Genomic DNA, 243,793 nt, shown 5'->3' with positions numbered 1-243,793 from the left:
GTACAAGGGAACCTAGGAAGTTGTTTTGCTATGCTCAGCCACAGAGGCAGAGGCTGCTACAGTCATGGTCCTAGGAGACTTAGCTACTGCTTGAGATGGTGCTGGTTACCAGTGATAAGTCCTGTTTCCTCACATGTTGAAGTATAACATTAAGAAGCATGCTGAAGCAAGCATATAAGCATATAAAGCAGGGTTTATTTAAAAAGGGGGCCATAACTTGTATTCTGGTATCCCCAGAAGTGAGGATGTTCTGCCTTTTTATATGTCCTAGACTTCCCTTGTTCTCCTGCTCCCTTGCCTTCCTGCTTATGTGACTAGGCCCAGTAAATGCTGGGTGGGATGGCCAAAGGTGGGCAACAGGTGATCACTCCTAGGGAGGAGTGATCGGGCAGGAAGGGGGCCCAGGGCGAATTAATTAGTAACTTTTACAACTCCCTCTAGGGAGGGACAATTCCTGGGACAGGTTACTTTAGCAACAGGTTGGAGCTGGAGCAGGTTCTTGATAAGGGTTGAGGAAAGGCTCTGAAGGAATTAACATTTTAATCCCTCCATTCTCAGGATCTGACCCTTGCCTATCTACCTAATTCTGGCTTCAATGGTAACATACCTTGAGATCAACCACAGTGTACTAGTTCTGTAGGAATGCAGGATGATGGAGTTAGGGAGTCATGGATGCTTCCATTGAGATTTCAAAGACCTGGGAAGGCAGGCAAAATGTAGCAGGGCTGAAGTCCTTGTAGGTTGCTTCTGAGAGGATGACACATGAAGATGTGAGAAGGAAGGTGAAGGTATAGTAGAGACCTCTGAAATTAAGAGATACCAGTAACATGAAATGTATGCCTAGTAAAGCTGTAGGAATCAAGCAGAGATAGCCAAGAAAGAAGCTATGTGAGCTGCAACCAGCAAAAGACCATAAGGGAGGAAATACATAAGCCCTTTGGAGAGAACATCACAATGCCATGTGCCTGGACATGGAGCTACAGAATTTGTTTTCCAAGCTGCATTTCAGTCTTGTTTTGGTCCCATCCCATCTTTCTGTATCCCTATTTCTCCCTTTTGGAATGGGAATGCTTCCTCTGTGTCATTATGTATTGGACATAGGTTAACTTGCTTTTGATTTTTATTCTCACAGTTAATAGTTTAATAGTTTGCCTTGAGTCTCAGATGAGATTTTGGACTTGGACTTTTTGGGCAATGCTGGAGCTGTTAAGACTATGGGGACTCTTCAAAATGGACTAAATGTATTTTGCATTGTGAGATAAGTATGAGCTTTTGGGAGCTAGGGATACAATGTTATGGTTGAGATATTAAGTGTCTCACAAAAACTCTTGTGAGACAATTCGAGAATGTTTAAATGACCAGATTATGAGAAGGATTAATCCACTGATATGGATTAACCAGGTGGTAACTGCAGGCAAGTAGGCTGTGACAGAAGGAAGTAGGTCAATGCCTTTGGGGTTTATATTTTGTCTCAGGGGTGCTGAGTTTGCCCTGCTTCCTGTCTATCATGTTCTGCTGCTTTCTTCTGCTATGCCCTTCTGCCATGATGTTCTGAGGTCAACTTAGACTCACAGTTATGGAGTCTGCCAACCATGAATTGAACCTCTGAAACTGTGAGCAAAATAAACTTTTTTCCTCTAAATTGTTCTTGTCAGGTCTTTTGGCCACAGCGACATAAAAGCTCACGAAAATAGTGACAAATATACAGCCATGGTCCAGGATTCAAGGGGTAGGCTTGGGAGTGGATCCCCACTTTTACTCCTAATGAAGCACATGCAAAATTTTTGCTTTCCATCTCTGTAATTTTCTGCTTCTCCTAAAGAACAATGCTCCCACTAGGGCATACCAGCAACAGTTCAATTAAATTGAAAGATGAGACAGTCACTTGACTATTTTGAGCTTTCTGCTATTTAGCCAACATACCAAGAAGGGATCATTGAACTACCTGAAGTGATTGATCCCTTCCAAACAGAATGATTGCTCACACCAAGCTGCTACACAATGGGAGAAGGAAGGAATACGAATGGAATGCAGGAGATTCTTTGGAGATGTTACATGGTACTTAGAATTACCAGGCTCTGTGATGTGACATAACAGAAAACTACCACAATCCAACAGAAGTAGAAACTCTAATAGCTCAGATCCTTCAGGAATGCAGGTTTAGGTGTATTCAAAAGGCAAGGAACTACCAACAGCTGAGATATTTACTGAAGGTAAAGGGAATATTAAACAGGTAACTGAAGAGAAGAAAGATAAGTTATAAAAATAGTAGCCATGACAATTTTACTAGTTGTAGATATAAGTACTGTAATATTTATGGGCATTTTCCCTCATTTTGATACATTTGTATATATATTAACCAACTTTTTTTTTTCTGACTGGGTACATAGCTCTGTGGTAGGATGCTTGCTTAATATGTACAAGACCTTGGGTTTAATCCCTGGCCTGTTAATAGTAGTTAACCTTACAACTTATTATGTATGTTTTGGAATGTCAAAGGGATATTGTGACCCACTAAGAGGAGGACTGGGCATTGCTCAAAGAAGACTCTTTATCCTCTCTTGGGATAGGAGTGAGCTGATTTTAGTTGTATGAGAGAAAGCTGCATCGTAAGGGCTAAAGTAGGATTCTGATGAAGGCTTTATTTAAATATTAATTATGGATAATAATATGAGGTCGAGGTGACAAGAGAAGTTCTGAGTGGTTTTATACTATCAATTTTTGCTACATTGGAACTACGTTTCCCAGAACTCTCTTTCCTTTATAGTTCTGGTTGAAATTAGAACTGCTGGCTGACCCTAATAGAAACTCACTATTTTTTTTTTTTTTTTGGTTCCCCATAATTTTCCTGGATAATTTTTATTTTTTTTTTACCATGTACTGAGGTCATGTTAAATGTGTAGATTAACTTAGGGTGAATTGATTATTTTAGTAGGTTAAGTCTTTCTATTCCAAGAAGAACATTCTTTTTAAACATTCAAGTTTACTTTTATAGTTTTCCCATATAGAACTTTCATTTATATAAATCTTGCATATTTTGTTAAGTTTATTCTTAGGTCCTTGTCCTTTTGTTGCTTTAGGTAATGGGATTTCTTCTATTATTTAGGTTTAAAGTTTGCTCTCTGTGATCGATAATTTCATGTATTACTTTGACAAGGATATAATGTCCAGTTTGGTTAAACACTTGTCAAGATGTTGCTTTGAAGGTATTTTGTGGGTGTGATTAACATGGATCATCTGTTGATTTTAAGCAGATTACCCTCATTAAAGAGGGTAGACCTCAACACTCAGTTGAAGCCTTAAGAGACCAAAGACTCAGGTTTTCAGAGAAGCAGAAATTCTTCCTCAAGACTCCAACATAGAAACTCTGCCCTAGTTTTCAGCTTGTTGGTCTACCCTGAAGGTTTCAGATTCACACCAATATTATCTGTAACATCAAATATTACTTGAATTTCCAGACCTGATGGCCCACCCTACAGATTTCAGACTTGCGAAACCCCACGATCATGAGCCAATTCCTTAAAATCTCTCTCTATACACATACACACTATGGGTTTTGTTTCTTGGAAGAACTGCAACTAATACACTTCTTAATGCCTGGCTCTGAAACCCAGAGTTCACTAGGGCAATTAATTAACTTACAGTCTTAGAACCTAATTCCTCATCTGTAGAGCTGGTATAAAATTACCCAACTTATGTAGCTATTGTATTAACATTGTATGTAGAATACTTTTATGTTCTTTGTTCATACTAGGTGCAGAGTAATCTACTATGATGAAAGGAGATATACCCACTTGGTGCTCTGAGTCATATTAAATAATTTAATCATCCTGAGTTTCAGATGCTATTAAATGTGACATAGGCATTTTATTTGGCACATACTAATATCACACCAATATTATCTTCTGGGCGATTATACATACCCAGAATTCAATTATTACTTGAGGTTAGTTCTTGCTACTTACCTGTCAGGTGTAGGGCAAGTTTGTTCCCATGAACCTACTTTCAATTTAGATACTAATCACCACCACATGAGTTTGTTGTTAGACATAAATATGGTTAGGTGAAAGTGCTCAGCCATACAGATGTTTAACGTATTTTCTAGATGTTATGGGAATAATTAGAGTTTCAAAAATGGGCTGGATCAGTTGCTGTACTAAAGAGGAGCTTACTGCTTCATCATCTAGTGAAGACAAATTCCACAAGATCACAGTGGGGGTTATATTTCTTTTAACAATGAAGAGCAAAGAAGAAGAATACAAAGGAGACATAAAGTTTAAATATAAAAGAGATGCCACAGAAAGATGATAAAAGGTCTCATAGACTTTCATCCATTTATCCAATCACACGCATGTGGTACCGGATCTCATCATCAGTTGGAGAGTATCTAGTACTTTCCAATGCTTGCCACCTCGCTCATGGTCAGTCATTGCAACTAAGAAGTTAGCCACATCAACAACTTTTCCAGCAGGGAAGAGCTTGTTCAGTCTGAAGTATCATAGGATGGAAAGCATTAGAAATAGTTCCTGCTGAAAAGCTTTGACAGCTTGGGGAGAAATGTGACAATATGAACATGCAAATGACATATCCAGCTTACCAAACTGGTGAAGAGTTCTTTACCTTCTCTCGTTTTCTAAAAATATGAAAAGCTAACAAAAAACAGTTTTGATTAGAAGGCCATGCAGTCTCCTTTTTCCCTTTGTCTTCTCAATATCATCATCTTTTTTTTTTTTTTTCATTGCATACTCTTATTTCTTTTAGTCTCGGATTTTTTCCACCCGTTCTGAGACCTCCCTCACCCCCTTCTCATTCTTGAGTTCTTGGTTCCCCTCTCCGCCCCGCAGGCCCGGGAGGGTCCCGGGGCCTCACCTGTCAAGGGAGCGCTGGAGCTTGGCCCCGCCAAGGGACTGGCAGTGACGTAGTAGGGAGGATGGGGCCCGCGAGGTCCGTTGACGTCACTGTCGCAGCGGTCCCAAACGATGCCCAAGAACGGGAATTATCAAGGAGGGAAAGCCGGCGGTGTCCCCGCGGTCAGGGCTGAGTGCGCCACGTGCTTTGGGTTTATGGTGTCGCTACACCGAAATGGCACCTCTCCAGCGGGCTGAGCCCATCCCACACCCTCAGCGCGCTCCAACGCCAGAGTTTAAAGCTGATGGGGATGCCCCCAAACCGCAGGGGCTTATGCGCACGCGCCTTGGGTTGCGGGGAGACTGGATGAGACAAATGGGGGAGGAGGGAGATGTGCGGCGGGAGGGGGTCCAGGACCGAGCGCTGGGTGCGGCACGGGAGGAAGGCTGCTCTCGCCCTCGGCCGCTAGCCGGTCTCTCTGGGCGCTTTGACGGCGGCGCGGGGCGCTGGGCCTGCGGCGCGGCGTCGTGACGTCACGGTGGCGGCGGCCGTGGTTGGCGCAGGGTCCGCGGCTGCAAAGTGTGAATGTGAAGTCAGGCTCCGGGGGAGGGGAGGGGCAGGGCTCCGGCGGCTGCTGCGGCCCGAGCTGGTCGCTGGTCCCGAGCCCGCGCGCTCTGGGTCTGGCCGCTGGCTACAGCCGTCTTCTTTGCACCGCTCAGCTCCATCCTTGCTCCGCTGTCCAGGACACGCACCTCTTGGCCCGAGGAGCCCTGAGGCGGCGACGTTCCCCTTCCGACTTTACGGTGTTGCCCGGGCTTGCACCCAGTCCCCCTAGCCCGCAGCCCCGCGCGCGCGGGTCCTGGTAACCGGTGCCGCGGTCGCCGCAGCTCCTTCCCGCCGGCGACCGGGACGGAGGGCTGGGCTGAGGGAGGCGTGAGCGCGGCTTCTCGGTCCGGGGTCGGCGCGCGCCCGCCCTGCCCCCGCCTCGGCCCGGCGCCCTGAGCCGCGGCCCCCTCGCAGCTCAGGGGCCGGCGGCCGCGGCAGGGCGGGCGCCGCGCGGAGGCAGGGCGGGCGTATTCAATGGAAGTATGTTACCAGCTGCCGGTGCTGCCCCTGGACAGGCCGGTCCCCCAGCACGTCCTCAGCCGCCGAGGAGCCATCAGCTTCAGCTCCAGCTCCGCGCTCTTCGGCTGTCCCAATCCCCGGCAGCTCTCACAGGTAATCACCGCCGCTGCGCCGCGGGCCCACACTTGGGGGCTTCTGTCTTTTGTTTCCCTCCGCCCACCGGCTTCACCCTCTTGACACTTGCCTGCACACTCAGCCCGAGCTTTGTTCATTGTTTGGGGATTTCTAGGCTGGCCCCTCGATTCGAGAGACTTATCTTTCCTTCCTTGCGACTGTCCACCCTCTGTTCTCCGGCCTCCTCAAACCCCGGTGGGAACACTTTGACCCTCCGCAGGCCAGTCACTCTCAGTGCCCAGAGGTTTAAGCCTCAGGAATGACTTAGTCCTCCTTCCTCGACGTCTTGGTCTGGTAATGGGACCCCGTTTTCTTAGCTGCGGCCCCCACCCCAAGTACACCTGTTCACCTCTGACACACCTGTCTCCCCGTAACACTCCCCCCGCCCCGCGCACACACACCTGTGCCGGGTTCTACTCTCTCCCGCCGCAGCTCAGGCGCGCCCCGCGGTGCTCCGATAGTCCTGCAGTTCTCTCTGAACAATAGGCCTAGGTACCCCCGTTGTTGCCTTCTTCTCCCCTGCTCCTTCGTTTCTGCAAATGGGCCTTAAAAGTGTCAACAGGGGAAGCAAGTCTGCAAAGTTGATAGCCACTAATCAGTTTTGTTTTTAATTTGGTAAAAAGATTTTAGGAGAGAAGCCATTGATGAGCACTCACAGGAAGATTTTGTTTGAATGGTCCAATACCAGTTGCTCCTGAGAATTTGTGTTTTTTCTTTGGTAATGCTCTTGGCCCAACTCCTTAGTCCTGGCTAATTTTGATTGCCAAATTTAAAGTAGGCAGGCAAAAAGAATTTTTTTTTTTTTGTTTGTTTGCATGTGAACTGAGTGCCCTCACTGCCTGCTGCAGTTAGTTCTGTGTTTATGATCACTTTTTAAATATTTTTATTTTCCAAATATTATTGCTTAATGTTATCTTCTATGGGGGTCTATTTTCTAACTCCAGTTATATTCAAAGTATCTTGAACAAGGTCTGCATTTTTTTTTTTTTTACAGCTAATGTGGACAGCACCTTTTATAAATTTTGCCTATAATAAGTGTCCACTAAATAGTTATCATTTATATTTTTGCCTAAATTTTAGAAAGAGCAAGAGCCTATATTGAGTATCCTTTTGCAGTTTTTTTAATTTAAAGCAGACTTCTTTCACAGCACAAGGTAGTATGCTAATGAGATCAATGTAGACTTGTAAGAATGACTAAAATATGAAGTGGCATTTCAAATAATATTACATTATTACTAATTTTGAAGGTTAGATCTGTGACCTGTGTTTTTAATACTGCTTAAAGCATTTCCAGCTTCCAGAATTAATGTTGAAGAGGTATTAATGCATTGTTGAAAAGAGTTTTAATAATAATAATTAAAGGTTTTTAATGGTGGCAACTTTTTTTCAAATCTAACTATTATTTTACTTCCTCAGATTAGCAGGCACTTCTAAATATTATTTTACTTCCTCAGATTAGCAGGCACATGACTAAGACCCATTTCCATTATGACTAAATAATAAAGGCAATCACTGATCATTTATAAAAGTATAAAATACATATAACATTTTTGTGTTCCCTGAGGAGAAAATGAATGAGAGGGAAGATTCCAAGGGATTTAAAATGAGGCTGATGCCAGGGGTGTTACCTGATGCCTTAATTAATCCATAGAGACCAAGTTTAAGCTACACTTTTTGTTGATTTATTTTCTGGATTTGGATTTAAATGGGTAACAGAATTAGAAAAATATGACTGTGGCAGATAAATATTGTAGGGTTACACATCATATTTTGTTAATGAAAATGTTTAAAAAAGTTTCCAAATCCTAAAAATAATATAAAGGAGCTTCTCAAACGTTGGACAGAAAATTTCACAAATTAACATTGATACTAGACTTCAGGATGCTGAGATGTATGTTTATCATTATCAAGGCTTTGCATATTTTTTTAAAATATATTTTTAGTTGTCAATGGACTTTTTTTTTTTTAAAGTGGTGATGAGAATCAAAGGCAGTGCCTTACGTATGCTAGGCAAGAGCTCTACCACTGAGCTACGACCCCAGGCTGGCCTTGCATATTATTTAATTATAAAGTTTATGTTGATATTGACTTTTTTGGGGATGGAAAGGAATTTGTAATAGAAAAAAGGAAGTAGGAAACCTTGAAATCTTATTTAGAGCTCTATAAAATAAGTATTTGATTAAATAAAAAGTTTTCTTTACCCTGGAGTCTTTAGTTCCTAAAACCACAGTATAGAAATTATAAAATGTTTAGGCAGTTTTATAATTTTATTTAAGAGACTTAAAATTATTTTTAATACATTAAGTAGAAGTTATTTTTATTTTTTCTACATTAAAATCGGTTCAAAACTAGCAGTCCTTTTTAGTTCTTTATTTTTGCCATCGTTTTGGATCTCAGTTCAGTTCATAGCAGGTAATTAATATTTGTTGAATGAGTGAATAAATAATTTTGTCACCTTTGATCATCAGTTTTAAATTTGAAAAAAAAAATGTAAGGACATCAAAATAAAGCAGTTACTTGTTTATCCAAAATTTGGTTTAGAACTTGTTATTAGAGACTAATAGATCCAGGAAATAAGCAGAAAAAGACTCTGAGGAACCAAAATAGAATTGGAGATCCACTCAAAGTTTCTTAGATTTAGACAAATTTTTCTTAGTTGTGGGATGAGAGGCAGCTATGGCCATTTGCACTGATACCAGCAGAGGTTGACAGCAGACATAGCAAAAACTAGGAATGGTAAGTAATACTCTTCCAAGCCTGCAAAGTTTTAAAAAGATACCCTGGGGACCTTTAGTTTAGGGCTTGAGTATTGGCTACTAGGCATTGACATAACAATTATTTGAATAATAGTTATTAGTCAAAATATTGCCTAGTAAAGTCTGTTTTTAAACGTTGAAAGATTTGTACTAAAAAAAAAAAAAAGATTTTCATACCAAACAGTTTTAAGTATTGGTGCTTAAATGGATATACTTGGAAAGTATCTGGAAAATTCATTTATGTGGAATACTAACTCTTCTAAGGATTCCAGGTAAACGAGGCATTAACTTTTTGTTTCCAGTCAGGTTGTATACTACCTTTTCAAGTGGTTAATGTGAGTTTTTAAAATTATTTGATTAGTAAAGATAATAAGTGAACTCTGTTCTTTGCAATTTTGGGATATCTATTGTTGATAGCTGAATTCATTTCAGACACATTTATCCTTCAGAAGCAAGTTTGTTCTTAGGGGGGAAAAACTATTGATAAGACAGAAATTGTGTCTTGTTCATCACTGATGCTTTACATAGATAGATGCTAAGGAAATGTGGTGGTTGAGCTATGTATTGATGGGGATGTCAGAGCACTGCACTTGGAGAATTATTTCAGTCTAATTTTCTATATACTGGAAACAAATATTATTTAGGTTGGACTTTTGAGGTTTAATTTTTAAACTATATCATAAAAAACAAGTATTATTGAACAAAATATTGGGACTTAACATGAAAAGATGCGTTTTTAATACCATAATAAGCCAAATTTGAATTCTAATTTAGCATTTGTCTTTTTTAAAAGAAACTATATCACAAATATTTATTCATAGAACATCTATGAGACGCCTTTTATTAAGTGTGAAAAAAAGGTAAAGAATTGGTGGTTTAAGGAAAAAAAATTCCTTGTGACCCTGCCATTCCTAGCCAGGTTTTCCTTTGTATGCCTTACCTTCCTTATGCATACAAACTTCCCATTGTAGTCATTGTGTTTGTTCTCTCCTGTCTTTAGCAGTGTTTGTAGTATAGGATAAATTATGAATGTTCCCCTTGGACCCAAAGTCCCTTGGATAAGAATTGGTTCCTTCTTCAAGAAGCTTACAGGATTATGAGGGGGAAAAGGTAGGATTATATGTGGTATAACTAGTGTATTGGTGTTACCAAGGTATGATGAAACTACAAGGAAGGTACACCAAAATATTTGGGATAAATTAGATGTAGCTTCATGTAGTAGTTGAGACTTCTGCTAAGGACCACAGGTTAAGCAGGTGTTTCTAGACAAAATTGGTCCAATGCAAGGGGGAATAGAAGAAAGGATCACCCGCATGGGTATGTAATATGTAGATTAGCACAATTGAATAGAACCTCTGTGATGGTGGGCATGTTCTCTGCACTATCCAGTATGAAAGTCACTGCCATATGTAGGTAGTGAAATTTGGCTAGTATGCTAAGGAAGTTAATTTTCAGTTTAGTTTTATTTATTTAAATAGCTACATATAGCTAGTAGCTACTATATTGGCAGAGCAGATGTATAGATCATTACTTAATGATCTTTAGAGGTATGTCAGGTTGATCTGTCAGCAACACATTTACCAAATGTTGAACATAAATTTGTGTTTTTAGGTTTTTGTTGTTGTACAAAAAACTTAATAACTTTACATTTGTTTGATAAGGTCTATAGAATCACTGGGTTGGGCCGGGTGTGGTGGTGCATGCCTGTAATCCCAGGAGCTTGGGAAGCTGAGGCAGGAGGATCACATCCCTTTCATGTCCAGTTATATATTATATTACACTTTTACTGTAGTAGATATACTATGGTACCCTGAGTTTCTTATAAATTACAGTAAGCAAGAATATGTGGTTTCAGGAATGATGTTTGTACTATTTGTACTTATTCTTCCTTTTTTTTGCGTTTATTCTTTTGTGAAATCTCATTTGTATGTCCTGTACTTTATTAATGAGGGCACTTATATATCCACCATCTCTTTGTAAATGTGCATTATTCCAAATTATTGTTACCATTATAGTTGCATTTTCATAAGCCTGCATACAGAAGCTTATAACAGGGGATAGTGTGTGCAGTTGATGATTCCCTTTGCAAGGGATCTGTGCCACTGATTTTTGTGACTGACATTGAACTTGTCTCTTGCTTATATTTTTCTTTAGCAGGACTTTTGGATTGTTGCTCCATACCTCCACCTGCTGGTAGAGAGGGCTCTTTATTTTCAGAATATGATGGCTGGAGGGAGAAGACAAGATGGCAAGTCAGGGCAGAGCAGAATATGGGGAAGAAAAATACATTGTCAGTTGAATAACTGCATTTCAGCAAAGGCTACACTACTTGGAGTTTTGGATAGACCAAACTTCAGCTCAAGATCATATAAAGTATGTGGCAAGAGGTGCTTTATAAAGATGCAGTAATCTTCCTTCAGTAATAATTATTATTTGTTCTATTTTTGGAGTAATTTCTACATATCAGATACCTTAAATGGTGTTTTAAATCTTTATAAAACCCCTCTCAGATAAATCACAATGGTGTTACTTCTATTTTTACCAAGGAGTAAACTGAGCTTTGAGGTATTGAGTAACTTGTCTGAAGTATGATGTGATCTTTGAGAAAGGCTTGTCAAGGTCCACCTCCCTCTTTTAATCTGGTCTACCTGAACAGTAAAGGTGAGTGGAATATACTTAGAATTGTAGGTTCATGGATTGTGGATTTTGTTGGCTTATGGATGTGGATAGGAAAACAAAATTTGATGGACTGTTTGGCATGATTATTTGAAGCCATAACCTTCACTCTGGCCTTTTCAGTCCATATATGGGGTATTTTGTTCTAGATGCCATGTTTTAGGAATATGCAACTAAGTTAAATCATTATCTGAAGGTAATGACCAGAGTGGTAAGGTGACTTGAAACTAACTACTTAGTTTGATGAGTGACTGAAATAATTAGAGACATTTAGTTTAGAGGTAAAAAGACTCAGATTTCAGCCATCCAGGGTGGGAATGGAGGTGGGGAGTTGTTGGTGAGAGATGACCAAAATTTGAAGAACTGTCACGTGAATGAGAGGAAGGAGAAAAGGAGTGGGACAGTGGTTGTATGCTCTCAATTGCTTCACCTTGTTCCTAATTTAGAGAAGATACAAGCTTCAAGTTGTGATTTGTTCAAGGAAACACAACAAGGTAGTGGGAATGGGTCACTCTGACCCTAAAGTCCATGGGTTCTCTTCTGCTTCCTTTTATCACATCTGAAAAGGATGCTACTTCAGAGCATAGAAAAAGAACCAATAGCTAAGAATAAAAGCTTGTGTTTGACCACACCAGTAGTCGAATGAACACTTCAAGAAAGTATTATAGTTTGTCAGATAATTTAATTGGTGTTTTTCATCTTTATAAAAATTCTCTGTTGATATTACTCCCGTTTTTACCAAGGAGTAAACTGAGTTTTTTTTTAAATATTTATTTTTTAGTTGTAGTCGAACACAATATCTTTATTTTATTTATTTATTTTTATGTGGTGCTGAAAGTTTTAAGGCATCAGGCACCTTGTTCAAGGCATCATATGAACTTTGAGATGGGCTAACGCCTTCAGTTTTAATCTGGCCTTTTTTGCTTTCGATTGATAAATTTTTTAAAAGTGAGTGTATAAGCTGGATGTGATGGCTCATGCCTATAATTCCAGCAACTTGGGAGGCTGAAGCAGGAGGATGACAAGTTTGAGGCCAGCTTCAGCAATTTAGCGGTACTCTAACAACTTAGTGAAACCCTGCCCCATAATTAAAAAAAAAAAAAAAATTGGCCTGGGCTGTGGCTCAGTGGTTAAGCATCCCTGGGTTCAATCCCTGGTACAAAAAAGAAAAAAAAAAAAAGAAAGAAAAAATGTATAGCTTGAAGGTTACACTTTGTGTTATACTTGTAAAATTGTACATTGTTGTTTTTTAAGTTTTCTGAAGAGCAATTTGGCAATTGAAATTTTTTAAAAATGAATACTTGGAGGATTAATGTTTTGCTTGGTAATTTACTTTTAGGAATTTATCTTAAGCAAATCTTAAAAGATTAATCTTCAAGGATGTTCAGCCCATTATTACTTTTTGTTGTGAAGAATTGGAAACAACAAATAATTTGTAAATGGTTGGGTAGTCTTGTGGAATATGATATTTGTATTATTTCTGTTTTAGATAACCACTTAAATGCTTTGAAGAATTTAATGGATATTAAATTTGCAAATAGCTAAATTAATTTTAATCGTTTTTATTATTCTCATATCATATAGCCACTAAAATGCTTTGAAGAATTTGAAGACTATTTAATTACATGGTGAAATGCTTATAGAATAATTAAGAAAAAACCCCAAGATATCTACAGATATTGCAGTTTTGTCACATGATATGCATACATATGTGTATTATACAAGCTTGCAAAAAGGAAAAAAAAGCTAGATGTATTCCAAAATGCTAACTGAAATTTTCTCTGGATAGTGAAATTTTAAGTCATTTTAAACCTTTTCTTCATAATTTTATTGATTTTTCTTCTATTAATAAGAATCTGTTTTTTTTTTTTTTTTTTTGGTGAGGGTACCAGGGATTGAACTCAGGGGCACTTGACCACTGAGCCACATCCTCAGCCCTGTTTTGTATTTTATTTAGAAACAGGGTCTCACTGAGTTGCTTAGCGCCTTGCTTATTATTATTATTGTTTTTGCTGAGGCTGACTTTGAACTCCTGATCTTCCTGCCTTAGCCTCTTGAGCCACTGGGATTACAGGCAATTAGCACTGTGCCCAGCCAAGAATCTGTTTTTTAACCAAAATAACTTAGGAATATAAAGTCAAGCCAGTTGCATTTGGACCAAGGTCTCCAACAGAGTGGGAGCTCTCATGATTATAAATTCTCAGTTAGAGACAGTGGAGATAACAGCTTGAAAGATACTTGGATGAGAATATTGTCAAGGGATTTGACTCTTGTGGTTCTATCCAACTGGTTCCTTTCAACTTCACTATTCTCTGAGTTTTTGGGAAACTCATATATGTATGACAGGTATAAGGTATAGCTCCAAGAATTATCAAGTTGTGTCACCCTCCCTGGGAGATGTTGGGAAGTAAAATGGTATGATTATTGTTTTAAAGAAGAGCTGGTGAAGAGGTCTTGTCCATGGACAGTGGTGGAAGGAAGGGAAATAAGAAGTCAGGAGTTAGTCCTAGGAGCTCATTTCCCTCGGAAGGTAAAAAATATTCCTGCTTTTTTGATTTGGGAGTTCAGATAGATCATGAAGCAAGCAACAAAAAGAGAGGAGGAAGAAGCAGATAGGTTTTTCTTTCTCTTTCCTTTTCTCTTACCGTCTTTGCTTCTATGTGTGTATGTAGCAGGAGATGGATAAGAGTTTACTTGAGCATGTTGAGTTCAGGTGTCTGGGGAACATTTGAGTAGGGAGTCCAGTAGGCAGTATCTTAAGAGGAAGGTTAGGTCTGATGTTGGATTCTAACACAAGGGTTTTCAAACATTTTGTTCATATATTTCTTTAAAGAGCTTAAATAACAACAAAAATTGTACCTTCTCACACATCTTGACTTTTTCATCTAAATTTTTTTTTAATTTTTTTGGTACTAGGGATTGAACCCAGGGGTGCTTTACCACTGAGCCGTATCCTTAACCCTTTTTATACTTTATTTAGAGACAGGATTTTGCTAAATTGCTGAGGCTGGCTTTGAACTTGCAATCCTCCTGCCTCAGCCTCCCAAGCCCCGGGGATTATAGGCATGCGTAAGCGTGCCCAACTCATCTAAATTTCAATATTTGTAAGTGACATAATTTCTGATGTATTGTTTAAATCATGAGGCCCCATCTCTTGAATTTTCTACCACCTCTTAATGGTAATGCTTTGTTGGGGACTAAGCCTTTTACCATGCAGACCTCTGGGGAACACCACACTCAACTATAGCAAGAATACTGAGAAACCTTATTTACAACTTTAGTAGATGGTAATATAAATGCTTTATTTTAGTCGTATCACCCGTGTTTTTTTTTCAGAATTATTTGCATAAAAAAACAAAGTGATCAATAATCAAAATTATCTTAATACTTTGTCAGGTAGCATCTAGATTTGATTTTCCTTCCATTTTCATGGAATTAGTGACACCTCCACTTGAAAAAAGATTTGATACCCAGTGTTTAGAGTAAATAATTTTTTCAACATATGAATATGTATACATATGTTTTTCATACTGGGATTAAACCCAAGGCTTTGTGCTTGCTTTGCTTTGCAAATGCTTTATCAACTGAGCTAAATCTTAGCCTTTTAACAATTTTTTTTTTTTTTTTTTTTTTTTAAATTTTGAGACAGGAACTTTCCTAGTTGCCCAGGTTGGCCTCAAACTTGTGATCCTCTTGCCTTGGTCTCTGATTAGCTGGGATTACAGGTGTGTATCTGTATCTGGCTCAACATTAATATTTTGAACTGTCATTTTGGATCTGTAGGTGATGTTAGACCCCAAGGCAGTTCTTCACCATAAGTTTTTTAAGAAAGTGTGAGAATTAAGGTTTCATTTTTAAGAAGTGGCAGAAATGAGGAAGAGGTGAAGGGGAATAGGAGGCAGAGGTAGAGGAAAATCAGCATGCTGCATCAGCAGTGGTTCTAGAAAATTGTGCATTTGGAAATTGAGGACCTAGTAGTCAATAACCCTGAAACATTCCATGCTCATGTCTTCTAGGAGTTGCATAAAACAGTCTACTGGTTTTCTGTATTCCACTTCATTGCTGTATTTTGCCATTCTTTATAGCTACACAGAAATAACACGTGATACATCTGTCAAAATTTTCTCTGGTTTTTGATTACTCCTAGTACTGGATCTCTATACTTCATCTCTCTTGTTCTTCTTTGAGAATGAAATCAGGATGTCAGGGATTTCAAGTGACCACATAAATAATTCCATTTCCAACATTTTAAAGATTTAGTAGCTTAGGATCAGCAGATTATGTGATTTGCCTAAGGTCACACAATTAGAAAGTGGAGAAGCTTAGGCCTGTAAATTTAGCTCTGCCAACTTTTAATCTGTTGCTTTTCTCACTATATCCCTGCTTCCTTGTAAAAGGATTGATCTGTAGGATTTAAGTGGTGATCTTTCTCACAGGAAAATCATTCCTGTGAGTGGCATGTCTTTTTTAATACATTGAAAGCATCTGTTTATAGATGAGTAGTTAGAGTGCAAACACTCAATTCTGAAATCGTTTGAGTTACTTCTAATTAAAATGTAATCAGAGATGAAGTAAATCTGTTATTGAAAGCGTAATGGGCCAGTTGGAAAGATAGCATTTGATTTATTGAAATGTGATTTCTGTACAATGTAATAGGAAAAACTTTTATGAAAGATATATCTCACCTGCACTTTAAAATTAACTTATGAATGAAGCCTTTTTCAACTTGGGGAATAAGAGAGACAATATTCCTGATATTCAAAGAACTAACTGCAGCATTTTGTGTTTACTATGTGTGAAGTGATGAGTAGTGGAATTTTTTAAAAAACTTTTTTCATTTTGTTTTTTGCATGAATTCTTCAGAGCAAACATTGTTTTAAGAAAAGCAATGGATTTATCCTTAAAAATAATAAAAAGATTGTTTCTTTTAATGAGCAGTACAATCAAATTCTTATGAAAATAGACTATGCACTTGAGACAGGAACTTTCCTAGTTGCCCAGGTTGGCAGAAGATGCAAGCATTTCTAAGAAGAAACAAATGTGGAAATCATGAGTAGCATCTCTAATAACCAAGAAAGTGCAAATAAAACTGGGGAGGGTAAGGGAATACTTTCACATTGGCAAAGACAAACAAAACCTACTGTTAGTAGGGGTGTAAGAAAATGGATTTTCTTACATATGGAGTTGGAACATCATTTGATTCAACTAGTTGAGATGGCAGTAAGTTTATATTGTACAAATGAAAATTTTAAGTGGGAATACTAACCTTTCTGCAGCTCTGGAATTTGTCCAAAGGAGAAGTTGTAAAAATTTGCTAAGATAATATGTGTGCATAAATTTTTGGTAACAATTTATAACATTGGTAATGATGAATATGTGGATTTATGTCAGTGTTCAATAGAAAGGATTTCTGTATAGCCTTTTTTTTTTTTAAACATCAGAAATTTATTAGTTGCTCAAAACATTACATTGATCTTGACATATTCTGTACAGTCTTTAACCTCTATTCATCTGTATGTTGAGGGGATCAGTCACCTCCGATTGGTTTGGGGGATTGGTTAAATTAATGGTACTTTAATTCTGAAAACTGTATCCAGTAAAATAATGCATATAGCCAAATTTGTCACAGGAAAATGTATATAACAACTTGAGTGGGGGAGAAAACTCATTGCAGAGTGACATGTTGCATTAGCTTACTAATGCAACTTTCTATATAACATATATTTGTAGATTTTCATGGAGAGAATTTTATATACAAATATATGAATATATCCAAGTCAGTGAGTTTGTTCAGTATACTGTTAAAAGGGGCTCTCTTTGGGTAGTGAGATTTTTGATAATTTTTACTAATTTGTACTTTTATAATTTTTGCAGGGGTGGTACTGGGGATTAAATTCAGGGGCACTTGACCACTGAGCCACATTCCCAGACCTATTTTGTATTTTATTTAGAAGCAGGGTCTCACTGAGTTGCTTAGCGCCTTGCAATGGCTGAGGCTGGCTTTGAACTTGTGATCCTCTTGTCTCAGCCTCCCGAACTGCTGGGATTATAGGTGTGTGCCACTGCACCCAGCTTATAATTTTTGTTAAACAATGAGAAAAAAAATATGTATGTATGTATGTGTGTGTGTGTGTGTGTGTATATATATATATATATATATATTTTGTAATCAGAAATCAACAGCAGGTTTTTGAACTCTTTCCATTTAAAAATAGCTTATATTTGTTAGAATACCATTTAAGTAGAATTTTAAAATTATTAAAGAGACTGGGGTCTAGTTAGTCAATAATTTAATCAGTACAATATGTGAAAGTGAGTTATTCACCATTGTATCTCTGTTACCTGGCATGTAGTATGTGTTCAAAGGTGTAAATAAATTTCTATTCTTTTAAATTTTTGTTGTATTAAAATAAAAACATAGTGTTTTAATGTATGGAGAAATACACTGCATTCTTAATGAAAAATGAAGAAAAAGTAAGTATGTGATGGCTAGTTTACAAACAAATTTTGTCTACTTCAAAGCCCTCAAGAATATTTATGGGATAGAATCTTAGAATATTAATGTTAGGAGAGACCATGGAGATTAATCTCCTCAACATACAGATGAATAGAGATTAAAGACATAGAAATCCCTTCTATTGAACAGGTCTGGTTTTGACTTTTCAATGTAACCTGAACATTTTTGAAATGGATGACCACTTTATAAGGTAGTCCATTGGTGGGTTAAATAGTATTTACCAAAAATTCATGTCCAGCAAGAACTTCAGAATGTGACCTTACTTGGGATAAGCATCTTTGCAGATGTAATAAAGTTAGATGAGGTTGTGTTGGATTAGGACAGGATCTGAATTCAACGACTGGTATCTGTGGACTCTCAGAAACTCAGACACACACAAAGAAGCAGCCCATGTGAACGTGGAGGGAGAGATTGGAGTGATACAGCTATAAACCAAGAACAGCAAGGATTGCTGGAAGACACAGACACCAGGAAGAAATGAGGAACATTCTCCTCTAAAGCATTCAAAAGGAGCATGGCCCTGTGAACACCTTGATTTTTAACCTCCAGCTTTGAGAACTGTGAGACAATAATTTCTATTATTTTAAGCTACCCAGCTTGCAGTACTATATAATAGTAGTCCTGGGAAACAAATACAAATGGCTCTTTTTTTTTTTTTTTTTTGAGAGAGAGAGAGAGAGAGAGAATTTTTTAATATTTATTTTTTAGTTTTCGGCAGACACAACATCTTTGTTTTGTTTTTTTTTGTATGTGGTGCTGAGGACCGAACCCGGGCCGCACGCATGCCAGGCGAGCGCACTACCGCTTGAGCCACATCCGCAGCCCCCTACAAATGGCTTTGATTGTTTAAATTTTTGTGTTCATACTTTGAATCTGTGGACACTTACTGAACAGTGTTTATGTACTTGTGCTCTGCTGGGGGTTATAAGTAAGACATGTTCCTGCTGTCATTTTTGGTGCTTGGTCCAGTAGGAAAAACAGCAGTGCAAATACATAATTACAATATGTTTCAATAACATTTTCTCATTAGGATAGTGTACAAAGTTAAGTAATGGCACTCAGAATTGGGAAATTGTGAGAGGTTTTACAAAGTGAGATAATTGTACTTGATTTCAAAGACCCACTTAGGCTGGGCATGGTGGTCCACAATTCCAGGGATTTGGGGAATATCACAAGTTAAAGGCCTGCCTGGGCAATTTAGTGATACCCTATCTCAAATAAAAATAGGAAAGGGCGGGGGTGGGGGTGGGTGTAGCTTAGTGGCAGAATGCCCCTAGGTTAAATCCCCATTACCATTAGAGAGAGGGGATGGGTGGGAGAGGAGGGAGGAAAGACAGACAGACAGATAATGGAATTAACTTCCATGGTAACTCTGCTTTATCCTACCACCTCTTGTGCTGTTAGTCCTGCCTTGTTTAGGTCACATTTGACCTGCTGCAGTAGTCTCCTGCCACTAGAATTCTGTCTCCCCAGGTGGCTTGAAGTAATTTTTTTGTGTGTGTGTGTGGGAGGCACCAGGGTTTGAACTCAGGGCCATTCAACCACTGAGCCACATCCCTAGCCCTGTTTTTTTTGTGTTTTATTTAAAGACTGAGTTGCTGAGTGCCTTGCAGTTGCTGAGACTAGTTTTGAACTCACAATTCCCCTGCCTCAGCCTCCAGAGCCCCTGGGATTACAGGTGTGTGCCACCTTGTCCAGCTTGAAGTAATTTTTTAAAATGCAGATTATGTCATTCCTCTGAAAACATAAGTGGTTGGTTTCTTCTCCCACTCAAAATTATATCCAAACTCCTTTTTATGGCATGGCCCCACGTAATCTGGCCCCTGCTGCTTTTTCAGTTTCATTTCTTTTCACAGTGGTGTTTTTTTATTGTCAATATACCAGCTTTGTTCCTATCTCTGATTTTGCTCTGGCTCTTCTCTTGGACACAGGATCCTCCAGTGTCTCCTTGACATTCAATCTTTGCAAAGGAAACTTCCTTGCCCTGCCCCGCCATTCAAATAGTACACCCCTTCCCCCAGTCTTATCATCTTGTTTTATGTGTGTCACACATCACTAACTTGACTTTTGATCTCCACCCCCACCTCACCTGCCACTTCTGCCACCATAGGATATATGGGAGAATGTGTGGTCAGGAAACAGGGATCTTGTTTTCACTTTTTATTGCAGTGACCCTGGTGTGCAACATACACAGAGACAGGATTCTATACAGAAGAATGAAAAAAACCTTACTCTTTTAATTTCATGCTTATCATTTCAGAACATGTCATGATAATTTTTCTTTGGATGAGTACCAAATTGTATACCAAATATTTTATATGATTATAAAATTTCATTTTATAATCTCACCTTCATCTCTATCCCCTTTCTGACTTGGCCTCTGTGACACTGAAGCTCTCATAATTTGTAAGTTTATGTAAATCTCACTTAAGAATGCACTGAGATTTAGAACAGTACATTGCCCACAGCAACACAGCTGTAAGTGGTGTTTCTAGGATTTGAACTTAGATATTTTTCTAACTAGAGCTGCTCATGTGCTGAGCTGGTGTGGAGGACGATCCTTTTGGTGAGTGGGAGGTATAAATCCAGAATTAGAATAGGAGCCCTATCCTTTTGGAATAGAAATAGCAAACACTTATTATTTGTATCTATAAGAAGAACTGGGTGATAATTTGTTAAAAGGAACTTTAAAAAGTAACTTGAATTTTTTTTAGACTAGAATTAATATATGCTTGTTATAAAATACATGGAATATACTAAAAAAAAAAAAAAAAAAAAGAAGAAACATCATCCATAGTCCTACCACCCAGAGATAACCACAGATAACCACTGTTAACATTTTAGAATATTTTAATCCAGTATTTTTTCTGTGCAGTAATGAAACATTATGATGATCATCTTTATACATAAATCTTGAATTTTGAAATCATTTCCTAACATAATTTCTAGATCAAAACAGATTGTCAAAATTTCCAGAAGGGTGATGCCAATTTATGTTTCCATGAGCAGTGCTTGAATGCCTTTTTATGTGATATTTTTATTTTCCTTTTCTTGGACTTTTGTTGATATTAAATTTGTAATATATGTTTACTATTAATTACCTGTATCTTCTATGACTTGTTAAGATTTATTGGCTGTTTTTATTGGCAACTTAGCTTATCAGTCAACTTTTGAGTTATATTAAAAATGACCATTTTGTCATATTTATGCCAAACATCCAGTTCTTTTCCTTTAATTAAAGGGTATTCTATTTATACTGATAAACCTTTAACAAGTCTTAAGTCTCTTTAATGATATAATGGGAGAAATTTATTATTAATAAAAGTTTTTAGTATTTTAAAATCTTCCACTTGTAAATTTTTCTTTAGCATCCGGATTCAATAATGATCTTTTTCATTTTAATGGTTGCAACAAATTATTGCCTGGCTGTCTTTCTGTATTTTCAATGAAAAAGGAAGATGACAGTATGAATATGTTTCCTATAACGAAGAATGTGAAATTGGAGGAAAAAATTTTATGCTTGGGAAAGTATACTGAAAACAAGGGGCCTGAGAATTTACAAATGTACTGCTGAAGCACTGTCACTTTAAGGCAACTGGCACACATAGTTCTTGGCAAGAAATCTTTTTAATTATGTGATACCTCCAATTTTAGAGTAAGAAAAATGAAAAAATAGGACCTATTTTAAACATCTTTTTTAAGATCTTTAACTTTTTGAAGAGAATTTATATCTTACATTATGAAAGATTTTTTTAGTGCCTTATAATATTAAAATAGAACAAGATAATCAAAGATAAAGGCAGACATAAGTTATCTGAAATGTGTAGAAACAACATTTTGAGTTTTATTTTTTTCTTTGTATCACATTGAAAATATTCCAACTTGATTTTTAGAGAAAAACTTTCTGGAAGTGACTTTGAGGATTTTGTGGTTGGCTTCAGATAATTCCATTTGAGGTGTAGTTTTAATAATGTTGCAGAGGTTTTCCACCCTCTTTTCTCTCTCAGCAGTGTTTTAAAGTGTCTTATTTTCAAATTGTGATGTGTTAGACCAGGAATCAAGTGTGCTGTGCAAGAACATAAAAATAAACTTTTAGAATTGTATTTTTATTTATTTAAAAAAATTTTAGATCCTGATTTTGTTGCATAGATCACATAAAAGTATGTGTATATAGTTTATAAATAAATGCATTAAAAGTGTGGAGAATGCTGCCTCAGAATGTCTTTATTGCTATGAATTTTTCATCTCTCCTTCCAAAGCAGGTGGGGCGGGGGTGCATGAAGCCCATGCAAAAATGAGTACAACATTTCAAAGGGTTCTTGGAATCTACTCATTATACCCCTAGAATAACTGGATTCTCATTTATCCAAAACCTTCCCTGTCGTGAGTACAGTTACCATCAGCTTTTGTCTGTGAATTTATTTGACTTTCTTAACTAATTCTGGTTTTATTCTTTAAGTTTGCACTTTGCACAGCTGTCCTTGTCCATTGAGCGTTCTGACTTCAGTGTGTTTGGTTAGACTATGAGCTCCTGAAGAGTGGACACTGTTTAGCTCTGTTCAGCATAGTGCTCACACTAAGTAGATTTTCAGCAAACAGGGCATCAAGCTTATCAATCCTGTGGGTGATACAGTCCTACTGAGAGTACAGCTTTCTGCTGTACTCATGTGCCCTCCTTTTTCCAACTTCCCAAAATGCCTTCCCATCCCCTATAATGGCATCCAGTCTTTTCTGTTTTGATGTATCCTGTGCCATTTCAAGACAGCCACTACTAATTGTTAGAGGATTTCTGGAGAGCATCTTGAAGGGGTGTTAGCTTTCGCATTTCCTTATACAAAGCTGGTAAATGATATCAGCAGAATGATGGGCAGGTTTCTAAGCCTAAGACATTCTAAAAGATCTCTGGGTTCTCCCTGATGTCTCTGTTAGGTAACCTTTATCTTCAACAATGTGTGGGATGTAACCCTGGTCAACACACCCCCTCAGCTTTCAGCATAAGTATGGAACTAGAACCAAAAGGTAGTGGCTACAGAATTTTGCTTATTGGAAACTGAATCGGCTCATTTAGGTATAAAACCATAGATTTCCCATAGAAACACAGTGGGAAACATGTAAGTAGCTTTAAATTTTCTTGTAGCCACATTTTACAGTGAAATTAAATTTAATGTACTTTGTTTAATTATATCCAGAGCATTATTGATTTAATATGTGATCAGTATTATGAAGATATTAATGTTATGTTTTGTTTCACAGTTTTGGATACTAAGTCTTCCAATTTCAGTGTGCATTTTACCCTTGGAGCACATCTCAATTCTGACTAACACCACTATTGCAAAGGGGCTAGTGAATCTCATTAGACAGCACAGCTCTAGAAATAACAACATTTTATGGTACATATTTGTAGGGGGTCAGGGAAAACTCTTTTCTGTAATTATATTTGTTGTAGTTTTATAATATAGGGTTATGCATATTACCGCCTTTTCAAACATTAATTATTAGGCTTAGAGATATCAAGGTTCTGAATAAATAAACTTCATTTTTATAGAGATTATGTAGCTTCAAATATGAAAAGATAATGAAATTTTAGCTTTATTTTACATTCTTTGAGTTGAACTGTTTTAGTTTCTTGGTTTTGGGAGAAAGAAACTTTAAACCTTAAATTGCTATTTTATGAGAAGCTATGCTTGTCACAGAGGAGCTAGCACTCATCCTTCAAACAGATTCTTAGATTGAGGGAGGCTGTTGGGTGAGAAAAGGCATAAAACTTTTTTTCTTTTGTTGCGGGGGAGTCAGGTTTTAATATACCTCCTTGCATTGAAACTTGTTTTCTGAAAAAAAAAAAAAAAAAAATACAAATACCAATATAAAAAAAGTAGAAAGGGTTCACTTAATTATGTGGTTAAGGATGAAAGCTAGTGCCCTGAGGAACATGAATAGATGGTTCTTCATTTTTAAAAGAATGTTAGGTGGCTAGATTACAGACTAAGCACCTTGCATTGGAACATCAGCCAGAGGATCCATGCTCATGAAAGCGGTTAAGATAAAAATTCCTTAAATCTGTTTGAAACTTTTTCTTTGTTTTTAAAATTGGAGCCTCAGATGTTTAAATCAATAACCTCAATTTTAAAAATTGTCTACGTAATTGAAGCAATATTACTGAAGATTTGGAAGAGAATAACTATTAATTATCTTCCATCATAACATTTAATGTATTTATATACATATCTTAAGGTAGTTGTGATCATTGGATATTTTAATTTTGTAGCTTTTTGGAATGTAATACTTTTTAAAATATAGATATGTGATGTTAGCCTTTATCATAAGTATTTTATGTTGTCACCATATGATAACTTGGAAGGATGTGTAGGCTGGTGAAGTACTTCTGCTCTGTAAAGTGATACAAGATCCATTTGTCATGGTTGTCTGTGACCTGCTTTCAAATCATACTTGAGCCTATGGGAAGGGGAAGGATATAAAATTCAGGGCAGTTGTGCCTTCTCTTTTGTTCACATTCTAGTAGTGAGAACTCAGTCACATGCCACACCTGTAAAGAGACTGGGAAATGGAACCCAAGTGCCTGGTTATATCCTCAGGAAGGATCTGAGAATAGATTTTGAAGGACAACTAGTAGTCTACCAGAACTTGTATAAATTAGTCTTAGCAACCTCTAATCAAGAAGGATTATAAAGCAGTTTACAGAGGAACAATTTTTGTGATTTTAACTTTTTCCCCCTTTATTTGTATTTTATGCTGAATTTATTCCTGTGCCATAAATTGTGCACAAATTTATTCCTGTGCCATAAGTTTTTGTTTGTTCAGTTTCTTCTGGGATATCTTTTTTCTTTTTATTATTATTTTCTTCTGTGCTACCTCCTCTTCTGGTTAGGAACAGTTTGTTCCTTTTCAGTGAGGCTCATCTCAATGTGGTAGGGGATCTCATATATGTGTTAATCTGATCATGAGCTCTATAAGCATTAGGGTGCACTTTGGGTGCTGTATTCACCTGGATATATTCAATGACCAGAGAATCTACATCTAAACCCTTAAGTTCAGCATTACTCTCTGCATTTTTAAGAATGTGCAGCCAAAATTCAGATCTCTTTCTGGGCCATTGACCCTGTGTCCATCCCACTGTTTGGCCTGGGCAAATCTCCTATCTCCACTGTTGTAATGCCGGAATGGCACACATTGCTTCTTTAACGTGACATCTTTCAGATACTTCATTGCTTCTATAAAGTGACATCTTTCAGGTACTTGATGGCTTTTTAGAAATGTATATCCTTCTGAGCAGTTTCATAAAGTAAACATGAAAATTCAAACCTCTTGATTTGTATGATTTTGTGGGTTTTTCTGGGTCAAGAGAGCAGCAAACCATTTTCACAGGTTATCTCAGGCCACTTACAGAAAGAGAAAGAGTGGTGGCTTCTGGGAGAATTCCTGTGATTTTTAATTTTTAAGGATTATGTTATTTATCATATGTATGTACATTAGTCTAACACCCAGCTTTGTTATACTTAACATTGTTTTAACTATTTTACTGTACTGTTTATAAGAACATGCTAAGCACACAGTTTCCTCCATATTTTGGGTTATTTCTGTAAAGATTTTTATTTTTGTAGAAGTGGTATTATTAGACCAAACAATATGAACATTTTTATACATTTTTATTTCTATATTACTTTTACAAAGCAACCATTGCAGTCCTGTAGGGAGTGACTGATGACCAATTGTATAAAACTTTAAAAAATATTATACTCTTGAGCTCAGAGTATAACAGTGGGAATAGGTAACATTCTAACCTGAGACTACTCACATACCACTCCACTGCCCTAGCTTGGTTGGCATCTGAGTTCTGTCAGTGATAAACAGGCCACAAAGACATCACCTTGAAGGGACTTACTTAGCTTTAGATTGGTGAATGATGCCAGTTACTTGCATCGTTTGTGGATGTCGATTTTCAGAGATGTGAGGGGGGCCAGTGGCTCAACTCAGCCTGAACTTTTCCTAGTGTTTAGAGCAAGCATTTTCCTGGATGAGGCTATAAATAAGCACAAGAAAACCTTCAAAAGGCCCACTATAGTCACATATATTGGGCTGGCTCTTAAGTTGTATGCATGCATCTAGGAGACTTGAAAGGACTTTATGAAAAGTTAAATCCAGGATATACTTGAACTTTGAATGTGCTTCTAATATCCATCGGCAGAGATGGAAGTCTTATTGGCTTGAGGTGTTTGAGCAGACTCTTCCAATCTCAGAGTGACTAAGTTATGTAAAAAGGTGGACCTTAGGAAGACAGGCTTAAAGTAAAAACAAGAGGATGTTAAGAAAACAACTGAGCAGAGGTATCTGTGATGGTATGCCTCAGAGGAGACAGATTTTACCCATTTATCCTGGGCATGATACTAAACAAAGGTGAAAGAAAACAATAGTAGCACCTTTAATGGGGCCAGAACTCAAATCCAGAATTGTGTTATCTAAAATCCCAAGGTTTAACAACAAAATTAAAAAGCAAAAAAGTAAATAATAGAAATTGACCCTAAATATTGGGTTTAATAAAGACTTTAACTGTTAAGAATACATTAAAAGAACTAAAGGAAGCCATATTAAATAATTAAAGTACAACAAAATCAAAGCATAGCAAGCCAACAAATGGAGATTCTTAATAACTAAATTGAAATTATTTTAAAAATAACTACAGCAAACCACTCCTCGATGTGATATGATAACATTTCACTTTCCCTAAAACCTGTAACATAAAGCCAAACTCAGGATCATTTTACAAAGGTACCTGAATAGGTATTCTTCAAAACTGTTAAGATCATGAAAAACAAGGAAAATAGAGAAATTATTGTAGATAAGAGGACACTGAAGAGACCTAATGATTAAATACAATGTGATATTTTGTATTGGATCCTGAAACAGAAGAAGGACATTAGTGGAAAAACTGATAAAAATTTTTAGTTTATGGTGTTGCACTGAACGTAATTTCTTACTTGATATATGCATCATAGTTGTGCAAGATATTTACATTATGCATGTAAATACATAATGTATACATATGTATATGTACACATGTATTTTATGTATATATGTATGTTATGTAAGTATAACATATTTACATAAAATATTAACTTTAGGGGAAAATACTAGCATTAGGGAAGTATATATAGGAGCTCTGTATTACCTTTGCAATTTTTCTGTAAATAATCTAAATACATTCCAAAGTAGAAAGTTACAAAAAGTCAAATGGAAATTCTAGAATTGAAGAATACAATACCTGAAATGAAAAATTGACTAAATGGGATCAACAGCAGATTTGAGATGACAGTAAAAATAATCAGTTTACTTGAAGGCAGAACAATAGGAATTATTTAGTCTGAAAACCAGAAAAAAGTGATGGAAGAAAAATAAGCAGAGCCCTCAGAGATCTATGGAAAACATCCACTGTAAAACATGCACGTAGTAGGAGTCACAAAAGGAGAAATTTCCAGACAAATGGCCTCTCAGGAAACTTTCCAAATTTGATAAAAACCATCAAACTCCATATCTAGAAGCATGTTGGCCCTTGCTGGGATTAATGCAAAGAGACCTTCCCCCAGAGATAGCATAGTCAAACTATAGAAAGACACAGTGTCTTGAACACAATAAGAGAAAAACAGCCCATTTCATAGAGGGTACACAGTATGATTAATGATTAATTTTTTATCAGAATCAATGGAGGCCAAAAGGCTGTGGGATGACATCGAAAGTGCTGAAAGATAAACAGTCTGTGGAGAATTTTATATTTAGAAAAATATCCTCTAAAAATGAGGGAAATAAATATATTCCTACACAAAGGCTGGCAGAAATCAGTAGATCTGCCCTACAAGAAATACTAAAAGAAGTGCTTTAGTTTTGGAAATGACACCAGATGGTAATCCACAGGAAGAAATGAGGAGCACTGGAAACATCAATATGAAGATTAATATAAAAGACTAGAAATACTTTTTTCTCACTTCTTTAAAAAGCATTGACTTCTATCTATAAACAAATTTAATACCTGTAACATTCCACCTCCTTCCCGTGTTTGATCATCATATCATAAATTGCTTTCACCTGTTTACCTCTTGGTCAATTGCATGGGACTGTGATCATGGTTCTGAAAATTTCGGGCTTCAGGACACCTTTCCACTCTTTATTGAATACTCCGAAGAACCTTTGCTCTATGTGGGTTTTATATATTGCTATTTATTTTATTAGAAATTAAAACTGAGGGAAAAATTAATAATATTCATTTAAAAATAACTGATTTCATGTTAACATAAATACCATAGGGTTTTATTTTTTGTTTGATTAAAAAAACAAACCTGTATTTTCCAAAACAAAATAGTGAGGAGAAAGACATTATTTTACATTTTCATATCTTATTCCTGTCTCCCTTCATAGAAGACAGCTACATTGTCCTATAAGCTTCTGCACTGAACTTGTTGCAATATGTTGCTTTGACTCAAGTATGTGAAGAAAATTCTGGCCCCCAGTCTGGGTAGCTGGAAAAGGGAGGTCTATGTTAGAAACGTTTCTTTGTAACTGAAACTCAGGTGGTGGTTTTGTAAAAGTTAGTTGCAATGTGAAATCTGAAACCATGTCAATGAATTTTTATACTTTATTGCATTAAAACCATGAATCTTTTAACAATGCATAATTTGATCTCTTGGATCCAGTGAAAGGGTAGTTGGGTGACCATAGCATACTCAGAATTGTGGAACTGTGTTTTCATTTTCATTATTTATTGGAACTCTAATTTGAAATGAACATATCCCTTTTAAAATAAAAAAGATTTTAGAACACAGTTTTTTTTTCACTGAATACAGGTATTGTTTGTGTTATAATTGAGAGTTACTTTTGCCAATTTCTTAAATCTTAAATTTTACTTTGCACTTCGGTAATTAAATCTCAGATACTGTTTATTTCTAAGGGATAATGAGATATATAACAGTTTTTTATATGAAGTAGATTTGAAAAAAGAAAACTGTTAGGACAATTGAGTATTGAATAAGAATGTTTTGAAATAGCTTATAATTAATTTGTATTTAAGGTGTCTAAATATAATGTTATATAAATTATGGTTTAGTTTAACTGGAAGCTGCAATTATAGGTTATCTATGGTTACTATACACTTAATTTAAAAACTAATTATGACATCACCATCATCATTATAGTAAATGCTGTTGTACACATTGTTATAAATATAGTATTGCCTCCTTTTGATAAATTATATAATTCAGAAGAAATAAAAGGCAGTTAAAAGAAGCTGCTTACCATTTCCCCAGAATTAATTAATTAATCCAGAATTAAGCAATGATTATAGTTTCTTGAATACTTTTCTTGAAAATTTGTTCAGGAAATACATATTTGTATTTTATATATATGTGTGTATGTGTATATATGTATGTATATATATATATATATATATATATATATATATATATATATATATATATATATATAATCATATGTATGTGTGAAAGTATTTTAAGCAAATGGAATCATGCTTACATATTGTTCTGTAAATATGTAAATCTTGAACATTTTTATATCAGTGTAATAGACATGTGATTCTTATTTAATGACAGCTTAGTGTCTGTGTTACTAGGTTGATTATAAAGTTCATGAAAAGAAAACTTTTTTATTAATGAAAGCACTGCTATTTATTTTTAATTTTTTATTTTTTTGGTACCAGGGATTGAACTCACAGGTTGCACTTGACCACTGAGCCACATCCCCAGCCCTATTTTGTATTTTATTTAGAGACAGGGTCTTGATGAGTTGCTTAGCACCTCCCTTTTGCTGAGGCTGGCTTTGAACTCCTGATCATCCTGTCTCAGCCTCCCTGGCTGCTGGGATTACAAGCATGCACCACTGTGCCCAGCTGAAAGCACTGCTTTTAAGATTGGTTCCCACTCAGATATTGCTCTTGATCCTTTAACATTTGTAATAAAAAACAACAGTAAAATCAATTGCAAACTGAAATTTCATGCCTTGCAGAGTACGTAGATTTTTTTTTTTTTTTTTTTTTTTTTTTTATGAGATTTCCCTGGGCAATCTAAGCCCCTGGGCAATCTAAGCTATTCACAGTTTGACAGTTGAAGAAAAAGTTATCAAGGATGATAGCATACTAGATGTTTTAAGGGAGTCTGATTTGACTACCAAATGTTTAAAGACCTTTAGGAAAAATGGATGAAGCCTTCAAAATTTATTCAAAACTTTTTTTTTTTTTTTTTTTTTAGTGATGATCTCATAAGAGAAAAGCATGAAGAATTGTGCTATTATGCCATTTCTTGAAAAAATTATACCCTCAATAAACAGTTTTATTCATTCTTTTATTCTAAGAATTTGTACATAGTTGAAATTATAATGTAAATTTTGTTGAATATAAAATAATTGAACTTTTGAGGATTTTTCAAGTCAAGATCTTGAAAATCAACTATTTAGTATTTATAATTATATTTTGGTCCCTGATCTAATAGGATTCACTGAAGTGGTCTTTTCCCAGCATCATCTTTGTAAAACCACCAATCATCTTTGGAAAACTAGGAACACGTGACTTCCATTATATGAATGTAATGTAATATAATGTATTATGTAATGTAATGTAATATAATCAGTTCCTACTGATTAAGATAGTCTATTAAGATAGTCTAGTCTATGTGGTGGCACTTAAAACAGTGCTGCAAATCTTGTACATATATGTTTACATTTCCGTGTGAGTATATGAGTGGTATACATTTCTAGATGTTGAAGAAATTGAATCAAATGCTGTGTGCATTTACCTATCAAATTACATTCCCACTATAAAATTCTGTGTATACTTTCACAAAGCCTCCCTTGTTCAAATCTTATCTTTTCTTAAATCAATACAGGGAGTTCAGTTAGGGGGGGAATGTGCTGATATCTAAATCTGTTTAGTTCCTAGGATTTGAATAGCAAGGGTAGGAACAGATCAGATAATGAGAGGTTCATTTGAAAATATATCCTAATCTGTTTGGCACCCAAATTGGCTAGTAGGAGTTTGAATAACTCATCTGTTTCTTATATTATTTCCACACTCCCATTGGTGCTTAGGTATAGGTAAAAATAAAAAGGCATCTCATTACATTTGTTTTGCTTCCACTTAATTATAAATGATGCTTTACATTTTTTATGCTATTGGTAGTTGTATCTTTAAAAAATTTGTACTTCTTAGAATAATATTATAAGAATAATATTACAATATTAATAAGATTTTATTACAACATTACTAATATTTTATATAATCTCCTGTCTTTTGACTTTTTCTAGTATTTTATTCATGCATAGCACTTTTGTCTAGTCAAATGTGTCTTTCCTTTTTAAGTCCTCCAGTTGTATTCATGCTCAGAATATTACCTTCTTTGTTTCAAGATAGTAAATATATTCCTTCTGGTGTTCTGTGGTTCTTTTACATTACTCTTTATGATTCTACTTCCACATTTCTTCCTCATGTTACTATCTTTGTTCATCTGGAGTTTAATGTGATTTAAGGAGTAACACAGGGATCTAATCTTTTCCCCCTCTACTTACTATTCACTTTCCCCTAAATTATTCATTAAACAATGTATCTTTTCCTCATTTATTTGAAATAACAACTCTCACATATGAAATTTTTGCATGTATTTTTGGTCACTTCTGGACTTTGTATTTTGTTTCATTGATCTGTTTATGTGCCTGAATCAAATTGTTTTAAGTACTGTATCCTAATAATTTATTTTAATTATTGATAGGACTAATCTTTTTTCCCTACTTGATCTTAACACGCATGCTATTATTTTAGTATTTTGACAAAAACTTACTCGTGAATGCCCCATTCCTTTTCACTATCCACAAGAGATCCTATTGGCATTTTTTTTTCTGGAATTGTTTGATTTGGTAGTTTAGGGTAAATGGGGATTATGAGTATTTGAAAATTAAAAAGGTAAATTCAAGTAAAGTGCTTAGAGAAGTGCTGGCACACAGCAAACAGTCAAGAGAGACTAGCTGTGCTGTATATTCTTGTTCCTTTTGTACATCCTTTACCCTCTTTATCCTGTTCCCTGCCTGATGGGGCTGACCTCCATGGAATATACATCACTGGCCTCTCTTGCCCTCTGGCTTCTGGCAGGGTGTGGCCAATAGGAGAAGATGAGCTGTGGGGAGGAAAAAGAGGTTAGGATATACTTTCCAGTCTCTCTCCTTATAGGCCTGTTGGTCTATGTAGGGCCATGCTTCTTGTCAGGTAGGTCCACTGTCATAGTGAGAATCCTCACTGGGGTTGAGTAGTCAAAGCTTCCAATTATTGCTACTTCTGGGTGCTTCACCCTGCTCAAACCTTTGTAAATAGTACCTTCATGAATTTCTCAGTTTCTTGCTGGAGCCTGACTGTCAGAGCTACTCTCATCTTCCTTTCCTCCTCCTGATCACTACTGCTAAAAATCTAATCTTCTTGTTCTGATCTTCTTTGAGATCTTTCAATGAGATTAAAATTTTCTTCATAGAGTCCTTTACAATTTTGATTGTTTATACTCAGATTTATTTTTATTTAGTTGCAATTTTAAATGGAATCTTTTTATTTTGTTATGTTCTCTAATTGTATTTAGGCAAAATTATTGATTTTGTATGTAAAATTTGCAAGTCAGTTATGTACTGATTTATTGTTTCTAGTAGTTTTTCAGTACCTTTTCTTGTTTAACTTGTAATTATCTGAAAATATTGTGTCACCTCCAACTAATGATAACTTTGCCTTTTTTTTCTTTTATTAGGAAGTATTTATTTGAGAATGGTTGTTTATTTTATTCAAATGTGTTTGGGAATCTATTGATGTTTATCATTTTTCACTTTTGATTTACTAATTAAATATAGTAAATATATTAATAGATATCAATAATTTGCTCTTCTATTACTAGGGTGATTCTTATTTGGTTCAGATATGTTTATTTTTTTAATGATTCTACTTGCTAATATTTTATTTAGGACTTTCATAGCATTGAAGTTGATCTGTAGCTTTGTCTTTCCACTCAGTGTCATGTTTTGGTAATATTAATTTGTTGACATCGTTGTTTTTTGTTGTTGTTGTTGTTTTTAATGTGGTGCTGGGAATCAAATCCAGTGCCATACCTGTAAGACAAGCGCTCCACTGAGCTACAGCCCCAGTCCCCTCACTCCCCCTTTTTAAGGTAAATTATCAACAATAAAGCAGTAAATGAAAGAGATTTTGAACTTCTGTCTTAGCCATCTCTCTTTTTTTCCTTTTTGGATAGAAAAAAACCTTCAAAACAGAAAGTAAGTTAACTTGTTACCAGGGAAACTGGCATCATACATTGCTGATTATAAAGCTGCCTTTTGTATCAAAGTGGAACAAAGTACAATTTTTACAAGACCTAAAATATGTATGTAATGAAGTAATGACATATAATATCATCTTTTATGTGATGATTCTTTGATGTACTTTATCGCCTCCCTTGAAGAAGGATGGGTAGATATTATTAGTACTGTGTAACAAATGAGAAAAGTTAGGGTTAGAGGAATGCTGCTTGCCAGAGGTAACATGGACAAGAATTAGCCCTAGAACTACAGAAACCTGTGGCCCAGTGCTCCTTTACTTTATTACATTATCTTTAGGAATAGAGTGAATGCAATGTCATGAATCAGATCACATGCATGTTTCAAAATAGAAGAGAATTTGGCTCAGATTATATTTTCATGCAATTGTGTGGAAAGAATGAAGCACTTTTCTTATAATATATATCAATTCAATTGATGGTTGCACGTGGTAATCCCAGCTGCTCTGGAGGCTGAAGCACAAGGATTATAAATTTGAAGTCAGCCTTGGCAACTCAGTGAGACTCTGTCACAAAAAAGCAAAACAAAACAACCAAGACTGGAGGGTGATATGGTTCAGTGCATGAGATGCTGGGTTCAGTTCCCAGTACCGCCAATAAATAGATAGATAGATAGATAGATAGATAGATAGATAGATAGATAGAAAGAAAGAATTCATGCCTACATTGTCTCAAAGTAGTCACAGAACAGGTTTACAATTGGTGCTACAAATTGCAACACAGAATCACCCAGTTTAAAAACTGAAACTACCTTCCTACTTGAAAGGACTGGATAGGCTCTTCCTTGGTACAAATGGAAGGAAAAAAAATACTGTCATCTTGTACTTGTGGACAAAATGTACTGGGTTTTCTTAAAATGTACTGGATTTTTACTTATTTCTATGTTAACACATATTAATACTGAAAAGTTACGGGAAAGAGCAGATGAAAATATAAGAATCATTTGTAGTCTTGCCATGCAGAGATAACACTGTAAATTTAGTTGATGTTTAGCTCAACAATCCTGATATCAATATATTCCTAAATATATTCTTTCTCTTCCTATGTGTAATATTTTATAATCAGTTTTTAAGAAAAATATAATTTTCCACATTTATGAAATATTTTCTAAAGTCTTAAAAATCCAAATATATACAGTATTTTATTGGTTAAGTTTTAATTTTTTTAAAGAGAGAGAGAGAGAGAGAATTTTTTTTTAATATTTATTTTTTTAGTTTTTGGCGGACACAACATCTTTGTCTGTATGTGGTGCTGAGAATCCAACCCGGGCTGCACGCATGCCAGGTGAGCGCGCTATCGCTTGAGCCACATCCCCAGCCCAAGTTTTAATTTTTAAAAATACCTTTATTGGAAGAAAAAGGTAAATTTGATGAAAGGAAAAAAAATGAAATAGGCTTATATCTATCTAGAGGGCTATTAGTAATTGTTTAGCAATTTTGTCTCTGAAAGAAATGTAGTCCTAATTTGTGGTGTTTGCCAGTTTCTATAGTGTACATACTCTTACATATAGTGTGGCTGATTTGAAGCTACGAATATACTGTCACCAAATGGGGCGTTGGGAAGACAGGTGCAGAATTGGTTCTCCTGAGCTAGTGTGACACACAGCCTGTAGCACACTACTGGTTGTATTGCTGTAAGTTTTTTGTTAGTTGCAAGTAGCAAAAAACTTACTCTTTATTCAAACAATAAGGTTTACCAAGAAGACTCAAGGTTGAATGGCTCTTGGGTTTCATTAATTCAACAACTCAACATTATCATCACTGATACCCATGTGGGTTGGTTCCTTTTTTTCCCCTAACTATATATATATATTTGTTGTTGTTATTGATGGACCTTTATTTTTATTCATTTATTTATATGCAGTGTTGAAAATTGAACCCAACGCCTCACACATGCCAGGCAAGCACTCTACCACTGAGCCACAACCTCAGTGGTTCGTTCTTTTTTTTTTTTTTTTACTTTTTTGTAATACTGGAGATTGACAGATGAGCTGGGGTACTGGGGATTGAACCCAGGGGCACTTAACCATTGAACCTTATCTCCACACCTTTTTTTTTTTTTTTGAGACAGGGTTTCATTAAGTTGCATAGGGCCCTTACTAAGCTGCTGAGGCTGACCTCGAACTTGTGATCCTCCTGTCTCAGCTTCCCAGGAGTCACTGGAATTATAGGAGTGAACCATTGCAACCACCTCCCAAATAGTTCTTCCTTTCTGTTTTGCTCTTTTCAGCGTGTTGGAGTTGTCTTCACTCTAGCTCCACTATGCTAGCAGTGGCTTTAATAATTTCATGTGTCCAAACATGACAACTTCCAGAGGGGAGAAAGTATATCTTTGTTTTATATGATTTTAAGTGCAAATAAACCTGTTCAAGAGGTTCCCCAACAGGCTTCCTGGCACACTTGATTGTTGCACTTTATTATTTCTAAACCAGTCTTTGTCAGGAGAGATGAAACCTTTATGGTTGGCTTGGATCAGTCAGAGTATACTCTTCAGGGCTGAGGCTGCAGCTACACTTCCTGAAATATATGCCTGCTCCAGACACCTGAACATAAGTTTACTTCTTTTAAAAAGGATCATATACCAACCGTATCTGCTGTACAGGAATTGCAAAGGATACTTCCAATCAGATTTCCCGCTTTAATAATTTATTTTAATTTTGTGTTAAAAATTTTTATTCATCCAGAAAAAAAATGCAAATGCTAACAGTATTTTTCAGTGCATTCTTTGAGACCATTATTACCCTGTTACCAAAACCTAATAGATACCTCACAAGAAAAGGAGACTCCAGACTGGTAGTTCTTATGAATATGAGACTTAATAGACTGAACAGAACTCTGAAGCAAAATAGTAGCAAACCAAATCCAGCAATGTAGAATTTTATACCATGACCAAGTAGGATTATCCCAGAAATGGAAGATTGACTTAACATCCAAATCAATTAATGTAATACACCATGTCAATAGAATAAAAAAGGCCACATGATCATCTCAATAGATGCAGAAGAAACATTTGACAAAACTCAGCATCCTTTCATGATAAAAATACCCAGAAAACTAGAAATAGAAGGGAACTTTCTCAGCCTGATAAAGGGCATCTACAAAAATCTGGCAACTAAAATTGTATTTAATCATGAAAGAGTGAATGTTTTCCCATTAGATTAGGAACAAGATAAGGATGTCTGCTTGTGCTACTTCTATTCAGCTTGGTGCTAGGGGTTCTAGCTAGATCAATTAGGCAAGAAAAAAAAAAAAGACATCCAGATTGGAAAGAAAAATCAACACGTCATAAATAACAGGATCATCTATATAGAAAATGCTAAAGGAATCTACTAAAGAATTATAGAACCAATAAATGCATTTAACAGAGTTTCAGGATACAAAGAAAATGAATTATATTTCTGTACACTCGAAATGATCTATCTGACATGAAATTAAAACAATTTCATTTATAATAGCATCAAAAATAACAAAATAATTTAGGAATAAATTTAATAAAAGGAGTACAAAACATTCTCTGAAAACTGTGAAACACTTCTGAAATTGAAGATTAAATAAATGAAAAACAGCCAATGTTCATGGATCAAAAGACAATATTGTTAAGAAAGCAGTCCTCCACAGATTGTTCTGTGAGATAATCCTTGGGATAGACAACCCCAGCTGACTTCTATAGAAGTTGACTTCTCTGTAGAAATTTCAAATAATTGAAAAGGTACAAGGGACCCAAAAGAGCAAAAACAGTCTTGAAAAAAGGAAGATGAAATAAAAAGAGTCACCTGATTTTAAAACTTTCTGCAGTCTAGGCAGTAATCTAGACAGTGTGGTACTGTCATAAGCATAGGCATAGATCAGTGGAATGTAGTGGGGAGTTCATATGTGTCTATATATGGTCAATTGATTTTAACAAGAGTAACAAGGCCATTCAGTGGGGAAAAGAATAGCCTATTGAACAAATTGTGCTAAAATAACTGGATAGCCACATGTAAAAGGAATACATTTCTGAATATGCTGCAATTGGAATGAAGGTCTGTTCAGAACCAAAACTTTGCTAATCAACAACACATGTAAAAAGCCTTTAGATATATGCACAAAGATGTCAAGAGACAGCCTAATTTAATATTTGTTTAAACACATTAATTTGACAACATGAGTGAATATTTTGGTAGGAGTCCTCAAAGAATTAAAATTCTAAAATGTTTGATTATGTGCATTTTGGAAATAATTTGCATACCATAAAATTCACAATTTTTAAAATGTACAGTTTGAAGTTTTTAGTAGACTCATAATGTTGTGCAATTTTTATTATTAATTTAGAATATTTTTATCACTTCAGAAAGAAACTCTGTACTCATTAGCAGTCATTTCCCACTTATCCTACACCATCTCCTGGCAACTAGTAATCTACTTTTTGTTTATTTACATATAAAATATGTGTATTTTTTAAGCTACAAGTTTAAAATAGTTAAAAATATCCAGGAATTAAGTTGTAATCAGTTGGGAAACAATTTGAGCATTTATATTTTACAGTATTCAACTTTAAGGGATTTTAGATAGTTCATGTTTCTTAAAAAAAATTTTACTAATCATTCCTTGTTGGATAGTTAAGATGTTTAAAATTTTTCACTATTAATGCTGTAATGAAAATCTTTGTTGCTAAATCTTCAGGTTCCTCCATGCTTATTTATTTAACATTAATTCCTAGAATTTGTATGCCTAGTTAAAATATTAGGTACAGTTTTGCCAGGGGTGGTGGCACGTGCCTGTAATCCCAGTGACTTTGGAGGCTGAGGAAGAGGACTTCAAGTTTGAGGCCAGCCTCAGAAACTTAGACCCTTTCTCAAAATTAAAAGGACTGGGAATGTAGCTCAGTGGTAAAGCACCTTGGGTTTAATCCCCAGTACTGGGGGAAAAAATTAGATGTAGTGCTAATTTCTTTGAATAAATATTGCCAGATTATATTTCAGAACATTTACACTGATTTTCACTCAAATAAGTAATGTAACAAAGGCTCGTATATTTTAAATTATAATGCAGTAAATAACTAAATTTAATATTTTTCATATAAGGTAGTATCTGCTTTCCAACTGAATGTTTACTTAACTAATTTTTTGGGGGTTGAGTAACAGGAGTTGAACTCAGGGGCACTTGACCACTGAGCCACATCCCCAGCCCTATTTTGTATTTTATTGAGATTTGGGGTCTCATTGCGTTGCTTAGCCTTGCTTTTGCTGAGGCTGGTTTTGAACTTGCAATCCTCCTGCCTCAAATTCCTGAGCTGCTGGGATTACAGGTGTGCGCCATCACACCTGGTTTACTTAACTAATTTTGAGAAGTGCTTTCTGCTCAGCAGTTTAGAAACTTTGCAGTGAATGTAAGCACTAATTTTAAAATCAAATGTACTTGAAATAATACCTGAAATAGGTAAAGCTACTGTGCTACCAACTTGTATCCCAAGTCCTAAACAAAGGACTCTTTTAAAAATATTTTAAAAATATATTGTACATTAGTTGTAAACTGCTTATATATGTAACTGGTTCATAGTTGTTCATAGAATGAATCAAACCTTCGGGCTTCATCAAGTTACCTATTTTAGTTTTTAAAAACTTCTGAATTTTACTTTTCCCTTTATACCCACTGTTAACACTTTTTGAGGAAGGAGGGAATTTACTCTAAATTGAGGAAATGAATTGGGTAAAAATGCGGCAGTGGTAATGCCCAGAATGTGTTCTGGCAATTGTAATTATTTGGCTGGAGTTATGATAAATATAGAGTGAAAAGGAGATAGTAGGATTAAATTTGTGTCACAAGAGACAATTTAAAAGTGGCGTTCCATATTTCTTTGTGGTAGAAAATATCCTGGAGGTTAGGGAAGGACTGTATTGCAATTTGAGGAAAGGGTTAGTATTTTGTTCTCTTTGGCATGTCCTTTTTTAACCTTGATTATATAGGTTTTTCTTATCATATCAGTTTAAATTATATCGGGTTTTTAAGAGATATGTTAGTGTACTGAAGGATCTCCCCTAGGGATGTTTGGAGGGAGGTGAGCACACATACACCCTTGCCTCTGCTGGTTTGTTTTTTCAGTGCCAGGAGCCTTATCGTACTCTGACCAGTGGTTCCCAGCTGATAGTGGCAAATTCCAGGAGACTGTGGAAATTGGCATAGGATTCCTGAATTCATATTTATTTCAAACAGTTAACTTAAATAAATCTGATAGAGATATGTATTAGTGTTTTTCAGATGTAATTACCATAGATAAATAAAATTAATTTAAACATAACTACCTAGTTCACAATAATTTATGCTATTTTGTGTTTTCTCAGTGGATACCAGAACAAGGTCTATTATGTGGGAGTATTGAAATTATTTCAGGGTTAAAGAGGGTTTGTCATACATCAGAAAAATAAGCATCACCTTTACGAAACATGTCTTGTCTCCTAAAAGAATAAAATTGTGATTTAGACTCTTGAAACAGTTGGACAAATTTCTGACTGGTTTAACATTGTAAAATGCATACCTAATTATTCATGCAAATAACAGAAAATTAACCATTACTGTTGGATACCACGAAAACTGGCTAAAAATTTGAAAAGGGGAACATTATGGTCAAACTTTTACTCAATAAGGACTATAGTTTTTTTAAATTTCAAGTCTGCCTCCTGCTGTAATTTAGAGAAGGTAACAATTTAAACCGAAACCAGGTTGATTAATGTCTGCTCAGTAAGGAAGGGAAAGCCAATTTAAATAATTCAAATCAAGTCTTTGATACTCTTGAATATATTACTAAAGCACTAGGTAAAGGGAGTTAGATAGATTTTTTTTTTCGTTTTCATTTTTTGGTACTGGGGATTGAACCCAAAGGCACTTTACCACTGAGCCACATTCCTAGCCCTTTTTATTTTAAATTTTGAGACAGGGCCTCTCTGAGTTGTTGAGGCTGGCCTTGAACTCACAATCATTCTGTCTTAGCCTCCTGTAGATAGATAATTTTTAAAGGTTTGCAGATTTAGTTAATGACTTCATTTGGACCATGCCAGAGAATTTCTGGATTATCTTTAGAGTTGTCTTATTCCTTACAACACACTGTGTCCCCTGGCTTTCCCATTTTCCTGATGGAGAGAACTGAGGCTTAGAATGTAACTTGCATCAAGATTATCCAACTAGGATGAGTGTACCTTGGATTTCATTCAGTGATCAAATGACCCAATGGCAATGTTCCCCTGCTTCAATTTTAAGAGGATATTTGTTTGTATGCATTTCAGACTGAACAAGAATTCCAACCAAACTTTCAAGAATCCTGGGGAAATTTTTCCTCTGCAGTTTTATTATGGTAAAGCTATACTACTGTGGAATTTACCACTTTAACCATTTTTAAAAGTAAAATTTGGTGGCACTATATTATCAGTGGTATATGACCACCACCACTATTCATTTCCTGAACTTTTTCATCCAAAAGAACTGTACCCCTTAACAATAACTTGATATTTTTCCCTCTCCACAGCTTTTGGTAACCCCTGTTTTACTTTCTGTCCCTGGAAAGAAAATATTTTTTAATGAGAAAGTTTTGTTGATGTTAGATGATCTAGATTAACTTGTACTTTCTTTGTACAGTATTAATTATAACTGAATTTCTTATGAACAAGAAGTACCAAGTACTTCAATGCAAATTAAAAGTTATTTTTGCCTTCTTTGTCTATTCTATTTTAAATAAAGCATTATAATTATATATGGTAAATACAGAAGATTTCCTTTTTTTGTTTTATTAAATGTAAACAAATGGTGTTAAGAGAAGTTCTTTTTTTTTTTTTCTTTTTTTTCAGCCTTACCAAACAGCTTTTTATATGGTGTGTTCTAGTTAGAGGTCCTAAGTTGCATTATAGTCAGTCAAAATTGCCTTTGCAATTAAATTCCTCAAAATGGTAGCATATCCAAGAGATGATTATGTTTTTGCCAACCTGCATAAATTTGTATCATGTTCTCCTGGCTGATAGTTGTCACATGATTTAAGTCAAGCTTTTTAAAGGAGAATAGAATGTAATTATTGTTCATATTCTATTAGTACTAGTTACTGGGAGTTCTGTGCTTTGGTTACATCCTGGGATTTGCCTTTGTTATGTTGTTGTTCCATTTACCCTTGAGCTTGTGAAAAACCTAACACTCAGGTTCACCTATTTTACTGTGACCTTGGGATGAAAGTGTTTCAATGCTCCCTTATCTTGTTGCATTCCTGCCTTTACTTAGTTTTTCCTGAGTATTCCTTATTTTCTTACTAGCTCATGGAGTCATTTCAGAAGATATCGTCAACATTTTATAGCATTTTCAGTGACAGGGTCAGTTCTCTCACTGTTGGAAGTATCCTTAGACATTTTCTAAACAAATTCACTTACCCTGCCTAGTAAATAATAACAACAGTGATAGGAACATGAGTTTTCCCTTGGCTAGCCACCATGTATTCTTGTTTCATTCTTCTAAATCAGTGTCCATTTCAGAACTGGTTGGAAGAATTTTGAATACCAACTGCTATAGCTTGCCTTCATCTTCTGATGGTACTGAAGGAGCCATGGTTGTGGGTAGGCTGGATTTGAACCAAAATATTCACTGTTCTAGTCCCAAAGGGGATTCAGTTAGTTGGATATTTGTTGAGCTTTCTTGTCACTTTTTTTTTTTTTTTTAATTCAAAGACACTTTTTCTGACCTTGACATTACTGAGGTGTCCAGAGAGCAAGGAACATTATCTGTATCTATATTTATTGTATGTGTGAGAAAAAGAAAACAGATGGGAGCATTGCTATTTAGTTTGAACAATTACCATTTGTGAGTTTTGGCTTTCTACCCTCTAAGTCCTCTTCTGTTTGTGAGCCCAAAGGTTTTGGGTTTAGCCATCTTTTCTTCTCTCTGGGTTATTTTAGCATACCATCTTGAGTGGAGATTATTCCCAAATTGCTCCCTCTAGCTCAGCTCTCTTTCCAAGCCTTGAGACCCATATACCTAACTGCTGAATGGACATTTCCACTTATTTGTCCCAGACACTTAATCCCTCTCATGAGACATGAAAGCAAAGCAACCTCTGAGTTCTCATCACTTTTCTTTGTCCTTATGGCCATTGTCCTGATCTGGACCTTAATCTCTTCTGGATTAAGGCAACAACCTTTTTACAGATCTCCCTGAAGACTGAAGTATTCCACTGTGCTACACCTTTCCATACAGCAGGACATAAAGTACTTTTCACAAAATGCAATGTGTTGCATTTTATACTAAATAAAGTCCCTCGGGATCCCCTTTTTCTTTGAATACAATTCAGTTTCCTTAATAAGATTGACAAAAATCTTTATTACTTCTCTAGTCTCAACCCCCTTACCACTTCCCATTTTACACTTTAACTGTATTAAACTTTCTTTGAAATTCACTTTTATTGAGGTATAATTTACACACAATTTGATGAATTTTAACAATATGTACACCCTTGCAGTTAATATCCCAGTCAAGATATGTACTCTTTAGTCACCCAAAAGGTTCCTTGGGTCCTTTTGCAGTCAGTCCCTCCAGCTCCTGCCTCAGGTAGCCACTGAGCTGATTTCTATCACTGTGCAAGAGTTGTGCCTTTTCTAGAACTTCATATAAGAGGATCATACTAAATGTACTCATTTTCTGTCTTGACTTAGCACAATGCATTTGAGATTTATCTACAACATACTTTAGTAGTTTGTTTCATTTTGTTTTGCTGAGTAATATTGTATGGATGTGCCATAATTTATCCATTCTTCACTTGATGGATGCTTCTGTTGTTACCATCTTTGGTTATTATGCATAAAGCTGTTATGTACATTTATGTTCAAGTCATTTTTTGAATGTATATTTTCATTTCCATAAGAGTTCTTTCTAATTGCTCTACATCCTTCCCAACACGAGATATTGTGAGTCCTCTTAATTTTAACCATTCTGTGGGTATGTTGCAGTATCTTGTGTTACAAGTAGCATTTGTCTCATAATTAAATATGTTGAGCACCTTTTCATATTGCATTTTAGCTTTTTGCACATCTATTTTTGACTTGTCCAAATCTTTAGCACATTTTAAAAAATATTTAGTTTTTGGTGGACACAATTATTTTTATGTGGTGCTAAGGATTGAACCCAATGCCTCATGCATGCTAGGTGAGCACTCTACTACCAAGCCATAATCCCAGCACATATTTTTAAATTGGGGTCTTTGCCTTAAACTATCAATAATTTTTATACACAGGTGTGTGCGCGTGTGCACACACACACACACACACACTTTGGATACAAGTTCTTTGTCAGATTTATGTATTACAGATATATTGTTAGAACCTATGCTTTGCCTTTTTATATCTAACACTGTCTTTTAAAGAACACAGTTTTTAATTATAGCAAAATCCAATTAGCACATTTTTTTCCCATTATGATTAGTATTTTTGTGTCTGGAAACCTTTACTTAATCCAAGATCAAAAATATATTCTCGGGGGCTGGGGTTGTGGCTCAGTGGTAGAGTGCTTTCCTCACATGTGTGAAGCACTGGGTTCAATTCTCAGCACCGTATATAAATAAATGAATAAAATAAAGGTCCATCAACACTAAAATATATTTAAAAAATATATATATTCTCATTTTTAAAAAATTTTAGTAAATGACCCATTTTGATTTTTTTTAATATTATAAGATTGAGTATTGTGGGTTTTTAAAATATAGTATTCATTGTATATTTAATTTTATGTTTTAGTAGTTTTCATTTATTTATTTTCCCTTGGATTTCTTTGGCACCTTTGTTGAACATCAGTTGAGCACATAAATGTAATGTGTTTCTTGACTCTATTCAGTTCTATTGATTGAAATGTCTCTATGCTACACTATTTTGGATTGTTGTAGCTTTTTATATAAGTCTTAAAATCAGGTAAGAGACAAGATTGGACACTCCAATCTTGTGTCTCCACCCTTCAAAAAAATAAATAAATAGAAGTTTGACTGTGCTAGTAGTTTTTAATTGACACATAAAATTAGAATTCGCTTGTGAATTTCTATTTTAAAAGCCTGCTGGTATTTTAATTGGGATTGTATTGAATTTATGGATTATTTTGAGCAAAATTGACATTTGACAACACTGTTTTCCAGTCCATAACATGTATTAGTTCCCTAGGACTGCCAAAAGAATGTATCAAAAACTAGATAGTTCAAAACAACAGAAATTTGTTTCTCAAAAATTTACTGGCCAAAAGTCTTGAAATCAAGGCATCTCTCAGGGTGTTGATCTCCAAAGGCTGTAGGAGGAAACCTCCTTTGCTCTTTCAGTTCAGGGTGGCTGACAGCAATCCTTGGCTTTCCTTACTTTGAAGAAGCACCCCTTCAGTCCCTGCTTTTATTTTCACATGGCCTTTCCTCTGTGTTTCAGTGTCTATGTCTAGATTTCCTGCTTCCTTACAGAACACTAGTCATACTAGATTTAGAGCCCATCCTAATCTAGCATGTTCTCATTTTAATTTGATTACATTTGCAAAGACCCTTTTTCCAAATAAAATCATATTCAAAGGTACCTCAGGGTCAGATTGTTTTTGTTTGTTTGTTTTTGTTTTTGTTTTTGCAGTGTGGGAGATGGAACCCAGTGCCTCACATAAGTTAACAAATGCTCCACTACGAGCTACATCCCCAGTCTCAGAATTAGGATTTTGACAGTATCTTTTGGGGAAACACAATTCAACCCCACAGCAACTTGATGTGTTTCTCCATTTATTTAGATCTTTAATTAATCTCTAAAATATTTTAAAAGTTTTCAATGTACAGATCTTGCACATATTATTCTCTTAAGTTTATCTGTATGTATTTTATATTTGTGGATGTTTTTCCAAGTTGTATTTTTAAAATTTCATTTTTCAATCTTTTTTATGGTATATAAAAATACAGTTGACATTTTTATATTGACCTTGTGTCTCTTGACCTCGATAAATTTTATTAGTTCTAGTAGCTTTTTAATAGAGTCTAGGATTTTCCACACAGTTATGTTGTCTGCAAATAAAGCTACTTTTCTTCCTCCTTTCCAATTTGTATGTCTTGTGTTTCTTTTTCTTGCTTTAATGTGTTGGCTTTGACTTTTAATATTGTGTTGACTGGTAGAGCAGACATTCTTACCTTGTTCACAATTTTAGGGCAAAAGCATTTAACCTTTTATTGTTAAGCATGATGATAGCTGTAATTTTCCGCAGATGTCCTTTCTCAGGGAAGGAACTTTTCTTCTATTCCTAGTTCAGTAACAGTGTTTATTATAAATGAGTATTGAATTTTGTCAAATGATTTTTTAAAAAATCAGTTGAGCTCAGAGTATCATTTTTAATTTTTATTCTTTTAATGTTGAATCACATTTATTATTCTTTTGAATGTTAAATCAATTTTGGATTCCCAGAATAATCTCTACTTTCGATAATGTATTTCCTTCTTATATATTATTGGATTTTATTTAGTAATAATTTTTAAGAATTTTGTGTCTGTGTTTATAAGGGATATTATTTAGTCTGTGGTTTCCTTTTTTTTAATGTCATTATCTGGTTTTGGTATCAGTTGATTTTCATTGATCTTGGTGTAGTTTTCATTGTTTTTCCTGTATGGAGTTAATTGAACTGCTTTGAATTGTAGATTGATAGTTGTCATCACATATGAAATTTGGGGGCCATTATTGCTTCCATGGTGCTTACTACCTTTTCCTCTTGGGAGCCTTAATAACTGTATGAAACTACTTGATATTACCCCACAGGTTTAGATTCCCCTTACCCTTCTCTCTATGCAACAGTTTGGATAATTTCTAATGATCCTTTCTTTTGTAATGTCTTAACGGTTATGGTTAAGCCCAACTTTGAATTTTTTATTTTTAGATATTATATTTTTCAGCTATAGATAATTATTATTTTTAAGTTTCAATTTTTTTGACATGTGCATATTTTCCTTTAAATCTATGGATATACTAATAATATTTTCAAATCCTTGTCTACAATTCCATTATCTTGATCAGAGGTTTTTTTTTTTTTTTTTTTTTTTGGTGCTGAGGATTGAACCCAGAGGCATTTAACCACTAAGCCACATCTCCAGTCCTTTTTAAATTTTGAGACAGGATCTCGTTAAGTTGCTTAGAGCCTTTTAAATTGCTGAGGCTGGCTTTGAAAAACTTGTTATCCTCCTGCTTCAGCCTCCCAAGCCTCTGGGATTATAGGTGTGTGCTACCATGCCTGGTGATTAGTTTGTTTTTATTGGCTGATTTTTTCTCCTCCAATTTGAGGTCATGTTTTCTAGTTTAGTCTTTATTTAATTGTAAATTTTGATTTTTTTCTTTAAAAAAGCATCTTGAATTTTGATCTGGTAGGCAGTATAGTTGCTTGCAGATCTATTTGATTGTCTTGGCATTTTATAAGCTTTGTTAGTGTGGTTCTACAACAGTGCTGTCTGATAGAACTGCACTGACAGGCTAGTTTTGCCTTCTTCTCATTAAGGTATGGCATTTCTGTGATCTCCTTGGAATGTCTCAGGTATTCTGTGAGATCTCCTTACTGTGGGTGGTTGGGAATCACATTATTTCCCATCCCTATTGTAGTGATTCTTATCCTTTTCCTGCCCTCATGGAGTCTTATTCTACACATGCCCAGTTTGTATTGAGCCATAGACTCAAGGGGACTCACCTTCAAACTTCTAGAGCTCCTTGTTTTCACAGCTCTCTCCTCTCTGGTATTCAGCCCTGCAAATTACAGACAAGAGTGGGTGCATTAGAGGTGATATGGTTGTACACATCAGCCCTGCAGATTTCAGAGACCTCAACCTAACTGAACTCCATTCTTATCTCCTCACTTTGTGGGACTGCTGTGCTTTGAAGGATTCTCTGCTTTACGTCTAGGTGTGGTGACTGCTTACAAGGGAAACCAGGACAGTCATGGGCCTCACCTTGGTTTTTCTCCCCTTCTCTCTGGGAACCAAGCCCTGTTGTGGTTTAACATCTAAAAACAGTGTTTCATATTAAAAGCATAGCTGTGTAATTGTTTATGATGGGAAAACTAGGCCAATACCAGTTACCATATAATTTACGGAACTTTGTTTATATTTTAGTGGCCACGATTTAGCTTACCTTTGATAATTTGAACGTATTGCTTTTTCTGCCTTGAGCTCTTTTTCCTACCTTTTGTACCTGATAAACACTCATCATGTCAGGGTCAGATTCTGTCATTTTTTTCCTAGTAGTTTTCCTTCATGCTACCAAATCTAGGTTAGATGCCATACTTGCCATACTCATAACCCTGAACATTTGCTTGTAATTGTAATTACTTGTTGTATCCCCAGGGCCTAACACAATGAGGATCTCAAAATCAATCTCTCACTCTTTCTCCATGCAGTCGTAGATGTGGAGATGAAATGTACTGAAGTGCTTTAAGTAAACTTTTTTGTGCTTCTTATTTGATTACTTTGGAGAGGGTGGCAACTATTGGCCAATGCCATTCTTATTCAGAAGTTTTCTTTTTAAATTTGCATATTTCTTCAGAGATTACTATTTTTGTTCTCTAATGTCTGTCATAAATATTTTTGTGTATACTTACCTACAAATAGTGGTCTGTTCATAATAATTTTAAAAGGGAAGTTTTTTCCCCCAATTTACAAATAGGTCTCATTAAAAAGTATTTCTCAGCTGGGTGCAGTGGTGCACACCTGTAATCCCAGCAGCTCAGGAGGCTAAGGCAGAAGGATCAGGAGTTCAAAGCCAACCTCAGCAAAAGCGAGGGGCTAAGCAACTCACAGTGAGACCCTGCCTCTAAATAAAAGGGAATGTGGCTCAGTGGTCAAGTACCCCTGAGTTCAATCCCTGGTACAAAAAAAAAAAAAAAAAAAAAAAAAGTATTAAAATAAAAACCTGTAACTACTTAGTTGTCACAGTAGCTTTGAATAAACCAATATGGTGAGGTCTTATGTGGTATGTGGAGGTATATGCACTGTCTCATTGAAGAGCCTTTAATATTAATAGTTTTCTTATAAAGACTTCTTTGATTATTGAATTGAAGAAAATATGTTTATGTTGTGATAATCTTATCTTTTACTTATCAGAAAAGAATATTTTCTTTTTAGTTTCCATTTCATAGAGGTGTGAGTAATTGCATTTTATTTTAATATTCCTAATAGAAAGATTTGTTGTGAATTTGGTTCAATTTTGCTTTAAGTTTAAAATTGAAATTGTCGGCACACAATGAAATTATGAGCTGTCCTTATAGTACTGTAGAATCTTAGAACTAGCAGAGATCTTGAGAGTCATTTGTGCTAACTTGCCCCATAAGCTCCTTGATGGAGACGAGTTTGAGGCAGTTCTTTTCAGTTTTCATGGTTCTAATTGTAGAAAGTTGCTAGAAATTGTAGTAAGTTCCTACGGTGGTAATGTTGTTCTATTTTCCATAAACAATTGAACATTAGTCTTACAGCTCTGTCTTCTATAATTTCAAAGAATTAAGCTGCTGCTTCTTACTTTGCCTTACAGCAGTTTAATACCTATTTTGTCTCTTCTTATTCTTTGCCTGAAGCATCTCAGTTGTAAATCTCATAGATAGTATTCCTATCTGCATTTTAAAATGTTCAGTATATATGCATCTTCAATAGTACTGTTCAGAACTGAATTCAGTGTTGTAAATGTGGCGGGTATTAAGGACAGTAGTGCTTCCTTGGCTTGAATACTTAACTGACTCTCAGTGCCTTCTAAGATTACCTTCACCAATTGTCTCTTATTGACCTAGAATTTAAACATGCTGGCTTTTTTTTTTTTTTTTTTTTTTAAGAAATTAAAAAAACCTTAACAATTTAGCCAGGTGTGGTAATGTGTGCCTATAGTCCCAGCTCTACTATAGGAAGATCCCCTGAGCTCAGGACTTCAAAGCCAGCCAGGGCAACATAGCAAGCAAAACTGTGCCTCTTAAGAGTCTTAAGGCCTTTGAACTGAGCTAGCTGGGCATTACAAACCCTGTTTCTTAAAAAACAAGCAAAGAGGGGTTGGGATTATAGCTTAGTGGTAGAGCGCTTGCCTATCCTGGGTTCAATCCTCAGCACCACATAAAAATAAATAAAAATTGTGTCCATCTACAACTAAAAATTTTTAAAAATCCAAATAAACAACAACAAAAACTTCAAATTTTAAAACCCATTTCTATTTTTCTATGCATACACAATTTATTTATGTCAAAATGTAGACAAAAGCTTTTTAGTTAATTTTGTAATTCAGCATGCTGATTTATCCTTTATATTTTGTATGCATATTTGATATACTTTTGTCTGAGCTCCATTTTGGTGAATAAACTGTGGATCAGGACAGATCAAAAGCAAAATTCTGTTAGTTAATTCCAGATTGTTCTACTAGTTGGACATTAGGTACTTATCTCTTGGTGTTGGTTGGGGCTCACATTGCACTTTTTTGTTCTTAAGCATGATACCAGAGACTTTTGTTTATAGCCTTGTTGCCGTTAAGGTATCCAAGCCTGTGACTTACAGTACACCATTGTGTGCTCCTTTTCTATGTTCAACCTCTGCAGTTATGGGCTTTACACTATTGTATTTTTCCTTTTGGAAATAGTGTCAATATTTTCCAGTGTGTTTTATGACAATTTTTTATAGTTTTTAAGATATTATGAGCAGAAGTTTAACAAGCAGATCTTGTAAGTCCCTTGATATCATAGGGTGATGTTTTTCTGGATCAGAAGACTTGAATACTTGTGAAATGTCGAGGTGTTTTATTGCTTCCCAGGAGGAATCGCATACCTGTCTCCCTCAAGTATTGGGATACTGTATTATATACCAGAAATCTTAATTCACAGCTCTAAGTCAATGTGACAGAAGGTGAAGCTCTGGTTACCATATCTTTAAATTGTTTTGTTTTTTTTTGGTTAAAGAAGCTTTGCTTTTTCTTCAGTTTTATAGTTCTTGAAATTCATACTGTTTGAAAAATTACAAACCCTGGTTTTTTAATAAAATAAAGAAACACAGACTTTTACTGTGATTTATTTATTATTCAAATGGCCTAGAATCAAGGTGATAAAAGTACAGTTGGGGGTTTTTACTATAGTGTTCACATTTTTTATCATAAATTTTGTTATAATTTTCTACAGACACTATATTTGTATAGAGAACTCTGTGATAGGCTATTTCTGTCCATTGGATTCCAAAATTATAGACACTGATGTCAATGCAGATGAGGTTCGCCTAATTTGGTCAAGAGACGGACATGCTGAGTCTCTATATGGGTAGTTAAAGGCCATTGCCAAGATTGACAGGTGTCCTGTGGGTGGCAGAGTCCCAGGGATAAATTTGCTCTTGGATTACTTCTCTTAAGAAACAATGATCAAAGTCATACCTTTTTTTTATTGATCAAACCTAAAATAGTTTGGTTTTTAACTTAGTTTTTCGGATATTAGCCTTATAAACCCCAGAAAGATAATAAAGTTTTATACTTTGTTCTTGTAGTACAACTTTGTTTTGGAAAGTTTAACTGTAACCTATGCAGTAATTTTGCTAGGATAATCAACTACTTATTATCTTGCTGTGTTTCACTAAGGATTTGAGACAATAATTAATACAAAAAAAGTTTATTAGTGTAAAAGAAGCAACTATTTGGCAACAGCCTTCGGGTTTTTTTTTTTTTTTTTTTTTTTTTTTTATCTTACTGAAAATTAAGGAGCCCTATAACTTATGAAGATAAGTTAGTACTAAGTATGTCTCAAAATAAGAAATGGTTTTAAAGCCATTAGGTTCATGACATTCAAAAAGTTAAGCATACTACTTTAAGAAAAATTGTGTCATCTGAGATTTTTGTAATATTTGAGTAATGTAAATGTGTGATTAGCAATGGAAACTTTGTGATTTTAGTGTGAACTCTTTTAATTTATATAGAAAAATTTCTGATCTGAGAGCATTTTGTTTCGATTATTTCTGTATTACAGTGTCAGAGATATAGTAGAAATCTGAGAACTAGATGCTGGGGAACCATCATAGGGAGCCAGCCTGTTAGCTGGTGTGGAAAATGAAAACTAAGAGCCTAGTCCTGCTAGGGGTCAGGGAAGGTTTCCCAGGCATCTAACTGGCATAGTGCAAGCTCCCCTCATGGACTGATGTGATTACAGTTAGGCTTGGAGTCGAGGTGAAGCTAGAGTGGTTAGGGCATTATCATTTTTAGATCTTAGATATTTTTAAAATTTGCTAAAATTTAAGGAAAGCCCACTCTGAGCTAGCTATTCCTTCACAGATATGTATAACTTCTATGAAGGGGAGGAAAAGAAGACAGAGAGAGATGGTGATTTGCTCAGGGTCACTGAGCTCATGGCAACGAAGAAATAGACCTCACATTCATCTTCAAGCCCACTAGAGTTCTGAGATGGCAAAAATAATCTCAACAGAAATGGAGTGTAGCTCAGTGGAAGAGCACTTGCCTAGGAAGTATGAAGCCCTGGGTTCAATCCCCAGTACCACAAAATAAATCTCACCAGAACTTTGGGAACTGCCTTTCTTACTCTTTTATTTCTTCTCTGTATCTCAGTTTTAATTTCTCCCTTCTCTCCCTTTCAGTCCTTCTCTTTTAGGCTAAAATACAGATTCTTATGCTTACTCTTAGCCAAAAAGACATTTATAAAAATATCTTAAGTGTACAAAAAAACAGCAATTGTATTTGTGACAGTATTTGAGCAACTGATTGGAAAGGAAGCATGAAGAGAAGGGAAGCTAAGCATGATGGGAGTGGGCTGATTTAGAGTGTGCAACACAGGCCTAGTGGCAGAGAATGACCCTGAAGCCCTTGTTATCCACTGGCTCTGGCTGCACAACCTCCTACAAATGAGTATTGGGCTAAGACACACTCTGCTGCTTTGTCCTGTTCCCAGGCATCTTTGGAGTTTGACTGCTGAAACCATAGTGGCCTAGGGAGAATACTCAAAGACCCCAACACTGACATGTCAACCTGGTCTCATGACAAAATGAAAACATTGATTGGTGTAAGGATTAGCATATTAAAGTTTGTTAGTCCTGTAGCAAGAAGTGAAAAGTTTTCAGTTGAGGAAAATTTTGATTTAGATACGTAAATTTTTTTATGCTTCAGGTTGAAAGGTGTAGAATTCTTTTATTATCTTTGTATGAGGATTGGATAATGAAATTAGCATGAGTATTTGAACTACTCAGGCTCTATTCAAATATTTTAGAATCATCATTTGTTTACTGTGGATATGCAAATGGCTTTTGTCTCCTGATGGACTGCCTTCCATGACACAAGTCTCTCAGTCCCACGTGTGTAAGTTTAAGCTGTCCTCATCTCTCTCCTAGACCTCTGCAATGGAAGCTGAATTGCCCTAAAACACCTGCATTTACTGACTGAAGTAGTCTTTCTAAAATCAAGTCTGCTCAACTACTTCAGCAGGATGAAGACAGTACACCTTCATGAGGAGGCCTCTGGTGATTCACAGAGGTCTCGCCTGGGTTACCCACTGCTCCAGCCTCATCTGGCCCTGCCCTCCTGCGCTCAGGTTGCCCTGGTCTTCTGTCTTTTCTACTTGCCTTCCTTGGTTTTGTCTCTTGGGCCCAGGCTCTTCTTTGGTCTGCAGGACCATTCTTCCCATCTTTTTCTATTCTTGCTCCGTAACAGGGAAGTTTCTGACACTCTGAAAACAAGTTCCTCACCTCTTAACTAGGTTAGACCCAGACTTTGTTGGCAGTTTCTGTGAACCTCATAGCTCTTGTTAAAATTGTAATTTCCAGTTTGTTTAATTTGATTACTGTAAATTCTAACTAAACAAGGGAAGGAGCTTTTTACTTAGGGCTTTTTTTCAATGATTTCATCCTTGCCATTGGGTACACAACCTGGCACATAGTAGCAGCTTAATAAATATGCTGAACCCTTGAATGAAAGTTCATAAAAGGCTTTTTCTCATCAATACTACCCAAGACTGTGTAATGAACTGCAGGCTTGTGAGGGGACAAAGCCATCTGCGTATCCACAGTACACAAATGATGATTCTAAAATATTAAAAAGAGACTGAATAGTTAGTAGCCGCCTACTACTATGGATGGCCATGAAGATGGGTGAGTAGAGGCACAGTCTGTGATTAGATGGCTCACTCAGTCACGAGAATAAGACTTATACCAAAAATGTTAAGATATTAATGAGATTCCCAAGTGGTTTTGAGAATAATATAATTTTAGTTATTTGAAAATGCACTATTAATAGCCTGATCTTTGCCAGTAAATCCTGAACGAGTGAATTATAATGTTAAGTAGCACAGAGAATATTTATGACAGCCTCTAACATTCATGAAGTGATTCTAGCTCCAAAGGAAATAAAAAGTTGAAGAAATTCAATGTTAGAAGTTGAAAAGAGTAAAATACATTAATATCTTCAAATGCAAGGATTATGTCTGTGAAACTGGCCTATGTGGAAAGAATGAGGAAATTTTTAGTCCTGCAAAGTATTTTTTGAAAATTGTTTCAAGATATTCTCTTAGTATTAAGATTGTAGGAGTGTTTGGGGCTAGCCTGAGATCCCTTCTGTCTATATTTTGGGAGATTGTTAGGTCAGCTAGGGTTTTCCCCCCTCTTCCAGCATTACTTAAGCTGTTCTACTCTAGCACTGGGGTTGTGGCATTAAGCATGCCATGGATAAGAAGCCTGGCTGGGCAATGCATTCTCAAAAGTCAGGTGCTTACTGTTGGAAGGCAGCTGCTTGAGGTTCAAGGCAGTTAGTGTCCCTCTCTTCTGCCTGGGGACAGCTGGTTGTTTATCAGACTCCTGAGAAGTCTTCCTTGCTCATTGCTCACTGGTAAAGGAGAGAGAGAGATTATGCAGCGGGCTTTTGATTGATTCAATGGGAATTACATTGATCTGGTGTCTGGCCTTGGTTCTTATAAAGTGGATCACTTCTAAGGTAGGCCATCTTCACTCTTAGGATTGTGATATCAACCATTAGTGTGCATATTTGATAGGAATAAAATAGGTAATTTTCTTCTCCTTTTGCCTCAGTTTCTATTTCTCTGATTGAGAGAGCCAGAGTTTTTTCTGCAAAAGGCTTAAAATTACTCTTTGCAATTTTTATTCTTACCTCACTTTATTCCTCTTCAAGTTTTTTTTTTTTTTAAATGGTGTTATTCCTGAGTATCAAAGTAGCTTTCTTCAGTTTCATTCCCTTAAAGAAGTTTTTATAATTAAAGAAGTTCAACTTTAAGTTCATAAAATAGAATAATTTAGGCTTTTGGCTATACATATTTTAAACTTTTTTTTTGAGAATGTTACTGATGCTTGACTATTCAACATATAATTATTGAGGATTTCTAAAAAAAGATAAGCATTTTAAAAACTGAACTCACCCTCTATCATATTCTCTTAAAGGTCTTTCTGCTGTTAAAACATATGCCTTAGCTATAATATATTGACAGAAGAGGAACTGTTTTTGAAGTTGAATTCTGAACATCAGGCTGCAGAAATTCTTGATGAAATGTTAGCTAGCTGGTTATTATTTAGACAAGAATAAAAAATAAGAAAATATTTAAGATTATACTATTTGAAATTATTTTTGCTTTACTTCTAAAAAGATTATATCTTTCATCCATTATGCCACTTTTTTCTTTCTGTATTAAGAAATTGAAAAGTATTAACATAAAATTTAAAAAGCTATCACTATTTGCTGAGTAACACTTTGCTGAGCAACATAGAGCTTTTATAAAGTTAATTTTCTTTTTCAAGCAAGACTTTAATCCCTGCTGTGTAATATTCACATCTAAGCAAAAACATTTTAATTGTGTTTCTTACTTGGAGTGGTCTTCTTTTCTTAGTGAATATGATTGAAGCACAATATACTCAAATTAAAAAAAAATTCTGGTATATTAAAAGTTAAGAATGAATTTTATTGCATTGACAGTTATTTACTTGTTTTTAAAGGATTAGCTTGCCAGGTTATACAAGGAAGGTCAATTTCATGTTAATAATGCATTAGGTGAATTATGGATGTTTTTGGAGTCTGTACTTTTTAATGCATCACCAAAAATGTAGAAGAATGCTAATATTTTATTTTTTTTAAAAAAAGAATAGGAAGTGGATCAATGCAATATTTGAATTCTTTGGGCATTCAAACTACAATGTGTTTTTCTAGTACATGTAAGATTAGTATATTCTGAAAATGCTCATTTTGCCTTATCAGAAAAAACTGGTTTTAGAATTTTGGCTGTGCTTCATCTATTGCTTGTGTGATATCTTTTGGTATTGTTACCAAGCATTTTATTTAGTGCTACTGTGTTTAAGCCTTGTAGCCATTAGTTTACTAATCTGCAAAATGGGACTAATAAAGCCCACCTTATAGATTTCCTGTGAGAATTAAATGCGATATTGTATGAAAGCACCAGCATCATTTTCTGTTGTTACTTTTACCATGTAAGAAAATACACTTGTTTTTGTGAGCTAGATCATATAGTGGAAAACTGAACAAAGTAAAAACAATGTCATTTTAAATGTCTTTGCTGGGTTTTAAAATATCTGTCTGTAAAAGTTATGTATTAATGAATACTGGGAACAACTTTAACTCCTTTTCTCATTTACCTTCAAGTCAAATCTTTATGGAAGAATGGTTCACCCTGTTTCAAAGTGATCGAGTATCTTACCAGGGCCCACAGAACACCTATGAACATGGCAGTGAACCCTTCAGAACCTTAACTTTTAACTTGTTTATGCTGTGGCTGTCAGTTTCTGATTAGCTCAGCCTCGCCCATGCTTTGACCTATACTAGTTTGCTTTACAAGCTGTTCCCAGAATGGCTAAATTAGAAGAGTCACGAGTAGAAGCCTCAGTTATTTCCATTCACTGGTGAAGTGAGGTGGGAATGTGGATGGTAGCCCAGAATGCTTTGTGACTGATGTGTGACCTAGGATTTTGATGAAATTTGTTTTACTATTTTTATTAAGAGTAAAATTTTGCTAGTATACATTTTTTGGTATTAAAAATTGTATTTTGCCTTTTAAACACAGTATTTGACCACATATTATCAGTATTTCTGACAGCTTTTTTGTTCATTTCATTTCAATTGAAAAGATTTAACCAATTTAAGGCTTCAGAGCAAGACCATCCTACTGATTTTTTTTTAATGACAGCAGAATGCATTTTGATTCCTTGTACACAATTGCAGCACAACTTTACATTTCTGTGGTTGTACATGATGGAGCGTCACACCATATGTGCAGTCATACATGTACCGAGGGTAATGATGTTCATCTCATTCTACCATCTTTCTTGTCTCCATGCACCCTCCCTAACCTCGCTCCCCTTTGCTCAATCAAAGTTTCTCCATTTTTCCCATGCCTCCCCTCTCCCCGTTTGGATCAATGACCATCTTTAAAGAAATGTATATTAAGTTTGTACAACAGTCTTGGTGTATAGAACACATATAATTTTTTAAAGCAATATGATTCTAACATGGAAGTAAAATTTTATTGTTTATTTTATTGTTCCATTTCATAATTTTACCAAAATAGATTATTTTAGATCACTTAGCAAGATAACTTAATAATATTAATCTTAACTTCTCAGTCATATTCATTAAGAAAAGAGGATGCTTGGATGTACGAAACAAGCATGCTCAGTGTTGTGCTTAGATGTGAATCTTACACACCAGGGCTTAAAATCTTGCTTGAAAAAGAACATTAGTGCATGATTTATCACTCAGGTTGTATTTGTTGATAGGTGTGTGTGTGTGTGTGTGTGTGTGTGTTTATATGTGCACACACAGTGCTGGGGATTGAACACAGTGGCCTTGCGGATGCTAAGCATGTGTTCTACCACTGAGCTGCATCCTTGGCCCTTACATACCTATTTTCAAAGTCTGTTCTTTTAAAAACATTTTGTTTTAGTCTCATTTGGATTCATTTAGTAAAAACTGTTATGTACCTCAGTATACCTTTTAAGCAAAGTATTTGTTGACCTGTCTTAAGGTAGTATTTTATCATTAACTGAATAACTTGAATATTTGCACATCCCTAAGAAATTTGTTAATATATACTAAAAATTAAATTCTACTTTCATTGCCAAGCTTTTGCTAAGATTAATATAGGTTTTAGCATCTTAATATCTAAATTAGTGATTATATGAGTCTAAAATCATTTGCCTTAAAATAAATTTACTATGCCATAGATAAATGATAATCTAGATTATTTATGTTCATTAGTTGGTTTTTGGTAGAATGGTGTTCTATTTTATAGAGAAATGGTGTCAGTTTTTTTCATTGTTCTCAATATGTGAAGTAATAAATGAGAGTTTGCCTTCCTAATTAGTGGTTATTTTAGGAAATACCCTTCCTATATTAAAAAAAATAATAATGCTGGCCACTCTTCTAAGAAGACTATTAGAGATAACAGCCTAAAATTTGTTTTCACAGGCTATTGAACTACATTGTCACTGGACATTACCAGATTGATAGGTACTGATCATGACAAACTATTATATAATGATATCTGTAGTTTCCATAATATGTTTGAATTGATAGAAATATTTATTTCCATATATGCCCTGTTTAGGATGTTAGACTTACCCCCTATTATAACAGTATTTAGGGGAGGCCCATAATGTAATGAACTAAATATTTCACGAAGGGGATTGGAACAGCAGTCAGGAGTGGCTCCTTTTAGCATCAAGTGATGTTAGTGGCTGTACACTCTGGAATATACAGTTTCCCATGAAATAGTGTAGTATCTTCCTTAGCTATTCCCTTGTTGGGAGATATGTTAAGCATGATGTCAGGGGTATATTCTGTATGACTTAGTCCCTTGGGATTTGAGGTCATGCTTTTTTCTTGTAGGTGATTTTAACTTTAAAATTCATCTGTTTTGTGAATATGTAAGAACTGGGTGTGCTATAAAATTCAAAAGGTACAAAGATATATACTTTAGAAAGTCTTCCTCTTACCTCTCTATCCCTTAGTATCCTTGGAGAATATTGGTTTTGGTAGTTGGAATTTTATTTTGTTTGAAATGTTTCTCTTAACATTTCATGCACTGTTTTTCTTTTCCATGAAACCATGTAAAGGTTTAATTGAAATGTTCTCTTTCAAGGATATAACTTAAGGTTTTGGGGAGTTGTTTTGCATACTAGATTTAAGTGAGAACTTCAAATAAAGTAAATTTTCTTTATGATTTAAAAACTTGATTTTTTTCCCCCTTTGACATTTGTAGACATACAGTTAGGGACTGTAAATTGCATGCTGGAGTTTGTTTCTTTTTTTTCTTTTTTTGGTACCAGGTATTGAACCTAGGAGGCTCAACCACTGAGCCATATGCCCAGCCCTTTTTATTTTTTTCATTTTGAGACAGAGTCTCTCTAAGCTCCTGAGGCTGGCTTCCAACTTGCGATCCTTCTGCCTCAGCCTCCCCAGCTGCGGGATCACAGGTGTGCATCACTGCCCCTGACTGTGCTGGAGTTTTTTCTGAGGGAAGAATATCATTCACCTTATAAATCAAAATGTGATCTTATGGCTTTAATGTGTATTTCTTTTGTTAATAAGGTTGAACATCTTTTTGTTTAATGGTTTGTTGTTTATTAAATGTTTAGTATTTTCTTCACATATTTTAAATCTTGTATTTATTTATTTACTTATTAATAATTTTAGTTGCAGATGGACACAATACCTTTATTTATTTTTATGTGGTGCTGAGGATCGAACCCAGGGCTCACATGTGTGAGGCAAGTGCTGTACCACTGAGCCACAACCTTAGCCCCTAAATCTTATATTTAAAATATACAAAACCACAATACAATTTGTTTATGTTTTTTCTATTGACTATATCCCCCATTTCTTTGCAGTGTCATACCACTTTTTATCTTAATATTGCATAGTGCTGGTTTCATTTATTACTGCTTTTTAAGAATTTTTAAGTCTGTTAATTTATAGATTACTTTTGGTGGGCTAGGCACTGTGCTGAATATTGGGATTTGTTCTGTATCTGGATACAGAAATGAACAAAGTTCTTGCCTCCACAGAGCTTAGATTTTTAATAGGAAATTTGGTCCAATGTATCTTCCAGACTTTTAAAATGTATGCATTTATATTGATCATTTATGTGCAAAAAACACATTATTAATTTATGTATCATGTATTTATTTAGAGTTTACTAAATGATAGGTTCTGCTTTAGGGTAAAAGGTATTCTTGGGGAGTAAGACAGAGAAGGCTCTTGCTTTTGTGGAGCTTCTCTTTTAGTAACAAGCAGCCAGGATAACATAAGCTAAGTGCCACACAGAGGACTGAGGAACAGGTTGGCTCTCAGGGAGCTTTAGGTTTGGTAGTCAGGGTATGCCCATCTGAAGAGATGACATTCATCTAAGCCACGAGAGACACAGGGACAGTGATTGCAGTGCACCAGGATAGAGGAACAGGTCAAGTGCAAAGGTGAGACATTTGAGAAAAGTTGAGAAGAGCCAGGAAGGCCAGCATGGCCACATCACAGTGGTGAGGGAGGGGGCTAACAAGAGGACAGAGATGTGTGCAGAATACTAAAGGCTCTGGAAATCAGAACCTAGAGTTTAGAACTTACTCTAAGTGTGATGGGGAGCCATTGGAGGATACTGAGCAGGAGCTGAAATGTTCCCTCTTGATTGTATGTGAAGAGAGGACTGGGGGCCAAGAGAAGGAGCTGGAAAAGCAGTAGATTGCCTTTCTCCTTCCTTTTCCATTTCATATTTCCTGCATGTTAGTCCCAAATCTTTTTCACTTTGTACCTGCTTTTATGGTAGTTCTTAGTTATATTGTATTGTGTTTGTCTTTCCCCTAACTAGAGAATTCCAGATTCCATATCTAATTTCCTTTTGTATTATCAACTTCTCTTGAACAGTGTTTCACAAATAATAAATGCATGTTTGCTTAATTGAATTTTAGATCACATTTCATTGTTGTGTATTAAAATATATGCTTTTTTTTTCCCCTAGAGGCGTGGAGCTATTTCTTATGACAGTTCTGATCAGACTGCACTGTACATTCGTATGCTAGGTAAGTACTAATTTATTTTGTATCAATGTTAGTTAAATTATCATGTTATTTGAGGTAGAGGTATCTTTCATTAGGTAGCTTTCATCGCTGGTTATAGCAGAAATTATTAATTTCACTAAAGTTTAGAATCTGGAAGCCAGTATTGAATGTGATATGAATAAAGGAAAGCATTCTTCATGAAAAGTAGTATTATAGGGTTGCTTCATACTAAAGAGATGATTGCCAAAATGGATGAAGACGAGGCCATGAAATATCTGATCAGATAGTCCTGTCGCTGGAAGTGTTTTGTTTTCAGTTGTCTGGCAAGGAAAACCATTTGTCTTCTTTTAGTCCTAGTGCTTAAATTTTTGATGTATTACTCAATTTTATAGGTAAATTACTTTATATATATATATATATTTTTTTTTATTCTTGCTTCATTCATACACTCCACAATCCCTTCTTTTTAATTCATACTATCGAATGTATATTCAGGTCCCAATAGGCAAATTTTCTCATTTTTTGTTAGAGGAATCTTCCTGTGGCTCTTCTCATCTCAGAATTCCTCCCTAACTTTAAGATACTGAGCACTGAGCCATCCTTATTTTTTAGCTACCTGTTTGTTCTTTGCTTCCTTCACAAATTGCTTTTCATACTCTTCAGCCCAAATATTCCCCAAGGCCCTCTTATTCCTTTTTTCTCCTCTTTAATTTATCTTGTGCATCTCACCTGCCTCAATTCTGTTCTAAGAGCTTGGGTATAGCTCAGTAGTAGAGCATTTGTCTAGCATGAGCAAGGTCCTGGGTTCAATCCCCAGCACCACCAAAACAAATTCTGTTCTCCTTTAGAATATACTTTTTTCCTCATGAATGTTCAGCTTTTTCCTCTTTACTATCTCCACTTCTAGAAACATGTTTAGGATTCTCCTATCCTTAAAGCAGAGTTTCAGACTCACATTTTCTTTAATTTTATGGACCATCTCCACATAGGTATGTTATGAATACCTCATGCTTAACGCATCTGCAAATTGATTTTGTGTTCCACAGGTCTGTATGGTGGTCTTTTGCCATCTCAGTAAATAAAACTCCGTTCTCCCCATTGTCAAGTCAAAAACTTAAGAGTCATTTTTTATTTCTCTTTCTTACATACTCCATGTCTAATTTATGAGCAAATCCTCTGGGCAGACACCTGCAAAATACATGCAGAATCTCACCACCCCAGTGTTGTTACCAGCCCAATCTAAACCATGATTGTTGCCTCATCTCTTGAACTTGTTCCTTGACTGGCCTTCCTACATTCACCCGTGTGCCTCCCCTCTATTCTAGTCTGCAGCCAGAAAACCTTTTCAGACAAAGCTAAGTCATCTTACTCTTCTGTTCAGGATCCTCCGATGGTTTTCTGAGAGAACCAGCCACAGCTATTACAATGACCACAAAGGCCCAGTGTGATCTGGTCCTACTGCCTCTCTGACCTCACCTCCCAGGAGTTCCCTCACTTATCTCTCTCCTGACATGCTGGTCTCTGCTTGTCTTGGAACATGCCAAGCATGCTGCTTTCCTAGAGTGTTTATACTTGCTTTTCCTTATGCTCTGAAACCTCTCACTTCTGATAGTCTTGTGGTGCACTGTCTTACTTCCCTCACATCCCTGCTTGTTTTCAATAGGGACTTCCCTTCACATGTTTGAATCACTGCCCCCCCCCGCCATTTCTCTTTAGTGTTCTCCATGTAAAGTCTTCCATAGAATTAAATTGTGTATTTGCTTTATTATTTGTTTTATCCCATAAGATAAAGTTCATGAGGACAGGGACTTTCTGTATTTTGCTTACTGATATATGTGGAGTGCCAGATGTGAGGAGCACTTTTTTGTCACACATGAAAGAGGTGATTAGATCTTATGAGTTGGAGTTAAGGTAGATGGAATGAACCTGGAAGGAAGTAAGTGATGTTCTTACATAGAGAAACAAAGGGTAACAAAATTGCAAGAGCACAGGGGATGGGACTGAAGACTTGGGGTTAGGAGATTGAAGGTTGTAAAAATGTAATGGGAAGACTGCTCTCTTTGGAACCCACAGGGCTAGGTTTAAATCTTCGCTCACTGTTTACATTAACTTTGTGGCAGGGAACATTGCTATTTAACTTCTCAAAGTCCAGTTTCTGCATCTGTAAAATGTGGATGAAGATTCCTTTGGCTCTTTGACTAGGGAACTAAATAAAGCAATGTCTGTAAGACAAAAAGAGTGCCTTGTATATGGTTGGTACATAAATGTTTCTGTATAGAGAAATGAGTCTGTCCAAAAATCACATGAGTACATGTAGGAACAACGCTGAGCTTGTAAACACCAAAATTTAAGAACCAGCTAAAGACCTTGGGTTGAAACTGATTATGAGAAGAGAGAAAGAAGATTGATCAAATCAAATACATAGAGGAAAGTATAGTAACATTATAATTTATTGCACATTTGTGAAATTGGAAATTGCTTGAGAATAGGTAATGTATTTTCTATTTTTCATATCCCTTATAGCCCATGATATGGTGTGAGACATAGAGTGACTTTTAAAAGTTTGTTCTGAAGATTTTCTGTCTCCTGTAAAATAGATTTGGTTTCCCAGTGGCTTTTTTTTTTTTTTTTTGTAAACTTCACATGAGTAGCAAGGTATTAGATTGGATTATCACCTGAGTCATCTTTCAGAAAACTAACTTTAAAATATAGATTATAAGAACTATTATTAGTGTAGGGGTACTCTAAAAAAAAATTTCTCCTTATCCAGACTTAAAACTTGGTGCTGAAAATTTGTGAACTCCTTCAAATAAATTAGCTCTTAATTTCTTGCTCCATATGTATCATTAATGGGATACTTCTTATGGATGTGATGGCATATGGGCCTCTTTTTGCATGTGGGAGCTTCTTCACAAATGACAGCCTTCTAAACTTACTTCTGCTCTTAATTCTATCCAGGAGATGTACGAGTAAGGAGCCGAGCAGGATTTGAATCAGAAAGAAGAGGTTCTCATCCATATATTGATTTTCGTATTTTTCACTGTAAGTGTTGGCAGTCACAAATGTTTCTTTTAAACTTTCAAAACTAATTTAGGTTTTCATAATATTATGTGGTTTTCCAAGTGGAAACAATACAAAAAACAAAAATTATTTTGTGTTTGGAATTTTTAAAAGCATTTAGGTCATAAGTGACACTATATTTCTGGATGTTAACAAATGCTTAACATTTGCTAATTGGAAAAGGGGGTATTAGGGGCTGGGGTTGTAGCTCAGTGATAGAGTGCTCGCCTAGCATGTGCGAGATCCTGGGTTTGATCCTCTGTACCACATAAAAATAAATAAAATAAAGGTATTGTGTCCAACTACAACTGAAAAGTAAAATATTAAAAAAAAAAGAAAAGGGGTATTAAAATATTAACACTGCTTTAGGGCTGGGGATATGTAGCTCAAGTGGTAGAGTGCTTGCCTCACATGCACAAGGCCCTGGATTCAATCCCCAGCACCACACACACACACACACACACACACTCACTATATATAAAACAAAAGTGTCTATATTTTAATATATATATATTAAAATATAGACACTTTTGTTTTAGTTTCTCTTTTATAATTTAACTGTGAAATTACTTTAGTATATTCATTTCTTTTAAAATGTTTTTTAGGAAGTCATTTTTATTACAACTGATTTGTCTCTACTACTCTAAACAATGTTGTTATATGAATGATATTTTATAAAGGTATTTCAGTAGTTTAACAAGGTGTTACCATTTTATGTGAAAATGCACATCACCTTCAAACATCTTGGTAAAATGCATATTTTGGAAGCAAAAATTCTGTGTGGGTCTATCCCATAATGTAGGAAAAGGGAAAAAACAGAACTTCTAAACCCCTTAAATATTAAGTACATTAAATCTGTTTCTGGAGGAGTTCCACTTTTGGTCATGTTGGGTAAAGTAATTTGGATTAACACCCTAACTGAAAAAAATGAGAAAAACTGGATAAAATATGAAAGACATGTATTCAGTGTGTCTAAATATTAATAATAAGGCAGAGAGATGAGTCTGGCTTTTCAGACTACTCTTTCCTTGAGTAGCATGTGCTGATTCTGAGAAAGGTTGATAAGAAGCACAACAGAGCTTTCGATGGACACTTACGGCTAGAGAAGCAAAAACAAGTATTTAAAGCCCACCAAGGTTATGGGGTGGTTAGGTACTGGTAAACCCTTCATGCTTAGGTTGGAACCCCAAAGTGCTACCCACATGCTAGAAATAAATGCCAGCTTTGAACTATCTCAGTCACAGATTATAGTTGATCCATGACTAATACTTTCTGCTTAATGAGGGAAAGAAACGTTACTTGTCCCTCAAGGTTGCTAGCCTCAAACACAATTGTGAGAAATGGCCCAGGCTAAATATTCATCAGGACTTTGTATTCTTGGCACATCTCTTAAGAATGTGCATGGATACTTGGGACCTTGGTGAAGGATTACCTCTTCCACCAGTAATAAATGCCTCCAAAACTTATTGTCATAAAACAATCACCTTTTTTTATGCATATGACTCCAAGAATCAGGAATTCACTCAAATCTATCAGATTTTACTTACCTTTGCTAGATGACTTCTTGCTCTTTAATTGGGAATGGCTGGAATGCCGATGCTGGGTCCATATGCCTGGAGCCATGGTTCTCTTCATGTCATATCCTGGGGCTGGAACCTTCAGCATGGTTTCTGCACTCTTAGGTCTGGTGTCAGCACTAGGAAGGCTGGAATTGCTGGGGCTGACCAGCATTTCTCTTTCCATAAATGGCAATCTCAGGGTAGTTGGACTTCTTTTTTCCCAGTACTAGGGGTTGAACCCAGGGCCTCACATACAATAGGCAAGTGCTCTACCAGTGAGCTGCAGCCCCAGTCCTTGTTTAAATTTTATTTTGAGACAGGGTCTCACCAAGTTGGCCAGGCTGGCTTTGAACTAGTGAGCTCCTGTCTGAGCCTTCCAAGTAGCTGGGATTAGAGGCTTGCAACACCATGCTTAACTATAATTAGACTTCTTACATGGGAGCTGCCTTTTCCCAGAAAAAGTATTTCAAGAGAAAGGAAGTGTAGGAAATTTGTTTCTGAAGGTCTGGGCCTGGACCCTGCAAAGCATTATGTTTCTGTATTTTCTTGATCAGCCATGTCACACAGCTTGCTCAGACTAATGGAGAGAGGATGTAGGCCACAGTTACCAAAGGGAATACAGTTGAAAGTTTTTAAATCCTCCTTCTTTAATCTGGCACAAAATTTGTTGATAAAGTAACTTAGGTTCTATAAGGAGAAGAGATAATCTCACAGAAGCAGTCTTTGAGGAGACAATGGCTGAGAAGTCTTTACAAAGTGATAAAAGACAGTAAGGCATAAACTGACTGCAGTGGCGCATGCCTGTAAACCCATTGGCTCAGGAGGCTGAGGTGGATCATAAATTCAAAGCCAGCCTCAGCAACTTAGTAAGGCCCTAAGCAATTTAGCAAGACCCAGTCTCAAAATAAAATATAAAAAGGGCTGGAAATGTGGCTCAGTGGTTTAGTGCCCCTGGGTTCAATCCCTGGTACCAAAACAACAACAACAACAACAAGACATTAAGGCATAGATTTAAGAAGCACTATAAATCTCAAAAAGAGAAACATTAAAAGAAACCCACATTACATATTGTATACTATTACATAGTATAACTGTAAATACTGAAGTCAAAAAGAAAATATTAAAGTTGTGAGAGAGAAAAAAGTCACCTTCAAAAGAGTGGTTATGAGATTGTCAGAAGCAGATTGTTTCATTTTCTTTTTTTCTTGGGGTCCTCTAACTTGAGCCATAGTGTATAGGGTGTATTGATTTCAGAGGTAACTTCATCCTCTGCATCCTGGGTGGTGATGGTGGCCACACAGATGTGTTGGTGGGGCAGGGCTGAGGCAAGGTAGTTCATTTACAAAAGAACTGAAATGCTAAAAGACAAAGGAAAGATAGCTCTGCTGTGCTAGAAAAACTAAATAACTGTCAAACTAAAATTTTATCCACAAACTTCTACAGAGTAGAAAGAAAAGGACATACTTCATAATTATTATGTAAGGCTAGCAAGGTCTTTATATTAACTAACTGATGTGGATACAACAAGAACAGAAAATTGCAGCCAAATCACTCATGGATATGCATAACATAATTGAATTAAATCTGTAGTATATTAGAAGACTAACGTATTTTGACCCAATTTGTGTTTTCTAGGATTATAAGGTTGGTTTAATATTGAAAAGTCAATCAGTGTAATTTGGTACAACTTTATAGGAAACTGTAAGACATTATAGAGGAAAATTAAATTGACCAAAATAGAGACATATACAATTTGTTCATGATTCAGAAGACTAAATAGAAATGTCAGTTTTTCTCAAATTGACCTGTGTATAAGTTTAGTGAAATAATAATAAAACTCACTATTTTTTTCCTAATGGAATGAACAAGCTGATTCTAAAACTTATATATAAGATTTAAAAAGTCAAGAATAACTCAGACAGTCAGGAAAAAGAGCTGTTATAGGATTTGCTTCTCCTGGATATCAAAATTTATTATAGCATATAATAACTAAATTAGGATGATATTAGTTAAAGGATTGACAAATGGGAATAATGGCACTTTATGGAGTCCAGAAAAACATCCACACGTCTATGGTATTTATGACAAATGTGGTAATGTAGATAGAAGGTAATGATAGAAGGTGAACAGTGCTATCAGATGGATGTCCTTATGGAGAATAATGAATCTGAATTCGTACCAGACATGAAAAAAATCAAATTTTGATGCGTTAACTTTGCCAAATTATGCTGATAATTCAGATAAGATGAGGAATAAGAATTGATATAGCTATGGGAAGATGGTGGTAGGGAGGCCTGAGATAGGAGTGGATATAATTATGAGAGAATAGAAAGATAGGAATTAGAGATAGCAAGGACAGACAACTTTTTTTTAGAGACTTACATTGCAAAGGGGAAAGAAAAAGAGTGATGACGGGGGAAGTAGAATCACTGAAGCTTGAAATTAATAGCAAAGTTAGAACACAGTTGAAGACTGTTTAGCTTACAGGACAATTTGTAACTTTGAAATATTTATGTTTATGAGAAAGTATGAACTAAGTCAACTAAGTAGTCCAATCAAGAAGTAAGAAAAAGAATAACAAAGGATACCTAAGAATAGGTGAAGAAAGCAACTAGTAAAAATAATAAACAGAATTTAATGAATTAGAAAACTAAAATAAAAATGGAACTACTAAATACTGAGTTTATAATAAATTGGTAATTAACTTAAGAAAGGATTTAATGAAGTTAAGATGCATACCCAAAAATTATAGGGAAAGGCCCAACAGATATAAAGAAAATTAAGGAATCAAAATAGTCTATTTAGCATGACTCTAAAAATACATTTAAATAGCTGTATGATCCAGAAAATTTTCTTGAAAGTTGTAGTTTATCTTATCAGAACTGAATGAAGATAATTCAGCTACATGATATCAACAATTGTCAAGATTTGTGGGGCACCTGTGAGGTTAAAACTGTTTTCATAATAATGCTAAGATGTTAATTTGCCTTTCTTACTCTTATTCTCTCACACAGGTCTAGTGGAATTTTCTGAGGCTACAAAATGTGTGATATCTCACATTCGGTATAGTAGCAGATATGAGAAATAGCCATATTTGAAGAGATTTACAGAAATGTAAAATAGTGTCTTTCTTCCTTCCCTCACTTTTACTTATTTATTTATTTATTTTGATGAACTCTTGCTCTGTTGCCCAGACTGGCCTGCCTAGGAACTCAGCTTCGTGGATCCTCCTGCCTTAGCTTCTGGAGGAGCTGGAACTGTAACAGTAACAGGCATGTGCCATTGTGCCTGACTTTCATTAACTTTTTCTTTATTTTGAAAGACATTTTTTTTTAATTAAAAATTATTTTGTTTATATTAACATGTTATGGGCTTATTGTTATTTTTAAATGAAGTAATAATATGTTTCAATTTTTAATTAATCCTATATTCATTTCCATCAAAATAAAAACATCTGAAAAAATTAATAGAAATTAAATAAAAGATTGACTTCAAATTTATAGTAAATAAACAGAAGTAATATTTTTATAAGTCTCATTCTTGTTCTAATTTGCATTTGTTTGATAACTACTGATTCAGCACTAGCTCACATGTTTACTTTATAACTCTATATTATTTTACTATGAATTTGTTAAAGCTTTAACAAATTAAGGCTAATCATTCCACAGTTGAGAAAAATAATTTTAATACATAAAGCAGGAGATACTTCTAATGTACAAAACTAGAATAGTGCCAAATACTACTAATTATCAAAGAAAAAGCTACAATGAAAAACTTTAACCTCTTAAATTAGCAGTTTTTTTATTTTTAAAGATAACTCCTAAAACTGGCTTGGGTAAAATAAATTTTCTCTCATACATAATTAGTACTAGTGGAAAGTGAAGTTTCAGTTGGGAGAACAAATTATAATTTGTAATTATAAGCAATACTTATAAATTACCCTTAAAATCTTCATAGTAATAACTCCATGTCAAAAAGAACAGACATTTGTGCTGGAGATGTGGTACTTAGTGGTAGAGCACTTGTGTAGCATGTACGGGGAGCCCTGGGCTGGGTCCTTGGTGCCACAAAAAATAAAAATAAATAAGTAATAAATATTTACACATTTGCAAATTTATTTTTTAATTAAATAACAAACATGTATACATTTACATATTTTAAAAAATATTTACATATTTTTAAATAAAATTTCTGTATTTTAAATTTTAAATATTAAATACTTATATAGTAAACTTAAAATTTTTAATTTTTATCATGGTAAATATCAATTACCATACTCACAAAAACTAAAGTTATTTGGAGTAAATAATAAACACTTTTCAAGAGTATAAAGGAATCCTCAAAAACAATATGTTAGAGAAAGTCACATTAAGTGTTCTCTCTCAAAGCCTGAGGGCCGGAGATGCAGCAGATTCTTCCAGATTTTTTTCAGAGATTTTAAAACTCTTTCAGATTACAGAAAAGAAACCATTCAAATTTATTTTATAAAGCAAATGTAGCTTTTTTAGAAGCAAGTACAATATTTTCACTGTAAATGTCAGTAAAAAAACATTCTACAACTATTATCAAAAAGAATAATGCTTCCTTCTTAGTTCGGGAAGCAAGAATGAATCAATATATAGGGTTTTTTTTTCCCCCTATAACAATATAGTGGAAACTGGCGACAAAAAATTGGTTGCTTCTGAGAGGGAAACTGGGTGGCTTTACAACATGGAAGGGAAAAGAAACTTTTTGTTGTGTACCTTTCGAATTTTGATACATATAAATGTGTTATGCCTTGAAAAGTTTAGATTAAAATATTTGATAAACAAGGATAGACTAGGAAACCAGTAAGAGAGTGAAGTCTAAACATTGGTATCAGTATGAATAAAAGTATAGTTGTATTTGAGGTTTCTAATATGTCCCCTGATTTTCACTAAATTTAGTAAAATAGAGGATTTGGGAAATGTAATTGTTTATAAAGTGTTGGGAGTTTTAAATGGGGAATATATGAGATATTTTGGTGGGGTGGAATGTTAGAAATGATTAAATTATTGAAAAGTATCTGATGGAACAAAAATAGTATGTGTACCTTCTAAATCATTAGGAAATCAGGAACACATAATATGAGTCTGAAGGACAAGATAAGAGACATAAGACTAAATATATTGATGTGATAACAAGGCATACAGGTTAGATATTCTTTTTAGGAAATAAAGATTCCCAGATAATAAATGTAACTCCATGACAAACAGTGGTCCAAAATAATACATTGCAGTATGAGGCGTGACTACCAGGGTTTGGTAATCCTGATCTACTGATATGAGAACTTTGCAGTGTAGTATCTTAGAAGAGAGGACAGCTCAGTCTTGAGAGCAGCTCGCTCGCTGCCTTTTGGATCTCATTGTGCTATTTATCAAAGGTGATGAATATCTAAGACTTTAGGTTGTAGTTGGAAATTATCCTTGTAGAATGAGTTTCTTAGTTACAACAAAACAAGAATATCTGTCTTTATTTAAAATATAATTTGGAGGGGAGAAAAAAAGGAATTTTTCTTTTCTACTGGTTTAGTAGGATCTGCTTATCACACAGCTCAGAATTCCTTAAAATATTTAATCCAGTGTTTTTTGTGAAATGTGATCTAATCAGGGATTGAGCACATGCTCCTGCTATGACTAAAACCTGTTACCTTTCTCCTCTTCTACTGACTTCTTTGTTTAGTTTTGTCTGAACTTGTTCTCTGCAGGAATTAACTTCTAAAGCTTGTCCTTAATTTAACCCTAGGCTTGAATTTCTGCAAGTCTGAGCTGCCTCAGACTTCATGACCAATAGTCACTCTTTTCTTTCCAGTTGTGAACCTCAAGGTTTTTTCCCTGTGGAGTATATCATTTCCCCTCACACTAGTTGAAGATATTTTTGTGGTGGCAAGGTTGTTTTGTATCTCTACTTTCCTGTGAAGTGTCCTGGGATAAGGATTCCTATGATTGAAGTCATATACTCATTCATCTTCTATAATTTCAGACTTGGTAGAGTTCCCTTCACTTAAGCAACTCTGTAGGATGGGTTTAAACCTTCAGAGGTACTAAAGCATCAAAATCTGTGGAGGTACTGAAGAATTAAATGTCTATAATAAGCCCTTTTCCTTATTTACCTATAATTTAAAATAATACTATTTTTCACAGTGACACAAGAACTTTACATACATGCTGAAATAAAAATAGTTTCTAGATGAAGGCCAGGTATAGTGGCACAAGCTGTAATCCCAGCAGTTTGGGAGGCTGAAACCAGAGGATCACAAGTTCAAGGCCATCCTTGGCAATTTAATGAGACCCTGTCTCAAAACGTTGAAAAAAGGATTGGGGATGTAGCTCAGATGTAAAATGCCTGCAGGATAGAATCCCCAAGATCTGTCCTCCTTCTCAAATAGTTAATATTCTGATCTTAAAATTCTGGATATGTGTATTAAATTCATTGAAACTAGAATTTTCTCTGCTTACAATGTCTCAACTCTTTTTTTCACTTTTGTTTTGTTTTGTTTTGGTTTTTGGTATTGGGGATTGAACCCAGAGGCACTTAACCATTGAGCCACATCCCCATCCCTTTTATAGACTTTATTTAGAGACAGGGTCTCACTGAATTGCTAAGATTGGCTTGAACTCAGAATCCTCTGTCTTAGCCTCTGGAACCAGTGGGATTATTGGGTGTGTACCACCATGCCTGTCTACCTTTTCACTTTTACCTAAATTTACTATTTATTACACTATTAATTTCTCTGTTGTAAAAATCTTGTGTCTGTTTTTTTCATTGCTTAAACCCAGTTTGTCATTAAATCCAATGTATTTTTGCATTCTAAAATAGCTGCCATGTTTATCTGCTCTCTGACCTCCTTATCTCATATCCTTCTTGATCTAGACCTTTATCACCACTGTCTGGGATCATTCTGGTAAACACCTAACCCTTGTCCTTACTTTCAGAATTTCTGTTCCTTGCTTCATCCTCTACTCTGCACCCAGGGTCAGGTCTTTCTCAAGGGAGGGAAAGTTTAAATGTGGGGGGAAATATGTATATGCTGTTAGTATGTTTATTAAAATATACTAACAGCATATACATCTAAAGAAATTAGACATCCACACTGCAATATTGAGCTTTTCTTTGAAGATTTTTATATTACATAAGCAATGTTTGGGTGATATAATAAAGATGCATTCTCTAAAGAACCAGCTAGATCCAAGACAGCTTGTCAGGGAACAATTACAGGCCCCACTGTTAACTGCAAGCAGAACAATAATTTTATCACGTAGATTACAGTTTGTGATGCCATGAGTTTTTGTGGTTTGGGTTGTGTTTTTGCCATAGCTCTTATTCTCTAAAGTACTGTACATTTATCTTCACAATAGGATTTGCCATAGGCCTTATTATTCAGCAAGTTTTGACTGAAGTGTCTTTCTAAAATGGGGCAAAAAATGTAGAAGAAAATCAGGTGAACATAGAAGCACACTAAACTGCAAAAAGCAATCAACTTAACTATTAAACAAATGAATTAGTATCACAATAAGTTAAACAAAGAATCAACTGAGGTGCAGGTGGTAGGAATTCACTTAGAGACTCTGGAGAGGGCAATTTGGCAGTATATACTAAGTGATTTAAACATCGTTCCTCCTCTTTGGTTTTACCATTAGAAATACATGCAAAAGAAATAATCCTATATAAATGTTAAGCTACATGCAAAGCCATTCAAATTGGCCTTATTTATAATAGGAAAATGTGTTAAATTAATTAAAATGGTGTTATTCACTGAAGTTTATAGAAATAAAGGACCAGAATGTTTATAACCCACCCTTAATGTTTAGAAAAAAGAATTAGGTCTACACACACAGGTAATGATACAGCAGACATTATTAATGGAAAATCTTAGTAAAGAGTCCTCTTTGAATTGTTTGTTTCTATTTGTTTAACTTTTTGTATTTTGAAATTTTCTCTAAAAAGTTTAAAAGTGCGTTATGAAATTAGAACCCATAAAAATCATAGTTTATATTGAGATTACATATTTGTTGATTGATATTAAACCAGTCCTCTGGTTGTTTACAAAAAACTGTGAGTTCAGACTTTGGGAAGACATTTTTAAACTTGTTTGTATTCATGGTTGTAGAGGGTGGAGGGATTTTAATGATCATGAATTCTCTTTGCCAAGACATGTTTCTCAAGGATCTGGTATAAATCTGCAGTCAGAGTTAGTTTGGCAGCTTTGTCATACTGATTCTGCTTTAATTAATACATTCTATAATTTTTAAGTCAAGTATTTTCTGAGATTGGATCTGTCATAGAAAGCTCTTATTTTTAACTAGCTTTGTGTGTGTGTGTGTGTGTGTGTGTGTGTGTGTGTGATAGAGATACTCTAAGTATTCGCTCCATGCTAAAATAAAATTTTAAATAAATAAAAATTTCCCCAACTCAAGAGGGTTTGAAGTATTCTTTGACCTATTTGTATTTTTATGAATTACATCTTTTTATTATAGCCCAAAAGATAATATTTATCAACATATTTACACAGTTTATGAGTTTGAAAAAGGGATTTTTCACATAAGAAAGTCATTGATCTCATTATTTTAGAATAGCCAGAAACATTCCTTGGAGTATTGTCTCAAAGTAATATTTTCTTTTTGGAGTGTTCTGCTTTATGATTTAATCAGAACACACTTATCAGTGGGAATAATATGAGTAATTTGTGTTAAAGCATTTGGAAGCTCTTAGCTTGTAAAGATACTGTTAAAATTTTTAGATGCTCACATTAGTCAAAAAATTTTATTGGACCTTCTAGAAGGACAGTGATTTCTTACAGAACAGAAAGGACAGGCTCTGATGCAGTAGGAAAAGTGTCACAAGTAGTCCATAAGTATTTGTACTGTGCTAGTCTGTAAGGATTTGTTTAGGAAACAAAAAGCTGAGTTGATGCTTCACATTTAACCTCTTTTTCTCTTGTCTGTTCCCCAAAGCTGTGCATAGAATCCTTCAATGAAATTCCCAAATTCAATGAGTGCTACAGGATGAGCAGCAAATAAAGTATCTCTAACTCTTCAAAGTGTATGATGATTTTCTATGCCTTAATAAAAACAAGTGTTGGTTGGACTTAGTAGTTTATTTTTTAGCTAGGAGAAGCTTGATTAGTTTCTGACAAATATTTAAACTGAAAATGTTGGCATTAATACTTTGCAAGACCCAAAGAGAAACTTTTTAACTCCTATCTCATTTTTCAAAGATCCCTACCCTTCAGACCAGCCCTGTCTCAGGGTATTCTCACCAATAAGGTGCAGATTTCTTGTCCTCCTGCATTTAATAAATATATTCTTCCCCACCCCCTATTTATAAACTGGTGTTATAATTATACAGAATAGTAGAATTCATTGTTACATATTTGTACATGCACACACTATAACAATATAATTTGATCAGTTTTGTTCCCCTGAATAAACATTCTTTTTTTTCCTGTAACTTTATTTTATTTATGATGGCCCTTAATTTTAAACTATTTAATCTCAACCATAATTTGGGGAAATTCTGTTCAAGTTTGAGGCACCTACTAATGATGAGCAATATGTAAACTAATAATTTGGTAGGAAAAGGTGATGAGGGGAGAGAAAAAGGAGGGAGAAAGAAGGAAGTTGATCAGTGGGAGAGAGAGCAACAGAGAGAGTGCTGGGCTGACAGCACAGAGGTTTACCACAAAAGTGGTCTGGAACTTGTAGCTCCCCACGGTGGGCTCCTTTGCTCCTCAGTGTGGTTCCATACTGTGGCCACCTTACCTCACTGGGCTTTCTCAAGTTTCCACTTTCTCACAACTCAGGAGAGAACCAAGGGATTCACCCATTTCTGTTTATTTCTTTAGAATAAGTGGCTTACATTTAGTAGGATAAAATAAACTAAGAGATTCACTCATTTCCATTTTTTTCTTTTGAATAAATGACTTACATTAAGTGAGCTAAAGTAAAAGTTCCAAATAGTCCTACAAAGATTTCTCTCCGTTCGGTTGGCTGTTCTCTTTAAAGTATTTTGAATCTTAATTTAACATAACGAAGTGAATTTCATGTTGATTTTTTGTCAAAAATTCATTTCTTGTTTGCTCTAAATTTAGTAATTCTTTTAGTTACACTTTATCTTGAGCTTATAGAATAACAAACCCTAATATCTTTAAATATAAAAGAATTATTATAATCCCATTCCACATGCCCACTTAGAAAGAGATTCTGGCATGCTTATTAAATAGTAATGGAAGTTGTCAGCTTGACAGTTCTCTGCGTGGAATTTGCCAAAGCTCATTGACGTCATCCAGACCAGAGGGCACAGTGTCTGCCAATGTCTGACAAGATGTAATACAAGGAATATGTTTCTTTACAGTTTTTTCACATCCACACAAATGTAGTTTTTTCCATTTCTTTTTTATTGGCACACAATAATGTTCCAGTCCACATAAATGTGTTTTGCCCATTATCTTGAGCTCTTTATTCATTTTTGCACTGTACTCCACCCCATGCTAGGGCAGCAGGGGAACCATTCAGGATATTTACATCGTAGCCTAAAAGCTTTTAAGTTTTGGCTTTTAGTTTTATTTATCTTTTTAGTCCAGGTCTCTGGTGGCTTCTGGCTCATAGTAGAGACTGAATGTGTTTTTATTGCCTTGAATTGACTAAAGTTGTATATCATCTACCAGTTAGATTTTATAAGGTCCTGTTTATAGTTCTTTAAATATAATCTGTATTAACTGTTAAACAAGTTCAGGCTAACCAGCTGCCTTTCCCCTGAGTCAAGTGTCTCATGTTGTCTCTCTTAAAATGAACTACTGTGAAAACACAAAATTTGCCCTAAATTTTCCTGCACTTCCTCATGTGCATTTGATTTTGATTTTCTTCCTATCTTCCTAAGAGGGCTGTGTTGAACTTTATTGTTTCATAGTTAGTTGTATGCTCTGAAAGGACATCTCTTTCTGTGTATCTTAAATTTTAAAGCTGGTTTTACTGACTTAGATTATCTAAGTTTTTAGTATGTGTAGTAACTCCCATGCAAGGAGGGGCAGCTTCCATTATATTTGGAAGCTTTTAGTGCTTCTTTTCTTCACTTCACGCATAAAAGTTTTTGGCTTGGCATTTCCCTCATTCAAGCATTTTTTATTAAGCATTTTATTTTTTTGTTAGCTTTTGTACTGTGCTGCTTGGTCATTCCTTTCCAATTCACAAGCATACTTTTTTCCAACCATTATTTGTTTGGTCTGCTAATGTGGCCATCTGTCATTCATAATTTTAGTTTCTCATTCAAACTTGAGCATGCCAACCTACACTTAGAGCTGTGATATTGTAGTCTAAGGTCATATTTTGTCTGGAGTTTCTGTTAAATTAATTTTTTCCCAATCATTTATTTGAATCATATCTGGTTGTTTCAAAAACAACATTTCCATAATTAAGTTCATGGAGATATTGCTGGAAACAATCGTCTCATGTCCTTTCCCCATCTTTTCAATGAGCCACGTTCCTACCTCCTGTCTTTGACAATCCCCTTGCCAAAATGGTGCTTGTAAAGATCAACACTGTCCTATTGACTTGCATCATGAGACATTCTGCACTATAGATTTGGATCTTTTAGAACTCATCTAGTTTCCAGGTGGTTCTGGAATGTCTACATTGGAAAACCATGGATTTTTGTTTCATTATTGTCCCAAATTTGGAAGAACAGAATGTTCTTTCTTCTAAATATCTTCTTTAACCTCATAGCAGAAACCAGGGAACTGATCTGGGTTGGACTAATCTTAATACCATTTAATACTTGTTTAATTCTACTTGTATTTTGGAGAATTGGTGAAATTGGAAATTCAACTTCAGGCTTTATTTTGTCTCTTAGGTTTTGAAGGAAATGCTGTATTAAGACCTGTGTCCTTCCTTTCTCAGCTCACAATAAGGGAATTAAACATTTAATGAGTAAAAAGCTAAAGTTATGAGCATAAGAGGGATACAGTATAAGAGGGATACTGATCTCAAATAACAAGAGTAATCTTTTTAGAGAGTTTTCTATCTCTTATTAAATCTTATCAAAGTGGATATTGAATTCTGCAAACTAAGATTTTAAGAATTGCTTGAAGGAAAAATATTGGATACACATTTTAGTCTCATTAGTGTTGATATAATTTTAGATTATTAGCAACTCGTTTTTTATTTATAATGAAATTTACTATATATTCATTTTAAGGTAATGAGACTGTATGCATATTTTGAAATCTTTTAAATGTATGCAATTTAGTTCTTATGTAATCAGTGGTTTTTCAGGATGAAGTTATAAAGTTGTGAAAAATCTGGTTAAATAGTATGATGTCATGTGTATAAAATATTTGATATATACAATAATAATTATTCATTAACTTTAATTGCTTGTTTTATTGCTAAAAAATGTGCAGACATTGCATGTATTGTCTCATTTAATCTCTACAACAAGTCCTGTGAGGCCTGTTTTACAGATGAAGAAACTGAGGATCATAGCTTGCTTAATGTCACAAAATTAGTGACAGCTGGGATTCAAACTTGAATGTGTCTACTTCCTAAGTCCACTTTGCCCACTCTGCTGTCAGGCTTCTCCGTATCAGTACAGGCTTCTCTTCTCTATTTAAGACCATTGCTCCAGGCACCTATCTCACTTTCCCCCCATCTGTCCATGCTACTAAGTGTGAAAATTCATCTGAGAAAACTTTCCCCAAAACATAGGATAAATGTAATTGCTCCATATTTACAGTAGGCTCCCAGATACTAGCACCTATTCTTTTTAAGGAAAACTAAGAGAAAGGGAAAGTTAGAATATAGAATAACTTCAGATCTTTTGTTCCATTATTCTATTCAGATATTTTATTTATTCAACATGACCTTGCCCTAGACAGAGTAAAACCTAGTTCTGACTTTTTTAAAAATGAAAAAATTTAAGCAATGTCTTTCAACTGTAATTGATGATTCCCCCCCCCCCCCCCCCCAAAGGCATAGACAAGAGGTATATTTATAAAAGTAGATATATATTTAGGGGAGAATGGGGGAAATCTCAAGAAAGATGCCTTTGAGGTAAAACAAGAAATATATATATAGATTCAAGGGAAAATATGGGATTTTTAAAAATATCTTAACTGGTTTTTATAGCTTTATAGTGGCAGATATAGTGACTGCAGGGCTCCCTCTTGTGGACCATTAAATGAAGAGGAAATAATGGTCTCAAGATCCATAGACTTTTTCTGTTAAAAAAAACCTCCTGTTTAATCACTGAATATCTGTGACATCTTTGACCTGCGATTTGAATGACAGAGAAGAATCTGTGGGAGTGTTTAGGGGATGTGTTGATTCTCTAGCCCTTTTTGTTTCCTTAACATACGGCTTGTATTTCTTCTCTTACTTTCTAATATGAGGAAGGAAACCCAAGAGAAGAAAAATACCTTTTAATTTCACCTGCTATCCTATATTTTATTTTTTGGCCTAGTGAAGCCAAGGATGGACGCCTGGACATAATATCCATGATCACTAAGTAACAGTGTTCATTTGGTCTGGTGGAAGCTGATTAGTTTGTTCATGGTCACATAGTGAGGTAATACGATATTTTAGAAGAGAACCAGCAAAGCCAACGGCTCGTTAATAGTAACTTGATTAATTCACTGAGCTCTCTTGGCTTTGTAAGCTGGATTGGAATGTAGGTAACCATGTAAACTAGAACAAGCCTTGGCACTTAAATAGTCTGAACTTGATGGAAGCCGAGCTTTAATAAAAAGACTGGTTTAATCTACTGTATATTATGCTGTGAAATAAATAATGACTTGTCTCATGTCACAGAATGAGCTCATGAGAATATTGGTAATAGGGTCAGATTTTTGTTATTATTCTGCCAGAGGGTGAGCTTTTTAATAATTACCTGAGTGAAAGGGCACTACATTTTCATGGTCACTCTTTTCTCTTTCTACCTCCTCATGAGTCCTTTTCTATATATTCCTAAATGATAGTGTTCATGGATATTCTTTCACTCTGTGGTGGTCTTATTTGCTTGTTTCACTCATGTTCCCCTCTAACCAAGTTGACAGAAAAGCTGGGTGCAGCCTTCCTAACCTTACCCTTCTTTATTGCCTAGAAGGTATGTTTGTAAGCATTTTTACCATAACAGTTTTACTTCTAACCACTATAGGGAAATCATAGTATATGTGTGTGGTGAGTGGAGTAGGGTGGGGGGCTGGGGCAGAGGAGCCAACATGAAGAAACTAAAAATTTCCAGCATTCCTAAGATGATCTCATCATGTCTTATTCTGATTTATAGTTCATGTCCCTTTCTTAGATCATATGTTGGAAGCTGTTCTAGGATAATTATGGAAACTTCTCTAATTTTGTTTTAGAAAACTTATTTTCCAATTTGGCATGCATTTAAGACACCATTGAAATATGCTCTCTTGTTTTACTTCTGAGGAGCTATCCTAAGAAGATTAATTAGGCTGTATCTAAGGATTTAGTTATAAGGATGTTTACTACAGAATTGTTTGTAAGGAAGATAAGAGACAGTTTATCAGCAAAAAGGCTAATTACTTACAAAAATGATATTACTTACAGAATGATATAGGCTAGTAAATATTATGTCACATATACCTATAGCCATCTACATGAAAGGATGCCCATTAAGTTTTAAAAAAATACTGTGAATTTTCTTGGATAAAAAAGTCTTATACACACACACACACACACACACATATATATATATATATATATATATGTATAGAGAGAGAGAGAGAGAGAGAGAGAGAGAGAGAAATCAATAGAAAAATATCTAGAATGCCAGAGTATTAACAATAGTTGTTTTCTGGCCTCCTAGACAACTTTCCCCATTTTCAAACCTGGCTAAGCAGAAGAGAAGACTTGGGGTGGGTGGCTAATCCCAGAAAAGACCAGAAAAACATACTGTTTAAAGGAAGGGGATAGCTGTCACTCAAAATTACAGGGTAACAAGCTCAAGGGGGTAGTCTTTCTGAAATAAACACTAAGCTGAAAAAGAAAAACTGACCAGAATAAACTAAGATTTTGTACTCCAATTGGACACATAATAATCAGCAAAGTGCTTGGTAAAGGGTGAGGCTGATGTTCTTTGGCAAGAGGACACATGGTGAAAACCAGTAATAACCCTTCATTCTTGCTCTGTGCCCACATACCTGGAGTGTCTCATAGCTGAAGCCAGGTACAGCAGTGGGGACCTTGTTTTCATAAATTTGTATATGCATGTTTTAGTCAGCCTGGTGAATCCCTAGGGGACAGGTACAGATGTTTTCCTTGTTTTAAGCTCTTTTTGGTGCAGCAGCTTCCTTAGTAGCATCTATATCCCTGCCTCCCTACCTACCTACCTTCTTTTTGGAGCCTGACATTTAAGAAAATTTGTGTAGAAATAATTGAATGGAAACTTTAGTTGCCAGGCATAAGCAGTAGACAAAAGCAAATGGAAAAGCAAAGGCAAAAGCAATTTGAAGTCATAAAATGTATGACTTTAGTTTGCAAGAAGCAAAAAATAAACAATCTTAGAGAAGTGAAAGAACTGATTTCGGATCTGCCTCAGTATAAAGACTTAGAATGACTAGGTGTCAGTAAGGCACCGTCAATGAAACTACAAAACATACAAACAGGAAAAACAAAATAAAAAAGAACTTGATAGAAACCATCCCAGAGAAAACTTATGCATTAGAATTATTAGTTAAATATTTAAATTTATCTTTAATGAAGCTAAATGAAATCATGGACAAAGAACTAAAATTAGGAAAACAAGGTGCAAACAAAATGAGCATCTCAATAATTATAAAAAGGAATTGAGCCGGGTGCAGTAGCATACATCTGTAATCCAGTGGCTGCTCAGGAGGTTGAGGCCAGCCTCAGTAAAAGTGAGGCACTAAGCAACTGAGTGAAATCCTGTCTCTAAATTAAATACAAAATAGGGCTGGGGATGTGGCTCAGTGGTTGAGTGCCTGGAGTTCAATCTCTGGTACAAAACAAGAAAAGATTATAAGCATTAAAATTTGACAGTAAAAGACAATCTGAATAAATACTGGTCTTTGGTAAGTGTCAAGCAAAAATAAATAAATAAATAGATATATAGATAAAATAAGGAACCAAACAAATTCTGGAGCTGAAAAGTACAATAACTGAAAATGAATAATAAACAAGGAGAGAAATGAATTACAGTGGATGGGGTAGAGAGAGAAGATGGGAGGGGAGGGGAGGGGGGATAGTAGAGGATAGGAAAGGTAGCAGAATACAACAGTTACTAATAGGGCATTATGTAAAAATGTGGATGTGTAACCGATGTGATTCTGCAATCTGTATTTGGGGTAAAATTGGGAGTTCATAACCAACTTGAATCTAATGTATGAAATATTATACGTCAAGAGCTTTATATTGTTTTGAACAACCAAAAAAAAATAAATTAAAAAAATAATTCACTAGAGGAGGGGTTCAACAGCAAATTTGAGAAGAGAGAAGAAAGAATGAATTTAAATGAGACAATTGAAATTATTCATTTTGAGAGGCACCATCAAAGTGAGTCTTATATCTAAAGTACATCTTTTCTACAGAGTAGATGGACTGTGTGTTAGTCCTTTTTTTTTTTTTTTTTTTTTTTTGAGGCTGGGAAATTCAAGATCAAGGAGCTATATATAGTGAGGACCTTCTTGCTACATTTAATACAGCAGAAGTAAGAGGAACAAGCACAAGCAAGGGAAAGGGGCAGAACTCATCTTCTTATCAGGAATTCAATGATAAGCAATCCCAGGAGGAGAGGGCCTGAAAAAATATTTGAAAACAAAAACTTCCTAATTCTGGTTAAGACATGAATATATACATTTAAGAGGCTCGAAGAACTCCAATGAGGATAAACTCAAAGAGATCCAACTGAGACACATTGTCATTGTAAGAGAATTCTGAAAGCAGCAAGAGAGAAGCAACTTGCCTCACTAAAGGAACCTTGAATAAAATTAACAGCTAATTTCTCATTCAAAAACTTAGAGGCCCAAAGGCAGTGGGATGATTGGGAATTTTAAAAAAAAACTATTAACCAATAATTCTATATCTAGTAAAAACTATCTTTCAAGAATAAAGGAGACTCCGATTAACACGAAGTCAGAAAGATAGAAGACAAGGGATTTCGTTACCAATAGACTTATCCTACTGGCAATGCTAAAGCGGGGAGTCCTTTAGGCGGAAATGAAAGAATGCTAGCAGTTACCCAAAGCCATAAGAACAAATAAAGAGCATTGGTAAAGGCAAGTACGTAGGTAAATACAAAAGCCAGTATTACTGTACTTTGGATTTGTAACTCCTTTTTTCCCTATGTGATTTAAAAGGCAAATACATATAACAGTTATTTTGTCTATCTTAATAGGCATACAATGTTTAAATATGTAATCTATGGCAATAACAATATAAAGGGAGAAAATGGAGATATAAAGGAGCAGAGTGTTTTACCATTGAAACTAAGTTGGTAGGCAAACTAGCTTATTGTAAAGTTCAAAGGTTAATTGTAATCCCCAAGGTAATCACTGGGAAAATGATTAAAAATTATACAGAAGAGGAAAGACGAAGGAATCAAACTGGAACACTAGGAAAATCATCAACAAAATTTTTTAAAGGCAGTAGATAATGGAGAAATTAAGGAACGAAAAACATAGAAGAAACAGAAAACATGGCAAATGGCAAAAGTAAATCCTTCTTTCTTAGTAATAGTACTGAAATGTTAATTAACTATTTTTTTTTTCTCTTTAAAGGCAGAGATCAACAGGTTGGCTTTAAAAAACACAGCTTGATACGATTTGAATATGTCCCCCAAAGTTCTTGAGTTGGAAACTTAATCTTCAGTGCCACAGTGTTGAGAGATAGGACCTTTAAGAGGTGACTAGGCCCTGAGGGCTCTGCCTTTTTGGATAATGTTGTTACCATGAGATTGGATTAGTTATCCTGGGAGTGAGGTCCTGTAAGAGGACAAGGTCTGTCTTGTTCTCTTGCTTGCACATGTTCTTTTCCCTCTTCCTTCTGCTGTGGGACGATGCAGCAAGGAGGTTCTTACAGATCCGGCCCCTCAGTTTTGGACTTCCCAGCCTACAGAACTACAGGAGATGAATCTCTCTTTTTTTTTTTTATTTTATTTATTTATTATCCAGACTCAGGTATTCGACATACAAAAGGAATAAGACAAATTCTAGCTGTTGAGTAGAAAAGACTCACTTTAAGAGAAAGGACACAAAGAGGTTGAAATAATAAGAATGTGAAAGGATATACCATATAAATCATAATGAGGAGATTGGAAGTGATTCTATTATTGTCAGACAAAACGATCTTTAAGAAAAAAGGCTGTGGGAGACAAAGGACATTTTATATTGGTAAAATTTTCAATCCAACAAGAAAATATGACAGTTATATACACGTATAACCACAGATCTCCAAAATACAAGAATTAAAGAAAGAGACAATTCTACAATAATGGAAACTTTACTGCCACATTTTCTAGAACAGTTAGAACTAGACCAAAGATTAGTAAAGAAATAGCAGACTTTAGCAACACTATAATCCATTTGGAGTTATAGCAGAGCACACATTCTTCTCAGGTGCACATGGGCCATTCTCAAGTCTAGACCATATGTTAAACTACAAAGAAGTCTGAATAATGTTTTTATAAAGCATATGTGGGGTGGGGCACAGAGCTCACCCTGAAATACAAAGCTAAATATTTTATTTGCTAAGTCTAATCCAGAATGTGGAATGAGTAGGGGTAAGTGTAGTTCCCTTGGGCCAGATTTGGTTTAGAGAAACAGCACTGGCATACTTGCAAGAAGCATTCTGTTTCTTTGGCAGAGAAGGAGAGCACCGTTTGGTAGTGAAGCTCAGAGGGCTCCTCTGTCCTCTCCCAGCACCTGCCCTTCATGCCCTCAGAGAACTTGGGCAAAGAGTAGGTCCAGGAAAACTCATCCCTTTCAGTAATGACTCTTAAAAAAACAAACAAACACTGGCATATCAGGTAATTTAATGAAGTAAAACAGGGGGAGAGAGCAGCAGAACTCAGTGGTTGTAGAGCACTTGATAGGAAAACATTGCTATAGAACAGATGAAAATTGGGACTAAACTCTCTACCACTCACTTAAAAAACTAAATGAAACAAAAAATTTACCAATAGAGCACTAATTCATGAACTCAAGGAAGGAGTTGAAACATGCATTCAGAATCAGGAAATGGTAAAGACAAAATTTCAAATATATCACAGAAATGAAGACATGGGGAAGGAAAACAACATAGTCTACACTAGAAAGAGTGGGTATGGAGAAAGAAATGAGAAGAGCAAGCAAAAGGAATTAGTAATAGTTAAAAAGAATTGAAATATAGAAGATAGATAAATGTGTTTTAGCAGAGACTTAATAAGTGTTCTCAGGTATACAGGGGGGATACGGATAATATTTACCTTCCCCCCCTTTTTTTTGAGTAAGATACTTTTTACAAAGCACTTGGAACATTGTGTTAATAGAATTTAATCTACCCTCATTTCCTCAGACTAATTTTAATTTAAACATAATCATTTAATATTTTACCATTTTGAGTCTATTATGTTTTATGTACATTATATTGATAAAGATCAGAAAGTTAACTCCACAGTTGTTTCACATACTTTGTATTTTAGACTCAGTAGAATGAAAAATGGGAGAAGTAGATCAAATAAGAGTGTGCATTATTTTACTTCTGGTTTATTTGGGTGTGTGAGAACCTCTCAGATATTTCAAAAATAATATACCTTTATACAATGTGTTTTATAACTACCTACTATATATGTGACATTCTTGTTAGACTTGGGAAAACAGAGATGAAAAAAAATATGTTTTGCCTGTATTGAAACTCATCATTTGTTGATGAGACAGACACATAAGCAATTATAATATATTGTCAGAAGTACTGTAATGCATGAATGCGTGGGGTGCTTTTGGACCCAGAGGAGGTGCCTCCTACCTCTTTGAGATGGAGGAGAGTGCATTCAGGTGTGCTTCCCAGAAGAGGTGACACCCAGGTTGAGAAAGGAGAGAGCCAAAACCTGGAACATGCAGCCTTCTTTTCTAGGGTAAAGAGATGGAGTTCATAATAAGATGACGGGGAGCCAGTGAATTAGAAAAAAACTGATTTGTCATCCTCTTTTCTAAATCCTGCCAGAATTGACCATTTACTTTTTCATTCTTAGTTTTTCAATTGAAAATAGAAATAAAATACCTCTTCTCTCCTAGAAATGTGGCATAATGATTAATAAATTTTTAAAAATACTTGTGTATAACTAGGAGTGTTGTAAATGTAGCATATGTACAAATATGAGTTGCTCTTCTTACCTTTTACTTCTTTTATTTCAGCTCAATCTGAATTTGAAGTGTCTGTCTCTGCAAGGAATATTAGGCGGTTACTAAGTTTCCAGCGGTATCTCAGATCCTCACGCTTTTTCCGTGGTACTACTGCTTCCAGTTCTCTAAACATTTTAGATGATGATTATAATGGACAAGCCAAGGTGTGTACAGCTTTCTCAATAATTGCTTGACATGTCTACTGAGGCCCTTTTTTCCCCATACAGTACTGATTTGTAGATCCCTATTTCTGTCTGCAAAAAGCAATTGAGCCAATTTTTCAGATTTTTTTTTTCTTCAGAGCAACTTTTTGTTCTGTAATTAGGGATGACAGAGCAAGAGAAATTTCTGAAATAACTAAAAGAGTGAAAATATTTCCATTTATCACAACATTAAGTAATAAGTAGGTCAATAGAACATTAAGTTATAAGATTGTACCAAATCTTAATGCGGGAAGAACATTCAAGTTTGTGAATGTTTGATGTTTTTTATTATTGCCACTTTACTGGCAGAGACCAAAAACGTTGTCAGATAGAATTTTTTAAATTGAATACTTGTTTTTAATTGACACATTTGTACATGTTTATGAGGTACAGTATAATAATTCAATTAGAGATTACCTGAATATTTGAGATTATTGATAAGGAAAAGCATAGAGAGCATAAAGGAGTTGTCTGAATTCACCCAGCTGGGTAGGGGTAACCTAGCACAAGAAGTTAGGTTTCACGATTTTCAAATGTGTTTTGCATAGTGTCTTTCAGCCAACAGATTTTTGGCTGGGTGTTGTGGCAAACACCTGTAATCTCAGTGGCACAGGAGGTTAAGGCAGGAAGATCATATGTTTGATGCCAACCTCAGCAATTTAGAGAGACCCTTGTCTCAGAATAAAAAAAAAAAAAAATAGAAGGGGCTGCAGATGTAACTCGGTAATTAAGCACCTCTGGGTTCAATTCCCAGTACCAAAGAGAGAGAGATTTTGAGGAGTTAGACATTTCTTAGCTAAACCCAATGAATGTGAGCTTTATTTGCTTCATTTTTATGTATTTAGAGCTGATGTCATAATTCAGATTGAAGTTAAATGAACTTATTCTTGACCAAATGAGGATTTTAAATAATCTTGAATTTTAGTGTATTTTAAACTATTGTTTGACTTAGTTTTATAGGCCAAATTTTATAAACTATTTTTTATTTAGATTTTGTAAATTTTGGGGGTACCTTCGTAACAATCACATTAATGTGAAAAACATTTGCTTTTTGATGAAAGAAATCAGTGGAAACTGCTCATACTTTTTTTAAATTTTGAAAAGTTTACAAGCTTGGCTTTATAAAATGAGAATGTGATCTGTGTATTATTGCTTATATGAGTACCATCATAATTTTAACAAACTCTATTAGTACTATCTTAGTATTGCTTCTGTCAATTTATACACAATGTATATAACATTTAATTTCTGGAAATAGAATAAAATCTTGTTCTTGAAAAAGTCCACAAGATGTTCAGGTTGAGAGTATGTGGTTTAGTGCTCCTTTCGGCAGCACACATACCTAAAACTGGAACGATGCAGAGAAGATTAGCACAGACCCTGGGCAAGGATGACACACAAGTTTGTGAATGTTCGATATTTTTTACTATTGCCACTTTACTGGCAGAGACCAAAAATGTTGTCAGATAGAATTTTTTAAATCGAATACTTGTTTTTAATTGACACACATTTGTACATGTTTATGAGGTACAGTATAACAATTCAATACCTGTATATGTTGTGTAATGATCAAATCAAGGTACCATTTCTGTCTCTTAAAAAAAAAAAAAAAGAATATGTGATGTGGGCTGAGAACAAAAGATATGCAAAGCCTTGAGTTTTATCCCAGACACTACCAATAAAAAAGAGTGCCCAAGAATTTATGGTATAAAAATATTTGTTTTTTTAGGATCTTTTTTGGTTGGCTAAAGTACACATCCTCATAAAAGTTCATGTAGTAAGTTCTATTAATAGCTCTAAAATGCTTTTTAAAGATAATAAATGTCCCTTAAGTTGGTAATGTTTTTAAAAACATGAATAATAGATAATTTATGTTTGGTATAGTATTAATGTCAGGTGCCTGAGTTCCAGAACCAGACTAAGATCCCATCTCTTTCACTTTCTAGCTGAGCATATTAATGCTAAGTTTTACCTGTTTTCCCATCTATAGACTGAGGATGGAAAATAATGCCTGCTTGTAGTGGGTGTCAGTGTTAAGGTAGCCATTTTAATTCAGTTTTACTAGATTTTTAAAAATCTAGTTTTTAGTTCATGCAACGTATAAATCACACTTCTGAGATGTTTAAATTATCTTAGAATTCTTGAAATTTTGTGGGACTATAGGAATAAGTTGAAAGACTAACACCTGTCTACCTGTACATTCATTAATTGAAAAACAGAATAATGATTTTATTTTTCAAATTGAGTTTATATCTTTGGGCATTTTTTGGAGCCAAAAGAAGAATGATACTTGGTATTTCTTGAAGTAAATCAGTCACTTTCCATTTTCATTAACTTCTCTATGGACTATCTACAAAAGACAGAGAATGTTATTAAAATTAAATTACAGTAGGAATGTTTGGTTTTCATTTCAGTGTATGCTGGAAAAAGTTGGAAATTGGAATTTTGATATCTTTCTATTTGATAGACTAACAAATGGTAAGTGAAGAATTTGACTTACTCAAGTTAATGTAGCCTCTAGATTACTGCATTAATGGTGCAGCCCCTGGTGGGCTGTTGCTTTCATTGACTCAGGTTATGAGCCCTCTGCTGGCAGAGGGAGCATCATTTTGTGGGATTTTTTGTTTGTTTGTTTGTTTGTTTTAGTGAATTCTCTAAATGTTGACAATCTCACAATTCTGTGCTTTTATTATTACCCTAAGCAGTAATCAAAACTCATCATCATGATGATGCAGCCAGTTGGCAGTTATTGCAACTATTTTTAATTACCCAGAGTAAGCCTTATTATCTCATTATGGGCTCAATTTTCCCTTTTTGGTTTCTTTTAGATTGTGGCTATTTATAGTGACCTCTTCTGGTGCTGTATCCCTGTGTATCCCAGGTGATTGGTGGCTTGGCTGCCACTTGAGATGCATCCTTTCCTGAAGTGCTGTGGTTCCCAGGCTTGCTTTCTCTGTGTTCTTGAGAGACAGACATGTCATATTACAGTCAGCAGCAATGGTTCCCTCTGGCACTGCCTCTCACAGTGGATAGGAAGAGTTTGTAGCTTAGGAGAATGTATTGGAATCTCTATGGAGTAAAAGTGGTTTGAATAAGATGCTTATAGGTGATCTGATCTGTCCCACCCACTCCAGAGTTTGGTTTAGTTTTGTTTGGGTTGGAGATGCCATGGTTCACTATTTTCTTTGGGAACCCAAACTGGATTCCCTTTGGGAATATCTTTTATTTAGGATAAATATTTTCGTGTAATTCATCGTGGTATATGCAGTTCCTCTAGCTTTTTCCCCTTTTTTCTAAATAGCTTTTTAATAAAATGAAGCAAAGTAGAAAGTACATGGAAAGGAAGTCAGTTTTGACTGTTTGTAGTGACAAAATAAATATGTGGCTTGCTGCTGTCCTTTGAAATCACCTGCTTTTGCTTATTTCACTTTGGGGTGAAGCTCCTTTCATAAGAAGCCAATATATAAAATGGACAAATAAACACAGCTTTATCTCGAGCATCAATGTGGGCCTTATAGCATCACCCCATTATTTCCTCTAGGCTGTATGCCATGGGTACAGAAAGTACCTCTCTGCGCACCTTCTGCTTTGTTTACACATTGTAGGCAGGAAATAGAGTGGACTTATGCTTGGCAAAACGGTCAAGACAGTGAAGTTTGCCTTTATCAGCAAAGTCACCTTCCATTTCCCTTTTTATTTTTCTTCCCTGTCTGTTTTTCTTCCACCTCTCCTTTGCCCTTTGGTGATTAGGTGTCCTATTGCTCTCCCTGCCCCCACCTTGGCAGTCAGTGCTAAAAAGGCTCAAATGTCGCTAACAGTTGGTCTTCCCATGGGCTTTCTTGAAAACACAGGTAGTGAGATATCAGGTGACTACCTCCTTCTAGATCTGGAATATTTTCCTTTCATAACTCAATACAAATATTACTTTAGTTATTATGTCAAGTTATTATATCAAATAAATACAAATGAAACACCTTTAAGGTTTAGCCTTATATAACCTGTCAGCTCATAGTCTATTATTAGGCTGCTGAGATGCCTGTCATTCATTGAAATGGTTGATTGTTCACCTCTAAATTTTATTTTTTAGAAGTCCTCAACAGGGACTCAGGGATGCAAGTAGAAGTAAGCTTGGCATTATGTAGGGTGGTCAGAAGTGATAGCCTCCAATCTATATTAGTTAACTTAGCACTTTACCTTCGCTTTGATTATGTAACTTCTTCATCTGCAATTGTGGAGAAGGTGGTTGAATGGCTGCTTGTTAGTGCTGATTCCAGATCATGAGGGATTAGTATAATCTGCCCATGGTTAGCCACCTTTGTTTTATAGGAGGTGATGCACACGGTCAATTACAGCTACCTAAAAGTTATAGAAATTCTCTACTTAAAGAGATGTTATTGAACAAATGGTCAGAAGGAATTTCATCAACTTGCATTATGCAATCATAATGGATTTCCTTTAAACACTATTTACCCTGAAACTAATTCCGGATATGTGTTCTTGGTATCCAAGTGTATAGTTTCCCCTTCTTGCTTATTGATCTGGTGTTTTCTTGTATTTCTTACTCTGGTAATTCCCCAGATGATACTAGGAAGAGGACAGGGAGGAGTAGGAGGCAAAACTCGGTGATTCATGCCAAGACAAATGGTCCCCAGCTGTCTGCTCCAAGGAGGAAAATAGTTACTGTCTGCTAGATATACTTGATGCTCCTTTTACGGGGATGAGAGTGAAGTGATGCTGTGGGAGCAAGATATAGCTTGCTGCCCCAGAGAGTTTCCTGGTTCCTAAGGACACTATGTGCCAGCCTGTGTTGTGGCACTGGCTCTGGAGGATCACTTTCTAAAAACCATTGAGGGCCACTAAACCTTAGGCAGTTCCATCTTTTGGTATATTTTTATGAGATAGCTTTTCTATAATTACAGTTTTCTTTTTCAAGAAAGTGTTTATTTTCCTTTCCATTTAAAAAAAAAATTCTCCTGTGTTTTTTTTTTTTTTTTTTTTGTTTAATACAACTAAGCATGTCTTGTTTTGAAATGTTTTATCGACTTGTATTCTCATTCACTGTATTAAAATACTCAGTGTTTTTTGAACTGAAAAGGGGAAGAAGTATGCATGCAGTTTTTCAGTTTGATATGGGAAGTATACTTGAATTGATTAGTTCTTGACAGATTCCTGGAAAGTTCTTAGTGGAGGATATTGTGTGTGTCTCTTACCATTGTTTGCCTGAATTCCAAAAGAAGATATTTCTCCCTTAGGTCCTAGCTTTTGTAAAACTTATTCTAGACCATAGAAATTGGTGATTTGTTTTGTTAGATTTGGACAATGACTTGGGAGAACTGTATGATAACCTGAATACACAGAATGAATATACCATTCTAAAATATCTATGTACATAACTGAAGAAAACTTGGTTATTCCAGCAGTAACTGTGGGAATAAAACTCACTTTTTCACAAATGGTTCCAAATCATGTGGATTTGTGTTTGTTCCAGTAGGGTGTTATTAGGACTTGAATCCATTCTAAAAGTAAAAGGTTTAATTTTTTTTTCCTCTTTCCATGTGAAGGTGATATGCCAGGTACTCGTGAAAAGGAATCTCTGGCTCACCACATCCTTTCTAATGTTGCTCATGGCAAATATTACTCCAGTTAATTTACTTTTTTTTCTCAGCTATGATTTCTATTGACAATTGTATTTAGTCTGTTTTGGATTACAAATTCAGTTAACTAGTCCTTTATTATCCTTCTTAAATATTAATACTATAAAATTTCAATTTGGAACTAGTTAATCTTTTTTACATCTTAGTAAGAATAATAAACTTCTTCAAAGAATATTAGAGTACTGTATATGTTGTTATCTGAAGGTTAGCAGTTGGCAGTAATTTCTGACATCATACCCCTTTAAAATATAGTCTATTTAATATCTGTATGTGTCCTTTAGAAGAAGTCTCTAAAACTTTGATAAATATAAGATAAAAAATGGAGAGCTATAGCATGGAAGGGAAAACTAATCATGATAAGGATAGTACGTTTTCCAAATGTGATTTCTGTACTTGATATGACTCTTGTCATTCAGTGATAAAGGAGTGGAAGTTGAGGATGAAGACTTGGCTGTGTGGGGGATAGAGGAGCTGAGAGAAGCCCAGATTCTTTGTTGTTTGAAAGAAATGGGAATTTAGAGAAGGTTTGAATGCTGATGCCTATTGGAACAATATAGGAGAAAGACACTGATTGATTTGCATGATAGTAGGTGTCTCTGATGGAACTAGAAAGGGACCTTCCTTGAGGAGGTGTGGATGGATTTGCTTTTGACTGAAAGGGAAACTTGAGGGCTTGTGGTTTTTCTGTGAAGTAGGAGACTGTGAAGAATGAGGAGTAGTAGATGGGCAGTGAGTATGCTGAAAGTTTGAGAAGAGTAGAAAAGTCTTGAAAATAAACATTTCCCAGTTCACTGGAAAAACAGTAAGATTGCTGGGCATTGTTGACCATGAATCTTTAGGGACAGAATTTTCCAATTTCCCCCTGCAAAGAACTCTTAGATTTTCTGCTGCAAATATGGAAAAGGCAAGTGATTGAGTGTATAGTTTTGATCCTGGGGCACTTGAAGAGGTCACTGATCTGCCTTGCCCTGAGTACCTAAGAATAAATAGCCTTCACCCAACAAGGTTGCAGCCAAGACCTTTGCTCAGGGAAAGCCAGTTTTAGTTAAATCGAGGTGATAGAGGGCATATTAGAAGAAGGGGTTAAAAGCAACCATGTTTTAGGTGCTTTGGGAAGTTGAATTGGCTTAATCAGTGTGTGGCAGTTATCAAAGTTTTCTAATTATTTTGGTGACTTTAAAAAAAAATAATCTATCTGAAAGGTTTATTTTTCAGTTTTTTGGTTGTAGAAAACTGAAACAATGAAAGGTTATTTTTCCCCCCTTAGAGTAGAACAAAATTGTTACATTTGAAGTTCATAACAGGTAAAATTAAAAAGAATTAGGTAGACCAAAGTAGGAGTGAGGATACTTACTTTCTGAGTTTTGTATTCAAAATCCAAATTGGAAAGTGCAGTGTTAATTATGTTACTTTATATGTTTTCTACTAATGTAATATCTCTTCTTTCTTTTTAGGAAATAGTCTAGTAAGTTTAACCTTTCATTTATTTAGTCTTCATGGATTAATTGAGTACTTCCATTTAGATATGATGAAACTTCGTAGATTTTTAGGTGAGTCTAACCCATTTAACAATAATAAGATTTGTATGAGAACTTGTTTAATTTTTTTATCAGATTCATCAGTTATCTATTGCTCTGTAACAAACCACTCAAAATTTTTTACTTAAAACACATTTGCCATTGTGCACCACGTGACAGCTTTTTGTCAGTGACAGACTGTATGTATGACAGTGGTCCCAGGAGATCATATATCCAAGTGAATTGTAGCCACTAAAGTTGTGCAAGTACATTCGATGATGTTCCCACAACAATGAAATTGCCTAATGTCATACTTCTCAGAATGTATCTAGTCAGACATATTCAGATGAAAGACAGTACATGTGAATTGTGAGTTGATTATCATCTCTTCAAATCTGGACAATTTTAAAATATAAGTGGATAACTGACAATTATCACAGTTTTTGTACTTTTACATGTCACCCATTTACAGTACAATTGGGATCTTTTTTTCTTTGATGCAGTTATGATTCAAGAAGATTACCACAGTCAAAATCCTTATCATAATGCAGTCCATGCTGCAGATGTTACTCAGGCCATGCACTGTTACTTAAAGGAACCTAAGGTAAGAGGTCGACCTTGACTTTAGGTGTAAATTGTAAGAAATTTGCTTTGAATTTACTTTCAGATACTTTTTCCTAAGTTCGTGACTTGGCTGCACTGGCAGCCAAGAACCAATCTTCCACAGATATTGCTAAATTAATATAGTAATTGATTTAAACTCATATGTAAGAGTGAGTCTAAACATGAAATAGAAAACAGAGGCAGAAATCACAGCTTCCTCAGTGACAACCATGATTATTAACATTGTCAATAATTCAAGGATATCAGGCTCAATTGGAACAAAATTCTTTGTAGTCCATGTAAGTTCAGTCTTGAAGACAAAATGTAAATACTAAAGGGAGAAATGATGTATGTATGTTTTTAAGTGTGAACTGTAGTATGGGAGAAGGCAGTTGCTGCATTGAGGGCTCAGTGATTCTATGTCCTTAATCAAAGCTTTGGCTTTTATAGAGTTCATTGAGTTTGTTAATGATGAAAAGTGTTTAAAATCACATTTGTCTTCATTTATCCACAAGCCTCCCCAGCCTGCTTAACCTGGCATCTCTTAGATTTCCTAGCTCCTGGCTGTAGTTAGGTGTGGCCAGTGGAAGATGGGGAGTGGGAGGAGCCCTCTCTATTTAGGTCAGCCCTCCTCTGTGCTTCAGAGAATTTATCTCCATTATTTCATTTTCCAGACTTGCACAGAGGTTCTTTATCAATTTCTCCCACAAAGTTCTCAAAGAAAGGTTTCAGCTTGGCCTTTTAAAATTTTTAATTTAAAAATTGGGATAGTTGAGAGTATACATGTGTCAAAACTGTATGCATAAAATGTATATATTTTATTACTGCATGGAAGTTATACCATAATAAAGATGATATTTAAAAAGTCATGATACATATAGTAAAAAAAATGGGACATGAAAGATCAGATGACTGGCTGTGTTCTCAGTTCAACTGGCACAAACTGGTTTAGTTGTTTTCCTCCTCACATCTAGCCAGAATAAGGGGAGAGAACTGTTTTGAAGTAATGCTAGGGGCACTACTAGGCAGATTCTGGGGTGGATGTCATTCATGGGCTCACATGGCTCTCAGTTACATCTGCAGGTGATGATTCCTAAATCTCTCTCTCAACTCTGATTTCTTTTCTATACTTATGACTCTTATCTCTAGTAGACATCATCTTTTTGGTGTCATACAAATACATGCAATTCCACAAACACAAAGTGGAATGTATCATGTGCACATTATTCTTGCACTGAGTACAGACTACATAGCTGATGACAAAGAATATATATAAGAAATGAATTTTGACCTTTGAAATTTTAGTTGTGGAACATGTCAGAACCTAACGTGAAAACCACAAGGATGGTCAGCCCTGTGAAGTGCTACAGGAACACAAACCAGTCCTTTGCTGAGAAAGTGGCTAGAGGGCGGGTCAGTGGAGTTGGGCCTTATAGGATAAGGATAAGTAGAATTTTGCCAGAAGAAGAGGGTGTTCATGAGAGCAGATGCTAGACTCAATGTGACTAATTTAATTGTTGAATTTCAGTCAGCTAATATTAGACTTTTTTGTTGTAGATTGTTTTATTGTATCAAATAAGTTTGGTAATGATTATTGAAGATAAAACTATAAGTGCCAGTTTACAGATTTCCCTCTTGTGTGACTTGACTTTGTGTGTACCTTGTTCTGAATGTATACATCCATTGGGAGAGAATTTTATTACCCACTTGACCTAGACTTCTTCCTGCATGATTCCTCAGTAGCTTCCTTAAATATTAGGACTACAGTAATAACCTTGCATTTAAATTACATTATTGAAATCCAGTGACCAATTTATTGATAGATAAACACTCTGGAAATTATAGGTCTTCTACTACTTTGTAATAGCTCCAATAATGAAAATACACACACCTGTGTTTGTCATTTTTCAAAAACCATTTAAAAAATAAATGGTTTATACTTCAGCTATCATTTTAGGTAAGTGTGTTAAAAATGAAGCAGTATAAAGATAAGCTCTGTAAACTCCATAGGACACTGCCACAGTGTCCTGATAAGGTAGTACCTGGCAGGTGTTGGTGGCATTAATGAATAGTCTGCCTGAAAAAAATGATATGAAGTGGGGGAAGACTGTCAACACTACCACTGGCTGCTAATTCAAAACTACTCTAGTGGTGTAGAGTTTACTTCAAATATGTGATTAATTATTCTTTTGTCACACTTTAGCTTGCCAATTCTGTAACTCCTTGGGATATCTTGCTGAGCTTAATTGCAGCTGCCACTCATGATCTGGATCATCCAGGTGTTAATCAACCTTTCCTTATTAAAACTAACCATTACTTGGCAACTTTATACAAGGTTAGTGCAATTTTATCATCAAAGTCTGATTTTTTTGCATTTTAGAATAAATGTTTCATATTTTGAAGAAATAAAAGTAGCAAAAATAAATTCTCAATGAATGCTAGAATTTTGACCAGATTAATATTACTGACAAATAATTCTTTGTTTAGAAAGAAACTTACCATTAAGTAACTAAGAAACATACTTTTTGTAGAATACCTCAGTACTGGAAAATCACCACTGGAGATCTGCAGTGGGCTTATTGAGAGAATCCGGTTTATTCTCACATTTGCCATTAGAAAGAAGGTAGGTTGGATTAAGACAAATTTAATTTGTTATTAATTATGGAAATTAAGTTGGCAAATAAATCTACTAAGTTTTGAAATTAATGTTATTATGTCCAGGTGTTCTGTAGTTTTCAGTTTTTGTTAAACTAAATGGATAAATTATCTTATTTAAAAATATATTTATCAAAATTTCAAATGTTTAATCCTGTACTATATATTCAGTCAGTAATATTTTAGTTGCTATTTATTTTTATGAAAGACCATTCTATGAATTTGAGTACTAGAACATTTACTCCAGATACACAAGGGCTCAGTCATAGGTTACTACTTAAATAGGTCTTACATATTTCCACTGTATGCTCAGCTGAATAAAACCTTAAGGTCTAGGTGTAAAGGCAAATTGTGTAGAAAGTAATTTTTCTATATAACAAGTAGATTCATTGCAGTCTGTCTCAGGAAGTTTTCAAAATTGCTGAGAAGGAAAGAATGAAACTGTGTCCTCAAGAGCATAGTTCTAAAGTCACTTTTAGAGCTATTAAAATAAATAATGAAAAGAAAATAATATTTTAGAAAAATAATTTAATGTTAGGCAGGACATTAAAAGGACTATTAAAAGCATCAGTGTAAATAAGTTCAACATGGTGGTGGTGAACTGCCATGGTATAGTCCACAAACAGACATGAAAGTAGTGAAAATAAAAAGGTTTTACTGATGCTGCACATAGAGAAGATGCACTTCAGAAAACCATGTACCATCCATCAAGAAAAGTGGTATCAGGGTGTGTGCTTGAGTATTAAAATTTACACTCATTTACCTTTTTCCTTTTATAATTTAAAACTGTTTTCTTAAAAAACTGTTTTATGTAATGACTATAAGGAAAAAGCTGGACTTTATTTTTTATTTTTTTAAATCTATTCATGGTTACCATTTGGAGTATGACAATACTTCTGGTAAGTAAACTGTTTCTTGCTGTAGCACAAATATAAAAATTGCTTAAATTGTACAGTATTTATTTATCTAACTTTGGGGATGTTTTTATTAAGACAGATTAACATATTTGCCTCATTGTTTACTTTTTATCCTCTTTTGCATTTGATGGTTAACTTTGTTGATTTCTGTAGGTTTAATAAAAATAAACTGAAAATGAGGAAAACTGTTAATAGTATCCTTTTACATTTTGTTCATTTAGGGTTTATTTTACTTATTAGTCAATTTTGTGAGTGTTTTAATGTGTTTGTCAGCTGTTTGCTGACCATTAAACAAATATACTTGTATTAGAACAAAGGGAAGGGATTAGTTACTTGACATGAGGTGATTTTAATGTTTTATATTTGCTATTTCTATTAGCATGTCACCTTTTTCTTCCAGAAATTTGAATATTCATATACAAATATTTGATTAATTCTTGAATTTGACTTTGAATATATAATCAAATTTAAACTTTATTAATTTTTTAGTGGTATCGTCAGAATTTCCTTAGGCATATTCGTCAAAATGCCTGAGGTGGTCATTTGTTGAATGGTCTAGTATTCTCTCCATTTGAATCTTCCTTCTGCCTTTCAAATCTCAGGCACCAAAGAGAAACCAAAGTTGTTTATCCTCAGCACAAGAATTTTCCAGCAAAGAAACCCTAGAAAAGGATTTTCTCAAATACCATACCAATGCTATATTCATTTTTTTAAAGCAAATAATTCTACCTTGGTTAGCAAAAACAAAGGCACTTTTTTGGACTGTTTGTATGTTGGCATTTTCTTACAAACTCCCTTGGTTTTAGTTTTGATTGTTTTAATAGTCTTTAAATGAATTTTTTAAAATACATTTTTTTGTAGATAAAATTTTTAAGTTGGATGACAGTTTGAATATCGTAGGGCTCTGTAAAACTTTGCTTAAGGGGAAAAATCAAGAATAATTATTTAACTAAAAGTCTTATACTTTCTTCTTATATTTATTTAATTACAGGCAACAAATGGAGACTCAGATAGGTGCTTTGATACTGGCCACAGATATCAGTCGTCAGAACGAGTACCTGTCATTGTTTAGGTCCCATTTGGATAGAGGTGACTTGTGCCTAGAAGATGCCAGACATAGGCATTTGGTTTTGCAGGTAAAATGAGGGTTGGAAAGGTTCTATTTCTAGGGTAAATTATGTTACTATTACAATAAAAATAAAATATTCTAGAATGTTTTTTCAGGGTAGTTAATCTGGAGAGACACCTAAGGTGTTTCCTTAGTCAGTATACACTTTCCAGGAAAGCACTGGCAGATCTGCTGCCTGGAAAGGCACCATGAGCCTGGTGTTTTTTTTGTTTTTTTTTTAAGTTGTAGATGGATACAATACCTTTATTTTATTTGTTTATATTTTTATGTAGCACTGGGGATCGAACCTAGTGCTTCATGCATGCTAGGCAAGTGCTCTACCATGGAGCCACAATCATGGCCCCCGAGCCTGGTGTTTTTATACTCAAGAATTCTGATGAGAAGAAAATGTCTGCAAGATCAGAATACCATGATCAAATTATGTTGTGGACATGTACAAATATGGCATAATTAATTCTGCTATTATGTATAATTATAATGTGCCATTGAAAAATAACAACAAAACCAACAACAACAAAATATATATATATTTTTTTCTTTTTAGTTTGTCCTAGGGATTGAACCCAGCATCTGATGCATATTAAACTTTAACGTGTTGTACAATTGAGCTATACTCTAGCTTTTTTTCTTTTTCTCTTCTATTCTTTTCTTTTTCTTTTTTTTTTTTTTTTTTTTGCTACTTGGGATTGGACCCAGGGCAATTTTACTACTGAGCTACATTGCCAGCTCTTTTTATATTTTATTTGAGAGAGGGTCTCGCTAAGTTTCTAAGGCTGGCCTTGAATTTGTAATCCTCCTGCCTCAGCCTTCCAAATCACTGGGATTCCAAGCACATGTCACCGAACCCGGCCTCTTTTTCTTTTTTAAGTGTTCTTTTTCCCATTGTTAGGGTATGTTTAAACTTAGTACAATTGAGATCTTATGTTTTTTTTTTCTCACCACAAATTTAACATTTTGTTTGCTAGATGGCTTTGAAATGTGCTGATATCTGTAACCCTTGTCGGACCTGGGAATTAAGCAAACAATGGAGTGAAAAAGTAACAGAAGAATTCTTCCACCAAGGCAAGTTATAGTATTGACTAATAAATTATTCAGTCCATGTTTTAGCATTGCATGAATAAAATAAGAACTCAGCATTTATAAGAGCCTCTTGATATTTTTAACAATAATTCATAGATGTGCATACAGCCAGTATAATGTGCACATAGTGCAAATTGAGCATCTGTTTTGAAAATTAGTAGTCTTCTTTTGGAATTATCATATATACATATATTTATGCATTTATGAATATACATAGTGTAGGCTGGAAATTTTATTGTACAGAAAGATTTCTCTGAATTTGCTCCATCCCTTATTGTATGTGGAAGGCATGTCCGTGTAAACATGTAAGACTTTTTTTTGTTGTTGAATGTGATTCAAAGTCAGAGCCCAGGGGTCTCCATTTTATGCAGCACCCTTTTAAAAACTAAGTTTTAAACTAAAATGCTGATAGAATTATAGTCTTAGGGTACCTTAGTAAAGGTTTTCTACTTCTTTCATTTAAATATCAACCCAGCAACCTTTTCTATGTATGAATAACTTAAAGTTCAAAAAATAATCAAGCTGTCTCCCTCCCTGGAGATGGCCTGCATTATCCCTTTAATGTGCCTTTTCTTTCCTAAATAAACCTCTGTCTAAAAGAAAAGAAAAGGAAACTAATTGAGAAGTTGTCCTCATGAAGGTTAAATATATTTTTCTAAGGTACTTATAGGAATGATGCAGACATTAATTATATATTTAGCCAATAGATGTGTTCCATCTTAATAATTCCTTTTAATTTTTAGGAGATATAGAAAAAAAGTATCATTTGAGTGTGAGTCCACTTTGTGATCGTCAGACTGAATCTATTGCCAACATCCAGATTGGTAACTATATACATTTAAATATAGCTGGTTTGAAAAAATGTCATTTTAATTTTGTCAAGAAGAGAAATCATTCAAAATATATAATCTATATTGAAATTGTGCTCATTTCTAGTTTTTAAAATAATTTAAGAAATCTTATTCTTGTTTTCTCTTGTTAGGACTCTTTCACCCTCTGTGCCCTTCCATTCTTTGTTGTCTGCATCCCATGACTCCTTTTTCTTGAAGACCCAGCTCACATGATGCCTCCTCCAGCATGTGCTTTTCACTCTGCAGGCAATGTTAGGTGGTCCTCTTCCAGGCACCAAGTGCTTGCACTATTGCTCACACCTTGCCTTGCCCTTGGTTGAGTATTCCTAAAGCCTGGCACTGTACCTACACACAGGAGGCTGTGGAGAACTGTTTGTTGAATGAACTACTAACTGTAGTAGAACACAGTGAAATATTCTGTGATTGAAGCATTGTGGCTTGTAGAAGAGCAGAGGAATGATAGCCTGGCATTGAGTGTTTTGGGGTTTGGTTGTAAAGTAGGGAATGGTGGAGACAAGTAGCTCAAGAAGGTATTGAGGTAAGAATGTAATTTTTGTAGATGGTATTGATTGAGTAGGGCCTTTTGAGCATTAGGTTGAACTTCAAAAAAAAATAAGGTTTCTAGAAATTGAGAAGGTAGAACAATTCTGTGGCATAATACTGCGAAAGGAGGATCATGCTATAGAATCAGAAATTCAAAAATGTAATTATTATGTTGTAACTGTAAAGGATTCACATGTGGAAGAAAATGGGTAGTGAATGGCTTGACTGCAGAGGGACAGGTAGAGAAGCTGTGACAGAGAGTGGTCAGACCTGTAGGAGTGCATAGGGATGCGGAACCTCTGGGAAAGCCCAGACTGGCCTGGAGTGCGGAAGTTACCAGATGGATAATACAGTTAAGAAATAGATCTGCTCTGTCTTGATTGTCAAGTAGGATAATTTTCAAATGCAAAATAATGGATGAAATATGGGCAAAAGGGAATTGAAGATGAGTGAATGAGTAGTAAACTTACTCTAGCTCTTTTAAATAAATGTCTTTTTGCCTGAGGAAATGACTCCCTATTTTAACTCATTTTCCCATTGTTCTAGATGTAGAAAAATGTATAAAAATCTTAAATATAGTACATAATTATATGACTATGTAATTTTTATTATTAATATAATATATATGTTGTAGATTATGAGCTCCAACCTATCTTAATGCACCTGGGTCAATTTCATTGAAATACTCACAGAATTAAAAACTTGGGTCTTAATAGATTAATAGAACTTGCAAATGAGGTTAAGAAATTCACAATTTTTCTAAGAGTGCAGAAGCTAGACTCCTCAAATTGTTCATCTCGAAGTGCAGGTCTGGTCAGTGTTGGGCAGTTCTAGAATGGGTTGTCAGAGGACCAGGGATAAGATAAATGATGTGAAGAGGAGAGTGGACATCTGCTGACTCCTCGCAGCCACCCTAGGAGTCGAATACTGCAAGTCCGCCATTTTCAGATAGTTTGCCTACCAACAGTTAACAAGCTGTAGGTGTAGGGCTTCAAATGGGTCTTTGTGATGTCAAATCTTAATAGTGATTACCTGGAGCCTGCTTAGGATTAGTGAGTGTGAGTCATGCGTAACAAATATAATTTTCTTTGATGTTAGTTTTGCTGAATAGTTCCTGGGTAAGAGTGAGGTATTTGGCAAAGCACCCTGTGAAATTTGTGCAGATAGAGGCAGCTGTGCTTGAAGGGTCCCAATTGACAGAGTGTACCTCTGAGAGGCAGCTGCATGCCTGTGCCCACAGCCCTGGCCTGTGTATTTTTATCTCAACCTGTTGTAACAATGGCAAGAATCACATAAAACGAATCATGTAACACCTACAATAATAAGGTTCTACATTTGGGTACAAGCCCTCAACTGTTGGTGATTTAACTGTAAAGGCCTGACTCAGCAGGACATGGTGGCTAGAGGATAGCTGCCAAAAGCTGCTCTGTTCTTGGGCTGTATTAATGACATTCTTCTCTGTTATCTCTTTCTCCTCACCATAACATAAGCTCCTTGAGGGTATAGATGTTGTGTTTTGTTCACTACTGTATCCCCAGCCACCCTGGATGGAACAGTGCCTGCCCGACAGTAGAATCTCAGTTAATATTATGTGGAGGGAATGAATCAATAAAAGAAAGTTTATTGCAGATCATCATAACTGTTCAGTTACTATAATTATGTACACTTAAAAAAATATCAACCATAAGACCATATAGGATTTTCCTAATTAAAAATAGTTTGGGATAATTCCTTTAATTTCAGTGAGATCCATCTGTGGTCCACATATTTTACTTCAAGAAAACTCTTAAATGTGAAGACTCAGAAATACTGTGTACTAGTTTGCTCTGTTTATTTCTCACTTTATTAACAGGTCAGAATTTTAGGAAGATAATGTGTATGTTTTGATTTGATTGATAAGCTATTTCCTAGGAGGCTTCTTTGGACTAAGTAAGATAGTACTTAGTATGAAATCAGATATGATGTTCAGTAGAGTATTGTATAACCTACAGATACAAACAATTCTGGTGTTCACTGCAATAATTTTTAAAAGTTAATCTCCCCTGTTATCTTTAAGCTGATTAATTCTTCTTCTGAGTTTTAGTTCTAAAGTTAATTAGACAAATTGTTCAATTATTATCAAGAGACGTTTCTGTCCCTGAGGGGTAAAGCAGTGAGTTCACCAGTTCCAGTTCTGGCCTCGGCACCCACCTCCTGGAGGAGACACCCCATCTTGGCCTCCAGTTGTCTCACTGGAACTAAACTTTGAGTTGTGTTGTCTTAGTATCCTCAGAGTCCATGTGGCCAGTGCATGTTTGCATAAGTATTAAGATGTGTTTGTTCAACTGAGAGACATAATCAGGAAAGACTTAATAATGTTTACCAGTTTACCTTTAGGTAAAGTTCCATTGAGTTTTTTAAGGAATAGATTCTTCAGAGAAGATGTGTAAATTATACATGAACACACATATTTAGAATTTTTGAAAAGATTTGGGTAGTATTGGAATAGGACTTAAGAAGGTTAACGTCGTCTAGATCTCTAAATTGCGAGCATTCGTTAATAGCCGTTTTCTCTTATTTTTCAAGGTTTTATGACTTACCTAGTGGAGCCGTTATTTACAGAATGGGCCAGGTTTTCAGACACAAGGCTATCCCAGACAATGCTTGGACATGTGGGACTGAATAAGGCCAGCTGGAAGGGGCTGCAGAGAGAGCAGTCCAGCAGCGAGGATGCCGATGCCGCATTTGAGTTGAACTCAAAGTTATTACCTCAGGAAAACCAGTTATCATAACCCCTGAACCAGTGGGACAGACTGCCTCCTGGAGGTTTTTAGTAATGTGAAACGGGGTCTCGAGGTGAGAGAACTTACTCTTGACTGCCAAGGTTTCCAAGTGAATGATGCCAGCATTATTTATTTCCAAGATTTCCTAAGTTGGATCATTTGAACCCACTTTTTAATTATGAGACCTGAACATACAGCAATATGCTTTTGGCTTTTGTGTGAAACCTTGAATATGCAAAGCCCAGCAGGAGAACCCGAAAAGAGTAAAAAAAGAAGTTTCTCAGTGTGCCACGCATTTTTCAAAGCATTTACTCTTCAAACATGAAACTTGAACTGAATCTTTCAGCAGCAATCTCTTGGAATTCAACCAGTCTGATGCAACATTGTGTATCTATACCTTCCACTAAGTTCTCTCTGAGAAAAAGGAAATGTGAAGTGCCCAGCCTCTGCTGCCTCTGGCAAGACTCAGTGTTTACAAATCAACTCTGAAAATATTGGTTCTAAATTGCTTTGGAGCATGATTGTGAAGGAACCACTTAAAAAAAAAATTTAAAGATCAAACTTTAGACTGCAGCTCTTCCCCCTGTTTGCCTTTTTTCTTCTTTGGATGCCACCAAAGCCTCCTGTTTGCTGTATTTTATTTCATGCACTGGAAGCTGAGCATTTATTCCAGTGCATTTATCATAGAGTACCGCCAAGCTTCTACTCCAGTGCTGTTTGGCAATGCAGTTTTTTTTAACTGTTAGTTTTTAATTTGGGGTGGGAGGGGAGGAACGCCAATGTCCTAGCTGTGTTATGATTCTGCAGTGAAGACATTGCATGTTGTTTTCACTACTGTACACTTGACCTGCACATGCAAGAAAAAGGTGGAATGTTTAAAACACCATAATCAGCTCAGGGTATTTGCCAATCTGAAATAAAGTGGGATGGGGAAGTGTGTCCTTCAGATCCAGGGTACTAAAGTCCCTTTCGCTGCAGTGAGTGAGAGGTATGTTGTGTGTGAATGTGTGGATGTGTGTTTGCGTGCATGTTTGTGCATGTATGACCGTGCATGTGTTATATTCATCCATGTGGGAAAGGATTGGAAATGTAAGCTTTTATTTATTATTTTAGAATGTGACATAATGAGCAGCCACACTTGGGGGAGGGGGAGGTAGGTAAGCTGTAACAGATTGCTCCAGTTGCCTTAAACTATGCACAAAGCTAAGTGACCAAACTTCTCGTTTTGATTTGAAAAAAGTGCATTGTTTTCTTGTCCCTCCCTTTGATGAAACGTTACCCTTTGATGGGCCTTTTGATGTGAACAGATGTTTTCTAGGACAAAATTTAAGGACTAATTTTAAACTTAAAACATTCCACTTTTGTAATTTGTTTTAAAATTGTTTTATGTATAGTAAGCACAACTGTAATCTAGTTTTAAGAGAAACCGGTGCTTTCTTTTAGTTCATTTGTATTTCCCTTGTTACTGTAAAAGACTGTTTATTAATTATGTTTACAGTTTGTTGCAACAGCCATTTTCTTGGGAGAAAGCTTGAGTGTAAAGCCATTTGTAAAAGGCTTTGCCATACTCATTTTAATACGTGCCTGTTGCTGTTAACTTTTGATGAATAAAAACCTATCTTTTCACATTTTTATCTTTGAGATTTACCTTATAACTCAATCCTTTGGAAATCACAATGCTAAATTACTAGGAAGCTAGGGTTAGCTGTTTAGCTCTTGGGTTCATTCATCAGATGCTAATTCAGTCAGAGCTATGTGCCAGCACCATCCTATGGGGTTATCTACTATTATCTGCACATTACTAGTGTGCATGCTGAGGCCTGGTTACATAGTTTGCTCAGAGTCTTGACTTGTAACATGGTAGAGGTCAGCTTTGATCCGGCTCTTGACTCCACAGCCTTTTGTACCCATAGTTAGGAACTGCATAAGACATTACCTCTTGGCCTTTTTAAAGGAAGGTAGTAAGAAATAGCCACTCATATTAATGTAAGGATGATACCACTGGGCCTTTGCTACATCTTCCCAGTTCTATGTTCCTTTGTTATAAGGGACATGGTGGAAACTTTAAAGTCAAACATATTTGGCATTTGTATTAAAGAGTGATTTGTCCAGTGGAAATATAATGGAAGCCACTTCAGTAATTTCCAATTTTCTAGCAGCCACATTTGAAAAAAAAAAAAAAAGAAGTAGTAGATGGAATTAATAACATTTTACTCCATTATATCCAAAATATTTTATTTCAACCTATAGTCAATTTTAAAAACAATGATCTTTTTACACTTTTTAAAAAATCTAGTGTGTATTTTATACTTACTAGCACATCTAAATTCAAATTAGCCACATTTTGAGTGCCCAATCCCCACATGTGGCTAGTGGCTAACATATTGAACAGCATGAGCACAGACCTTTGAGGATAGCAGAATTTTTACCAGGGGAAGGCCAAATGGCCACTCTTACTAGTGGCATCACCTTAGCAAATACGGTATGTCCAGGGTCTGAAAGGTCCGGAGTAGAAGCTTACAGACATTTGTCAGCACATGGAGAATAGAACTATTTCATGGCAAAATCACATTAACCAAGCTCACAGTAACTGATATTTTTAAAAACTATCAATATTTTAATTCAAAATGAGAAATGTAACTATCAATCATTCTCTCCCTTTAGGCAAATCTTCTTGAGAAGCCAAATTATGAACAGCCGGTTCACTTGGTGAGCATGGATTCTGAGCAAGGGAAGCAAGTTGCCTCATGCCTCCATCTCCTTATGGAGATAGTCCTGCTGATATTCATGTTTGTGGACCAGGGTACCCTCTTCCCCTGGAAGATGCTAGAGATTCTCTGCCAGTAGTTACTTCTCCACATTAGCTTCTGATTGGCAACTCCATTAGATGTCATTGCCTTCAACATTGTTTCAGTTGAGCTTACCTAGGCTCCGTTCTACCTGTGTGTGCTTTCTTCTGCTCTGATCAATTGTTTGTCTTATAGTTTAATACTCAAAAGATTAGCTTACAGTTTCCACATTCTCAGGGGGACACCTTGGTGTTGCTTCCATTTTCCTATCAGTGTAATAAATCCATTCAAAAGTCATGTTTTGTTATGTATATGTGGGAAACACCTTTTATAGCCCTGCTTTTTAAATGGAGCATATGTTCCTTGAACATTGAATTTTGTAGAAAATTTTGAGGATACAAATATTAAGATCACATTTTTTAAAAATAAGCAAATATGGAACAATGTAAAGTCCACATGAATTTTTAAGATAAAATAGGAGACTTTAAAGAATTGTTAAGCATGTAACAGCCCTTTCAGGCTCTTGGCCTAATACTTCACTGGTGAGGGAATCTATTCTTTATGGATTAAGGACCTTGGAAAGCAAATCTTGACAAGTCCCAGCTTAACGACAAAAATTGGTTCCTGATCAGTATTTGTACTCACTGTAAATGTGATGGTTTGTAATGATCCTCTTTGTATAAATAGTAACAATTACATTTTATGTCCTTTGCAAACACGGGAAATATCCTTGTACCTGGTGTACAGGTTAGAGGTGCTAGTAACTCCTTCAAGATTCCAAAAAGGGTCTCTTTTTTCCACAATGCTTTCTTGGCTTTTATTAAGCTTTCTATTTTCTTAAAACTTTAAAATTTTCACATCAGAAGTTTCCAGTGTCTCCAAACATCTATAAATATTTTAATGTATAAACTTTGTTTAAATTCCCTATCAGTACCTGCTGATTGAGAAAAGACACAATTACCAATAATAACTAATATGAATTAATATTGCTTTTAAGGAAATATGCATACTAGTCCCTACAGCATCAACATACATTTAAAATATAGTAGAACAGACATGTGCAGCCACTTCCTGTCAAGGTCCTAAAGATGACCTGTCATTTCAAAAACCCTGAAGGGTCCATGGTCTAAAGGTGGGGGGCGAATTGACAAAGGGCATATAATGGGTCTCTATCTTCCTGGTTCCTCTGCTTAGCATAGGGCTGGTATAAATTGGACTATCAGTAAATATTTGTTGAACAAATTAATGTTGAATTAATGTTCCCTTTTTACCTATCAGATTATCACTAAGAGAAATTATACTGAAACTAGTCTGTTTGTGCTGAAGTCATGTGGTAAGCAATATCTGAGTTCCTGTTGTGTACAGAGCATGGCACTGAATGTAATAAAAGGGGTTTTAAAATTGAAAACCATGGTCTCTGTTCTCCAAGTGTTTGGGTGACAAAATAATGTATGAAGTGTTTATCATGTTTATCTATATCATTCAAAATGAGCAAAGTGTTGAGAATGGATGGTGAAAATGACATCATTTCTAGTAAATCCTATGTATAGCTGTTAATATCTGAATCATTTGGCTTCCACATTTGGTTCTAAAACAGTTTTAAATATCCAATGTACTTTTAGTAAAATTCTTTTTTATCAATTACATCTTAAAATCTATACTGACACTTTTAAGTTGTCCTGAAACCAATCTTAGTCTGGTGGGTTGGCAGAGGAAGAAAAACAACCCTGTTTTTAGTATTTGATTTCTTGCTGGCTATTATTTAAGACTGAAACAAAGTGACTTAGTCTATTGTAGCTATTCATTGATCCCAGTCTCTATTAAAAGAATTCCATCTTGTATTTATCTTTAAGCTCTGCATCTAAGATTTTTTTTTAACATAAAATTTGTATTTCTTCATTTATTGGGCTATATTCTCTAAAAAAAAAAATCAGGAAACAAATGATATCACAAGTCCCTTTGCCTTAGCTGAATTTTATGAAAATTACATATTTGTTTATACACACACAACATAAATTTTGAAGGAAATGCCATAAAGAAGTGCACTTGTTTTAATTTGCTCAGGTTGCTATCAAAAAGAACCATAGACGGGGTGACTTAAAAACAACAGGTATTCATTTTTCATGGCTTTGGAGGGTGGAAGTCTAAAATCAGGGTGCCAGAATGGTTGGGTTCTGGTGAAGGCCTTCTTCCTGGTTACATCCTCAGGTGGCCAAGAGAGGGCTAGCTCCCTCTTCTATAAGACCACCAATTCCATCATGAAGTCTTTGCCCTGGGACCTAATTACCTCCAACGGTTCCACTCCTAATACCATCCTATTTAAAGGTTAGGGTTTCAACACAAGGATGAAGGGAGGATGTTACACGTGCACTTAATAACTAACCTTAAAGTTCCTAGGTGTAGAGCTTGGGGGTATGTCTCAGTGATAGGACACTTGTTTAGCATGTGCAAGGCCCTATGATCAATTTCCTGCACCACACACACTATAAAAATTACTAGGTGAACTATTTTAGAAAACAACTGGGATTTCCCCTAAGAATCATCACAAGATGAGGGTTAGGTTTTTCTATTACAGGGCACAGGGACTCAGATTAAACGGGAGGAAACTGGGAGCTCTAATCATGAGGATTTATGTGGATGAAAATAATGGAGATCACTCCTAAGGCCATGCCTTAGGAAACAGAACCTGAGATGTGATCATTCTGAGACAGAGCTGCTTTCTCCCGTACTCTTGGCTACTGTTTCTCTTCCAGCTCTCTCTTTTGCAGTCTCTGTTTAAGGTAGCAGTATAACATGATTTTTAAAAAGCATTATTTCTGTAGCTTATAAGACTTGGGTTTGATTCCTTTGGTAAGTTACCATATCTTTTGAGTGATTTCCTACCCTGTAAAATGTCTTGTTTAAAAGTAAAATCATGTATTGACACTTTTGAGAGTGCTGAATCAATGCTACTATGAATATGCTTCCTAAGTCATTTCCTCAAAATCGTTGCATAAAATTCCTCATAGGTATAGCTGTACCTCATTAGTATCCTTATTTAAGCTCCTGGTACTACCTACCTTGCTCTCTTAGGTTTCTTATTCAGCTTCCTGGGGAAGAATCTAATTAGAATACCTACTGAGGCCGTGTCCCTGGGCACAGTGTATGCGTTATTAGGTATTCTGCCCTGCAAAAGGGGAAGGACAAGGACCATCAATTTGAATCCCTCCCCCATTAGCTCCCATGTGCTACTGTACCCCACTTGCTAACACCAGTATTTGAAAATGACTTTCTGACAGAACTCAAGTTCTCATGTTTTTCACCTTTAAGATGATACCAGAAACTGTTTCTGGTTTCATCTTCTTTCATCTTTTGATAAAAAGCATGTCTGACCAATGAGGAGGGATGGCCATATTAGGCAACAATGATAGTGGTTCCTTGTGCCTTTGGTAAAAAACCCTTGATTTCTTTCCAAATTAAGGCTTTTCCAGTTGTGAAGAAAAAGGATGTCTGTGTGACATGCATTTGGTATGGAATAGGAAGCATTATTTGGGTTATCTTAACAACTGCTCTCTTGAGAATATCTAAATGACACTCATGTTCTACGCTAATCTTACAGGAGTCATCTCACCTTTTCAAGAGGCTGGAGAAGCTGCCAAAGAGAAAAACGTGAGAAGTTCCAGCTGTAGGAACATTAAGTCTTTACGAAGTGAACTAAGGACAACAGTCCCCAGAGGGACCTCTGCAAGATTTCTGGGTGCTTGCTTGGTTACGCTATTTTTATTATCCTGTCTTCAAGAAAGAGTATTAAGGTCAAGGAAGAGCTAGGTTACAAGGTTTCCAAGAGAAGTCTAAGAAGAATCTTAAGAGATTCAAGACATTCGCTCAGAAGAAGGATGAACCTATAAAACAAGAGGTCCTTGTAATGAGAGTTTGTGAGCAGTATTGCAACAGTCTTACTATGAAACTGATTGTCATTCAGCCTGGCAGTCTCAGAGCTGCTTCTGTTGGATGAACCCTGAAAGAATTTCTTGTGCCATGTTCTATTCCCAGAGAACTATTTTTGGAGAAGTTATCAGAACAATATTTTTTCCAAAGTGTTTGTCTCTGGTAACTTATTACTTCATGTCTTCCTCTTCACTCTTGAGACAAAAAGACTCATAGGAATTCTTGACATGGCAAGAAGATGGAATATTATAGTCCTATCCCTTCCATCCCAATCTGTGCAAGTAGATGCATACAATAACACCTATTACAGGTGATGGCCCCTAGTCCTAGAGAAGTCATCCTACTGGAAACTACAGATTTCATGTAAAATAATCTATGGTGGTAATAACTCATTTAGCCCTTTACTATTCATAGAATGTGCCCCAAATCATTATTCCATTTAATCCTCAATGAAAAAAAAAAAAAAAAAAATATATATATATATATATATATATATATATATATATATATATATATATATATAATTTGTACACACAGTTTTAGTTGTAGATGGACACAATAACTTTATTTTATTTATGTGGTGCTGAGGATCGAACCAAGTGCCTCACACATGCTAGACAAGTGCTTTTACCACTGAGCCCCAGCCTCAGCCCATAATCCTCAATTTTTTTTTTTGAGCTACTGAGTACAATTCCCATTTTTTTAAAAAGAGTGTGACATGGCCAGGATCACATGAGGCTCCAAGTCCAGTGATGACTCATAATTTTTGTCTATGAGGTTCACTGGACTAGTTAAAACATTATACCAGGTTACTTACCTTTGTAAGCTTCAGCTATAAAATGTAGAGAGTTTAACTATTATTAAGTTCTGACTTCAAGGTATTATGTTGGGTGGGAGCATTGCAACTTGAATAAAGTGGGTGTGGCAAAAAGATAGGAAAACAGATCTCACTAATCCTATACTAGGTATGGGTTTGAGAGCCTTGAAACATGGGTGCCTCCAGGGAGTGCCTTCCAGTGTCAATACTAAGCTTTCTATTTTAGTCAGCTTTTTTTGCTGCTGCAACCAAAGATCTGACAAGAACAATTTTAGGAGGAAAACTTTATTTGGGGTTCACAGTTTCAGATGTCTCATTGCACAGATGGCCGACTCCATTGCTCTGGGCGTGAGGTGATGCAGAACATCATGGTGGAAAGGTGTGGAGAAGAAAAGAAGCTAAGGACATGGCAAACAAAAAGCGGAGACAGAGAGAGAACAAAACAAAACTCTGCTTATCAGGCACAAAATATAAATTCTAACAGCATGCCCTCAGTGACTCTCTCCTCCAGACTACATTTACCACTCAGTTGATCCATATCAATGGATTAGTCCACTGATTGTTAAGACTCTCATAACCCAATCATTTCACCTCTAAACTTTGTTGCATTTTCTCACACATGAGCTTTTAGGGGTTAACCTTGTATCTAAACCATGACATCCCTTTTTTAAAAAAAAAGTGAATGAGAAGTGATACAGTTCATTTTGAGGAGTATATTTCCACTTGAAAAATGTAGAAAGGCAGTTACTACAGAGAAGCACCATGTGCATTATAAAATAACCTTATTTATTGAAAAAGATGAAAGAAAAACATATAAGCACTGTTGTACAAGGGAAATAATAGTTTGCTTTATTTTAAAATAGTAACTTCCTTACATTGGAGCACTAGCCAAAATTCAATACTGATGCAAATATAAATTTCTTAGGAGCCCAAAATATGTGTCAAGTGGATTTTCTGAATTTCTTAAAAGGCAGAATTTTTAAATCATATCAAACAATTAGAAACAATATCTATCAACAGCATGCCACAGTTTAAACCTAAGCCAAATAACCAAACTATGTAAATTATCTCAAATAATTTTTGTTAATATTTAGGAGAACAACAAACATTTTTAATAACTTAAAGTATATTTCTACTTATCTCCTAATCCTCCCAGGAAGTATAACTTTTCTTCACTAGATTTATTTTATTTTATTTATTTTTTTTTTTTTTTAAATACTTATTTATTTATTTATTTTAGTTCTCGGCGGACACAACATCTTTATTTGTATGTGGTGCTGAGGATCGAACCCGGGCCGCACGCATGCCAGGCGAGCGCGCTACTGCTTGAGCCACATCCCCAGCCCCTCTTCACTAGATTTAAATTTTAAAAAATTCAAATATTTACTCATGGTAAGAAATTCTGGCATTAACTATTAGCTGAATTTATCACAAATAGAAAATCATGAAAGTTTATTGAGCACTTACAAATGACCACTTATAGCAAGTCCTTATAAGTCCTGGATGAGAAAGGCAGTTTTCCACTTTCTAATAACACCTAAGGATTACATTGCATAATATTAATTCATCAGAACAGCATTCTGACCAATGATAAATAATATATAGGAAAGTCATAGTCCTACTTAATAATGTTTCATTATAAATATTTTGACCAATATTAAAAAATTTTAAACTCCATTATGCTGACATTTCCAGAAGTATTATCAACTTAGCAATGAGTCATTTTTATGATGCCATTTATTAAACTGAAAATAAAGAAAGATGGCATATCTGGTTTATATTTAAATGATTTAATTCAATAATTCAATCTGTCACCACTTGAAAAGTACATTTGTTTCCTCAGCATTGGATGCAATGAGGTACAAGCAGCCGTCCTGGTTCTCAACTTCCCTCTAATGGAAAGCATATGGAATTGCAGCAGTGAACATCAACTGGTTCCTATTCAAAGCTCCACTCCAAAAATGTGAGAGAGAATCTAAGATAAAAGTTCTATTAGAGGCAAGAAGATTCTAATCTCAAATATTTTATTCCAACAACTTACATTATACCAGCTGACCCATACTGAATAGTAAATGCTCACTGAAAACAAATGAAGATAATAATACCCTCATTGTCATTCACTGATAATTTTTTAAACTGTTTTATATCCAAATATATGTATATAAAACATTTGTACAGATAAATTAGTGTTAAGAATTTTAAAATGCACAGTAAAATCCACAAATGTCCTTTCTATGTTCTGAAATCTTTCAAATGTTTTCAAGATCGGAGGCTTCAACATCCTGGCTAAATGTGAAAACCATGTCAGAATTCAGTATGTTATAGGAGGCTCCAGAACTGACCATCTCATAAAAGCAAAACAAAGTTATGGTGCTTCCATTATTGCTTAATCCTCTAGGTTAAAAAGTACACCACTGAATACTAAAGCCAGGTATTTACTAAATAGTGTTGGATTTCTACTAGCCAAATTCAGCCCTCCCAAACCAGCTGAACCAGGAGTTTTTTTCAGCTCATTGTCCATTAGGAGTTTGAAACATTTTCAATTAAAGCCTTCATTTTTCCTGTAGACTTCAACATATGTGGCCCAAACTGGAAAAGAAAGAAAAAGAATAAAGATAGACATCAGTTCTTATAACAGTAATAATATATCCCACCCCCATCATGGATCACAGGGCTGGGTTATGTTCTGCATGAAAAACCAGGCAGATACTAGTAATGTTAAAACGTTTATGAATTAAACATTGTTATAAACACAGGACACAGCAACAGGATGAAAGACAAAGAATTAGCCAAATTTCTTTCTAGAATGGAAAACTATAATTAGCAACACCCTACTTCAGTGCAAGTTTACTTCTGAGTAAAATAAGAAGCACAAATTTTCCCTTGCAATGTCTAAATGACAGAGTTTTAAGGATACCATAATTTGATATCTGCCTCTCTGGAATAATGAGTACATATTCCCATGACAATTACAAATAAAGGGAATGTAGAAATTAATACCGAAGAGCTTCTATGAAACCTGCTCCATCTCCACCTATTATACAGCACCCATATACAACTGGGTCCACACCTCAGGTATCACCCTATTCAAAAGAGACGTGACAGGGTTCACTAAGAAAAATGATCTGGCTTTGAGTTTCTGTATCACAACATGTGCACTGCCCTAACATAACAATTTTATTACAGTGAATTTCACTTCATTATGCTTAAAAATATAACCCTGTATGGTAAATTTAACATTAGAGATAGCTAAGCATGAGATACAGGATTAACTTTTGCTTTCTTCTTTATGCCCTTATACAAGTTTTATATTTCGAAATAAACAACTATCATTTTTATAGTAAAAAAAATTAAAAATATAAATACTAAACAAATATATTACCATTTTTCCAATTACTTTCAATCTATTTGTAGATAAGGACAGAATCCTGTGTCACATTCTATTGAATCTTGCAGAGGACTCAGATGAATGATTGGCAATGGCAGGGACTCAGTCATGGTGTGAACTGCCATGTAATAAGAAAGAATATGGGCTAATACTCACCAACGCTTTCTCTGAGGTGGCCTCTGATTCAGACTTTGGAACTCCTTTTTCAATTTCTCCTTGGCTATTGCTTCGATATCGATAAGCAAATTTCTTTTTCAGAGCTTCTGCTATGAGGGCAGCAGGATCAGCAGCATCTACTGGCTTGGGCTTTACATCTTGCTCTGACCTTAGAGAAGTGAACAGAAACCAAGGGGACAGGCTCATACACTGTCATTCCTCCGGGAAGTACTGTGTCAGCCCTTGCCTGACCAATAGTTCTTCTCTAGCATCATAGTTACTCCATAATGGCACTGACAAACTTTGCTAGCAGTGATATGGAAACCTAGATTAAGGCTGAACAAAAGTACATGAGAGTCCCATAAAGAGTCACTCGGTATCTTCAGAATACTGTGTTCTCCTTCAGAAACTAGGGTTCCATCTTCCATGTGTATACAGTAACCACCTGTATAAGAACATAACACATCTTTTTTTTTTTTTTTTTTTTTTGGTACTGGGGATTGAACCCAGGGGCCGTGTGCATGCAAGGCAAGAACTCTACCAACTGAACTATACTCCCAGCCCAACACACCCTTTTCTGAATGAATGACTACATAGTCACAATACAGACATTACACAAAAGGGTGATATTAAATGGGAAAACTAAAAAAATCACCTGGAAATATTAGTTGATTCTGCTACTGGTATAGGAGGAGTCACTGGGACCCATTTTTTTTTTTTTTTTTTTAACTAAAAACTATTCATGGTAGTCAAACAAAATTCCTCAAGAAGTGTGGTGTTGGTTTTACATGATATTAACAAATGGGAAATCAATAAAAAAGTACATGTATTCTCACCTCTTAACTGACCGAAGTTTTACACTATTCATATCTTTAAGGATCTCTAGCATATTTGGCATGTCAGATTTCTTTGGATTGTTTTTAGCCAAAGTCTTTCCAGCATTGGCTTTTTGCTCTCTTCGTTCTTTAATCAGATCAATAGCAGATTTACTTTGGTGGAGTCCTGGTGGAGGTGGTGGAGGAGGAGGCAACGGTGGTGGCGGTGGTGGCGTGGAGGGAGGAGGTGGGGCTGTGGTAACAGATGTGGCAGAAACCAAGTCACCTACTGAAGAAATAAGAGGAAAATATGCACATACACACCCACACAACTTAATCCTGCTGGTAATAAAGAAAATAATAGTTTTTAAAAGCAAATGTATGTTAGGGACTTTTGTATTCCTACAAACAATATCTTTAAAAAGAATCTCAGTGTGTAAGGAGAAAAGCAGTTTCAGTTACTTCCTGAGAAATGCCTGAATCTGATCTACTATCTCATTCAATTCAAACTCTCCAGATGGAAAAGTTCCATTTAACTTAATGGATGTTTCTGTGACATCAAAATGCTCAAGTTTGTAGCACAATGTATAATCACTTTTAGTAGAAATATAATGCAGTCTGTATCACATAATCACCTCTATTTTTAATATGTACAGTTTGGTAATTTAGTACTATTATAACTATTGGAAAACACTTTGATAAATTTGTGGTTCATTTAAAGTATACTTTCATATAAGACACTTAGAGCTAAAAGCTTGCATTATGGCTGGGCTCAGTGGTGCATAACTGTAATCCTAGTGTCTTGGGAGGCTGAGGCAGAAGGATTGCAAGTTCAAAGCCAGCCTTAGCAACTTAGCAAGGTCCTAACCAACTTAGCTAGACCCTGTCTCAAAATATAAAAATAATAAAAAGGGCTGGAGATGTGGCTCAGTGGGTAAGCACCCCTGGGTTCAATCCCCAGTACCAGAAAAACAAAAAACAAACCAAAAAATGGCATTGACTAGAATATGTACAGAAGACATGTTTTAGAATTACTGTTGAACAGATTACTGTTGAACAAGCAGAAGAAAAAAAAAGTGTCATATTTAAATTTCAAAATAAGAACTATAGAGTTATAAAATAAGGACCTAAAATTCATCTGCATAATTGGAACATCGAGAGTTGTTTACTGGTTGAGGAAATAGCACTGATGGAAAGAATTACTCTAAAGATTCAGATTATAAGTAGAACATCTAAACTCTAAAATTATCTACAATTTACAGTAGTTTTCCTAGTTTGCCAGAAGAGGGAGGTAAAGCAAAAGAAAACAATTTAAAATTAACAGAATTAAAAGGCAGAACTTTAGGTTTTTAAAAAGTTACATGCTTATGCAAAATTTACTGAAGGAACACCCATTATCCCTCCAGCACTCGGTGCCCAGAGCTCCTTCATGCTATCATGTCCAGGTTGGATAAGATTTCCAAGATGGCACAAGCACAGAGGCTCAGAGGCAAGATATCTGACTATCCTATTCTTTCAACAGAGCTGATTAATCCTGGATCATGACTTGGGAACAGCCATGGGAAAAACCACCACTATATGCCAACAGGTTAGTAGGCTAGGATTTCAAGGCTATGGTTTCTTCCCCAAAGAAGCAGTAACATCGCACTAATTAAACCAACAGTATTAGACAAGGAGTTAGAAGACCCAAGGTCAGATTCTATTCTTTGCAGCTGCTATGTGGTGAAGACATTTCATATCTTTTCTGTATTTGCTTGAATAGTAACTCAATAATATAGGACTATTATGCTGATGTTAAAGCATGAAAGGGAGGTGAAAGTAGTCCTAGACTACCCAGGTCCTGCAGAAAAACCCAGGTTCCTTTCACTGGACAGAAATCCACAGAATGACCTCATGTCCAACAGAGGTGGTGTTACTATTACAGACAGCTAAGTTTCCCATAAGGGAAGGATTCAAACAGTAGTAATTCAACTGCGTGGATTTCAATGTTTTCCAAATAGGTTTCCTAGTCATCCTCCCTGATAGCATCAAGATTGTTCAAAACACACACAAAAAAACTACCTAAACTTAACCTGGTTCTGCAATAAGCAAGGCAGGGGACTGACACTTGATTTTCAAACAACATCAAGAGTTGTTACTTACTAATCATAAATTTAGTGGCATTCAAAATTTCCAATTTGCCAGGAAAAACAAACAAATGTAGGACTTACAGACCTGCAGTGAGATTCTGTTGCTCTTGCAGGGTCACGATTTTGGCAATCTGAGCTCTGAGAGTAGCAAGTTCATTTTCAAGTGCACAGATCTTCTGCAGGGCTTCCTCATTGGCCAGAACTGCATTCTTTGGTGGAGGCGCTTCTTGAGACAGGCTTGGTAAGGAAATATGCCTGCTTGGGGGCTTCTCGAAGAAAGGAAGGTCATCTTGAAGGGGTGGCTTTGACCTGACTTCTGTCCTGCAAGCAAGATAGGAGTAGTTGTCTCAGGCTTTTCAAGAGGAGGAAAAACCACTGCCACCCATTAGCAAAAGTATCAGGGCATAACACTGATGAACAACTCTTCAAACTGATCTTACATAAATCCCCTCCATAAGTGTTAAAAACAGCAAAGCACTTGTCAATCTTACGTAGCCATGCCTAGATTTCTTATTCATTCTTCTTAATCTCTATAGAATATGTACAAACTAACACTATCAAGAGGCACTGGATTCCACCAAAGTTTTACTAATTCATGTTTTGTTTTTACTTAAACTAAGAGATGTTTCAATGTTCTTCAAAATGGAAAATTATTATATTTAACTGCAAAATCAAATCAGTAATCCATTAGCCTTTTCCCAGGGTACTGGCTTCTTCATATCAATATTAGTGTTTCCTATATAGGATGAACACATCAAATTGCAAGACATACAGTGAAAGGACAGATGAAATATGGCAAACAGAAACTGAAAAGGAGAGAAAAGAATCATAATTGAATCTATGAATCACCTATATGGATGGTCTCATTTTCATTTGGGTGTAAAATATTTTTTTAATGTACTCACTCTAATAGTTCCAAATGGAAGTCTTTTGGGGTTTCTCAAATGTCAAAGTATACAAAAGTATCCATTTCTTCCTGTTTTCTACAATTAGGTATACCTGACATACATTTCCCCTTTAAGCCCTTTTCTGTCTTAAATTCCTTCTCTTTAAAAAAATAGTTCTAGGGGATGGGGTTGCATCTTAGTGGTAAAGCACTCACCTCACACATGTGAGGCACTGAGTTTTATCTATCTATAACTAAAAAAACCAAACCAAAACAAAACAAACCCAAACAAACAAACAACAACAAAAAACAAAACAAAACAAAAAACAGTCCTTCTCTAACTTCTTGTTTATATCCACCCAGCAAAACCTATCAGCTCAGAAAACTGCATCCTATCTTTTGACATTCTGGAAATTCTATAATGCCAAAATTCTTCATATGAACATAGTAATCATAGTTCACAGGTACCTCAAAAGAGTAGTAAGCCAAGGCCCTAGTGCAGTATCATCTGGGGAAAGTTTCCTGTGCTTGAAAGTTATTGGGAGACAGAGGAAACTAACACTGAGTGAAACCTTTGCTATCAGACACAGGGCTGGAGCTTCCCTCTCTATCACTACATTTAATCTAAAGTCCATGGATCAGATATTATATTAGAGCTATGGTGGAGGCGCTTCTTTAGACAGGCTTGATAAGGACACAAGAGTCAGTCAGTATCACTCAGCTAGTGCATCAAGAATCAATACTGGAAAGGCAGCAGAATACAACAGACACTAGTATGGCAATATGTAAATCAATGGATGTGTAACTGATGTGATTCTGCAATCTGTATATGGGGTAAAAATGGGAGCTCATAACCCACTTGAATCAAATTGTGAAATATGATATATCAAGAACTATGTAATGTTTTGAACAGCCAACAATAAAAAATTAAAAAAAAAAAAAAGAATCAATACTGGAGCTGAGGTTTATGAAGATTCTCAGGCTAACAACATTGCTATTCTTCTATTAAAGACACTGAAGTGTTAATTCAGCCCTACATATTAAAAACTTAGTTTTTTACACTAAGAATATATAATGTTTTGTTTTTAATAAAACAATAAAGATTTTTTGAATTACTTTTTTCAAAGAACTAGGGAAAAGTGCTAGTAGGTAGGATAGTGAGAGTAAAAGAATTCTAGCCTCATGAAAAGATCTTGAAAAAATATAGATCTCAAATAAACAAAGAATTAAAGTAGCCCACTTGTTCAAAACTGTAGTGGAGGAAGAAGGGAAGGAAACGGCACCAGAAACTGAAAGTGATTTTAGAGAAAGCGTTTGGAAGCAGTGTCCTCAGGACAAAAAGGATAGGTACCACCACCAATGGTCCCAGGCATGAGGAGCATCTCGTAGGGACAACAGAAGGAAATGCAACCAAGAAGAGAGGAAAAAAACTCATGAACAAAGATGTATTTCTATCTCTACTGTCTTCCCATTTCCACAAAAGTGGTTGCTTTGTTTGCCAAAACCTATCTGAAAGAATGAATATATTCGTACCTATGTCTGTGAATGGAAAAGAGGATGATGGTTTGTTTTTGTATTATGAACAAGTGCAGAGTGCAGAGATTTCCTACAGCCTATAATCAGAAAATAAATTTTGGAACCTTTAATACTAGTAAACTAAACATGATTTTACTGTTTATTCAAAAAATTAATAGTCACTTTGGCAGATTATATCCCCACCTAATATTCTCCTAGAAATTAAGAAATTCAAAAGTATTAAATCCTCACGTTTTAAAATAGTATCATTCAAGTAAGCCAAACTTCAAATTCTGCAAAGATTTATTTCTCAATATCCAGAATTAGAACAAGATAATATGATATACTGGATTAAGATATCAACTTCAAGTTCTCCCCATGATCACTATAAGTAAATTTAATGTTTTGTTTTTCCCGTCTATTGAAATTTTAAGAAACAAAAAACAAATGTAAAAACAACAAAAAGGGACATCAAGTATGGGTGTCTCCACAGCAGTAAACAATCAGCCAGGGTGATGTTTCTTTTGTTTCTTTAAACAATTTTCGACATACCAACTTCTGCTGATGAGATATCCATCTTTTTTGCTTAATTGATTTTGGCTCCAAAATGCTCAAAGGTAGAAGAGCACAGGCTTTTATTTAGAGTTACACTGCACTGGAATTCTCTTAGTTTTTCCAATGTTGGCATCTAAAGAAACCACTTTTTGAGCACAATTTACATAAATACAAAGGTCTTTTTAACTCCATTGACCATTGCAAAGAAAAGTCTAGGTTAAACCTAATATACCTCTAGGGTCCTTTCCCTTATCTCACAATGATGGAAACTCAAAATATGAGATAGTCTTAAATTTTCTCAGTGTCCTAAATAGGTGGTATTCCCAAAATGTTTTTTAATGATCTTTCTTCATCTTTTAGGTTAGAAAGCAATCAAGAAATGTATAAAAATATATTATTGTGTTAGAATCCAGGGAGAAAAAAAGCTGATTAATAATTTAGTTCCTTCTCCTTGGGTAGAAAATGACTAATCTTTTCAAGTGGGCAAGTGGCTGGATTAAGACAACTAGCCAAGTTGACAGCAGGAGGTAATCCACAAGAGGATAGACAGTAGAGGGGTAGAGACAAGAGTGTTGAGAGGCTATAGACCAGAAGATGAGTGGTAATTTCCACATTTAGCTGCTCTAGGCTCTGTTCAACACAAGCCTTCTGTGTTTTTTTTTTTTTTTTTTTTTTAATTTTAAAAGTTAAATCTTCTGAAAAGTGTATTTATTGGGAATAACATTTTGCCACTAAATGCAGGTTTTTTCCTTCCACTTATGCCTATAAATTATCAGTTAATGTCTCAGATCAAATAATTAGGATTAGAAAAGAAACAAGTAACACCTGCTGCTTGATGTGCTATGAGTAGGAAATTGTCTTACTCTGATCCATTGAGTGCCCTGGTCTATTCTCCACCTAAGAGCTAAAGTGAGCCAGCCTGCCTGCTTCCCAGGTCACTTCCTTTAGAGTCTTTTAAATCCTTGCCATCTTCTATGAAGTTGGGATCAGGCTAGGGTCTTTTCTGATACTCTCTTAAAAACAGCACATTTCATTTGCAGCTATTATTCAAATTTGAAAAATTAAACTGGAGAGCTTTAGTAAAGTCTGCAGTCTCACATTATTCACTATCTTTATACTATAGATTTTTATAAATAAAGTTAGCCCTCTGTATCCATAGGTCCCACATTTATGGATTCAGCAAACACAAATGAAAAATATGTACACTTTTAATTATGTCTGTACTAAATGTGTATAGACTGTTTTCTTGTCATTAATTCCCTAAACTATTTAATAGCATTTACATTGTATTAGGTGTTATAAGTAATGTAGATTTAAAGTAATCAGGAGGATGTGCAAATACTATGTTATATGCAAATACTATGCCATGTTACACAAAGGATTACATACCCATAGATTTTGGAAATGCAGGGGGATAGCCCTAGAATACTGAAGGGCAAGGGCCAACTATATGCTCATCTTCCTCATTAGATTACAAGCATCCTGGTGTAAGGAAGAGTTACTTGCAATACTTTTAAGCATTATGAATCTTAAAAAATTTCATTTTGGTTGGGGGTGTAGCTCAGTGGTAGAACACATGCCTAGCACACAAGGCCTTGGGCTCATACCCAGCACTGCAAGAAAAAAAATTATTTAATATTGGGTTTGAAGAATTAGACATAATTATAAATTATTATTACAGAATGAGCAAACTGAAGTAAACTTGAAATATTTCAGTATTTCTTAATGTTCTTCTACTCCAAAAGCAATCAAATACTTGATGAAAATATGTCTACTTGAGGACTCACAGATTATAATCTTTAATTTTTTATTCTTTTCAGTACAAAAATGTTATATTGTGTATATAACCAAAGACTACACATTCTCCTTAAGATACTATCATACAGAACAAATTAATTATCTTAGGCAAGATTATTAATCATAATGATTCTTCCAAAGAATGTCAATGTTACTTATAAAATCAATAAACTGGGAAGGCTCCTGCTAATTCCTCATTAGTCAACTCTAGTATCCCCTTCTGAGAAGCCTTGCCAAACCTCTCTCATCCTACAGTCCAGCTGCCTTCCGTAACTGCTTAGTACATTTTATAGTATCAGTATTATTGAACTCTTTTCTTAATCTCCTCTAACATACCAAATATTCCTTGAATGCAAGGACTTATTTCTGATGCCTGCCTAATTAAAGAGTGAAGAGCATATGGCCAGATGGAATGGTGCATGGGTATAATCCCAGTGACTTGGGAGGCTGAAAGCAGGAGGATCACAAGTTTGAGGCCAGCCTCAGCAATTCAGTGAGGCCCTAAGCAGCTTAGCAAGATCCTGTTTAAAAAATAAAAAGGGCTGAGGATGTAGCTCAGTGGTAAAGTGCCCCTGGGTTAAATCCCCATCACCAAAAACAGTCAATATTTTATTCAGGCTCTTTCAAATAAATAGACACACCTCTCTAACTCTTATATACTGTTTCCTTTGAATCACAACTCTTCTTGACTCAACAATTTTTAGGAAACATTCTCTTAGTACACAAATTCTCTACTATGGCCCATACTGATCCCTCTGCCTCAATAAGACCATTATAATCACTGTACTTATGTAAACAAATTTATGATAGTTCTTTCTGGTCTCTCATACAAGAATATAAACTTCTAAAAGGCAGGGATTCACAAGAATTTAGGATACAATTATATGTCCCTGAGAATTTATACTAGATGAGTATTAAAACTGAACAAAAATGAAGACTGCTCAAGAAAAAGAGTAGAGTTAGTTACTAGAGATCAAATGAGGCGACTAAAAGACAGTATTCAAATGTATCATCTTTAAAGGATATTATTTTAAATAACAGACATTGTATCTCAGCTCTGACAGCCTTCCAAACTAACCTTAGTCTTGTTGAACACTCTCCTTCTTCTGTGGCTACCCATCCAACGTCAGCGAAAGATACCACTGCATCCTCTCCCAGGTGGTTGGGACTCCATTCTGTTGCATGGCTGGTAAGCTGTAAATTATAAATAGAGAAAGTCCTTCACCAGACACCAAAATGTTATCAAACTATTCCTTACCTAAAAAAAAAAAAAAAAAAATCACCTTTGGTGTTAAAAACACATGGGTGATTTCTAACATTTCCACTACAGGTCTTCATGAAAAGGATCACAGTTACATCACTGTATGACAAACTCTGAACTATTTAACTTCATCCAATTTTTATTTTATAGTTTAATTTTTAAAATTTGATTCATCCTAACATGTTAAAAAACATTTTTAGATTCTAAGCATTAGAAACCACTTATCTTCTGAAGAAATTTAGTGAAGGGGGAACAAAGTTAAGAAAAAAACAAGTGACCAATTTGTGCTAAATGCAGGAATGTTTTTAAATGACTGTCATACAGCAATGCTGTCATAATGCTATATTGTCTGTATTTTGTTAATGTGATAGTGTTGAAAATATATTTTTAAAAACTCAGTTACTGGCTCCCTGCACTGCTACCGACATTGCTGCCTCTGATTCCGCTGCAGTAAGCCTGAAGTCACCTTTGTGGGCTGCTGCAGAAGCCACTGCTGTGCCTGGAGGTCTCTTCTCTAGGCATGGCCTCCTTTACCTCAGACAAGAATTCCGTCGCTTCCTCTGTGGTCATGCCCCTGAACTGGAGGTCTCCTGTCCATCAGCAGCCTGCACTGCTGCTGCCAGCCTGAGATCCCCTAGAGGTGTTATTTTGGGTGCTGCTGCTACAGAAGAAACCACTGCCCTGGATGCAACTGAAGCCGATACGGATGCTGACTCTTGGAGATCGCCTGGAGATACTGCCTCCACAAGCTGCAGTTGTAGCTACTGCTACTGTTAACTCACTGCCAACTGCCAACAACTACCGCCACCACTGCTGCCTAGAGGACTGCTTCAGGGGAGTCCCCAGGTTTGGTTGCATATGCCTGTACCCTTTGGGGACACCAGCCAGGGCCTGGGGCCTGGGTGCCAGCAAGTTTATCACAATAAGAGCCTCTGTCTGGGGACTCCAGCTGGGACCCGCAGGTCCAGTGTGGGGGTGCCTACAGGTTTGGAGGAGTCTGGGGTTTTCCTGCTGAGAGTGCTGGTGGCCATTGTCTTGCTGCTGCATCTCAGGGTTGCTCCTTTGCATGAGTGTATCCCTGGTGGTCTCTCTGCAAGTAGGAGCTGCACTGAGATCTTGAGACTGCACCGTGGCCAATCCTGAGGTATCTGAAGCCCAGATCGGTGGAATAGAGACTGGGTTTTCGAGGGCTGATCTGGGTTTGGTGATCTGAAGAGATGTCAGAGACAGGGCTGAGAAACTGTTGAACACTGACAGAGACAGTTTGACTTTCCAGCAAGTTATTTTATTTTATTTTTTGATTCACTAATCTCTCTAGCATATTTGGGACAGGATGTTTTTTATGCATCAGAGTGTGGAGGTCAATGATATATGATTGGTGTTTTGCATTTTTGTTGTATTCTTATGTCTGATTTTTTCTCCTCTTTGTCTATTTTCTTGGATTTTCTTTCCAACTTTTCTCCAACCAACAGCCAATCACTCGTTGGCTCCTCTCCGACTCTTCCTGTGAATTTTTACTTCTAGCTTCTCTCTTCCTTCCTTGTGAATATTGCATACTACACTACCTCTCTTCTCTCATCCACCATTTGAAATTGTAAATCTTTTTAACAAATATACTTTTTGTACTGTAGATAGCTATTGAACTCATCATTTTGATTTAATATGAGAAAGCAGTAGACGCCTTAGAGGGAGCTATTAGGTGTTCATTGGGTGCTGTTGATATTAGTCTTACCAGTAAAGGTGAAGCACTGGAAACCTTTAGGGACACTATAGGTCTACAGGGTAGAATTTATCCTGCCTTAGATCCATACTTTTACATGGGAAAACACTAACACATGAAAAATCAAGGGAATAAAGCACCCCAAACAAACCAAGATGCTTCAACAACAGAAGCCACTGATAACACAGTAGAAGAAATATCCAAGGAGTTCAGATTGTATATAGTTAAACTGATATGTGAAGTAAAGGATAGTATAAGGAGTGAAATCAAAGAAAAAATACAGGAAGTGAAAGACTATTTCAATAAAGAGAGATCGTGGGAAAAAAAAAACAACAAGCAGAAATCCTGGAAATAAAGGAATCAGTAAACCAAATTATAAATTCAATAGAAAGCATCACCAATAGATTAGACCACTTGGAAGACAGAACTTCAGACAATGAAGACAACATATATAACCTTGAAAGTAGAAATGAACATGGGGAGAAGATGCTAAAAAAACCATGAACAGAATATCCAAGAATTATGGGATAACAAGAAAAGACAAAATTTAAGAGTTACTGAAATAGAGGAAGGAGCAGAGATACAAACCAAAAGAATGCACAATCTTTTCAATGATATAATAGCAGAAAATTTCCCAATCCTAAAGAATGGGATGGAAAATCAAATACAAGAGGCTTACAGGACCCCAAATGTACAAAATTATAGCAGACCCACACAAAAACACATTATAATGAGAATGACTAACACAGAGAATAAAGATGAAATCTTAAAGGCTGTGAGAAAAAAAATTTGTTTCCCCTATATGTAATTTTATTTTATTTTATTTTTTTGAGAAAAAAAATAAAATTACATATAGGGGAAACAAATTCAGATCTCAACTGATTTCTCAGTCCAGACCCTCAAAGCTAGGAAGTCCTGGAATAATATATTTCAAGCTCTGAAAGAAAACGGGTGTCAACCGAGAGAATTTAATATCCAGAAAAATTAAGTTTTAGATTTGAAGATGAAATTAAAACCTTCCATGATAAAAAAAAAAAATTAAAAGAATTCACAACTAGAAAGCCTACACTACCGAGCATTCTCAGCAAAATATTCCATAAGGATGAAGTTAAAAAAAAAAGTGAAAGCCAGCAAAGGGAGGATATACACTAAAGGGACATTCAACCAAATGAGAAACTAAGACAAATCAAAAGCCAGCAATAAATCAAAATGACAGGGAATATAAATCATATCTCAAAAATAACCTTGAATGTTAACAGCCTAAACTTATCAAAAGACATAGACTGGCAGATTGATTAAAAAGCAAGACCAAATAATAAATATGCTGTCTTCAAGAGACTCACCTCCTGGGCAAAGACGTCCACAGGCTGAAGGTGAAAGGATGGGAAAAAACTTATCACTCATATGGATTACGTAAACAAGCAGGGGTTTCCATTCTCATTTCAGATAAAGTAGATTTCAAACCAAAGTTAATCAAAGAGACAAAGAAGGGCATTTCATACTCCTTAAGGGAAGTATATATAAGCAGGATATAACAATTATAAATATTTATGCCCCAAACAATGGAGCATCTAGGTACATCACACAAACCCTTCTCAATTTCAAGAGTCAAATAGACCACAATAAAATAATACTGGGTCACTTTAACACACCTCTTTCACCACTGGACAGATCTTCCAAACAAAAACTATATAAAGAAACTATACAACTAAATAATACAATTAATAATTTAGACTTGACATACATAGAATATTTCACCCATCAATGAGCAAATATACTTTTTTCTCAGCAGCTCATGGCTCCTTCTCTAAAACAGACCATATCTTATGCCACAAAGCAACTCTTAGTAAATACAAAAAAACAAACATGATAATACCCTGCATTCTATCAGACCAAATGGAATGGATTAGAAATCAATGATAAAATTAAAAAAAAAAATCGAAGCTACTGTAACAAATGGAGACTAAATAATACACAATTCAATGATGAATGAATAGTAGAAGAAATCAAGGATGAAATAAAAAATTCTTAGAGGTAAAGGAGAACACTGATACAACATTTCAAAATCTCTCGGACACTACAAAGGCAATACTAAGAGGAGAGTTTATTGCAGTGAGAGCATTCATTAAAAGAATAAAAAGTCAACAAATAAATGACCTAACACTACATCTCAAAGCCCTAGAAAAAGAAGAACAAATCAACACCAAAAGCAGAATATGGGAAATAATTAAAATAAGAGCTGAAATTAATGAAATTGAAACAAAAGAAACAACTGAAACAGACAAAACAAAAAGATGGTTCTTTGAAAAAATAAAAATAGATAACCCCTTGGCCATGCTAACAAAGAGAAAAAGAAAACTCAAATTACTAAAATACAAAATGAAGAAGGAAATATCACAATGGACACATCTGAAATACAGAAGAAAATTAGAAACTATTTTGAAAAGTTATACTCTAATAAAAATAGAAAATATCAAAGACATCAAAAAATTTCTAGAGACATATGATCTACCCAAACTGAATGAGGAGGTCATTCATGATTTAAATAAATCAATTTCAAGTAATGAAATAGAAAATACCATCAAAAGCCTACCAACCAAGAAAAGCCCAGAATCAGATGGATTCTCAGCCGAGTTCTACAAGACTTTCAAAGAAGAATTAACACCAATACTCCTCAAAGTATTCCATGAAATAGAAAAGGAGGGAAACTTCCAAACTCATTCTATGAGGCTAATATAACCCTGATACCAAAACCACACAAAGACACATCAAGGAAAGAAAATTTCAGACAAATATCCCTGATGAACACAGACGCAAAAATTCTCAATAAAATTCTGACAACTCACATACAAAAACATATTAAAAAGATAGTGCAGCACGATCAAGTGGGATTCATCCCAGGGATACAGGGTTGGTTCAACATACAGAAATCAATAAACATAATTCATCATATTAATAGACTTCAAAACAAGAATCATATGATCATCTCAATAGATGCAGAAAAGTATTTGACAAAATATAGCATCCCTTCATGTTCAAAACATTAGAAAAACTAGGGATAGTAGGAACATACCTCAATATTCTAAAAGCTATATATGCTAAACCCAAGGCCAGCATCATTCTAAATGGAGAAAAATTTAAATTATTCCTGCTAAAAACTGGAACAAGACAAGGATGTCCTCTTTTACCACTTCTATTCAATATCATCCTTGAAACTCTAGCCAGAGCAATTAGACAAAAGAAACAAATTAAAGGGATACAAATATGTAAAGAAGAACTCAAACTATCACTATTTGCTGATGACATGATTTGATCTAAAGATCAAAAAAATTCCACCAGAAAACTTCTAGAACTAATAAATGAATTCAGCAAAGTATCAGCATATACACCAACAGCTATAAATCAAATACATTCCTATACATTAGTGATGAATCCACTGAAAGAGAAATTAGGAAAACTACCCCATTCACAACAGCCTCAAAACAAATAAAATACCTGGGAATCAATCTAACAAAAAAAGTGAAAGATCTCTACAAGGAAAACTACAGAACACTAAAGAAAGAAATTGAAGAAAACCTCAGAAGATGGAAAGATCTCCCACGCTCCTGGATAGGCAGAGTTAATTTTGTCAAAATGGCCATACTACCAAAAGTGTTATACAGATTTAATGCAATTCCTATTAAAATCCCAATGACATTCTTCACAGAAATAGAAAAAGCAATCATGAAACTTATTTGGAAAAATAAGAGGCCCAGAATAGCTAAAGCAATCCTTAGCAAGAAAAGTGAAGTAGGAGGAATAGAACACCAGACCTTAAATAAAACTACAGAGCTATAGTAATAAAAAAGGCATGGTATTGGCACCAATATAGACTTGTAGACCAATAGTACAGAATAGAGGACACAGAGATAAACCCACATAAATATGGTTATGTCATATTAGAAAAAAGTGCCAAAAATATTCACTGGAGAAAAGATAGCCTATTAAACAGCAACAACAACAACAAAAGCTGGCAAAACTGGAAATCCATTTGTAACAAAATAAAATTAGACCTCTATCTCTCACCCTGCACAAGATTCAACTCAAAGTGGATCAAAGACTTAGGCATTAGAACAGAGACCCTGCGCCTAATAGAAGAAAAAACAGGGCCAAATCTTCTCCACATTGGCCTAGGATCTGACTTCCTTAACAAGACTCCTAAAGTGCAAGAAGTAAAATCAAGAATTAATAAATGAGATGGATTGAATTAAAGAGCTTCTTCTCAGCAAAGGAAACAATAAAATAAGGAGATAGCCTACAGAATGGGAGCAAATTTTTAGCACACGCACAGATAGACCACTAATCTCTAGGATATATATAAAGAACTCAAAAAACACCAAAAAAAAAAAAACCCCACAAATAACCCCATCAATAAATGGGCTAAGGAACTGAATAGACACTTCACAAAAGAAATATAATCGATCAACAAGTATATGAAAAAGTGTTCAACATCTCTAGTAATTAGAAAAATACAAATCAAAACTACTCTAACATTTCATTTCACTCCTGTCAGAATGGCAATCATCAAGAATACAGGAAACAATAAATGTTGGTGAGGATGTGGTGAAAAAGGTACACTCATACATTGCTGGTGGGACTGTAAATTGGTGCAACCACTACAGAAAGTAGTATGGAGATTCCTCAGAAACTTGGGAATGGAACCACCATTTGTCCCAGCTATCCCACTCCTTAGTTTATACTAAAGGACTTAAAATCTGCGTACTATAGTGATGTAGCTACATCAATGTTTATAGCAGCTCAATTCACAATGGCTAGACTATGGAACCAACCAAGGTGTCCCTCAATAGACAAATGGATAAAGAAAATGTGGTATATATACTCAATGGAATATTACTCAGCTTTAAAAAGGAGTAAAATTATGGCATTTGCCAGTAAATGGTTGGAGTTGGAGAATATCATGCTAAGCAAAATAAGTCAATCCTACAAAACCAAAGGCTGAATGTTTTCTCTAATATGTGGATGCGAATTCACAATAAGGCGGGGTGGGGGGGCACTAGGGAAGAATAATGTTACCTTAGATTAGATAGAGGGAAGAGATAGGAGGGGAAATGGGGATAAGAAAGATAGCTGAATGAAACAGACATTATTACTGTATGTATGTATGTGACTACATGACCAATATGATTCTGCAACATGTACACTCAGAAAAATAAGAAATTATATCCCATCTATGTATGATATGTCAAAGTATGTAAATACATTCTACTGTCAAGTACAGCTAATTAAAACAAATAAAAAAATTAAAAAAAAAAAAAAAACTCAGTTACTAGAAGCTCAGTTCTTGTTCTCAATGTCAATCCAAAAATGAGGACAAGGTTTAGAAAAAAAGAAAAAGTTTTATTGCTTTGCAAGCAAAGAACAAAGAGTAAACTCTTCCCAGAGGCAGTGAGGGGCTGTTAGGGGAAACAGAGGGCATTTAAAGAGGTGATTCAAAGGCTACATTCCAGTTGTGTCCTGTCAGGAACAATTCATTTGTAGCCTTAAGAGATACTCCTTTCTTAAGTCTTCTGGCATCAGTCCTGAAGTCTAAATTCATTCCTGTGGTGTATATGCTTAAGGACAGATAATTCTGCCTAGAATGGGAAGAAGGATAATCCTGCTTCCCTCAAGATTAGGGAGGGAGAGGGAGAAGAGAAAGGGAAAACAAAAACAAAACAAAACAACAACAACAAAACTCCACAAAAATCCATGAAAGTTTTAAAATAAACTGAGTGGAAGAGCAAGTAGGGTCATGTTCAAAGAATGAAGTGGACCCCTGTTACAACTCCTTAAATTTCTTTTTCTTTTCTTTTCTTTTTTTTTTTTTGAGAGAGAGAGTTTTAATATTTATTTTTTAGTTTTCAGCGGACACAACATCTTTGTTTGTATGTGGTGCTGAGGATCGAACCCAGGCTGCACACATGCCAGGTGAGCGCACTACCGCTTGAGCCACATCAGGCCCACAACTCCTTAAATTTCTTTTTCTTTTCTTTTCTTTTTTTTGAGAGAGAGAGAGAGAGAGAGTTTTAATATTTATTTTTTAGTTTTCAGCGGACACAACATCTTTGTTTGTATGTGGTGCTGAGGATCGAACCCAGGCTGCACACATGCCAGGTGAGCGCACTACCGCTTGAGCCACATCAGGCCCACAACTCCTTAAATTTCTTGATTTTTAACTTGGGATTAAAGAACAAAAATATATGGATGAGGAAAAGAATATTTTGAAACAAATATATTAAAAAGCATGCATATCCTGAAATTTATCTTGGAAAATAAATGAAAAGATAATTTATTTAATTTAATAAAGATAATTTACTTAAGCCAAGAGTAGTGGCACAAGCCTGTAATCATAGTGGCTCAGAAGGCTGAGGTAGGAGGATCTCAAGTTCAAAGCCAGCAAGGCACTAAGCAACTCAGCAAGATCCTTTCTCTAAAGAAAACATTAAAAAGGGGGGTGGCTGGGGATGTGGTTCAAGTGGTAGTGCGCTCGCCTAGCATGCATGAGGCACTGGGTTAGATTCTCAGCACCACATAAATGTAAAATAAAGATATTGTGTCTACCTAAAAAAACTGAAAAAAATAAATATTTTTAAAAAGTATTAAAAAGGGCTGGGATGTGGCTCAGTGGTTAAGTGTTCCTGGGTTCAATCCCTGGGAGAGAGGGAGGGAGGGAGGGAGGGAGGGAGGGAGGGAAGGAAGGAAGGAAGGAAGGAAGGAAGGAAGGAAGGAAGGAAGGAAAGAAAGAGCGAGCATGGTAGGCCATTAAGCTACATCTTCAGCCCTTTATTTTATTAATTTATTTTGTTTATTTATTTAATTTTGATATATGGTCTCATAAAGTTGTATAAGCTAGCCTCCAACAGACTTGAGGACCTCTTGCCTCAGCCTTCTAGCTGAGACTTACAGGAATGTTTCATCCTACAGGACAAACATTATACTTTTAACTCAAGGAAAAAAATATAAAGACATTTACTAGATTTACTAATTAACATTTATCAGAAAGGTTATACTGGGATCCATGCTTTATTCAAACGTTTTTAAAAATGCAGGGTGTATGCTAGCTAAATAAGCACAGGATATACTCTCAGCCCTACTGAAGACCTTTTAATGTTATCACTGCCAAATCAGACTTCTGAAAGTTATAATTAGTTAATGCCTCTTCCTTAAATACAAATATACCATGTAAACAGTTACTATTAATGTAATTAAAAGTTTAAAAGGAAAAATGGCATACACCTGTAATCCCAGTGACTGGGAGGCTGAAGCAGGAGAATTCCAAGTTCAAAGCCATTCATGGAGACCTTGTCTCAAAATAAAAAAATAAAAAGGGCTGGGGATGTGGTTCTGTAGTTAAGTGCCCTTGGGTTCAATCCCCAGTACCAAACAAATGTGCAGGCACACATACACAACCAAAAATAAGTCTTTAAATTGTGAATAAACTTGTTTGGGGAGTGGGTGCTGGGGAATGAACATCCCAGGGATGTATTACACTGAGCTACATCCCTAGCCCTTTGTTATTTTTTTTTTTTTTCTTTAGAGTGGGGATAAGTTGCAGAAGCTGGCCTTAAACATGTGATCCTCCATCTCAGTCTCCCAAGTGGTTGAGATTCCACAAATGTGCCACCATGCCCCACTGTGAATAAAATTTTTTGAAAACCTATCAGCTGTTGGTATGTGAATTTGTTCTGATATCATTATTACCTAACATTATCAACTTAATATTGTTAAAAATTGGCATTTTAACAGTAATATACTGAGCACATCAAGCATCCAAAATGCTTTAAGTTACAGTCTTTGGGGAAGAAAGGTAGATGAAAGGAAAGAAGCTATATTGAGAGTTGAGATTAAGAATCTAACCTTTGGCCACAAAAAAATAAAACAAAACAAAAACAGTTAAAAATGGAATAAAGATGAAAAAGTTTCAAAATACTAATGTCTTGCACATAATGGCAAATAAATTGTTGTCAAAAGAAGAAAAAAGTATCAATTTCAGTAAGTACATTTCTTAAGGTTTATCAGCAGAGACCAAAAGAAAGATTTTTATACTTTTCCCCATGTATTCCAGAAATTTATCCAAACAAGTTAATAACTAAACAGATATTCAGCATAAGAGTTTCTTATACAACTTAAGTAACATAACTGTGCATCAAGCTGTTCCTCTCTTTATTACCGAAAACAAAAGGGTGTCAAATGGGTTATATGCAGATCCTTCAGTAGGAAGGTCCCCATACTCTGCAGAAGCTCCTAGAAAAGACTGCATTTAACAGACTGTTTTAATACAAATGAAGAAAGTCATAAGATTAAAACTTGGGGCTTAGGGATGTGGCTCAGTGGTAGAGCACTTGTGAGAGGACCTAGGTATGAACTCCAACACTAAAAGAAAGTTTTAAAATCTTCTGGTGCCTTCCTAAGGTGCTAGAGTTCATGAACATCAGACTGATCATAATCCTTTGTTTTGTTTAGAAAATAAAATTTGTTCAGTATACTTGCCAGATGGTAGAAAGATAAGACATTTTGACTGGGAGACTTTTCTTTTTTAATTTTTTCTACAGTTGTAGTTGGACACAGTATCTTTATTTTTATTTATTTATCTTTATGGGGTGCTGAGAATTGAGCCCAGTGCTTCACTCTTTCAAGACAGGCACTCTACCATTAAGCTACAACTCCAGCCCTGGTATACTTCTTACTTTCCCAGTAAAGTATTAAATTGCTTTCTTCCAAAATAGTTATAAATTTTTTAAATTTATACTTATACATATTCAAAGATATATGTTAACCCATTTTCATGATCTCAAATGATAATTAAAAATCAAATTTATTTCTCAACTTTATATCTGTACTCCATACATTAACCAAGAACTATTATTTTTTGCATAAACTTGGAAAAAAATAACTATTCCAAGGATTTACTTTCCAGTCTTATTTAAACATTAAGCATGTTTAGAAACAAAACCATGTATATAACATGCACTCAATGAAATGAAAATGGTTAATGATACTGTCAAGATCTGTCTGTACCGTTTCTACTTGACATCCTTCCTTCATCAAAATAGTTTTGTCATTTAAGTCAGCCTCATTCAAAAGACAAAACTGTCTGCACCCAAAATCTTTAAAGGCCATTTTGGTGACATAAGAATGAAATGAAAAGGACAACTTTCAGGATAATCCACTTGTAAAGTACAAGACAAGATAGTGAGGACTGGCAAGGAGGAATGAAGGCAAAAATTTCTTGGAAGTTAGATACCATCACTGACATGCATGGATGACTGCTGAGAAGTCAGAAAAAGAAAAGAACTTACTGATGGTTCCCAGCAAGGTCCTTTCCTATTATAGCCACGGTAGTAGAAAAGAAAGAAAAAGTGAAGAAAAATTTAGAGTAGCATTATATTTTTACTGGTTTTAAGAATTTCACCTTAACATTTGAAAAAACTCATTACTCAAAATTCAATTCTATTTTAGGAATCTTACTATGGTAACTTTAGTTAATTTAAAATATTCTGATAATGTACGAACAAAATAAATTCATTTAATAGAATGTTTAGAACAAAATAAAATCATCCCTCAGTATCCATGGGGGATTGGTTTCCTGGACATTTTCCCCTCCACCCATACAATGCTTGAGTCCCTTGTATAAAATGGTATATAGTATTTGCATATAACCTAAAACATCCCCTCCCCTTATACTTTAAATCATCTCTGGATTACTTGAACCCATTATAGTTAGCAATAGCTCACTGTACAAATGGTAATCTGGTGGCGGATTACCCAGAGTTTTTGCGTGGTGATCTGACCAGCATGGGGCTCTCACTGCCCCCTGACTGTCACACCAGCTTGGGAAGGAATTGCGTGCTAACCTGCAGAATTGGTTGTTCTGGACCCAGTCCCCAGGCTGGGCCTGCTGAACTGCACCTCCACAGATGGACACCACCCCAGAGCCTGGGGACACTGAACTGAGGAAGTGGGGTTCCCAGGGAGGGCCCAATCCTAGCCTGACATCTGGAGTGGCCTCTGCAGCCTGGCCTGGTGTCACCTCTTGTGGCTGCTCCTGAGGCTGTACCTGCAGGACCTGGCATTCTTAGGCCCATGAAGCCAGAACCCACACTCTGCCCCTGCCCCTACCCCATCCCCTTCCCCCTACTAGTTCCGGTGGTAAGTGTAACAATTAAAATGACATCACTTGTCAAAAAAAAAATGTACAAGAGTTGAAATTCTTAGTATAAAAATATTAGAAGAGATAACTTTGTCATCATATGACTTTTTCTAAAATAAATACACTGGTACTAGAGACTAGGATTTTCTGCAAAAATGGTCTAATAGTAAACAGGTTATATACAGATCCTTCAGTAGAAAGGTCCCCACACTCTGTAGATGCTCCTAGCAGAGATGGTATTTGATGAGTTGTTCTGTTACAAGTAAGAGAAATCATAAGATTAAAACCTGCGGGGGTTAAGGGTGTGGCTTAGTGGTAGAGCACTTGCCTAGCACGTGAGAGCACCACAAAAAAAAACAAAGTAAAATAAAAACCTGAATAATGACTTTCCAAGGTGCTGGTTCATGAAGATCAGACTGGTCATAACCCTTTTTGTTTAAAAAATAAAATTTGTTCCAGTACACTTACCATAATTTTAACTTCCACATTTAGTTGTGGTATAGGGACTTTACTGGGAATCTGGAATTTCATTCATTATTTGTTTGGTTACAGAACATTCTCCTCCACCACCAATTCAAATGATGACTTCTCAAAATACAATAAGTTGGGGCAGGACTACTAAAGAAAAATTAGTCCAAGTTAAATTACCCAGAGGTCTTCCAGAGTTGGAATTCAACCTACTTATACCACATTGACAAATCTCCACTCAGATCATTCTAAAGTACATCTCTGTTAGTACCCACAGTCACTTTTTGTGTGTGCTTTAAAATTTTTTCTTTAGTATAGTATTTAAAATCCTAATAAACTATATTTACGTTCCATGTTTTTTTTTTAACTCATACATTTTAAAATTCATAAAACATGCCAAAAAGGCTTTAGTGACTGATTTTCACACCTACCAAAAGGGACTATGTTACTGCTTTAAAGAAAACTTTAGGGGCTGGGAGTGTAGCTCAGTGGTAGAACACATGACCAACATCAATAAAGCCCTGGGTTCAATCCTCAGCACTTTGAAAACAAAACACAACCTTTCTTTAGCAAGGTATGTGCCTCAGGTCCTTAATCTTATCTGTTTAAGAAACTCCTAAAAAGTTTTTTTTTTTTTTTAAATTCATGTATGAAATTTAGATTTAGTAAGCCTTCAGTGTGTTTTAAGAGCTTTCTAAGAATTTCTGCAAGGAGGTAGAAAGGGCACGTAGAACCACATTAGAATATGAGGCCTAAGCATAGATATTATTTTTTAAAGCTTTTGATAATTTATGCATCCAGTTCACTATAAATCAAAACCTCTGCACCCCATTCATGCCCTCCTCCAGAGTTTACTGCTTTTGCAGGTCCCTCCACATCTGAAGTTTCTTTTGGTGTCATTAATCTAGAATAAGTAGTCAAAGAAGGGCCTGTTCTAATTTTGTCTTTATCTGAGTTTCTACCTCCAAAGGACCACTATACCACAATATGTATAAAAGGCTTACTGCAGAAGTATATAGTTGCAAGCCAAAGTTGAAATGCACATATGTGAAAAGTATACAAAGAATAAGGGAAATTATTTTTTCTAAACTAAAGCAAATGCCAAAGAGTCTGGAGATCATGTTTTGGAGCATAATATAGTCAACTAATTCCTAGTACTCACTAAATGAAGTACAGAAGTGAATTAAACCTATAAGATTGTAGGTCTTCCAATAACAGCAGAGAACATTTATTGAATGCCAGTTATATGCTTTTCACATTTATTATCTCATTTTATTTCCAGCACAACAGTCACTTTACTTATTAATTGGATGAACATATAACTAAATCTGTTGGTCTGTGTTCTGATTTGTCACCTATAAATTTGCAGAATCCAATCTGTAAAATCAGGGAGTTAAATTAGACAATCAAATAAGATAATTTGCTCTGTAACTGTAAAGTGGCAATAATAATAATGCCAACAAAATCACCACCAGCAACACTTTTATTGAGCACTCTCTATCTACAAGTTATTAAATGCATGGCTTTCATGTATTATATCCTCTAATACAACAACACAAAGTTAACATGCCTGTCTTGCCTAATATTTATATAGGAGTCTTACCTGGATCAACTGGTACAGTGAATGTTATGGTCTAGAAGAACTATACTGAAGTTTAAGATTTCAGAGGTTAAACTCTTTTGAGAATAACAGAGTTGAGCTGTTACTGATAATGTGGGTAAACTATGAAAGGAATGGAAATAAAAGTCAGCAGGAGTGGGAAAAAAATAAGTTTTAGATGGATCCTCCAAAAGACAATAAAATCACCCAGGATTATGAGCAGACTGGTTTTGAAAACCGAATTCCTGTCTCTGAACTGACCACGTGAATGTCCTCGTCTCAGTTTAATTCAACTTTGTCTCCTGAGTATGGCTTTATTATAATGCAGTGTACTCTTGTGGACCCCATCACTATGTTCCTCAGTTCCAGACTTTCTATATTACTATTTACCCATGTTAGACTCCTAGATAACCCAGATATATTCCTATCAATTAGCACCTCATGAGTCAGAGAAACAGCAAAAATGCATTGCCAATTTTATTACTCTAAATTGATCTGTATTTTTAAAAACTATGTTTTTTTGAATTTTGATAGTCATAAGAAAAAAACAGATACAAAGGAACAATAGCAGACTTAACACATTTAAGTAGCAGGTTAAAAAAAAACTTTAAATATTGATATTAAACAAATGACTTGTATCTTCCACTACATTTTAAAATAGGACACTAATGATGCTTCTCTTACCTTACTCAGTCTTCTCATGTTAATTTACTCTCTTTTCAAATGGAATTCCTGAACTAAATCTAGCTTTTTTTTTTCTAACCATACCCTGACTGATAATAATACTGGGAAAAAGAATCCTCCCAATACAAGTACCTGGTTATAGCTCTTTGGTTAACTGTCAAGGCAGATTTGAATTGCAACAGAAAATATTTGATGTCTCAAGTCCTTTAATATGTCTCCAGCTACATGAACACAAATGCTAAAGCAAGTTCTGCAACTAGGTGGTTATGTAACAGTGGTCCACTTAATGCTTTGAATGTAGTCCTTGCTGCTCTGCCACTGCAACTTATTTTTAAAATGGACATGCTTCTTTCTCTTCCTGTCTTCCTGCTCCTCCCTAATCTCTCCCCCTACATAATTTCAGGGGAAACAGGATTACCTTTCTTCCCTAATTAAGCAGATTTATCTGTCCTTGAGTACAAACCCACGACAGGAACAAGGTAATCCAGACTTTAAGGATTGTACCTGAAGAACTCAGAAATGACTATCTACCAAATTAACAAGTGAATTACAACTCCAACAGAGAACACGTGGATTGTAGCCTTTGAATCACCTCTTTAAAGACCCTCTGTTCCTGCTGATGGGCAGAACCACAGTCTTTGGGACAGGAGTCTCCTGTGTTTTTCCTTTGCTAGCAAATCAATAAACCTTTTTTCCTTTTTGTCAAAACTGTATCCTCATTATTGGACTGGCACTGGGGACAAGGACTGCGCTTTCCATAAAAGCATTTGTTTACATAAACAGGCAGATTTTTTTTTTCTTGGTGGTGCTGGTTTGGAATCCAGTATCACACAGTATGTTAAGATAAGCACTTTACCACTAAGTTATACCAATGGATCCAGAAAGAAAATTTTAATGGAATTGAGCAATCAGAAAAAAGTTAACAAGCTTTAGTTATTATAATAGTTACTTGAAGAAATTGGCAAATAAGGCGAACTTTTGGGTCTAAATATACAAAACTCTGAGAAATTACCTGATACTTAATTCCACAGATTTCTTCATTTTGATTATTTTTTTAAAAAGTCTAGAGTTTGATAAAAATTACTTTTAAGTTCCAATCCATCAGTTTTGGGACTGATACACAAATGTTTAGCCAGTCAATTTGTAAGAAGGACTAAACCACCATGTAGTCAATCTGAACAAAAACTACATGCTACCACTTAGAAACAAATTCACACCTCCATCTACCAGGAGTACTGACTTAAGAATATATAAAGGGGGCATTTTAAAGTTTCTGAATGATGAGTTAAATATCTTTCAAATGTCCACAAGTTTCTGCTTTAGAGATGTTAAACTTCATGTTATTATATGTTGAATTGAAATGCTTTGTCATATTACTGTCATACAGAATTACTGAAAAATACAAACAAAGCTATGCTATGTAAGCCTAACACTATAATAACAATGAAGAACAAATGCTTATCAGAAGGAAACAGTAAAATCTCCAAGCAAAGAGTAGAGTTGTTCCTGATTTAGCACTATAAGAAAATACTAATACTTGAACATTCAAAGTACTCCCTAAAGGACTGGGGATGTAGCTCAGAGGTAGAGCACTGGTCTAGCAGGTTCAATCCTGGTCACTACAAATACAAAAGAAAGAGCACTTCTAATTCAGGGTTTGACCTACTACTCCATTTAGAAAACTATAGTTATCTCTTTGTTTTGATACTGCCATTGCCAAGGCAATGGATCCTATATTTAATGCTGAGTTTGAAATCTATGATGAAGAAAGCAACTTATAAGGTATCCACAGAGACATCTAAAAACAAACTAAGTGATTGCCCTGTTCAAAGAAAAAAGATTAACAATAAAGAAAATAATGGTGGTAACTTAAGCAACTGAATGCCTATGTATTAAGTCACCTAGGAACTGGCAATTGCTTATCATTAGTCTATAACAGATTAAGGATAATATATAATAATATATAATGATAGCTTATCATAGTCTTCTAAATCTTCACATATGTTTGTCTGTTTTTTGGTATCAGGGACTGAACCCAGGGGCACTTAACCATGGAACTACATCCCCAACCCTGCCCCACTTTTTCTTAAGATTTTGAGACAGGGTCTCACTTAGTTGCTTAGGGCCTTGTTAAGTTGCTAAGGCTGGCTTTGCACTTGAGATCCTCCTGCTTCAGCCTCCTGAGCTGCTGGGATTACAGGCATGCGCCACTGCACCCAACCCATACCGGTATTTTTAAGAAGGATAAAGTCTTAAAGATCTTGAATAATCATTTCACAGAGGAACTAAAATTAGAAAGACTACTTTGATTATTAATCCTCTTATTTTAAGAATACTGATATCAATAGGGAAAAGGTTCAAATACAACAAAGTACTTTTAACCATCTTACCTATTTATATTTCTAATGTACAAATTAGAAATATATGAAATATGTAAATGGGTAATATAAAGTTTGTAAAACATATGAAATATGTAAAACATAGTACCTGAAACTGAACTCTTGGACACTGAATCAGAGATAAGTTAGTACCAATTTTCCTTACGATACTTCGAGATGAACCATATGGTTTTCCAGACCAAAGTACCTGCAGAAGTAAGAAAAACCAAAAGTTTAATTATAAGATTTTTACAACTGTTAATACTGGAGTTGTAACTGCATGACATGCTAACACATTACTTATGGCATCAGAAAGCTCTAAGTGTTATGGGAAATAAGTTCATACTTTCAAAATAAATAAAATATATATATATATATATATGTATATATATATATTTGTGCATAGATATGTGTGTGTGTATATATATATATATATAGCTTGCTATTATTAAAGGCAGTAAAGTTTAATGCAAGGCATTATATAAAAATACAGACTACTAACTTTTAAATAATACTATATTTGAATTAAAGACCCAATTTTCTGCAAAGGAAACACTATTTTACCTCTTCTGATATATTTTTACTTTCAGAATTTTAGTAAATAAATTTTTAAAAATATATGAGAGTTACTTTTGCTGTGATAAACTCTTCAAAACAAATCCAAATTAGTACAAAGCTTAGAATGTCAATGGATGCCATGCATGTTACTTGCTGCACAGGAGCACCTGACCAAAGAAGAGTAGTCACAATGCTCCCTAAGCATGTCCCTTGTCTTTAATTTGCATAAAGGTGCTAAATGAGCTAGTGGTAGCCATAATGAGAATTTCTCTGATGGAAAAAAAAAAAAAAAAAGTGTACCTAGGACATTATGCTATGCTTAAAGCAAAACCAAAAACAAACCCCTAAAGCAAAAAGCAAACAAATAACACACAGACAGTATATTAAATCATTACAAATTGTACCTTGAAAACTTCTCCCCCAGTATATGATCTTTCCTTAAAGAGAAAAACTATCCGTTTTGAGTGCTACACCTGAAAGCCTGGATAGAAGAGGTAAAGAAAGGTAGTATGCTATTAAAAGCAATCATAAAAGAAAAGAATGGGAATAACATGACTATTATACTTATTTCTCAAACCTTAACAATTGTACCCTAAAGACTGAATAAATAATACCAGAACAGTTAGGTATAAAGGGGATAATGGACATCATCCCCCTTTTAAGATCATTCCATGGCTATTGTAGGTTAAAGAATGGAATTACTCCAATATAAACAGTATGACCACGCAAAGGATCATGGAAAACTCTGATGGCTAAAACACCCAACCCAAACTGTACCTCAGACCATTATAAAAGCATCATGAACAACTTACCAAATGTGCACAGAAGCAATCTGATTTCTTAACTTTTAGCAGCCAAATCCAATTTAATATGAGTCAAAGTGAGAGTCTTGAGAGTACATATAATACTCCTGGCATTTGCCTTAGCTATTATATATTTTTTATCTTATATATTCAAGGTTTCATGAACTTACCCAGGAGAGTTTGAGAAAACACTAGAATCTACTGGCTATGATAACCAACAAAAACTGTGATTCTGTCTTTGGAAGTATAAATAAAAAGGATGATATGTATTAGAATTAGTAAGTAGAAAGGAATATACTGATATTAAAATATGACTACTATACAAAGAGTTTAAGAGGTAAAGTTACTCTGAAGTCTAGAGCAAAATATCACTCACAATAATCATACAGAGGATTGTTATATAAATAGTTTTAATAACGTGAGGACTGCCAGGCATTGTGGGACATGCCTGTTTTCTCAGCAGTTCAGCAGGCTGAGACAGGAGGATCATAAGTTCAAAGTCAGCCTCAGCAATTTAGTGGGGTCCTACACAACTTAGTGAGACCCTAGCTCAAAATAAAGAATAATTTTAAAGACTGCTCAGCAATTAAGCATCCCTGGGTTCAATCCTCAGTATAAAAATAAAAAAAATAATAGTGATGATGATGATGATATGACTAAGAGATGGAAAAATACCTGACTAGAGGGAAATGGGAAGCCTCACAGTTCTACAAAATCAACATAAAAGCCGCTATCCCCAAAACAGAACACGGGCAAGTCATTCTAAAATACACAGTATTTAAGCAAGCATTTTACCTTATACATTTCAATAGCTCTTGGTCTTTTAAAAATAAATCCATAGAGCAATGGTAACACCACCATTTGGTGATTTCTTTCTTTCTTTTTTTTTTTTTTTTTTGAATCTTGTATTTAGTCACAAGTCAAAATTCTTTTATGATGTAAGAGAATTGGAATGCTATTTATGCATCACAATGTAATAATTACATAGTATAGAGTGAATCTTCCTCCTCTCCAGGAAAAAAAGATCTTGCCTGGAGATGAAGAGGACAAAAAGCTCACAAAGAAAAATTTTGAAAGAATTTGCCAAGGTCAGGAAGGATTGTTTCTGACAGCTTTTAGCAGTCTTCATTATACATGCTGCAGGGCTAAGTTTCAATTATCATCTTTCCATTTGTTTAATATCAGAAGAAAAGAATACCAGGTGCCTTCTAGAAAAGTAGCCAATGATTCAACTATTAATTGTAAGGAATATGTAGACTATTTCATCTACAAAGATTAAAGGAAGGAAAAAGAACAGATTGCTTTATGTGATTATTTTTTTCAAGCATACATAGTAGTAAAACAATGTTCTTTTGTTACTTGTGAAATGCATAGTATTTAGCGCCGGGAAATATGAAGCAAGACTCTATGTAAGTTAATAGATATATAGAAAGAACAGCTACCAGACTAAAGTGAGGAGACAAAAACTAAGGAGAAAGAACTAAGGGGAAAGACTTCCAAGAACTCCAAAAGTAGGTCTTGATATATATATTTTTTTCTATTCAGTACTCATGGAAGGAGAGAAATTATAAATGGCTGTGAAAAAACAGTGAACAGATGGCACTGAAAAGTCACCATCTGTGCACCAGGAGGCTGCATGACCCAAGTGCATCTCCTACCTTACCTTGTGGCTAAACTGTGTCTTGTCAATATACTGGTTTGGAGAAGGGTATGCTCCTTCTAAAGATAATCTGTCATTAATATTTCTTCAGATTTAAGAGAGAAGTCAGGGAGAAAACTGTCATTGCTAGATAATTTGATCTCACTGAGAAATAAGAATTCAATTCCCTTAAGAACTCACTAAACAGAAAAACTATGCTTTATCTATAAAAACTGCTTATAAATAATCTAATGAGTCTGTGTATGTGTGTATGTGTGCATGTCTGCGTCTAGTAATGACAGTCCATAACATTCAGCAACAGTGTTGGAAAGTGATGACAGAAAGGAGGAGGATGACAACAGGAAAGCAATTTGTTCTTTTTAACATTGTGAAATGCTATTGTAGAAGTGTTGATGTGTGAGGCTAGAATCTGAAGCATCATCTGTCTCATCTGTGATAACTACACTCAAGTTTTATGTGGCAATTCATTTGTTATATTATTTATATTATTACTCAAAAGAAAATATTTAACAGAAGAAACTATAAATTCTAAGTAAATACAGATTTTTAGATAAACTGATATAATTTGATTCATGTATACATATACAAATTTCTATGTGTATATAACATTTTTCTAGGAAAACTGTTCATGTCATCAATAAAATTTTTAAGGAGTCTGTGATCCAACAAAGTATAAACTCTTACATTCCAAGGGACCCAGGGAAATATAAAAAGTGTGTATTGGGGAGAGGGAAGAAGAATGGAGCAAAGAAATTCTTTTTGATAATTTCAAAATTCCTAACTGAAGATTAAACTTCTATGAGTTCTCTTCTTCCCTGCTCTAAATTCCTAATCACATTTATATTGGTCCTCCAAAGAACAAAAGAAAAAGATATAATTCTCACATATTATTATTTTTCTAATACAAAGTAGATATTCGCCATAGTATCTTTTTTTATCATAAAATACTAAGGTTAATAGGAATCACATTAGCTTCATATACTATTCTTTCTTCTTTAGTTTAATAATGTTTTTGTTTAGGCATATAAATATAATACATTGAGAAAAAAGTTTGGATGCATTCAAACAAATGTTGAGGCAAAATGGAGGACAGTGAAGAGAATTTCTAAGCCATGGCAGCACAAAGACCTGGCATTAAAGGCAGGCTCTACTGATTTACTGCCTATATAAGCTGATCACTGTATTGATTTTCCATTTTCTCAACTATAAAATGGGAACAATATCTGCTTCATGAGTCCATGAGTATTAAGTGAGTTAACATATTTATAATGTCTTTAATAAATATTCACAGTCTTCTTCCCCTTCTATTGTAAGAGGTTGCAAACTAGTCTAAAAAGAGGAAGGAATTTGGAACCAAACTGGGTTCACATGATATATATATACACACACATATATACACACATACACACACACACATATATATGTGAATGTGGGGCGGCGGGAGGGGGTGCGGAACAGACAGACAAAAGTGGAGCTAAGAAAGTTTCTCTTCAGATGTCCAATAGTAAAGGCTATACTTTTGTATTTTGATTATTTAACAGGAGGCCATTACCCTCCAAAAATCTTAGAAATTAAAAATCTCCAAAAGATCAAAATGCTTTATTTCAGAAGAAAAGTTGAGTTTATACAGATTTTCAGCAAACTGATTAAAGCTGATAATTATGTACTAGTCTCAACACATTAAAAAAAACAAAGATCCTGCTCATCTTCTATTAATAGGAAGGGCCCTTAGTTTTAATTACAATATTTTGAGTTAGTCCATTCTCTGACAAAAGACATCCATTTTACAACTTAAAATAAACAAAGCTAAACAAAATGTCACTTGTGCCTAAGAGAATTCTGTAAGTGGCCTGGTGGCCTAAATTAGCCCAAGTCATATTAGCCTGATGAGGTGGGGGAAGTGGGGGACAAAGCCAAATCAGGAAGCTTTTTACTATTGAATGCAACAACACTATATACAAGGCCTTGTGCTACACACAATTCTTCTTATTCCTATTTTGAAGATGAAAAGAATAACCAGCAGAGGCAAATTTCAGATCCAGGTTTATTTAAATCCAGGGCCAGGAATCTTACCACTAAACTGTATTTCTCATTAAAACAACAAATAAATAGAAATCAAAATGCTTCACTTTTTGGGGAATTTGAAATAAAAGAAGCTTTCCTTCTTTCTGGAAGCAAGAGGAAAAGAAACTCTTTTGGTATAAATACTAAAATGTTAATCTACTATATGTAGCCAAATGGTGGTATATAAGTGATAAAAGGATGTTCAAAAAATATGAACATGTATCTGAAAAAGATGAAAATATCAGTAATTTATTTTCCTATTATTTATCTTCAAGCTAATAATTTCAAAACCATGCAGCTACACAAATAGATAAATAAATAAATGTAATTTTAATTGGTCCTCTGCTTTTTATATCTCCAAATAGATGTAGCCTTGGGGAATTAGATTCAAAGTTCAGACACAAAGTAAAAACTAAAAACTGAGAAGTACACTAGAATACCCATATTCAAATGATGTAATCTAACTATATATTTAATAAAACTTAATACCATATCACAGAATTTGAAAATGAGAAACAAGTATTCTACAAAATGTGCCTGGCACAGTTGCTCTCATAACTTCACAGAGGATCTGAATAAAATTTATGTATCGTATAAAATACCTATAAAAAATGTCAAGAACAGAACTAACATCTGTAGAATAGAACGATCATAATACACTAAATTCTTTTCTTCCTCCTTAAAGTTTATATTTAGGAGACATGACTTACCTTTAACTCTGATGAATGACATTATAAAATAATTCAATATTAATAATTTTACAACACTAAGTTATCAACTGTGAGTCAAACATTTTATTACATGATTTTTCTGTATATTTAAGCCTTCCCTCACTAGTAACAGATGCGTTGCTTTTAATGGTCACATGATACAGTAATTAAGTTTTCCACTTACCCCAGAAAGTTATTCCCTTACTCGGGATGCTGGGAAAAGATTTTCTATTATATAAATAATGAGCAAATTAAACATTATATAAATATTAAATTCAAATATTGATCACGTATAGAACTTATCTAATTTTCTCAGAAAAACTCTTAAAAGATCGAAATGTCTAGATTTTAAAAATGAATTTTGAGCACTCACCGATTGCATGCTTACTCCAACTTGCTGAAAAACCATCCTCATCAGGCGCTTAATCCAGCCAAGCATTTAGATGGTAAAGTTGTCCCAAATTTGCATTTCAAGTACTTCAGGCATACATTGCAGTACATTGTCCATTAAAGCACACTGAAAATTTTAAATGCAGATACTGAAATGAATTGTTATTATTCAGAATCTCTACTATGTACAACTTATCTTACAAAGTAAGCCTAAGACATTTTAAAACTTGCAGCAGCAAAATTATTTCTAGGAAAACATACTACACCTGTTACTGCCACCACTGACAGAATAGTCAATATAGTTCCTCCTTTTCTGTGTCACCAGATACTGTGGCATCTGCTTAGCCAAGTCTAAAGCTCATGTATCCTAACAAAAAGGAGGCTAGAAAAGCAAGTACCTGCAATAACAAACAGGTTTTTCTTGCCACCAAAAAATTAGGAAGAAAGGAATTCCAGGAACAGGATTCCAATGCAACATGGTCAAAAATGACAAAAGTCCTTTTATACTCACTAGCACCTTCAACTCACCACCCCTATGCCCCATTATACACTACAGAGATCTCAAATATTAACTTGCATCATGTAATTTCAAAATATTAGTCTACAAATGAGATGGCGTTTAAACAGAATATAAATCAATGCAGTGCTGCATCATTAAAAAAATGTTGCATTAAAACAAAAACAAAAACCAGAAAAACAAAACTGAACAGAGCAATGTGTTTTTAAGATAGTTAATTTACATTTTAATGTAAGCTCCTTATCTCATCATGGACCAACAGCAGTTTGTGGTCTACACTTTGAGAACTTTATAATTACAGAGAATGGGAGAAAAAAGTAAAGCGCCACAAATATGCCAGCAATGGATGCAAATTAACTGAAAAGAGGAGCCGTACCCTAAATGACAGAAGAGTGGAAAAGAAAATGAGCACTATGGGCAAAAATGAACAGCAATGGGGAAGGCAGGAAAACAAGATTGAGTACAGGATGCATGTTTATATGAGAACTTGAGCTAAGAGCTTATACTGGAGAAAAAGGAAAAAGAAACAAAGATCAGATTAAATAAATCTTGAAACCACAAAGTAGAGTTTGACTCAATATGTAAGTTTAAAAAGTTTGTTAAATATGGCAAAATTTAAATTAAATTTGATTCTTTGAAAAACCATAAAAAGAAATAGTACACACATTTTACTGGAAGGTACCAAATTATCATTTATAGAGGGGCAAAGGTAGGATTCAAACTAGAAATTTAGATTTTTATCTACTACACCATACTACTCCCTACAGGGAAAAGTAGTTTGAGGAAATTATTTGAAATCTTGAGTGTTTTCTGTTTCGATGTTGTCATACATGATCCTACTCAACTTTCAATATGTTTACATACTTAAAGTAATGATATAAAATAGTTAAGTATTAAAAGGTGCAGTGGCACATGCCTATAATCCCACTGATATGGCAGGCTGAGGCCAGAGGATCACAAGTTTAAGGCCAGTCTCAGCAACTTAGTGAGACCCTGTCTCAGAGTAACGAATAAAAAGAACTGGGAGTGTAGCTCAGTGGTAGAGCACCCTTGGGTTCAATTCCCAATACCAAAAAAAAAAAAAAAAGTGAAGTGTTAAGGCTTTGAGCTAGAGCCTATACCCTTGTATCACCTACCAATTGGTGACTATGAACAAAATAATTACCTTCACACTGACAGAATTAGTCAAAGAGACATTTTAATGTCACCAAGATCTATTATTGAATAAATGAATCACATCTATAAGAGTCAATGAAAATGAATGAAATGAAAAGAGGGAAGAGTCAAAATGACATAAAAAATAGAAATGGTTGGCCAAAAACTAGGCAAGGTCAAAGAATGATTTTAAGTGAGGGTGAAACCCTCCTATTTTGTTGTCTCCATAGTTTTACTTTTTCCAGAATGTCATATAGTTGGAATCTCAATAGTATATAGCCTTTTCAGATTGGTTTCTTTTACTGAGTAAGGTGTATTTGAAGGTCCCTGCGTGTCTTTTTGTGTTTTAATAGTTCACTTCCTTTTACTGTTGAACAGTACTTCATTATCTGGATATACCAGTTTATTCACTCATCTGCCAATAGGCATCTTGTTTGCTTCTGAGTTTTTGACAATTATAAATAAAAATGCTATAAATATCTATGTACAAATTTTGCTTGTTTTATTAAATGAGTACTGCATTAGGGTTCTTTAGAGAATCAGAAACAACAGCACATATACATTTTTTTAAGTTTTTAAAAGTTGTAGACGGACATAATACCTTTATATTTTGTTTAATTTGTTTATGTGGTTCTGGGGATCGAACCCAGTGCCTCACACATGCTAGGCAAGCGCTCTACCACTGAGCCACAATCCCAGTACCAACAGAACATATATTGATACCTACAAAGAGATTTATTTTGAGAGATTGGATCACTCAATTATGGAAGCTGGGAAATCCCATAATCTGCCATGTGCAAGTTTGAGGGACAAGTCTGCTCATGGTATTATCCCACTCTGAATCTGAAGGTCTTTACAAGGATCTTTTCTTCCCCCTATATCATATCCTAACAATTTTTCCTACATTTTATTGGTGCACTATAGCTGTGCATATTGATGGAATTTGCTGTTACATATTCATACATGCACACAATACATGGTGCCTCAGCAACTAAGGCTGGTCCTTTTCCTCTACAGATCTGCAAGGGACTTCTTTAAGGCAAGAGATGGATGTTCCCACTAAAGCAATGAGCAAATCTGCTCCTCCTTTGCCTTTTTGTTCTATTAAAGCCCTCAAAGGATTTTATGACACCCCTTAGTGAATAGATTCAAATACAAACCTTTTCCAGAACACGCTCACAAACACACCCAGAAATAATGTTTTACCAGCAATTTCTGCATACCTTAGCTGAAGCTAGCTGTCACATAAAATGAATTATTCACAGATAGTTCTTTTTTAAAAAATTATTATTTGCCAGAAAGAAATGTAATACCTAAAATCTAGGCTAGAGATTAAGGTTAGTGATCACTAGTTTAGAAAAATAAGATGAAAGGAATTAATTCATGAGGACAAAGAGAAGCCAGTAGAAAGCTTAGGAAATACTGTAGAACAAACAGAAAAAATAAAAAGCACTGAGAAAAAGAATCAGTAGAAAAATTAGAGTTGTCACTAAAAGAAAAAAAAAGAAATTCAAGAAAGTTAATGATCCTTGTTAAAAACACAGAAGGGAAGTCATTTTGCTGGACTCTTATTGCCACCCTTTCCACCCTCTCCACTGTGCTCTCTGGAACCTAATTTGGAGGTAAACACCCCCCAACTCCACATCATCAACATATTCACTCACCACTAAGCACTCCTGGCCCACTTCCTTTAACTGAAACTTGGCTTGCCTAAGCTACAGCCTTCTCAAAAGGGTTTCTGCTTGTTATTCCCTTAAACTTTATGTCAAGACTATTTGTCATCAATTATTTGCCTCCGATCTTTTAATAATCCCTTCCTCAAAGACAGGGATTAAATTAAAGGGAGAGAAATTAAAGAGAGAGCCATGGTTAGTCACTCATGGCTGCCAGTGGAGGGATAGTTTGACAAACGAAGCATATGGGCATTTTCAGAAATGAAGCCAGTCTTGTCTTTACTTTGAGTGTGATAGTAACTACATGGCTGTGTTCATCATAGAAATGTTCACCAAACCAGTGAATTTTGTTGTATGCAAATTATACCTCCATGGGGGAAAACAACAAAACAAAATTTTCCTTTGAGATGCTGCTTTAAAACCAAGTTCCCTTCATTGTGGCTGTTACTTAAGAGTGCTTTGTCTTTCATCATCATTCAGCTAAGATTTTTGTTGAACCTTCACTCCAAGTCCTTCCCTAAAATGAATTCTGCACTTTGACTTGATTAGCACTAGTAAATCAATAAATATATCTTATATTCTTGTCAGTGCTGGATGATTTTGGTATTCATACAGCTGATATATCAAGCAGAGTAGTATAAAAGTTCATTTTTAGAAAGCTATAAAACAGTCAAAACTAAAACTAAGCTAATCATAGATTAAGGTTGCTGTCTTTGTTTTATTATATTTGGAGACAGGAGTTTTGACTGACAAAAGGCATGAAAGAAACTTCTGGGATGCTGGCAATGTTCTTTTTTTTTTTTTGATGATGCTGGGAATTGAACCCAGGGCCTTCTGCATGCAAGGCAAGTACCCTACCAACTGAGCTATATCCCAAGCCCAATGTTCTGTTTCTTGATAGAGATGCTCAAATATGTTGACTTTGTGAAAACTTATCAAGATACACATTTACATATTTTTGACTCTCAGTTATGTTTCAAATAAAAATGTTAAAATCACAAAAAAAGCCTTTGGCTAAGTTATATAACTTTGATAAATTTCTCTTAGAAATAAAAATGTTAATACCTAAAATACATACATATAATTTCTGCAGTGCTTTTTATATTCATGAAACTGGAATTTAAATGCATATCAATAAAATAATGTTAACTAAATTATGGTATATTATAAAATATTATGCAACTATTTAAAGAAAATTATAGTCTAAGTACTGATATGAAAGTATATCCCTGATATTTAAGAGTAACATGAAAAATGTAATTTCATTTTTACAAAACAAAAATCTTCAACCTTTTATGTGTGTAGGTGGTGCTGGAGATGGAACCCAGGGCATCTTACCATGGGCCCTCATTGCTGCCTATCATTCTAGGAAAGTTTTATTTTCTTACTTTTCCCCTTTCTGTATTTTCTAGAGGAATTATTTCAGACTATCTCCGGGTAACCTGCTGTGGCTTAATGTGTCACCCCCAAAGTTCCTTTTTGAAACCTAATCCCAAAGCAATAGTGTTCAGAGATGTGGCCTTTAGAGGTGATTAGGTCATGAAGGCTCTGCCCATGTAAATGGACTAACGTCAATAATATGGGATTGCCGTAGTGGGTTTCTGACATAAAGGACAAATTAAGCCCCCTCTTGAGCTCTCTTCCCTTATGTGCTATCTTGCTCCTTCACCTTTCATCAGATGCAGCATGAAGGCCTTTGCTAGATGCTGGTGCCATGGTCTTGAACTTTCCAGTCTCCACAAACATGAGACACATAAATTTCTGTTCTTTATAAATTATCCAATCTCAGTTATTTCATTATATAGTAGCAGAAAATGGACTAAGAGCCAGCTACTGTGTATACACCTGTAATCCCAATGACTTGGGAAGCTAAGGCAGGTGGATAAGTTTGGGGCCAGCTTCAGGAATTTAGCGAGATCCTGTCTCAAACAAGAAATTAAAAAAGGGCTGGGGATGTAGCTCATTGGTACAGCACCTGAGCTTAATCCCCAGAATCTTCCCCATAAAAAAAGAAAGAAAATGGACTACGACATTAACCAAATTTACCCAACTCTTTCTTCATCATTTCCCAACAGATAATCAAGCATACCATTTGATAAATTGAGAAGTCAGCTGAGAAAAAAAAAAAACCCTCAGTGTCTTGTCATTCCACATGCCACACATTTATCTGCACCTGTATCTATTCCCCCAGTCTCTCCTTCCAAACAAATGCCCAGGATTCCATCCTCTCACTTCACAGCTCTTACATCTGAAATGTCCTACATTGCATAAATTCTCTCTTCTACTTTATTAATTTCAAATACACTTGCCCTTCCTAGTTTTTCCCAACTGAATTTAATCCAAAATTCAACTTCTCCCAAATCTATTGTTCATGTGTTCTCTGAGGAAAATAGCAGTCATATTGCCAGTTATTCCTTCTCTTTCATATTCTATAATCAATCAAGTTCTATTTTCCCTCCTAAAAATATCAGATCCCATCTCCAATGTCCTTACTGCTATTCTATGGCTTCGTTATTGTAAAAATACACTAATTTATGACCCACACTTGCCCTCCCCTTTCCATCTGAATGGAAAACCAAAGTAGATTCTTTATGATTTGGTCTCTATTATTTATTATCCTCTGTGCTAGTCAGCTTTTCATTGCCATGACAAATACCTGAGAAAAACAACTTACAGGAGTAAATATTTATTTTGCCTCACATTTTTAATATGTTTCGGTCCATGGCTGAATGGCTCCACACTTGAGGTGAGGCAGAAAAATATGGTGGAAGGACATGATGAAGGAGAGAGGCTCAGCTCATGGCAGCCAAGAAGCAGAAAAATAGAATGGGAGAAGGGGCCAGGGAGAAGAGAAACTCTTCTGGGCAGGCCTTCAATGACCTATTTCCTCCAACTAGTTCCCACTTCCCAGTAGGCCACCATTCAATTATCAAAGGATTAATACACTGATAAGGTCAAAGCCCTCATGATCCAATCATTTCTTAATAGCCCCACCTCTGAATACAGAAGACTTTGGAGGACATTACAAATCCAAACCTTAACATTGTCCTTAGTATTCTATGTTTTGTTCCAGTCATACAGGGAATTCCAGAAATTAAACATGCTCTCATCTCTGGACTTTTCCTCTACTCATCATTCCACCTCCCTACTGTATTTCTACACTAAGCTGGTTCCTACTAATCTTTGATTTAGCTTAACTATGCCTCTTCTAAAAAGTATTTCTCTCAGAATTAGGATTAGAACCCTCCTGGGTGTATTCCCCCATATAGGAACACAAAAATGTACCTATAAACCACTTCCTCCTCCACGGGCCTTTCATCAACTTAAGGGAAGAAACTATCTTATTTATCACAGTGACTCAGCACCTAGCACAGGTGTAGGATATAATAATTGTGCAATTAATACTTGAGTACCAAATGAATGGAATGTAAGCCATAAGCCAGTGCCTTTCCATGCCTTCTTAACTGTAAACAGATATTTACTGAAATGAGTTTTGATTCTATTATAGGCAAGCTAGGTAATTTCACAAAAACCTTCCTCCCACTGAGGACAAATAAAGTAGCTGGACAAAATACATAAATCAACTATTGAAAGCATCAGAGAACTAACAAGGCACAGAAATGTAAGCAAGGCAGTAAGAGATGATTCTTTGAAAAAACTAATAAAGATACAGACCTCTAACAAGATTAGAAATGAAAATAAAAAACAGGACATCACAGAAGTCACAGTAATGATTACCTTTGGATGGGACTGGGTAATAGTTGGAAAGCATTCATCAAAGGGTTGTTTTTTTTTTAAATGTAAACAAATATTTCTTAACTTGGGGGGCTATTACATGGATGTTTGCTTTGTGACAATTTATTAAGCTGTACACTTATCTTTTGTGCATTTTTCTGTTATAATTCCTAATTTTAAAAAGTTTTAAAAATGTAAAGACATAATTGGAAACACTTAAAATTTTTGCTATGATCACAAAGGTGGCTGTTATCAATAGGAATTATAGCCACAATGGTGGCTTTTATAAATAGGAATTAATGTATCTTACTTCTTTTTTAAAAACCTGCCTCAAATCAATGTACTCTTCATATTGCCTTATCTAAACCAGTCCTGTTAAGCTAGTAATACCTTCTTCTATATACTCAAGTTCAATTCAAAAGCAAATTCTAGTTATTAAGCACCTTTAAAAAAGAAACCCAGAAGTACCTTTCTTTACACAAATCATTTTCAAAGTTCCAAAATGTTTCTTAGCATTTGTTTTAATTCAGTTTTCAACTTTGTAAACTACATTCAAGAGACCTCCCACTTCAGCATTACTGCACGTGTCTAAGATTTTTTATTCTACTTTTTTTTAGTCTCCGTCTCCCTTTTTTAAAACTTTATTCTAATTAGTTATACATGACAGTAGAATGCACTTTTGACACGTCATACATAAATAGGTATACTTTCTCATTCTTCTGGTTTTACATGATGTAGATCACACTGGTCAATTTGTCATATACGTACATAGGGTAACAATGTCTGATTCATTCCTACTATCCTTCCTATCCCCCCATAATGCTTCCCCTCCCTGAACTCACCACTACCTAATTCAAATTAACTCCATTCTTCCCTAGCTCCCCCTCCTTATTGTGAATTAGCACCCACATATCAGAGAAAATATTCAGCCTTTGTGTTTGGGGGATTGGCTTATTTTGCTTAGCATAATATTCTCCAGCTCCATCCATTTACTGGCAAATGTTATAATTTCATTCTTCTTTAAGGTTGATTAAATTCCATTGTGTATACCACATTTTCTTTATCCATTCATCTGTTGAAGGACACACAGGTTTAGCTACTATAGAGTTGCCATAAACACTGATGTGACTGTGTCACTGTAGTATGTTGATTTTAAGTCCTTTGGGTATAAACCAAGGAGTGGGATAGCTAGGTCAAACGGTGGTTCCATTCCAAGTTTTCTGAGGGATCTCCACACCACTTTCCATAATGGCTGTACTAATTTGCAGTCCCATCAGCAATGTATGAGTGTATCTTTTCCCCCACATCCTCACCAACCTTTATTGTTGCTTTTATTCTTGATAACTGCCATTCTGGCTGGAGTAAGATGAAATCTGAGAGTAGTCTGTCTAAGCGAACTGTTGATAAAAATTTTCTGGTATTCTTGTTCATTTGGTTACTTTTATATAAAATTCTGATTGCCAGTTGCTCAGATAACAAATGACAAGGCACAATTCTTTAAAACATTAAGTTCCTAAACCTAAGGCAAAATCTTGAATGTACATCATTCAATTCTTTAATATCTTGAGGAACTCAGAGCTGCACATTTGGCATGCATTTTTATTCACTGCAGATTTATAAACGTGAATCAAATTTATGGTTAAAGAATCATTTTTTTTAAAAAGGTTTTAAAATTAAGAATCGGGCTTCTGATTACTTTCTACGCTTAATAAATACATACAATTAAACTCTTAGAGATTTTTGAAGATACTACATACAGGCTTATAGTCTAATCTAGTGTAGTACTGACTATAAGAAATAATAAACTATTTTTTTGTGGGGAGGACTGTTTGGCAGGGTAATAGAAGAGTAAATGAAGAAATAAACACAACTTGAAAAACACTTTATTTTTCCTTCCAAACTTGGTGAAAACATATAATGAGATATAGCTATACTAAATAAAATTTATAGCAGTCCAATCAAAGACAAGAAAACACCACTTGAACTGATGCAATGTCTGTTTTTAAGACTGCTACAGCAAAAGTTCCTGGAGTTTCATAGCTTGTTAGTCATAAAGATAAGGTTGTCATTAAATTTTAAGTGTCTAAAATTTTTAAGTTATAATTTAAATATGGTGGGGTTTATCTTTATAAGGTCTATGACAATCACTCAAGGAAACAGCCAATTATCTTCAAATCATTGGAGAGATGACCCATTTTATAGAAAAATGCCTAAAAAGATTAATAGAACATTTCTTAATTATTTGGTTGGCTAGATCATTAGAAAAATGTTATTTAAGTATTCTCAGAATATGAAAAAAATAGATAATCATATTAGTGTATCCCAAATGACAGTTTATATAAGATACTTTTTGTAGATAGGAATGTTTGGCAGGGGACAATGATACAAAAGAAAAATAAGAACCATGAAGTAAAAAGTTCAAACAACTTTATTCAATTTAAAGTTTCTGTTCTTTGAGAATATGTCCTTCCTTCATTTTGTCCCTGTATTCTTTTAGGGTACAAGAAGAACAGATAAATTTTATTTGATTTTCAATTTTCAATAGTTGGGATTTAACTCAAGGTGCTCTGTCACTGAGCTATACCCCTAGCACTTTATAAAAATTCTGAGACGGGTGTTCCTAAGTTGCCTTGAAATTGCAGTCCTCCTACCTTAGCCTCCTGAGTTGCTATGATTGCAGGCATGTGCCACCATGCCAGGCTAAATATTTATTTTTTTAAATGTTCTCACTTATAACAACTTGAACTTGTCAGATCTATACCAACACCTTACGATATATTTTTAAATTAAAGTTGCTTTTTATTTATAAAATAATCATCAAGCCCATAATTTTACAATGCATGCACAATACTGTTACACATATTTAAATTTAAAATTGACAAATTTGTTAACACACAAATTTATATTTCTGAAGAATTTTATTTTTTTATTTGTGCACTATAAGTACACACAACAGTGGGATTCACTGTGATACATTCTACCTAAGCTCAAAGCATAATTTGGTCAATTTCATTCCCCAGTATTTACACTATTTTTTTGAAATTAAACTTTGAAATTCAAGTCCAGTGTCTACTACTATACCTCACAACAGGCTAGTCTAGACTTTATGTCAGAATACTTTACCATAACTATAAAACAATGATAAAGTATTTAACCTCTGGGTACAATGTACTAGCAGTAATTAAAAATAATATTCCACATGCTCATGCAAAATTAAGTAGAAATATATATATATTTTTTATATATATTTTTATATATACACACATATATATTTTCCCAGTACCTAGTATAGAATCTGACATAGTATCATTTTGCTCAATCCATAATGAATAAATCTTAAGCCCTGTATTACATCTCTCAATAAAAAAGTAAAATTGGCTGAATATCTATGAACACAAGCTAATTAAAACTTGACAAAAAAAATGTTTTTTTCAAGTTAATGGTCTTCAAGGTGTATTTAAACTTCTGAAGGACATATTTAAAGTTATTTTTCTCTCTGTAGGATAAATGTCAACAAGAGCCAGGCACCAAGGCCTCTAACCCCAGTTACTCAGGAGTCTGAGGCAAGAAGCTCAAGGCCAGTTTAGGTAACTGTGACCCTGCTGTCTCAAAAGTTTTTGAGAGGCTGGGGTGTGGCTCAGTGGTAGAGTACTCCAGGGTTCAATCCCCAGTATCACAAAAATAAATAAATATATACATAAAAACAAAAAGTCAGCAAGAGAGGTTCTGTTTCCACTTAAAGACCTGTCATTTGCATGTGAGAATCCCTGGAATATAACCACATATTGAGTGACAAGTATTTTCTTCTTGAAGTACTTTTGTAATTTTAAGCAGTGCCAGGCAAATGAATCAAGTAGCTTGGCATTAATTTTAAAACAGTGCTTTGAAAAGACAGTTCAAATACTTTCAGTGATCAGTAAGTACAAATAAACTACTTGGGAATCAACAATACTTTCTGACTGAAAATGCTGCCCTTGGCCCAAAGACAGACATGATGAAAATTCACTGCAGAAGTGATTCCGACAAGTTGTATAATAATTAGTCCCTTGCATGTTACATGTACTGCTCTACTGTGAAAACTCAGCAAACCATATCTTTTTAAATAAAGTAGTTTAGTTTTTGAAATCTTAAAGTTATTCACTGAAGCATTAGTTGTGAAAGAAAAAAAAATCTAGAGGCAATGTAAACGCATATCAATAAGGAAACAGTTAAATTCAACATACCCAATGTAAATTTGTGGACATTTTTAAAAAAGAAAACAAAAAAATGACAAATCTTTAAGGACAACAACTTCAATATTTTGGTTTTCAAAAAGCTATGCATGAAAATATTTGCATAATAAAATATTAAATAAAAAAAGTTCCAAACAAACAAGTATATATTATTTCATTTTAAAAAAAATAGGGGCTAGGTATGTAGCTTCTTGGTAGTATAAGCACTTAGCATGTGTGAAGCCCTGGATTTGAGTTAGATCCCTAGTACTACAAAACAAACAAACACACAAACAAACACCTAAAACACAGTAGAAATAGTGGTGCAATAGGTATCTTGTGTAAACACAAAGAAAAAAAGATTTGAAAAGCTACCATAACATTGACTATATCTGAGGCTTGTCAATAGGATCAGCCATTTATTTTTTCCTTTTTGCACTTGCCCTTCTGTTACTCTGTGTTTTTTTCAACAGAAGACACTACTTTTGTAATTTTTTTGAAGACCAGTAGCATTTTTAAGATTAAGTAAGTGAATAAATCTAAGAAGTAAAGACATAAAAATTATTCAAACTTTGGACTATATAAGTAAATAATAAACATTAACAATATACAGACTTGGGGAAACCACGTAGGCTATAAATTCCTATTTTCCTATTTCAGACATTCATCCTTTATGATTTTTGCCATATTCAAATACTCTTAATAGTTCAGTCTAAATCAACTCACTTTTTAAAAAATTATATAAATTTAGCCTCATCCTAAGCAATAATATTTATGCAATCAAAGCTTATAGTTCAAAGTATTTTTCCAAATACATTTTAAGATGTAGTCATGCATCGCTTAATGATGGAAATACATTCTGAGATCATTATGCTAACATCAGAGAATGTACTCACACAAACCTAGATAGTAAAGGTTAAACGCTCAATGTGGCCCCTTGATGCAATCAAGAGACAAAGTAAACACAGGATGTAAGGTACAAGCTGCTGCAACAGCAACATAGCATATTGTTTTACAATAAACTCTTCTTTCTTAATAAGTAGTACTCCTTAAAATAATGATAGGAAGTATAGAAAAGTAAGTATATAAACCAGTAGTATTTATTATCATTATTAAATATCCTCTACCATACATAATTTTGTGCGCTGTACTCTTATACAACTGTCAGCACAGGTTTGTTTATACTGGCGTAACCACAAACACATATAATGCATTGCTATATGACATGATGGATCCGATGTCACCAGAGATAGGAACTTTCTAGCTGCATTTATAATTGTATGAGACCACTGTTCTGTATGTACTTAACTATATTTTGCACTCCCTACCTGAATCCAAATAGATGGGATTAAATGAGATAGCATGACTAAAATGAATATAAGATTGATTCCTATTATATCTAAAATCACCTCTTAGGAAATCAGTCCACTCTACTGCCAGTACACATTACATATCAAATCAGTATTTACGAGTATACAAAAAATTCATTTCAAAAAGTAAGAAAATTTCTTAAAGGTTAAAAAAGTTATACTGCTTTATAAAAATACTTACATATTTAAAATACAATATCATGTATGTGTTTTTTCAGAGTTTTCCTATTTATCTGAGTTTTTATATTGTAACCACAACCAACTCATGCTAGTCAAATCCAGATGCATAAGCTAATCTGTTAAATAGTATCAAATGTTTATACAATTTATTTGGTAATAATGGCTTGTAGCCTGACTGGCTGACACCTTCAAAAGAATAAATGAAAGAACTGATCTAGAGGTGGCATGTACTGGTTCCTAAAACAGCTCTTCATATAGCAATTTTACTATCCATTATGCTGCTTTTCAGAGGCAGAGTCATATATGTGCAATTTAATATAACAAATGATGAATATCACTGATGAACACGTGCTTGCAAATCAATAAGTGAAATATTAGAAGCCCAATGGGAAAAAAAGGCATAGGACATCAGTAGGCATAGAATACAACTGGAAATGTGTAGAAACACAAATGGAAAATAAAATGTAAAAAAATGTTTAAGGATATCACTAATAAATAAATGTTAAACTGTTATAACTTTTTCCTTGTGAAATTGGCAAAGATGAGGCTGGTTATGTGACTGTGCTTTGCATGAGACAGACCCTGGGTTTGATACCTAGCAAAGATGAAAATGGGGACACCTCAGTATTGGTAATAACATGAGCAAAGTATAACCTTTCTGGTGGATGCCCTAGCAGTATGTACACATAACGGTGCTTTCACGTTTATACTCAGCAATTTCATGTCTACAAAGTCATCCTAAAGAAATAATCCGACTCTGAATCTGAACTGAAAAAGTTATTCTCTTGAGACTATGAGTAGTTTTTAAAAAGTAGAAAAGAAAAAAAAAAATATCTAACAAAAGGTTGGTTAAATACACAACAGTAACTCATCCATGCCTGAAAGACATAAAAAGATAATGTAGGGGCTGAGGCATAGCATGGTGGCATGTTGAGAGCCACAGTTTAGTCAGAATGACACCTGGCATTTTTGCCAGAGGGAATGGTTGAAATGTGACCCTGCTCTGGGATTAGGGCGGATCCTGCTGGGATTAGGGCGGATCCTGCACTGGTGAGAGTTCTGGAATAAAGGTTGCTGTTTGAACCTACAAGGCTGTGTGTAGACTTGGTTATTTTGTGCTCAGCCAGACTGCAGCAGTGGCACAATGCTGGCCTAGCATGCACAAGGCCAAGGTTCTATCCCCACACCACAAAAAATAAATAATAATAATAAATAAAATATAAACAAATAGGGCTGGGAATATAGTTCAGTGATAGAGAATTTGCCTAGCATACATGAGGTCATGGGTTCAATCCCCAGTACTGCAAAATAAATGATAGTTTTAGTTCTGAAAACGAAAGCTGCTCCATATATAAGCTGTATCATAAAACACTGAATATAATCTCATTTTTCTAAATAAATGTGTTTGGACATATTCATTTAGGTCAAGGGATAGCAATATAGCTCAGTGATTGAGCATTTGCCTAGCAGGTGTGAAGCCCCAGGTTCAATCTCCAGCAACTAACAATCTCTCTCTCTCTCTCTCTCTCTCTCTCTCTCACTCACACACACACAGTCAAGAAGAGAGGCTGACAAATCTTTTTATGTGACAGATCAGTAAATAAATCTTTTAGGTTTGTGGGTGATATATATGGTCTGTCAAACTTGCTCCATTACCCTAATAATGGGAAAGCAGCCACAGACAATATGTAAATAAACATGAGTAACCAATTCTGATAAAACACTAAAATTTGAATTTCACACAATTACTATGTGTCACAAAATAGTCTTTAAAGGAATTTTTTTTTTTCAATCACTTACAAATGAAAAAAAAAAATGCTCATGGCTCTAGTTCATACAAAATGGGTCTCAGGCTACTTTAGGCCTCAAGCTATGGGAAGTCAACCCCATGTCTAGAATATACAGTAAAGCATCATCAATGGATATCTTTTGAAGATGGGATTACAGTGTCATTTTTTTTAATTACTTAATTTTGTGATTTCTATCAATAGAACAAAATAAAAAATCAAATATCTGAGTAATGAATAGAAATCAACATGTTGAACAGCAGTGATACAGCAAGACTGCCCAAGAAAACAAACTGTGGAAACTGAAGTTTATCAGTACTTCAGTATCTACTGTACTATGCTGTCTCCCCCCGCCCCGCTTTTTCAGGCTATTTGCTTTCTTCATTCCTTTCCTTATGTCCATAAATTCACCAGTTACCCACATCTATTTCTTTTATGTTCATCAATCACGTCAGCCCAATAATTCTTTCACATCTCAGGTAAAGTTATGTTTGACAGTGCCAGCTCAATAGCTTCCAATGAAATAACCTTGAACACTTCCATGTTCATTAAGTTAAACTCCTTAGACATGGACTCAAGCTCCTTCACAAGCAATCTGACCTTACTCTGAGAATTCTGAATCACTCTCTTATGGTAGGAATCCTAAACTTCAATTAATTAATTACTTTATTTATTTTTGGACTGGGAACTAAACCCCAGCAGTTCTTTACCACTGATCACACTATTTCCCCTGACCTTTCTATTTTTTTGAGACAGGGTCTCCCTAAGTTGGTGAAGTGGGCCTCAAACTTGGCACTCTTCCTGTTTCAGCCTCCCAAATTGGTGGGATTACAAGCAAATACCAAAGAACCCAGCCTAAACTTCAATTTAACAGGATTATTCTACTGTGCTCTGAATAAGCCACCTGTCTCTTGTAGTTCTTTATTCCTCTTATACTATTTACTTCCATAATAGCCATGTTCAACTAATGTAATATTGGGAAAATGAGGGATACAGATGAAATAACCACTATGAATACCCAGTATTTGCCATGTGCTAAAGAAATGGTAGGGATTATGCATTTATGTACATTTCCCCTATTTCTTTCCACTTTAATGGCAAGAATAAAAATACAATACTTGTATTTGTTAAACTATGTTTATGAACTTTATTAATAACCTCAAAGTTAATTGTATTAATCATTTACTGTTTAAAAAAAAACACACAAAAATACCTCTCAATATTGTTTTGTACTCACACTTCCAGGTTATTGTCCCACCCCCCATTACAGATTTGTTGCTCACAAGAAATAACATAAGTTTCATCAGTAACATCAGTTTCCTATTCAACTCTTAGGATATTGGGTTAAGGTTAAAGAGCAAAATTTTTGCAAGGAGAAAGCCCAAGAGTAGCCCTCCTGAATTCCAGCCCTCCCCTTTCAGTAGCATAATTTTTAGGCAAATTAACTTTTTCTCCTCAACTGTAAAATGAGGATAACTCCTACTTCATAAGACTGTTGTAAAAATTATACGAATTGGTGGAAACAATTGCACAGGGCTTCATACATAGTAAGAATTCCATAAACAGAAATTAGCAATATAATTATTACTGCTTAAAGCATAACGTTAATGCCTAGATTATTTGGTACCTTTGTTTCTGGTGATTTTGAGAATCTGAACACAGGATTGTGAAACCTGTAGTACATTCTTGTAGTACAACTAAATTAGCGGTGTTCATACTTTTTAATGTGTGCCTTATTTTACTCAACTTCTCTAAAAAGTAAATGGTTAGAGATAAAGTGTAACTATTGATCATGAAAAAAAGCGAATACATAAAAGAGATGAAATTATATACGGCATATACATACTTCAAAACAACCCGGAGAGGGAACAAGAGTGGCCATAAATTAATAATTACTGAAAATGGGTGAGGCATACATTGAGTTCTTCATATTATTTGCTTAACTTTAGTCTGAAGATTTTCATAATTTCTTAAAATGCTCAAAGGCCTACTTCTCTAGGGCTTCATGCAAATTCTGGGCATGGTCAGGGAAATACATATTGGAAAGTCCTGGGAGGCAAACAGTGACACCGCAATGCAATCCAGGTGTAGCCGGTTAAACCTCCCAGGCAGAACCCCGGGTATGCTCCTCCCCTGGAGTCCGCGAGGCTGGCTCCACGAGGCCCGGGAGAGGGCACAACACCGAGGCGAAACGCCGCCTGGCGGCCAGCACGGAAACTGGGGTTCCCAAGACCGTCAGGAGACGGGGGAGGGGCAGGAGACGTGGGATAGGTGGGTGGGTGAGCGAGTCCCAGTCCAGTGGGCGAGGCGACTTCTCTCAGCTCCACCGAAGCACCCGGCACACGAAGGCTCTCGGCACCGCCCGCTGTCTAGGACATCACTGCCTCCCTTCGATCATGGAGCAGACGCCCAGCCGGCCTCTGAAGCCCGCCGTCCTCCCAGACCCGGGTTCCTTCAGCTCCTGCCCTGTTACCGCGGCGTCCCACCGCCGTCAACCCCTGGGCCGCCTCATTCCGCCCCCTTGCCAACCGTTTTTCCGAGTCCCCAGACTCACTTACCTCGGCCCCGCGGCAGCCAGCACCTTCTCCTGCTACTCCGGCTTTCAGATTGGCTGTCCCGGGACGTTGCTGTCAATCAGCCAATCCCCGCCCCGAACCGGGATCAGGCTGACCAATTAACTGTTTGTTCCGGCTCGGAGGCGGGCTCAGGGAGCCGCGGGCGGAAGGTGTGGCTACCACCTCCAGCGCCGGCAGCCACCTTTCCCCGTCGGTGTGCGCACGCGCGGGAGTCCGTGATGGGCGTGTGCTTTCGCCAGGCCTTGGCTTTGTGTCTTCACTGCTCCGCCCTGGGAAGTACTTTTGTTTGTAAACGTCATGCTCTAGGTGTGTAGGAAGACCCACATTCTGAAGGTAACCGCAAGTGTGTATTATGCTGTGAGTCTTAATCCTAACCTGTGTTGCACTTTTCGTCCCATGCTGTGGGGACTTGGTTTCACCCGGCAGATCTTTATACTGCGGACCTCACGTCCGGGTGCCTTTCTGTTTGGGAGGAGTAGGAGAGGGGGTTTGCCAAAGTGAATGAAGATTTTTACAGTACTTCCTTCAGGTCCAGTGTCTATGTAGTATGGCTCATTGGGGTACATGGTTCTTAAATACCTAATCTTGTCCTGAAAATATGATCCTTCAGCAAGGAAATGTGTTTAGGAGTGATAAAACATTAACATGTAGAAGACGAATATCTGTATTTCTTTTTGGCTTTTCAAGAGGCTGTTGCTGATTGGCTGTCTCTCTTACCCTCCCATTGCAGTTGATCCAGGAGGTTACTGGGTAGGTGCTTGAGCTCAGAAGTTCTTGCCCTAAGTGATTCAAGTCTTCCTACCCAAGGAATTCCCTCCTTCAGCAAGAACTTTAAAACATTTACTCAACAAGGGCTTATTGGGAGCCTATTATGACAGTACAAATATATTTAAAAAAACAAAAACCCTTGAACCATGCCTAGAGTGAGGCTACAGGGTAATTTGGAGATAAAAACACAAATTTAAGAAATGTGATCACATGTTATGATGGAAGTACAAAGGGTCCTAGGAGACTCGTCTGAGCTTACTGGTGGCTTAAGGAACATTTCAGGAAGTAGTGGATGCTTGATTTGAGGCTTACTGAAAAAGCAAGAGCTGAGCTGAATGAATGGGGGGTGCAATAGACAGTCGTGTTTCTGGCAAAGGACACTTGTTTCTTCTGAGATACTTCTAAGGTGGATTTACTGCTAAGTTAATGCATGTGCTTCAGGGCCCTGACTTTCATTTGCTCTTTCCATGGCCCAAAGGGGGACCTTGGTACCAAGTTCACATGGTCATATGTTGTCTTTACTTTTTTTTTTTTTTTTTTTTTTTGGTACTGGGGACTGAACCCAGAGGTGTTTAACCACTGAGCCACATCCTCAGTCCTTTTTTTTTTTTTTTTTTTTGAGACAGAGTCTCACAGAGCTGCTTAGGGCCTTGCTAAATTGCTGAGGCTGGCCTCAAATTTGTGATTCTTCTACCTCAGCCTCCTGAGGCTCTGGGATTACAGGCATGTACCACCATGACCAGCTTGTCTTGTACTTTAAAAAGAATGTGTCCAAATAAAGTCCAGTTAACACCTGTTTTTCCTTTCCAGCTTCCCTTCTTTCACACTTCCCTTTGTCTTAAGTGCCCTTGGAGTGGCCCTGAACATTTTTGGAATCTGGACCACTTCGCCATAAGTTATTACTGTCTCTCCCAATAATGGAATGACTTTTAGGAATTCTCCTAGTCTAGCTGTATACCATCTCACTCAATGCTGGGATACAAATGGACTGTCATAGTTGTTTGACACTGAAAGTATGTGGCTAGTGAAGGAAAAAAGAGGGTTTGAAATGTGTTGAGCTAGAAGCTAATGTATGGGAAAATCTTCCAGTCATCACACTTAAAGTTACAAACAGGATACTTTGCCTTTTGTTTTTAGTAAACTTATTTTAGATTCGCAGAAAAATCGCAAAAAGAGTGGATGAAATTCCTTTGTACCCCTCATCTATTTTCCTTTAATGTTAGCATCTTATATTACTGGAATACATTTATAAAATGAAGCAACCAGCATTGGTACATTATTATGGACTATACTGCACACTTTATTTAGATTCTACTAATGTCCTTTTTCTCTTTCAGGGTCATATCCGAGATGTCACATTTCATTTAGTCATCATGTGTCCTTAGTCTCCTCTGGTTTGTGAAAATTTCTTACTTTTTTGTTTTTCATGACCTTGATATAGCTATGACAGGTTTGGGTATCTGCTCAGATATTTTGTAAAATGTCCCACAGTTTGAGTTGCCTGATACTTTGCACATAATTGGACTGTGATTATAGGGTTTGAGGAAAATATAGTGAGATGCTTGTTTCATCATATAATATTAGCATAGTTTAATAATGATATTAACTTTTATCATCTGATCAGCATCGTGTTTGCTAGTTTCTCCACTATAAAGTTGCGTTTTTTCCCCTTTCCATATTCTTGCCCTTGACAGCAAGTCACTAAATCCTGCCCACTGTCAAGGAAGTATAGGATTAAGCTTCGACTCCTGAAGGGTAATATCTATACATTATTTGGAATTCCTCTATAAGGAAGATTTGTCTCTTCTTCCCATTTATTTATACTCAGTCATTTACTATAGCTTCTTATACGTTTATTTATATGTCATTTTATATTTATACTATGATTTTTATTTGTTGCTCAAATTGTTCCAGATTTGGCTACTGGAAACTCTTTTAGGTTGTCTTGTGTGTCCTTTTTGTCTTTTGATTACCTCCTTTTTTCTAGATCTACAGGATGCTCCAGGCTCATATTGTATATTTCTGTCCCCATCCTAGAATCAGCCATTTTTCCAAGGAGCCCTAGAATGGTCTTTAAAACTAAGATCTCAGTACTGAGTGTGCTTATTGCTACTGGAGAATCTTTGAATCTAGCCTTTGTTAGAGCTGGTAAATATTGTTACCACCATGTTTTTTTCTTTAAATTCTTCATTTACAACTCTGTGATAGGCAGCCTATAAGGTGTCCCCATTAAGCCTTACCTCTTGGTAGTCACACTTTTGTGTGTTTTCCTCCTTTTGAGCATAGAGTGGACCTACTGACTTGCTTCTAATGACTTGAATATAGCAAGAATCAGAGGATGTGATTTATTAAGTTACAAAATGACTGTGGCTTCCATCTTGCTTGCTTGCTTTTGGTTCTTCTTTCCTTCCTCTGAGGGAAACCAATGACATATATGAGCTTCACTAAGGAGAGGCCCACATGGCAAAAAACTGAGGGAGGACTGTGGCCAACGGCCAGTAATGAACCTCCAGTCATCAGCTTGTGGGAAACTAAATCCTGCTAAAAGCCATGGAACTTGAACTTGGAAGGAGATCCTCTCTCTCTGGAGTCTTGAATTGACTGGAACCCGAGCTGGCAACTTGATTGCAGCCTTGTGAGAGAGGCAGACATTCAGCTAAGCTGCACATGGACTTCTGATGCACAGAAACTGAGAGAAAATAATTGAATATTATGTTGAGCTGATAAGTTGCATGGCAGTTTGTTAGGAAGCAATAGATAACTATACAATTTTGGTCTCTTCCACAAGATCAGTGGAGCTATTTAAAATATATATGCCCAAGTCCCTACTTAGAATCTTAGGTGATTGTTCTGCATAGCTAAGTTTGAAAACAAATATAGATACAGGGCAATCCATTTGAGAATATTAGAAAAAAATGGACTTTTGTTTTCTTTTTAATGTATTTGATCCTGGAGTTTTTGACCCAGATTAATGACTCAGCTTTCTTGACAGAATCAAGAAAACCGAAACTTTATCTGCTTTGGAGTATTTACTGAATAAAAGGAAAAAGTGCCAGAGCTCTCTAACTTACTGTGTGGCCTTGAAAAAGTTCCTTGATTTCTCTATATCTTCAGATTCCCAGAAAAATAATACTGTAATACCATTTTTAAGGAAAGAGATTTATTCATTTTTAGGTATATTATGCAATAGAAAGTGACCAAACTCTGAGCTTCCTTCCACGTAGAGATTTAATCCCTCTAATCCATATTGGTAGACAGATGTTATATTTTGTTGTGGAAAGAATGTGGACTTTGGAGTCAGACTGATTTCAAAATATGTCCCATGCCACTGGCTAGCTGTATGTATCCTTGGGCAAGACAGCCTCCCTGGGTCTCCTTTTCCTAACCTGCACAGTGAACTTTCTCAGAGTATTCTTGAAAACCTATTGTGTAACATTTGTCAGATGCCAAGGATAATTCACCATGGAGGACATATAATCAACTCATCCAGTTATGATCCACTGGTTAGTAAAGTAGGGAACAGTCAAAGGTCCACAACAGCCTGTTTCTCATAATAGGTTTAATGGCAACCTCATTTGATGAAGAGAGGTTGTAGCTTGGTGGTACTTTGCCCCTGTGTTAATTCCCCACCCCACCCCGCCGCCAGCTTTGAATACTTCTATGTAAAAAATATAACACACTGAAATGGGGCTTGAATACCTACATTAGAATTCAGGCAAACCTTGATAGCAAAATATCATTGTGTAGAGTAATGACGTGCCCACAGAGGTTTTAAGACAAGTTGAGGTTGGATGTGTGTGGGAAAGGTTGGACTACTGATCCAGTCCAGTCTAGGCCAATTGTGAAAACCAACATTATCTCACTGGAGATTAGAGTCAGGGATATAGACAGTGCCCATTGACTACAAAGCTCCTTTAATCACAATAATAGGCAGAAATTATTGATAGGTGATGAGATTTTAATCTTCTTTAGTCATATAAAGCTCAATTAAAAGAATATTTTTACTGTGCCTAGTGACAAGTTGTTAAGCAATTTTAATTTTGTCATATAATTTTGGTTGTTCTAAAAAAGAATATTTTATTCTTCTCTTTATTGTCTTATGAAGTAACAGAAAAGTTCCGTATTCAAATGTGTCAAGAGACCACAACCTTTCAGAAATTGTGACATTCCTTGTTATAAATCTAGCCCTTGATCTGGACACAGCAGCACATGCCTGTAATTCCAGAGACTGGAGAGGCTGAGACAGGAGGATCAGAAGTTTGAGGCCAGCCTCAGCAAGTTAGGAGGCCCTAAACAACTTGGTGAGATCCTGTCTCAAAATAAAAAAGGACTGTGGTTATGGCTCAGTGATTAAGTGCCCCTGTGTTCAATCCCCAGGATCCATAAATAAATAAATAAATGCATGAATGAATAAATCCAGCCCTTGGGATTGATCTGACTTATAAGGCTCTTTTTTATGTTTTGTTTTGAAATTTGTGGTTATGAAAATGTCACATATACACAAAAATATAGTACTAGGAATCCTCTTGTATTCATCAGCCAGTGTACAGCTACATCTCATATAACTACAAGCTTTCCCCTCCTCTGATTTTTCCTTTCCTTCCTCCCTTTTTCTGGGATGGAACTCAGGGGCAAAGTACCACCAACCTACATATCCAACCCTTTTTATTTTTTGAGACAAGGTTCTTATTAAATTGCCAAGGCTGGCCTCAAACTTTGTGATCTTCTGGCTTCAGCGTCCTGAGTCACTGGAATTACAGGTGAGTGCTACCACACCTAGTTGCTCCTCTTATTCTTTTGAAACTCATCTCAGGTCATTCCATTCATAAATATTTCACTGTATATCACTAAAAGATAAATAGTTTTTTAAGAATATAACTATAATACCATTGTTACATCTAAAACATTAATTAGTTCCTAATATTAAATAAGTGTTCAAATTTACCTTCATGTCTTTTTTTGTTTTTTACAGTTTATCTAGATGGTTTATTTGAATCCACATCCAAAAAGAGCCACATGTTACTTTTGCGGGTATGTCTCTTGAATCTATTTCAATCTACAGTTTCTCCTTCCTGATTGTTTATTTAGAAACACCTGCCAGGCTCAGTGGCACAAGCCTGTAATCCCAGCAACCAGTTAGGCTGAGGTAGGAAGATTACAAATTCAAGGCTAGTCTCAGCAATTTAGTGAGGCCTTAAACAACTTAGCAAGATCCTGTCTCAAAATAAAGAAAAATGCTGGGGATGTAGCCCACTGGTAAAGTACCACTGGGTTCTGTCCCCACAACTCATGCCCCCCCCCCCCCCCCGGCAAAAAAAAAGGAGGAGGAGGAGGAGGGGGAAGAGGAGACTTGCAATGGAACTGTTAAAACACTCTTCTGCCTTATAACCTAACTCATAGTTTCGTTTTGTTTTGGTACTAGAGATTGAAACCCAGAGGTGCTGAACCCCTGAAACATATCCCCAGCCCTTTTTATATTTTATTTTGAGATAGAGCTCACTAAGTTGCCCAGGCTGGCCCTGCACTTGGAATCCCCCTACCTCAGCCTCCCAAATTGCTGGGATTACAGGTGTATTCCACCACACTGCTTTAGATTCTTGTGGTCACAATTATTGGGTTAAAAGGTTATTTATAAGAATAGGTTTTTCTTTGTTGTTTAAGTGCTGGAATAATTTACATTTTGTAGAAATATATGAAGAGTTTTCTACCAGTAACATTGTATAATTTTGATTTTTGCCAGCCTGATGAGGTTTAAGGGATTATTCACATTGTTATGTTAATCTGCATTCTCTTATTATAAGTGAGTTTACATGTTTTTTTTCAGTTTATTGACCACATAGATTTTCTCTTTATTAAATGCCTATTTATGTTCTTTGCCCAGTTTCTATAGAATTGCTTATTCCCTGCTCTTCATTAACCTCTGTCTGCTCACTAGGTTGCACATTTACCCCCAAACTTATTGTGTATTAATATCACCTTATATTTTTTATCCTACTAAAAATTGCTTTTTCTTTGGTAGTGTTAGGGTTTGAACCCTGGGGCCTTGAGCTTGCTAGACAAGCACTTTATCACTGAGCTATATCCCTGGATTCCAAAATTGCTTTTCAAAACAAGTCAAATATGTTATTTTATTAACTTCTTAGTTTCTGGTCTTGTTTAAGTTTCTCTGTATCTCTAGGTTATATATGTAGTTTCCAAGATTTGAGGTTTTAATACATCTGGAATTAATCTTTTGGTAAATGATGAAATATATAGGCCCAATTTCATTTTCATACAGATGGATAGCAAAAGATTCCATTCATAATTATTTATTGTTCTTTTAAATTTTATCTTTGTCATGTTTTAAAATGTACATTTGATAGTTCATGTACAAAATTTATGAATAAATATACGTCAAAAGTGTGTGTTCAAAAATTTGTTTACTGTTTTTGTTTTTAAACTGAAAAGGGTTGTTTATCAAAAAGTTTCAGAAAACACTACTCCCTGTGCTCCTTAGACTCTGAACTTTTTAGAGGGCAAGGATTATGTTCTTCCATATCTTTAAATCCATAGCTAAGACTATTTCTGACACAATATACATGTTCAAAAAATGACTGTCAAATGATTGAGTGAATAAAATAGCCACTATCTGAATCATGTATCTTAAGCAACACAGCTATTAGGAAACTTGACATTCCAGCTGTGTCCTGTGGTAAGATACCCAAGGTGAAGAAAAAGTGATGATTCATAATGGTAAGTAATATAACTTCCTTGGTGTCAAGTTCAGACACTTTTAGAATGGGATGTGAGTTCTTAAAACCTTGAAAGATTTCCCTGAGGCTTGTAATCCATAGGTGCTTAGGAAAGTGGTAATTATCTTTTTGTGGATGCATCTTGTGCTTTTTAATGCTAGTCATCATTTCTTTGTCATGACAGTTTGCAGGAAGAATTGGTCTTAATGGCAGAAGAATTATTATATTTTAGACTGTAGGAACTTCCAAATGACAAAGACTATGGAACATATATTCTGGACAGTGTCAAAAAATTCCTGCCATTCATTACTAGTTGGGAAAATGCTATATGGCTTTTCCCTTCCTAATACAAAAATTAACCTTAGTATAAATAGCAAGTTTAATTTCCTAGACTATTGAGTTGTTTTTATAACAATACTGTACAAAACTTCATTTACTCAACCAGATGGGGTATGTTTAACCTGGTTATGCTCTTTGGACTTAGTATTATTTGCTGCTGCTTTTTTTTTTTTTTTGCAATTTTATGCACTTACACCCCACCCCATTTCTTTTTTAAATTCCAGCAGTTGATTGTTACAACCGGTATACCATTGGACATTCTGCATCATCTCTTTTTTTTCTTTATAATTTAGACTCAGTGCTTCCCCACCACCACTCCAACTCCCTCGTGGCTTTGGGGAAAAGAAACCAAGCCAGACACCTACTCCACCACCCCTTCATGCAGGCAGTGATCCAGAGATGCTGAACAGCTGATCCACATCCCCAGGTTTTTTTTAGTTTTTGAGACAGGGTCTCACTAAATTGCTGAGGCTGGCTTTGAACTACCGTCCTCCTGCCTCAGCGTCCAGAGTGGCTGGGATTACAGGAGAGTGCTACCACGGCTGGCCAGGCTTGTTTTTGCTATAGGTCAAATGTTGTGAAAAAGAATAGTATGGCTTTATTTTGCTCCTATTTTCTTCTTGCGTTTATTACAAGAGGATAATCAAAAACAAGGAACACATGGCACAAGTAACCATTTGGTTTTTAAATTTCCTTACAAAGTACAGAAGATATTAGCCCATAAGAGGCCTCTCAAATATAAGCTACATAGCAGAATCAAATTGTAAAAGAGGGAATCCAAAATCCTGTTGTTAGGTAGTAGCTAGCAACAAGCAGTGAAATGCAGGCAAGGTCACTAGTATTCTTTAAATTATTTTAGGGTCCTACTTTAAACTACTTCCAAAGTAGACAAGAAAGCAAAGAGTGGTAGTTAATTTGTGGAAAATAAACAGAAGCAAGGGAACTAGTTGAAAATTGTGTCAAGGAAGGATTAATGGGACTAACTCTTGTTAGGGTCCATTGATGTTGATGTAAAGCTAGGAATTATGGCCATAAGTGTCTCCAATTGTCTGGGAAGGAAGATGCCTTTAGTAGTGCAGTTACACTAAGGTAATGCCTGACCAGCACCTGATCCCAGTGCCCCCATTAACTTGGGTTTGACTTGTAGATGAAGCCACAAAACCCCCCTCCCCAAATAGGATTAATCCCATGACAGTTCCAGAGAGGAACACCTAAGGTCAAAAACTGCACTGTGCAACGTGAAGGAGGAGTTGAACACTTGGTTAGCAGAGAGTAGAGAAGGTGGTCCCCAATTCTCTTGGTAAATATCAAAGAGTAATAAATAAAATTGGGGCCAACAATGTCTTATTTGTCGTCCTCTACTTGGAGACGACCCACTTTCCAACTTGAGAGTGCTTCTTGCTAAGCCTCACATTCACTTCTAATAAAGTTGTCTTGCATGACTTGATGTCTGATTTTAAATCTTTCCTTAGAACACAAGAACCGAGGTTTGGAGTTTCAGATCCCTACTTTCCTGTGACACAGTGGTTTTTTGAGTGCAATAGACGTATTATTGTTAATGACTGGCCTGTGGGATTTAGATTACACTCGAGAAATAAAATACTTAAAAAATAAAATAAAATCCATACCTTGACAAAACTAAACCTTTAGTGACTGCTATCAATAAAACAAGAACATAAACCTTTACTTTGATAAATATAAGGCAATAATAATTTTAATTTTTATTATTATTAAATTTTAATAATTTTTTAAAAAGAACTGCGTGACAAAAGAAAATTCGAACGAGTCCCTTAGAATGGAAAAAAAAGTCATTTCAAAAAGCAATCACTATTTCAAACAAACAGAACTGTACTTTGCAGCCTTAGCTTTGCTAGGAACACTGGACACCTAGATGAAATGAACGAAGAGTCCAAGGAACGCTTAAATCCATAGTAAAAACAAATTTAACGATTGTGAATTAAAATTCACAGAAGCAGCAGGGCGCAGTGGCGGACTCTGTAATCCCAGTGGCTCGCGAGGCTGAGACAGGAAGCTCGCGAGTTCAAAGCCAGCCTCAGCAACAGCGAGGTGATAAGCAACACATTGAGACCCTGTCTCTAAATAAAATATCAAAAAATGAGTTTTCGGGACCACAGGAGCAAAGAAGCCTTTCCACCACCGGAACAATGGGAGTTGTAGTCGGTATAGTAGAAAGGCTTTTCGTCGGAATCAAATTTCTTGGGTTAGTGCTCAATGGACGGAGAATCGTTAGGTCCAATTCAGTGTTCTGTGTCCTCATTGGACCTGTCTATTGAATACTTAGTGCATTTCCCTAATGTGCCAATGAACGATTAGCTGTAAGACGGCTTTCGTTGATTGGATACTTTTCCTCGCGTTGAACTCATTACCAGCCAATAGGAAGGCAGAGCCGGCGGAGGTGACAGGGTCACTGAGGGAGAGTCTGCAGAGCCTTCCCCGCTAGCGCCTTCGCTCTTGGGCACCTGGAGTTATTCCGGTTGACTGCGATTACTGAAACCACGGCTGCGAACCGAGGGTTTCGCTCAGCTCTGCCTGGATACCTTTACCTCATCTGTAGCTGTGATCCTGATGGTGCGGCAGGCTGTGGTTTCTTAAAGCTCTGGAGCGGTATGTAGGGTCCAGGGGCGGCAGACAAAGCCGTGGAGTGGGAAGGCCGCGAAAAGCGGCCCCTGCCCTTAGGCGGGGAATCGACCGGAGCGGGCGCGTCAGCCTGCTTTCCAGTCAGGATCCAGTAGTTCGTCCCAAAGGAGGCGCTTTGAAATGCCCTGCTCGCGTGTACTTTATGAAGATGTTAGCTTTCTTTCCGTCTTCCCTACATCCAACTTTTACCAGTCCTAGCATTGTTAGTAATGGGTGTCATCTCGCGTCTTCATCTCTTCAATTTGTTCTTAGGTGACTTTTCTGAGTTTGTGCACCCGCATGTTTCCAAAGAGCGGAAGGACATGCTTGGGTTTGACCTAATTAAAGAGAGACCAGTATTCACGTCTGTGTATTTTTAAAAAACTGTTCTTTGGGGTGGTTTGTGCTCTTGGCAACTCCTTTCGTGATCTATCCCGACGCTCACGGGCCACCGCACCAAGTGTTGTGCGTGTTTGGCGATTGCCAGCATTCTATTTTACCATATCGCCATTCTTATTTTCTTAGATCCTGGTATCATTCAAGATTGTTATATGAGAAGTTGAAACTCAAAGAAGGTAACTCCTTGCTAGAAAGGAGAAAGCCAGATCTGATCTTAATGCTTGTTATATATTTTCTTAATCCCGCTCAATTCAATAAGGAATTAGTTTGTGTGTCCTCTGCAGCATGTGAGAGATAAGTATTTCTCTGAGTTGAATAGTGAATCTTGGCTGAAAGGAAAGAAAATCTTTCAGGCCACTGCCGGTTTACAGGTGTTTCACATTGTATCCTGCTCCTTTCTTCTAGAAGTGTGGCTTCCTGACAAGTAGCCCAAGCCTCACCTGGAAGCATGCTGGAAATGCTGAATCTCAGGTCCTGCTCCACCTACTGAATCGGAATTTGCTTTAAAACAGGATCCCTTAGGTGATCAGAGTGCTTATTTTAAGTCTAGGGAACATTCATTGTCCCCTAATGGTTCGTCCAAATTGAACTAAGAAAGAAAATACAGTATAGTCTCTTGTGGATAAAACTGGAATGTAAAAAGACAAGGAAAAAGTTTTTTCACACTTTTATCATTTCATAATGAGTCTATGATTTTTAAAAATATATCTGTATTCTCAATTTTAGCTTGGCAGCCAAAACTCTTAAAATAGGCATGAATATTTAAACTGTGATTCAGAACTATCCTGTAAGACATCAGGTGCTGGTTTTAAAAAGTAAAAAAGCAAACTAAGACATAAGAAATGTTAACTACTACTGCTGACAATTAAAATTTCAAGAACCTTCTGTTTATCCACATACAATCTGTGCACAGTCTAGCTCCTCACCATAATCTGCCCTCTCCCACTCCAAATTGTGTTTGATGTATTAAGAACTTTCAATTAGTTTCTTTGGAAGAAAGGGGTAAATTTACTTCTGCTTTTTTTTTTTTTCCAGTTTATTCATTTAGTTATCTGATAAAACTGATATCTAGTCTCAAATAATCTTATTGATAATCTTATATTGATCAATAATTAAAGAAAGGCTCTTGTAGGATTTTAATGTTCAGGGTTTTATTCAGATGTTCATAGCCAACATTTAAAAAAAGTTCATTTATAGACCAATGTAAAATTTGTGCCATAAATCAACTGGTGTGTGTATTAAAATAAATCTGGGATTGGGAAGTGAAATGGATCAAATTATATTTTTATATATGCCACAAGGAAACCCACCATTTTGTATAATTAACATGCACCAATAAAAACATAAAAAGAAGACCAAAAAAAAAAGTCTTTTGTGTTCTACCTCCATAGATTCCTACTTAGGTCTGGGGTAGGGCCTAGGAATTTGCATATTAACAAAATATTTTGATGTAAGCCATTCAGGTCCACACTTCTTGGCATTAGTGTTTTTGATTAAAAAAAAAAAAAAAAACTATAGAAAACAAACTTACTTGCTCTTGAGCCTAATACTCATTGTAGAAGAAGGTAGGGGAAGTTTTTGTTTTATGGTTCATTGGCTGCTGTAATATTGCTTAGATAAGCATGTCAGGTTATTTAAAAGTTATTTTGAAGTTTTTCCCCTAGCCTTTAAAGACAAGTATTTCTGCTGGGTTGAGGCACAGGCAAGATGGTTTTGGGGCTTCTTGATTTACAGCCTTCTTTGAGCCTTTCTTTTTCCCCAGAGGAGCTTATCTTTTGTAGACTTGAAGGGTTTTTGTTTTAGATGGGGGGGAACAAAAATAAAAGCTATCAGCTGGTCACTTTTCCCTGAGGCACTTGTTTCAGGCTCAGAAATGCTCTAAGGGGAAAAAAGCACTGTCAGTGTTACAGTTTAAGAAAGTACAGCAAAGGTTACAAGCTTGAAGTATATTGTCTATTGTAACTTTAGTGTTAAAGTATGTATTACTAAAAAGGAATTTATTAGGCTATGGAGGGTGACATATGTTCTTTAAATATTGTGTACATGTGACTAACATGCTTTCGTTATTCAACTTATATTCATTTTATTTTTCTCAAACTGGAATTGCTAATTTAATGTTTTTGCGATTTAGATTCATCTGTTTCTTTATAAAGATGTTGTTATCCTGATTATTTAATAAATATTATAATATACCTCAGCATCCTAGAATTAATTTTGCAAACCTTTTCTACAGAATTTATGAAGATTTTATTCATGTACATGACATAGAAGATGAATTCTTCCTCCTCCACCATGAATGAAGAACCTGATGCTCTATCAGTAGTTAACCAGCTACGAGATTTGGCAGCAGATCCACTGAATAGAAGAGCCATTGTTCAAGATCAGGGATGTTTGCCTGGCCTTATTTTATTTATGGACCACCCAAACCCCTCTGTTGTCCACTCGGCTTTGCTTGTAAGTTGCCTTTAGTATTCATTTTGGAAATAAGGAGAATTTGAAAAGGTATCAGATGAACATGGTAAAAAATTAAAAGAAACTAAGGCAAATAATAGTCCCTTTTCCACAAATGGTACGTTGGTTTTTATTTTTTTAACACGAGTGGCAGCACTACATATGTGAAATGTTCTACAACTTCCTATTTTTCAGTTAACAAGATGTCTTTTTTTGGTGTGTGTATGAGACTGGAGATTGAACCCTGCTTAACCACTGAGCTGTCTTCAGCCCTTTTTTTTTGGTTCCAGGGAAAGAACCCAGGCACTTAACCACTGAGCCACATCCACAGTCCTTTTTAATTTTTTTATTTTTGAGACAGGATCTTGCTAAATTGTTGAGGCTGGCTTTGAACCTGTGATCCTCCTTCCTCAGCCTTTTAAGCCACTAGGATTACAGGCATGTGCCACTGTACCCAGCCCCAGCCCTCTTTTTTTTATTTAGATAGACTCACTGTGTTGTTGAGGCTGACCTCGAACTTGGGATCATCCTGCCTCAGCCTCCTGAGTAGCAGGCTTGTTTTCTTTTGTTTTTGAGATAGGTCTCTCTCTGTGTTACTGAGGCTGGGCTGGAATTCCTGAGTTCAAGTGATTTTTCCCCTGCCTCTGTCTCCAGAATATTTGAGACTATAGGCATGTGCCACTGTGTTGAGCTAATTACCAGTTTCCTTATTTGCAATGTTGGGGATCAAACCCAGTGTATACTAAGCAAGTGCTGTACCACTAAGCTCTATTCACAATTTATCTAGTTCATAAGAAATCTTGAGGATTGTATCATATTAATGTAGGTAGATGCTCAAAATAAAATATCACTTTTTGAGGAGGGGAGCGATGCTAGGGATTGAATTCAGGGCCTTAGGCTTGCTAAGCACATACTTTACCAAGATCACCCACAAGCCCAAGAAAGAATTTACTCTTTTGTTTTTATTTTATGTCTTTATAGACTATAAATCATATTCCATCATACAGTTTGCATTTTTAAAGTCTACAATTCAGTGACTTTTAGCATGTTCACCTAGTTGTGCAGCCATTACCACAGTCAGTTTTAAAGTGTTTTTTCACCTCAGAGAGAAACTGTATTTTTTACCCTTTACTCCCCAGGCCTCTCCCGTTATCCCTTGGAAACCTCTAATGTACTTTCTCTTTGTCCATTGTATGAATTTGTCATATTTTGTTTATCCATTCATAAGTTGATGGACATGGCGCTTGTTATTTTGATATGAGAAGGAAAGGTAAGGAAAAGAGAAAATTATGTAGGATCATAGCCAACAATGCAAAAAACATCATATTTTAAGAAAAATATGGGGGTTAGAAAAACATGTAAAAGACAATGCAGTCAGACAAATCCGATGGTGATCATTTATTTTTTTAATAAATTGATTTATTTGTTATAATTAGATATATATGACAGCAGAATGCATTTTGATTCATTGTACACAACTGCGGAACAGCTTTTCATTTCTCTACATGATGTAGCATCGCACCATATGTGCAGTCATACATGTACCTAGGGTAATAATGTCCATTGCATTCCACCGTCTTTCCTGCCCCCATACTCTCTCCCCTCCCCTCTCTTCCCCATCAAAGTTTCTTCATTTTTCCATGCCCCCCCATTATGGATCAGCATCCAGTTGTCAGAGAGAACATTTGGCCTTTGGTTTTTGGGGATTGGCTTATTTCGGTTAGCATGATATTCTCCATCTCCATCCTTTTACTTGCAAATGCCATGCTGAGTAATATTCCATTGTGTGTATATACCCAGAATGTGATAATTTCTTGAAGGCAGATCATCTAGTTCCTTGAACAGTAACTGGCATTAGAAAGACTACTAGAGGGATGTTAGTAACAATTATAGATTAAACAACACGAAAGAGACTTGCTAACCACGTGTAATATGTGGATGTGATTTGGATCCTACTTTGAAAAAGTCAACCATAAACAAGTTTTAAATAGCTGGAAATGAATAGGGATCAGATAGCACATGATGTTAAAAATTATTACCTCAGCAGGGCATTAAAATTATATTATTAAGTTAATTTTGAAAAAATTTCTTAGGGATCTACTGAAATCTTTACAAATGGGATGATGTGATATCCTTTTGTTATAAAATACACCATTGTGATTATGAGCAGGGAAGACAAATGAAATAAGATTACCAAATGGTTGATAATTGTTGAAGCTGGACATAGTTTGCCCACCCTATCTTTTCTCTGCTTTTGTGTTCTCTAAAATATTTATAACAAAAAGTGTTTAAAAGCAAATTAATAAAAATTTTGCTTACCATTCTTTACTTAAAGATTCATTGTAAAGTTCATATTTAATATAAATTTCACAAGATTGTACCAGAAAATATGCTTTTCCTTTTAGAAAATCAAACTGTATAATATGAGTTTCCTATTTGCCTTCACAGAATGAAATTTTATGGGCAAAACTGACATTAATATAAGAAATTAACAGTAGTTACAAATAAGAAAAATTCCATGGCTCCTAGTTTGAGTCCAATTTTAGTAAGAAATACAATAAGAATGAGAAGAGAGAGGGTGGTGGTCTCTAGATAGGGACTTGGGACTGAAGGAAGGAAGTTTTTTTGTTTGTTTGTTTTAATTTTTTATTTTGAGACTGAGTCTCATCAAGTTGCCCAGGCTGGCCTTGAACTTATTTATAGGTTCTCCAATCATTCTTCCAAGTTGGTGGAATTACAGGGGTGCACTACTGTGTCCAACTGTTTTGCTTTGTTTTACTAGACTAGCCTTGAATATATGTAAATTCAGAAGCCAGGGGCTGATAGAGCAGGAAAATTTTGAGAAGAAGGATTTCCTAATTATAGAAAATGCGAAAGGTTGCTAAAGAGGAACGGTAAGATTGCTCAGCAGTGTTGGTACTGATTAGTTTGGTAGCATTGGATTGATATGAAGCTTAAGATTTGGTCATAAAACTTCTTTCTGTATGGCTTCAGGTCTGGTAGAGGCAGTAAGAACCAAATAGTTGGTCCATGATTTGGCTGGGTAAGTTGAGCAAAATGACTATACAAGGAAATTTAGGATCTTGGCACCAGAGTGGTTGAAATGATAGACTGGGTGCTAGAAAGTAAAGTCTTACAGGGATAGAGCTAAGGAGAAAGAACAGGGATCGGTAGGCAAGAGTTCCCAATTACATTGACAGATAGATGGGGTGTTTTCATAATTCTCTTATTCTAGTAGTCGGCTTATTTTTGTTATACCCTTTTGTTTTTATTTTAGTTTATTTAATGGTTACTGTAGGTTTTACAGTATGCATTTTTACTTATTTTATATTTGTGGTATTGAGGATTGAACCCAGGTTCCCTTTACCAATGAGCTATGTCCCCAGTCCTCCTTCATGTTTTGACTCAGGATCTGCTAAGTTGCCCAGACTGACCTCAAACTTGCAATTCTTCTGCCTCAGCATCCCTAGTCTCTGGGATTACATCTGTGTGCTGCCTTGCCTGACTCAGTCAACCTTTAAATAAAGCACATGTTTTATGTATAGTGTAAGAATCACAAGACAATATATTTTTATTTCTTTCTTCCATCCTTCATACTGGTTTTGTCATACATTTGACTTTACACATGTTTAAACCTCTACAGTATGTATGATTGGGTATGTATATGTATGGATGTATGTGTATTTTTTTTCTTTCTTTCTCTCTGTGCTTCATTTTGAGTACTTTTATTACCACATTTTAAAGTTCACTGATTTTTTTCTTTCCCATAAATTCTAAACTTATTAATCTGTCTAGTGTGCTTTTCTTTTCATGTTTAATGTTTTTGTCTTATAGAAGTTTCATGTGAATCCTCTTAATATCTTCCATCTCTCTCCTAACCATGTTCATGTTTTTCTACTCATCCTTGAACATATAGAGCATATTGATAACAACTATTCTGATGTCACATCATTTCTATTATATCTTGTTTTGTTTCTGTTGATTCCTTTTTTTTCTCTCCTCTCTGGTTATGGGTCATATTTTCCTCCATTTTTTCATGCCTGGTAATTTCTAATCAAATGCTAGATATTAAAAATTTTATGGTTTGGGATATTTGGATTCTTTTGATATTCCTATAAATATTCTCGAACATTGTTCTGGGTTGCCATTTAATTACTTGGGACTATTTGATTCTTTTAATATTTGCCTTGAGCTTTGTTAGAGTAAAGTAAGCTTTATTCTGTAGTAACTGCATTGCTTAGGTGAAGTTCTTCTGAGGGTTCTCCCTGATGTCTCAGACTATGGTGAAGTCTCTGTACTTCATAGATAAGTAATATTCCAGACTGTTCCCAGCCAGTTGTGATCTCTTAAGAATTGTTTTCCTTACTTCCTGGTGGCCAAGTGTCCTTTTATCCCAAGCACGTGCAGATCAGTATCAAACTGAAGATTCTTGGGCACCCCTGTAGATATCTATAACTCTTCTTGGAGTACACATCCTTCCTACCTGTTGTTCTGCTCTGGAAATTCTAGCTATTCCAACCTCTTCAAGTTGGATCTCTGTCTTCCAAACTTAGAAAGACCACTAGGCTCCATTTGGATTTCCCCTCTTTATAGTCTAGAAACTATCACCAAAGCAGGAAAATGGAGCAATTGTAGGACCTACCTCATTATTTCTCTTTTATTAGGGATTACAGACTTGAACAGTGTCTGAACACAATGGTCCTGTTTTTTTAATGGAGAGAGGGCAGTTTCCATTGCAGTCAAACTTTTTGGGGATGAGTTTGAAGTCACAGTAGGAGTTTTTACAGAAGGGAAAGAGGTTGTTAAGTTTTTAATTTCATAGATGGTGGTACATTTTTTGTTATAGACCAAACCCTTTGGAAATGGAAAGCAAAGGACCATTGTAAATGTGAAAGGTCAATGAACAGAGATGGCAGAATTTTGGATAGCATAGTCCATAAAGATACTCCCATGAGAATTAGGTACCAGAGTCTTCAGTGAATGATGAGTGATTAGAAAGTCTATAGATGACAGCAATATTTATATATAAAGGAGAAAGCCTAAATGAGATGCTTAAAGAAGCAGTATGTGAAGGAAGAACTTTTGTAAAAATGTACTTTAAATATTAAGAATAAAAACACACCTTGAAAAATTAGTGAACTCACAAAATAGAAAATTTGTGAGCTTTAGTTCATGTTCTGTTTTTCACTTTAAATGTGAATTGTTGTAAAACTAGAATCTGTTCATATAAAGATGGTTGTATGTTTTGTCCCCCTCAGCAATTTGTTTTAATTTCCATGTAAAAAGCATCTAGAAAGTTAATGGCTATTGGGACTACTACTTGAGACTGATAAGTAGAATATAGTTTCTTGTGTCCTTGTCAAGATGAAGTAAAACCAGAACAACTTGATTTTGACCTTGCAGATAAGCTAGGAAGTTTTATTCCAAAGAACAGATTTAGCCTCTACAGATCAGAGGATCATTTCAGAGACTGTATCATACACTTAAAATTTCTAAACACTCCAAAACCAATTGATTCTAAAAATTGAAATCTTATTTTCTCTTTTTTCTTGCAATTAGTGTAGAGATTTTAATTTTAAACATCCTGGACATGTGAATAACCTATTCCTGTTGCTGCTTTAGGCTCTTCGATACTTGGCGGAATGTCGTGCCAACAGAGAAAAGATGAAAGGAGAATTGGGTATGATGTTAAGCTTGCAAAATGTTATACAGAAGTAAGTACAATATATAGTGTCCCTCATGTAGTAGAAAAATGGGTCTTGTTATAATTCACTGACATTATTTTCTATTTTTATTCATTTATTTTATTTGAAATTTTAAAAGGTGTACTTTTTTAGGTCCTATGTCCAAACATATTTTGATGGTTAATTTTATGGTTTTGATAAACATTGATAGTAACAGTAATCCATATGAAAATGTTTGATTTTATTTAAATGTGAGACAACACTACTTATGAATAATTTTTTAAGAAGAAAAAATCCTATATTTAGGTATATATAAATTGATTTGCCAGGAAAGCAACATTTGATGATATGTAGTGTGGGACAGTATTCTTTGTTACTTCATCTTGGTTTTACTCAAAAGAACTTTCATTGGGATCATGGTAATAAAAGTACTTCGGGTGAAATTTTCATGAACCTCATTGAGAAATTTCTTGGAGACTTAAGAGACTTGGTTTTGAATGAGTAGTTTGTGTATATCTTTAACAGGTATAGTTACTGATATTGGAAATATGTGGTACAAATAAATACATGTGGGAACTTAGGTTAAAAATGTTGAAATATTAATATATACTTTATATTTGAACTTCACAAATTCAGAGTAGAGATACCATTGATTAGCCTATAAAACTTCCTTACCTTGGTTGACTCAAGGATGTGGTTGTATGTATGAAAAATGAGAAATATGTTAGTAAAATAGTAGGGAAACTGCTTTTATGTATGTAAGAGAAATGGTGTCAGTACAAGTCTTTATCTTGGCAATCATCATACTAAAATGGAAGTAGGAATAAATGAGTTGTATTGTGGGATAAAGTCTATAAAGTTAAAGAGAGATGAAGCAAAATTAGGCAGAGAAAGTCTCTAGACCACAATGCAGATTTGACATCTTTGAAAGAAGAAAGCAAGCTGAATGGGACAAGGACACTTGCATATTACAATACAGGTCTGACAGCCAATTCAGTGGGCAGTTCTAAGCAAAGATTGCCCTTTAGAGGAGTCCCACGTTGAGCAGAAATGGCCAGATTTTTGTACCCTCATTAGTCAGTCATTGGCTGGAGAATATCTGGGAAGAACACCTCCTTGGGTTTGTAATGGATCTGAAAGCCACTATTGTTGGTTATTCTGTGACTGTAGCAGAAGGGCAAAGACTTTCTTAAAGGGAGATCTATCCAGTGTATCTACATGGCTTCTGCAAGTGGCTTATTTTTTAAATTCATATGTGAACTATATATTTTTAGAACAAAATGTGAGCATTGTTTACTCCTCTCATAGTAAGAGATACATATTCATTAATACTTCATTATAATTTGGTTCTATAGCCCTTTTAAAAGTGGGGATATAATGTAATAATTTTAATATACATTTTGCAGTTCATTTGGCTGTTGGATATCTCAGATTTGAAGGTTGACTTTAAAGATTTTTAAAAGTTATCTTTGTTTACCAGTATTACCATCTTAGAAGTTTATTAATGTATTTGGATTCTATGTTAGTGTGGTTATCAGAAGGTTAATGAACTGTGTTGTAGCTTGTAAATATCAAAATTATGAAGTGTTAGAATCAAGTTTTGGTTCAGCATGTTTAATATTGTATTGTGAACTTCCTCATGACTTGGCATGATATTCTATTTTAAATAAATTAAATTGCTCTGGTATTTTTATTATAATTCCTTTTCTACTTGTTTCTTTCTTTTCCTTCTTTCTCTTATGTAGTACTGGAGATTGAGGCACTCTATCATTAAGCTAGATTCCCAGCCCTTTTTATTTTTTATTTTTAGACAGGGTCTCACTAAGTTGCTGTTACCTCATCTTTCTGGACCACTGGGATTACGGGCCTGTGTTACTCTGCCTAGCTACTTGGCTTGTTTTGGATACTTCTGTATGTATTTGTATAATAGTAGTGACACTGTAAATGTCTATTCTTTAAATATTATTTTGCATTTTCTTTTCCTTTTTCTTGTTTTTCTGATTCTGGGCATTGAACCCAGGGGCACTCTACTACTGAACTACATCCTTAGCCCTTTTTTATTTTTTATTTTGAGACAAAGTTTTGCCAAGATTTCAGGCTGGAGCAAACCTGTACTCCTCCTACCTCGACCACCTGAGTAGATAGGATTATAGGTATACAGCACCTTGCCTAACTTATTTTGCATTTTGACATCTGTGTTACTATATACAGATGACTGATGTATCATTATTTTTAACTGGTATAAACTAATTGGCATTCTATTTTTATGAAATCACCTTGAAAACTGTAGAATACAGTGGATCTATATTGTATACTGAAGTTGCTTTCTTTGATATGATTGTTCCATAAAAACAAGCTGATCAGTACGGGATTAGAAGCACACTTTTAGATTAGCATCTCTCTGTTTGGGAGTACTGAGTTAGGGAAAGAGTTGGTCATGCTGTTATGAACTATGCACCTAAGAAGGTACCAGAGGAGTAATATTCCTCTACTCCAGAACAACCCAGAAAATTTGTCGTGAAGGGGTACTGCCTTACTAACTAAAGAGCTATCGAGAACCTTATAGCTGGCAGTTATCAAGGGAAACCAGAAAAAATAAAAATAAAAAAAAGGAACTAGGGAGAGAGCATGGAGATTATTCTTCACTTGGGAAGCAGAGAAGAATATTTTATAAAATAGGGAAAATTCTGTATACTGATTTCTTTATCCTTTAGTCTCTGTATTATGCTTTGCTGGAGAATATTGCTGAGATTGTTAACATGTATTCAGCAGCAAAGTTTAGGTTGAGGTCATATTGACATTTACAAGATTGACAATTAGATAGATTTCAAAGTCACTGTCACTTCTGATTCTTTAATTGAAAGAATTTTCAGTTTCTGTCACTCAGAATGAATCTAACATTATATTCTAATTTTAATCTGTTCTATAAATAAAAACTTGTTATTTGAGATTAGAATCTTTTATATTGTATTTTTGGCCTGAATTCCTTTGCAAAGAGAATATTCAAAATGTCAATTTGGAAGAATGTCTAAATTCAATTTAAAGCACTTGTTAACTAGTATTTTAAGAGTAATACTTCTGATAGACGATGTATTTTCTGAAGCATTGTGGCTGTATAACATGATGTGAACTATAAAGAAAAGCCACTTTAATAAAATGTGGCATCCTAACTTTAAAATGTCTAATTTCATCTGGGGAACTTACCAGTATTGTCAATTTTGAAATAGTGCCATGATAAATGGTGGTCTGTCATGTGTGGTAGTGGGATTGAACCCAGGGCGCTCTACCACAGAGCTACATCCCTAGCCCTTTTTATTTTGAGACAGTGTTTAATAACTGGGATTACAGGCATATACTGCCACTTGTTAGTTAATGGTTTCTTTTGATTTCCACCTATTAGGTCTTTTAACTTTTTCTACTTTCCTTCTCCCTCCCTCCTTCCCTTCCTCCCCTCCCTTTCTCTTTCTCTCTCTCTTTCTCTCTCTCTCTCTCTCTCTCTCTCTCTCTCATTTAAGTTATTTCTCCCTTATCAGAGCATTTATATATTCTTCCATTCTCTTTCCCGCCTTTATTTTAGTTTTACACTATAGTTAAATGCATAAACTGCTTATTATTAGTCCTTTTGCTGAAGTTTTCCCAGTAAGCTCTTGATTTGTTGAAGCTCAATCTCTAATAGATTGCTCAAGAAAAACTCAACTATTTGACTTCTTTTATGTTTAAAACTATTTCTGTTACCTTGAGACTTGAAGGACAAGTAGACTGGATCCTTGGTTCACCTTTTGTTTTCTTGAGATTCTTGAAATTGTTGCCCCATTTTGCTTTGATTTATATGATGTCTTCAAGAACTCTGGTGCTATTTTGTCTTACAACAGATAAAGATAGTATAGTAGTAGTAGTTTAACAACACATAAGGAGCATTCTTCTGTAGATCCATCCTCTTGTCATGTCATTCTTAATGGCTACAGTTATAGTGTACATCCTTTGCTCCCCCCCCCCCTGCAATATTTCAACGTGTCTTTTTTTGTGATTGCTTAAAACAGTTCATTGGGGGTTTTTTCCTGTACAAACTCAAATTATAACAATTTTAGGTTTTGTGAAATGTGATCTCTATTTTAACTACTCAGCTCTGCCCTTGTGGGTGAAAACAGGCACAGGCAATAGGATAAACAAACAGGTTTTGACCCAAGGGGCAGAATGTACTTACTTCTGACTTCATTCTTACTAAAACAAGAGCAGTTGCCTTTCTTCTTAGAACCATTTTAAAGTTAAGGTGGTTTTTGTGTTGCAGGATTAGGAATTAGAGGCTGAGGTGTAGCCCAGTGATAGAGTACTTGCTTGGGTTCAATCCCCAGGACCACACACAACACCAATAAAAATTATTATTGTTATTATTATTATCTGCGATGGGGTCTTACTTTGTGGCTTAGGCTCGTCTTGAACTCCTGGGTTCAAGTGATCCTCCAGCCTCAGCCTCCCTAGGAACTGGGGAGCCACTGCACCTGGCTGGAAAATAATTTTTGATACATAATAAAGGTCAGAGTTCACTTTTCAGTTGTATTTAAAAAGTAACATTTGAATCAGCGTACTGCAGTGACACAGCCACATCAGTGTTTATAGCAGCTCAGTTCACAATAGCTAAACTATGGAACCAACTTAGATGCCCTTCAAGTCAGATGAATGGATAAAGAAATTGTATATGTACACAATGGAATATTACTCATCCTTAAAGAAGAATGAAATTATGGCATTTACAGGTAAATGGATGGAACTGGAGAGTATGCTAAGTAAAATAAGCCAAACCCAAAAAACCAAAGGCTAAATGTTTTCTCTTATTAGTGGATGCTGATCCATAATGGGGGGGGGGAGTGGTAGGGGGTGTTGGGGCAGGAAGGATAGTGGAATGGAGGAATTTTGGATTGGGCAGAGGGGAGTGTGGGGGCAGGAAGGATGGTGGAATGAGAGGGACATTATTATCGTATATACATGTATGATTGCATGACTGGTGTTTTCTGCACCATGTATAGCCAGGAGAATGAGAAATTGTGCTCTATTTGTGTACAGTGTATCAAAATGCATTCTGCTGTCATGTATAACTAGTACAAATTTTAAAAAATAACATTTTGAAACTTTTCAATATAGACAACTAATTAGTGGTATTTCCAAAGTATGATATAATACAAAAAATGTATTTGATCTTTGTTCCTGATTCCTGACACAGAGCTTCTATAACTCTTAGAATTTTCTGAGTAATAACAGTCTTTTTTTTTTTAGTTGTAGATGGACACAGTATCTTTATTTTTATGTGGTGCTGAGTATTGAACAGGGTGCTTCACACATGAGAGGCAAGAGCACTATCACCGAGCTACAAACCCTAGCCAGTGTCTTTTTTGTAAATTCATGTTGAACCCTTTTTGAATCACACATGAGAGTATGCTAATGACTTAGTGTAGGGCCCTAAATAGCTTCAGGACAGACATAGTCACCAGAAAAATGAGTGGCTAGAGGATTGTAACTTTTAGCCCTCTAGGAAGATGGAGAGGTCTAAAGAGTAAGCTCTTTAAAGATGCATGAGATTTGGAAAGTTTCTGGGTTGGTCAACATTCAAGGTGTTGGAAATGTGGCATGCCAGGGATAGCATGGGAGCTCCTTGTACCCCCCACCTACCCTTTGTTTTACCTTATATTGTCTCTTTCATCTGGCAGTTCCTGAGTTATATCCTTATATAATAGGCAAGTAAACATAAGAATATTGCCTTCCTGAGTTCAGCAAAGTTAAGAACCTGCAAAGGGAATTTGTGGGAACCTTCACCATATTTATAATCAAGTTGGACAGAAATATAGTTAACCTTGGGCCCCAGTATTTGTGACTGGCATCTGAAATGAGGGAAAGTTTGTAGAAGTGAGACCTTAAACCTGTAAAGACTTACACCAACTCTAAATAGTCAGTGTTAAAGTTGAATTGTAGAATACCCAGCTGATGTCTAGAGAATTGGAGAAGTGGTTGTTGATATTGGTAAACACCTCCAAAAGTTAGCAATAGGGGGCTGGGGTTGTAGCTTAGTGGTAGAGTGCTTGCCTTGCATGCATGGGTTCAATCCTCGGAACAACATAAAAATAAGTGAATAAAAGTAAAGATATTGTGTCCATCCACAACTAAAAAAAAAAAAAGTTAGCAATAAAATGAGTCCTGTGAGGTATACCAGAAAGACAGTTAAAATAACAGTGAGACCATCATATTGATTTTATACCCTTTCAAAATTTTTCCATTTTAAGGAGAAATTGGGGCTGGTGCTGTAGCTCAGTGGTAGAGGGCTTACCTAGCATATATGAAGCCCTGGGTTCAATATCCAGCACTGCAAGGAAAAAAAGTATTAATGACATTAAGAATCTTTCATGGTTTTTCACCAAAAAGGGAGAAAAAAAAGTCTTTTAGAAAGTGGTAAGTGTGTTAAACTATGAAATAGAAATTTAAAATAATTCTGGTGGGAGTAGTTAATATTTCATATGACTATTCTTGCTAATCTAAGTACATACAAGCCCATGTGACTATGAAGTTTTGTTGTTAATTCCTAACTTTCTAATAAAAGTAGTGTGAGCAACCTCCTGAAGCTATGATACACTGTCTTAACTGTACATGTACCACTTCTGCAAATTGTTTGTATGAATAAATGGCCATTTCCTCCCTTGCTCTGTTGGCTGCTAATGTGGGGACTAGTAGAATAGGTTTATGAAAGAATTAAACCCTGAAGCCTTAAGGAACTCTTTAGATGGAAATGGATTATCTTTTCTCTGATATATATGGATTGATTCTAGCACAGTTCTCCTTAGGAGAATTGAGAAAATAAGAGAGTTGTTAGGTTTTGGGGTTTTTTGGTTTTTTTTGTTTTTGTGGAGCTAAATTCTTTTGTAGAACCACAGTTCAGTAAGGGTGCTAGAGAAATGGTTAGTCAGAGGCATGAGGACAATAATTCACCAAGAAAAGAAAGGCTGGTTTAAGGAAACTGATAGCAAAAGAACCTTTTATTATTATTATTATTATTATTATTATTATTATTATTATTATTATTATTAGTGACCTTCGTTTTTCCTAAAACTGGTCCCATATAGTAGCCATTAGCAATTGTTTTAATTAATTAAAATTAAATTTAAAAATAAATTTCTAGGAGACTGGGGGTGTAGCTCAGGTAGAATACTTGGCTAACATGCTGGAGGCCCTGGGTCAATCCCCACCTATGCAAAAATGAAGTATTCAGTGGTCATCTGGCTAAAGAAAGTATTTTTATCATCAGAAAGTTCTGATGGACAGGAGAAGTTCTCAAACTTCTTTACCTAACTGCATATAGGGCTATTTTATATTAGTTTTATATCATGGGATGTTTTCTTAATGATTTTTACTAGAAGAATTATAAGATGTATATATCTTTGTGTCTTTATCACTATTAAAAAATTTTAAGTGGTATTAGTAATATGTAACAGTAATTTCCATCTTATGAACTTTTTCAAACATTGGTTAGTATCCCTACTTTGAGGCTGTAATTCAAAATCAGTGTCAAAATCAATTTAAACCATCTGTCTTAAAAGTTGATAGAACAGAAAATAGATGGGTTTAGGTGGGGACATAATATCATTAAAATTGATTTAGAAAACCCGGTGTGGTGGTGCACGCCTGTAGTTCTATCAGCTTAGGAGGCTGAGATACGAAGATAGCAAGTTCAAAGCCAGACTGAGCAAAATTGATTTAGGAAAAAAATTTTACTTTCACTTTCCCTATTAAATGGTCTCTAAATTTATATCAGGTTCTCAAATAACTATTGGGTCATTATAAAATACATTAAAAGTTTTGGAGGAATGAGGATGTGGCTCAAATGATAGTGTGCTCGCCTGGCATGTGCGGGCGCTGGGTTCCATCTTCAGCACCACTCTCTCTCTCTCTCTCTCAAAAAGTTTTGGAATAGTGTGTTTTAAAAATAATTATATATGAAGGTCATTAGTTTTTATTTATTTATTTTTTACTGGAGATTGAACTCAGGGCTTTTGCGCATGCTAGACAAACTCACTTTCACCCGGCTACACCCCCAACCCTTTTTATTTTGAGACAGGGTCTTGCTAAGTTGCCCAGGCTGGCCTTAAACTTGGGATCCTTCTGCCTCAGCTTCCAGAGTAACTGGGATTACAAGCCTTACCACCTTGCCAAGCAAGATGATTCTTTTTTTATTTGATACAAACACCTGAAGATTACTGAAGGTGGAAAGCTGTAACAAACATACCAGCTTTTTCTTTTTCCTCTTAAATTTCTGGGTACTTCTAACCATTGTATCCTCACACTCTATAGCTTATATTTGGCTAATAATTAAAATATCTGAGAACTGCAGTCACCTTTTTAATAATCTGTTAAATCACTATTGTGAAACATGCTGAGACATCTTCTTAAAAATGAAAAACAGGCTTTAAAGGTTTTGTTTTATTTTGTTTTTGCTATATTGGGAATCAATCCCATGTCCTCACATATCCTAGGTGAGTGCTGTATCACTGAGAGCTACATCCCCAACCCCCAAAATAGGTTTTTTGATAATTTCCTGCAACCCAGAGCTAAAGTAACTTATCTTTGTAGTAAACTGGCCAAGAAAATCACCTCATGTGATTGAGTGCCTGGCACTGTACATTTCTAGCTATATGGAGCTTTAGTTCCAGGGGTGATAGAAAATCTGACATGTCTAGGCTAGATATGAATATTATAAATTGAAGTATTACTTGATATACAGATTTTTTTTTAGGCTCTCTGGAAGGTATAAAGAGAACACATATCCTAGTAAGGCTTTTATATACTTGTAAAAGAAATAGAAAATTAAGGTCAATACAAACACTACTTTGTAGTGTGAGAAATGGACTATAATGGGGCGTTCATATTGAAGGCAGTGATGAAACTGAGACTTCAAGGGTAGAAGTTAGGTTAGAAAACCTGTGGTCTGGCTAAAGAACTTCTGGCTGAAGAAAACATGGAAAGCATTACAGGACAAAGAACAGCAAAGAGGAATATGTGAAAATGCAAGGTCTTTCTAGAAGATATCTTCTGGTATCATAATGGACTAACCTGAAGAATTATAAAAGGATAAAAGGAGCTGATTTAGATAGCTGAATGGGGACAGACTTTAAGACCTCCAATGTGTGTTGAAAGGTTTAAACTTAATTGAGCTCATTTGTAGGTATAATGGGGATTTTTAAAAGTTTAAGAATGAAAACTTTGAGTTGTGGTTTTATGATACATACATGGTTTGTAAAAGAAATGTAAAATCATAAATTAAAAAATAGAATTGATTTGAATGTTCTAAGATCTCATCTTAGAATTATCTGATAATATGAATAACAGCATGGTTTATTTCCTCCTTTTATGTGTGTTTTTTTTTTTTTTTTTTAACATTGTACTTTTTTGAAGTTCATTTACTTTCAAATTAAGAATTAAATGTTAGTGATGATCCAGGGATATGTTGTATAACCTGATCTTATTAGTTGGTTTTCTATTTAATAATTTCAGTGTGGTTTTGTACCACTATATTGATAGGATTTTTCTGCATTATTGTTTTTAAATTTAAAATGCTTTCTACATTATGGCATTTGAATTGAGCAAGGCATCAGGATGAAGGAAACAAGGCTCCTGAAAGTTGAGAAATAAAATTGCAGAATCAGTAGAAGTAACTGCTTATTAATTTAAATATGTCTTTACAAGGACTACAACTCCAGGAGAAACAAAGCTTCTGGCCTCTGAAATCTATGACATTCTTCAGTCCTCCAATATGGCAGATGGTGATAGTTTTAATGAAGTGAATTCACGTCGAAGGAAAGCGCAGTTTTTTCTGGGGACTACAAACAAACGTGCCAAAACAGTGGTTTTGCACATAGATGGTCTTGATGATACGGTAAGTGTTTTTTCAACATGTGGTTCATAAAAGAGGAAAAAGAAATCATGTTAACTAAAACTGTTTCATGTTATTTGTTAATAGTCTTAAGAGGAAGTCCCAATATCAGTATTTTATGTCAGTGAAAAGGGATATTATGTGCTAGAAGACATAATGGCTTTTATGCATCTAATAATAGATCATCAAAATACATGAAGCAAAAACTGAAAGACATGCAAGGAGAAACAGACAAAATTCATAGTTAGAGCTAGAGATTTCAATGACACTTTCTCAATTAGTAGATTAAGTCTACAGTAAAACCAGTGATGCTACAGAAGACTCAAAAAAATATTACTATTGATCACCTTAACCTAATATTTACTGATATTTTACCATACCCAGCTGTAGAATATATTCATTCTTTTGTGTGCTCAGGAAACATTTACTAAGAGATTATATTATGGTTCATAAGACAAGTCTATGTCCTCTTAACACAAAGAAAGCAAATTAGAAATTAGTAACATAGGGCTGGGGATGTGGCTCAAGCGGTAGCGCGCTCGCCTGGCATGCGTGCGGCCTGGGTTCGATCCTCAGCACCACATACAAACAAAGATGTTGTGTATGCCGAGAATTTAAAAAAATAAATATTAAAAAAAAAAAAAAGAAATTAGTAGCATAAAGGTATCTAGAAAATCCCTCCAAAATTTGAGAAACCGACACATTTCTAAAATAAACTATAGGTCAATGAATAAATTAATAAAAACTAGAAAACATTTTAAATTTAATAGAAATGAAAGTATAATATCAAAATTTGTTGAAAGCAGCCAAAATAGTGTCTAGAGTAGAAATTCATTAGCACATGCCTAAATATTTATATACAAAAGAGAAAAGACTTCAGGTTGTTGACTTAGGCTTCTACCTTAAGAAAATGAAACGTGAAGAACAAATTAAAGCCAAAGTAAATAGAAGAGAAGAAACAGTAGAAATTAGTAAATGAAAACAATAGAGAAAAATCAGTGAAATCAAATTTGTTGACTTGATCAATAAAATTGATAAACCCATAGCCAAACTGATTAAGAAAAAAGAGAAATCACAAATTATCAACATCAGAAATAAAAGAGGACACAAACATACATCCTGTAGACATTGAAAGCATAATATGTAAATACTTAAATGACTTGACACTGATTAATCTCATTCAAGAGGACATAGATAACTTAATTAGCTCTATATCTATTAAGTTGAATTTGTAGTTAAAAACCTTCCCTTAAAGAAAACTTCAGGCCTAGGTGCCTCATTGGTAAATTTTCTATCCAACATTTAAGGTAGAAATAATATTAATTATACAAATTCTTCTGGAGTATTATAGAAATACAATCCTAGTTCTCCATAACATGTGGATCCTTCTGAACTCATTCTACTTTGTCTGCTTTTAGTATTAGTCTTTCCGATTTGCTCTCAACAAGTTGGGCATATTTCAAGTGAATTTCTCCCAGATATCATGTATTTAGATCTTGCTTCTTTATCCAGTCTAAACTTTTTTGCCTTTTTAATAGAACTTTTTGAACAGTTGATTTTTTTTTTTTTTTTTTTTTAATGCTGATTCCTTTCTATTTGTCCTGCTGGTTCTTTGTTTTCTTTTTTTCCTCTGCCTTCTTTTGAACTAGGTGGATCACTTTTGAGATTCTATTTTATGCCTTTATTAACTGATTAGCTACAGTTCTTTCTTTTACTCATTCATTCCTTGGTTTATGATTTATTTTCTAATCTTTGACTTACAGTGTAGCTTCAACTAATATTGTATAATTTCATGTATAGTATAAGACACTTTAACAGTATACTTACACTTTTTTCATATCTTTTACTTCTGATTGTCATATGAATCCCACAATATATTGTTAATACTTCCTTAAATTAGAAATATTCATCCTGTACTAACTTTTGTACTGGAAAGGAACACCTAGTGTTAGGCATCATTTGGGGTACCAGGGATATAGCAATAACCAAAATTGGTGTAATTTCATTAGGGGAGACAGACAGTTAAAAATGAGATGACTTTATGAATCTTGTTTCTCTCTGTCTCATGTTGTTGGAATTTAGTTTTAAACTCTGTGTAATAGGAAGGATACTTTTCTGTTTTTCACTTTCCTCACATTTAAAATAAAGAATTATATTTATAAAATCTTAAATCTCATGCTATATGTCCTGTGCATAGTTTTTTAAGTTTACCTGGTATTAAATCCATGACAGAGAGAAACATGCCACTGTTCTGTACCACACCCCTAAAAGGGCTTCACAGAAGTCAGTTCTTGGCAGAATAGATTCAATAGACTGTGCACCTGGTGAGCCCGCTGTGGGCCTGCACTCTGCCACAGACTTGTAACCCAAATATCTCCCTGAGTAGTGTTAAAATGCTGAAGAAAGGAATAAGCAATAACCATGAGTTGTTTAAAAGGAGGTAGAAAAGAGTTTGAAAACTGGGTGTGGTCTAGATCTTGGTCAAGTGCAGATTTTCATGCCCTTTGAAATTTTGGGTCAGAATTTGGGCTCACTACAGAAACAGGAGAATTTTTAAGGTAGTGATTTTGTGTGTAGACTGGAGATATAATTCAGCTACTTTTTAATTCATTTCTACTTTGGATCTTGGTTTGAGGTGATGACTTGATATCCAAGTAGATATGTCTGATAGAAAAATAAAAATTAAAAAGTCCTATTGGAGTTAGTGATGGTGAAGTGATAAGAATAATCTCCTGAGGATCAAAAGCCAAAATAAGTTACTTAATTATAGGCACTAGACCTTGGAAGTAAGATGAGACAGAGTTGGAATAATCAGTGGCATAAGCGCAAGATCTTGCTTGAAAGCTGTGGTATATTATGCTGTGAATAACATTGGAGGGAAATGAGAACTACAAAGGTAATATAAGTATAAATATAAATATTTAGTTGTAGATGGACACAATATCTTTATTTATTTATTTTTATGTGGTGCTGAGGATCACATGTAAGGCAAGTGCTGTATCACTGAGCCACAACCGCAGCTCCACCACAAAGGTTTTTGATGGTCATTGAGACTAAAACAGTAGCCATAGAAAATGTATGATAATTGTAAGATATAGTAATATTTACAAATAACCATGGAACAATGTTTAAGTAATAGTGACTCAAATGCCCAATGCCTGCTAATTCTAACTTCAGTCTTAGAATTTATCCTGGAGATTTTTAAGCTAGAGCAGAGACTAGTAAGTTTTTGTTGTTGTTGTTGTTTTAATAGGACCAGAGAATAAATACCTTTGACCTCTGATTCTCTGCTTTGGGGCACATTTTCACATATTATTCGTTTGCTTTTTTGACTTAAGATGCAAATTAATATTGGCTACCCTCTTTTTTTTTAAATATTTATTTTTTTGTAGTTGTACACCATAACTTTTTATTTATTTTTATGTTGTGCTGAGGATCGAACCCAGGGCCTTGCACATGCGAGGCAAGCATTCTACCGCTGAGCCATAACCCCAGCCCCAAGGCTACCTTCTTTTTGATAAAAATTATTAAAACTATATATTAATATTGAATATGAAAAAATCTAGCAGAAATTATTATTCTGTTGATCTTATAAAATTTAATTAACTTGACTTAGCACCCCACTCTCTGCCCTGAAGTATGAAATAGAAGAAGTAAAATAGATATATTTTCTTCCCTTCCTTTCAAAACATACTCATGTACTACATGATCATGTTCAGTCAACAGTGAACAACATATTGAATCATGGTCCCATGAGATTTAATGGAGCTGAAAAATTCCTATCACCTAATATTTTTACTTTATTTTTTCTATGTTAGATACATTTAGATATAGAAGTACTTATTGTGTACAGTTGCCTACAATACTCAGTCCGGTAAGGAGTATAGGCTATACATATCCTAGGTCTGTAGTAGGCTGTGCATCTATTTGTGTAAATATGCTCTATGATGTTCATATAACAAAATCTCCTAACAATGAGTTTTTTAGAACATATCCCTTTGTTAAGTGACATGTGACTGTAATGACTACTTTAGTGTAGCTTAAGTTGATTTATTCCCTTTTAATATTTTACCTGTTTTAACAACAGTTTGCTTTTATTTTTTCAGTCTCGAAGAAATCTATGTGAAGAGGCTTTGTTAAAAATTAAAGGCGTTATTAGCTTCACTTTTCAAATGGCTGTTCAAAGATGTGTGGTACGAATTCGTTCAGATTTGAAAGCAGAGGTTAGTATTTTCAGTGACTAAATATGCTTGCGGTTATAGATAAACAAATCAGTGTTCAAAATTGTTCCTTTTTGTCCTGACCCAGGCTTTGGCATCAGCAATAGCATCAACCAAGGTTATGAAAGCTCAGCAAGTTGTGAAAAGTGAAAGTGGGGAAGAGGTAACAGTTTTATTTTATTTTTATACCTGACTCTGACTCTCAATTATTTTTGTTGACTACTGTATTCCTAGATAAATAGTTAACATATATAAGAATATGGTGTTTCTTGGTTAACAATTTTTTTTTAGAAATACAGAGAGATCTTTTGTATATTTTATAGTCTGTACTTATAAAGAAAGCTTTTTTAAAAAAAAAATCTCAGTGCAGATATCTTGTTGATTTTATATGGAAGATACATGGTTTTCATGTATTCATTATTAAAAATACTTTCTTCCTAACATTCACTGGTCTTGCTAATGCTGAAAATAAAAGTGCAGTCATTGGGCTAGTGTGTGATGAAAATTCTTGTCCATTGCTACTCCTTCTAATAACTTTTGTGATAAAGAAAATGAACCTCTAATGCCTTGAGCTCATTTGGATTCAGTGAGTCTCTAGGAATCCAGAGTAGCCAGATACTTGCTTTAGTTGTCTTTATATAGACAGAGGTTGCTTATTTATTCCTAGGGCCTCAGCAGATGAACATCTGAGTTCTTATTTGTAGTTATTCCTTTCTGCGTTGATGCAGTGGTCAGCATTTGAGCCTTCTATCATGTAAGAGGAAATTTTAGAAGAAATAGAGCCTTGGAGAATAAATATGGTACTTAGAATGAGGAATAAAGTTGACCTTTAACTTAGGACATGTATATGTATATGAATTTGATTTTGTAATTAGCTCTTAACACATTCTCTGTCAGATGCTGGTCCCATTCCAAGATACTCCTGTGGAAGTAGAAGAGAACACAGAGTTGCCTGACTACTTGCCTGAGGATGAGAGTCCCACTAAAGAGCAGGACAAAGCAGTATCCCGGGTGGGCTCACACCCAGAGGGTGGAGCTAGCTGGTTGAGCACAGCTGCAAACTTTTTATCCAGATCATTTTATTGGTGACTTCAACTTCAATTTGGGGCTCAAGGACTGTGCAAACCAACAAGGGGCCAGTTTTCCATTGTTGTGGTGAACTGTCAAGTGCAATTTGCAATAAGTTATCATGAAAAGTTTTTAGATTACATGATTGTGTATGCTGCATTTTACATTTTATTGGACATTTTACCCCACTGAGTGGTAAAAAGGACAGAGGCTACAGTTGAAATTTGTTTATGAAGGTATTTTGGTTTTGCTTTTCTTTGTTTAATTGCCTCACTTTTTTAAAAAAACAAAATGGGTCCACTGTTAAAACCAAACGTGTATGTATGTGCAGCTTTATATTTTTATTTTACATGAAGCATGTGATTAGGAAAACTTGTTTTCTCCTCAAGCCTCAGGATCTATCAGAAGAGAAGTTTTTTCATAGCTCAAGTTGTGCATGAATTACTGAACATTTTTCTCTACTTTTCTTCATGAAAGATACATGCTTTGGTACTCTTCACTGAAAGTTGAAAATATTTCTTCTTATCCCCTTTTGTGCCTTTTTATTTTGCCAACCATGTTTTTAGAAACGATATTACTAATGACATTTTACAAATTGAAATATTTTAATTTGAATATAGTAGTTCCCTAAAAATACAATTCTACAAAAACTTTGCAATTTTATTTGTTACAATTTTAATAAAATTAACATGGAATCAGTTAAGAAGGAGACATATATAGTAGCAAAGTGCTTTTGGAACTGTTTGAATGTGACCAAATGTGGTTCTAGTTGACTAGTGTTCACTTTGGTTTATATCCGCTCTTCAGATAAATCCACCATGAGACTGCAAGAAACTGTAAATGGTCTCTCAACCTTACTTTCTGACTACACACTATCTCCTGCTAGGGGAAAAAATAATAATAGTGAAGAACTGACAAACTTGAAAAAAGAAAACAAAAATTGAATGCCTATAATGCCATAGTGCCACTTTGGTAGAGTCTTAACTTTAAAACATGAATTGCCTGGCAGAAACCTGTTTAGTAGGTATTTCTTTGTATTGCCTTTGTGAGTTTATTATGAAAATGCTGTAGTCACATTGAATGAAAAAGACCCAAATTATTGTTTATAAAAAAATAAAGCCAGCATTGGCACTTAATCTTGTTTCTCATGTCCAGCCAGAAAAAAACTTCAGTGAAGGTAAGATAAGTAAATATATATACATACATATGGTGGTTTTTTAATTTGTTTTGTTTTGTTTTGGTAGGTAATAGCTAATTACATGTATGTGATGCTTTATTAAAGCTCTAAAATATTTGTCAACTAAGATTTTCTTTTTGGAAATCCATCGATATTCAGATATGTTTAAATGTTAACATGATTAAAAACTAATACAAAGAAATGGAAATTCGTTTTCATCACCATGTAGAGCTGCTATTTTACTACTTGGAGAATGTGAAGCGACAATTCGACCCTGGAGGATTTCTTGGTGTTTTCAGCACTTGTCTTTTAGAGAAAATTAAAAGCATCCAGTATTACTGGAGAGAAATAATTGTAAAGTGTCATCACCAGTAAGTTTTGAGATCACTAGTATTGTGACCTTAGGGAACGAGAGATATTGATGGTATCAAGAACAATATTTTTTTCATGTGTCTGGTCTCTGATTAAAGTGATACACACAAACAGAAGATATAAAGATATAAGCTTTCAGGGCACATTGCTTTAAATGCATACTACTACTTGCTGCCAGAACCAGATGTGTTGAAAAAGGAAATAAAAACCACCTCCTTTCTGTAGCCATTAAAGCAAAGTTTACTTTCTGTTTTAACTTTATTATTCATTGCCACACATCTGCTTATTTAAAAAACTACAACCCTTTGGTATTAATGGTTCAGTACAAGTAGGTATTTCAGCTTAATGTTTGTGTGTTCTAATTCTAAGTGTTCTTTTATTCCAGGTCTTATAGAGCAGTTAAGGCAACTGTAATGGCATTTTTGAAGTATATTGTAAAATAATAAAAGGTAACATAATTAAAACTGATGAATATTGCATTCTTGTGGTATATGCATTATTGATTACTCTTTGTGTGGTGCTGGTGACGGACCCCAGGAACTCATGAGTGCTGCGTACGGGCTCTATTACTGAGCTACCCCTACAGTTAATTTAATTTGTGATTTGTTGTTTACTACTATTTAGCAGATTCCTTCATTTATTTTTTTATTTCGTTTTTATTTTTAAAAATGTGGGAAGGGGGCTTAATACTTGCTCCATTGAATGAAGTTAAGTTTAATGCATCCTAATTCTTACAGAATTGTTATGAGAGAATAAAAGTGTGTGTGTGTGTGTGTGTGTGTGTGTGTGTGTGTGTGTGTGTATGTGTATGATCTTATACAGTAATTTCTAAACTTTTCTTCATTAGTAAAATGAAGATAATAATTCTACTATATTGGGTCATTATTAGGATCCAGTAAGATCATGCTTTGAAAACTAAAAATTTTACCAGTGTACAATAGAAGTATTGCTAGTAGCTGTTTGACACAGTTTCTTCTTGTCCTTATTCCTTACACTTTCTAATCACACTTTGTCTGACTCAGCTTTCTACATCCATTTGCAGGTTTTGTTTTGTTTATTTTTTTTGAAGCTTAGTCCTCTACTCTTTGATTTTTGTATCTAAAATTTCTCCCTTGAAGAATTCATCTGTTGACACGGTTTTAATTACCTTTGTGTAGATAACTTGTATATCTCTACTGTCACCTTTGACAGCTCTCTTTATTTTGTAGTACCTATCAAATGTAAAGTCTGAATTTTTATTCCTACTAAAACCAAGCTTGTCATAAGCATGCAATAAATTTAACAAAAGCTAATTTTGTACCAGGCACTACAGTAAGTGGTTTCCATATATTTACTCATTCAGCCCTTAACCAAGGATAGGTAATTGTATTATTAAATCATCATTTTACAGATGGGGAAAAATGAGACAGATATTAAGTGATTCATTAGTGCCAGGTCACAGAGCTAGTAAGTGGTGAAGCCAGGACTCACACCCAGGCAATCTGGTCCTAAGTCTCTACACTCTGAGAAGGCAGCCTGCACAGTAGGTCCTGCTATGCATCTTCTGTCCATCATTCTATGACAGACCCTTCTGACTTCATTGTATTGGGTGATCTAACTCAGGCATCATTTAGCAATCAAAACTCAGTGTCTGGAGACCAGAAAAGTTAGGTACATGAAAGAAGTAAGGCAACAACATAGGAAACCATGAAGAGCACCTGTCCTGCCTAGAGAGAAGTCACATTTTTCTCGTGAATGTTTGGCTTTTAAGAATTAAAAACGGAGATTTTGTGTCTCTTCCAGATCCTTAAACTACCACGTAAGCCACATAAACCATGTCTATGAACCAGAAATTGGCTACTCTTATTTCTAGAATATCCCCCATTCTAATCTATTTGATTAAAAGCATTTTTATCATTTTCTGCTCTACTGTCTACAAAGGCCGTGGCTTACAAGTTTAGACTGCTTTGAATCACATCAAAAATGCCCTGAGAATTCAGCTGCCAACCAGTCTTTCACACATTTGGTTAACTGCTAGTACATACTTTGTGTGTGTAAGGCACAATTGTATATCTCATTGTTTCAAAACCAGTCTGCCTTACTTAGGCTTGCCTATCAAGCCTTAATATTCCTACCCTCTACATTTTTGCTGGGTTTTTTTTTTTTTACCTATATTGTTATTATTTTTTTACCTATTATGTTACTATTTTCCCCTCTGCCTCTTCAGCTCTTTTTTACAAAGTTAGCCCTTTGCCATTCATTTAAAAAAAAAAAAAACTATTAAAAATGGAATTTTCTTCTTTACACTCTTGTCTCCTTTAAAATATTTTAGTCTGAAAATAACAAGCTCATTATACTATCATACATAAAAAAGCACAAGCCATCTGCCATCCTATATCATAGACAATATAGGTAACTTAGGTAACCGAACATTTTGATTCATTTCATCCTCATTTGTTTTAAATTTATTTTTTTCTTTTATTTATTTTCTCTCACTTTTTTTTAAATTGGTTCATTAGAGTTGTACATAATGATAGGATTTGTTGTTACATATTCTTAAATGCACAGAGTATAATCTGGCCAACATCACTACCTAGAACTTCTCATGTTCCCCATTGAGGGGAGGGAGAATTCTTAGTGTTTTCCATATACATAACATGGTTTTGTGTGCTGAGCATCTGGGAAGTGGTCACTAAATGAGTTATGGTTATAAAACATCTACAGTAGCATTTCTGTGCCGGGGATGAGTATTTGGTATTCTGCTCCTGTCTGGACTTAATTATTGCCCATCTGAATTACTCTACCCAGCTTCTTAACAACATTTAGCATTACATGAGCACCTATGTTCCAAGCTCAGTAGTAGGTCTTTTACTTGTACTGTCTTTAATTATTTTTTAATCAAAAATAGCTGGGCTTGGGCTGAGGTTGTGGCTCAGTGGTAGAGCACTTGCCTTGCACATGTGAGGCACTGAGTTCAATCCTCAGGACCGAACATAAAAATAAATAAAAATTTTAAAAAATAGCTGGGCTTTTGTTTTTTTAAAAACCAGTTTTACAGAGGAAACTGAAACTTAGAAATAAGGTAACTGCACTTAAATACAATTAATAAGTGCCAGGCAAAGCATAGAATGAATTCAAAACTATATTTTTTGGAGAAAAGATGAAATCCATGGCAAATCAGCTTTACTCATCAATGAATGAAAGTATGGGGTTAAAGCAAATGTAGATGAAAATCTTAAGATGAACTCTGAAAGAGGTGAGCCAGAAGCCAGGACCTTAGTTTTACGAGATAAACTTTTAAATGAAATGAATCATTACCTCCCAAGGTGGAAGTTCGGAGAAAAAGTAGACTTCTTCAAAAGAAATTTGTATACAAAAACATTTATAAAATATCCTTTCTGTTTTACATGGCTACTCTCGCTTTTAGTTTTGACTTTATTATATTTAATATATTGAGTCTATAGGCAGTATAAGGTCTTTTTCAGAAATCCATGTGATATGTTGCAATTAAAATGGGACATACCTAGAAAGAACAAAGCCAAATGTTTATTCATTGAGATGGGTAGAGTAGTTTAATTAAATTCAATAGAAAACTAATTTAAGGACAAGAAACAATATGTAAACACATTATGGGGGCTGGGGTTTTGGCTCAATGATAGAGTATTTGCTTAGTATGCGTGGGGCACTGGGTTCGATCCTTAGCACCACGTAAAAATGAAATAAAGATATTGTGTGTCCACCTATAACTAAAAAATATATATATATATATATTTTTTTTTAAAAAAGACATTCTGGATGAAGATATTTATAATGCTTGATAAAAGGATTAGGTGTCTTATTTAACTTTTTGTGGAAGTGGTAAAACTCTTGGAGATAACAATCTTTGGGAGTCTTCTTACCTGTGATTTTTTTTTTAAATCCTTTTTGATCCTAGGGGTGCTTAGCCACTGAGCCATATCCCCAGCCTTTTTATTTTTTATTTATTTTGAGGCAGAGTCTACTAAGTTGCTTAGGTCCTCCCTAAGTTGCTGAGGCTGGCTTTGAACTTGGGATCCTCCTGCCTCAGCCTCCCGAGTCATCCTTACCCTGTGATTTGATCATAAATAGTAAATAATATGTTGGTAAAAATCAATAAATATACTCTAAATTAAGATCCTCAACTTTGAGCTACTAATTATACTTCAGTACAGAAAAGCAAAGCCAACAATTACCAATTCATGCTGAAGGAGTTGTAGGCTTCTATTTGAGTATAGCATTGAAAGGTATGTTTCACTCATGTCGTTAAAGTGATTTAGCAAATATTTGAAAGTCTTTATTGTCCCCGTTACAATGCAACTGATAGGACTACCAACATGACCCTTCCTGGGGTTCACAGTCTAGTGGGAAAGGTCATAGACTGGATAATCACAAATGTACCAGAAAGTTACAGAGTAGATTTGGGAGACCTTATGTTGGTGGAGTTGGAGGGTGGGGAATTTGGGATTGCTTCCTGGACAAATTAAAGCCAGAACTTGAAGGATGAGCAGGAGTTAGTTTGCCGTGTGGAGCAGGGAGAGCATTCCAGGCAAAGGAACCAGTTTTGTGAAGGCTCATGAGTGAGACTGGTAAGTTAGGGCTAAGATGAGATAGGAATACTGGTGGAGGCCAGGTTAGACAAACTTTGTAGGTCCTTTGTAGTACTTATAGTATTTCCTCTCCTAATGTTAGTAGTAAATTAATATTAAGTATTTTAGTTAATAAACAAAGTTAACTGTCATGTATTATGAATTGCAGTTGCTAAGTGCTTTGTCTAGTATTTGGTCTTCACAACAATCATAGATTTGTTAAAAAAAAAAAAAAAAAAAAGGTAAACTTCACAACAACAACAAAAAAAAACCTAAACCTGCTTGAGATGACTAAGGGGAGAAAGGTGGATCTAAGGCTACCAAATTATAAATACATGCAGTACAGGGGCAATGCTGGACTGGACTTAGATAAATTAACAGTAAACATGGAAGGAGGTGATATGTTTGGGTGATGTTTTTTTCAAAGGCAATTGCACAGAAGAATTCGATGATATGACAGGAGATTCCCAGGATTCTGATTCTGATACTGATGATCTTTTTGCACTATCTTTTGAGCTAGGAGACAACAGGAAGAATAAGACTGTAGGCAAGGTTGACGATAGAGGTGACCCAGGTACATGTGGGGAGACAATGAAATAATTAAATGGTAATGGCTTGGACCCAGGAGGGAGATAAGATATAAAAAAGATTATATTTTATTAATATAGATTCAAATGAAGAAGAATTCAGAGTAGGAGTGGAAGGACCAGCTGGCTTTGGTAAATGAGCTCCTCTGGGTCTCTCCCTAAAGCTGAAGGATTTGCTGGGTTGACCCTTCATGAAATTTCTTGTGTTTTTATTTTTATTATTAAATTTCTTCTGTCACTCTTCTTAAGTTCCTAATGGATTATGAAGGAAAATGAATTAGTTTTTAACACAGGTCTACTTAAAACTAACCAAAATGAGAATGTGATCAGTCTTAATGATTTAGTCACTAACATTTTTTATATTGGCATAGATGAGGTAATTTCCATGAAAGCTCTTCAGACTCTAAGATTTGCCCTGTGCTTTCTTGGACCTTTCTATTTGATGCTAGTGTCTAGTTCAGTGGGTCTTATCCCTGTCTATGCATAAGAATGATCTGTTTGCTTATAATAAATATTATTGTCTAGCTGGGAGCAATGATACACACCTGTCATCCCAGCAACTTGGGAGGCAAATCTGAGGCCAGTCTCAGCAACTTAGTGAGATTATGTCTCAAAAGTAAAAAATAAAAAGGGTTGGGGTAACTTAATGGTAGAGTGTCTCTGGCTTCAGTCCCCAACATCACAATCAATCTTCCTTTAGAAAAATAAGCAAATAATATTGTCTGTATTCCACTCTGGGCAGTTGAACCAGAGTCTCTAAGATGGCCTGGGACATGGATATTGAGGAGTTGCACATGTTAACAAAGTTGAGAACCATGACTTACCTAGATCCAGTGCTAAGATCTAAGGATCTTATGAAATCTTATACCTTAAGCTTTTTCTCAGTTCAGTAGAGACCATTCTCCAAACAGATGGTTTCAGAAACTAGGCAAATCATAATTTAGAACAAAAGCTTGTATACAAGACTTTTGATTGTTAGTATGATGTCTTTGCCATTTCATTGTTTACTCAGCTTTGTTTAAAAAGAAAAAGGTAAGATTTCATAATAATTTTAAAATCCTTAGTTTAAATTGAAAGCATTCAATTCTGATGCTCATTTTGCTTGTGTGCTTATGTCTAATATACTTCTTAATATAACTGTCAGGCCTCCCAGAATCTAGCAGTGCCATCTATCTCATGGCACATAGTCTTTATAGATTTGTAGTTTCTTAATCTTAAATTTCTTCTTTATTTTAGCCTTGAGTAGTATTACCTCTTCTAAAATAAGTAGTTTGACAATACATATACTCTTATTAAATGGTTGGCTTCTTCAGATGTCCAGAATCCAGACCATGATTAAAGTAAAAAGATATTAAAAAGTCAAGAACATATTTTAAATTTTTTTCAAGGCTGTGCTAGGCAGGATGCTTGAATTTGCCTATCAAATGCTTAACAAATGGATATAAAAATTTAGAATTAGCAAATAACCAAAAAGCATAGTAATTGTTTTAGGATGAAGGACTACCATCTATACTTCTAATAAGCTTGCATTATTATTGGTTATCTTATACACTATAGCTGCTATTACATGAACATAGAATTGTGTTGGACTATAAATATTGTTAGTGGGTGTTACATGTTTCTTGTATATTTATAAATTCTGTAAATGAATCCCATTAATCTGAAATGCTAGAGGCAAAAATGTTCCAGTAGTTGTTATTACAACTATTTAGCAACTTCTGACTTATTTCATTTCACCTGTTTCTAAAGAATGCATAGGATGCATGTATAAAGTGTTTTTGTTTATATATAACAATTATTAGCACTTACTGTAGTGGAATGCTGTTGACTACCTAATTTCACATGCCTACATTTTCAAAACAATGGAGACATATCACTGACCATAAAATGGAAATAGCAACCATTCAAAATAGTTGAGCATTTATTGTGTCATTTACTCTACAGAGGCAATCTCACTATGAAAGCAAATATAGCCAGTTTATGTGCATATGTAGATGCAGGTATCTATCATGTTATTACAATTTGTAATAACAAAATACATAAGTGTAATGGATATTTTGGTTTATTTTCAATACAAGCTTACATGAAACAAAGATACGGTGCCTCTGTGCTAAGGAATGGTTTCAATTTCAACTAAAGATTTTAAAATTACTTATGAAATCTTACCTTTTTCTTTTTAAACAGGTTACTATTGAAGAAAAAGTAAGGAAACAGATTGGTTCTACATCCACTTTTTAGATTTCAAATTCACATGCATTTTAATAGTTGTCTCTATACAACCTTATTCAGTTAAGCCTTTCTGGTTCATAGTTCTTAAATATAACTATGTAATAACTCTGCAGTTGTAATATCATTGTTATATATTTAGGCCTAACAATTTCCCAAAAGTAAATTTAAAACTAATATATAAATGTTTATGATCTACAAAATTAATAATGTTATAAACCTGAAGCAGTTAACAAAAAATCTTATCATATATATATATATATATATATATATATATATATATATATATATATATATATCTCATATATATATATCAGAAATAGATAACCTTGCCGGGTGTGGTGGCTCATTCCTGTAATCCCAGCAATTTGGGAGGCTAAGGCAGGAGGATCACAAGTTCAAAGCCAGCCTCAATAATTCCCCCCTTCTGATTAATTAAACAACAAGCAATGTGGCTTAGGAACCGTGCCTGTTAGGTTGTCCAATTCAACATATGGTCCTTACCTGTCATCGGATGAGCTGACCTCTAGGCATCAGCCTCCTGTCTTAGGTTGGTACCACTGCAATTGGATCATACCCGTCACTGACTACCGGTCCAGCATACAGCCATACTTGTGGATAGGCCTATGCACCAGTGGGGGGGTGAGGTTCTTTGCCTCACCTCTGTTGGCCCCCAAATTTTAGACCATCACTAGCAGAAGGGAGGAGGATACAGAAATGCCACGACACCAAGCCAATTTACGGCTCTTTTGGAAAAATTGTATCACCGGTGACACCATCAGCAAAGATACGCCAGCACTACCACAATTCGCTGCACCAACAGATAGTTCACAATGCATACAAGTGATACATAGTCCAGGCAAGTTCTGCAAGCAGTTCAAAGCGGAGGAATCTATCAATATGTCCATTTCCTCCCAAAGTAAATCAACTCCTTGATTGAGCATCACTTGTTGAGTTATTATTCATTGATGCATCAGTTTATACAGTTTACTGTGATAGCTATCATAGAAGCTGTAGTTTGGTTTTATCTTTGTCTTCACCAGCACTGGGATGAAGATAGGAATTCTGGCAATGATGCTAAAAAAAAAAATACGTAACATTCCAACAGGTACTAAGAAAACAATTTTCTGAACAATTGACATTATCCTGAACAGAATTATTAAATATAATGAAAAGGAAAGGTGAAAGTAAACAAACAGATCTGTTAACCTCCTTATTTGTACACATATTAAAACAATCCTCAACAGCTGTTTACCCAATTTAAATTAAACCATTAAAATCACGTGAATAAAAAAAATTCAGATCCATTTATATGTGAGCGCTCCTCATATATGATATATGGACATACGCACATACAGACATACAACACAAAACACAAGAGTGCACACAAATGTACAACACATAAGACAATAGTAAAGGCCTTGTAGCTTTACACAGGTGAAATCTCCATTGCAATGTTTAAAAACTCCACAGTCAAAAAATAGAACTGATCAGAAAAACATTAACCTAGGTCTGTATGAGCTCAAAAAACAAAATAGAACTTTATGATGTGGGAAAAGGCAATGATAAAATAGATATTGAAAAAAGCATCCTGGTTAATCACTGTCGCAGATGTAAGAATAGCCAAGCTGGAGCTCTGGATATCAGCTGTTATGGATTTGAGTCAAATCATCTTCTTTTTGGTCTGTAGAAATTGCTTTGGTTAGTCTCTCTGGAATCCAAATCAGCTGCTGTTCTCCCTGTGGAAACACACAAACAGAACCCTGACTCCAGACAATCACTGGGTCAGGACCTTTCCATTGTCCTGTTAGAATATCCTTCCAAAGTACCTTAGGCTTATGTACATTTTTTGGATACATATGCCTTTCCGCAGCACCAAGCCCCGATGAATCCAAATTTAAAAAGTTTAGAGTAAAAAGCGTTATTTTAAGTTTATCTTTGGGGGATATATACCCCTTTCCAATTCCCTCTTTTTGCTTTAATAAGTACATTTTAATAGTTTGATGGGCTCTTTCATCTATGCCTTGTCCCTGTGGATTGTATGGGATTCCTGTTATATGAGTAATGCCAAATGATGAGCAAAATTGTTTAAAAGAGGTATAGGTATAGCCAGGACCATTATCTGTTTTTAACTGTTTTGGAACACCCACAGTGGCAAAATTTTGTAAGCAATGAGCTATAACATCTTTAGTTTTTTCTCCGGCATGAAGGGAGCCCATCAAAAATCCGGAAGAAGTATCAACTGTAACACTCAAATATTTTAATTTTCCAAATGCTGGCAAGTGTGTGACGTCCATCTGCCAAATATGGTTAGGTATCAATCCTCTAGGATTGACTTCAAGATTAACTTGTGGTAAAAAGGTCACACAATTTTGACATTGTTTTATTATATGTCTGGCTTGTTCCTTAGTTATTTTTAAAACGCTTTTGTAAAGTATTAGCATTGACATGTAACCTTTTATGAAAATTTGTAGCTTCTTCTAGTGTAGAGAAAATATGTATGTCATGTGTAGTTTTATCTGCTAAATCATTGCCCAAACTAAGGGCTCCAGGCAATCCTGTATGTGCCCTGATATGCCCTATGAAGAATGGATCTTTTCTGTCCCAGATTAGACTTTGTATAGTGGAAAACAAAAAGAAAACAGTAGAGGAAGGAGAAATCCTACCAGCATCTTCAAGAGATACTATAGCATTAACTACATACTGACTATCAGAAAATAAATTAAATACAGAATCTTTAAACATCACAAAAGCTTGTAATACTGCATTAAGTTCTACCTTTTGAGCTGATTATTTGGGTACTAAAAATGTAAAAGTTTGATCAAGGGTAACTACTGCTGCTGTACCATTATTTGACCCATCAGTGAATATATTTGGAGCATTCATGATAGGGGTTTTTCTTGTCATTTTTGGAAAAACTACAAGATGCGAAGACCAAAAAGACAACAAAGGATTAGATGGTAAGTGATTATCAAATGAAACATTAGATTTACACATGATTATTGCCCAAGTATTTAACTCATTAGCTAACTCATCAATTTGATCCATAGTATATGGAGTAATAATTTTATTGGGAGAAATTCCAAACACTCCCTTCGCTGCTTTTATTCCTTTGAGTATTAATTGTCCTACAGCCTCAGGATACCTAGTAAGAATAGTGTTAGGAGAATAAGATAAATGTATCCACAATAATGGACCTTCTTGCCAAAATACTCCTGTAGGAATATTTTTTGTTGGTAGTACAATAAATAATAAAGGCAAACTTATATCAATTCTATCCAAATGCATATTTTCCATAAATGTTTCAATAATTTTTAATGCCTTTCTTGCTTCAGGAGTTAATATGCAGGGTGAATTTGGATCTGATGGACCTTTTAGGATATCAAATAAAGGTCCCAACTCTCCTGTTGGTATGCCTAGATAAGGCCTTATCCAATTTATGTCTCCCAATAACTTTTGAAAGTCGTTAAGTGATTTGAGTTGATCTACTCGTATTTGAATTTTTGGTGGACGGACCATGGTTGAGGATAATAGAACTCCTAAATAATTAATTGGAAAATTTAATTGTACTTTTTCTATTGCTATCTCTAGATTATAATTTTTTAATAAATTTGTAAGTGTGACATTCTAACAATGTGTTTTTATCTTTATATGCTAATAATACATCATCCATATAGTGAAATATTTGTAGTTCAGGATTTTGATTTCTAAGTGGCTGGATTGCTTTGTTAACATAAATTTGACACATAGTTGGGATGTTAGCCATCCCTTGAGGGAGTATCTCTCCATTCATATCTCTGATCAGGACCTTCATGATTCAGTGCAGGGATAGTAAATGCAAAACGTGGACTATCCTCAGCATGAATTGGAATTGAAAAAAAAAAACTTTAATATCTATAGCTAAAACATACCAGGTTTTTGGAAAAGCAGACAATTGAGGAATCCCTGATTGAGCAGGTCCCATAATAACCATCTCATTATTAATGGCTCTCAAATCTTGCAATAATCTCCATTTACCAGATTTCTTTTTGATGACAAAAATGGGAGTATTATGGGGAGATACGGAAAGTTGTATATGTCCCTCCACTAATTGTTGTTTGACCAGGTCATGGGCTACTTGTATCTTTTCTTTAGTCAGGGGCCACTGAGGAACCCATTCTGGTCTTTCTGATTTCCAAGTAATTTTGATTGTCTCAGTGGCCCCTTCTGAAAACCCAATCCATGTCTATTTATTCCTTGATCTATTTGAACTGGTGCTGCTATACCTTGTTCTTGTTTTCCTAATCTTTTTTCTTTCCTAAAACCTTGTCTAGCCCTAGTAGTGGGCACGTTAGGATTGATGTTATTTGTTAATGTCAAGCCTAATTGATCTAGGACATCTCGTCCCCAAAAATTTATAGGAAGATGATCCAATACATATGGCTGTATAGTTCCTTCACATCCTTCAGGATCTTTCCAATCTAATACCATTGCACTTCTATGGGGATTAGTCGCCACTCCTAGGCCTCGAAGCGTTTGAGTGGCTTGTTGTAATGGCCAATGTTTTGGCCATTCTTGACAAGATATGATGCTAAGGTCAGCACCTGTGTCCAGTAGCCCATTAAATTCATGTCCTTGAATATTTAGTTTTAGCATTGGGCGAGAATCTGAATTTAAAGACAGCATAGCCCAATCTGGCTGGGCACAAAATAACCGAGCCACCACAAAAGCCTTGTAGATTCAAACAGCAACTCTTTATTCCCGAACTCTCACCAGCACTCTACACACACGTTCTGGGAAAATACACTCCCTCCACGGGCTCTGCGTACCAATACTCTCAGAACCCCACGAGAACTCAAGGGGAACTCCAAAGGAGCGGGCACCTGAGGCAGCAGGATACGCCCTAATCCAAGCAGGATCCGCCCTAATCCTGGAGCCGCCCTATTCCCAGCAGGATCCACCCTAAACCTGGAGCCGCCCTAATCCCTGAGCAGGTTCACCTTTCAAACCAAAATGCCATGCGTCATTCCTACTTGGCTATGGCTCTCAGCAATAACTTCTAAGCAACTTAGTGAGACCCTTCTCAAAATAAAAAAGGGCTAGGGATGTGGCTCAGTGGTTAAGTGCCCCCAGTTTCAATCCCAGTTCAAAAAAAGACAAAGAAAAAAGAAATAGAGAAACCCTGATTTTTAATTAATTTTATTATTTCAAGTTAAAAGGAAACCCATCTTCTATGTGGTAATAGGGGTTGGTGGTGAGGGACATGTTAGGAAGTTAGGAGAAGTATGATTCCTGAGTTTAGAATTCTGACACAGACTTTTCAATTAACACAATTGATTCAGATTGTTTACTTGATAATTCTTCATGGTTATAATAATTAACAGTTATCTACTTGGTTATTATTTAGTGAACAATGCTCATTATTCCTAGTTGATATTATTTGGATATATTACTCTTAAAATTAAATATAGCCTAATAATGAGGAAGTCAGCCAATCAAATTATGGATTAGTATAGGAAAAAAATATACCTAGTCCAAAGACCTGTTCCAAAAACCTGGCTACCTTTGCCAACTTTGTCCAGGCCTACCTACTGTAATGTCCGTCCTAAAGTACTTGAAGGGGATCAGAGGTATGGGAGGATTTTGTAACCATCTGGGTCACATTAATGGTTTGTGCTCTTATGTTACTATGATATAGTAGCTAGAAAGAACTGTTGGCACTTAATGTGCTGGGGCAAGAGTGCTAAAGGTCTTCAGTGCTCAAGATAGTTCCAAATGTTGAATATCAACCTGTGCAAAACGCAAGTAGGAGAAACATTTATAAAACAGTGTACACAAGTATTAATACCATAATTATACTGACTAATAAAATACTATGTAAATTTAGATCTGATAATTTACATTCTATCTAGCTATAAATTAGTATTAGATTTTAAGATGAATCAAGATAGAAGATTTGCTGTCTTACATGATGAATAGAAAGCCATCGAATCTAAAGTCACTAATGGTAAGATACTTCTTTAGTCATTGACAGATGATTGCATATAAAGTGGGCTGGTCAGTCTAAAACATCTCCACATATAAGCATTAAATTTAAGAAAGAATTACATTAAGTTTTAAAACTGATTTATGAGTAAATATACTGAATTCCTTTAATTAATTTTGAATTTTTAAGCATCTATTAAGTAACTTCCTTACAACTATTGTTTAATGCAAAAGCAGAAAAAGTAAAATTCAGCTTGTTTACTTGATCTTTTTGCTTTAGTTAGATATGTAATATTCTAAGAGAAAGGCAGTTCTACCAGTAAAAGAATCTTAAACTGCAAGATAGATATGGATGGATGGCATTCTGAGTTTTTACTAGCCCTACAATATACATTGCTAGAATAATGAAATTTGTTTTCCCCAGAACTGCTAGTTTGGTTATAGACTATTACATTCTCCTATGTTGAATTTAATAAGTTCAACAATTTTTTAAAAAATTATATAGTAACTATTTTATAAATTTTCATATTCCCATAATGTTTACACCAAAGTCAGCTCTTGATTTAGATATTAAGAAAGTGAGCAAAACCTTCCATTAATTTGACTTCTTGGAATCAGAAGATGTGGTTTAGGATCCAGCTCTAGCCTCAGTGCTACCTGACTTAATTATACTCTTCAATATCTCAAATACAGAATAAGATTAATAACCCTCTGTTTGATTGTGTAAGACTCAGACAGTATTTTATTTCAAATGAAGGTAAACTGACTTAAAATTTTTAAACCAAAAATGTTTAATTTGTATTATCTTTTTAGAAACATAATTTCATGTGAACTTGTTCTGCAGAATAAATATGGCTTAAAACAATCTTTGTGATCATTTGAAAGAACTTGGTATTTGGTTTTTGTATAAAACAAAAAGGGAGCCTTAAAGTAACAGCTTGTTAAATTGCCTTTGTCAAAGGAAAGTAGCCCAAGGCAGCTTTTTCTGTGTTTTGCCAGGATGTGGATTACAGCCAGGGCTATAAATCCCCAGAGATTAGAGATGGTGGATGGTGTCTATGACCCAGTCAGCTCTTTCAGCTTGGATTACTTGGAGATAATAACCCCAGATAAAAATAGAACAATGCCAAACTACTAGTGTCAGTGGTGATGCTGATATATCTTTTAAAAATATATTGTGTTTATAAATTTACTTGGGTTGTCTCTTACTTATAATCTGAGCATAGTAATACCAGAAATTGGTACCTGGAGTGGTAAATGAACTACTATTTTAAGATCTTTGTTATCAGTATTTTAATGATCATAGAGGAGTCCCATCAAAGGCACATTCAAGTTTTTGGAATTTAACTATGTGTGCTGGGCCAGAGAGAAAGAGAGAGAGGTTGAGAATTTAAGTCATGTAGTGACTTCTGCCTGCCCAGTTTTTCTCAAGAGTATTCCCCAGAGTAAGTGTTGAAAGGGAGACATTAATCTGCTGTTCCCTCAATTGGTCATAGTTTCTTTGTGCCTTGCAGTGTGAGTTTCTCACTGTGCAGTGTGATTCTAGTGTTTAAAGATAAGTATTTTTTTTATACAAGATGGCTTCAAATGCAAGCCAACTACTTCATCTGGTGTTCACCCAAAGAATGAGCCATCTGTTTGAACAGTGAAAGAAAAACTGGCTGTGTTGGACATATTGAGAATCTGCCTCCAACATAGTCTGTAAATGTTGTATACTGTATTTTAAAGGTGACTTAGATTTCCAAGCATAATTTGGACTCTGTGAGATATTTTTTTGTGTGTACAACTCTAAGAAATGGAAACTCCACTATAATAAATGCTGCAGCCTTCCAATTTTCCTTTGTTACTAGATAACATAGATAATGGCAACAGTTCTTTATCTTCCATGGTGTATGGAGACATTTTACAAAGTCTTTTCATTAAGAGAATTAAGATAAAGCACAGGTTTGTGTAAACATTTAAAAATTATATAGAATTATAAATAACTCAAAATCAAGGCTATTTTACAAATAAAACAAGCCCTAGTTATATCAGCAGCCTCATCTTACCACTAGCTGTTATCATCCTCTGTCCATTTCAAGAGGCTATGTTGGGGTTGACTATGGGCTAGAAGATGATACCCTACAGCAGAGATCAGCAGACTTTTTTTTTTAAATAAAGGAAGGACCCGGTTTATTCAACTTTGCGATGCTGTGACCAAAATACTTGACGGAAATGATTTAGAGGAAGAAAAGTTTATTTTGGTTCACAGTTTCAGAGGTTCAGTACGTGATCAACTCCATAGCTCTGGGCCTTAAGGTAAAGTATAACACCATGAAAAAGGGGCATGGTATAGGAAAGCAGCTTAGGACATGACACCCAGGAGGGAGAAGAAGAGGGAGATGTCAAACTACTAGTGTCAGTGGTGATGCTAATATATCTTAAAAATCTTTTATTTATAAATTTACTTGGGTTGTCTTTTATTTGTAATCTGAGGGAGAGGGAGAGGGGAGAGAGGAAAGAGAAAGAGCAAGCCCTGCTCATCAGGTACAGATATGTGTGTATGTATATATGTATATATATATATATATATATATATATATATGTATGTATGTATATATATATATATATATATATATATATATATATATATATATATCCCCCAAAGGCACACCTCCAGTGGCCTTCTTCCTCCAGCCATACCCTCCCTGCCTACAGCTAACCACCCAGTTAATCCATTCAAATGGATTAGTTCTTGGATTACATTACAGTTTTCATAATCTAATTGTTTCACCTCTAAACATTCTTGCATTGTCTTACACATGAGCTTTTGGGGGTCACCTCATATCCAAAACCAAAATAGGACCCAAAAAGGTTTAGCAGGCCGAGAAGTCTGTTGCAACGACTCAGCTCTGCAGTTAATACTGAGAAAGCAGCCATAAGCAATGTGAACAAATGAGGGTAGCTGTGTACATAAGATAGGAAAAAAACAAAAGGTCTTTCCTGCTTTCACACATACCATTTGCCACTTCACAGCTTGTCACCAAAATGTGTGGGGATTTCTAGCATATACCACCTGGGTATCCTATAATTCAATTGAATTCTGACAGTATATACCTGGAGTTGTAGTCAGATTTCTCAGGTTCAGGGCTCAGTTCCACGAGATTGCCTCCATTGCAGATCTCAGTTGAGTCCCAGGTTGTGACCAGTACTTTTGATAAATTGAGATCACAATGACCCCCTCTCCTTAGGTTTGGTTAATTATCTAGGACAGCTCACGGAATTCAGAGAAACATGTTCAGCAGTTAATTATTTTAAAACAGGATATAATAAAGGTTTCACAAGACCAGTCAGATGAAGAGATGAAGAGTGAGGCCTGGAAGGGTCCCAAGTGCAGGAGTTTCTGTTCCTTCGGACTTTGGGTGTGTCACCCTTGTGGCATGTGGATATGTTCTTCAACCCAGAACTCTTGAAACATCTTTTTGAGATTTATGAAGGCTTTCTGTAATGGTTTGGATATGAGATATCCCTCCAAAGCTCCTTTTAGTGCAGGAATATCCAGAGGTGAAGTGATTAGATTATGAGAGCTATAACCTAATCAGTCCACCCTAGTGTGAATGGACTGACTGGGAGGTAACTATAGGCAGATTGGGCATAGCTGAAGGAGGTGAGTTACTAGGGCTTGCCCTATAAGAGTGCCACCTTCCCTGCGGCCCCAGCCACCTCCCCTGTCTCTCTGCTTCCTGACCCTGCTGTGAGCTGAGCAGCTTTCCTCTACTGGGCCCTTTCACCATGGGCCTTATCTTAGGCCCAGAATAATGGAGTCAGCCATCTGTGGACTGAAACTTCTGAGCCCAAACAAACTTTCTCCTCCAACTTCTTCTCGTAGGATATTTGATCATAGTGATGCAAAAGCTGACCGAAATACTTCCTTACATAGGCATGATTGATTAAAGTATATAAACAAATGAAAAGTTGGATTTGGCCCACTAGCGACTCATAGTTAGAAAATGATGCCCTAGGCAGTGGTTCTGAAAATGTGATTCCAGCAGCAGCACTGGCATCACCAGAACCTTATTACCAATGTAAACTCTCAGTCCAGTCCCACCTTGCCATGGAGTCAAAAACTCTGGGGATGGAACCTAGCAATTCACATTTTAGCAGGTCCTCTGGGGGCCTCTCATACATGCATGTAGAATTCAAGAAGTACTACTATAAAAATCTAGATCCCTTTAAGGCCAACCCTAAAAGTACACAAACAGATATTTTTGGTAATGCTCCCAATGGTGCACAATACAGTAATTTGAACAATAAAATAACTTAAATAATCTGTTGAGTCAGAAAGTAGTTTTATGCTTTTAGTAAGTAAATATTTTTTTTCTATTTCTCAAGTTGTTTTTTCTTTTAATATTGTTGATTCTAAATTTCTCTTTAAAAGTATGTCTCCTTAAATTTGAGACCAGCTTTTATTGTGCTTTCATCAGTACATACTAAAACCTATGAAAGTAATATGAAATTCCCTGTTGTTAAAGTAGAATCTAATGATTCATTGTTTGTGATCATTTCAAGTGTGGTTTTAAACACCCATATCTTATAAATGTCTGTATCAAGATACTCAATGGAGCCTTTCTATTATGCTGGAATTAGTGGCAAGGCTCAAAGCTAAGAGCAATGAGTGCTAGATTCTTCTATACTCTATTGTCCAATGCTGCAAAATTCTGAATTTACTCTATCAATGACCTCCTTTATTCCAAAGAATATATAAGACAAGTTCTAGGAAGAGGAATGAGACCTTCACCTTGAGAAGTAGCAGGTGGCTTCCTCCTCTTCTCATGGGGAAAAGAAAAGAGGGTAAGTTAGGTGGCTACAAGAGAATCAATCTGAGACCAAGAGTGTTTACAGGTCTTTCTTGTTTTGAACTTAGTGGAGCATGGATGGAGTCTAGAGAGAACTTGATGTATATCCCATAGAATTTGGGGCAGTATGTATACATGGAAATATCTTTTATCACTGTCAATGTCAAAGAGGTCTAAGCTGGTCCTCTCTGATGGGTTCTTCTGCAACCAAAGGAGCTAGGACAAGGCTGACAGTAACCCAAGAACACACACATAACTATTTGGAGACAACCAGCATCAGACAGAACCAAGTGCAGTCAGTAGTAATGAGGGATCCTTCCTACTACCACCACCAGCACCGGGCTGACTGGCAGTTCCAGAATATTTCTATCTCCCTAATCTTCCCTGTCTCCATTTGCATCCTTTAAAGGAGGAAGTAATGGTATTGCAAAAAGCCCTGTAATAAATCTCTGGAGTTGCTGTCCAGGCCATGACTGAGATGGACTCAGGAGTAAGAACAGGTGAGGATTTTGAAATAGATATGAGGGTCAAGGATTGTGAAGAGTCTGATTTTACCTCCCTTGACGTCTAGCAACAGTCTAGTATCATTTCATGTCTGCTAGCAGAAGACATCAGACTCTTGGGTCAGAGACAAGTGGCTTTTATTACTCATGGCACAATGAAAGCATGAGCCTCAGCATATTTGTGTTGGTTTCCCTTGCCCCCAAGTCCCATGGGGGTGATTTCACGGGCTGAGATAACAGGAACACATGCAGTGGGTTCTGTTCCAGGAGAAGCAGCCAGGGCCAAGAGCCCAGTGCTTTCTGAGCAAGCAGCAAACATTGTAGCAAACAGCAAGCAAGCCAGGTCTTCCTCCCTTGAGATTCAGCCATTAGATGGTGGTTTTCCTGGCTGGGATAAGGGTGACGCAAGGGGAGGTGCCACGGTGCAAAATTTAGGGAGGCACTCATTTTTAGGCACTCATTTCTGCAAATGAAGAATTGGCACCTGGGAGTGAGTGCCTCCTTAAATCTTATGCCCAGGGAATCTTGCTTATCTTATCTTCACTGACTCAGGTGGCTATGCCTAACTATCTTGTGGTCACTTTGACTTACTATTGCTAATGTAGCTAGCTATAGAATTGCTTCAGTGTCACAGGAAATGTCAATCTGACAGCCTCTGGTACTAAGCAGGAATATGCAATGACAGGGATCCTAACTCTCCCAACAGAGATTGAAGCTTAAAATTGAACTCTTTTCATAACTAGTGGGTTATATCCAGTCCCAGCTCATGTTTTTTTTTTTTTTGTTTTTGTTTTTTGGCAACAGGGATTGAACCCAGGGACATTTAACCACTGAGCCACATCTGCAGTCCTTTTACCTTTTAATTTGAAACAGGGTCTAAGTTGCTTAGGGCCTTGCTAAATTGCTGAGGCTGGCTTCGAACCTTCGATCCTCCTGCTTCAATCTTCTGAGTCGCTGGGATTACAGGTACACACCACTACTATTTAATTCTTTACAAAATAAGTTGCTGACCCTTATAATAACTGAAAGGCATTTAATCTGGACATATTTTTAAAAGATGGGAGGGAAACTCAATGTAGTACAGTTTGGGACAATAATTGAGAAAAAGATGATTTCACATTTTTCCACGAAAGAGGTATTATCTTCAATAACATTGTTACCTGTATCATAAATAATAGGCCTCTTTTACCCAACTTTAAAGTCAAAAAGAATAATTGGTCCACACAAAACTGCAGAAAGGGTAGGCATGGGATACACCCCAATGTGGACTGGAACTGTGTATATGTTGGCTTCATGTCTACATCTGCAGGTTACTATGTAACCATTTCCCCAAAAAGGTGGGACTGAAGGCTCAGGCCACTGGAGAAGCCTTCCCACCCTGGGCTGTAATCTGAGAGGTAACTGGAAGTCAATCTCCTAGATACAGGTTTGGCCATTGTCCAGTCAGGGACCAGCACTGTGACTGAGTGGAGAGGTAACCTGTCATTAACCCAACCATGTGACTATCTCTGGGACCAAGGAGAGGGCAGATCTTTTACCAGAGAACAGTGAAAGCAGTGGCACATATGCGGCCCTAGATGATTATTGGCAGCTGATCCAGCTTGTGTTTGCCACAAGCATGGTTTAGTTGGGAATAATGTGGGATTTTTAGGCCCTGTCAGTCAAAGTCTACAGTTGAGGGTCTTTGTCGATGTAATTTTCTTGTGTGTAAAGCTAGCTGCTCTATTTCTGGTGAATGCACCAGCTCGGCCTCTTTTCCCTAGCTTTTACAGTCACATCACATTGTTGTGCTCTGCTGTGACTAGATTTTGCAGGGTTTTCTCTTTGGGTCAGGCTCAGGAAAGCTGCAGCTTTGATTAATCATCCCCTTATAGTCATCCACCCTATTTCCATGGCTTAGATAGATAGTTACATGGCAAACGTTATATTCCTAACTCTAGACTCTATATGTCCTATAATTGCCATGATTATTCTGTTTTGCTAATTAATTTTTAGTGTGGCCTGTAGATGATGCTCATGAAACAAGTGAAATGTGACAGACTTACAATCCATAAGAACCCTAAAAAAAAGTAAACCATTCTCTAGATAGTTAATTATAGTTGAGACTTAATGTCATATGGATCCTAGAGCTGTGAAAGACTTGATAGGTTAACTCAGGTTTTTTTTTTTTTTTCTGTTTTGTATAACAATATGAGTCAGTCATCCATGATGGTCAAATACTGTATCAAAATAATTTCCCAAATGTCTACTTACCCTGCATAAATTTTGGAAGCAACATATATTAAATGTGAAACATCATTTTTTTGTTTGCTTGTTTTGGTATGGGGGAATTGAACCCAGGGGAGCTTTAATACTGGGCTACATCCCCAGTCTCTCCTCCACCCACTTTCGGAATAGTGTCTCATTAAGTGGCTTAGGGCCTAATGTTGCTGATGCTGGCCTCAAACTTGTGATCCTCCTGCCTCAGCTTCCCAAGTGGCTGGGATTATAGGTGTGCACCACTGTGTCCAGCTCAACGTGAAATATCTTATTTATTAAAAAAAAACTCCTTTGAAATAAATTATAGTAATTTAATTCTACTTGCAACCAATTGTTTTAACACCTCCCAAATTAGTCCCTTCTAGGCTGCCCTTTTGATTTTCAGACAGCCTCCTATCATTAGAAAGGTTTTCTTGTTGAGTGAGCTGGCATTTGTGTCCCATGTCAGTACTGGCTATATTCTCTGTGGTGCAAGACAGAGCAGGCTGCTATTACACTGCCCACTCGACTCCCACCCAAGTCACCTCCTTGCCAGGTTAATTCAATTAATACTTTTTTTAAAAAAATACTTTTAGTTGTAATAACTTTATTTTATTCATTTTTTAAAATGTGGTGCTGAGGATCGAACCCAGTGCCTCACACATGCTAGGCAAGTATTCTACTATTGAGTCACAATCCCAGCACCCTTAGTTAGACTTTTAAAGATATATTTTACAAGGAAATATTGATTGGATGCTATATTTTCATCAGTTTTATGCTACAAACTAGTTTACATTTCTTGAAGTTTCCTAAAACGTCCTAAAATTAAGTAACAAAAATTTAAGGATATAACCTTTCATTAAAAGTTTTTAGTTTCAAGTTTGAAGTTTCCTAAAACGTCCTAAAATTAAGTAACAAAAATTTAAGGATATAACCTTTCATTAAAAGTTTTTAGTTTCAAGTTTGAAGTTTCCTAAAACATCCTAAAATTAAGTAACAAAAATTTAAGGATATAACCTTTCATTAAAAGTTTTTAGTTTCAATTGCATTTTATGAGTTTTGTGAGACATGGTAAAGAACAATTCTCATAGTGTGAATTTCTGGAAGGTAAGCCAATTCTTAACTTCTGAAACAAATCCTTATAAAAGTTGCAATACACCAGAACATAATAAAGTCCAGACAAGTTTACTGTTTGAACAATAGTTAAAACCATTAAAGCCATGTTCAACATATGTGTGTGGTGCTAGATGATGATTTAGCTATGGGACAGTGAAACTATATTAGTTTTTTGGACTTTGGTATATTATTCTTGGGTTAATATCAGGATATGCAATATAGAAAAACATTCTGAACAAAATTATACTTTTTAGGTATTATTATTATTCAAGTAATATGTAGTTAAAGCCCAACTGATATCAAATGCTTTTAAGTACAAAATTAAAATCTTCCACTCCATCCTTAGTACCACTCTCTAGAGGATGTCATTTACTAACTGTTCTATTTTGAGTTCTTCTTTTCACATTTTTATTGGTGCTTTATAATTGTACAGATTGATGGGATTTGTTGTTACATATTCGGACATGCACACAATATCTATTTTTTAATTCTTAAAGTGACCACCAGCATACTAGATAATATTCTTCTTTCTCTGTTTCTTGATGAATCAATTTTAGACTATTCTAGTCAATTTCCCATATGAAAGATGACTTCCATCTTTCTTTTCTGCCTCATTCCTCGAATTTGTACCTATTCAATTATGCTGTGTCCTTTTGGAGGTGGTTACCTTGATAACTTTAAACAATATACTTAAACATCTATCTCTTCTTTATTCCATAAACCTTAGTCAGAAAATATCTACTAATAAACTATTGGACCAGCCTCCTCTTACCTCATCTCTTCATATTTATGGACCTTCTCACATTGAATAGATTTGACTTCTGTAACTAGTAGGATGTAACAGAAATGATGGTGACTGACTTCTAAAGATAAGTCCGAAAAAAATGTCTGTCTCTTCTTTGCAATCTTGGGGGAAGCCAGCTGTCTTGTCATGAGGATACTTGAGCAGCCCTAAGGGGAGGTTCATGTGATAAAGAACTGAAGCTTCCCGGGGATAGGCAGCAACAGCTTTCCATGTGAAGGAGTCTTGGAAGCACATCCCTCAGCACCAAGCAAGCCTGCAGATGACTAACTTGAAGCATACTTCTTAGATGCAATCTCATGAGAAACTCTGAGTCAGAATACTCAGCTAATTTGCTCCTGAATTCTTGATTGACAGAAATTCTATAAGAAATGTTTATTGGTCTTTTAAATCAATAAATAATTTGGGAAGGAGGGTATTTCTTATGCAGCAATAGTACATAGCCAGAAGATAAGATGATGTCATTTTCCTCCTCAGGGTCCCTTCATTTTCCTCCTTAGGGTCCTTTTCATTTCCTTTCCTAACCCCTTATGTCTCTTCTCATTTCTTCCATCTACATTACTTTTGCCATGATTTCATTACATGTTCATAATGTTTATACTCTGTTTTTAAACTCTACTTACAAAATGTAACCACACATGCTTTATTCAAATGTTGATTCTAAGGTTAGAAAAAATTTAAATAATTATAACTAGGAAATGTATATTGCATATAAGATATATGCAATATCTTGTAAGTAAGTAATATTTAACACAGTGTCAGTAGGAATGGAACTGTAAAGAAGGAGATGTACTCCTGCCTTACCAAATCTGGGTCACTTGAAGGGTAATGCTTTCTGTTGGGCCTATGACATTTTGGTAAGTTTTTAATAACTTCACAGAGTTCCAGAGTTGCCTTTTAATTTCCTCTTGAGAACAAATAAACATGCTTCTTTGCCATATCACTGAGTTCTTTTGGCCTTTTAATCATATTATTTGCAGAACAAAATCCATTCCAGCACTCTTTTTGAGGACATTCTCCTTAAAACTTCTAACTGCCTACATGGCTGCCATCTTGGATTTCCTTTCATTGTTCTCTCTAGTTAGTTAGTCTTATTTTGTCAGATGCCATGGATTTTTTTTCAGAAGTGTGTGTTCAAAGAATCTTTACATATCTAGAAAACTTAAAAATTTTTTCTTATGCTGATTTTGTTGCTGCTATGAATAGTCTCTTACTTTTTAAGTCTAAAATCAAGTTTACTCAGATTAATTTTAGAACATAGTATCAATACTAACATGAAATATATTCCTTAATGCATGCTTATGCTTCATGGAAACATCATTTCTGTTTACAATGTATACATAGCACAAGATATATTAACTGGTATATTGGCATGTATTTCTAAACTGCTGCATGCTTGAATAAATGCACTAAGGGAAATTTTTTACAAATCTAATGACATGGAAATCTAACTATAATATCTTAAAATCTCTATTCTTTCAATTATATTTTCTAATTGGTAAGTGTAGAACAACACTATCAAAAATTTGATCTTTTATCTGGAAACTTTGCTCAACTCTCTTGTGTGTTCTAAGATTTGACTGATTTGGAGATTAAGACATTTGCAAAAAATCACAGTTTTATGTTTTCACTTTCAGTCCTTAACTCTTCCTTATCTTATTGCCATCTACCAGAATATCCAGTACTCCATAGTATATAATTGTAGAGTCATACCATTTATCCTCCAAATTTTTAGGACATTGTCTTCTAGCATTCAGGGACCTCTCTGAGAAAGGTATTACTTTGAATTCCATTCTTTTGTAGGGAACCTATTTTACTATCTAGGAGCTGTAGGATCATCTACTTTTTACAAAATATGTATTGTTTTAATTGTAGGTGGACACAATACCTTTCTTTTATTTTTATGTGGTGCTGAGGATCAAACCCAGTGCCTCACTCGTGCCAGGCAAGTGCTCTACCACTGATCCACATTGTTTTACCACATGCTCCCACTATGATGTACTGCCCTTGTCAAAGGTTCAAATCAATGAGCCACTTGAAGCATCAAGTCCCAAGTTAATCATAAATAGCCCTGTAGGATTTTCTTTGTTCTTGGAGTTCTGCAGTTTTACAAGGATATACTTTAGTATAAATCATTTTTTAAATTCCATCCTGAAGATTTACAAAATTTTTTTTAAAGAGAGAGAGAGAGAATTTTTTAAAAATATTTATTTATTTTTTAGTTATTGGCGGACACAACATCTTTGTTTGTATGTGGTGCTGAGGATCGAACCCAGGCCGCACGCATGTCAGGCGAGCGCGCTACCGCTTGAGCCACATCCCCAGCCCCAAAATTTTAATTCTAAGATTTTTTTCTTCCATTTTTTCTCTTTAATTCTGTTTTTATCTCATAAATCTCCTATCCAATGAATACTGGACTTTCTCCTATCCAACTTTGTTCTCACTTCTTTCTTTTTGGGGGGTATGAAACATTGAAATCAGGGGTGCTTAGCCACTGAGCCACATCCCCAATCTTTTTATTTTTTGAGACAGGGTCTTGCTAAGTTGCTGAGGCTGTCTTTGAACTCATGATACTCCTGTCTTAGCCTCCTGAGTCATGGGAATTATAGACATGTGCCACCATGCCCAGCTCCATGGCTTCAACTTTATTATTTGCATTTTGGGACATAGTTTCAATTTTTTCTTCTAAGTCTTCTCCTGAAGTTTTTATTTTTTTAAGAAAACTGACACTCTGCCACCTTTTCAGAGCAACGTTGTCTCAGATATTCCTAAGTATACTAAGTATATTTTTTATTGCAAGTGGTAGGAAATTGGATTTAAACTGCATTGAAAAAAGAAGGATTTTAATGCTCACAAAATGGAGAAGTTCAGCAGTAGGGCTTACTTTAGATATAGGTTAGTTTGATATGGGAGTTTAAATGATGCCACCAGATGACCTAACGCAAGGTGAGCTGGTTAGTCTCCACTCATAAGCATTAAAATATAAGAAACAATTAACTTTTATTAAATTATAAGTCAAACAAATGATTTATGAGCAAATATACTGAAATCCTTTCACAAAGTGAATTTTCCCAATAAATTTGTTACTAAGTTCAGAGATTAGACTTGAAGCAACTATATGAGGACAAAGTGTGGAAGGAGTAGATTTCACTTGCTGACAAGCTGGAAGCATAAATCCCAAGTTAATCATTTTCATTTTGTTTAACTAACCTGGATGTGCACACAGTGTTACAATGCACACAGCAATCTTTTTTGCAGCTCTTTAAAAACTTCTCTCTGCTCGCTTAGTGGAGGTTCCTGGAAGCATGAATATTTTCATTATTTGGAAATTGAGATACAGATCAGTCCATTTTTATGGGTAGACTTTATCTCAGCAAGCACTAGTCAGGAAAAACTCAAGATGGAATCTAGATAAGGAGTTTTTTTCAACAGCTGTAGAGGTGGCCTTGGAAGCTGTGGTCTTTTGGGAGGTCCCTTAGGTTTGGGGGGGCAAGCCCCTACATGGGATTGTGGGGCTTCTCCCTTTTCTTCCTTTTTCTCTTTGCTTCCTGGTTAGTGATGCAAGAGATTTGTTTTACCACATGCTCCCACTATGATGTACTGCCCTTATCAAAGGTCCAAATCAATGAGCCACTTGATCTTAAACCACAGCCTCCAGAATCATGAGCCCAAATAAAACTTTTGTCTTTTTTTTTTTTTTCTTGGAAGTACGGGAATTGAACCCAGGGCCTTAGTGAATGTTAGAAAAGCACTCAACCACTGAGCTATATCCCTAGTCCAACTTTTTATCTTTAAAAACTAATTACCTCAGTTATTTTGGTATAGATACAGAAATCTGACTAATACATTGTTTAAAATAAATCTTTTTACCTGATAGCCACACCTCATTAGTGATGAGACCAGGTACTTGAAGACTTTATGAAAGGTGGGGAACAAAGAAGTGACATGAAATTCCTTTTGTTTGTGTATTCCTATTTGTACCACATGATTATAATCTCTTCTGGAATATGAGCCTTTTGGAAACTAGTGTTCTTCTTGATCCCTCTGTGTCTAGTATAGTGCTTGTCTGTAGCAATACTCACCAGATATCTGAACTACCAAACTGAATATTTCTACCTGACCTTCAACTCTACCTTAGATTATAGCCTTATAATAATTTGCCTTTTTATTTGTCAAAATATTTAGAAACCCTATTACTCAAGAATGTTCTTATGCTATTTTAAAATTTTCTTATTTATTCTAATTTGTTATACATGACAGTACAATGCATTTCAATTCATAGTACACATATAGAGCACAATTTTTCATGTTTCTTGTTGTACATAAAGTAGAGTTACACCATTTGTTTCTTCATACATATACTTAGGGTAATGATATCCATCTCATTCCACCATCTTTCCTACCCCCATGCCCCATCCCTTCTCCTCCCTCCCTTTGCCCTATTCAAAGTTCCTCCATTTCTCCCATGCTCCCCCCTCTCATTATGGATCAGCATGCACATATCAGAGAAAACATTCAGCCTTTGTTTTTTGAGGATTGGCTTACTTTACTTAGCATGATATTCTCCAACTCCATCCATTTACCTGCAAATTCTATGATTTTTATTATCTTTTAATGCTGAGTAATATTTCATTGTGTATATATACCAAAGTTTGCCTACCCATTCATTTACTGAAGGGTATCTAGATTGGTTCCACAATTTAGCTACCGTGAATTGTGCTGCTATAAACATTAATGTGGGTGTTTCACTGTAGTATGCTGTTTTTAAGTCCTTTGGTATAAATCAAGGAGTGGGATAGCTGGGTCAGATGGTGGTTCCATTCCAAGTTTCCCAAGGAATCTCCATAGTGCTTTCCAGATTGGTTGCACCAATTTGCAATCCCACCAACAATGTATAAGTGTGCCTTTTTCCTCACATCCTCACCAATACTTACTGTTGTTTGTATTCTTAATAGCTGCCATTCTGACTAGAGTGAGATGAAATCTTAGAGTAGTTTTGATTTGCATTTCTCTAATTTCTAGAGATGTTGAACATTTTTCATATATTTATTGATTGATCGTATATCATCTTCTGAGAAGTGTCTGTTCATTTCCTTGGCCCATTTATTTTATTTTAAAAAAATATCTTTATTTATTTATTTTTATGTGGTGCTGAGGATCAAACCCAGTGCCTCATATGTGTGGGGCAAGCACTCTACCACTGAGCCACAAACCTAGCACTCCCTTTAATTTCTTTCATCTGTCTAATTGCTTTGGCTGAAGTTCCAAGAACTATGTTGAATAGAAGTGGTGAAAGAGGGTATTCCTGTCTTGTTGCAGTTTTTAGAGGGAATGCTTTCAATTTTTCTCCATTTATAATGATGTTGCCCTTGGGCTTAGCATAAAGAGCTTTTACAATGTTGAAATATGTTCCTGTTATCCCTAGTTTTTCTAGGGTTTTGAACATGAGAGGGTGCTATATTTTGTCAAATGCTTTTTCTGCATCTATTGAGATGATTACATGATTCTTATTTTTAAGTCTGTTGATATGATGAATTATATTTCTTAATTTTCGTATGTTGAATCAACCTTGCATCCCTGGATGAACCAACTTGATCGTGGTGCATTATCTTTTTAATATTTTTTGCATTTGATTTTCCAGAATTTTATTGATAATTTTTACATCTATGTTCATTAGAGATATTGGTCTGAAGTTTTCTTTCTTTGATGTGTCTTTGTTTGGTTTGGGGATCAGAGTGATATTGGCCTCATAGAATGAGTTTGGAAGTGTTCCCTCTTTTTCTATTTCATGGAATAATTTGAGGAATGTTGGTATTAGTTCTTCTTTGAAGATCTTGTAGAACTCAGCTGTCTATCCATCTGGTCCTGGGCTTTTTTTTGGTTGGTAGGCTTCTGATGGCGTCTTCTATTTCATTTATGCTCTTAATGATTAAAATATGACAGCTTTATATGGAAGAAAGTAAAGAAAATTATCTGAATTTCAACAAAAACAAACAAACAAAATTAATGGCTTTAGGTTAAAATTACCAATTAGTTTTCCTCTAGTTGAAATGTCAGGTTTTTAAAAATTGGCATCAACAGTACTTTGGGGGAAAGGAAAGGTTAGGAATGCTAGATATAAATATAAGACATTCATTTGAAGTTCAAGTTTCAGGTAAATAATGAGTATATTTTTCATATAAATATATCTAGTTGTTGTTTATCTGAAATTTTAATTGAACTGTGAGTCCTCTTTCTTTTTTCCCAATATACAGAACTCAGGCCTTCCTCCTGGTCTATCTAAAGTTCTGTATCAAAGTCTCCCAAACTTATGTTCTACAGAACCTAATGGAGAAGTAGAATCTTGGAGGCCAAGATCTAACTTAGAATCCCTGACATGTCAGGCTAGAACTCTTCTTTTCACATTAAATCATCTAAATTACGACCAGACATATCCAATTGAGAACATGTAGCAGTATTCTGCTTTTCCACCTTTCTTGAAAATGTATGTTATGGTTTGAATATGAAGTGTCTTTTAAAGTTCCTGTGTCAATTCTGGAATGTTCAGAGGTGAGAGGATTGGATTATAAGAGCTGTCAACTAATCAGTCTGAACTAGTTTGAATGGACCTACTGGGAGGTAAATGTAGGTAGAGAATGGCTGGAGAAGGTGAGTCACTGGGGGTATGCCCTGGAAGGGTTCTTCTTTCCTGAAGCTTCTTCTCTTCTTGATCTCTCTCTGTTTCCCAGTTGCAATGTCCTGAGCAGTTTTCCCTTTGCCACGCCCTTCCACCATGATGTGTTACTTCATCTTAGGCCCAGAGCAATGGAATCAGCCCACCTTGGACTAAATCTCTAAAACCATGAGCCAAAATAAACTTTCTCACCTCTAAGCTGTTCTTGTGAGGAGTCTGGTCACAGTGATGCAAAGCTAACTAATACACTGTATGTACATATTATGCCCAAGTAGCAAAAGGTTCTTAAATGTAGTTGTTTGACAATGAATATAGAAATACACATCTTAGAACTTGTTCATGGAATTATGAAGCACAAACTTGAGGCTTCTATGGAGATTCTTCCAGTACATCCTTTAAAATTTTTCCCAAGTGAGAAAATTCTATATCTTCTTAGGTTTACTGGGAAAGGAACTGAGGGGCTAGGCAGTAGGGAACTTCTTTTGTTTCTTCCTTATTTCCTTAATACATGCATTGTGAATAACAGGAATTTCTATTTTTTCCCTTCTATTCCTTCCAGGGTTTATTGCTCACCCTAAAACTTGGATACTCTAAGGAATGTGGGAAGGTCCAGGATGGCTTGGAAAGTGTAATATGAATCAGTAACAGTACTTGACAATGGTTGTAGCAGCCACATAGTAAATATATCCTCAAACACCCCACCACCATTTGCCCAATGGGACTGTGTCCAGAATCTGACCAGAGATAAAGATTATGTTATGTACCCACCTTTTCTGCTCCCAGCCTTTGTGGAAGGGGACAGTTCTGAATTGGAGCTATGCCAACAGTATATAATTAAAAACTAGGTGTTAATATAGCTCAGTTGGTAGAGGGCTTGCCTTGCATGCACAAGGTCCTGGTTTCAGTCCCCAGCACCACAAAAAAAACCTAGATGTTAAAGTGATTATTTCATAGAAATATTTATGTTTTTAATAATAATTGTTGCCTATGCAGGAGCAAAATTATTATTTTTTCTATTAAGGTTAACACTTAAAAGCTAAAGAATCTTAAGCCTTGTTTCTAGGAAGAGGTTTAATATGTTATAAATAGTATGCCATTAACATACTTATGTCTTGTTCTGTCAAATAAATGGCTTTAAGTAATCAAAAAGACTTTTTATATCTGGTGTATTTTATCGGAAATGACTTTCTGCTGTGAGTTTTGACTGCATTTCTTATATGATACACAAGATGGCAGCAGAGAAATGTTCATTTAAATTTATCATCTCTAGAGAGATTGTTACAAGTGCACTTTAACAAAAAATAGACTAACCTTTGTGATTTGGTTCTTTCTAAACATAAAGTAGCCAGTTAGAACTTTCATGATTTCTCAAGTCTTCTGTGAAAAACAAAATTGGGTTTTATCATCTTTATTAAAGTTGTTTTCCCTGTGAGTCAGGTATAAATGTGCTTGTCTATATTTCTGTCTCATAAGTCATCTTAGGAAATCTGGGAAGAATGCACTATGGAATCTAACTGTGTGTGTGTGTGTTGATTTACAATCTGCAGCAACGATCATTAAGGAACAAACAAGAAATGGACAAGAAGTGGTTTTCAGGTATTGAAGAGTGAATTTAGGTAGAGAGGTGGGTAGAGGGCAAGAAGAGAGGGGGAAAGATGGCATTTGTACATAGTGGGCAGTTTTCAACTGCATTTGAGTTATATTTGACACTATTGGTTATTCATCAGAGTGGGTAATTGCAGTTAACAATAAATAATTGCAGGTGCTTTTCATGCAGAAGAAAAATTATTTTCCTTTAAATGACTTCAATTTTCTAATTTTAGAGTCATGTATTTCTTATGAAGTGATAAAAGACACACTATAAATCTATTCTATAGATATAATTAATAAATTAATTTTCACTGGTCTATATAATTTATTACTTTGGATTTCTTTATGCCTTAAACTTGGAGAACTTAATTACATCCACTCACATGGGTACTCCTGGGTGTGTTTTTTGTTTATATATATATATATATAAACAAAACATTTATGTCATGCAGGAATATATAAAATAGGAAATGAAGTCTCCCATAATCCTTCTGAGTAGTTTGTAAACTTCCTTCTTGATATTTCTCCGTGACAAACATATTTACATTTTTTGTTTGTTTGTTTTGTCTTTTGGTGCCGAGACCAGGGACATATTTACATTTTTAAAAAACAAAAGTAAATCATACAACACTGATACTTCTTTGCAACCCACATTTTGAATTTACTCTACCATGGACATTTTTTCCATGTTGATTTTATAAGCTACAGTATTCCATTGAATGATTGCGACATAATGTTCTAAACTAACTCCATTGATGGATGTTGTTTTTCCCTGTTTCTTTTTTTCATCTTGTTGTGCTTGCTATCATAATGTTGCACGAAAGAATTTTGTATATTTACCTTTGAGTCCTTAATATCTAAACTTTTAACCAGATAACATTTTCAGAGCCGGAACACCACCATTGAAATTAGTAATAAAATCCTATGATTACTTTGTAATCTGAGTGGGCACAGCTTGAACGTCAAACATAAGAAAGTGTTAATTAAAAAAAAAAAAAATCTAATTTTCTGTTTTCTTTTTTTCCCCCTCTTTCTTTTTAAAAGTATTAGGATAAAGTTTGTGCTTGAACCATGGCGCTGAAGGGTAGAGAAAGTGCTTTCCCAGCGTCAAGTTTCAATGCTTTCTATGGCAGTGGTACCTACAAAAGCTGCCTCCTTGGCTTGGAAGGTCTTTGCACCTGCGCTGCCCTGGCGAGCACCTGCCGGCTGCCTCGCCCCCGAGAGCAGGTTCAGGTGTGGGCTTTCATCTACGCAGCCAGGCAGAAGTGAAATGCGCCCTCCCCGGGGACCTCGCTTCCCCCGATTCCTCCACGGAGCCGGAGATCAAGGAGCTGAAGGTTTGAAGTCTGGGAACCCAGGGGCAGGGCTTTGTCAAGGAGGCAAACAGGACTCCGGAATGCACCGCCGCCCGCGGTCCAGCAGAGCCGGGCTGTTTGCCTTGGGGCGCCGCGGAAGCCCCATCTGTTTACTCGAGCGTGTTTCTGAGCGGTCGCCGTATGGCGGCTCCCTCACCCGCAGGCCCCATGGCGCAGCCATCCTCTTGTCATCTTTGCCACTTCACGTGGAGGGGCTAACGCTGGCATTGCTTTATAATGGGGTTTCTCCTCCAAGGGATTCAGACTCTTACTTGGTTCCGTGGGATGGATGAAAAGACATTTTTTGCCAATGGTGGGAATTAAAATCTAAGACAAGGTGTGACAGTTCAAATTCAAAACTTCCAGAATTCCTCTGCAAGCTCCGTGTTTATTACTTATCAGATCTTGTATCCCAGTGGATCTCTAAGCTGAGTATCTGGCTTTTTATTTTTATTATTATTAGTATTTTTTTTTTTTTTTTATCTCTGTAGAAGTGTATCAACTGGAGAAAAATCTCTTGACCTAAAGTCCTAAGATTTGCAAGTAAAACCCTTAGAAACAACTTTTTCTTAGGATAGAAGACAGCCATTTTTCTCATTCTTATACAAGAACATCTCTTTTACTTCCAGGGTTGACCTGTGTTGAAAAGTTTCATAGATTGGTTTCCTTGTTGTGTGTCTGGTGTCTCAGAGGTCCCCTTTTTAGGTTTGGAATACATTGTTGATTAGTTTACAAATAAAATAGCCTGGCTCTGCTGCTTATGAGTAGCAAATAGTTAAGCCATCGAATGCACACTCCTGTACTGTGGTGACTGTTTTCTATATTCCGTGTCTCCTTGATGTTCTAATAATAACAAGGGTAAAATAGAAAACTTGCAGTGAATCAATGCTTCGAGTTCATTCATTCAACAAGTTTGCACTGAGAAACTGCTGTGTGCCAGGCACTGTTCTTGTCAATGTTTTATGAGCAAAAATGACAAAAATTCTTGCCTTCAGGGCACTTGAATTTTAATGGGTAGAGAAATAATAAGCAAATAGAGTGTATCAGATGGTGATCAGTGCCAAGGAGAAGAAAGGGGATGAGTGTGTTTTTAGGTGAGAGCCAGTGTAGGGCTCCCTCATGGAAAGAACCAGAGAGAGAGGAAGGCTGGGCCCTATGGACTGTGGCAGGCCAGAGAGGACTTTGCTATTAGTATGGGTGACTTGGGAGAGCCACTTAGGGTTATAAGCAAGAAGTAAAGTGATTTGATTTGATTTTTTTAAAAACTTTTTTTTGAAATTTTTTTTTATGGACACAATATCTTTATTTATTTATTTTTATGTGGTGCTGAGGATTGAACCCAGCGCAGCACATGTGTGAGATAAGCACTCCACCACTAAGCTACAGCCCCAGCCCCTTGATTTGATTTTTAAAAGAATCATGGGAGCTGTTGTGTTGAATACAGACTGGTGACAGGCAGGGAGATTGGTAGAAGCAATGGCTGCAATCCTAGAAAGGGGTAGTAGTGATGACCCCAGGGAGTGGAGATGAGGATTCTGCATATATGTTGAAGGTCATAGTGACAGAATTTCCCCATAGAACAGAATCTACCTAATGAAGTCCCAGGGAAAGAGAGCATTTTTTTTTTTCTTTTTTAGAGATGGGACCTCACATTACCAGGCTGACCCCAAACTCTTGGGTTGAAGCCATCCTCTTGCCTTAGGCTTCTGAGTAGCTGGGGCTACTTGTGTACCTGCTGGACCTAAAAGAATTTCTAAATTGGTGTAAGTGGATAGAGAAGCAGAAGAAGAAACTTAAAGAATAAATGGGGTAGGATCACTGTGGAGGTAAATCTGATAAGAGAAGGAGACAGCTCAAACAGGACACCAAGCAGCCAGTGGTGCCCTGTAGTACCACAGATTGTGTAGAAGTTTTACATGGGATCTCTAGGTCATGGGCAATAAAAACCTACTTGGCATAAAAATAGGTAGAAAGGAGGCATAAAGGAAGGATAAGGAAAAACCTAGTTGGCAAGGATGCTAGGGAGTTATCTTCCAAAGATACTGGTAGAATTGAAGATTTGTTTCAACACAGCTGAAAACAAGTTTTGGACAGACAGAAAAAGGGAAAGATGCAAGCATGAATTAATATGAAAGAGGGATGTCCATGAAGTTCATAGTTATTTTCTTTATAATAAGTGATCAGGTGCTGGATAAAACCCACTAAGCATTTGCTGTAGCAGGACACATAATCAGCATCCCTGCTGTGTGGAAAAAGGCTTGGCCTGCATAGAGAAAAGATTCCATTGCCTTTGGAAACTGCTTAGCTAGAATTCATTCCTCATTCAACAAACTTACACATTTCAGTGATATAAAATTGAGCAAGATAGGAACTCTATCCATGGCATATTCCAGTTTAATTAGGGAGCGAGATATTCAAACAAGTAATTGCAATTCAGGGTAGTAAGTTCAATAATCAAAGTTAAAAAAAAATAAACTAGCTTGAGCTTTACAGTCACAGAGACATTTAACCCCTGAGTCACTTCTGTTCTTTTGTTTATCTTTGGGAAACTTACCTCTGATTCTCAATCACCTTACTTTGAAGGTTGTGTAATAACTTCTGCCTTGCATTTCAGGTCAAGGGAATAACATGTGTCAAGTCAAGTGGCCCTGAAATAGCATGAACAAGAAGAGGTTTGAGAAAAAATCAGAAGAGGAGTTTTCTGAAAGTAAGTTTTTACAACAGTGGAGTGAAGAAATGTTGACCCTTTAAATTGGTGTAATATCCATATTGAAAACTTTGCTATCTGCTAAGTATATACTACCTATGATCCCAGGCCCTGGCTTTATAACACAAGGAGGAATCTGACATTTTAAACAACTTGACCCTTTCCTGTATGGCAGCCAAAATATTACTGTTCTTCTATATACCCTACTCTCACCAATTTCTGAGCTTTCATTTGAGGGTACACATACTACCTTTTTGAAAAAATCCCACCCATTCTTGAAGCCCATTTGATATGCTACCTGATCTGACCTGGGAGAACTTTCATCTTCCTCAAAGGTCTGAGCCCTGTCACCTTGTGGCCTCCATTAGCATATCGGTGCTTAGTGGACTGTCCCTACTACCATTTGCATGCTTGCGCAGGATGTTTTTTGCCCAGGGTGAAAAGTTCCCTGGCATTAGGGATGATGTCTTAACTATCTTTCCTCCCCCTAAGAACTTATCTCCATGTCTCACACATCTCACACATAGTAGATGACATCTATGTATTTATGAAATTGAGCTGGATTAGTCAAACCATCTTTTGTCTTATAGCCATGGAATGAGAGCTAATCCATAGTTGTAATGGATTTACAGTGGAATCGTTGAATGAAAGCTGCTCTTTCAGCAGATCAGAATATTCAAAGCTGTTAAGTGTATACTTTTGATGAACAGGTTTTGCTGTGTTGCTGAGTTCATGTTGCCATGACAACCTTAACTTTTGGCACTTTCTGAATTTAGTGTCCTACTTAATTTCCTGTGTTTGGCTCTGAGAACCATATTGTTCTGTCCTTTTTGCTTGTCTGTATGAATCCTTGAACTGAAATTTTTATTTATGAATTTATCTTATTTATCTATTAGCTAATACATTTCTTAAGATTGGGTACCTGGTCTTATCATCCTTGTGATCCTCAATAGTATCCAAGTGTGCCTTGTACATTCTAGACAGTCAATGTCAGTATCTATTTTAGATAAATTAAGAAATAATTGGTGGAGGAGGTTAAACAAGCCCAAAGATGTGCATGTCCTAATTCTTGAAACACATTCACATGTCATTTATGGAGCAAAGGGGACTTTGCAGACATGATTAAGAATTTTTGAGGTGGGAAGATGATCTTGGATTATGCAGGGGGGGCCATGTGATCAGAAGAGACTTTATAAGAGGGAGGCAGTAGAAGGAGATATGATAATGGAAGCAAAAGGTAGGAGTGATACAGGAAGGGACAACAAGCCAAGGAATGCAGGTGCTTCTAGAAGCTGAATAAGTCAAGGAAGTAAATTGTTTCCTGATGACGTCAGGAGCAACATAGCCCTCTGACACCCTGATATTATATTCCTGAATACAGAGGTATAAGAGAATAAGTCGGTGTTTTTGAAAACCACTTAGTTTGTGATAATTTATTACCACAGCAACATAGGACACTAATACAATTGGGTAATCTGTTTTAATAAGTTTTAAAGACTACCAAGTGGAATTGTTAGGTACCAGTCCAATCTTAGATATAGCTTTGGCTAAATTCTAGGCAGTATATTTCTAGTAGTTCAAAAGATAGAGTGGGAAAGAAGTGTGGCAGTTATTTTGCTAATTATAATGTAGTCTCTTGTCAGAATTTTAGTACTGTGTAAGGTAAATATAGAGTTATCTGTAAGTAATCTGCTAAGTTGAAAGTGCCATTCATTCAGAGAACTTACTTTGGGTGTCAAATGAATGCAAGGCACTGGACTGGACTCCCAGGTCAGGCCTCAGAAGGATCTCCATGTGGTTAGAGAGGCCTTGTACTTTCTGGCCACCTATGGGTGGGTGACTAAGTGTGTAAGGGTCAGAGGGAGGACTGGATATGACTCCATTTATTGGGAAGTAGAAATTTCAATGTGGAATTGTGTGCAAATTCAGAATAGATGGTATCTTCATGGTTCAAGGGAAGTTTCCACAGAGATTGTTTACAACTGTTTGGACTTTTGACCCTGTGGTGAACTTTTTAAAAATGCTAGATGCCGGTGCGGTGCCCCACCCCTGGAGATCTTGACTCAGTGGGTCCATTAGGGACTGGGGATCTATGTTTTAAAGATTTTAAAGATTTAAAAATCTATGCCCTGACGTGTCAACCATGGCTTATGTGTTACACAGCTTGCTAGTATTTATACTGGGAGCATGACTCTATGAGGTTTTTTCTTGGGAGGGGGGGGGGCGGGCTTTACTGGAGGTTGAATACAGGGCCTTACACATGCTAGGCTAGTACTCTACTACAAAGATACATCTCTATTTTCCTTAAATTTTTTTTTTTTTTTTAATTTCAAGACTGGGTCTTGCTAAGTTGCCTAGGCTGTTCTCTAATTTGTACTTCTCCTGTCTCAGCCTCCTGAGTTGCTGGTTACAGGTGTGAGCTCACTGCACCTGGCTTCTCTATGAGTATTCTTAAGGACACTGTCCCCAAGGGCAGCACACCAGAACTAGCTTTGTGGATTTCAGAAAAAATACATTGCCTTTACAGAGATTCACAATGGACATTTCAACATTAAAAGCTGTAAGCTATCCTCAATCAGAAGAATCTGCTTAACTCTGGTTACCTCATAATCAGTCTCCAAACTTATTTGACCATTGTATTGTCTCATCATGTAACACTGATTAAATATGCTTGCAATGAACCTTCTCCAGGGCACACTTGAGAAAATATTGACCTAGGAAAATGGAGGTAGTGGTGGTATCTGCCTTTATTTAAAAGGAATCAATCTTTTAACTCTGTATTTATACACTCATTTATGATGCATCAATTTGTGGAGGAAACAAAGAACACAGTATTTTCTAACTTCAGAGTCCATTACAACCTTTAAGTATCACAAAATCATACAACTTCTATCCAGATGGCCATTTTGGTATTGATCTTGGGTGAGAAGGCTGATGTTCATGAAGTGTTCATTGCTTGTATATACCCTGAAAACTTTGTCTCACTTCCCTTTACAATTATTCCTTATATTAGCACCACCATTTCAAAGATGAGAAAAACTGAGACAGGGGCTGGGGATGTGGCTCAAGTGGTAGCGCGCTCGCCTGGCATGCGTGCGGCCCGGGTTCAATCCTCAGCACCACATAAAAACAAAGATGTTGTGTCCACTGAGAACTAAAAAATAAATATTAAAAAATTATCTCTCTCTCTCTCACACTCTTTCTTTAAAAAAAAAAAAGAAAAAAACTGAGACATGGAATTTAATGACTTGGCTGAAATCAAATGTGTGTCAACTCCACATCTGTTATCTCCTGCAGTAATTGTGTGTTTTGCGTGAAGTGTCTCATCTGATCCTCCCACCAGATCTATAGGGTAGGGATTAATGTGTATAAACTTGCCCAAACTCCCTTAGTTCATAAGGCAAATCTAAGACTGACCCTATAGACATATCCTCCCCATCACAACATGTTATCAAGCTCCCAGGGTACCCCACTTTTGTCTTCTCGGGGTGTAGTTAAAGATGTAATATTGAAAATGATGAAATAGATGAGTTGGTACATAGACATAGTATGTAACTGAGAAAAGAAAGCTGAAGTCCTAATAGGAGTAAATGCTATTCAAAGCAAAGTAGGAACTTTCAGAGAAAGACTGAATGCTAAGTCTTACTTAGGAACAGAGAGAAAAGTCATATGACACCTATAAAATATAGTCATGTGATGTATAACTATATTTCTGTCTATGAGGGAGGACATATATGACCATGATCTTAAAAGAGTGTAGTGAAAATAATTTAAAAAATATTACAATGGAGGTGAAAAGTTCCTATTGTCCAGTGACACTGTGGCCATCATACATTTAGATACACAAATACCTACCATTGTGTTACAGTTGAATAGTATAGCCTAAGAGCAATAAGCTGTACCATACAGCCTTGGTGTATATAGGCTATACCATGTCAGTTTGTATAAGTACATTCTCACCTAATAATGCATGTGTCTGAATATATCCTGTTGTTAAGTACATTATCAGGAGATTCCACTTAGTTGTATTTTAATGGAAATCTTTCTATATGTTAAAAATATTGGTAGATAATCCAGTGCTTTTTTAAAAATTTCAATTTCTAAGTCATAAATTCTCAAATGTGATTGTTAGGGTCAATATACAAACATCTTGTAAAATAATTTTCATTTGAACCAAACATTTGGCTTTGGGACCATGCGGGGAGCTGCCTAGAACCATGGTGCAGACAACATCTTCATGGGAACTTGTGTTGCAAAGCGACATTCTTCAGAGCAATTAGAGCAGCCAGCAAGTAACACAAGTCAACAGGAAGGCTGCACTACAAAGTTTAAAGTGGGTCTGTACTGTCTCATAGGTCTTAGAAGATTCTTCTGAGGAACCAAGGAGTTTGTCATACAATTTTTTCCCTTTCTTTTCTTTTATGCTATGCATAACAAAGTAATCACAAAAATAAGTAGTATTGTCCTTGATCAGGAAGGGCAGTGTAAGGTGAGTATCCCTCATCCAAACTTTCAAAATCCAAAATGCTCCATAATCTGAAACTATCTGAGCACCAATATGATGTTTCAAATGGAAAATTTCACACCTAACCCTATGTGGCAAGTTGCAGTCAAGATGTGGCATGCTAAAAATATTGTATAAAATCCCCTTCAGACTATGTGTATAAGGTACAGATGAAACATACACAAATTCTGTGTTTAGGCTTGAGTCCCATTCCCCAGGATGTCTCATTATGTATACACAGAGATTCAAAAATTTGAAAAAATCTGAAATCAAAAACACAACAAGTCTCAAACATTTCAGATAGTTAAGTTTGTACCACTGAAGTTGTATATAAACATCTTTGTTTCTGAAAATCCTGACATTTGTTTTGGTCTTGAGACCTATCAACTTTCCAACAGTGCAGAATTATTGATTTTTAAGTTTTCTGAAGAATAATTTGCAAAAAATATTTGAGAATTGTAAATCAAGGTATGCAGTTAATGTTACCCTGCACCTCTAATTCAGGCTCACCATTTGTAACATTTGTTATTTGTTTGCATTACTGCCAAAGGGCAGAAATGAGTAAGGTTACTATGTTTTGTATTCCAAGGACTTAAACCATGAAATGACTCCATTCTTGATAAGGAGTAGTTATCATATTCCTTGTGATTGGGTAATGCAGGGTTTCTCCTCTCATTTGTCATATAAGAGAAAGATAATTTTTGAAAAATGGATTTCATAGGCATTTTCTTAATGCAGGATCAAGAGAATCCAGTGTACATCTTCTTTATTATTCTATGAGTACAGTAAAAATGAGTGACCTTTGCATATCAGGTACTCAGGTGAGGGCACCAGGGAGAGTAGATGTGAATTCTTGGTCTGCTATGGGTGAGAAGGCAGCTTTTCTTCTCTTGGTCAGCTTTCTTGCTTGTAAACTGAGGCCACAACATTAATTCAGCTCACAGAGCAGTTGTGAGAGGAATGAATGAAAACAATATGTTGCTGGGTCTTTGTATGAAAGGCCTTTATCATAGATCCTGGAGAAATATATTGTTAGTGTTAGAAACAAATGTACATTAACATACTGGCAGGCAGCTTCCAGTAAAAGTTTATAGGGAGGGGTTGGGGTTGTGGCTCAGTGGTAGAGCACTTGCCTGGCACATGTGAGGCACTGGGTTTGATCCTCAGCACCACATAAAAATGAATAAAATAAAGGTATTGTGTCTGTCTACAACTAAAAAAATATTTTTTAAAAAGTTGATAGGGCAATAAAAAACTTTTTGTGTTTCAACAAATGGTGTTAGAATCATTGGACATCCACATACAAAAAAAAATGAATCTAGACACAGACTTTATACCCTTCATGAAAATGAACTCAAAGTGGATCGTAGTCCTAAATGTAAAACACAAAGCTATAATTCCCAGAAGAGAAGAGAAAAATCTTGGGTCTGGTGATGACTTTTTAGGTATAATACCAAAGCCACAATCTGTGAAAGACTTGATAAGCTAGACTTAATTAAAATAAAATATTTCTACTTTACTTGACAAAAGACGTTGTCAAGAGAATGAGAAGACTAGCCATGCACTACGAGAAAATATTTGCAACAGACATGTGTGATAAAGAATTGTTATTCAGAGTATATAAAGATCTCTTAAAACTCCACAACCTGATTAAACAACCCAAATAATAAATGGGCAAAGGATCTGAATAGACACCTGGCCAAGACATACAGATGGAAAATAAATATGTAAGTCAATACACCACATCATATGTTATCAGGGAAATGCAAATTAAAGTAACAATGAGACATCTTTATACACCTATTAGAAGGGCCCAAATCCAGAACACTGATAATACCAAATGCTGATGACGATGTGAAGCAACAGGAGCTCTCATTCTTTGCTGGTGGGAATGGAAAATGGAATAGTCACTTTAGAGGACATTTTGGCAGATTTTTTTTTAAAAATTAAGTATACTTACCATGCAATCCAGCAATTATGCCCCTTGGAATTTACTCAGAGGAACTGAAAACTCATGTCCACACACAAAGCTGCACACAGATTTTTATAGTGACTTGGTCCAGAAATGCCAAACCTTGGAAGCAACCAAGAGGTCCTTCCTTAGCTGAAGGACTTTCTTATAACTACGTTATTTGGCTCTGAAAAGAAACAGACCATCAAGCCTTGAAAAGACACAGAGAACTTCAAATGCCTATTAAGTGACAGAAGCCAATATGAAAAGGCTGTAAACTGCATGATTCCAAGTAGATGAGATTCTGGAAAAGAAAAAACTATGGAGATACAAAAAAAAAAAAAAAAAAAAGTAGTGGTCAGGAGTTAGGGGGAGGGACAGACAAATAAGTGAAATCTGGGGCAGCAAATCTATTCTGTATGATACTAAATTGGTGAATACATATCAATATATGTATGTCCAAGCTCACAGAATGTACAATGGGAAGAGTGAACCCTGGTCTTAAACAATAAACTTTGGGTGATCATGATGTGTCAATGTAGGTTCATCAATTCTAACAAATGTCCCATTCTGTGGGGGATGTTGTTAATGGGGGATGCTGTGCATGTGGGACAGGGGATAAGGGACATCTCTATAATTTCCAATCAGTTTTATTTTATGAACCTAAAACTGCTTTAAAAATAATATCTATTTAAAAACTTACTTTGGTAATAGTTTCCTATCATACTTTAAGGATTTCAAGATTCACACATATAAAGTATACATCATCAGAAACAATATTTAGTAAACAATAAGACTGCCTCTATATATTATTGTATCTGTCAATCTCTAGTTGGTAGAAATAGTTCAAATTCACTCAATGAAAATTAAAAAATAAAAGTAAAGCACTTAGTATAGGGCTTAATATGAAAACTAAGAAACAAAAATTAAAGATAATTTCCTTCTTTCTCTTTGCAATACTGGGGATTGAATCTAAAGATGCTCTATCACTAACTTCACTCACAACCCTTTTTATTTTTTATTTTGAGACAGGGTCCCACTAAATTGCTGAGGCTGTTCTTGAACTTGGAATCCTCCTGCCTCAGCCTCCCAAGTCTCTGGGATTTCAGGCATGCACCAAGCACTTGGCTCCCGTCAGCTCTGATTTCTTAACCCATATATGTTGAATCATTTGCTGAGCTAAAACTCTGCTAGGCTGTGGCAGTAAATCACAGTGTTCTTCTTACATAATTGTCCCATTATTAGTAAATTTCTATTAAAATCATATTTACATTCATTGACAGTTAATTCATACTTAATGAGCTGAGTAATAAATTACCATTATTCATTGCCAAATATTGCTATCAGTGTTTCAGAAGGATCAGGCTTTAGAAACTATAGACTACATGCATTCCCATGTGATTTTCTTATATTTTCTGTGTTGTTTACCTATCTTATCAAAACTCAGGAAGATAATTGATAATAAGATGTGCAGATCTAAACTTTTTCCAGTAAAAGTTGATAGGGAAATGAAGAACTTTTTACTGTTTGTTACTTGCCCTTATTATGTGTAGAAGCTTTTCTTCAATAGATTTCCTACATTCAGCTCTACCTACTGACATTCATTCTTCATTGTTCCTGAAAAAATACTTTTCTCTGTGTACTATTTTGATTTGACAAATATATTTGTTATCTATTAGATGTTGGTAGGATTTAGTAGTTTGCTGTTGTAGGACTAATTCTATTTCCTTGCTGATTGTCAACTGGGGCCTACTCTCAGCTCCTAGATCTCACCCACACTCCTTGGCATGTGACTCCCTCCATTCTCTAGTCCTGCAGTAGACAATCAGATCTTCATGCTCTGAATCTTGGATTCCTCTTCTGCTGCCTGCCTGGGAAAATTACCAGGTTTTAATGCTTTTATTAATGTACATGTTGGTAATCTTCCTTTCTTATAGTTGCTTGTGCTGTCAACATAATTGAATTATTAGAGAAAAATCCTCCATTTCATAATACTGAGGATTATGTAGGGTTTGTATAGTGGTTGGGGACAGGGAGAGGGAGAAGGTGGCAAGTTCTGGAAACCATCTTTTTAGTTCCTTTTTTTTTTTTTTTTTTTGCCACTGTAACCAAAAGGCCCAACAAAAACAGTTTTAGAGAAGGAAAAGTTCATTTTGGTACTCACAGTTTCAGGGGTTCCAGTCCATAGACAGCTGGCTCCATTGCTCTGGGCCTGAGGTGAGGTAGAACATCATGATGGAAGAGTGTGATGGAGGAAAGCTGCTCAGAACAGGGTACTAGGAAGCAGAGAGAGACTAAGCTCAGCTTGCAAAATATATATACCCCAAAGATATGCCCCCAATGGCCCACTTCTTCCAGCCACACCCCACCTGCTGACAGTTGCCACCCAGTTAATCTCTATCGGGAATTAATGCACTAACTAGGTAAAACTAATTAGGTGTGATCATTTTACCTCTAACCTTTCTTGCATTATCTCAAACGTGAGCTTTTGGAGAGTGCCTCATATCTAAATCGAACAATCTTAGAACCTTCCTGCCACTACACCTCTCCCCTCCCTCAAACTCTCTAATGAATCAAATCTGTGAGCTCTAAATCTTCCCCCAGAGTACCACAGCCAACCTAATTCCCTTTTGTCCTAGTCTGT

At 35.6% G+C, this 243,793-nt stretch overlaps 3 protein-coding genes, 1 long non-coding RNA gene and 1 other non-coding gene across 14 annotated transcripts; 3 read left to right on the top strand and 2 right to left on the bottom strand.

The window, feature by feature from the left end:
• Nucleotides 1–4,201: 4,201 nt before the first annotated feature.
• On the bottom strand, nucleotides 4,202–5,364 carry LOC114090557 (uncharacterized). Its single transcript, XR_003582380.2, has 2 exons — nucleotides 4,870–5,364; nucleotides 4,202–4,649 (listed from the first exon to the last, which is right to left on the bottom strand). It is a non-coding gene; the product is annotated as an uncharacterized lncRNA (long non-coding RNA).
• A 5-nt stretch (nucleotides 5,365–5,369) lies between these two features.
• On the top strand, nucleotides 5,370–110,166 carry Pde7a (phosphodiesterase 7A). 3 transcript variants are annotated; one of them, XR_003582382.2, is made up of 14 exons: nucleotides 5,370–6,066; nucleotides 60,353–60,413; nucleotides 63,351–63,434; nucleotides 85,395–85,546; nucleotides 88,000–88,063; nucleotides 92,694–92,789; nucleotides 93,260–93,360; nucleotides 95,563–95,694; nucleotides 95,891–95,982; nucleotides 97,923–98,067; nucleotides 99,026–99,122; nucleotides 99,884–99,964; nucleotides 103,100–103,369; nucleotides 105,961–110,166. XR_003582382.2 is itself a non-coding variant. In XM_027932798.3 (13 exons), the coding sequence occupies exons 1-13, from the start codon at nucleotides 5,929–5,931 to the stop codon at nucleotides 103,303–103,305; spliced, it is 1,449 nt and encodes a 482-aa protein (XP_027788599.1). In that variant the 5' UTR covers nucleotides 5,370–5,928; the 3' UTR covers nucleotides 103,306–104,924. The 3 variants fall into 3 exon arrangements, 1 of the variants encoding a protein (XP_027788599.1); XR_003582381.2 differs by having other exon boundaries at nucleotides 103,100–104,284; XM_027932798.3 differs by lacking the exon at nucleotides 105,961–110,166 and having other exon boundaries at nucleotides 103,100–104,924.
• Nucleotides 86,903–87,010, top strand: LOC114090703 (U6 spliceosomal RNA). Its single transcript, XR_003582400.2, has one exon. It is a non-coding gene; the product is annotated as a U6 spliceosomal RNA (small nuclear RNA).
• A 932-nt stretch (nucleotides 110,167–111,098) lies between the features above and the next one.
• Nucleotides 111,099–163,849, bottom strand: Mtfr1 (mitochondrial fission regulator 1). Of its 5 annotated transcripts, none has more exons than XM_027932887.2 (8): nucleotides 163,742–163,849; nucleotides 146,539–146,682; nucleotides 140,480–140,578; nucleotides 123,149–123,264; nucleotides 117,403–117,638; nucleotides 115,210–115,477; nucleotides 114,374–114,542; nucleotides 111,099–113,418 (listed from the first exon to the last, which is right to left on the bottom strand). In XM_027932887.2, exons 2-8 carry the CDS (start codon nucleotides 146,602–146,604, stop codon nucleotides 113,350–113,352), a joined length of 1,023 nt encoding a protein of 340 aa, XP_027788688.1. In that variant the 5' UTR covers nucleotides 146,605–146,682; nucleotides 163,742–163,849; the 3' UTR covers nucleotides 111,099–113,349. The 5 variants fall into 5 exon arrangements, with proteins under 5 accessions (XP_027788688.1, XP_027788689.1, XP_071458427.1 ...); XM_027932888.2 differs by having other exon boundaries at nucleotides 115,210–115,474; XM_071602326.1 differs by lacking the exons at nucleotides 140,480–140,578; nucleotides 146,539–146,682; nucleotides 163,742–163,849 and adding exons at nucleotides 124,315–124,540; nucleotides 133,261–133,334.
• A 147-nt stretch (nucleotides 163,850–163,996) lies between these two features.
• On the top strand, nucleotides 163,997–199,983 carry Armc1 (armadillo repeat containing 1). Of its 4 annotated transcripts, none has more exons than XM_071602324.1 (8): nucleotides 163,997–164,092; nucleotides 165,865–169,558; nucleotides 176,867–177,087; nucleotides 182,707–182,798; nucleotides 192,492–192,681; nucleotides 196,785–196,901; nucleotides 196,987–197,061; nucleotides 197,796–199,983. In XM_071602324.1, exons 3-8 carry the CDS (start codon nucleotides 176,905–176,907, stop codon nucleotides 197,985–197,987), a joined length of 849 nt encoding a protein of 282 aa, XP_071458425.1. In that variant the 5' UTR covers nucleotides 163,997–164,092; nucleotides 165,865–169,558; nucleotides 176,867–176,904; the 3' UTR covers nucleotides 197,988–199,983. The 4 variants fall into 4 exon arrangements, with proteins under 4 accessions (XP_071458425.1, XP_071458426.1, XP_027788710.1 ...); XM_071602325.1 differs by lacking the exons at nucleotides 163,997–164,092; nucleotides 165,865–169,558 and adding exons at nucleotides 174,004–174,222; nucleotides 175,039–175,155; XM_027932909.3 differs by lacking the exons at nucleotides 163,997–164,092; nucleotides 165,865–169,558 and adding an exon at nucleotides 174,005–174,222.
• The last annotated feature ends 43,810 nt before the right edge of the window (nucleotides 199,984–243,793 follow it).

Source organism: Marmota flaviventris, chromosome 15, assembly GCF_047511675.1.
Source record: "Marmota flaviventris isolate mMarFla1 chromosome 15, mMarFla1.hap1, whole genome shotgun sequence".
Taxonomy (NCBI): Eukaryota; Metazoa; Chordata; class Mammalia; order Rodentia; family Sciuridae; genus Marmota; species Marmota flaviventris.
Note: the sequence above shows the minus strand (reverse complement) of the source record. Positions and strands in the feature narration are given on the sequence as shown.

What these genes read in the sequence shown, in the direction of transcription:
- Pde7a (XM_027932798.3), top strand. Translation starts at nt 5,929, where the DNA reads ATGGAAGTATGTTACCAGCTGCCGGTGCTGCCCCTGGACAGGCCGGTC. An exon ending in ACTGTACATTCGTATGCTAG is followed by an intron (nt 60,414 to 63,350) that starts GTAAGTACTAAT and finishes AATTCTATCCAG; the next exon opens with GAGATGTACGAGTAAGGAGC. An exon ending in AGAAGAATTCTTCCACCAAG is followed by an intron (nt 99,123 to 99,883) that starts GCAAGTTATAGT and finishes TTTAATTTTTAG; the next exon opens with GAGATATAGAAAAAAAGTAT.
- Mtfr1 (XM_071602326.1), bottom strand. Translation starts at nt 133,319, where the DNA reads ATGGGGACCTTCCTACTGAAGGATCTGCATATAACCCATTTGACACCC. An exon ending in AAACTTCGGTCAGTTAAGAG is followed by an intron (nt 114,543 to 115,209) that starts GTGAGAATACAT and finishes CACTTCTCTAAG; the next exon opens with GTCAGAGCAAGATGTAAAGC. An exon ending in CCACCTCAGAGAAAGCGTTG is followed by an intron (nt 113,419 to 114,373) that starts GTGAGTATTAGC and finishes TTTCTTTTCCAG; the next exon opens with TTTGGGCCACATATGTTGAA.
- Armc1 (XM_071602324.1), top strand. Translation starts at nt 176,905, where the DNA reads ATGAATTCTTCCTCCTCCACCATGAATGAAGAACCTGATGCTCTATCA. An exon ending in TAGATGGTCTTGATGATACG is followed by an intron (nt 192,682 to 196,784) that starts GTAAGTGTTTTT and finishes TTATTTTTTCAG; the next exon opens with TCTCGAAGAAATCTATGTGA. An exon ending in GTTCAGATTTGAAAGCAGAG is followed by an intron (nt 196,902 to 196,986) that starts GTTAGTATTTTC and finishes GTCCTGACCCAG; the next exon opens with GCTTTGGCATCAGCAATAGC.